The sequence below is a fragment of the Leguminivora glycinivorella genome, chromosome 24, assembly GCF_023078275.1.
Source record: "Leguminivora glycinivorella isolate SPB_JAAS2020 chromosome 24, LegGlyc_1.1, whole genome shotgun sequence".
Taxonomy (NCBI): Eukaryota; Metazoa; Arthropoda; class Insecta; order Lepidoptera; family Tortricidae; genus Leguminivora; species Leguminivora glycinivorella.
Genome location: NC_062994.1, coordinates 5,803,302 through 6,048,873, shown reverse-complemented (window position 1 = coordinate 6,048,873; position 245,572 = coordinate 5,803,302). Strand labels below are relative to the sequence as shown.

The 245,572-nt window shown below is 38.2% G+C and overlaps 9 protein-coding genes and 1 non-coding gene across 15 annotated transcripts in view; 7 read left to right on the top strand and 3 right to left on the bottom strand.

The window, feature by feature from the left end:
- Positions 1–8,092: 8,092 nt before the first annotated feature.
- Positions 8,093–9,307, top strand: LOC125238858 (histone H1.1, embryonic-like). The gene has a single exon (XM_048146322.1). The coding sequence runs from the start codon at positions 8,111–8,113 to the stop codon at positions 8,771–8,773; it is 663 nt and encodes a 220-aa protein (XP_048002279.1). The 5' UTR covers positions 8,093–8,110; the 3' UTR covers positions 8,774–9,307.
- A 17,668-nt stretch (positions 9,308–26,975) lies between these two features.
- On the top strand, positions 26,976–44,856 carry LOC125238845 (polyhomeotic-proximal chromatin protein-like). Of its 2 annotated transcripts, none has more exons than XM_048146307.1 (7): positions 26,976–27,073; positions 32,028–32,062; positions 32,833–32,909; positions 33,302–35,463; positions 36,087–36,351; positions 43,421–43,473; positions 44,156–44,856. In XM_048146307.1, exons 2-7 carry the CDS (start codon positions 32,028–32,030, stop codon positions 44,330–44,332), a joined length of 2,769 nt encoding a protein of 922 aa, XP_048002264.1. In that variant the 5' UTR covers positions 26,976–27,073; the 3' UTR covers positions 44,333–44,856. The 2 variants fall into 2 exon arrangements, with proteins under 2 accessions (XP_048002264.1, XP_048002263.1); XM_048146306.1 differs by lacking the exon at positions 26,976–27,073 and adding an exon at positions 27,841–27,973.
- A 3,181-nt stretch (positions 44,857–48,037) lies between these two features.
- On the bottom strand, positions 48,038–53,668 carry LOC125238581. Its single transcript, XM_048145927.1, has 8 exons — positions 53,393–53,668; positions 52,914–53,077; positions 52,006–52,181; positions 51,430–51,515; positions 50,120–50,270; positions 49,182–49,356; positions 48,637–48,716; positions 48,038–48,213 (listed from the first exon to the last, which is right to left on the bottom strand). The coding sequence occupies exons 1-8, from the start codon at positions 53,479–53,481 to the stop codon at positions 48,199–48,201; spliced, it is 936 nt and encodes a 311-aa protein (XP_048001884.1). The 5' UTR covers positions 53,482–53,668; the 3' UTR covers positions 48,038–48,198.
- Positions 48,276–48,348, top strand: Trnad-auc. Its single transcript has one exon. It is a non-coding gene; the product is annotated as a tRNA-Asp (tRNA).
- A 228-nt stretch (positions 53,669–53,896) lies between the features above and the next one.
- Positions 53,897–102,784, top strand: LOC125238580 (aspartate--tRNA ligase, cytoplasmic). Of its 2 annotated transcripts, none has more exons than XM_048145925.1 (13): positions 53,897–54,043; positions 54,798–54,918; positions 57,979–58,144; positions 60,469–60,604; positions 61,065–61,239; positions 70,671–70,815; positions 73,544–73,695; positions 74,779–74,945; positions 90,209–90,324; positions 92,107–92,261; positions 100,420–100,531; positions 102,016–102,075; positions 102,620–102,784. In XM_048145925.1, the coding sequence occupies exons 2-13, from the start codon at positions 54,805–54,807 to the stop codon at positions 102,721–102,723; spliced, it is 1,602 nt and encodes a 533-aa protein (XP_048001882.1). In that variant the 5' UTR covers positions 53,897–54,043; positions 54,798–54,804; the 3' UTR covers positions 102,724–102,784. The 2 variants fall into 2 exon arrangements, with proteins under 2 accessions (XP_048001882.1, XP_048001883.1); XM_048145926.1 differs by lacking the exon at positions 53,897–54,043 and adding an exon at positions 54,164–54,298.
- Positions 102,785–103,724: 940 nt separating this feature from the next.
- On the bottom strand, positions 103,725–180,010 carry LOC125238547 (zinc transporter foi). Of its 4 annotated transcripts, none has more exons than XM_048145882.1 (7): positions 179,821–180,010; positions 116,527–116,973; positions 115,181–116,268; positions 114,637–114,773; positions 110,185–110,265; positions 109,806–109,993; positions 103,725–106,793 (listed from the first exon to the last, which is right to left on the bottom strand). In XM_048145882.1, exons 2-7 carry the CDS (start codon positions 116,917–116,919, stop codon positions 106,653–106,655), a joined length of 2,028 nt encoding a protein of 675 aa, XP_048001839.1. In that variant the 5' UTR covers positions 116,920–116,973; positions 179,821–180,010; the 3' UTR covers positions 103,725–106,652. The 4 variants fall into 4 exon arrangements, with proteins under 4 accessions (XP_048001839.1, XP_048001838.1, XP_048001840.1 ...); XM_048145881.1 differs by lacking the exon at positions 179,821–180,010 and adding an exon at positions 157,016–157,057; XM_048145883.1 differs by lacking the exon at positions 179,821–180,010 and adding an exon at positions 148,238–148,359.
- Positions 113,085–114,623, top strand: LOC125238548 (chymotrypsin-1-like). Its single transcript, XM_048145885.1, has one exon. It carries the CDS (start codon positions 113,169–113,171, stop codon positions 114,210–114,212), a length of 1,044 nt encoding a protein of 347 aa, XP_048001842.1. The 5' UTR covers positions 113,085–113,168; the 3' UTR covers positions 114,213–114,623.
- A 300-nt stretch (positions 180,011–180,310) lies between the features above and the next one.
- On the top strand, positions 180,311–200,175 carry LOC125238667 (AP-3 complex subunit sigma-2). The gene is made up of 7 exons (XM_048146059.1): positions 180,311–180,493; positions 180,723–180,814; positions 182,320–182,431; positions 185,136–185,216; positions 187,856–187,954; positions 197,902–198,009; positions 199,537–200,175. Exons 1-7 carry the CDS (start codon positions 180,425–180,427, stop codon positions 199,549–199,551), a joined length of 576 nt encoding a protein of 191 aa, XP_048002016.1. The 5' UTR covers positions 180,311–180,424; the 3' UTR covers positions 199,552–200,175.
- A 999-nt stretch (positions 200,176–201,174) lies between these two features.
- Positions 201,175–203,470, bottom strand: LOC125238666. Its single transcript, XM_048146057.1, has 2 exons — positions 202,166–203,470; positions 201,175–201,601 (listed from the first exon to the last, which is right to left on the bottom strand). Exons 1-2 carry the CDS (start codon positions 203,361–203,363, stop codon positions 201,186–201,188), a joined length of 1,614 nt encoding a protein of 537 aa, XP_048002014.1. The 5' UTR covers positions 203,364–203,470; the 3' UTR covers positions 201,175–201,185.
- Positions 203,471–245,324: 41,854 nt separating this feature from the next.
- Positions 245,325–245,572, top strand: part of LOC125238796 — an 11,507-nt gene continuing 11,259 nt past the window's right edge. Inside the window, exon 1 of the mRNA XM_048146240.1 lies at positions 245,325–245,376. Coding sequence (XP_048002197.1) covers positions 245,350–245,376 — 27 coding nt within the window. The 5' untranslated portion in view covers positions 245,325–245,349. The remainder of the gene's footprint in view (positions 245,377–245,572) is intronic.

Genomic DNA, 245,572 nt, shown 5'->3' with positions numbered 1-245,572 from the left:
TTGAACGTCGCTCAACAGGTGATTGCAATCCGGTCTGATTTCCAATCAAAAAATATTTTAGTACGTATGTTCTTTGCATTAGAAGGCCGTTTGGAAGTCAAATAACTCGTTACTCTTTCCGTTTTGGAATCCGTAGTTAAATCTGTGGGATTGTTTGTTGGGATGCATAATGTGGCGATCCTTCGCGTTTTCTGGCCAGACACTATCCGAAATCGAGACCTATGGAGTATATAGCAGCTAACCGCGACACAAAAAGGAACATGGATGGCACACTATTCAAAGAGGGGAACGAAATAACGCAACCATTGCTTTCGGCTGAAAATCGCAAAATGCAAGTCGTGGCTCCGAGCGTTCTGGAAACTCATGGAAATGGTCCGTTGAGGATGGACAACGAGCGACCGGGTCGAGCTGGAGCGAGACCACGAGGGTAGCTGGAGATAGGAAAGCGTGGCGCGAGCTCGTGAAGGCCCTTTGCACCTCTGTGGTGACGTAGGACTTCAAGATCAACAACATGTTTTCAGCATAATATGAGAAGTATGAGAGCATATTGCTACGAGAATAATAAAATTCAAAGCTTAAAAATGAACATTTTTAAAAGGTAACCAGTAAGATTGTTGATTCAGCAATAGCAAATAATACTTACTAAGGTCAATTACTCTTGCTGGCTTTAATTTAGTTACTGTAGTTTTTCTTAACCGATACTGGATATTTTTATACAGACTGAGAAAAGGTTAACGCTGACTTTTAATAGTTATGCTTACTTAATATGATTGTGATACTTTTTTTTGTTCTTCTTTTCATGTGAGTGAAGTTAACTGTGAAATAACACAATACAGGTTTTTTTTAAATACTGATCTCATAACGCATGTATGTTTGTAGGTATGTTATAATGTCCGCTCTTTATCGTATCTTAAAAGCTCTATAGGTACCTATTACTGTAAAACGTTACACTAATAATAATTTTGTTATCCTATCAAAGTTTCAAAAGAACGAAATAATTTGATTTGCGACTGATTATTATAGTAAAATTTACTTGTTAACTGGTACGAGTAAACAAGTTGATTTCTAAGCCTTTAAACTGTTGGTTTATTAATCGTGATGCAAAATACCGTCATCATACTTGTCATATTATGGTGAAAACATGCAAAAAAGACACTATTTGGGTACTCTTAGTCCTCAAGGCCAATCCGGCCGGATTGGGGTCGAAATCCGGCCGGATACGGCCGGATTGGGAATCAGACCGGATTGCAATCCCTAGTAGTACAAGGAGCTTAAACAAATATACGATTTCTGTCAACTTACTGAAATGTCATTTGAATCGAAATGACAGACTGCCACAGCACTAGTTTAAAAATAAAAATGAATGATAAATGACATAATAAGTAAATCATGCGTGATAAATTAATATCGTAAAATACTCACTAACGAAGATCCGCAAAAATGTAACATGTGTTAGATTATATGTAAAGTAAGAAATTTTGTTTTTAAGTACTTGATTTTTAGGGTTCCGTAGTCAACTAGGAACCCTTATAGTTTCGCCATGTCTGTCTGTCCGTCCGTCCGTCCGTCCGTCCGTCCGTCCGTCCGTCCGTCCGTCCGTCCGCGGATAATCTCAGTAACCGTTAGCACTAGCAAGCTGAAATTTGGTACCAATATGTATTTCAATCACGCCGACAAAGTGCAAAAATAAAAACTGGAAAAAAATGTTTTATTAGGGTACCCCCCCTACATGTAAAGTGGGGGCTGATATTTTTTTTCATTCCAACCCCAACGTGTGATATATTGTTAGATAGGTATTTAAAAATGAATAAGGGTTTACTAAGATGGTTTTTTGATAATATTAGTATTTTCGGAAATAATCGCTCCTAAAGGAAAAAAAAGTGCGTCCCCCCCCCTCTAACTTTTGAACCGTATGTTTAAAAAATATGAAAAAAATTACAAAAGTAGAACTTTATAAAGACTTTCTAGGAAAATTATTTTGAACTTGATAAGTTCAGTAGTTTTTGAGAAAAATACGGAAAACTACGGAACCCTACACTGAGCGTGGCCCGACACGCTCTTGGCCGGTTTTTTAAATATTATTACAGGATTTTATTTATAATTTCATTAGGTTGCGCGAGTTTACGTTTTGTGGACGCTGTCATGTGTCAAAAAGAGGTTCTTACAGCTCTGGGACAATAGACGGTACGAGAACTCGCATACAAGTTTTATTACATTGCGGTATTAAATGGCTGTGCAAAATTGTGTGTAACCTCAACAGCAATATAACTAAAATCGCATGTGAGTTCGCAGGCAGTCTAAATCAGGCCTTATTCGTCGATATGAGAACTTATGGGACATATTATTGAGCAACATTTTTTTACTAGACTGTACTGTAAAACTTTGTTTGAGACATATTTTCGGTACAGATGGTGCTTTTTGTTGTTAAAGTGGTTAATATCAGACAGGTCGAGACTTCAGAGGGCCATATGTACTAAAAAACGTCGTATGATACACGTGCGAAAAGGAAAATCGTAATTCGTGTCGATTAAAAACTCTCTACGGTCATGTTTTAATTTATAGCTACTTGTTTCGAACTTTATCTTTTTGTGCACTTGTATCATAATATCGCCTGTTACAAATTAAAGGCAATAATTCGTTTTAAGTAAAAAGTTTCTGTCAATTAACAGGAATTTCTTCACATTTTCGAGTTGAAAATGTCAATGTCACACATTTCAGTGTCCAACTCACGGTAAGGCACTGGTCCCACCGCGAGCTAGTAAACTATGAGCTACCGGTTATAAACACGAACAAAAGATAATCACTCCCCTGTAAATAAAAGAGACACGGCGATGTTTATAGTTACTCGCCCAGCGGTGAGCTATCAATATCGCCGTGTCTCTTTTATTTACAGGGGAGTGCTTATCTTTTGTTCGTTTTTATAGCCGATAGCTCATAGCTGACTAGCTCGCGGTGGGACCAGTGCCTAAGGTGTTCTAACATGACAACTTATAATGTAATGTACGATTGGCGTTTAAATACATAGCCAAAGCGGTCAAAAATGTCATAACAAACCTTTTCACATCACCTATTCTGAAAGAGGTATTTTCTTCCCCGCTAGGAGGGACCAAAGTGGTGCTTTTCTGTTCAAGGATTTTTATGTTGGCAATCTAAAATATTAACGCAACGAAAAGAATATGCACATCATCACTACATAGTATAAAACAAAGACGCTTTCTCTGTCCCTATGTCTCTATGTATGCTTAAATCTTTAAAACTACGCAACGGATTTTGATGCGGTTTTTTTTTAATAGATAGAGTAATTATAGAGGAAGGTTTACATGTAGGTATAGTACCCGTGCGAAGCCGGGGCGGGTCGGTAGTACATAATAATAATCGATTACAACGTTTGTCAATTAACTGCATATTTGTACATCATCAATTGCATTTTATATCGACTATTATGTATATACTAGCTTTTTCCGCTCACGTTAAATTCGAAAATTGCGGAATGCTCCATACACACATCCCCCCCCCCATTTTGGGGAAGTAGGGGGTCAGAGACAGATAAAGGGTAGTCTATGTCACTCTCCATCCCTTCAACTATCTCCACTTAAAAAAACACGTCAATACATCGCTCCGTTTTGCCGTGAGAGAAGCACAAACAAACACACACACACACTTTCTCATTCATAATATTAGTATGGATTAACATAATAATTTTCATATAAGTGATGTCGAATGCAGTCTGAATCACATGGTAGCAAATAATTACCACCTTGGACACACTTGAATCCCTCACTAAATTCAAATTTATTTTTAAGAATCCCTCGCTACGCTCAGAATTCAATTATAGACCAATATGTTCTGATATTTGGCTATATATTTGATCCTGATTATACAAAAATAAATATAAAAGTTAGCTCTGATGATTTTTAGCTATACTGCAGCTACACAGTACAAAATATTTTACATTTTGAGTAAAATACTTGTAATCATTGACTTTTATTACTTTGTACAAATCATTCAATTAATTTAAATCAACTAAAATGTATGGTATTTATTATTTTATCATTAATACTATTCGTTTTTATTGGCTATACAGGGTGCGCAAATCGAAGTCCAAAAAGTATTTATTTTGTCAAATGTGCGATAAATTCTCGTATGTAAGCATCCATAGACTACAATAACTTGTTACCATCAGGCTGTCTATCCTATTATTACTAAAATATTTTGAAAACTAAGTCTTAATCAGTATTTTCGAAAATTACCTATAATTTTAAGATGTTTTCTAAATTACCTCCCAATCGGAATTTATGTGGATTGATCCGAAAGTACCCTAATAAAAGTGTCTTTATAGTTCGGCCAAGCCAAGTTCGCAGCGATGTTAATTGTACAGACTGAGCAAGTTATGTTAAACGATTGAAATAGCCGGAAACTTAGCGTAGCCCGACTTTAACTACATGCCTATGGGCATTTTCAGAATTTGGGTCCCCCAATTAGCAAAAGTTGTTAATAAAAATTAACTCGCTGTCAGTTTTGTGACGAAAATTAAGCATAAAATCTGTCTAAAAATTTACTTTTTTCAAATTTTGAATGTAGATTATCGCTTAAAGTTTATGTAATTAACACAAAAGAAGAATATTTTTAATGAAATTTCATGCTTAATTATCGTCACAAAACTGACAGTGAGTTAATTTTTGCTAACAACTTACGCTAATTGGGGGGTCCCAAATTCTGAAAATGCCCCTATTATCCAATGTAGGTAAATAGATTTTTACATCTATCATTTCAGTTTATAACTCCTGAAATGATAAGCCCTAAAAGATTATTTTATGAACTGTACCATACTTGAAATGTAGTGTAGTAAAATTAGATTTGTTTTAAATTTGTATGAAATGTTGCCACCCTGTATTTTTAACACAGACTGTACAAAATCTATTGACAATTCATATATTAAGGTCGCTATTATTAAACGATAGTTATATCATTAGAAAAAGGGGAATAGTTAAACTATAAGTTAGTGTAAAATATTATTGAATAAGGTACAGCGGGGCAAATCTTGACTGGGGGGCAAATTGAACAGGTCCATTTATTCCATGTTTTACAATGTTTGCTAATATTAAATAGTGTCCACAGGTTATATATGGTAGGCGTGTTCAGTGGATACATGTAGAACTCAACATCATAGTGGAAAAAATGGATCAGTTACTATTGTATCGCTTAACTTCAAACTTGGGTAAATCCATTCTGCTTTAAGGTTGAATATATAAAAAATATTATATGATCTGAAAGATAATCAACCTTAGGGCAGAATGGATTTGCCCAATTTTGAAGTTAAGCGACACAATTGCCCCCCGGTCGAGATTTGTCCCGCTGTACCTTATACAGATAAAGTAGATGACGTCTTACGTTCTGTGGTAATTAATTACATAAACTCACACCTGTAGTCCAAAAAGGGGTATGCAGAGCACATGAAACTGCCCAAGTTCATGTGTATTTATGTTAATTGTCTGGTAATCGTCTTGTCAAAAATTTGTATTTGAAGGCAAATGATGCCATCTATATTAAGCGCTCTTTTTGCAATATTTTGCACTAATTTACTAGTTTTGTTATTTCTCGGTCCAGTAGGCTTACCACGATTTGACACTGACATAAGTATATTATTTGTTAGCGTTTTGTACTTTACTCTCTATTCATCTCGCTTGTATATCTCATTAGTGTGCTAGTGTGAGTGAAATGTTAGAAATTATGTCCACCACAAGACAGGCTATGCCTAGTGTGGGGACCAGACTAAAATGTAACCCACTGTGTTATTTAAATAAATGTTTCAATGTTTCAATTAGAAAGTGGCACAGATCCTACCAAAAACGAGTAAGCGATGAGCTATCAGCGATAAGAAACGAACAAAAGATCGCTCCCCTGTAAATAAAAGAGACGCGATGATAGCGCGGGCGAGTTATGGTTAGTATAACTCGCTCGCTCTCTCTTTTATTTACACGGGAGCGACTATCTTTTGTTCGTTTCTGTCGCCAAGCTCATCGCTTACTCGTTTCTGGTGGGACCAGTGCCTAAGTTAGGCAGACGTCAGTGTATATGTAAAAGTGTCAAAGTTGTCAAACTCGTGGTAACCCTATGACACTGGTCCCACCGCGAGCTAGTAAGCTATGAGCTATCGGCTATAAAAACGAACAAAAGATAAGCACTCCCGTGTAAATGAAAGAGACACGGCGATGTTTATAGCTCGCCGTGTCTCTTTTATTTGCACTGGAGTGCTATCTTTTGTTCGTTTTTATAGCCGATAGCTCATAGCTTACTAGCTCGCGGTGGGACCAGTGCCTAAAGGTATGTGTAAATGTATTATAGTGTAACTACAGAACCAAAGTTCAAGAATTGCAGTTATTCTGTCACCATTTGTATTTTATAAGTGTCACCAATAATAGACGTAAGTTTAAAGTATACAACGCTTGTATAATATATAAATAATACTTAATTTTAAGCGAAATTAAAGATTTTTGTACTGAACTATCTGTTTCTTTTTAATACCCGTCCCGTTCATAATGTAATCGTGAGTGGTACTTGAATTAAAAACGAAATGTGTTTAAAAAAATATAAGTTTTTTTTTTCAGTACAGATAGTGCTTTTTTTTACGCACTAGTGCGAGAAGAGAAGTGGTCCATTTCTTGCCAGGTCGAAACTTCGGAGGGCCATCTGACTGACGTCGTACGATACACATACGAAATTCGTAACTCTTGTCGATTTAAAACACTCCCTTTGGTCGTGTTTTAATTTATCGACACTCGTTTCGAACTTCCTTCCTTTTTTACGCACTTTTTTTTTTTTTTTTTTTTATTTATTGTTATTAATATACAGTGACAAACTTATGTCTAACACATAGTCCCACAAAACTCTGGAACAGAACGAGTTTGTCTGTGGGATCAACAGTCTCTCAATTACATAAACAATTAACTTAAAGAAAAATCATTAAACTTCTTAAATAATAGATAATATAAATTATTGTAATATATATAGGAAATGTTTTTTTAGCATAGTTTTAAATTTGTTTGGGTGCTTTTCACTTCGGATGGCTTCAGGTAAGCTATTGAGCAGATATGGAATACGCTTTTTTAGCGATCTGTCACCAAAATAATTATGAATTCTAGGCACAGATAGCTTACCTGTAGCCACCGACTTAGTGTAATAGCTGTGCCCTATAGGATGTATTGGCGCATTAGAAGAGTTAGGGGGGTTTTGCACTAGACAGCCATGGTTATTGACTGCGAGCAGTATAGTAATGTACTATTTTGTCTCTAATAACGATTGTTTATACTACCCGACATATGTTACGAATAGCTGAGAAGTTTTTTTTATTATCACGGGATGTCCGTTAGTTTAAATTTGAAATCTAAATTATGAGGGTAGATGATGACTATATTTTGAAAACTACCTTATTAATATTTTTTTGATAAATATACGAGTAGGACCGAAGTACTGCTGATTTTTAAACAAATTAATTGATTTTTGTACATTTATATAGTAGTAGTAGGAGCAGGTAACGTTGCTTATCTTACATATTATGTTATTCTATATTATTTACATTTAAGGCTATCATGATGAATAACGACATATCTAAAGGAATATTTGATATTGTCAGTTTTTCTGAAGTACAAAATATATAACTATTATAAATATTATAATGTTGTACCTAATCGTGACCAACCTAAGCAGAACACTTTTGAAATTTTCACGTAGGTAGGTATCTATTCCAGTGCAAAAGTACGAAATGATAAATATTGACTAGTCTGAGGATATCGTAAATTATAAACTGTCCAGTAAAAAATAATATACATTACATATAGTATATGTATATTTAGGCCTGTTTCCCGAAAGGGTAGGCAGATCTCACGGATTTCTAATTGCTACAAAAAAATATTTCTCATAAGTTACAGTTATAAAAACCGATTTTATATTAAAATTTTAAAAGGTAAATACATTTGCTTTATCTGGGTAGAAAATAAAACGCAATTGCGAACTACCCGCGGCTCTCCTTACGGTAACGCTTCTCCCTTATTAACCGAGCTCAAAATAAGCGCAAGACTTTGCTCAACTTCACCCCAAAGTTGCGATCAAAATGTCAGACTCCGACGTCGAAATAAAGAAAATAGCTCCAATGAAACCCGTCAAAAAACCGCCGCCGAGCCCCACGGAAAGCCTACTAAAAGCTCACGAAAAAAAGGTTACCACAAAAGCTATGATCCACGAAGCTTTGACAGAACTTAAATCCAGAAAAGGAGTCTCAATTCAAGCCATCAAGAAGTACATGGAAGATAAATATTACGTCCAAACGGATAAAGTCAAGTATCTCATCAAAAAGACCTTGAAAATTGGCGTGGAAGACGGCAGTATTGTCCAGCTGAAAGGAATAGGAGCGTCAGGGTCCTTCAAATTAGCAGCAGTCAAAGAAAAACCAAAGAAACCGAAGACCAAGAAAGAAAAACCTAAAAAGGAAAGCACTAAAGAGAAAAGTAAAGAAAAACCAGCGAAGGATAAAAAAGAGAAAGTTGTGAAAGAAAAAACGAAGACAGATAAAATGAAGCCGCCAAAGAAAGTCAAGATGGACGTGAAAGATAAGGAAAAGAAGACTGAAAAACCGAAAGATAAGAAGAAAGCTGAATTGAAGGAGAAGAAGACTAAAACTGCTGGGACAGCGAAGAAGAAAGCGTCTATGATGAAGAGGAAAAGTATAGGGTCTATCATCAAACCGCCCAGGATGAAGCCGAAATCGAAAGCCTAAGGGCCCATTTAGACGGTACGAGAACTCTCATACGAGTTTATTACATTGCGGTATTTGACGGCTGTGCAAAAGTGTACGTAACCTCAACAGCCCGCAATGTAACTAAAATCGCATGCGAGTTCGCACGCCGTCTAAATCAGGCATAGATTTAGCATCTCATATGACTGAAGAAGGAATGTTCTAGAAGTTAAACTTTCTAGAGAAATTTGTGACAAATTGACTTCAATTTTGCTTCCAAGAAGAATTGTGTAAATATAGTGCAATGCGAATGTAAAAGTTACTGAATTTATTGTGTATTTTAGTGCAATGCGACTTTGTAAAACGGGTTTAATATGTAAAATATGTACAGCGAAATTGTTTTATATTTGATTACTTTTATAATTATGTATATTTATATTGTGTAAGCTGCTGTAGAATTGCAATGCGAACTATTTTATAATGTGCAATGCTATTGTTAATTTTAATGTTGATCAATGCGAATTTTAAAATGTTGATAATTATGGTCGTGTAAATAAAAGAGAATGATGCATAAAACCAGTTTTATTTCTCAATCTAAATCTAATTGAGTAGTAGGTACCTACTTAGCTATTAAGTAGTTAAATATTGGAAGGTAACATAGTTATTGGGATTCTTAAAAACTTACTCCTAAGGTGAATCCAGCCTTAAAAACAGTTCATAATTGAATATACACCATGTTTTGTTTGTTTTCCGTTAAATTCGACACGTAGGTAGGTTCATTATCAGGAACCACCCTGTATATCACTTATAGTTAAATTTGCAAAAAAAAATGTTCATCGTTTTCATACATAAGTAATAAATTAATTTATTAGTGTGAGAGACCCTTAAGAATAACATTCAAGTTAGTGTCAAGTGATTGACGGCACATGTCAAAACAAATAACATTAGGAATTGGTAAAGGTTGTCACACACGTGTTCAGTAATTATCTTTATTTTTTTAATAACTCGATAACCGTAAGAGTTAACACGATAGTTTCTTAGAGAAATTAATTGTATTTGATCTAAAGAACCTTCCCTTAAAGTTAACGGAATTCAACAAAAACAGGTTGTAGATCGTGTCATGAATGACACGGTATATAAATACCTACTGATAGATAACTATAGGTATATAACATGATTATGATTTAAGTATACATTGAATATGCATCCGCCACCGTCTAGGTACCTAGAATAAAATCTTACACGGTCGCACCTTTAGAATTGTACCGACCTAATGTTCATACAACTTGTATGAACATTAGGTCAGTACAATTCTAAAGGTGCGCCGGGTGTAATTTCTTTTTAATCTTTTTTTAATTATGTAGGGTATTTTGTAAGACACAAAGCTACTACTACCCTCATATCTAGGTTTCGAAAAATAATTTAATCACATCTTCATCATCATCATATCAGTCCTATCTACCCACTGCTGAGCATAGGCCTCTCTTCTAGTACGCCACTTGTCCCTGTCCTGGACTCCTGGCTAGTCTCATCCATTTGTAACGTACCTAGTCTGCAACGACTCCTTTTTGCGGATTATTTGAGGCAAAATATGTAGTATTAGTCATATACTTACTATTATTACCTGTATGTATGCCTGTGTGGTGACGGGTTAAAAATTTCACCACCCCCTGTCTTCCCGTGGGTGTCGTAGAAGTCGACTGTGGGATTTGGGTTAAAATTGTGGCGTAGGCGAGAGGCTGGCAACCTGTCACTGCAATGTCACAATTTTCGTTTTCTTTTAACCCCTTAATTGCCAAGAGTGGCACTGAGACTTTAGTAGTTTCATGTGCTCTGCCTACCCCTTTATGGGATACAGGCGTGATTGTATGTATTTATGTATGTAAATATATCTCTCAACTGTAGGTATCAAAATGAACTGAACTTTTAACATAGGTATCCATATATATTCCGATATTCCGATAGTCCGATATTAGCAATTTTAATTACGCTATAAAAATGAATTGCATCACGTGCAGTCTTTCAATTTGTGAAACAGAGCTACTAATGTGTACTACATGTAAAACAGCCTACCACTACTACTGTTTGAATATATCAATTACCACATTTGAGAGTAAAAATCATCAAATCAAGCGCGATTTTAGATGTCCTTCATGTCTAAACGTAACTACTAGGCGATATAATGACTGCAAATCGATGACACTAGATGATACGAACATGTCCATAGATAATAACCACGACGAGTCAAACCAGAGTCTCAATATGACAATCAATCCCCAGAATTGTACAAAAACTCTTCAAGGCGTCACAATCGAAGAACTTAGTTTGTTACTAGACACGAAATTAAAACTAAGTCACACTCTAATTATGAATGACTTAAAAAAAATATTACAGACTGAAATAACTACATCAATAAATCAAGTAAGAAGCGAATTCACCCAGAAATACTCTAATGTCACGGCACAACAAGAGATATTATCGCAAAAAATACAAACTGTTACGGAAAGTATAGACGTGTTACAGAAAGAAAATCTTGACATAAAAAAACAACTATCGGACCTAAAAACCAGACTTAAACAGACTGGAAACTCATGCAATGATCACGCCTCCCTAAATAGCAAGAACTTTATACTTTACGGCCTAGATGAGCACTATGGGGAAAGTGAATCCGATATATGTCATCGCCTAAATTATATGTTCTACGATATACTTAATGTGAACATCAACGGGTTTATTGAGTCGGTAAAACGAATAGGCAAGCGATCTAACCGCCGTCCATTATTAGTTGAACTTATAAGTAAACGGATGAAAAATTACGTCATAACGAATGCCCATTGTTTTAAAAATACGGGCTACGCGGTATCCGAAGTCCTAGATGACGAGGCACTGAAGGCGAGGCAAACACTCAGAGATTGCCTTAGAAATGCCCGCCGGGCCGGGCACCATGCAGTAATACGGGGTACACGTTTGTTTATAAACGGAAAAGAGCATCATTCTACAGCAAGTGAGCCACCCACGCATACGAGTGCATCACCCCTAAACGTCTCACAAACTATCTCAACTACTGCGACTGTATGCGACAGCGATACCGACCCGCCTGGACTACTGCCTAGCAACGTTAATGAAAATAATACACGCAACAAATCACGTACATTTTTTCGCTCGCAAAGCCCCAAAAGCCCGTAAGGTAGATATATTTTATCAGAATGTACGAGGATTAAAAGGTAAACTTTCTACAACAAACAACTTACTAACTACATTTGAAACTAATATCATAGCATTAACTGAGACGCGCCTGGACGACACAGTACATGATTCCGAATTATTTCCGAGCGACTACAGCGTACTACGTTGCGATCGCGCCGGCCGAGGCGGTGGCGGAGTGTTACTCGCAGCGCGTGCGCCCTACACCATGGTCAAACTGGAACTGGACTGCGGCGCCGGCGATCAACAAGACGAAATCATCTGCGCGCTTATCACCAAGGGTCACGTTCGATTTATCCTGTGCGTGCTATACTTAGCGCCGCGTATACATGAATCTAATTATCACTCAACCTTTCAGTGTTTAGAAAGTATTGTAAATAATCATTGCTGTCCCATAATTATAGTCGGTGATTTCAACTTGTACTCAACGACAACCACTGTACGAAATGCATTTTCTAATCTTCTTAATCATTGTAATTTAACTCAACATAACAATATTGTAAATAGCCTAAACCGAATTTTAGACCTAGTATTATCGAATGAGGCAACGAACAAGGTCATTGTTACCGAGGCTGTCACCGGACTGGTATCATTTGAAAAACACCATACCCCCCTAAATATCGAAATAACAATTCCTACAATATTCAATAAACGGCCTGCTGAACCTGTCTCCGGTGATACTGACGCCCGAGCCAGCGAGAGAAACTATCGCAAAGCTAATTTTCCTCTTCTTTATCAGGAAATTTCAAATACGGACTGGACCGTAATGCAAGATATAAACGAAGTTAATGATTGCGCTGACTATATGTATAGTGTTCTAAACAATATTTTGTCCGAATGCGTCCCTATTAGAAACCCTATAAAACGGAAGCCCAACCAACAATATCCCGTTTGGTTTACCCCGGAAGTCGTTCACTTAAATAAAATAAAAAATTCTTATCACAAGCTGTATAAGCAAACTGGTGATCAGTTATATTACGCCTTCTTCTCGTACTACCGTAGATTACTCAATAGGAAGTCCGAAATGGCTATGAAATCGCACGTAAACAGAATACAGAACAACATCGTGAGCGATCCTTCCTCTTTTTGGACTTACGTCAAAAAACTACGTGGATCTAATCAACCTGCCACATTTGGCAACATGTCAAATCAAGAGGTCGCAGACTCGTTTGCGAATTTTTTTAAGAGTGTATTTCTACAGAATGTCCCCAAACTTGACCCACTGTTGGCCTCGGAGGCCGCAGCAGCTGAGTCACCTATATCCAGCGCGTGGCACATAACGATCGAAGATATTAGCGTAGCAGACATTCGAACAGCTATCAACCGCCTGAGACCCAAATTCACTCAAGGACCTGACGGAATACCCCAGTTCCTAGTCAAGGACTGTCGCGAAGCATTTGTCCAACCGCTAAAACATATATTCAACCTCGCAATCAAAAGCAGAACTTACCCATCCATCTGGAAAACCAGCAAAGTATTACCTATACATAAAGCAGGCACCAAATCTGATGTTCATAACTACAGACCGATTGCTGTACTATCTATCTTTGGGAAGGTTTTTGAATCTATAATTTACGCCAAAATATACAAACAATTGAATGGCTGGTTCTGCGACGAACAACACGGCTTCTTACCCGGACGCTCTACATCATCCAACTTAATGAATGTCGTCTCTTTAATTTCTAATAATCTAGACCAGCGTAGGCAAGTGGATATCGCATATTTTGACTTCCAAAAGGCGTTTGACAAAGTCGACAATGATGTGCTGCTTAGGAAGTTGTCGGTCGCGGGCTTCAGCACACATTTACTAGAATTAATAGCCAACTACCTCGCGGATAGAAATCAATTCGTTGAGTATAATGACGCGCGTTCTTCTTCTTTCTTGGTCACATCGGGCATCGGGCAAGGAAGTAGCCTTGGCCCCCTTCTCTTTCTTATTCTCGTAAACGACCTACCGTCAGCGATCAACCATTCAACATGCCTTTTATTTGCCGATGACCTTAAACTAGCACTGCCAATTAACAACATTGATGATTCTTCTCTACTGCAAATCGATATTAATAAAGTTTCTGCTTGGGCAAGAAATAACAGCTTAACTCTGAACAACGATAAATGCTCAGTAGTTACATATGCGCTTAATCGGCACCCAATAAATTATCGGTACAAAATAGAGGAAAATCCTTGAAACGCGTCTCTGAAATTAAGGATCTTGGTACATGGTTTGATACTCAATTAACGTTCAACCAGCATATTACGAAGATATGCAACGAGGCTCGTAGATGCTTGGGGTTTGTCATACGCCAAGCTAAGTTATTTACCAACAGACATGCTATGACTGTACTCTACAATGCATTCGTCCGGAGCAAGCTAGAGACAAATGCAATCATTTGGAATCCCCACGAAAAGCAGTATACGCTTTTAGTGGAGAGAGTCCAGAAATCGTTTATTAGGTTTCTATATAAAAAACAATACGGGTATTATCCTCTCCTTTATCCAACACTATTCGTGTTGGGCATGGTAGACTACACGTCCCTTGAAACCCGCAGGAGTATATACCTAATTAAATATTTCCTCAAATTAATACGAGGGGCAATAACGAACCCCCAACTATTATCTCAGGTATCACTCCGTGTTCCCCGACTCACTGCTAAAGTGCTACGCCCTCGACGCCGCGGTCTCTTCGCTGTCCCTCCAGCTCGTACACGCATGCACGCCAATTCTCCCCTCCCCCAAGCGCTGACATTACTGAACGACATTTTGCTCAGTGACGACCACCTGGACATCTTTGTAACAACCGAGACCAAGTTCCTAGCCGCATCATGTCGTTACATTGAGAAAATTGTTACCACCAGCTCCATCCTTTAGGAAATTTATTAGAGAAATAATATTATACATAGCCTATTATTTATTAAATTATTATTGAATTCTAATTGTACATTATGACATTGTTTTAATATTTATTTGGTATATTTTAATTGTATTTAAATTTGATATTGTTAATTAATTATTGATGTATCATTTGTAACTTATTAATAGTAATTAATGCATGTTAGACACTAAGTAATATATAATGCCAATTAGCACGTAAGGTTAATCTGTCAGTGCCAATTGATTGGAATAAATAAATATGAAATATGAAATATTATCCAACTATTTGTAGGTATCTCACTTTTAAAGCTCGGCCACACATGCGCGTTTTGGGAGGGTAGGCGGAGCGTTAGCGGAGCGCAATGGTAGCGGTGCGCCGGACAGACGCTGGCGTTGCGCCCAGCGGACGCCGGCGGGAACTGGCGAGCGCGGAACGCGCGCGCACTCCGCTCCGCTGACGCTACACTATCGAAACGCTTTATGTGTGGCGGAGGCTTTAAGTAGGAATCTAGGTACAATATAACACGAAAAAACCGACATATTTATTTTAACTTGCATGTATCTAGCTTACAAGGTGTCTAATAACCATTGTTTCGAGTAAATTGTGAAAGAAGAGTCCTCGAATGTGTCGAATTTCATACATTTCACAATGAGGAGGCACAGTGACATTGTATCCCGCCAGGCGGCGCCTGTGCAAGTGTCTAGGCTTGTCACTGACATTCATAAGTGAAAGAGAAAAAAATATCTTCTCGCTCTCACGTATGAAATACTTTATCTGCGCAATGGACTAATGAGGTGGCGCCATCTGTCATAACCTTTGAATGTGCCTCCTCATTATATAAATTTGTATGTATGTATGTAAACACTTTATTGTACATAAGACAAGTTAGGACATAGAAATACAGTATAGTTATGGTGTACAAAAGCGAACTTATCCGTATAAGGGATCTCTTCCAGTCAACCTTTGAGCTAATTGAGAGGAAAAACTAATTCACATTTACTATTTGCATACAGTATACCGAAAAACTTCTGAAATACCGGTGTGAAATGAAAAAACCACGGCTCTCTACTCGAGAAAGGTAAGTCTGTAGCAACCGTAGAAATATTTATATGGTTATTTTATAATTTACGCACTAGATCCGCCTACGTAGCCAAATGCACAAATACTCACGATAATATCGTTATCGTAGCTAGCTATCTCTGTCGCTCTTCCGTATTGCGACAGAGCCAGACTGCGTTTCGATCGGCGTCTAACCACAGTATAATAAAGAGTACTATCTTACAGTATGGCCACTCCCGCTCCCCGCTGGAAGTGCCGCCCACCCCCTCTCGGTTACCTCACAGTTACCGCCTGTTAAAAACACGAACAGTCGACCTGTCATGTTGTCACTACTTTTAAAAAAATTTGTATCTTCGTCTGTCAATGAAAAGAAAATTGTAGTAAGTATGTATGGGATGCATATATTAGACTTACTGCGTTTTAACTTTGAGGAGCAGCGTGAGATACGAGATTTTTTCAAAGTAGTGACGATATTTCACTCATACGCATAGTACGCGTTCACCTACACGAGCTAAGACTGTGTGCTGGGAATGCGCCTCTTTCAATATATTTGATCGCCAGTGTCCAAGGTGTGGTCTAACGTTGGCTAAGCCGGCTGATGTCCGTCATCCGATATTTTCCGCTTTTCTTCGGATCTAGTGCGTAAATTAAATTAAAATATAAATAGTCAGACCATATTTTAACTGGTTCGTATTGTATACCTACCAATCAGACGTAGTGCAAAAACGCTCTAAGTGCGTTTTCACATTATCCGATCCGATATCGGACCAATATCCCATATATTTAAGTCGCCATTTTTGATTTTTGCCTTTGGGATCCTTCCTACATTCGATATCGGATCGGATGTGTGAAAACGCACTTAGGGTTTAGGGTATAAGAAGTTGTAACTTTATATTCTTGACAATCCGACGGTGGACCACCTTTAAAGTTCGGCCACACATGCGCGTTTTGAGAGCATAGGCGGCGTTAGCGGAGCGCAATGATAGCTGTGCGCCGGACGAACGCTGGCGTTGCGCCTAGCGGACGTCGGCAGGAACTAACGAGCGCGGATTGCGAGCTAAAGCTACGCTATCAAAACGCTTTATGTGTGGCGGAGGCTGTAACGTGTCGTTAATCCACCCACTCTCCATACAAAACAAAGTGTTTATTATGACAAAGAAATTCTATCAACAATTACGTTTTATCATCAAGGGTATGCCGAAATTGTTAATAGTGGAACTACCCCCAACTTTCGTAACATTTCTTTGTAAATAATGCTTTCTATGCATTGTATATCTTTCCAGTAGGTACCTATAACTTGTTATGTCCATTTTTATACTTACCTCCTCGTACGAAGTCAGGCGGGTTGCTAGTTCTCGAGTTAAATAAATGGGCAGTGTAAAAAGGTACCACATTGTTGCTTAAAGGCGCTGTTACACGGGCAACACTATTGTGTATCAGCACATAGGTAATTTTAACTATAACACTATATATTTTTAAATAAGCACATAGGTAATTTGTATACATTTATTTACTAGCAATTTTCGTTCTCATCATCATCATAAATTTAAGAGCTGGGCTCTTGTCGGTGAAGCAATCTCCAGCTATATCTTTCCTGGGCTTTTTCTTTGACAGCCTGATACGACACGACATTCACTTTTTCTTTCACTTGGTCCATGTATGCCCTCCTTGGCTTTCCCCTCTTCCTTCTTCCTTCTACTTTCCCTTCTATGATGATCTTGATGAATTCGTCGTGTCGTAACAGGTGTCCCAACATATTTCCTCTTCTACATTCAACAGTTCTTAAAATACATCTCTTTTCTTTCACTCTGTTAAAGTGTTGTCTGTTCACATTTCGTCCTCATAGCAAGCGATAATGTGGTAACTTTTACTCGAAAACGTCACAACTTTGTAAATACATAAAAACGTGCCTAACCGTACATACGTGTTCTATACCATCCCAGCCGCTGGCGCCAGCCTCGGATAGTCAAAAACATGTCTAAGCTAGACTGTCTAGCTAGGCTTAAGGGGCTGACAACACCCAACTGCGCAAAATTGATGTTACTTGCGCAGTGTTTTAAGATGAACTATTAGTAAGGCAAGTTATTATTTATTATATTGGGTTGGTGAGAAAGTAATGAGCGAATCATAACCAATATTGTAATTTTTTTTTAATTTATTATTTTAATCATTTATCGAAAATATAACGGCCTTCGTTATCTACTACTTGTCTCCATCGTTCTGGTAAAGAATGAATAGCATCGGCGAAGAAGTTCTTAGGTTTAGATTCAAAAAACTCAGCTATGTACTGTCGTAGATGGGCTTGATCATCGAACTTTTTTTCATTCAAGGCATTGCTTAGCGATCTGAACAATGCGTAATCCGTAGGTGCCAAGTCTGGAGAGTACGGTGGATGAGGTATCACTTTCCAACCTAGCTCCAATAGCTTTAGCCGAGTCACTTCTGCAATGTGTGGGCGAGCATTGTCGTGTAAGAAAAAACTTTAGCATGCTGTGGACGATTCTGACAGATTTTTTGGTTTAAATTTTCAAGCTGATTACAGTATACTGATGCGGTAACAGTCATTCCACTTGGTAGGAGTTCCCAGTGAATAATACCATGAATATCCCACCAAACGGACAGCATAACTTTTTTCGGGTGAGGCTCTGTTTTTGGTGCCTCTATTCCTTTTTCGTTTGGAGCTAGCCACTGACGTTTGCGTGTGTGATTTATATATAAGACCCATTTTTCATCTCCAGTGATAAGATGGCCCAACCAGTTGAATGTGCGGCGAAAAGACAGAAGTTGTATGCAGATATCGGCACGGCGGTTTAGTTGATCTCTATCAAGTTCGTGCGGTATCCAAACACTGTATTTGTAGTTTTTTCCCAACTCGTGTAAATGTGTTTCTATGGTGACATGAGAGCAGCCTAACTCGGTAGCAAGAGTACGACTCGTTAGCCTCGGATCTCCTTCAATTAAGGTTTTTAATTTGGCTACATCAATCTTCACCGGTCGACCAGACTTAGGTTGATCTGATAATGAAAAGTCGCCACTACGAAACCGCTGGAACCATCGTTTCGCCGTGGCCTCAGACACAACTTCAGGAGCAACACGCTGACATATATTACGCACTGCTTCGGCGGCTGAATGGCCAGACTGAAATTCATATAGTAAGCAATGCCTTACATGCACTTTTAATTCGTCCATTTTCTTCCTTATATTAGCTCGGCGACAGCTAGTGAATGACTGACGAGAAACTGTGCGACTCGCCCTTTACTTATATACTTTCGACCATAGAAGATTCTAGAACTCTCTCAAAAATTTTATGTGGAATTCAATCGATCGCTCATTACTTTCTTACCAACCCAATATTTCAATGAACATAGCCGTACTCGATACACGATTTAACGAAATTTAAAAAAAATTGCAAAGATTGGTCTCGCTCTCGAGTTCGTCTTTTAACGCTTCTATGTCGTTAAATTATTACTTAGTTGTCTTGAATTAAAATTACAATAACAAAAATATAGTAAACAACAACAATATAGTAAATAAGAAAAAGATAATAAATTCTTGACAGGCGGTAACTGTGAGGTAACCGAGAGGGTAGTCGGCACTTTCAGCGGGGAGCGGGAGTGGCCAGACTGTACGATACTGCCCTACTAGTGGCCACTCCCGCTCCCCGCTGAAAGTGCCGACTACCCTCTCGGTTACCTCACAGTTACCGCCTGTCAAGAACGCGAACAGTCGACCTGTCATGCCTCACTCATACAAGCATGGTACGCGTTCACCTACACGTGTTAAGACTGTGCTAGGAACGCGCCTCTTTCATATTTGATCGCCAGTGTCCGAGGTGTGACTTAGGCAGGTACAGCTGAGTCAGACTTGTCTAAGTAGTTGGCGCCACCGGCTAGATTTTCTAGTCAAAACATGACCGATGCGAAATATTAAGTAGGTACTAAATATGCTGACCAAGACATTGCCGACTCAGTCCATTTCTCAGTTTTCAATATTAAACGTTTGTGTTGAGTTGATACTTTTTAACCCCCGACGCAAAAACGACGGGGTGTTATAAGTTTGACGTGTCTGTTTGTCTGTCTGTCTGTGTGTGTGTCTGTCTGTGGCATCGTAGCTCCCGAACATGAACAGACTTAGATTTAGTTTTTTTTTTGTCTGAAAGCTGCAGAGTTTGTCGGGAGTGTTCTTAGCCATGTTTCATGAAAATCGGTCTCGTGCCTGTCTGTTTGTCTGTCTGTCTGTGGCATCGTAGCTCCCGAACGGATGAACCGACTTAAATTTAGTTTTTTTTTGTCTGAAATTTCATGAAAATCGGTCTACTATGTCGCAGTCGGGGGTTTTTCAAAATTTTAATTATAAGGTATAACAGCAATGTCACAGTTTCGTTTTCTTTCAGCCCCTTATTTGCCAGGAGTGGCACTGAAGCTTTGGTGGTTTCGTGTGCTCTGCCTACCCCTTTATGGGATACAGGCGTGATTGTATGTATGTATGTAAGGTATAACAGCGGGTCAATCTCGACTGGGAGACAAATGTAACTAGTCCATTTTTTCCTTGTTTTACAATGTTTGCATTATTAAATAGAGTGTCCACCGCTTATATATGGTAGGCGTGTTCGGTAAATACATGTAGAACTCAACATCATAGTGTAATAATGGAAAAATTGAATTAGTTACAATTGCCTCCCAGTCGAGATTTGGCCCGCTGTACCTTACAGTCCGATTAGAAATTCTAGAGCTCTTCATTCCGCTGAACCGATTTAGATTAATTTGGCAGTTACAGAGAGAGTTTGTATCCCTTAAGAGAATCAAAATTATCGAATTTCCGCCTCGAAAGCCCAGTGCCTGTATCAAATTGAATAATTGTTGCCTTTTTTTATCAGACACTATCTAAATTACCACTCAGACGAAGTCACGAGCAAAAATTGTATTAGGTACAGCTGTGCACACAGACGAAGTTGCGAGGAAAAGCGGGTACATAGTTGTATAATATTACTAGCGTTTGCCCGCGGCTTTGCTCGCGTTAGAAAGAGACAAAAAGTAGCCTATGTCACTCTCCATCCCTTCAACTATCTCCACTTAAAAAATCACGTCTATTCGTCGCTCCGTTTTGCCGTGAAAGACGGACAAACAAACAGACACACACAGTTTCCCATTTATAATATTAGTATGGATGTCTGCTGCTTCTGTATGCGCATTACTATTAAATAACTCTGTATCATTTTTGTAACTTTTCTTTTATATGTGCAATAAAACATTATCTTATCTTATCTTTATGTATAGCTAAGTCAGACTTGTCTACTGGCGCCACCTAGACAGCCTAGTCAAAACATGACCGATGCTACATGCTGAATATGCTGTCCAAGATATTGCGGACGCGGTGTTTTCCAGCAAGATTTTGGTCAGCTATAAATTTATGTTGTTTAGATTTTTTGCTCGACTGATCACTTTTAATTCATCGATGTTAGCTTATCGTTTCTTTTTTGTCCATTTTTATAATTTTGATATTTTTTGTGAATTTCAGCTGAGTTTTACTCAGACAATCACGAGAATTTTCTATCTCAATAGGAAAAACAAACGGTCGCAGAATTCGGAATAGGCAACTTGCCTGTACTTAAAATAAAATATTTTTCACCACACCAACTGGTAAAGGCTTTCTTTGCTATTCGAAAACAGATAGCAAAATTGCATTTTATCCACAAGGGGGCAAAGTAATTTCATACAAATTTTAACTCGATGTCTTAATCTGGCTGCTAGATTTTACCTATATAAATGATGATTTTCAATAATAAATAATGAATAAATTGATAGATTTCATTTATTTTGATGTTTTATAGTCAGTATTTTGTTCGTGTTGGTGTGGTGAAAAATTTTGTGTTTCACTCGGTGGCAAAGTTTGTTTAACCTTCGTGCCTTGAAACCCTCGCAACGCTCAAGATTCCACATTTTGAACCACTCGCTACGCTCGCGGTTCAATATTGGAATCTTTCGCTTGCTCGGGCATCAATATTGGCACGTGAGGTTAAACAACTACTTTGCCCCCTTGTAAAACAAATAACTATTATACCATGCACGAAATAAAGGATCAGATAATTATAAGAAAAACCGGCCAAGAGCGTGTCGGGCCACGCTCAGTGTAGGGTTCCGTAGTTATTCGTATTTTTCTCAAAAACTACTGAACCTATCAAGTTCAAAACAATTTTCCTATAAAGTCTTTATAAAGTTCTACTTTTGTGATTTTTTTCATATTTTTTAAACATATGGTTCAAAAGTTAGAGGGGGGGGACGCACTTTTTTTTCCTTTAGGAGCGATTATTTCCGAAAATATTAATATTATCAAAAAACGATCTTAGGAAACCCTTATTCATTTTTAAATACCTATCCAACAACATATCACACGTTGGGGTTGGAATGAAAAAAAATATCAGCCCCCACTTTACATGTAGGGGGGGTACCCTAATAAAACATTTTTTTCCATTTTTTATTTTTGCACTTTGTCGGCGTGATTGATATACATATTGGTATTAAATTTCATATTTCTAGTGCTAACGGTTACTGAGATTATCCGCGGACGGACGGACGGACGGACGGACGGACTGACGGACGGACGGACGGACGGACGGACGGACGGACGGACGGACGGACGGACGGACGGACGGACGGACAGACAGACATGGCGAAACTATAAGGCTTCCTAGTTGACTACGGAACCCTAAAAAACAGGGACAGAAGTTTTTTTTAACTCCAATTTATATTTTATAAATCAGATGGAAATATATAAAGTAAATCAGTTGACCGTGACGTCACTCAATTCGATTTCATATTAATTCCATATTAGCAAGTCGTTCAAAATCGTTTTGACAGTTCTTAAAAGGAAGCTGATTTGACTAGGAGGAAAGTAGCCTATTCGGAAGCAAAACCCGAAACCGAAACGTAAGAGGGTAGGAGAATAGTTTATAATCTTCTACTACCCTACACTTATTCTTGACAGCATCGACATTTACAACTAAGTTTATTCTAACATTGTCAATATTACCCAATTATTAACTGCCTGCAATTAAATGGAGGAAATCCCTCAAAGGGATATAGTTCGCCTTTGTACTGTTCTTTACTGTAATTTAGTTACTGTGTTTTTTGTTATTCATTGTACAATTAATACATACATATACACGCCTGTATCCCTGTGTATAAAGGGGGGGGGGGGGGGAGTTTCCTAGGTACTACTACTTACTACTACTACTACTACTACTACTTACTGCCTATCAGAAACGACAGGGTGTCTTGTTGTGCTTGTTAAGCACGCAGATCTGTTTTCACAAACAAATGTCTCTATATTTATACTTTTAGGTATTTAAAAGAACGTAAATAATTTGCTTTTCGGGTAGTTACGACATTTGTCGGTTAACCGACCAAATACAAAATCTTGTACACATACAACTTTCTTCTCGTGTACACATACAACTTTTCACCTCAGCAGCACACCTCGGACACTGGCGATCAAATATATGAAAGAGGCGCGTTCCTAACAAACATTGTAAGCTCGTGTAGGTGAACGCGTACCATGCTTGTATGAATGAGATATGACAGCTCGACTGTTTGCGTTTTTGACAGGCGGTAACTGTGAGGTAACCGAGAGGGAGTGGTCGGCACTTTCAGCGGGGAGCGGGAGTGGCCACACTGTACGATAGTACTCTTTATTATACTGTGTCAGCAGTGAGAGCATGATAAGCGCCCTTCATACTCGACTGTGGATTCGATACGCAGAAAGAATCCACACTCGCGTTCGCGGCATCGCGCCGCGAGTGTGGACTCCACGCTGTGGAGGGCGCCTTAGAAGGAAAAGTGTACCTTGAAAAGTGTAATCCTTCTTCGTCACTTATTTATTAGCCGCCTTTACACAGACGCTCTATCGCGCGTGATACAGCAATTGCGTGTGAAACAATGCGCGTGTAAAGCTGGCGGGAGGGGAAGGGAAAGAACGCGCGATTGCGTCTGCCAGTGCGGGCGCGAAATCGCGTCGTTGAGGTTGTCTTTACACGTAGCGTAGGTATAAGTCATCGATTTAAACTATGTAGTTTAGATCGATGGTATACGTTCATTCGCGCGCGCAAAATGGCGGACATACGCTCGTGGACTAAAGAATTAGTGGTTGAATTACTTGCTCTTTATAAATCGATACTATTAATAACAATAATAACGCGGTCTATCGCGCACGATTAGCCTTTACACGCATGCTCTTTCCGTTCTCAAAACTTTGACGTGCAATTACGCGCGAAAGAACGTGAACCTTAAAAACTAAGAACACGATATCGCGCGCACAGGCTTAACCGCGCGCCGGGAACGCGCGAATCGCGCGATAGTGACCGTGTAAAGGCGGCTATTGACACTGTTTTGAGGTTATGAGTATGTAAAGTATACCTAAAGCATCCGTACTCCGTAGGCACGGTGACTGCTTACCATCGGGCGGGCAGTATGCTTGTTTACCACTACGCGGTATAAAAAAATACGATTCAAATACGGCCTGTAGTGTAAAACGGATTTTACTAGTGCTGTTCTACGCGGATCGATACTTTATCGATAAATTATGTACACAATTTTAGTACCACACCTAATAAATTGAAATTGATATATTTTATGGTACTTACCAAACAGAAAATACTTATATTCAATCTGTATCCATAAAAGTATCTACATTGAATTTAAATGATCACTTTGTGTTTCAGGTACTTACTATAGAATAGGCTAGTTTCCTACGAGTCAAATCAGTTTCTTTTTAAGAACTGTCAAAACGATTTGCTAATATGGAATTACTATTAAATACTGAGGAGTGAATCCCGGTCAATTCATTCACTTTATATCTTTCTCTTTGACTTGTTAAATATAAATTATGTTTAAACGTGACTACTGTCCATATTTTTCTTCTAATTATGTGGTTCTTTTTTTCGTGCACTGCATAAAATATTTTATTTTAAGTATAGGAAACTAGCCTATAGTCCATCTTAGCCGAAGACAGGATTAAAGGTCAAAAGGATGAATCCACATAAAAGTAACGCGAGTCACGACTTCATTGCATGTACAATTTGAACTACAGCTGCAAAATTATAGGATCTATGCATATATCGGGAAAGTAACACATTTAGACATAGATTATCACTTGAACTTGCGTCGTGAATGGAAGAATGGAACATGCCATCACATCGTGACTCACGTTACTCTTGCCGCGGATTGACCTAACAGGTAATTATTTGGTGATTTCAAATTGCAACCATGGTTTACAATTATACAATCTAATTAGTTCTTAATTTCACAGAGTACCTATATACTTAACTATATATCCCTTAAGTGATGTTTCATTTCTGAGATTACATAAAGCGCGCACCATTCGTCACTGAGTGACAATAACCACGAAATTTAAAATTTTGAAAAACGACAGTGGACCGGTTTTTATGAAACATGGCTAAGAACACTTCCGACTAACTCAGCTTTCAAACAAAAAAACTAAATCTGAATCGGCTCATCCGTTCGGGAGCTACGATGCCACAGACGGACACACACAGACAGACAGACAGATAATCAAACTTATAACACCCCGTCGTTTTTGCGTCGGGGGTTAAAAATAAAGTATGACATCTTCTTTCTTCGCAAAAAATAAGGTAAGATAATCGTTTATTGCAAACTATGGTTTGTACCAGTTGTTCAATAAGTAGGTACATGGGATCACATCACATGTCACCCTGGTGGGTACTTACATTATGACAATTTCTCTGAATAGATACTATTTAAAGTTAAATAAAATAAATAAATAAATAAATATTATAGGACATTCTTACACAGATTGACTGAGGCCCACGGTAAGCTCAAGAAGGCTTGTGTTGTGGGTACTCAGACAACGATATATTTAATATATAAATACTTATATACATAGAAAACATCCATGACTCAGGAACAAATATCTGTGCTCATCACACAAATAAATGCCCTTACCGGGATTCGAACCCGGGACCGCGGCGCAGCAGGCAGGGTCACTACCGACTGCGCCAGACCGGTCGTCAAACAGTTAAACATACTTATTTCATATTTTTAGAGTTGCAACGAATAGTTCTTTGGCCCGTGGATGGATACCGGATATTCGGCCCAATCATCGACCGAATATTCGGTATCCGGCCACCGAATATCCGGCCAGCATAATTTTTACCTACAATACCTACAATTTAAGCAGGGAGCGGGCGTGTCGTGCAGGTTTTGGTTTGTTCTAGTGAACTTCGCGCGGACAAAACTAGTTTTATTATAATTATTTCGTTCAAGGCAAAATGTATGTTTAATTTTTTTTTTTAATAATAAAAGGTATTATAAGTAGGTATTACAACCATAACTGTTTTTTTACATTCATTTACCCCAAAATCATTCAATCAAAAATAGCACATCCGCCGGATAATAATTAATAATACGTCCTATCCGGTATCCGGCCGAATATTAAAATAAGGGCCGGATACCGAATAGTAACCGAATATTCGGTGCATCTCTACATATTTTCATCAGAACTATGCAATTAACTAGCAATCTATCTATCTATAACAGCCTTTAAAGCGCCCGTCTTCGGACATAAGCCTCTCCATTCCTCCACGCTTGTCGGTCCATTGCCATTTGCACCCAGTTATCGCCAGCTAGTTAGCAGATGTCATCTCTCCATCTATTAAGGGGCGGCTTGCCACGACCGCGGGTGTTAGCGGGCTTCCACCATGCGCGGATCCAGGGGGGGGGTCATGACCCCCATGACCCCCCCCCCTGGAGCCTAGGTTGGCCATACAAATAGACCACGTGACCCCCCCTCTGGGGCCTGGGCCTTTACCACGTGACCCCCCCCTGGGCACGAAGCTGGATCCGCGCTTGGCTTCCACACCATAGTTCGTCTCGCCCAGCGAATATGGTCCATCCTGGCAATATGCCCAGCCCGTCCCCACTTTCAGCTAGCGATACATTTATCAATTAAATATACCAATGATACATCTTACTGAACCTTTATTATGTATCTACTGGCAACGTCAAATCATACTATAAGTACTTATTTCAGTTTATTTCAGTTGTCACAAGGCAAAATGTGTGTTATGGGTTGGAATAACATTAAATATTATCGTCAAACAAATCTAAATCATTCGCATAGTTTACGAGTTTTACGACGAATCTACGGTTTTTAGCCTTTGTTAAAAAGACACATAGGTAAGACATTTCAAACTCTTCTTCAATTTCTAACTTAATATTCATTTAGTTCCAAAAATAGTATTTTATCGTGGGTGTAAAATACCTAGCATAATGCATCAAAGCTTCATCAAAGCATTTTCTTTGAGTCTTAGAATGGACTATTTCTAGTATGTTAGCTGATGTATAATTCGCATCTATTATGGCGAATGGCAGCAAGGGTGTGCCATTGCTCATGTCCCCTTCAACCCACAAGTAAAATAAAAGTACGTTTTTATTGCTCGCAAAAAGGCCTATCAAACCAAGTAATTTATACGCCATTAGCCATACTGTTGACGTCATAGTAGAATAATTGATCTCGCAAAACTAAGACCAATACTCGACTCTATGGGCTCTCAAAAAAAGTGTATAATCTTTCGTATTTCCTAAACAAAAGTAGAAACTTTACGCGTCAGACTACACTAATTGCAACTATCTCTTTCACGCGTGGTTTTTTTATCCGTAAGCCGAAGCGAGATAAAGATAACATTCCCTCTCGTACTCGAGCGCCGACGGATATTTGGGGTCATAGAACGTGTTTAAATTTCGAAACTAGTTCCGTCCAATGCGATGCCTTTGAATTCAGAACGCCGCCATTGGTTAGGGTGGCCGGTACTAAAAACGCGCGCGTCATCGAAAAATCGATAAAACTGTCGTGTTTTTCTTAGACATTGCGGTCAAGTCATCGTATTGTTTGGGTTTCCTGCGAGTTTAGTGGTACGGGGTGTCGGAGCGGCTTGATAGGCGCTTTATGTTATTCGTGCAGCTATTTTGTGAGGCAACATGTCGGACAGAACGTTCATGTAGTTTTAATTTCATTTAAACACGATTTCTTTAAGATAAGTGTGTTGTGGATGTGCCCATAGCTGCCAAACAGCAATGGTAAGTGTGTGTTGTGATTATTTTGTGAAATATCGAAGTGAATCAGTGGTTTAGAGTGTAATATGAGTGTAAAATCGATACTAACCCCAACAACGAGCAGTGTACGGCTAAAATGTTAGTGATATCTCGAGTAGTGTGGTGTTATTTTAGGAAAGGAATTCCCATTTGACATTCTGTACTGGAATATCAATTATGACTAATGAGTATAGTCATTAATTAGTATGTTTATTGAACTTTAGTTGACTTTCTGTTTAGACAGCAATGTTTTCTTGAGTTATGCATATGTATGTGCCTATATCTATGATATCGTGGGATTATCATTTGTCAATAGAGACTTCTTTTGATTGGACGTCAGCTTTTGTCTCTGTTACTCCCCTTGAGAGAGTTATCTGTGCATCTCTGTTGCACTTGTGCAATATTTATAGGAACTCTTGCCCCCAGGGTGTTCTATATTAGATTAGTGATGTGTTTGAGATTGATACGATACTCGAATATCGATATCGATGTTTTTGTGATTGTATTTAATTGTCAGGTTGAATGAAAATGTTGAAATATACCTCGATAATATTTAATGATAGTTCATGTTTAATGATGATAGTAGGTAACTTCATTTCAATTTATTGATTAAATTTAATGTAAGCTTAGGTTACCTCTGTAGCGTTTGGTAAATTTAATTGCAAATTAAGACTTTTTACTTCTTTAAAATGTAGGCATGTTTTTAAGTATACCATCGATTTTTGTTCTTAAAGAAGTAAGTAGTTTATTATTGTTTATGTAGTGAGTTAGCAATAAATATTATAAATAAGGAAAATATTTATGTTAAAATTTCACATGTAAACTCTATTACCTACTTAGTACCTATCGTCGTTTGATCTTGTGAGAAATATTGTCAAATTAGTAGCCTTCTACACTTGTAGACTTCTTGCAGTGGCCCTGCCTGTCCATACTAATATTACCTCTATAAATGGGAAAGTGTGTGTGTCTGTTTGTTTGTCCGTCCTTCACGGCAAAACGGAGAGACGAATTGTCGTGATTTTTTAAGTGGAGATAGTTGAAGGGATGGAGAGTGACATAAGCTACTTTCCGTCTCTTTCTAAAGCGAGCGAAGCCGCGGGAAAAAGCTAGTAAACTATAAAGCAGTACCTAGTTATATAAGTATAGTAAGGGCAATTTTGTATTTGTATCATAATAATATTCTCTGTCAAAGCCATTTCCGTCACTGAAAAAAACACTCAAATTTCGCAAAAAATTTAGGCGCCAGTGCCTTAGTTCCATAGAAATATTTTAATTTTTTCCCCTTTTTGTGACAAAGTTGTTTGAATGGATATAATAGCTGTATCATATTATCGTCTAGGAACAAGTTACGGCTGTCACCACACAAGTCTTATTGAGGCCAGTAGATATGTGATAGTTCGATTGGCGTAGATAAGATAATATTTTATTTTTTTTAGTCTCATTTTTCGTCGATAAGGGAGCTTGAAAAGACATTATTTTTACATTCCATAGATTATTATAAACTATTCACATAATAACTTAAAATTTATTGAAAATAATAATAGTAAGTTATAATAATACTCAACATGAATTTCAGAGAAAAATGAATTAATGATTGTTATAACGGAAGTATAACTCCTTAATCATTAACATATTTCGTTATCTTACGGTCCAGCACACATACAACACGCATCTGAGTACACGTACTTTTATTTTACCTATTTTATCAAACGCGAACAAAAATAACCACTTATCGATAAAAATATCGATAACTGTCTCGTGCCTACGCACGCAAAAAATACTAAAAATGTCCGACGTCCCTGCTTTCGTCCGAACTTATTATTAAAACTCTTCTCAAACTGCAACCAACCCAATCTCTATACTTATAAAGCACAATTTTATTCGTCAACCTAATTTCGTTTAGAATTCCTTGAAAACTTACATTTGATTTTGATCTGTGTTCGTTTTACCATAGAGCTCAAGACGTGTAGTTGTTTTTTTTATCCTAGATTTATGAAGGGTGTTGGAGGGAGCAGGTAGTGATTCGAATTTGGAACAAAGGAATCGAATATTTTTTTGTACTTGCGAATTGAGTTGTGTCAGTTTACTTTTGCTATTGTTATTGAACAAACACGTGGTTTTGCGAATAAAAAATGTAATAAACTTTGTGATCCTGTCGTTTTCGTTTTAGCGATAAGCCAAAAGCGTGTTAATTTTATTCGAAGGTTTTGACTAAGTTTTAACTACGTAAATGAATTTACTTTAGTTTGTATTCTGACATGGGGAACAATAATGTGATTTTAGACGATTGCCAGCGAAGTAGGAGCAGCGAATTCAAGCGGTTGATCAAATGCCGTAATAGCAAACCGTATAGGACAGTGGTGGGCAAAATTTTTCAGTGGGGGCAATTTAAACTATGTAATTTATAGGCCGATCAGATTCACTCCAAAAATGCAATTTTACTACAGTGCTGGCCATATCAGACACTGTTTGAAGGACCGGCGGCGGGCCGCATAAAGTCCTTTCGCGGGCCGGACATAGCGTTTTCCTTGCGTTTTGCAATTTTTCACTAGCTCCGGCTCTGGGTCAAAGGTATACATACTTAGCGATATTTTACGATTTTTTTAGATTTTCTGTGGTAGGTATATTTTTCTTACACTTCCAAATATATAAAAGAAGAAAGTGACTGACTGACATGTAAAAGCACAGCCTAAACTAGTGGTCCTAGAGATTCCAAATTTGGCACGTAGGTTCTTTAAAAGGTGTAGAGGAGCACTAAGAAAGGATTTTTCAAAATTCAACTCCTAAGGGGGTGAAATGGGGGTCCAAAGTTTGTATGTGAAAATAGATTACTACGCGGGCGAAGCCGCAGGAAAAACCTAGTATCGTATATTATGAGTAGAGATGGGCCGAATATGGACTTTGCCGAATACGAATATTTTTAAAGCGGATGTTAAGATTAAAACTATTAAATGATTGATAATGGTTACATATGTTACTACAACTATGTTCTTATTATTTAGTGGATAACTAAAACTTAGTTAAAACAACTCTGAACTCTTCTCAACTCTTAAACTACGGTTTCTTAACTTTTTTTACAAAACAATTGTAATTACATTTTGATACATAGGTAATGAATTATCTCTTTTTAGTAGTTTTTTAGAAAGCTACTAAAATAGGAACTTATTATCCAACGGAATAAGTAAGATCTTCATTGGTCATTTAATTTATCCATTCGGTAAATATTCGGCAATGCAACCGAATTATTCGGCCGAATACGAACATTGAAAACTTGCCGAATATGCCGAATACCGAATATTTACCGAATATTCGGCCCATCTCTAATTATGAGGTATGAAGTTGTCTTTGATCTCTTAATCTTAAAAAAGACATCTTAAAACACAATTTTTAATTAATTTCATATTACGATGTATTTAACGGTAAGAACTGCCACTGAATCTAATAGCCTTAGCTATTTTCATAATAGCTTAAATACTAATGTTGTAACTCGTTATAATTGTGGGTCGTGTGACCTTGTCCTGGCAATTAAAACACACTAAACACAGACATATTTTTTAGAATGACCGACGCGACGTGATTGCCAGAAAATGGTGCCTACTTATAGCACCTCTAGGTTCTAATCAAAGTAGTGTCCGGTTTTTTTGTAACCACTGTAATAAGAAATAATAAGAAATTAAGGAGCAAAAAAATTAGATACGTTAGGATTTTGCAAAATGTGGCAAATACATATATTAAAAATACAAGAAGGTCCAAACACTATGATTAACACTTTTTGATGTATCGACATACCTTAAAGACCCGGTTAAAAACAGGAACCTACAAAAAAATGTACCTACCTAGGTACAAATTATTTTTTTAAGTTTTTCTAAGCAAGTCTTCGGTTACCGCGATAGTTACTCATGAAATAAAACTATGGAAACGTTTCCATAGTTTTTTTTCTAAGTACCTAAAAGTACAGAGTATAATTAGGTAGGTGTGCATTTCTTTAGTTTATAAATGAACTTAAATACGTGACTTAAAATAAACTTCCGTTTGACAGATGCAGCAACAAATGTGCCAGCCGGACCAAATGGGGTGAGTTGAGCCAAATTATTCTTCCTCTTTTATAAATTATAATTTAAAATTCTTATTCACACCATTTCTTTAGACGACCGGTCTTGACAAGTGGGTTACCAGGCTTGAGCTGGATTCGAATCCCGTCAATCCCGTAAGGGACATTTTATTTTTGTCATTAGCACATAATCCATACTAATATTTTAAATGGGAAAGTGTGTGTATCTGTTTGTTTGTCCGTCTGTCACGGCAAAACGGAGCGACGAATTGACGTGATTTTTTAAATGGGGATTGTTGAAGAAATGGAGTGACATAGGCTACGTTTTGTCTCTTTCTAACGCGAACGAAGCCGAGGGCAAAAGCTAGTATTATATAAATGGGAATGTGTGTGTGTCTGTTTGTTTGTCCATCTTTCACGGCAAAACAGAGCGTCGAATTGACGTGATATTTTAAGTGGAGGTAGTTGAAGGGATGGAGAGTGACATAGGCTACTTATTGTCTCTATTTAACCCCCCACTTCCCTAAAATGGGGGGTGGACGTTTGTATGGAGAATGCCGCAATTTTCGAATTTAACGCGAGCGAAACCGCGGGCAAAAGCCAGTACATTATATAGGTACGATATTTAGAATATTTAAACAAAACGGCGGTAATGTACGACATCTGCAATTAGATGGCTAATTTGACCAACTAGCTAGTGTACCTACTCAGGGACCGTTCAAGTATTACGTAAGAAGATTTATTATAAGTATTTTGAAAACATGGTTATTAACATAAACGTATGTAATTTCAGCCAACCGCAACAACAACAGCAGGTGATGCTGTGCCCCGTCAGACTCATCTACGAGACACAGATCCTTGTCCAACCAGGTAACACTAGTAACACTGCTCATGGAACCTTCTGAGCTCTAAAATACTGCCTTACTTCCTATCCTACCCTTATCCCATATTATGTGGGGTCGGTATATGTCTTCCTCTTCTATTCTCCTCTATCTTTCATCTCAACACTCACATCTTTCTTTCTCATCCATCGTTGGAATTACCCCTCCCTCTCTATCCTCAACAGCCAAAAATCAGTCAATAAATACCTAGGTACCTTTAAAGTAATGTAGGATCATTGGCTGTTATAAATGTTATAAAAATGTGTGACAGGGACAGCGCGATAGCATCAACATTTCGCTGTCCTTATCACACAGTGTCATCAAACGTCCAATGTGAGAGCACCATGACAAATATTAATTGAGAAACTGTTACATTTCCAGGCGAACAGATCCAACCAAATCAAACACTCTTCATAAATCCACAAAATCCACCGCCATGGATCCAGAACCAGGTCCGGCCTCAAAACCAGGTCATATATATGCAGCAGATGCCAGGCAATATGATGCCTTCCGTCCCACAGCACATGGACCAGAATCAGATGTACCTACAGAATCTACAAGGATACTACCCACAGCAAATGATACAAATGGACCCAAGGCAAATGCAAAATGTAGTCCAGATGATGCCAAATATAGGACAAATAACAGGACAAAACGTAAATCTAGGTCAAAATGTTATAAACGTAGGCCAAAACGTTAGTAATATGCCTCCAAATGTACTAAATACAGGTCAGAATGTAATGACAATGAGTAATGTTGTACAAAATGTACAGAAACCAGCTAATTCCGGTGTTAACATTGCTCAAAACCAAAATAATATGCCCAGTATAGTTAGCAATGATAGGGTTTACAATAGTAGTATGCCGAATACAATGCCTATGGCAAACCAGAATACAATGACGAATGCTACCCAAATACAAGATCGGACGGGTAATATGAATCAGAATTTAGTAAATATGCAGAAAGTCGCAGAACTACAAGGGATGAGACAGCAGAATTTAAGGCAACCACAAGTCACGGTGTCTCCAATGCAAAATGTAAAGTATGCTCCAAATCCCGTTGATATTAGACCAGTAGCTCCGCAAAATGTTGGTGATATCAGAGTAAACAGTCCGAGACCAATGACGATTACTAGCAATATACCAAATAACGTTATGCAAGCAAATGCATTAAACAAAAAAGTTCCTATACCAAACAAACCAAATCCTGTCATGACAAATCAAATTAGGCATTACAATCAGAACTACTACAGACATATACAGCCTAAACCAATGAGTGTAACGCCAATGCAAAATCAGTACATGCCGAGCGGTAGCCAAACTATAACTGGACCTAGGCCACCCCAAAGTCTTAATGAATTCAATAGAAAAAGAAAAAGCGAATCACCCGATGAGACTAAAAAGAAAGTGCCTAACATGGGCAATCAAACTGTTATGCTAGAAACCGCAAATGGTACAACCATTAGTTATGTGCCCACCCCTGTCAGAGATTTTAAGCTAGTATCAAGAAATGTTGAGACAGCATCCACCGGAACTCAAGCCAATATTGCTAAAGAAAAACCCCTGGTGGTTGATATGAAAGTCCTACCACCTATTAAAGATAATGCTCAAATAGAAAGCGATAAGTTAGTTAGAAACACAGTGTTTACTCAAGCGGCTCAAGCTCTTAATAGACCTCTTTTAAGAACTGAACCACAACCGATGCAACCTGACGTTGTGATACGTATAGAAAAATTACATTCTCCGACAAAAACACCTACGGAACCCATGACATTTGTAACATCAGAAGCAAAATCGGAACCAGCCAAACCTGAAACATCAAAACCAAATACAGAAATAGTGAAAATAGAAACAGCAAAGGCAAATGCAGAATTAGCGAAATTAGAAACCCCTAAACCAAGTATGGAGCTATTAAAAATAGAAACACCAGTTCACGCTATTACTGGTGTGAACTCACGTTTTAGAGAACCATTATTACTAGATAAGCCAGTGCCAAGTTCTATACCTTTTGCTCTAAGTGCATCATTAAATGAACCGAAACCAAGTAACAATAAGCCACTACAACCACAACCAAGTAAACCAGAAGTTCAAATAAAAACAGAGACAAAAGCAAGTTCAGAATTTGAAATGGCTACAAGTAGAACAGAACCTAAAACACCTAAACAAAGAACAGAAACACCAAAAATAGAAACGATCACAAAACCAGAAAAAGGCACAGAAACACCTAAAATAGAAAACACCACAAAACGAAAAGAAGTTAAAGCTAGTAAAGTTAAAAAAGAAGATACTACTAAATCAAAACTAAACATTAAAGATGAAAAAACTTCAGAACCTATAAAACCGGAAGCGGAAACAAAAATAAAAGAAGAAGCTAAAGATGTTAAAGAAGAAAAAAGAAAATTCACAGTGACATCGATAAACGATTTTAAAGGAAGTGAGTTGCAGATAGCAAATGGTAGTGTTCGGAAAGAAGACACTGATCATTACATATTGACGCATGTTTTGGATGGATATGTTATACAAGAGTCTAATACTGCGTTCCCTGTAAGTGTTATTCCATAGTTTGTTGACTACTTTTATAATTTATTTTATGAAACATTTGATTTAATTTGTTTTTATATTTTTAGCCTCAAGTCTTAAAAGGTCGTCAATTTAGTTATTTTTCGTATGAAAACTTAGAGAATATTTACGATTTTGTGTACTTATGTAAGGTTAGTTATTAACCTCGGACGCAAAAACGACGGGGTGTTATAAGTTTAACGTGTCTGTCTGTCTGTGGCATCGTAGCTCCCGAACGGATGGACCGATTTAGATTTTTTTTTGTTTGAAAGCAGTTATTCGGGAGTGTTCTTCTATGTTGCATGAAAATCGCTCCACTATGACGGGGGGTTTTTCAAAATTTTAATGTTGTGGTTAGGTTATTTTGTTATAAGAAAACCATAATTCACAACATATTGTGGTACCCGAACCAGATATGTTGATAGTATTAAAAATTAATAAAAAAAACCCCGTCATATTGTACCGATTTTCATGAAACATGGCTAAGAACACTCCCGACTAATTCGGCTTTCAAAAAAAAACGAAATCAAAATTGGTTCATCCGTTCGGGAGCTACGACGCCACAGACAGACAAGTCAAACTTTAAAAATGTAATCAATCTTTTTCAGATCCGCAAGCCACTAAAAGAGAAAATAATTTACCAAAACGCAGATCTATCGATGGAACCAAAGAAAGAAGAATCGTACAAGCACAGAACAGAAGATGGGAAACTTATCAAAGATAATAGTAAAATATTGAGCATTTCTGATTTAAATTTGAATGAAGATGAAGTCATTGAAAGTGAGACTGAAATTAAAGATGTAAAAACTAAAGAGGAAACGGATATTAGTGAAGACGCTCAAACTCCTAAGGCTGAAGAAAAATGCGATGGAGGTAAGAGAAAGAATAGTACACAACGACAGAGGATCGAGTATTATAGAGAGTTAGTTACTGTCAAAGTAAAATGTGTAATCACAGTGCATAGACAGCCCTGCCTGAGTCTGTGTTTCCATATGAGTACAATCCAGGTCTCTTTAAAGCAAGAGTAAATAGGTATCTCATAGGTAAGCGTGCTCCACCGTAGACCGCATCATCACTTACCATCAGGTGTGATCGTGGTCAAACGTCTACCTTCATTACTAAAAAACCAAAAACCTTATTCATACTAAAAAAAAAGCCATCTCTCGAGACAGGCTTAATACTTTTGAACTTTAGTTTTGACAATTTCGCCCATATTCTTATTCTTAGCTTGATATGTGTTAAAATGTCAAATATTAATATTAGCGCCATCTAGCCGAGCGTCCCCCAAAAGTGTATCCCCATCTAGGTCACCATACCTTTTTCTGTATGGTTTTGAGATACGTTTTTTTCTTAGACTATCTGTCTGTGTCTATACGGAGTTGCATATGTCTTTGATAACGATACAAGTGTGGCAAAGAGGAAGTTCGGAACGAGTGGCCAAAAATTGAAACACGAACAAAGTTTTAAATCGACTCGAGTCACGGATTTCCTTTTTGCACGTGTATCGTTTTTCAGTACAGATGGTCCTCCGAAGTTTAAACCTGACAAGAAATGAAGCACTTTGCGCACTAGTCCTTAAAATAAGTCTTTGTTTGGAACCATAGAGGAATTAGTAAGAGAAGAGTTGTCATCAATAAATGCGGGTTATTTGTATAGGTATAGTTAAGAGACATCTAGCGACAATCACGCGTCAATCACGCCTCATTTAGCGTGAATTATCAATACCACTACTTGATACTAGGTGGCAGCAGTGTCTCGTCTGCCAAAAAAATAATATTATAACAGTTTACTTACAACTTATATTGCAAGCAGAAGGAATTGAAAGCAGAATACTGATTAATACTATTGTAATATTAGCTAAAATTGGTGAGCATTAGACTCTTCGTTCGTCGCGACATCCTATTGACAACTAGCAGAACTGATAATTTACGCTAGTTGACTCGTGATTGTCGCTAGGTGTCACTTAACTATGCCTATACAAATAACTCGCATTTACTGATGTATGACGACCGGTCTGGCGCAGTCGGTAGTGACCCTGCCTGCTACGCCGCGGTCCCGGGTTCGAATCCCGGTAAGGGCATTTATTATTTGTGCCGTTTGTATATCCGAGGTCTTATATAGAGAGTACGTCGTAGACGTCGCATCGGACCGATAGATGGCGCCATCGTTCGTTGTAAGTCGCTCCGGCGTCACACCGCCGCGATGTTGGTAGTCCCGTTTTCCCCACCTGCAACATAAGGCTCCTACGCGCCCCGGCCCGCCACCAGCCACCCTCATTGTTTCGTCGAACGCCGAAGTGACCGGTTGTCGCGTATTCCGTTCGAACATTTTTACAGCATGGTGTCTCGAAATTAATCTTTTAGTTTCTATTTCCTTGTTACTCCTGGTCAAACCAGAGTTATTCGTGTTTTTATTTAAAAAGTGGCTTATAACGTTTCGGAATTATGAAAATTTTCAATTTCAATTTTCACCGTCAATTCTTTCTTCCCTTTTAATTTACGCTCGTTCTTCTTGAATAATGAGATATATTATGCCTCGCTAGCGATCATTATTCGTCTTTCGGGGTTCTCACGATAGAAATGAACGAGCGGTGCTTTATGATTCTACCCACTTTTTTGTAAGAAAGTTCCATGCTGCAAAAATCGTTACCGTTAATCAGTTTTCTTTTTAAACTATTCGCATTTCCGAGACTAAAGTAGGAAGTGTTATCCGCGTATTAAAAGTTTCGCGCGAGAATATAAGCGGTAACGTAGGTAAGTTGCTCCGCCGGGGACCACGTGCTCCGGGGACCACGTGCTTCGCGACCGCGGGCTGCGCGACCTGCGGGCTGCGGCGGCGGCGGCGGCGGCGGCGGCGGCGGAGGGCGCGGTGGAGGAATACCGCGCTCCAAGGAGGTTTGAATTTCTCCGACGAATGGGTGAGCAGATTCATATTATTTTAGAAAGAACATGTTCGGTTTCCGATTCGGTGCGGAGGCCCCAAACCACGTGTCGGCGCCGGAACTTACTGTAGCGCTGCGATAGCGCCACTGAACGCGGCAGTGTTGTCCGTCGCGTCGGCGCCGCCGAAGTTGCGTAGAACGAACAACGTTGTGGCCGCCACATAGGCGTCGCGTGCGACGCTGTAAGTATGTCTGCTGCTGCCCCGACGCGAGCGCCGCGCCGTTAGTGATCTGTCGTCAATATGCAGGCTACCAGCGCGGCCACCTTCTGCCCCCACCGCGAGCCTGCTGAAGCTGTCCACCAATATCGCTGGCCGCCACGCTTATGCTGGCGCCTCGATGGTGATGCAGAGCGTTCGTCTGCCGTGACAACGCCGCGATCCTGCTGAAGCTGTCCACCAGTATCGCTGGCCGCCACGCTTATGCTGGCGCCTCGATGGTGATGCAGAGCGTGCGTCTGCCTTGACAACGCCGAGAGCCTGCTGAAGCTGTCCACCAATATCGCTGGCCGCCACGCTTATGCTGGCGCCTCGATGGTGATGCAGAGCGTTCGTCTGCCATGACAACGCCGCGATCCTGCTGAAGCTGTCCACCAGTATCGCTGGCCGCCACGCTTATGCTGGCGCCTCGATGGTGATGCAGAGCGTGCGTCTGCCTTGACAACGCCGAGAGCCTGCTGAAGCTGTCCACCAATATCGCTGGCCGCCACGCTTATGCTGGCGCCTCGATGGTGATGCAGAGCGTTCGTCTGCCATGACAACGCCGCGATCCTGCTGAAGCTGTCCACCAGTATCGCTGGCCGCCACGCTTATGCTGGCGCCTCGATGGTGATGCAGAGCGTGCGTCTGCCTTGACAACGCCGCGAGCCTGCTGAAGCTGTCCACCAATATCGCTGGCCGCCACGCTTATGCTGGCGCCTCGATGGTGATGCAGAGCGTTCGTCTGCCGTGACAACGCCGCGATCCTGCTGACTGTCCACCAGTATCGCTGGCCGCCACGGTTATGCTGGCGCCTCGATGGTAATGCAGAGCGTGCGTCAGCCCTGACAACGCCGCGATCCTGCTGTAGCTGTCCACCAGTATCGCTGGCCGCCACGCTTATGCTGGCGCCTCGATGGTGATGCAGCGAGCTCATCTGCCGTGACAACGCCGCGATCCTGCTGAAGCTGTCCACCAGTATCGCTGGCCGCCACGCTTATGCTGGCGCCTCGATGGTGATGCAGCGCGCTCATCTGCCGTGAAAACGCCGCGACCCTGCTGAAGCTGTCCACCAGTATCGCTGGCCGCCACGCTTATGCTGGCGCCTCGATGGTGATGCAGAGCGTTCGTCTGCCGTGACAAGCCTCAGTGGTGATGCGGAGCGTAATACTGTTAACCGCTGCACAGGCGTCGCAATCCTTCTGCTGCGTCTGTCATGACAACGCCGCAAGCTACTTGAAGTTTTCCACCGGTGTCGTCGGCCGCCACGCTGATGCTGGCGCCTTGATGTCGCCTCGATCGCACGAGGTAAGATTGCAGACGCGGCGACCTTCATCGCGCCACCGAGCGCAATACTGCGGCTGCCGCGAAGGCGTCGCTAATTTTCCTGTCGCGTTTGCCGTGACGACGCCGCGAACTCTGTCGATGCTGTTCACCGATGTAGCTGACTGCCACGCTGGCGCCGGTGCCTCCCGCGCTGACGGCGGCGACCTCGAGAGGGCCACCGAGCACGATACTGCGTGACGCGACAGGGGCATCGAAGACGCCTTTCGAGCTGACGACGGCCGTCTCAATCTCACCGCCGAACGTAACATCGTCTGCTGCAGTGACAAGCTGGTAAGATTGCTGATGTGGTCCCTTGGTACTGCTAGCCGCCACGCTGATAACGCCCGTCGCGCCTAAGATGTCACGCTCACCGCGAGCACTGTCTTCCCCTACAATGGTGCCACGACCATATCCGGGCTCCGTCTGCTACGGTATCGTTGCAGACTCTGTTGCTGACCAGGCTGATACTGCCCTCCAATGTGACGCGGGCGCCGCTATCAGCTGACATCCCGTACACTATGGTATCCACTCTTCTCTTTCCAGTTCCCGTGAAGTACTTCGACAGTATTTACACTCTATTTTGACCAATGACTCCTCCGTCGCCGAAGTGAGAACAGATAAATTCTAAAGATGCTACGTCCTAACGTGGCTTGGCCACCCATAGTTGAACGAGGTAAGACGTCAATAATCGGACGAGGAGCCGCACTGCTGCGAGGGTGTCCTGACGATGTTCGCGAGCTATCTAATCGGAGAGGCGCCTCGCGAGACGACCCTGTGATTCCTGTACGTCGCTCATTGTGTAGGTCAAAGACATCGTAAAGGTTTGCGGAATTAAAAAAAAAAAAAAAAAACTCTTTCAGAATGTCCAGATCTGAATTCGAGCCAGCGTGCTGCATCCTGAGCGTGCGTCTGTTTACCGGGCGGACACCAAAACCGATCGGTAATCTGGCCGCGGGGGTTCCAAGTACACGACGATTTCCCGGAGGCTTGTGGCGCCCCCTGTCCATTCGAGAGATTAACTTATTCGCCGAGCCTCTAATAAACAAATTGGGAAAAATAAACCCGCTTCGCCTTAGTGAACTTGAGATTCCAGCTCAAAGCGAAAGGGGCCAGGAACTCAGGAGGACTTCAGTAGTTATCATCTGGCTCGACTATACTGAATTAATATAGAGCTTGATTCGATCGTAGAACCTGATTTCATCAATTTCACAACTTTCGTAGTCTACAGAGGGAGGTTGGTTTCCAGCATTACCTCGTACAGCTGCCGATAGCTGTAGGCCAATCGCTCCTGTTTTGCTTGCATTTGCAGCCCGATAAGACCTTAAATAATCGGAATATTGTACAAAGTAAAGCTCTTCCGATGGAAAATAATCTTCAACAGGCGGTGGCGCTGGCGACTGAAGTGACATGCAGCCGGATTAAGGTTCGCATAGCACTATATGCTATGCACAGTTCGGTTGTATGTTATGTTATGCTGTACGATGGCAGGACTACATCTCTTCGGTTACGAGTAACTACGACAGTAACTGCTGACTCCAACAGACTGTCGTACGAGGTCAGTATGCACCCCCTGGGAGCCAAGTAAGTGACCTTCGGTGACCTCGCCTTCTTCTGCTTCGCCTGCGAGAGCCCTGCATTACGCCGTACAACGGTACGTATTAAGCCTCCTCGCTAACGCTACGCTATCAGCGCGCTGAATGCGCGCGCATTCCGCTCGCGTCCCGCGCGCGTTGCGCTCGCAATCCGCGCTCGTTAGTTCCCGCTAGTGCCCACTGGGCGCAACGCCAGCGTTTGTGCGGTGCACCGCCATTATTGCGCTCCGCCTACGCTCTCAAAGCGCGCATGTGTGGCGGTGTTTTAATTCACCCCTTGACCTGCTACCACGACGTGTTCAGCAACCACCAGCGATGCGACACGGACGTCACCTCTCAGTCTACACTGTCGACCTTCATTGCACGAAGTAGAAATCCGTCGCATCGGGTTTTGGATTAGGTAATGGATTACCCTAAGAGTCAATGACTGACTTGAAGAAATCGACTGATACCTCCGTCCAGTGTAGTAGCAATCGACAGCGCTCGTACTTTTCATCTTCTAGGCTAGTTTTACCGAGCGATCAGTATCCTCAAATGCCCTCACTAAAAAGAGTTCAGAGTTCAGGAGTCTCGCTTGTAACCGCGCTCGCTTGACGCGAAATAGTCTGATCGAAAATACCAGTATCGTAACAAATAGCCCTCGGGCGCGTGAGTGATGACCTTTTTCTGTGTTTGATATGGACGTAAGACGTTGGACTTTAAATAGTCATATCAAAGCTAATATTGATTTAGATAATTTTTACGAAGGGTTGACAAAAGCAGTATCAATTACGCTACCCTGCTACAGTACAGATAGTTACACTACTTTTACAGTTAATTTCCACACTTTGTGTCTGAAATTGGGTTTATAATAACCTGATAAAATAACGTGTCTGTTAATAATAAAAGTGTATCTAAGGTTTTTTGTATCTTGTTCAAGTCAGCCTCGCCTACAATGTATAATAATGTCATTTCTCTAACTATTCGCTGACTAAAGCTAAACGTCATCACGAAAATCTCTTTAGGCGTTTCTGGCACCGAGATATTCGCGGATCGAAGGCGATTTCGACTGATACATCTGTCAAATCGGTTCAACAACCGATTCACTTATTCTTCTATGCTATGCCAATAGGGCTACCAAAGGCTTGCGCGCCAGCTGACTCGCCACCAGGAGATAATAAACAGGTCTCTATATAAGACCTCGGATATACAAACGGCACAAATAATATAAAAATTTTACCTTCCAATAAAATTGTTATTATTTTGCCTGGTATATCCGAGGTCTGAGTGATGCCTTCCTGGTAGGCTTAATATACCGTCGGCACTTCTCCTCAACAATGAGGGTGGCTGGTGGCGGGCCGGGGCGCGTAGGAGCCTTATGTTGCAGGTGGGGAAAACGGGACTACCAACATCGCGGCGGTGTGACGCCGGAGCGACTTACAACGAACGATGGCGCCATCTATCGGTCCGATGCGACGTCTACGACGTACTCTCTATATAAGACCTCGGATATACCAGGCAAAATAATAACAATTTTATTGGAAGGTAAAATTTTTATATTTGTGTGATGAGCACAGATATTTGTTCCTGAGTCATGGATGTTTTCTACGTATATAAGTATTTATATATTATATATATCGTTGTCTGAGTACCCACAACACAAGCCTTCTTGAACTTACCGTGGGCCTCAGTCAATCTGTGTAAGAATGTCCTATAATATTTATTTATTTATTTATGGAGTTACAATTACTCTTACCTTACTTATTCCTCTATGTTTGGAACTTAAATCACACTGCATCTAAAGGGTTAAAAAAGAAATATTATGGTGGACATGGTCAATGTTACCCCAACAATATTTGAAATATAGAATTGACATTTTTGTAAAAAAAAATATGTTTTCTTTACAGATTCTGAACAACCTTTCGCGAATGTAACGCCATCTACAATCAAGTCATGGACGGTAAGATTCGGCATATTCTCGTTTTTCTGATTTTTAATTATTTTGTTTAATTCGTAATTTAGGACTTTGCATCTACTCGTACAATTGTTATTACCAGCAGGACTAGCGAATTATTGCCACAGCAGTATTTCCCAGCGAAAAATGTCATAAGTGCATTAGGGTAATTACGAAAATCGTCTAATTTCGAAAGTCGCATAAAAATCACCATTATTTCCATCCAATCAAGGTTCCTCTTTCCCTAATGCACCTTATTTTTAAATTGTATTTAGTCTATGGTAGTCTTTCTCGCGGTGACATAATCGCGCGTCAATCATATGCTAGCCCTGCAATACAAATATCACACTTGAGCGTTCTCAAAAAGTTTGTACATAGCCACGTCAGCAAATTTTAATTGATCCTATTTTGTTACCAACATTTACTAATACATATAAGTCGACTTTCGTAAGATATATACAGGATAATTGTTATAATTAAGAAAATATAGATACTAGAGAACCTTAATGACGAAATAAGACTTACTAAAATCTCAATTCCTCGAAAAAATCTTGGTAACAAAATAGGAATAATAAAAACTAACTTTTTCCTTAATTTTTGTACAAACTTTTTGAGAACTGCACTGGTCCATGTTGGGACTACATTGTTTTTTTTTCTGTTTTTCACACTGGCAACATTTATTTGACAGGTCGACCAGCTGGCGTCCCACCTGTCAAAATACAACTGGGCAGAGACAATCTCAGTGTTGTCAGAGCACGAGATTGACGGAGAATCCCTGTTTTTGGTCAACAAGCAACAGCTAATGCATATTGGAGTCAGCGAAACGCATGCTGACGTTATATGCGAGTTTATAAAGAATAGTTAAATAGATAATTGTGTATAATACAGTGAAATAGTGAAGTGCGTAATGGAAACAGGAAATGTGACAAGAGACAATGTGCATTTTCATAATGATATCTTCAAACTGACAGCTGTCAAAAATAGTGTGTCCCACCATATCCACCAGAGCGGCGCCACAGTGCTAGTTTGTGTTCTATGAATGGAGTTGTGATAGCGACTGGAATGGGTATACAGCAAGCTACAGAGGTAGTTTAGTTAGCCCCCATGAACTCAAATTTCTATTCATGGGGTAGCAGCCATCTCTACCTATCGCGGGAGTAACAAACAAGCCAGAGTTCATATGATTTTTCATATAATTTTGGTAAGAAAAGTGATATCAACTGGTTTAGAGTGATTTAGTGTGATTTGAAAGTGATATAACCTGCAATAGGCTAGTTTCCTATACTTAAAATAAAATATTTTATGCAGTGCACGAAATAAAGCACCACATAGAGGAAAAATATTGACAGTAGTTATTTTTAAACATAATTTCGATTTAATAAATCAAAGAGAAAGATATAAAGTAAATAAATTGACCGTGACGTCACTCCTCAGTATTTCATAGTAGTTCCATATTAACAAATCGTTTTGACAGTTCATAAAAAGAAGCTGATTTGACTAGTAGGAAACTAGCCTATGATGGGTAAGTATATAGGTAGGAAATGTAGCATTTTTAAACTTGACTTATACAGGGTGTTTTAGCCCTGTCCATCCACTTAAAGGGTATACGGTTTGTATATACTTTAGTATTTGTAAAAAAATATATCTTAAGTCTGTTGTGCCAGTAACTGATAAAAATAAGGAAGTTTTGTGTATATATACCACTGCTTTTTTAAGTTATAATTGTTGTTGTTTGTTTATTTTGACTACTTATAGCAATTTAATGTCAAGGCTATTTTAATACCCAAAAATCAAATACTTAATCATATTTATAATCTATTTTTGCATTCTATGTAAATAATACCTTTGTAATTACGTAAGCAGACTACATTTGAAGGTTTTCACCATTTGTGCATTTATCACGATAACAGTTTACCGGTGAAATATATACAACGTGTTTCCGGTATCACTCAAAACCTCAGACACCCCAACAGATTTTTATTTTTTTAAACTCATCTAGAGTATTCATCTTTTAATCTGATGGTTACTTTTTTTTTAATTGAATTTTTAATTTTCTATACAGAGCTCTACACTCAATAAAATAATTGCTAACTACCATCATAATTTATGATTCATAAACCATAAGACTATTTATTTGTGTACGTTACTGCAACGACATAAGGTTTACCAATAGACACCTAAGATGTCACTGTAAAACACTTTAAAGCTTTGTCACAGTAAACTTCAATTTGGACAGGTAATCGCAGTAAGCAAATTTAAACCCAATATTCAAAATGACAAGGTTATAATTAGGTACGAGTTCAATTTGTTATGACTTATGATAAACATTAAGATTAAACTGACAAACAACGTCAAACTCGTAGCGGAAAAAATAATCGCCCAAGTATTAACCAGCCAGTATTAATACCCCTAAATACTGAAAAAGGTAAACAACCTCTAGCAATGCGATATACACAATGTTGTATTACGAGTACAATAGAATAGGCACGTAAAAAATAACTAATAATACTAATTTAAATAAAAATATTACCCCCATCAAGATATAGCTCAATCGATTCTACTCTGGATTCTGAACAAACTGTTTTCAGGTTTTTAGTGTTAAGTGAAACACGGTGTATATATATATATATATACTCTGTCAAACAAGTCTGTCAGTAAATAAGAACAAAGAAAACTATAGGTATCCTTTTCTCTAGCACCCTAAAGAAAAGGATGCATATAGTTTTCTTTGTTCTTATTTACTGACAGACTTGTTTGACAGAGTATATATACACGACTAAATACAGCGTTTCAAAAAAGAGTAGAAATTAACGTGTCATCCTTTTCTTACCAATATGTGTGACAACGAGACGACACGACGATGCTGCCACTTTTTAACCCATTCATTGCCGACTTCCACATCCCCATTACAATTAACATGTATCGTGACGCCATATCTTGACGACCGGTCTGGCTCAGTCGGTAGTGACCCTGCCTGCTAAACCGCGGTCCTGGGTTCGAAACCCGGTAAGGGCATTTATTAGTGTGATGAGCACAGATATTTCCTGAGTCATGGATGTTTTCTATATGTATTTATATAATTATGTATATCGTCGCTTAGCACCCATAGTACAAGATTTGCTTAGTTTGGGGCTAAGTTGATCTGTGTAAGGTGTCCTCAATATATCGCGTCTTCGGCAATGAATGGGTTAATTTCTACTCTTTATTGCCAGCCTGTATAGCTGGGAAATAGTAGATGTGGAACATTTTTTTTATCATAGCAACACTTAGGGTCCCCCCACATTTAGCGTCTCTCGAGCGTAGCGTCGGGCCAAATGTATGGGCAAATCCTGACGCCGCGTCAACGTCGCGTCAACGCGGCGTCTTTTTCCATACAGTTGGCCCGACGCTAAGCTCGCTAGACGCTAGATGTGGGGGGACCCTTACTTTTCTCATACAGAATTGTCACAATAGTTGCCATATGCAAACAAATTTAGATAGATGGTAGCGCTACTATCATTTTCTACGTACTCTTTTGTCAGGCTGTATCGTTACGTTACGAATCATCTTTTAAAAAATAAATAGAATAATCGAATGAATGACTGTGATTTAAGTATTTTACTAAATTACTTATACCATTATTTCGATATATGGCGTGGATAAGAAATTAAGAACGAGGTATTTGGAGTATTTGGACAAAAAAGTATTTTCTCAAAATTCGTTGAAAATCTGGCCTTAATATACGTTGCTCATCTTGTAATAGCTGTCGTTCTATTATAATTTACTTAGGTACTAGTTATAAGTATCTAAAAATCTATTTTTTATATTCTTGTGGTATGAAAAACTTTCCTATAGATATCACAGTTACCGTTATATTGACATCTATTTAAATGCTGTTTTGTATTATAGAATAATTCGTACCTAGCCCTAATTCAATCGTGATTTCGTTGCTGAGCATCCACAAAACAATTCAGTTTCTACCTATGTGACTTGTCGAGATTTGTTTAGCTAACTGTACATAAATTTGTATAAATTTGATTGCGTGTCAAAAACAGTCAATAAATAGTAAAATTGTCGAAAGGATGCACAAAATAAAACTTCAATTGTTATATTTGACATTTAAGTGCATTTTTATAATCTTTTGTTATAATGTGAAATGTGAATTAAAATTACAGATTTATCTTTTAAACTGTCGGTGATTTTAGGCAAATTATGACAATGAGTCAGACTGTCAGTAATACACACAGGATGATATTACACCAATCAGAAAAATTGGAGCAGTATTTGAGAAAGATACATTAAAAATTTTGACAGTTGGAAGCACTGTCATTGTCTCTCGTCATTGGTCAAGCGCATTTATCAATGTTGCCAGTTAAGACTTGTAAAATTACAAAAGAGGGCCTAGGTCACAAGATCGTATAGCTGACGAAAAAAGTATTGTATGTAATATTAAGAATATTGTAAATAATAAATTTTATATGTGAGACGAAGGGAAAAGGCTGCAATGTAATTTATAATTTAAATATTGTTTTGTACAAAACATTTGTAAAATATTATGAACCAAGAAGAAAATAAAATAATGAATGTATCAAGTTTGTTTTATTTCATCAACACACCACATAAATTTAATACTAGGTACTGCACAAGACACATCACAATTTTTATAAAACGGTACCACTTCGACAAACAAAGTTTCTTTGTTTTTCAAGATAATCTCCAAAATAACTGATCGCGAGATATTGTTTTCTAGTTCTATACGCGTATTTCCTGGAAATAGTAAATATTTTATATTTATAACTCATTTTTTTAATTACTATTATTTATCTATTGTCTTGGTGGCTCAGTTGGCAGAGCGCTGGAGTATCGATCCAGAGGCCGTGAGTTCAAGTCTCACCCAAGGCACACATTTTCCACTTTTAAATTTATTCTAAGCCTAGTGGCATAGATTGCAGACGTTTCTGCTAATCAGAAGTTAAAAATTTACTATTATTTATTTAATACAATCATATTGTTGAAGCAAAAAAAAAATGGACTTAAAATATCTCTCATGATGTTTAGATTCTAATTAAGTAATTCTTGAAGATATTTAAGAAAATTAGACTTTTAAAAAATTACGACCCTGCCGTTTGGGATCGACAATTTCGACAAATAGATAGGTATATTAGGTACTACTTATGGATGCCCACTCACCTTGGAATTGTCTTTTCCATATTTCATGTGCTTTCTTCGGAAGTTCCTCATTTTTGACCAGTATCGATTCGAGCCTGAAGCTGAAACAAAATAATACCGCCACTACCAATATTACAAATTAAGTCTTGAATTTTCATATTTACTAAGAAATGTGATTAGGGTTACAGAATCCAGTCTGGTAAAAAAGAGTAGAATTAATAATGGTGCTATCACCACCGACTATGTAAACTGTTTCGCATGTGGCAACTATTTGAGACACTTTTGTATGAAAACAGTAAGTGTTGCTATGATAAAAAAATTGTTCCCTTTATACTCTTTTTGAAAAGCTGCAAATGATTCAGAAATATACATCAAAGTCAATGTAAAATTTGTACGAAATGAAACGTCGTACTAACTCAAACAAAATCTATTAACAATACAATACAATACTGAGTGTATTTACAAACATAACAAACACAATCACTAAGAATTTCTCCTATTAGTCTTCCCCATTAAATTGACGAACTGGCTGAATGGGAACTTCCCGCGCCGCGTATGTTTTTTACCTGGCAACACTTCAGTGTCATCTGCCACAGAGTAATCATTTTTCGAAGTAACGTCCTCAGAGTAGTCGCTTTCGTGCTCCTGATCATATTTTCTGGAGCAATCCGGTCTGACGCGGTCGCGGCTGGCGCTTCGGTAGCGGGGTTCAGTTACTGCTGCACCGAATTTATTGGTTTCCTACGGAATTTAAAGTAAATTTAATTCTGTAGTCCAATCCAGAACCAATATCTGTAACATAGATATTCCCTCAAAACGCATAATGAAGGACATATTTAATTATTGACCTAATGGTCACTTCAACATATCATCAAATGGTCAGCGTAAAACCAAAGCAGGTGTTGCGCGAAGGTTCATTGCACGTCGATAACTGAAGAGTATTAGAATACGAGTATCAGAAATGCATCACAAACATGATGAGTAGGCTCAGGCAGCGGGAGAGCTCTGCTGCCCACCTAAGCTGAAAAGCGCTATCTCAAATGAAAATCCATAGCTAACTTATACTTAAGTATAACACTAAGTTCTCGCGCTTTGTACACATATTTAAAGTCACATAAAGGTCGAACGCGACGCGATTAATTAATATTACTTGTTAGCCAGGCCAGTGCAACCTGGCCGAAACGTTGGAAAAAAAGGTGAAATAATATTAATTAATCGCGTTCGACCTGTATGTGACTTTAAAATATGTTATACTTAAGTATCTATCTGACAGTTCAATTTTCAAAATCATTTGGTTTTGAGGTAGCGCCATTCGGCTTAGCAAGGCACTCTGGCAGTGTCAACTATTTTCTACCTAGCTTGTCGCCTTTGACAGAGACTGGATACGGGACGGAATAGTAGGTACCTATACTAGGGATGCATTTGTCCAACCAGTGTGGGGTCTAAGAAATAATGATAAAGAGGTTCTTTAACCAGTCCTGCAGCTGCAGAAAACGGTACGTACCCTCGACTGCTGGCACATTAGCGTCTCGTAGAAGAACTTGTCAGCCCGACCTTCGGCCTTCGGTCGAACCTTCAACGACGGCTCGTCTTCAGAGCTCTCAGATGAGCGCAACTGGGGACAGTCCTGCGCTGGATGTTTTCTTACGCGTGCGCTAGAAGAAACAGGGTTTTATTTGAGGATATGGTCAATTTGGGCGGTCAAGCAAATCATGTCACTAAAAAAAATCTAAATTATATGTCAAACGTTCTTATTAAATAAAAGTAGTGTCTACACTAAATCTTGGTATTAGTTGTCAAAGTGTACCCCAAGCTCTCATGAGCCGTCGCAAATGCCGGGATAGCGTAAGGAGGATGACGAACAGTAGTCTTCAATGTATGAAAAATATAAATAAATATTGGGGACACCTTACACAGATCAACTTAGTTCCAAACTAAGCAAAGCTTGTACTATGGGTGCTAAGCGACGATATACATACTTAAATAGATAAATACATAGAAAACATCCATTACTCAGGAACAAATATCTGTGCTCATCACACAAATATCACTTATATGCTTCATTCAACACGTGGTAGTGGTAGGTATACAAATACAATGAGGACATGTAGTGCGAAAAAGCGCGGTTTTTTTTTTCTATGGACGATAAACTTTCGTCCATACTATATTATTTTTTAAGTGTTATCATTTGTCAATCATTCTGCCAACGTTAAGGTTTAGGAAAACATTTGGCCGGTGATCCCTGGTCACAAGATTTGATAGACCGTCTTTATGTGAGGTGGTAAATATGTGTGACGGTAATGGCCGTAAATATGTGTGGTGGTAATAAATCAGTCTATAATCAGCTGAGGTGGCTTCATTGTGTGATCCCTAGTAATTAACATGGCGCAGTCGGTAGGATACGAATCTACGCTCCAAAGGGAATCTGATTTCCAATCAAATAATCAGCTGAAACCACATTTCACTGTGTGTTCCACTTTAAAATGGCTGAAGTAGTGGACTAACTAAGGGCAAAAATGTATCTGAGGTACTGCCGCAAATATATAACCTTGGGAATTTCGAGCACCTTTTCCTTTTACTAAATTAATAAAAAATTAGGGTTTGGTGGTCAGAGCCCTGATGCAGGTGCTAGCCGAGGTTCATGACCCGCGCCTCAAGTCCAGGGAGACGCTAAAATCGATCTTCATCAAATCCAAAGGGCACCAAATTCGTCAAAAAAGTCCAGATTCAGCTCAGCTATAGTCTGCTATTTCAAAGAAACCTTGCTATAGTTAACATATAAATGCTGTCAAAATCAGCAGTTACAGGTCTTACCTCCGCTTGCCTTCCAGACCAACAACAGGGGCGATCGTGGGTCGCGGGGAGAGGGGGGCGACGGGGGGCTGGTCTCCACCAGGAGCCTGTGAACAAGGGGAGTTCATAAAATAAATAAATAAATATTATAAGACATTCTTACACAGATTGACTGAGGCCCACGGTCAGCTCAAGAAGGCTTGTGCTGTGGGTACTCAGACAACGATATACGTTTATGTTATTTTAATGTTTCTCAAATGTCAATTTTGATGATATCTGACTGACACCTTAGAAGTATTTGATTTCTTGACTCCACAGTCAAACTTATAACCAAGTTTTGTGGAGCACTGTATATTTATACAATTGTTACCTTTTATTATAATAATTAATAATAAATAATTAATTAATTAATAATATATAAATACTTATATACATAGAAAACATCCATGACTCAGGAACAAATATCTGTGCTCATCACACAAATAAATGCCCTTACCGGGATTCGAACCCGGGACCGCGGCTTAGCAGGCAGGGTCACTACGCGCTAGGCCAGACCGGTCGTCGGTAGTAAAGCCCAAAGATGATGATTTCACTTACTTTAACCCCCGTATGGAAGTAGCAATGCGTGATCCGCTGTATATCAGCCCAGGCCACGATATACTTCGCCATGGATAGCGGGATCTTCGGCAGGAAGTTGGAGTGGAACTTCCCTTGGCAGTAGATGGTGATCACGTCGGTGTCCTTAATCTCGAAGATTATGCGGAACATTGTGCCTGTCGAAAAATATGGAGGTAAATCTTACAGCCTGTCAATAACCAAAAATTAAAATTTTGAAAAAAAAAAACCCCGAACGCGACGTAGTGGACCGATTTTCATGAAACATGGCTAAGAACCCTCCCGTCTAACTCAGTTTTCAGACAAAAAAAAACTAAATCTAAATCGGTTCATCCGTTCGGGAGCTACGATGCCACAGACATACACACACACAGACAGACAGACAAACAGAGAGACAGACAGATACGTCAAACTTATAATACCCCGTCGTTTTTGCGTCGGGGGATAAAAAAAGAGTAATAAATTATAGAACTAGTTTTTTATCATAGCAACACTCACTGTCTTCATACAAAAGTATTAATAAAATAATTGCAGAATCATAGCGCAACTCTATTACTGAGCCGTTTAGAGATTTAGTTAAATTGGTCGTTCAATACAAACGCTATGGATTTCCAATTTATCTAGATCCCCAAACTTACGAAAACTCACGGTGAATAACTGAATACACACGAGCTACTTGCCACAACTCTGTGACCAATATGATAATGACCTTGGAATAAAAATATGCTCTACAGCTTGTCAAAAAGAGTTGAAATGGGACTATTTTTTTATCATAGCAACACTTAACTGTTCTCATACAAAAGTGTCTAAACGGTTTACATGGACGGTGGCGCCCGCCGTATCTTCTACTCTTTTTTTGCCAGGCCGGCTATACTCTAAAGTATACTGACCAGGCACAAACATGTTGTAATTGGTGTCATAGTTCCCGCTGCCTATCCAAAGCCCGTTCTTCCGAGACAGCGATATGATGTTGTCTCTGTGGAACCGCACGTCGAAGTGAAGAACGACGTCCCGCGGCTCCTCCCCCTCTTGAGCGCACAAGTTCACTGACATTCTGAAAACAATGCCGAAATGAGAAATATAACGCCTAAGATAATTAATTATGCTACCTAGGTAATATCACTGTAATAGCATGAATGGCATATATCACCACTGTTTGCGTAAGCTTTTTTTCTTGGACTTAAAAAAAAGGTTCACTACAATAATTGTTCACAATAACGTGAGATTTATTTCACAGAGAACATCAATTAAATAGGCCGTGTCAGCCAATGGGCCAAATACCTATTACGTTAAACGATTTTGCCCACATTGGCCACCGCCATCTAGTTGTTGCCAATTGTACTAGATAGGAATAAAATCATCAACTTACTTTCTAGCATTTTTCTTAATTTTACCACCGATTTCTATTCTATCGCCAATTTTGAGGTCCTCAGGTATGTTTGCCGTAAAAACTGGCATTTTTCTTACTAGATATTGAAAAAATTCTTTAGCGCCTAGTAGTACAACCGACCAAGACCATTTACAAACTACACTTTAACAAATAATGCCCTAGCTTTTCCAAGTTAGGGCCGGTGGTCTTCCTGTCGCATTTTGAACTGAAAATTTAAGCATAGCAGCCAATATTTAAACGCTTGTACAATTTTCGTTTCTGATTATATGATCCAAAAACTTCGATGTTCTGTCACCTGCCAGACTGACAATAGCGCTGGCTAAATATTATTTCTGCTATTGAGCATAACCTTTTGCGTGGCAAAACTTAAAAACTTTTTGCAAAACAATTTTTGTAAAAGTTTTTAAAATTAGAGTTGGTACATGGCAACACTAGCTGTCAGTTTGACAGTTGTGATTGTGAGTATTGTGACAGTTATGCGTTTATCAGACGGACGACGGACTGATGACCGCATCTTATCATACATAACCTATTTGTACAATCTTCCAGTGTTTTTTATCAGTACGCAAGCTGCATACGCCGTTCAATCGGTCAAAACAAATAGTTTGAAGAACCCTCTTCACGCCAAAGGTAAGTTTGCCACGTATTGCATTGTTTATATTTAAGAAAAGTAGATCGTAAAATGTTGCAACATATTTCAGTGTTATGCGGATATTACTCTTTATTTTTATAACCTTGGTGTGTTGTTTTGAGTGTCGCTTAGTGCAGATATATTAACCGGCTAATAATAGTGCTAATTAGCCTAATTAATGGTAAGAAAGGTTATAATTTAACGAATACGTGTGACAACTGAGTTAATAAGGCTGGTAGTCCTCAAACTTGAAAGTAAGTTTTTAATACAAATGCTCCTCTATATTTCATGTATTATCTTTAATATGCTTCTGTCTATTTAACTACACTAATTGGCAGTAGCTTTTAAATTTTAATGCTTTTTCTAATGTATTCATAGTGTTGCATCAGTATTTTGTATTGCCACACTCAAACTTTTCTTTAATATAATACAGTTACATCATTATTATTTGCAATTACTATGTAATATCGAACCAACTGACTCATGACCATAAGCTCATTTTGTACTCATAATAGAACTTTAAGAATGTGTTAAGCATATATTTTTAGTATGTTTCGTATTCCTTGTATAGCAACAGTTTTAATCTATGAATCATGAAAATTTGCTGAAAATAAATGTGATATGTTTTAATAACTCTCAGCAATAGAAATGTGCATTATAGCATTATTTATTTGTTTACATATACTTACTTTAAATATTGATGATGCCACAAACACACTCTTACAATCTTTCAATAAATAATGTTAATTGCAGTTTCAAAATGGTGGTATCGGAAGAGCCTAACCAAGTGGCGGAGGGAGATGCGGCCAGCAAGAAGGCGGCGAAGAAGGCCGCTAAGGCTGCCGAGAAACAGCAGAAGAAGGCTGAATATAAGGTACATATATTTTACTTGTAACATCTCTTCAAAAGGATAGACAACTGTCAAAGATTAAAAAAAAAATCCCCTGTTGAAATGGTCATCATTAGAGATGGGCCGAATATTCGGTAAATATTCGGTATTCGGCATATTCAGCAAGTTTTTCAATGTTCGTATTCAGCCGAATAGTTCGGTTATATTGCCGAATATTTACCGAATAAACAAAGTAAATAAATAGCGTAAATTGTTTCGTAATTCTTGGGATAATGACATCCTATTTCAGGATTCTAAGGACCAAAGGGGTTAAAAATGCGTTAAATATAAGTATCTACAATAATTTTATGTAAAAAAGTAAAAATAACGTAGATTTAGAAACAAAAATCTAAATTTTCTTATACACTAAATTATAGGAACATTAAGAGCCTTAGTTAGTACCCATTACCAATCATTGAAAAGTTTTTAACTCTAAGCCAGGATTTAAAATATAGTGGAACCGAATATTCGGCCGAATGTTCGGTTCAGTACCAGCTGAACCGAATGTTCGGCCGAATATTCGTATTCGGCCCATCTCTAGTCATCATCATCACAAGGAGGGTTCCTTGCGTTGTCCCGGCTTTCACCATGGCTAATGGGAGCCTGGAGTCAGCTTTGACAACTAATACCAAGATTTGGCGTAGGCACTACTTTTACGAAAGCAACTGCCATCTGACCTTACCCGAAGGGTAACTAGGTCTTATTGGAGTTAGTCCGGTTTCCTCGCGATGTTTTTCTTCACTGAAAAGGGACTGGCAAATATCAAATAACATTTCGCACATAAGTTCAGAAAAACCTATTGGTACAAGCCGAGGTTGGAACCTGCAACCTCTGGATCGAAAGTTGCACGCTCTTACCGCTAGGCCACCAGCGCTCCTGTTGAAATGGTACTAATGGAAAAACATTGGGTGGTACATGAGTATACATTTAAAGACTGTATCGTTAAGTATGAAGACAACTTTGAGTCGGCGTATTTATTTGCTATTATATTTTTTTCTTATAACAAGCCATGGGCTTAATAAGGCATATAATAAGGTACACATTTTGGCCTAGAAACTCGACGTAAAGCATATGGTTTAGACAGTATTGACTTAAGCCTCCCGAGTACCAATTACGATTCCGGACAAATGCTACTAGAAAATTCACAAAGTGCGTAAAAGACGATACGATTGCGAAAAAAAATTGTATGGTGCGAACCTCAACAACACATGATCCACAAAGCAGAATATCTGGACATAGTCTAGCCACTGTTATTTAAAAAAAATATAGTTCAGGATCTGTGTATGGCGGCCATTTAGAGAATGTGGCATGGTGCTTACTCTAACTCCGACTTTGATGTCGAATTTGACTATCATACATTGTTTATATCGATCTGGTTTAAGCACTGTTCAAACACCATGAATGTCAATTAGACTTTGGCCTATGGCTAATTTTTTTATCTGTTTCTCTCATCCTGCTAGCATCAAAAATTTACGGCAATCTGGAACGTTGCTCAAAATTGCGTTTTTTTAAATTATATAAATTCGCCGCATTTATTCTACAAGTACCCAATTGGAAAAACCATGAAGAGGACTCTTAAAGAATATATTTTGGCAGCATATTAACCTTTGTTTGTTGAAATCGTACAAAGAGTCATTGAAATATTCTCAAATTAAGCCAGATAGGGGTTGTCCGAAATTTATTTGCTAGACCTTAATGAAAGTACCATAAAGTCCCTAAAATAAAAAAAATATCAGACCTTCTTATATCAAATAGTACTTATCAATACCTTAAGATCATACTCTCGGAACATAATAATACAAAATTATGCACATGTCAACATTTAGACGAGGTTTGTTTTGTCCTTATACTTAACGATACAGTCCTTAAATGGGTGAATCAACTTATTCTTGTCTGTTATTGCCATGGTTAGATGGTTACGGTCCCCTGAGTCACGCTGGTTTTATACAAAATTATGCTACTGAAATTATGCAAGCATGCATGTAGTCCATGTTTGTAGGTGGCAAATTAAGGAAAGGGCTTTTTAACACCAGAAAAATGCATGTTTGCATAGTTTAAGTAGCATAATTTTGCATAAAACCAGCGTGACTCAGGGGACCGTAACCATGGCAATAACAGGCAAGAAAAAGTTGATTCACCCAAATACAACTTGTTTTTTACTACACCAACTGGTAAAGGGTCCCTTGATTCTTCGAAATTTAATGACAAAAGTTGCATTTTCTCTTCTCTCGAGAATTATCTTTACGAGAATATTCTCCATACGAACGGCACCACTCTACAAGGGTGCAAAGTAATTTCATACAAACTTTTACTTGATGTCTTTTGCTTGATCTTTAAATTTAGAAGAAAAAAAAAGAATTTTTGTAGAACTTATGTGTGTTGCTAAGCCGGTCTGCCTGCTAAGCCGCGGTCCTGGGTTCGAATCCCGGTAAGGGCATTTATTTGTGTGATGAGCACAGATATTTGTTCCTGAGTCATGGATGTTTTCTATGTATATAAGTACTAGCTTTTACCCGCGGCTTCGCTCGCGTCAGAAAGAGACAAAAAATAGCCTATGTCACTCTCCATCCCTTCAACTATCTCCACTTAAAAAATCACGTCAATTCGTCGCTCCGTTTTGCCTTGAAAGACAGACAAACAAACAGACACACACTTTCCCATTTATAATATTAGTATGGATATCGTCAGCACCTTTGGGTGCTAAGCTTTGATCCCCAATATTTATTTATTTATTTTTATATTTTTAACCCCCGACGCAAACACGACGGGGTGTTATACGTTTGACGTGTGTGTCTGAGTGTGTGTCTGCCTGTCTGTCTGTTTGTCTGTCTGCCTGTGTGTGTCTGTCTCTGGCATCATAGCTCCCGAACGGATGAACCGATTTAGATTTAGTTTTTTTTGTCTGAAAGCTGAGTTAGTCGGGAGTGTTCTTAGCCACGTTTCATAAAAATCGGTCTACTTTGTCGCGGTCCGTTTCAAAATTTTAATTTTGTGGTTAGGTTATAGATTATTAACTACATATAATTGTCAATTTTCTTATTTTAGGCAGCCTCCGGCCAGCCCCAAGCGGAGTCTCAAGAAGTTGACGTCTCCGAAGGTCGATATGGAGTGATGAAGCTCATCCAGTCTACAGGGGAACACCGGGACAGGATCTACACCGATGTTAAAGATCTGAATGAGAAGATGGACGGCAAAAACGTCTGGGTTAGAGGTGAGACGAAATATTGTACTTTAAATACTTCATAAAAACTAGTCTCCTGATTCAATTCCAAGGGGACCTCGGGATCCTATAGTGCTCAAGCAAAACAGTAATTTTTCCACTTTTAAATTTATTCTATTGTCCCGAATTTGTAAGTTATGGAGATTAGAATTGTAAGTTCACATTTTTGACACATTTGTTTTGAAGTATGCTGCGATGTGGCTAAGACGTATAGTTTGCTAAATCTAACGATTAATTTAGAATTGGTTGAATCGATTAGGCCCTATGTACAAGACAAGGAGGCGCTTAAACAAATATACGATTTCTGTCAACTTACTGAAATGTCTTTTTAATCGAAATGGCAGACCCTGCCACAGCACTAGTCTGAAAATAAAAATGAATGATAAATGACATAATAAGTAAATCCTGCGTGATAAATTAATATCGTAAAATACTCACTAACAAAGATCCGCAAAAATGTAACATGTGTTAGATTATGTTTAAAGTCAAGCGAAATATTGTTTTTAAGTACTTGATTTTTTTAAATATTATTACAGGATTTTATTTAAAATTTCATTAGGTTGCGCGAGTTTACGTTTTGTGGACGCTGTCAAAAAGAGGTTCTTACAGCTCTGGGACAATAAGCTTAATATTACATGTGGTGACGGGTTAATAATCATACTTGGTTTGGTAATCAGAAGTGTCAGAACCCTCGGAGTGGCGTGGCAAGTTCATCGACGAGACCGGATTTGCGGCACTTGTTTACAAAAGGGAAAGAACACACCATAGGGAAACGTCGCAATCGGTTGCAAGCTTCCCTATGTCAGCTATGTGGCAAAATATGTCGCTCTCGCATAGGTCAGTAGGCCTAGCACATGATGGCCGCGGGAGTATGTCGCCGCGAGATAGATGCCACGTCTTCTTCTAACTGTATTAATGACATAAGGACGGGGGCCATCATGTGCTAGGCCTACTGTTTAGTCATCAAAACAGACCTATGAACAAAACAAAAAATAATAAATAAATAAATATATAAGTACTAGCTTTTACCCGCGGCTTCGCCCGCGTAATAAAAGTATTCATTAAGATTTTCATTTGGATCCGTAGGGACCGTAGGTTTCTCTGTAGGTATATTTATCTGCGATTATTTCGATTGCACGTAATACTTTTGCTTGCAATGATTGTAGAAATATTACACATCGACCACAGCGTAGGTAATTCTATATACGCTGGGGAAACCTTTATAAACATCCCACATAGCCCGTATTTCGGCACTATGATCGGTGGGTAAAAAGTACTTTTTTCTATTATCCCTTACAATTTTTTACATTTTGCTTATACTTATCGCAAACGTAATCTTCAAGCAAGCAAACAACGATCGTCTTAGAGCACATTGATTGTAAGAGACCGCCGACCAATTATCCGTATCCCTCTAACCCATATCCGTATCCGTATCCCTATCGCTATCGCTGTCGCTATCGCTATCCCTATAGCTACCCCTATCGCTATCCCTATCGCTTTCCCTATCGCTATCCCTATCGCTATCCCTATCCCTATTCCTATCCCTATCCCTATCCCTTATCAAGATGTTTAATGATATAACACTTTAAGTTCTCGCGCTTTGTACACATATTTAAAGTCACATACAGGTCGAACGCGATTAATTAACATTATTTTTACCTTTTTTCCCAACGTTTCGATTTAAAGTCACATACAGGTCGAACGCGATTAATTAACATTATTTTTACCTTTTTTCCCAACGTTTCGGCCAGGTTGCACTGGCCGTGGTCGCGGAAGACTGACGTCCCAGCAAAATGTCACCGGAGATGTAAACAACACAAAACTACCCGATATTAATTTATATAAATGTTCGGGGTAGACAAATAAATATAATCTACCCGCTTTTAGTTAATGTTTATTTCCCACCATGTTTATTTTAAAGGTAAAAATAATGTTAATTAATCGCGTTCGACCTGTATGTGACTTTAAATATATGTTTAATGATTTTTTATCAAGTGCTAAAATATAAAGTTTCATGGTTTTATCTTTTAAAATTAAGAAATACCATACAAACCTCTTTTTCAACCCCTTCATCCCTTTTTTTCGAAATAAAAAGTAGCCTATGTTCTGTCTCAGGGTCTAAAGATTGTCTGTTCCAAATTTCATCAAAATCGGTTGCGTGGTTTAAGCGGGAAAGCGTAACAGACAGACAGACAGAGTTACTTTCGCATTTATAATATTAAAGTAAGTATGGAGTATAGTATGGAGTATGGATGTAACCCTCATAATTTCGTTATTTTTTTATTGATTTGTAATTCTAAATTAACACATTCCAGCTCGTCTCCAAACTTCGCGAGCGAAAGGGAAACAATGCTTCGCTGTACTTCGACAAAACTCCAGCACTGTACAGTTGCTCGTCAGTGTCAATGAGGAGAAGAAGGTCAGCAAGCAACTAGTCAAGTTCACTGGCAAGTAAGTCCACTAAGCCCTGTAGCATGCGCGGATCCAGGCCAGGGGGGGGGGGGTCTTGACCCCCCTGGGCATGAATCCGCCCTTTCACTTTAGCTCATGTAACATTCGGCAAAAGACGAATTTTGCCGTTTTTTTTTATCAAAACTGTACATTTTTTTTTCATTCCAACCCCAACGTGTGATACATTGTTGGATAGGTATTTAAAAATGAATAAGGGTTTACTAAAATCGTTTTTTGATAATATTAATATTTTCGGAAATAATCGCTCCTAAAGGAAAAAAAAGTGTGTCCCCCCCCTCTAACTTTTGAACCATATGTTTAAAAAATACAAAAGTAGAACTTTATAAAGACTTTCTAGGAAAATTGTTTTGAACTTGATAGGTTCAGTAGTTTTTGAGAAAAATAGGGAAGACTATGGAACCCTACACTGAGCGTGGCTCGACACCGGTTTTTTTTCCAGCATAACGAAAGAGTCAATCGTGGACGTATACGCGACAGTAGCGAAGACAGCGGCCCCGGTAGCGGCGTGCAGCGTGCGCGGCGTGGAGCTGGCGGGTGTGCAGGTGTGGACGGTGGCGGCGGCGCGCGCGCAGCTGCCGCTGCAGGTTGAGGACGCGGCGAGGCCGGACACCGACGTGAGTGGGAAATGCTTTTTTATTTAACCCCCGACGCAAAAACGACGGGGTGTTATAAGTTTGACGTGTCTGTCTGTTTGTCTGTCGGTTTTTTTCAACTTGTGGCTCTTTTGTACATTACCGCAAGTTGAGCCCAAAGAAACTATCGATACTGAATAGAAATGGAATCGATTGGCATCATAAAAACATCACGTGGAAAAAAAAAATCATACAAATTGTATGGGAAAAGTTTTTCGTGATTTGTGAGTTTTCTAGCCGGAATTTTTTTTTGGTCCCATACAAGCTTTTGATCCTTGATAGGGATGGGTTCGATTGGCGTCGAAAAGAAAGTTTGTCAAAAATGCCCTTTTTCTCGCACCCTGTATGTTTTTTCCAAAATCTGTAAGTGGCATTTTTCATCAATTTGAAATCGATGGATGGTCTCCTTAGACCATTTTCTCGTAGAACTACGGGATCTCATAGCTGCCCTTACTGACCCGCTATCAAAATACATCCTGTGGGCACGAGAAGGGTTGGGGGAAGGTATGAAAGTTGAGTATCGCTCCGGAAACACCGCAGGCGACACTTAATACTACTTTTATTGACGTATTATCAGGTTTTTACAATTATAGACATACTGGCTTTTGCCCGCGGCTTCGCACGCGTTAGAAAGAGACAAAAGTAGCCTATGTCATTCTCCATCCCTTCAACTATCTCCACTTAAAAAAATCACGTCAATTCGTCGCTCCGTTTTTCCGTGAAAGAAGGACAAACAAACACACACACACACTTTCCCATTTATATTTTTGTTAGTCTGTTACATCCCTAGTCACATGGTAGTCGCTTTCGTGAAAACTAGTGCCTACGCCAAATCTTAGGATTAGTTGTCAAATGCGGACCCCAGGCTCTCATGAGCCATGATATGACATTTATTTCATTTTTAACACGCTTTTATTAGGTCGTCGTGTATGTAACTATGTATGTAATGGAATCTAAGGAAGCTAATTTAACCATCTTCCAGGAGTCGTAGCGTAATGAAAATTGGCAGCTATATGTAGTTCCGATGACAATACAATAATATGGTACTGTTGAGCTGATCTGATGATGGAGTCGGAAGATATGAACTGGAACTACATGATGGAACATCGTATCATAGCCGTTTTTGGGTTTCTTAGAAAAGTCTTGTAATGAACTTTGACTACAATTAGGTTTCAAGGTCTGATGATGAAGCCGAAAGATATGAACTGGAACTACATGATGGAACATCGTATCATAGCTGTTTTTGGGTTTCTTAGAAAAGTCTTGTAATGAACTTTGACTACGATTAGGTTTCAAGGTCTGATGATGGAGCCGGAAGATATGAACTGGAACTACATGATGGAACATCGTATCATAGCTGTTTTTGGGCTTCTTAGGAAAGTCTTGTAATGAACTTTGACTACAATTAGGTTTCAAGGTCTGATGATGGAGCCGGAAGATATGAGCTGGAACTACATGATGGAACATCGTATCATAGCTGTTTTTGGGCTTCTTAGAAAAGTCTTGTAATGAACTTTGACTACGATTAGGTTTCAAGGTCTGATGATGGAGCCGGAAGATATGAACTGGAACTACATGATGGAACATCGTACCATAGCTGTTTTTGGGCTTCTTAGAAAAGTCTTGTAATGAACTTTGACTACGATTAGGTTTCAAGGTCTGATGATGGAGCCGGAAGATATGAACTGGAACTACATGATGGAACATCGTATCATAGCTGTTTTTGGGCTTCTTAGAAAAGTCTTGTAATGAACTATGACTACGATTAGGTTTCAAGGCCTGATGATGGTGCCGGAAGATAAGAACAGAAAAAAAGGGGGGGGGGAGGCTCGAGGGGGAAGCATGAAAGAAAGATCAAACGTAGTATTTAGAATAAGTTGGGTTAGCGTTTTCTTGTGACCTTTAAGAGCAAACAAAGGGGGGCTCGGGGGGCGAAGCCCCCGCATGAAAGAAAGATCAACGTAGTATTTAAGATAAGTTGGGTTAGCGTTTTCTTGTGACCTTTAAGAGCAAACAAAGGGGGGCTCGGGGGGCGAAGCCCCCGCATAAAAGAAAGATAAACGTTGTATTTTAAATAAGTTAGGTTAGGGTTTTCTTGTTACCCTTAAGAGTAACGAAAAGGGGGGGCTCGGGGGGCGAAGCCCCCGCATAAAAGAAAGATTAACGTAGTTTTTAAAATAAGGTGGGTTAGCGTTTTCTTGTGACCTTTAAGAGCAAACAAAGGGGGGCTCGGGGGGCGAAGCCCCCCGCATGAAAGAAAGATCAACGTTGTATTTAAAATAAGTTGGTTTAGGGTTTTCTTGTGACCCTTAAGAGCAAACAAAGGGGGGCTCGGGGGGCGAAGCCCCCGCATGAAAGAAAGATCAACGTAGTATTTAAGATAAGTTGGGTTAAGGTTTTCTTGTGATCCTTAAGAGTAAAGAAAAGGGGGGCTCGGGGGGCGAAGCCCCCCGCATAAAAGAAAGATCAACGTAGTATTTAAAATAAGTTGGGTTAGGGTTTTCTTGTGACCCTGAAGAGCAAACAAAGGGGGCTCGGGGGCGAAGCCCCCGCATGAAAGAAAGATCAACGTAGTATTTAAGATAAGTTGGGTTAGCGTTTTCTTGTGACCTTTAAGAGCAAACAAAGGGGCTCGGGGGCGAAGCCCCCGCATAAAAGAAAGATCAACGTTGTATTTAAAATAAGTTGGGTTAAGGTTTTCTTGTGATCCTTAAGAGTAAAGAAAAGGGGGGCTCGAGGGGCGAAGCCCCCCGCATGAAAGAAAGATCAACGTGGTATTTAGAATAAGTTGGGTTAGCGTTTTCTTGTGACCTTTAAGAGCAAACAAAGGGGGCTCGGGGGCGAAGCCCCCGCATGAAAGAAAGATCAACGTAGTATTTAAGATAAGTTGGGTTAAGGTTTTCTTGTGATCCTTAAGAGTAAAGAAAAGGGGGGCTCGGGGGGCGAAGCCCCCCGCATAATAGAAAGATAAACGTTGTATTTTAAATAAGTTGGGTTAGGGTTTTCTTGTTACCCTTAAGAGTAACGAAAAGGGGGGGCTCGGGGGCGAAGCCCTCGCATAAAAGAAAGATTAACGTAGTATTTAAAATAAGTTGGGTTAGCGTTTTCTTGTGACCTTTAAGAATAAACAATGGGGGGCTCGGGGGGCGAAGCCCCCCGCATAAAAGAAAGATCAACGTTGTATTTAAAATAAGTTGGGTTAGCGTTTTCTTGTGACCTTTAAGAGCAAACAAAGGGGGCTCGGGGGCGAAGCCCCCTCATGAAAGAAAGATCAACGTTGTATTTAAAATAAGTTGGGTTAGGGTTTTCTTGTTACCCTTAAGAGTAACGAAAAGGGGGGCTCGGGGGGCGAAGCCCCCGCATAAAAGAAAGATTGACGTAGTATTTAAAATAAGTTGGGTTAGCGTTTTCTTGTGACCTTTAAGAGCAAACAAAGGGGGCTCGGGGGCGAAGCCCCCGCATAAAAGAAAGATCAACGTTGTATTTAAAATAAGTTGGGTTAGCGTTTTCTTGTGACCTTTAAGAGCAAACAAAGGGGGCTCGGGGGCGAAGCCCCCGCATGAAAGAAAGATCAACGTTGTATTTAAAATAAGTTGGGTTAGGGTTTTCTTGTTACCCTTAAGAGTAACGAAAAGGGGGGCTCGGGGGGCGAAGCCCCCCGCATAAAAGAAAGATTGACGTAGTATTTAAAATAAGTTGGGTTAGCGTTTTCTTGTGACCTTTAAGAGCAAACAAAGGGGGGCTCGGGGGGCGAAGCCCCCCGCATAAAAGAAAGATCAACATTGTATTTAAAATAATTTGGTTTAGGGTTTTCTTGTGACCCTTAAGAGTAACGAAAAGGGGGGCTCGGGGGGCGAAGCCCCCCGCATGAAAGAAAGATCAACGTAGTATTTAAGATAAGTTGGGTTAGCGTTTTCTTGTGACCTTTAAGAGCAAACAAAGGGGGGCTCGGGGGGCGAAGCCCCCGCATAAAAGAAAGATCAACGTTGTATTTAAAATAAGTTGGGTTAGCGTTTTCTTGTGACCTTTAAGAGCAAACAAAGGGGGGCTCGGGAGGCGAAGCCTCCCGAATAAAAGAAAGATAAACGTTGTATTTAAAATAAGTTGGGTTAGGGTTTTCTTGTTACCCTTAAGAGTAACGAAAAGGGGGGCTCGGGGGGCGAAGCCCCCCGCATAAAAGAAAGATTAACGTAGTATTTAAAATAAGTTGGGTTAGCGTTTTCTTAGTAAAGTAAAGTAAAGTAAAATTTATTAATTGTTAACTGTGTACATAAGATGGTATGATATACAGGAAATTCGGTATCAACAGTTGCCCATTTCGAGCGTACAATATTCTTAAAAAACTACTGACTATATTAGCTTACTGGCTAACTTATAATTATTACCCGGGATATTTCAGAAAAAACTCATTTAGGTCGTAGAAAACATTTTCTACCAACCAATTTTTTAACTTAAGCTTATATCTATTACCCTCCAACATCTTTATCTCAACTGGTAAGGCATTAAAAACACGTATTGCAGTATTGTATGCGCATCTATAGTACAATGCGTTATTTGATTTTGGACACACGAGATTAAATTTATACTGCTCTCTGAGATTGTCTCTGCGTGACGATTTTTTCCTAAAATAATCATTGTTGTTCTTTATAAACAGACAAAGTTCTAAAATGTATATCCCAGTAAGTGTAAGATAACGCTTTTCTTTAAATATCCCACGCAAAGATTGCTCAGTATGCATGCGATATATTGTGCGCAAGCATCGTTTCTGGAGAATGAATGTACTTTGGATGTCCACCGAATTTCCCCAGAAAATAACACCGTATGTTAGCAGTGGAAACACACTTCCGTAATAAAACTTTTTTCCGACATCCTCAGAGCAAGTAGCCGAAAGTATTGATAGTGCATAACACTTACTAGATATAATCTTATTTATTTTAGCAATATGTTCCTTCCAGTTTAAGAAAGTATCTATTGTGATCCCAAGAAATGGTATACTATTTACTTCTTCAATCAATGTGCCACTTTCTGCAACATTCAAGCACAGAGAGGGTGTTTTATAGTTTCTGAAACTAATAAGTTTTGTTTTGGTTAAATTTACTTTTAGATTTAGAGTTTTAAGCCAGTTAACCACTTTGTGGAGGGTGTTATTAATATTTTGTTCTAATTCCCAAGTGTTTGACTTATCACCCGAAAACAGTATTGTTGCGTCGTCAGCAAACAAAATACATAATTCATTGACAATTTCTGGAAGCTCATTAATATAAATCAGGAACAACGTAGGCCCTAAAACACTCCCCTGAGGTACCCCGACTTTAATAGTTTCAAAGGCTGACTGTGTGCTGATCAAAGTTTTCTGCTCCTTGTCATAACTAACAACCTCTGTTGATTGCTGCCTATTCGTCAGGTAACTTTCAAATAGTTTCAGAGCATGTCCCCTTATTCCAGCATTATCCAACTGTTTTAAAAGAATTTCATAAACAACACAGTCAAATGCCTTAGACATATCTAGCAACAGAGATACACATGGTTTGTTACTATTGACTTTATCCCATATGTCATTAAACATTTTGAAAACTGCTAAGGATGTGGATTTTTGTTTTTGAAAACCAAATTGGTTTGGATTAAGTATGTTTTTTTTACTTAAATACGTATTTAACCGGTTTAAAATTACCCTCTCAAATATTTTAGAAAAACAAGGCAAAAGCGCTATAGGCCTATAATTATTTACATTATCCAATGCGCCCTTTTTATGCAGTGGTTTAATAATTGCCTTCTTTAAGGCGTCTGGAAATGTACTAGTACTTAACATTAAATTTATTATATGAACTAATGGATTAATAATATAGTCAATACATGACTTGATTAGTTGCATTGGAATACCATCATGACCGGAGCTTTTTTGTTTTTTATTGTATTGACAATTTTTTTTATTTCATAAGCGTCCACGGGTACAATAAACATGCTACTTGATTCTTTATTTGCTGTTAATTTATATTCTGAGGGGCATAGCAACTTATCTAAATTTTGGCTCACATAAAAAGTATTAAATGTTTCTGCTATTTGTAAAGGATCCGTTATGACATTACCATTTGAATTTAGTTTTTCCACAGTCGGAGAAATACTATTTGAGGGTAATGTATGTTGCCTTATAAGGTCCCACGTGGCTTTAGTTGTATTAATACTATTTTTTATATATTTATCGTTTGATATTATTCTCGATTTCCGTATAATTCTTTTCAACATTTTACAATATCTTCTATATAATATTACATTCGAACTTTTCCTACATTTTTGAATACGTAAGTACATATTGCGTTTAGTTTTACTGGATGTAATTATTCCAGGAGTTTTCCAATTGGGTCTTTTTTTACATGTTTTTTTAACTTGTTGAATGGGGATGCAAAGACTGTATATTAACTGAAAGAGGTCTATAAATATATTATATGCATCATTTACATCATCCTGTGTATACACTTCAGAAAAGTTTATTTGTGAAATATACTTGACGAAGATCTCTATATTATCATTAATTCTTCTGATATTTGTATACCAGTACTTTTCCTGAAAAGCTATACTTGTGGGTATCTCAATCATTTGTCCTGTGTGGTCGGATAGTCCCATATTCAATACTTTTGAAATACATTTACGGTGGTTAGTTAAAATATTATCAATACACGTTTGGGATAAGTGAGTTATTCTAGTGGGTTCATGAATAGTAGGGATAAGGTTAAATTTTGCTAGTATCGACACGAACTCAGTCGATGGACCATCCTCGCTCAATATATTTATGTTAAAATCTCCTGCTATGAAAATTTTTTGTTTTAGATTTCTAATACGTAATAGTAACTTGCTTAAAAGCAACTCAAATCTTTCAATGAATAGTTTGAAATCGCTACCAGGTATTCTATAAACCGCTATTACAACATAATTCAGCTCAGGTATAAATACTCCACACATTTCCAGGTGCGTTTCAACAGACATATCTGATATCCATTGTAAATTTACATAATTTAAGTTTTTTTTTAGATAGATACATACACCTCCCCTAGATTTGCGGGATCTACAAAAATATGACCCCAAGTTGTAACCCTCTAATTGTAAAGTGCCCACTTCATTACCCTTTAGGAAGGTTTCCGTGAAACAGAGAACGTCTATATTATTTGCATCTGTAAGAATTTCAATCTGGCTCATTTTAGATCTTAGGCTCTGAATATTTTGGTGAAAAATGTTAAATGTATGATGGCCTTTAGTCACGAAAAAGATCACTAGGTAACAGATCTTCAGGCTCTAAGTTTGTTTGGACATTGTCATGAGATAAAGATACAATTTCCTGCTGTCTATTCGTTGTTTCATGAATCTTGCTTATGTATTTCTTTAAATTTATAAATATATTTTTTATACCAAACTGTGTAATTTTGCCAGAGTAATTTGAAAACATATCTAATGTTAGGTCTAAGTTTGTGTCAAATATAATTGCGTAATCGTGGCTTTGCAAATCCATAGCCAGTAAAGTGTTGAACATCTCAACTTTGTAATTATATATGAGGATATATCTTGTGACCTTTAAGAGCAAACAAAGGGGGGCTCGGGGGGCGAAGCCCCCCGCATAAAAGAAAGATCAACGTTGTATTTAAAATAAGCTGGGTAATGGTTTTCCTGTGACCCTTAAGAGCAAATAAAGGGGGGCTCGGCAAAAAATAAATACTTAAATTTTGTTTTGAATTAGTTGAAATGTGACAATATTTTCTAATCGAGTCAAACAAAATCCCACTAGCTGAGAGCTTCAAAACAATGTATGGCGAAAGTATGTCTCTCTAATGTCTTCAAGAAGTCCGCGATGGCACATGTCTATATTGTCTATCTTTTACGAATAACTTACTAGGTATAAACATTTTTATGATAATACCGTAATAAGAAGGTAGCCGCTAGTTATTATTAAGTAGCAATTAGCAATAAGTACACGTTAAGCCACAAATGGCATGTTAAATCCGCCTACTTGAAATAAATTTATGTATAAGTATTTCATTATTAATGACTAAAAAGTATCAAATAAATTAATAGTTTAAAAAACACTATAAAACACGCTTTTATAAATGCACGTAAAAGCCAAAAATAAATTATGGATCGTTCAAGTTGTCTCTATTTGTGAGCTGAAGTTTAAAAACTATGTGCTTTTAATTATAATATTTGATTGTAAAAGCGTGGGGCGCTGGAACAGGAAAGACTTTCTTGTAAACAAATACTAATCCGAACTTCCTGGCGAATGAAGTTGCATAAGAACATAACGTTTACATATGCCGCCTAAGGGTTACCAAAGAGAACCAAAGATATCTCGTCCACGAACAAGAACTCTGCATCCTGTCACTGTAGACACTTTCCCCTTTTGTACTTTGATTACCGGAAAAAAGCGGCGTTCTAAGTGTCGGTGACTGTCGACTCTCCTCGCTACTAGCGCATATTTTGTCAGAGTTCGACAAACTGGTACCTACTTTGAACACTGACTTTTAATTGATTTGACTGTTTAATGTAGAACCTACTAGTCATGCTGCAACTCCAGTTAGCGCGTCAATCTGTGTAACCTCCTTCCCGTAACATAGCATAATTTGATTTATCAGCAAGTTATACAAAAAGTCTTTCCTGTTCCAGCGCCCCACGCTTTTACAATCAAATATTATAATTAAAAGCACATAGTTTTTAAACTTCAGCTCACAAATAGAGACAACTTGAACGATCCATAATTTATTTTTGGCTTTTACGTGCATTTATAAAAGCGTGTTTTATAGTGTTTTTTAAACTATTAATTTATTAAAGTACATAATACATACATCAATATAATCACGCCTGTATCCCATAAAGGCAACGACCGGTCTGGCTCAGTCGGTAGTGACCCTGCCTGCTAAGCCGCGGTCCTGGGTTCGAATCCCGGTAAGGGCATTTATTTGTGTGATGAGCACAGATATTTGTTCCTGAGTCATGGATGTTTTATATGTATAAGTATGTATTTATCTATTTAAGTATTGTATATCGTCGCTTAGCACCCATAGTACAAGCTTTGCTTAGTTTGGGGCTAAGTTGATCTGTGTAAGGTGTCCCCAATATTTATATTTATTTATTTATATTTTATATTTAAGGGGTAGGCAGAGCACATGAACTACTAAGTTTCAGTGCCACTCTTGGCAAAAAGGGGTTGAAAGAAATCCAAATTGTGACATTGCAGTGACAGGTTGCCAGCCTCTCGCCTACGCCACAATTTAACCCATATCCCACAGTCGCCTTCTACGACACCCACGGGAAGAAACGGGGTGGTGAAATTCTTAACCCGCCACCACACGGGCAACATTTACAGTACCATTACATTACATTACATTTACATTTACAGTACATTTAAGTAACAATTTATTATTTTGTTAAAGGACCCTGAAGCGCTCAAGATCCGTGTGAACCAGGACACGAGGTTGGACAACCGTGTGCTTGACCTGCGCACTCCGGCCAACCAGGCCATCTTCAGGATCGAGGCTGGAGTGTGTCGGCTGTTCCGCGACATTCTCACCAGCAAAGGTAAGGTTGCCAGGGCTCAACGAGATCTTAGTGCACCGGCTAACCAATCCATTTTAAGGATCGAGGCTGGAGTGTGTCGGCTGTTCCGCGACATTCTCACCAGCAAAGGTTAGTGTGCTTCTCCCTCAACAGATGGCGTTGTCAGTAACCGCATCATGCTTACGCAGTTCCGAAGAGTTATAACTACAAATACAATTTTTAAGTAGTAGTTTTCGGTTCCAAGGCATATAAATAAATAAATATTATAGGACATTCTTACACAGATTGACTGAGTTCCACGGTAAGCTCAAGAAGGCTTGTGTTGCAGGTACTCAGACAACGATATATATAATATACAAATACTGTTATAAACATTTTTTCTGTCTTTCAGTCGTCGTTATTGACGAATTTGGCTATGATATGGCTTTATACATATGTATAGACATGTATGGGTTAGATATGATTGTACCACGGGATCTTAGACCGTATACTAGCTAACCAGAATCGAGGCTGGAGTATGTCGGATGTTCGGAGATATTCTCACCAGCAAAGGTAATGTTGCCAGGGCTCAACGAGACAGTGCACCGTCCAACCAGGGCATCTTCAGGATCGAGGCTGGAGTGTGTCGGCTGTTCCGCGACATTCTCACCAGCAAAGGTAAGGTTGCCAGGACTCAACGAGACCTTAGTGCTCCGTCTAACCAGGCCATCTTAAGAATCGAGGCTGCTTGTAATATAAGTTGTAAACTGTTTTAATATTACATTTTTGGCAGACACGACGCTGTTGGCACCTAGTGTCGAGTAGTGGTACTGATAATTTACGCTGTTTGACGTGTGAATGACGCTAGATGTCACTACAAATAACTTGCATTTACTGATGTACGTTTTATCCACAAGGGGGCAAAGTAATTTCATACAAATTTTAACTCGATGTCTTAATCTGGCTGCTTGATTTTGGCTATAAATGATGAATTTGAATCATGAATGTTGAATAAATTGATGGATTTCATTTATTTTGATGTTTTATTTTATAGTCAGTATTTTGTTCGTGTTGGTGTGGTGAAAAATTTTGTGTTTCACTCGGTGGCAAAGTTTGTTTAACCTTCGTGCCTTGAAACCCTCGCAACGCTCAAGATTCCACTTTATGAACCACTCGCTACGCTCGCGGTTCAATATTGGAATCTTTCGCTTGCTTGGGTATCAATACGGGTACGTGCGGTTAAACAACAACTTTGCCCCTTTATAAAACAAATAACGATTATACCACGCACGAAATCAAGCATCAGATAATTATAAGAAAAACATGAACAAAAGGTTTTTTTAAATCCAATTTCTATTTCATAAGGCCGATAGTCCACTATCATATGTTTCTCATAGAAATATGATCATAGGTCTGTATGCCTCCCTTTTTCTCCAACGTGAAGAAAAAGGACGGCATGTTGCCTATGATCATATTTCTGTGACAAACATATGATAGTGGACTATCGGCCTAAGTCAGGTAGAAATATATAAAGTAACTGAGTTGACCGTGTCATCACTTTCATATAACGTTTCATATAAATTCCATATTAGCAAGGCGTTCAAATTCGTTTTGACAGTTCTTAAAAAGAAGCTGATTTGACTAGGAGGCAAGTATATCCTCAGTCACTTACGGCCCAGCCACGACATTGGTCTAAGCGCGACAGCGGTGAGCGGCATCCATACGTGCGAATGAAAAGTCCCATCGCTGTGTCTCGCTCCAATGTATGGCCGCCGCTCACCGATGTCGCGCTTAGACCAATGTCGTGGCTGAGCCGTTATCCTACTCACTCACTTCTAGATAAGACTGTCAGTTCTTAGAACAAATTAAATTATCCTCACAGAAAATAATTTAATTTTTATTTTTAGTAGACACACTACTATTTAACTATAAACTGAAATAAATGTCATATACAAAGAAAAAACGCGCGGGTAGGCGGGGGCGCCTTAGCCTTCGATAATTGTGTCATATACTTGAAAATTTCGACCCTTGCCACCGTGACCGAATGGCCGAGTGGTTTGAGGCATCCGTCGCGATAACGGAGGACGCTGGTTCGAATCCAGCTTTGGACACTTGGAGGCCTTGGTTATTTTTTCTTTGTATATGACATTTATTTCAGTTTAAGACTGTCATAATATTGTCTTCGGTTACCGCGATAGTTACTCATGAAATAAAACTATGGAAACGGATTAAATCGCGTATAATGAATTTAAAATACATCCCGACGTTTCGAACTCTTTACAGCGTTCGTGGTCAACGGGTGACTGAGGAAAAATTAAAACTTTAATAGAGAGGATGGCTTTACTTTACCACCGGCTTGGGATCCAGTAGTACATCTGATAATGGAATAAGCACGATGAAGGCTGTGAGACATTTGTGTTGTATGGTGTTGGACATTTGCAGTTTGTTCTTTGTCAATTTTGTGTAGATTAATTGGTTAATTATTTTTTAACATAATAATGGTAAAATTTTTTGAATATTGTATAACTAGCTTTATTAATAGTGTGTGAACCTGCCTTAGAAATCTATATTATTTGTGGTCATGGTTCGTTAATATTTCTTGTATGTGGGTAGCTTTTGCACATTTTAATTTTTCCTCAGTCACCCGTTGACCACGAACGCTGTAAAGAGTTCGAAACGTCGGGATGTATTTTAAATTCATTATACGCGATTTAATCCGTTTCCATAGTTTTATTTTAAGACTGTCAGTTTAAAATACTTATTTTTCCAGGTTTCGTTGAGATCCACACGCCAAAGATAATTTCTGCGGCTTCGGAGGGCGGTGCTAATGTCTTCACCGTGTCCTACTTCAAGAGCTCAGCATACCTGGCGCAAAGTCCGCAGCTGTATAAGCAGATGGCTATAGCCGCTGATTTTGACAAGGTATAAACCTAAAACGCGTAACGTGTGTTCGGGCATTTTCAGAAATTGGGACCCCCCAATTAGCTAAGTTGTTAACAAAAATTAACTTGCTGCTGTCAGTTTTGTGACGACAATTAAGCATAAATCTGTCTAAAAATTTACTTTTTTCACATTATGAATGTAGATTATCGCTTAAAGTTTATGTACTTAACACAGAAACAATATTTTTATAGAAATTTCATGCTTATCTAATTGTCGTCACAAAACTGACAGCGAGTTAATTTTTGTTAACAACTTACCGCTAATTGGGGGTCCCAAATTCTGAAAAAGAAGAATGCTGACTATAATAGCAATGGCAATATTTGAACTGGAGGGCTATCCTGCTACATCCTTTCAATTTGATTCATATACAACTTGCTAAACCAAGTGCAGATCCAGCTTAGGCTCCAGGGGGTGGGTCATGACCCCCATGACCCCCTCCCTGGATCCGCGCATGTGCCAAATTAGCCCAGTGGTTGTAATATATCTAAGCCCCACCAGTGGCGTGGCGTGAAAATTTTCGTTGGTAAATCCTGAGAGGTTTTCGGAATCTGTTTAGTATGGACTTATACTAGAGAATTTTAGGGAACCCGTTGGGAATCGAGTTGTATCGACAATTCGACACTGTTTTTGCTAGTTTTTCATAATCTTTCTGTACTGTCAAATCGTTTTTGTACCAGCGATAACGACGTAAGAATCACCTATAACATTTAACAATTTTCCAGGTATTTTTAAATTAAAGGAAAAATGGAAAAATTCACACCTCCGGCAGGACTCGAACCTGCGACCTGTTAAGATCTGTTAAGATCTATTCTTACGGGTAGATGTTTGCTATAACGCCACCCTTAGGCGGTTGAGAATTGAGGGAAGGCATGGATAAATTCGCACACATCCAGCAGGCCTCCGTGGCGCAGTTGGTAGCGTGATGGCCCCGGCAAGGCCAAAGGTCGCAGGTTCGAGTCCTGCCGGAGGTGTGAATTTTTCAATTTTTCCTTTAATTTAAAAATATGTAATATCGCTCGCAGACGTTTCTGCATGATAAAAAAAAAACAAACAATTTTCCAGGTGTTCACAGTAGGCGCAGTCTTTCGCGCTGAGGACTCCAACACCCACCGGCATTTGACTGAGTTTGTGGGCCTCGACCTCGAGATGGCCTTTAAGCACCATTATCATGAGGTCCTCGACACCATCGGGCAGACCTTCACTGACATCTTCAGAGGTCTACGCGACCAGTAAGTCATTTTATCATAAGACTTTAGAACACCATCACATCACTCGAGATCTTGGGCCAGGACCTCAAAGACTCAAATATCATTACCATGAGGTCATAGACATCATTGGACAGACCTTGACTGACATCTTCAAGGGTCTACGCGACCAGTAAGTCATTTTACCATAAGACTCAACCTGTAGGTCTTTAAATATGAGGATTGAAGACCATGAGGTCGTTTTTTCACCAGTAAGTCATTTTACGAGAAAAATTTAACTACAAGGTAGGCATCTGACCGAGTTCGTGGGTCTCGACCTCGAGATGGCCTTCAAGCACCACTACCACGAGGTCCTCGACACCATTGGGCAGACCTTCACTGATATCTTCAGGGGTCTACGCGACCAGTAAGTGCCTTTAACCTGACCACAAAATTAAAATTTTGAAAAAAACCCCCGACCGCGATATAGTAGACCGATTTTCATGAAACATGGCTAAGAACACTCCCGACTAACTCAGCTTTCAGACAAAAAAAACTAAATCTAAATCGGTTCATCCGTTCGGGAGCTACGATGTCACAGACAGACACACACACAGACAGACAGACACGTCAAACTTATAACACCCCGTCATTTTTGCGTCGGGGGTTAAAAATGATTGTATTCCAGGGGCCCGTTTCTCGAAAGGTACAAGCCTTGTATTACAAGTGCGCGAACTGTCAAATCGTATGGGTTGTCATGGAAACACACTTGTAATACAAGGCTTGTACCTTTCGAGTAACGGGCCCCAGGTTACAAACTTCACCTGTCGCTATATAAATTGTAGTGGGCACACGCCACAGAGAACCTCCTATAGAGTGGCAGTCTTGTCATATTTGGTTCGCGATACGAGTCACCAGTGTTTGGGGTGCGAGGAGCGGGCGGGGAATGTGTTAAGCGCGCTGTGATTGGCCGTTTCAAGGACGGCGGGCAGTCGCGCCAGATGAAAAGGGACAGAAGTATGACTGTCCCTCTACTGACGCGTAAGTGGCCAATGTAAGTTGACCTATGCCGGCTCTGAATAAATTATAAATATGACTTATTTGTGGAATGTAATGCCGTCTGTTTTTAAATTTGAGCTTCTTGTTACCTTTCCACACCATTTCACACTACAGGTGGACATCTTTAAGGCATCAAAATACCCTTTTCCAATTTTTTTGTGCGAAAAACACGCGCTGCTTTCGGGTCTGTTACTTGGTCGATACTGATCGGGCACGGCGAGCGCCCGCGCTTATATCAGTGCAAATACTAGGAAGGCTGGCCACAGCGAGTCGTCTTGTAATAGATGTCTATAGGGGTTGGTCTGTGGCACACGCTAATTATTAAACTCACTGTGGTTCAAGTTGAGGATGACAGCTGTCAATCGCAAAGTAAACATATCTCCGTGCTATTTAGTCGAAGAATTAAAATTTTAATTAAATTATCTCAACGAACACCATGTAAAAGTCAAGTCTACGACCTAACTCACGCCCGGAAGTGTTTTTACAGTAATTTACTAAGAATAAACAGTAAAAATGGGCCAAAAAGTGTAGTGAACGACGGTTACAACAATTTTGAAATTCAAAATCAAACTGGTACATTTTTTTAACTTTTTAACTTTATAATGTGTTTTATATAGTGTCCAAACAGTGCGTGTTAATAGTGAGAACAATCAAAGTGGATTCGTTCTGACAGTTACCTATATAAAAACTTAATTGTGCAACGTGAAGCACCTGATTGATAAGAAATATAGGTCAAGTTCAATGCGCCGCTAGAAAGAGAACACGCAATACGTTAAGTCTATACAACGACCGAGACGGAGCTATATTTGTAAGTGTATCTTTAAAGCGCAGACTGCTCAAGCCCCGCCTCTTCGGTGCATCGCTCTGTTAATTTTGCCGTAAAAATAGGCCTACGGCATTGAACTTTTAAGATGAAGTACGTTTGTGTAGGATGCCAATTGGAAATAACATCGCATTTAGACCTTTTACAATGCAACGCATGCAGTGCAAATTATCATTATTGGTGTAATAACATGCCTGTGACATATTTTAAGGAAAACCATCAAAATAACTTAAAACCATGGCTTTGTATTTTATGCACAAACATTACTCGCAGGAGGAACGATAATACTCCCGCTAGATCATTATTTAACAGCAATTTGAATGATACTACGATGTCGATCGATGACACTCACAATAACGAGTTATCTGGCCTCACAATATCTCATGAACTAGTTAGTCCTAGTCTAAACAAGCCTAAAACATCGCAACCCGGATCATGCTCACAAATGATTACTTTGGAGGAAATAAGCAAACTGTTGGATGCTAAACTGACGCAAAACAACAACTTATTAATGCAAAATATGCGTACAATCATACACACAGAGATAACTAGTAAAATGGACCAAATTAGAACCGAATTTGAAGGGAAAACTAACGAAATCATGACGAAACAATCATACTATGAAAACCAGCTTCTAAGTACACAGAATCAGATACAAAATTTAGAGAAGGAAAATGAGATTTTAAAACAGGATATACGAGCACTACAAATTAAATACAAAAATATGGGCAATTCTACGAACAATGACAATTCGAAAAAGTTTGTTTTATACGGTCTGGACGAATTTTATTATGAAACCGATCAAGAAGTTTACTGCCGATTAGACAACATGTTCAGATATATTTTAAATATGAATATTTACGGCTCAATCGAGTCCGTGAAGCGAATAGGCAAGAAAGGAAATCGACGACCCCTCATAATCGAAGTACTAAGTAAACGAATGAAAAACTTCATCATCGCGAATTCCTCTTACTTCAAGAATTCTGGATATGCCGTGTCGGATATTCTAGACAGCGAGTCGTTACACAAGCGAAAACAACTTCGAGACTGCCTTCAAAGTGCACGACGGGAGGGCAAATACGCTGTTATACGGGATTGCCGGCTGTTCATTAATGGACAAGAATACGTTCCTAATCGTCCGACCCAGTCGCCTCAGTCATCTCAGAAGCATAACTGTAAGCGACGCGATATTGTTTTGTGTGTTTTTATATTTAATAAAAATATTGAGGGTGTCTGGAAGCATGAGTGGTATGCGCCGGTTCAGGGCGAACGCGGGGAGCGGCCAAGGGAGGGGAACAATCGGACACTTGTCATTGGCTCTCAGCTGTCAGTCGATCTATGCAACTACGCGCAAAGGTGCATGCCTCTCGCTGTCCAATCATCCTTACGTTTTGATCTTAAAATCTGTATATTATTTCACCACGTCCCTTACAAGCTGGTCTTCGAACCTGATCTCTGAAATCTGATGATCCGCACACCGAAAAGAACTATGGTAAATACACGAAAAGGTGCTAAGAAGCAGGAAGAAAAGCAAAAGGAGCAGGAAGAAAAGCAAAAGGCTGACCAGGAAATACCTACGCCGAAACAGGAACCAGTTTTTCAAGCTGCTCAAAACGACGAACCTGTAAAATTAAATCCGTTGGATAAGAAAATGGAGCTGTTCGATAAAACAATTACTGTTGATGTGGGTAGCACGAGCGGAAAATGCAAGGCGGATGATTTCGCGAAATCTAAATCCATTAAATCTACTCGCAAGTCGCAAGCAAGTTCTGCTCGTTCTTCAGTCGTCGCCAGAAAGAAGTTGCTAGAATTAGAAGCGGCAGAGGCAAAAGCGCGTATACAAATGGAATTAATCGACAAAAAGCTAGCGGCGGACCTAGCACAATTGGATGAAGAAGAAGAAGAAGAATACAGTTCACAATCGGAAGCTAGTGAAATTCACACTAACAAAGAAGTGGAGAAGTGGTTAGACCGCAGTCAACAAGAACTGAAGGGCCAGCCTGTGCCACCAACGGAAAATAAATTGGACAAGCTGCACCCGCCGTCCGCGCTGGCTGCACCAGCGCGCGACGGCACTGAAGATACGGTTCACCTTTTAGCAACGGCACTGAAAGACATAGCCGCAGTCTCCTCTACTAATGGACCTAACGCTCGAATGTTGAGCCGTCTCTGCACACCGCGAGATTTACCTTCATTTTCCGGTGACCCCATGGAGTGGCTCCAATTCAAGCAAGCGTATGATGAATCAACGGAAGTGTGCAATTTCAACGACAAGGAAAACCTATGGAGGCTACGAAAATGCCTTCAGGGACCAGCTAAGGAAGCAGTTACCTCCCTGTTAATAGGAGCCACTGCGCCAGATCTAGTGATGTCTACTCTTGAGCTACAGTTTGGCAATCCCGATATAATTATATCTAAAATTGTACAAAGCATTAACAAACTGCCGGTGATGTCTCAAGAGTATCATAAGGACATAGTGTCTTTCTCCGTGAAGGTCAAGAACTACGTTGCAGCAGTAACAGCTATTGGTCACGATGAGTACCTAAGGGGGATGAAAATCATATCCGTAATTCTGTCAAAATTGCCAACTGTTTTGCTATCTAAATGGATTGACTACAGCTACCCGCTTATCAACGAGGGCAAGAAACCAAGACTCGCTATTTTGTCAGATTTTTTAAATGACGAAGCTCTGAAAACATCAAAAACAGCAGTTATACTGGCGGGCGCATACAGTGACACTAAACGTAAACAAGGTGATTTTTACCGCTCTCAAACCGTGCTAGTGCAAAATGAACTCTGTGACGATGTATGTAAATTTTGCCGTACGTCAAAACACGACCTAACAGACTGTAAAATGTTTAAAAAATCACTACGTAAAGATAGGTGGGCCTATGTGAAACGCCACGGACTATGTTATAAATGTTTAGTGTCCCGCCACAACAAAGAAACCTGCCCCGCGCCCTGTTGCGATAAGGAAAACTGTGGACTATCTCATCACCGCTTGTTACATTATATTTCACGCGCCAATAATACAAACCCTCAATCTAGTGTGAATATTACCGAAATAACGGATACTGATGTGTGTGAAACGCGATCTGAGACGGTTACAAACATTAACTCAACAAGCTGTAAAGTTCTGTTGCAAGCTGTACCTATACACATTCACGGACCTAACGGAGTAATTAGTGCCACTGCGTTATTGGACAACTGCTCAACTGTATCACTGATAAGCGCCGACCTCGCCGCCCGCGCCGGCCTGCATGGTACTAAAGAAAAAATGTGCGTTAGCGGGGCATGGAGAAACACCGAACATGAGTGCGAAAGTGAGGTAGTGAACTTTGATGTGTCTAACAGAGATGGACAGATGTTTACGTTACGAGCTCGCAGTGTTACGGACTTAAACTTACCATCGCAAAATGCATCTAAAGTGAACCTTATGCAATATGACCTTAAGGTTGAAATTAGAGAGCAGTTACGTAATACTAAATATGAAAAGCCTCAGCTGTTGATCGGGCAGGACCAGTATCATCTTATGATGCCACTGCAAATAATAAAGGGCAAGTCCGAAGGGTCTTACATAACTCAAACCGTCTTAGGCTGGTGTGTTCATGGTCGCAACACAGTACCGCGCGACAACGACCAGCAGCTAGATTCGACCTTATTCATAACTGCAGACGTGCAAGTTGAAAATGAGCGCACACTGCGAGAAATACATGAAGAAGTACGCCGCTCTTTCGCTGTTGAATCCATGGGAGTGTCGTCATGCAGTCCACGCCAGAACTCCGAGGACCTGCGCGCACAGGAACGGCTAGAACAAACAGCTAAGTTGATTGAGGGCAGGTGGCACGTGGGCCTTCCATGGAAAGATATTAATTGCAACATGACTGAATCCTATGGTAACGCACTTTCGAGACTTAACGGGGTGGAGAGAAAAATGAAACGAGACAATGGTTACGCATCAAGATACACCGAAAGAATAAATCACCTGTTCGATAACGATTACGCAACGGAGGTCAGCGACCCTAAAGTCACAACAAAAACATGGTTCCTGCCGCATTTTGGGGTTGACAACCCTAATATGATATAGTATTGTTTGCAGATGATACTTCCCTTATTTTCAAAGTCAAACGTCAGCAACAAACTTGTGAAAATGTAAACAATGCTATTTCCGAAGTAGTTAATTGGTTTAGTGTTAATAACTTATTGTTAAATGAGAAAAAGACTAAATGTATTAAGTTTGTAACGAGTAATGCTAAAAATGAACAAGCAAGTGTCGTTGTGAAGGATGAGGAATTGGAACTGGTAGATAGTACAGTTTTTCTTGGCATAACTTTAGATTCTAAACTTCAGTGGGGTCCCCATATTGCTACCCTCTCGAATAGACTGAGCTCTGCAGCATTTGCAGTGAGCAAGATCCGTCAGTTAACAGACGTGGAAACAGCTCGATTAGTTTATTTTAGTTACTTTCACAGCATTATGTCATATGGTATTTTACTATGGGGCAGTGCTTCAGAGATAAATACCATATTTGTTCTGCAGAAGAGGGCTATTCGAGCAATATACAAAATGAACCATAGAGACTCACTTAGAGATAAGTTTAAGGACATTAATATAATGACAGTGCATTGTCAATATATTTATGAGAATATTATGTATGTACATAAAAACATTTGTAAATTTAAGAAAAACTGTGATGTACATAATATAAACACTAGAAATAAGCATAAGCTTGCAGTGCCCTTCACTCGGCTCCATAAAATTAAAAAATCATTCATGGGTAATTGTGTAAGATTTTATAACAAACTTCCTAATGCCATCACTGAACTGTCTTTTAATCGATTTAAACATTATGTAAAGCGTATACTGATCTCTAAAGCCTACTATAGCACACAAGACTACATGAATGATGAAACACTGTGGGATACAAGTATTGCTGAAAACCATTAATTATATAGCTTATTAATGATGATATTGATAATTCAATGTATTTTTACACAATTTTTTTGACATTTAGAATTTATTCTAGAAGTTTTTATACTAGTATTTTTTTATACAATTTAGATTGATATCATTTTATTAAATCAATGTAGTTTTAAAACAATATTGTTTATTGCACCAATAAATTGCTCTGATATTTAGAATAAGATGAATATTGTACACTGTTGACAATTTAAAAGTGCTTATTGTAAGCCTATTTGAATAAAGAATATTTTGATTGATTGATTGATAATAAACGAAAGTTAAGGCTTGTGTTTGACTGCGCATCCAAAAATAATGGCCTTTGTTTAAATGATTACCTGTATAAAGGACCTGATCTACTCACATCGTTATATGGAATAATGCTTCGATTTCGCGAAAATAAAATCGGAATAACTGGCGATATACAAGATATGTTTCTAAGAGTGAAAATCATCCCTGAAGATCAAGATGCCTTTCGTTTTTTGTGGAGACCCGTGTCTGAAGGCTCCGCTGTTCGTGAAGGCCCTATAAAAACATATAAAATGACATCTTTAATATTTGGAGCAAACTGTGCACCGTTTATTTCCCAGTTCATAAAAAACAAGAACGCCGTGCGCTATGAGTCATCGATGCCGGCCGCTGTCACTGCAATATGTAAACAACATTATGTAGATGATTACATTGATAGTTTTGAGGACGAAGAAACCGCAATTAAAGTGGTGAAGGAAGTGGCCTATATACATAAAGAAGGCGGTTTTAATATTCGTAACTGGACCAGCAACAATGAAACATTAATTAACAGTTTACCAAAAGAGAACTTAGGCTCAACGGCCATAAGGTTCAAAATCGACCAACAAAACGATGGCGAACGTACGCTCGGATTAGTTTGGTTTCCAAAAGAAGACTTACTTGGGTTTGATGTCTCTTTCAAGCGCATACCGGAAGCTATCATATCTGGAGAGAAGATACCTACAAAGCGAGAAATGCTCAGAGTTGTTATGTCGATATTTGATGTCTATGGGTTCCTATCACCGATAACAATAAGAGGAAAAATAATCATTCGTGATACATGGAAACAAGGTCTAAATTGGGATGACATGATTTCAGAAGAAATATTTAAAAAATGGACCGAATTTCTTGAGCTATTGAAACGTGTTAGTTCAGTGCGCCTGCCCCGATACTACCAAGCCGCCGTGCGCGCGAGCGAGACGGACGATGCACCGAACGCACCGGATAGTGAAGGCCGCCGGCCGGCTACCTATACAAACCTACAGTTGCATTTGTTGTGTGATGCGTCATCGCAAGCCATATGTGCCGTAGCCTACTGGCGCTGGTTAGATAACAATAACAGATGGCAATTAGCATTTATTTCTAGTAAATGTCGAATTTCACCGACTAAACATAGAAGTATACCACGATCAGAACTAGAAAGTGCATGTCTAGCGGCAAGATTGGCACATACTATAATCAAAGAACACAAAATGACCACCGAGAAAATTTATTACTGGACCGATTCAACCTGTGTGCTTCACTGGATACATAACGACGCACGTACCTATAAAGCGTTCGTCGCGCATCGCCTCGGGGAGTTAGACGAATTAACTCAATGTAATCAGTGGAGATACGTACCTACAAAGATGAACGTGGCCGATATTGCTACACGAGACACCTGTGAATTTGGAATGCTGGAAAATGAATGGTTTCACGGCCCTGGGTTTTTGTACAGCACTGAGGAAAATTGGCCTTCAAACAAACAGTTGATTAAGCCTGACCCCTTAGATCTAGAGTACACATTGATTGTAAATGAAACTCCTGAATACCTACCAGCTGTTCCTGAACCTGAAAGATTCTCTTCGTGGTTAAGATTACTTGCAGTCACCTGTAAAGTATTGTTGTTCATAAATAAATGTAAAAAACTTACCTGCGAGGTTAATGGAGACCTGAAAGAGAAAGCGGAGCGTTTGCTAATCCAATACTCTCAAGCGCAGTCCTTCCCTGAAGACCTGGAGAACCTGAAAAACAAAAGAGAATTAGATCGGAAAAGCAGATTACTTACCTTGACACCATTCCTCGATGACCATGGTATTATGCGCGTCGACGGACGAATTGGGGCGGCCCAGGACATACTGCCGGAAACAAAACAACCCGTGATCCTTGATGGGCGCAACCACGTTACCAGGCTGATCGTTAAACATTATCACGTGTCGGCCGCGCACGGTAATCAAGAGACGGTTGTAAATAACCTGAAACAGAAATATTGGGTTATTCGAATTAGGCCAACTGTAAAACATGTGAGCAGTAAATGCATGTTCTGTAGAATAAAAAAGGCACAACCGCAACCACCCAGAATGGGTGACTTACCTCCTGCCCGTATGGCACATCACCAGCGCCCATTTACGTTCTGTGGCATTGATTTGTTCGGGCCAATGGAAGTTACAGTACTGAGACGACGGGAAAAGCGCTACGGAGTGCTATTTACGTGTCTTACCATGCGAGCTATCCACATCGAAGTAGTCACGAAGCTTACAACTGACGCACTGATCATGGCTATGCGAAGGATGGCTGCCCGTCGTGGTTGGCCTCAGCATATTTTTTCGGATAATGGGACAAATTTAAAGGGAGCTGACAATGAGCTTAAGAAGTCTATCAGAGAGTTAAATGAGGACGTACTAAAAGATTTAGCCTTGAAATACGGCACCACATGGATGTTTTTGCCGCCAGTTAGTCCCCACTGGGCTGGCGCGTGGGAACGACTGATTCGAACAGTTAAGACGTCACTCAAGGTGGTATTAAAAGAACAGGCTCCAAGAGATGAAGTTTTGAGCACGCTCATGGCAGAAGTCGAACAGATAGTAAACAGTCGGCCGCTCACACACGTCGCGGTTGAACCAAAGACTGATGAAGCTCTTACACCAAACCATTTTTTGCTTGGAAGCTCTTCCAACTTACCGACTCTTGGATCATTTGATCACTCTGACATGTACCTTCGTAAACAATGGCGTACCTCCCAACGACTTGCGGACCTGTTCTGGAAACGATGGGTACGAGAAGTACTGCCACAGATGATCCCTCGCCAGAAGTGGCACCAAGACCAACGACCCTTGCAAGTGGGAGATCTGGTATTGGTTGTGGATCCGGCATCACCCCGTAACGTATGGCCTAAAGGAATAATACAGGAAGTGATACCGGGGCGAGACGGCCGCATAAGAGTGGTGCAGATAAAAACCAAATCCGGCACACTTCGGCGATCAGCTGCACGCGTCGCATATGTACCGACTGAGGATGAGTAAGTGCTGATGCAGCACTGGGGGGGAGTATGTAAGCGACGCGATATTGTTTTGTGTGTTTTTATATTTAATAAAAATATTGAGGGTGTCTGGAAGCATGAGTGGTATGCGCCGGTTCAGGGCGAACGCGGGGAGCGGCCAAGGGAGGGGAACAATCGGACACTTGTCATTGGCTCTCAGCTGTCAGTCGATCTATGCAACTACGCGCAAAGGTGCATGCCTCTCGCTGTCCAATCATCCTTACGTTTTGATCTTAAAATCTGTATATTATTTCACCACGTCCCTTACAATAACGAAACAACTCACTTGAATAAATCCGCGACGGACCCAAAAACGATGATTTACACGGACAGTGAAGTCAATAAAAATAATAAGTTAGACGAAAGCGTTGAAAATAATACTAAGGACACAACTAACAATCTTTTTCGTGTATAAAAATATCTTTGTAATGCATCAAAATATTAACGGCCTAATAAATAAAGCCAATGTATTAACTGTTCACCTACAAGATCTATCGTCCTCTAACAAACCGATTGATGTACTCTGTGTGACAGAACACAACATGAGCCAAGGCGATGAAACTCAATTAGCTTTAAGTAACTATACACTTGCATCACACTTCTCCCGCGGAAATAGAAATGGCGGTTCATGTATACTTGTAAAAAATATACATAAATACAAAAGTTTGTCAGACATATCAGATAGTATATCTATAAGTAATATAATAGAATGCTCAGCCATTGAACTAACCGAGCATAATATTATCATAATATGTATCTATCGCGTTCCTAAATATGATAAAGCGTCATTTAACATCTTTTTTAATAAACTAAATGACCTACTGTGTAAATTAAACTGTAACCGCAAAAATGTAATAATTTGCGGTGACTTTAACATAGATATAATGATCAGAACGAGACAAAGTATTGAATTTAACACTCTGATATCTAGTTTTAATCTTAAGTTTGCAATATCTACCCCTACACGATTACAAAGCAACACATGCATCGATAATATTATCCATAATATTCGAGGTGTAAAATCTGATGTAATAGATCTAGCGATCTCTGACCACACTGCCCAGATTCTTAAGTGTCCTGTGAAACCTACGTGTATACTATCTCACTGGTTCATACTAAAAAGAGATTTTAGCAACAGCAACGTTCAAAAATTCATAAACTGTTTAAAAGAGTTGAGCTTTGCCGATGTATACAAATCAAATGACCCCAATGAAGCATATAACTGTTTTAGCGACCAATTTGAACTATTTTATAACTTATGCTTTCCATATATTAGACTTAAGATCTCAGCATTAAATAAGCCGAAGTGGGTTACAAAAGGCATACGAAAGTGTTGTAAAAGAAAAAGGACTATGTTATGGAAATGTAGACTAGAGCCAAACAAAAGTAACAAGAGCGACCTTAAAGTATACTCTCAACGACTTCGGAAAATTATATTGTCAACACAAAAAGTACAAAACGATTTTTACATAAAAAATTCAGCAAATAAATCCAAAGCCACCTGGAACATCATACAATCGTCAAAAAATAAACGCCTTAAAGATAATATTGCTGAAATAATTGTTGACAACGTATCTATTACAGAACCTACTCAAATTGCCCAGAAATTTAATGACTACTTTACCGACATTTGCGATCTAGACCAATTGAATAGGACACACCTAAGCGATGAAAATAATTTGAATGATAATGTAATTAATCCCAAGATGACAATGACATACAACTCATCCAATTCTATGTTTATGAAACCATCGACTCCTGATGACATAAGAATACTAATTAATTCCTTAAAAAACTCTAAAAGTACCGGTTATGACGGCATAAACACAGTAATAATAAAAAATGTCGCGAATATAGTTTCATCACCAATAAGCCACATAGTAAATCTATGTATAGAATATGGTAGGTTTCCAGATAAACTCAAGTTATCAATCTTACGACCACTACACAAAAAGGGTGAAAAATCATTAATGAATAATTACAGACCAATAGCTTTGTTACCTGTGTTTTCAAAAGTGATCGAGAAATTTATATATAATAATCTAAATAATTATTTTGAAACCAAAAATTTATTCGCACAAGAACAAAAAGGATTCCGAAAGCACAAATCAATAAATATGGCAATCTATGACTTACTGAACATTATCATGAGCAATATAGATAATAAGGTACCCGTGTCTGCTCTCTACATGGATATGACCAAAGCGTTCGATTTTGTTGATCATAAAATACTATTGACTAAATTATACAGATATGGAATCCGAGGAAACGTTTATAGTTTAATTGAATCTTACCTATCCGGGAGAAAGCAATTTACCCAACTGGACTATATATGCGTCAAGTCAAAAAACCAAATTACAGCTCTATCCGATCTTAGGGAAATAAAAGCAGGCGTCCCACAAGGTAGTGTTTTAGGACCACTCTTATTTCTCATTTATATAAATGATTTCCCTTTAGCTATCGAGGAACCCATGATTCTCTTTGCCGATGATAGTACCGTCATATTCACTGGAGAAGACTTACTGACATACGAAACAAAAATAAACAATTGTTTAAAATCCCTTATTCATTGGCTTAACAGTAACAATCTTTGTATTAATTTGGACAAAACAAAAATAATGCACTTTAAACAAAGAACAGACAAAGTGACGGATTTAAACGTATCCTACAAGGGACATATAATTGATGAAACTGACGTAACAAAATTCTTAGGATTAAGCTTAGATAATAAATTAACATGGAAGTATCAAATTGACAATATATGTAAGAAACTTAGTAAATTTTCATATGCGCTTTATCACCTTAGAAAGGTAGTAAACCAATCTGCTGTCCTAACCTCCTATCACGCGTACGTCACGTCAACTTTAAGATATGGTTTAATTTTCTGGGGAAACTCAACAGACAGAGATTTAGCATTTATAAGTCAAAAGAAATGTATACGTTCAATGTGTGGCAGAAACAAATTTGAACCATGTAAAGATTTATACACTGAATTAAGAATTTTAACTCTTCCATCCCTATATATATATGAAACAGCATTATATGTCAAAACGAATATAGGACAATACACAAAATTTAACAGTGCTCGTAAAGTTGACAATATAAAAAACAAATTGTATAAGACAGCACTTCTATCAAAAAGTATATTTGGAATGGAACCTCGAATTTATAATAACTTACCAGATAACATACGAAGACTACAGGACGTGAATATATTCAAAAAGATCTTTTTAATTTTCTTGTTAATAAGGCTTATTATTCCATAAAAGAATATCTAGATGACTGTGACATACAAAATATCAATTAGAAAGTAATGTATAATGACTATTTTTTGTATTTAATTGTAAATCTTTATTTAATTTTAATTGTGTCTATTTATTTGAATTGTAATTTTAATTCTGACTAATTGTAATTTATTAATTTTATATTATTCATTTGCTCTCGTGCCTCTCGTCCTTTTTGACATTTGTATGCCAACCGGCAAAACATAGTTTGTTCAGACCATTCATAGACCTAAGACCTAATTATGTACCTATGTTTTACAAATAAAGCATTCTGATTCTGATTCTGATTCTGATTCACATAGTTTGTGGATCTGGAGCTTAAAGTCTTCAAATCCTCCTCCTCCTCGCGCTATTCCGGCATTTGCCGCGGCCCATGGGAGCCTAGGGTCCGCTGTGACAACTAATCCCAAGATTTGGCGTAGGCACTAGTTTTACGAAAGCGACTGCCATCTGACCTTCCAACCCAAAAGGTAAACTAAGCCTTATTGGAATTAGTCCGGTTTCCTCACGATGTTTTCCTTCACCGAAAAGCGACTGGCAAATATCAAATTATATTTCGCACATTAGTTCCAAAAAACTCATTGGTACGAGCCGGGGTTCGAACCCGCGACCTCCGGATTGAAAGTCGCAGGCTCTTGCCGCTTGGCTACCAGCGCTTCTTAGCTTTAAGTCTTCAAATATGAGGACCATGAGGCCTTGGGCACCATTGGACAGACCTTCACTGATATCTTCAGAGGTCTACGCGACCTGTTATTATACCATAAGATACTAAAACACCGACGTCTGACAGAATCCTTGGGTCCTTAGACCTTAAGTACGTTTTCACATTATCCGATCCAATATCGGATGTAGGACCGATATCCTATACATTAAGGACGCCATCTTTGATTTTTCCCTTTGAAATCCTTCCGACATCCGATATCGGATCGGATAATGTGAAAACGCATTAACCCTTAAATGCATAGTGATGTATGTATGCATCATGCATTTTTGACTCTATTGACAGCATGTCAAAGTTTAAATTTGAATAAACCTTTGTCAAGGTCATGCATTTAAGGGTTAAGGCTGTTAAGTATCATTACCATGAGATTCTATTCGTGTAGACTACATTTCTTCCTTCCTTTTCATTCTGTTACCCTCTGGGCATCCTATGTAACCTCCTCCTACCCCATTCCAAAAACACCCAGCTATTCACGATGTCAAATTTAGGTCGGCCATGTTTTCTTTTGTCGGTTGTCGCTCACGAAAATGGGTAATTTCTTTCAAAGTCGTCCACCCCACTTTTTTTATAACATGGGTATTTTTTACGCGATTCATACTCAGAATCGCGATATCTTTCGATGGAGAAAAAAATGTCCCAAGATTTCCATACATTTTTCAGACCTTCCATTCCGTTACCGCCATACAAAATGTATGAAAAAATGGTAATGAAATGGGAAAAAATCCTTGAGACACTTTTTTCTCCTATTAGGATTGAAAGAGCTCGCGATTCTGAGTGGAAAGCACATAAAAATTTCCAAATCCAAAAAAAGTGGGGCGGACATCTTTGAAAAAAATGACCCAAATATCTCTTTCGTAGCTATCTATCTATATAGCTCTTGCGTATTGGCGCGACAGAGCCAGACTACTTTTCTGCGGCATTTCGGTGGGGTCTCGCGTCGCAGATATGCCATTCGGCTACGGAGCCTGGGGGCCGATTTTTGAGTCTCACGCGTTCGAATTCAGAAAATTGTCACTCAAAATAATAGGCAATTCACCGTTTTCAACCGGTATTTTAGTGACAGTGAGACTCAAAAATCGGCCCCCTGGTCAGCGGCTCTTTGGATTGGTGTAATTATAATCACTCAGGAATTTAAAAAGTTATATTGTTTTACAGGTACGCAGCTGAGATCGCGACAGTGGGCCAGCAGTTCAAAGTGGAGCCCTTCAAGTTCTTGGACCCCCCTCTAAGGCTGGAGTTCCCGCAGGCCATCCAGATGTTGAAGGAAGCTGGTAGGTGGCCGACTGTAGATTCTGTTTATAAATAAATACATATATACATAGGACGTTTTTACCACAGAATTACAGTTAAACCAGATTGAGTAGTTAGGTCAAAAAGTGTGTCCACATGAGAGGTAATTGTTTGGGCTGGTGTCCCTCTCGCACTTACTGACAATGTCAACATTATTCAGTGACGTCATCACTGTCATACATTGGGGATACCAGTCAATTTTCAAAGTTACTACCAAATCTACTAATACCCATTTGAACATATTTTTTAATTATAAAAGTCTTTGATTTATTGGATCAAAATAATTACATTATAATTATTTTCCAATTCTTTGAAATATATCGAAACCCAAGTTTGAATATAACCCTAAAATAATATAAGAAGTCAGGTAATATACAGATAAAAATACTACTACTATGGTAACCTCATTAACACTGGCAACACGTGCGAGAGGGACACCAGCCCAAACAATGCCCTCTCATGTGGACCGTTTTCGTTAGTCTGATACGATCACCTTTCTGTCTCAGTGATAAGGTTCAATTTAGTATGGCAAAAAATGTGATTCCACAATCTAGTTTAATAATTCTAAATCTATGGTTTTTACACAGATTGACCGAGTCCCACGGTAAGCTCAAGAAGGCTTGTGTTGTGGGTACTCAGAAACGATATATATATAATATAAAAACACTTATATACATAGTCTCCCATGAGCCGCGGCAAATAACGGGATAACGCAAGGAGGATGAGGATGACTTATATACATAGAAAACATCCATGACTCAGGAACAAATATTTGTGCTCATCACACAAATAAATGCCCTTACCGGGATTGGAACCCGGGACCGTGGCTTAGCAGGCAGGGTCACTACTCGCTAGGCCAGACCGGGCGTCTATTCTTCATCCATACTTAATATTATAAATGGGAAAGTGTGTGTGTCTGTTTGTTTGTCCGTCCTTCATGGCAAAACGGAGCGACGAATAGTCGTGATTTTTTAAGTGGAGATACTTGAAGGGATTAATAGAGCGACGATTTGAGTGGAGATAGTTGAAGGGATGGAGAGTGACATAGGCTACTTTATAATAGTGTCATATACACTAGCTTTTGCCCGCGGCTTCGCTCGCGTTAGAAAGAGACAAAAAGTAGCCTATGTCACTCTCCATCCTTTCAACTATCTCCGCTAAAAAAAAATCACGTCAATTCGTCGCTCCGTTTTGCCGTGAAAGACGGACAAACAAACAGACACACACACTTTCTCATTTATAATTAGAGATGGGCCGAATATTCGGTAAATATTCGGTATTCGGAGTATTCGGCAAGTTTACCAATGTTCGTATTCGGCCGAATAGTTCGGTTACATTGCCGAATATTTACCGAATAAACAAAGTAAATAAATAGCGCAAGTTGTTTCGTAATTCAGGAGATAATAACATCCTATTTCAGGATTCTAAGGACCAAGGGGGTCAAAAATGCATTAAATATAAGTACCTACAATAATTATGAAAAAAAGTAAAAATAATGTAGTTTAAGAAACAAAAATCAAAATGTTCTTATGCACTAAATTATAGGAACATTAAGAGCCTTAGTTTAGTACCCATTACCAACCATTGAAAAGTTTTTAACTCTAAGCCAGGTACTAAATATAGTGGAACCGAATATTCGGCCGAATGTTCGGTTCGGTAAGAGCTGAACCGAATGTTCGGCCGAATATTCGTATTCGGCAAAGTCCGTATTCGGCCCATCTCTATTTATAATATTAGTATGGATATATGACCCTATTTTCCAGGCGTGACAGTAGGCGAGGAAGACGACCTATCGACCCCGGATGAGAAGTTGCTGGGGCGGCTAGTGCGCGCCAAGTATGACACAGACTTCTACATTTTGGACAAGTACCCGCTCGCGGTGCGCCCGTTCTACACCATGCCGGACCCCAATAACCCGGTCAGTTTTACTTCATTACGATATTACTGAATATAACCACAAAATTAAAATTTTGAAAAAAACCCACTTAGTGGACCGATTTTCATGAAACATGGCTAAGAACACTCCCGACTAATATAGCTTTCAAACAAAAAACACTAAATCTAAATCGGTTTATCCGCTCGGGAGCTACATGCCTCAGACAGACACACACACAATAAGACAGACGCGTCGGGAGTTAAAAAGGACAATACGGCCGAAAACCTAAACTGTGCTAGTTTTAACTGTCTTTTTGAGCTGTTTTTATATTTTAAACACTAAAATAATAGTTCAATTACTTTAATTTGTCAATGTACTTCAAAAATTAGAAAAGGAATGAGCCAATGGAAACGTCGAATGGAAATACGAGGATTTGGTACGGAATACGCGTCTTGCGTTTCATACTGAAAAATGTACATAATTCGAGCTCTGGCGGTAAGTTACAATTAATATAATAATTTTACCTTCCAATAAAATTGTTATTATTTTGCCTGGTATATCCGAGGTCTTTATAGAGAGAGTACGTCGTAGACGTCGCATCGGACCGGTAGATGGCGCCATCGTTCGTTGTAAGTCGCTCCGGCGTCACACCGCCGCGATGTTGGTAGTCCCGTTTTTTCCCCACCTGCAACACAAGGCTCCCCGCGCCCCGACCCGCCACCAGCCACCCTCATTGTTGAGGAGAAGTGCCGACGGTATATTAAGCCTACCAGGAAGGCATCACTCAGACCTCGGATATACCAGGCAAAATAATAACAATTTTATTGGAAGGTAAAATTATTATATTATTTGTGCCGTTTGTATATCCGAGGTCTTTATAGAGACCTGTTTATTATCTCCTGGTGGCGAGTCAGCTGGCGCGCAAGCCTTTGGTAGCCCTATTCGCATAGCATAGAAGAATAAGTGAATCAGTTGTTGAACCGATTTGACAGATGTATCAGTCGAAATAGCCTTCGATCCGCGAATATCTCGGTGCCAGAAACGCCTAAAGAGATTTTCGTGATGACGTTTAGCTTTAGTCAGCGAATAGTTAGAGAAATGACATTATTATACATCGCAGATCAACACCAAAAAAGATGTAGGCGAGGCTGACTTGAACAAGATACAAAAACCTTAGATACACTATTATTATTAACAGACACGTTATTTTATCAGGTTATAAACCCAATTTCAGACACAGAGTGTGGAAATTAACTGTAAAAGTAGTGTAACTATCTGTACTGTAGCAGGGTAACGTAATTGATACTGCTTTTGTCAACCCTTCGTAAAAATCATCTAAATCAATATTAGCTTTGATATGACTATTTAAAGTCCAACGTCTTACGTCCATATCAAACACAGAAAAAGGTCATCACTCACGCGCCCAAGGGCTATTTGTTACAATACTGGTATTTTCGATCAGACTATTTCGCGTCAAGCGAGCGCGGTTGCAAGCGAGACTCCTGAACTCTGAACTCTTTTTAGTGAGGGCATTTGAGGATACCGATCGCTCGGTAAAACTAGCCTAGAAGATGAAAAGTACGAGCGCTGTCGATTGCTACTACACTGGACGGAGGTATCAGTCGATTTCTTCAAGTCAGTCATTGACTCTTAGGGTAATCCATTACCTAATCCAAAACCCGATGCGACGGATTTCTACTTCGTGCAATGAAGGTCGACAGAGTAGACTGAGAGGTGGAGACGTCCGTGTCGCATCGCTGGTGGTTGCTGAACACGTCGTGGTAGCAGGTCAAGGGGTGAATTAAAACACCGCCACACATGCGCGCTTTAAGAGCGTAGGCGGAGCGCAATAATGGCGGTGCACCGCACAAACGCTGGCGTTGCGCCCAGTGGGCGCTAGCGGGAACTAACGAGCGCTGATTGCGAGCGCAACGCGCGCGGGACGCGAGCGGAATGCACGCGCATTCAGCGCGCTGATAGCGTAGCGTTAGCGCTATGTGTGGCGGAGGCTTAATACGTACCGTTGTACGACGTAATGCAGGGCTCTCGCAGACGAAGAGGTACGATGACGGGCGAAGCAGAAGAAGGCGAGGTCACCGAAGGTCACTTACTTGGCTCCCAGGGGGTGCATACTGACCTCGTACGACAGTCTGTTGGAGTCAGCAGTTACTGTCGTAGTTACTCGTAACAGAAGAGATGTAATCCTGCCATCGTACAGCATAACATAACATACAACCGAACTGTGCATAGCATATAGTGCTATGCGAACCTTAATCCGGCTGCATGTCACTTCAGTCGCTAGCGCCACCGCCTGTTGAAGATTATTTTCCATCGGAAGCTTTACTTCGTACAATGTTCCGATTATTGAAGGTCTTATCGGGCTGCAGATGCAAGCAAAACAGGAGCGATTGGCCTACAGCTATCGGCAGCTGTACGAGGTAATGCTGGAAACTGCAGCGGTGCAACCTTCCTCTGTAGACTACGAAAGTTGTGAAATTGATGAAATCAGGTTCAACGATCGAATCAAGCACTATATTAATTCAGTATAGTCGAGCCAGATGATAACTACTGAAGTCCTCCTGAGTTCCTGGCCCCTTTCGCTTTGAGCTGGAATCTCAAGTTCACTAAGGCGAAGCGGGTTTATTTTTCCCAATTTGTTTATTAGAGGCTCGGCGAATAAGTTAATCTCTCGAATGGACAGTGGGCGCCACAAGCCTCCGGGAAATCGTCGTGTACTTGGAACCCCCGCGGCCAGATTACCGATCGGTTTTGGTGTCCACCCGGTAAACAGACGCACGCTCAGGATGCAGGACGCTGGCTCGAATTCAGATCTGGACATTCTGAAAGAGATTTTTTTTTTAATTCCGCAAACCTTTACGATGTTTTTGACCTACACAATGAGCGATGTACAGGAATCACAGGGTCGTCTCGCGAGGCGCCTCTCCGATTAGATAGCTCGCGAACATCGTCAGGACACCCTCGCAGCAGTGCGGCTCCTCGTCCGGTTATTGACGACTTACCTCGTTCAACTATGGGTGTCCAAACCACGTTAGGACGTAGCATCTTTAGAATTTATCTGTTCTCACTTCGGCGACGGAGGAGTCCTTGGTCAAAATAGAGTGTAAAATTGTAAATACTGTCGTACTTCACGGGAACTGGAAAGAGAAGAGTGGATACCATAGTGTACGGGATGTCAGCTGATAGCGGCGCCCGGCGTCACATTGGAGGGTAGTATCAGCCTGGTCAGCAACAGAGTCTGCAACGATACCGTAGCAGACGGGGCCTGGATAGTCGTGGTCGTAGCACCATTGTAGGGGAAGACAGTGTTCGCGGTGAGCGTGACATCTTAGGCGCGACGGGCGTTATCAGCGTGGCGGCTAGCAGCACCAAGGGCCCACATCAGCAATCTTACCAGCTTGTCACTGCAGCAGACGCTGTTATGTTCGGCGGTGAGATTGAGACGGCCGTCGTCAGCTCGAAAGGCGTCTCGATGCCCTGTCGCGTCACGCAGTATCGTGCTCAGTGGCCCTCTCGAGGTCGCCGCCGTCAGCGCGGGAGGCACCGGCGCCAGCGTGGCAGTCAGCTACATCGGTGAACAGCATCAACAGAGTTCGCGGCGTCGTCACGGCAAACGCGGCAGGAAAATTAGCGACGCCTTCGCGGCAGCCGCAGTATTGCGCTCGGTGGCGCGATGAAGGTCGCCGCGTCTGCAATCTTACCTCGTGCGATCGAGGCGACATCAAGGCGCCAGCATCAGCGTGGCGGCCGTCGACACCGGTGGAAAACTTCAAGTAGCTTGTGGCGTTGTCACGGCAGACGCAGCAGAAGGATTGCGACGCCTGTGCAGCGGTTAACAGTATTACGCTCCGCATCACCACTGAAGCGCCAGCATAAGCGTGGCGCCCAGCAATACTGGTGGACGGCTTCAGCAGGATCGCGGCGTTGTCATGGCAGATGAGCTCGCTGCATCACCATCGAGGCGCCAGCATAAGCGTGGCGGCCAGCGATACTGGTGGACAGCTACAGCAGGTGGACAGTCAGCAGGATCGCGGCGTTGTCACGGCAGACGAACGCTCTGCATCACCATCGAGGCGCCAGCATAAGCGTGGCGGCCAGCGATACTGGTGGACAGCTACAGCAGGTGGACAGTCAGCAGGATCGCGGCGTTGTCACGGCAGACGAACGCTCTGCATCACCATCGAGGCGCCAGCATAAGCGTGGCGGCCAGCGATACTGGTGGACAGCTTCAGCAGGATCGCGGCGTTGTCACGGCAGACGAACGCTCTGCATCACCATCGAGGCGCCAGCATAAGCGTGGCGGCCAGCGATACTGGTGGACAGCTTCAGCAGGATCGCGGCGTTGTCACGGCAGACGAACGCTCTGCATCACCATCGAGGCGCCAGCATAAGCGTGGCGGCCAGCGATATTGGTGGACAGCTTCAGCAGGCTCGCGGCGTTGTCAAGGCAGACGCACGCTCTGCATCACCATCGAGGCGCCAGCATAAGCGTGGCGGCCAGCGATACTGGTGGACAGCTTCAGCAGGATCGCGGCGTTGTCACGGCAGACGAACGCTCTGCATCACCATCGAGGCGCCAGCATAAGCGTGGCGGCCAGCGATACTGGTGAACAGCTTCAGCAGGCTCGCGGCGTTGTCACGGCAGACGAACGCTCTGCATCACCATCGAGGCGCCAGCATAAGCGTGGCGGCCAGCGATACTGGTGGACAGCTTCAGCAGGATCGCGGCGTTGTCACGGCAGACGAACGCTCTGCATCACCATCGAGGCGCCAGCATAAGCGTGGCGGCCAGCGATACTGGTGGACAGCTTCAGCAGGATCGCGGCGTTGTCACGGCAGACGAACGCTCTGCATCACCATCGAGGCGCCAGCATAAGCGTGGCGGCCAGCGATACTGGTGAACAGCTTCAGCAGGATCGCGGCGTTGTCACGGCAGACGAACGCTCTGCATCACCATCGAGGCGCCAGCATAAGCGTGGCGGCCAGCGATATTGGTGGACAGCTTCAGCAGGCTCGCGGCGTTGTGGCGGGGGCAGAAGGTGGCCGCGCTGGTAGCCTGCGTATTGACGACTGATCACTAACGGCACGGCGCTCGCGTCGGGGCAGCAGCAGACATACTTACAGCGTCGCACGCGGCGCCTATGCGGCGGCCACAACGTTGTTCGGCGGCACCGCAGAGATGGCCATCGTTAACGAGGAGGCAACTTCTACGCAACCTCGGCGGCGCCGACGCGGCGGACAACACTGCCGCGGTCAGCGGCGCTATCGCAGCGCTACAGTAAGTTTCGGCGCCGACACGTGGCTTGGGGCCTCCGCACCGAATCGGAAACCGAACATGTTCTTTCTAAAATAATATGAATCTGCTCACCCATTCGTCGGAGAAATTCAAACCTCCTCGGAGCGCGGTATTCCTCCACCGCGCCCTCCGCCGCCGCCGCCGCCGCAGCCCGCAGGTCGCGCAGCCCGCGGTCGCGAAGCACGTAGTCCCCGGAGCACGTGGTCCCAGGCGGAGCAACTTACCTACGTTACCGCTTATATTCTAGCGCGAAACTTTTAATACGCGGATAACACTTCCTACTTTAGTCTCGGAAATGCGAATAGTTTAAAAAGAAAACTGATTAACGGTAACGATTTTTGCAGCATGGAACTTTCTTACAAAAAAGTGGGTAGAATCATAAAGCACCGCTCGTTCATTTCTATAGTGAGAACCTCGAAAGACGAATAATGATCGCTAGCGAGGCATAATATATCTCATTATTCAAGACGAACGAGCGTAAATTAAAAGGGAAGAAAGAATTGACGGATGAAATTGAAAAATTTCATAATTCCGAAACGTTATAAGCCACTTTTTTAAATAAAAACACGAATAACTCTGGTTTGACCAGAAATAGAAACTAAAAGATTAATTTCGAGACACCATGCTGTAAAAATGTTCGAACGGAATACGCGACAACCGGTCACTTCGGCGTTCGACGAAACAATGAGGGTGGCTGGTGGCGGGTCGGGGCGCGGGGAGCCTTGTGTTGCAGGTGGGGAAAAAACGGGACTACCAACATCGCGGCGGTGTGACGCCGGAGCGACTTACAACGAACGATGGCGCCATCTACCGGTCCGATGCGACGTCTACGACGTACTCTCTCTATAAAGACCTCGGATATACAAACGGCACAAATAATAAGTAAATAAATGGTAGTGCCCGGTTAGTGACCACTTACCAGGTGACAGGAGCTGTCAATCTCGGTATGACAGTGGCAGTAGGTAGTCGGTTAAGCCATCTGACAGGTGACAGTAGAGCTGTCAATCGGTGTGTTGTTGTGTTAGGTGAAGCCATTTGACAGGTGACAGTAGAGCTGTCAATCGGTGTGATAGGTAGTGTTAGGTGAAGCCATTTGACAGGTGACAGTAGGTTGACCCATCGACCCCGGATGAGAAGTTGCTGGGGCGGCTAGTGCGCGCCAAGTATGACACAGACTTCTACATTTTGGACAAGTACCCGCTCGCGGTGCGCCCGTTCTACACCATGCCGGACCCTAATAACCCGGTCAGTTTCACTTCATTACAATATTACTGGGTATAACCTTTTTTTTTTTTTTTTTTTTTTTTTTTTTTTTTTTTTTTATGAAAATAGGCAGCAAACGAGCAGACGAGCCGCCTGATGGTAAGCAGTCATCGCCGCCCATGGACATAAGCAACATCAGGGGAGCCACTTATGCGTTGCCGACCTTTGAGAACCCTAAATACCTGCTTCTTGAAGAACCCCATGTCATAGCGCAAGGGAAACACCTCAGAAGGTAGCCACACAACCACAAAATTAAAATTTTGAAAAAACCCCCGACATAGAAGACCGATTCTCATGAAACATGGCTAAGAACACTCCCGAATAATTCAGCTCTCAAACAAAAAACACTAAATCTAAATCGGTTTATCCGTTTGGGAGCTACATGCCACAGACAGACTCACACACAATCGGACATACAGACAAACTTATAACAACCCGTTTTGCGTCGGGGGTTAAAGAGGACAATACGGCCAAAAATCTACAAAGTATTAGTTGTAACTGTCTTTTTGAGCTATTTTTATATTTTAAACACTAGAATAATAGTTCTATTACTTCAATTTGTCAATTCACTTTTAAATTAGGAAAGGCATTAGCAAACGGAGACGACATTTTAGTGTAGTGAGCGATGAACGCGCGTAAACTTCGTACTGAAAAATGTACATAATTCGAACTCTGGGGGTAGGTTAAAATTAATAGGTCGTTAGACGGTAGTACCCGGTTAGTAAGAATTTGAAAGGTGACAGTAGAGCTGTCAATCGGTGTGATAGGTAGTGTTAGGTGAAGCCATTTGACAGGTGACAGTAGGTTGACCCATCGACCCCGGATGAGAAGTTGCTGGGGCGGCTAGTGCGTGCCAAGTACGACACAGACTTCTACATCCTGGACAAGTATCCGCTGGCGGTGCGCCCGTTCTACACCATGCCGGACCCTAATAACCCGGTCAGTTTTACCTTATGATCAGACATCGGATTCCGTGGGGCGAAACTTCTTGACAGCTAGGGACTTCCTATATCGATAAACTCATTAATCGATAGTGATCACACAAAGGTTTGCTTATAAAATATATTTTTATTAAAGAGTATGCGCATGTGACACTGTTTGAGTTGCAGGCGTCCATAGGTTACGGTAACCGCTTTCCACCGCACCGGACCGCATGCTTGGTTGCCACCGACGAAGTATAAAAAAGAAAACATTATGTAATAAAATAAAAACTCAATTTTCTTCTTTTTTGAAAACGTTTTTAAAAGTTTACTCGTCACAATTTATTTCGACGCTATTTATTTTAGACGCTATGTATGAATTTCAAACTGGTCTTCAGAATAATAGTTACAAAAAACACACACAATGTTGGGGGCGGTCACTAGTAATATAAAACTAGTATCGATAAATGAGTTTATCGATATAGGAAGTCCTTAGCTGTCAAGTAGTTTCGCCCCACGGAATCCGATGTCTGCTTATGATATTACTGGATAAAAGGACATAATGCGGACGATGTGTTCTAATACTGAAAAATCTCGTTTGTTCTGTGTTAGAACACATCGCCCGTGCGCGAAATTGAAAATAATTATATGAATAGTATTGAATAGCCCTAAATGTTATGCTAAATGTACAATTTACTTTCAGAAATCATCCAACTCTTACGACATGTTCATGCGCGGTGAAGAGATCCTGAGCGGGGCTCAGAGGATACACGACGCGGAGTTCCTCACCGAGCGAGCGAAACATCACGGCATTGGTGAGCACCCACCGGCAATGGTGTTGTAGAGCGTATTAATAGCACTATTTAAGAAAGGTGTCTTAGACCAATTAGTACAAGTTATTTATTTATTTATTATTAATAGCCTACATGGTGTCCCACTGCTGGGCAAAGGCCTCCCCCATGGATCTCCATCCGTCACGGTCTTGAGCAATCTCCGGCCAGTCACTAAGATATGCGTCCAGGTCATCCCGCCATCTCCGCCTAGGTCTGCCAGATCCTCGCCCGTCTTGCGGCACCCAGACCGTGGCAATTTTTGCCCACCTCTGTGGGTGCATGCGACAGACATGGCCGGCCCCAGTACAAGTATGTGAGGATAAATCGTCAAACTCGTACATGTTCATGCGCGGTGAGAGCCTGAGCGGGGCTCAGAGGATACACGACGCGGAGTTCCTCACCGAGCGAGAGAAACATCACGGCATTGGTGAGCACCCACCGGCAATGGTGTTGTAGAGCGTATTAATAGAACTATTTAAGAAAGGTGTCTTAGACCAAGTAGTACAAGTATGTGAGGATAAATCGTCAAACTCGTACATGTTCATGCGCGGTGAGAGCCTGAGCGGGGCTCAGAGGATACACGACGCGGAGTTCCTCACCGAGCGAGCGAAACATCACGGCATTGGTGAGCACCCACCGGCAATGGTGTTGTAGAGCGTATTAACAGCACTGTTATAGAAAGGTGACTTAGACATAGCAGTACAACTTCAAGCATTTTACTCCTTTTGCTGTGTTAAGTACACGCTTCTAATGGGTTGGCAACGCGCATGTGACACTCCTTGAGTTGCAGGCGTCCATAGGTTACTGTGACCGCGGAATAAAAATACTCGTATAAATCTTGAGATACTTACTTGAATATCGATCGAGCCAAACATCACGGCATTGGTGAGCATCCTCCGTCAATGTTCTAATAGAGCACATTAATAGAACTGTTTAAGAAAGGTGTCTTATACACAGCAGTACAACTTCGAGTATTTTAAAATATTCGTTCAAAATCTCCGAGATCTTGTGTCTGTAGATACGTGCTAGAATCTGTCGCTTCGTCACTTTTTAACCCGATCCACGTATTTTTGTCGTTACAAATTGGTCAATACACACGGTATCGGTGTGCACTGGTAATAGAGCGAAGTGCAGGTATCTATCTCTTTCTATATGCGAGAATAAGTCGTGAAATTCGTCACGGCATTGGTGAGCATCCACCCTCAATGGTCTTATAGAGCGTAGTAATAGCACTGTATAAGTCCTTGTGCACGCTATGCAGCGTGGTGAGCGTGGACTCAGGACTTGCAAACCTTCCTTAGTGTGCGGCCCTCGTGCACGCTCATATTGAGCGTTGTGTGGGGCGCGGTGTGCGGCGTGCGTGACAAACTATTGAAGCTCTGCATCACACTTAACGCTTAAACACTCCTAACCTAACCTAACCTAACCTTTAAAGTTCTTACTGATAAATTTCTTCTTTTTTGCAGATATCAGCAAAATTGCGGCCTACATTGAATCGTTCAGACTGGGTTGCCCTCCTCACGCAGGTATGACATTAAATAAAATACCACATCAACTGGTGAAGGCTCTCTTGATTGTTCAAAAACTGATGATTAAACTACATTTTATACTCATTTGGGGCAAAGTCAAATGATTTTGAAGGAGATATATTAACGTTAATTGAGATTTGTTCTTTGATATCTTAAATTGAATGTTGTTTGGGTTGGTGCGCTGGAAATTTTCGTATTTCATTTAGAGGCAACATGTTTACACTCATGTCTAAAAGCCTAGCAAAAATTACATCTAAACCCTATACTGTCATTTCTCAAATAAAGTCTCTGTAATTCTATACAAAAATTTATTTACTCTACTATTTAAAACTCTGTTGTTTCTCAGATAAGGGTTTCCCCAAACCTATCGACCGATAAATCGCGACCTAAAATCGCACGTTGGTATGATGACGCTTACGCGTCGTTGTCTCTGAAAGCGTCCTTATACATGTTCACACTAACGAGCGATTTTTGGTCTGCGAAAGCGGATTCCGCGTCGATAGGTTTGGGGAGGCCCTTAAACCTCAAATTCTGTTGACAGGTGGCGGTATCGGTATGGAGCGAGTCGTGATGCTGTACCTGGGTCTGGACAACATCCGGAAGACTTCCATGTTCCCCCGTGACCCGAAACGTGTGACGCCCTAGAGTGTACATTTGTGAATTATATAAGCTGACAGATTATTTAATAAAACGTTTTATATATTTAGCCGTGTTATTATTTCTTGGCCAAATTAATAGTCGTTGTGAGCATTTCTTTTTTTTCGCCATTTTTTTTATTTTGATTTTTTTTAGGAAATTTTAGGTCAATTGTACTCAGAATCACGAGTACTTACTTTCAATCTCACTGAGACAAAGTGTCCCAGAATTTCCATAAATTTTTGTTACTTTCCTCCTTTGTTACCCCATACATGTACGGAAAATGGTAACAAAATAAGAAAAAATCGTATGGGACAATTTTTTTAACTACTAGGATTGAAAAAGCTAGTGATTCTGAGTAGAAATAGCATTTTTTTTTTCAAAAATATCACATTTCATAAGTGGCAAAAAAATGCTCTTGTTACTAAATTCGTAATATTCTTGAATCAAATAAAGTAGCAGTCCTATTTTGCTGTTTTCTTATGTAAGGAACTTAATACTTTCGCAACCAAGAACCGCCTGGTGGGCACTCGTGCTGGCGCAATTTCATTAGTCGATGCCGCATGCGGGGTACGAGATTTCTGGAACGCGTGCCACAGGGCTTGCATTCGGGGCAACCTTTTCATTAGTCGATAGGGTCCGCATTCGAGGTGCGAGAGAATTTTGGAACGCGTGCCAAAGAGCTCGCATTCGGGGAAACGTTTTCATTAGTCGATAAGGTTCGCATTCGGGGTGCGAGAGATTTCTGGAACGCGTAGGGCCCGCATTCGGGGAAATTAAATAGTAATAGTAACTTTTATTGGTTGTTATCTCGCCTGCGGGGATTCCCCGTATGCTGTATACCGAACGAGTTATCGACTAATGAAATTGCGCCATAATTCTCGTGAACTTTTGCTCAGATTCCATGCTACCTCATACTAATTTTTTTCATTACAGATTGGTATCTAATAACCTGAACTCACAGGGTCGCAAATCTAGAGTGAATGGGGATGTAAATAAAACCAATGAACTACGAATAACCATATTATAATACAATATAACTATCATCAAGTCCTCGGATATCACACATCGCTCGGGCGAACCTTACTGACAGTACATCAATATTATTGACAATATTCCTTCCAACGTCACCCACCTTACACTGGAATCAAAAATAATGACATTAAAATTGACAATTTTGGCACTAAAAAGTATTTGTCAAAAGAAAGGTAGGTTACGTGAAAAGCACATTATTTACAACAGTATAAAAATTACGTTGAAATGAGATAGGAACCAGATTGAACTATTTTACAATAAATATTGACAATAATACTGATGGTCTCAGCACCATCGACACAACATGATTGCAAACTTAAATCACTTAAAATTAAACATTAAATAACTATTCGCTTATTTAAATTAAAAGTTAAAATTACAATAAAATTCGAAGTAAAATGCTTATTTTTTTGAGAAATTGGAATTTCCTTTTTTTGTTAGGAACCACTTATTTTCACAGATTTTGTAATCTACAACACAACATAACGTTTTTGAACATTCATACTTGTAAATCAACTTTTATGGAGTTTCAGTGTTTAAATTACTCAATAAATAATACTGGTAATTAAAAAAGTTGTAACGTCATATTAATCTATTCACGTATTTAAACTATTTAAGTAAAAACTTATAGAAACAATAAATCATTAAGTACCAGTAGTCATTACAAAAACCCTCAAGGGTCTTCCAGAGTTTAAATTTTAATCCTGATATTATTGACATTATAACAATATTCGTATACAATGCTTGACAAACAGAACTCAGCAGAAAATGCCATCCACATTTATAGGATTTCATTTGTTTTCATCAATATGATTGACACTTTATGAAGAAATACGATCATTTTTAACAGTAGAAACAAAGACTTAAAATAATTAGAGCTTGAGCTATTGTCACAAAAGTTCAGTAAACTTTAGTCTACATAGTATTGGAAAAAAAAACAATTTGACATAAATATGTATAAAATAAGAGTTACCATTAAGATACTGATGACACTGTCAATACGGCTTGGTCCTATCAATCCTCATTCAATATTACATAGACAAATTTGAGATAAAAAATCTACCTATTTTATACTTTTTTGTAAGAAGCGTATGGACACATCACTATTTAATACGTTGAACTTTTAAAGTTATACACAAATTATTTAATAGTGTAGACTTATTTATATGATTTAAACCCTTTATTTTAGTATGCCATCAAATTGACAAGTTGAAAGCTATATGCAGGCAAAGGGTTAAAATATAGTGACATGTTTCAACGTATTTCACAGATATGCGACTGTTAAGTAATATTAAAAGTTTCACTTTCAATTTATTACGATTAATTATGTACAACATTACATACTAGACACATTCGATGATATAGTAAGCTAGATTGACATTATTATTTCACAACTAATAGTTGACAAAAAAAATCATATCTGTAGAAGAAATATAAATAAATGACATATTTCCATACTGTTACTTTACTTATTTTAAGTATTGGAACAGTTTAGTATTCGATTTGAGCGTTGTTTTCTTCAAAGTACACAAATCACAATTTTATCTCATAATTTATTCATAAAAAATAATATAACGAAGCCTGCGCTGTGGATCTGAACGTATGTATTTTTAATTATTTCTTTTTTTTAATAAATATATTTTTACATTCATAAAAAGGTAGTCAATTCACAAAAGCTGACATCAATAGAACAAATGAATGAAAATATTTGTGTCAATAATATTGACCAATACAATGGTGCGCTTTGACAGTATTATAGATACCATTTCGTTCATTCCATTCAAACCAACTTTCGTAAAATTGTATATTGCCTTATATACATGTTATTTTTTTCCATTTTATAAGCGTTTCTGATCGCAAGGTTATGCAGTAGAATATAAGATATTATGTACATAAAAAAGCATACTAACTTTTATTTGAATAGCTTAAGTACCAAGAATTTAGGAATATCTTTCCTATGATCACATCTATGTATCTTTTATGATATTTTTTTATATTTTTTGATAGAAAATCAAACTGATTCTTAAATTTATTGCCATTTTTGTATGATTGTACATTGACAACTTTATTTCGTTCATAAGTAAGTATATGAATATATTGAATATTATACACGAGAATCAACAGACATTTCACATAATTCTGATGAGGTTACCAGTACATTTAAGTCACAGACAAGCTGTAGTTAAGTACACAATTGTATGAATTGGCAATGCTGTGCAAAATGTATCATTACAGACCTAGGTGGTATTATACTAAATCAATAGTCTGTTTTTTAAGTTTTACTTAACATTAGCAGCACTTTTAAAGATACACCAGAGCTTTCGTAGTAATTATTACCCTCTTATTCAAAACCTTCACTGAAGTTATCAAGCCGATAAAGTTCGTTTGTCCCTTTCTATCACACCAATACCACAGTATAATAAAGAGTACTATCGTACAGTATGGCTACTACCCCTCCCTGCTGAAAGTGCCGCCCACCCCCTCTTGACAGTTTTACCTACTTTACCAAAGTTAACTAAAAAGTTACTGCCTGTCAAAAACGCGAACAGTCGACCTGCCATATTTCACTTATACAAGCATAGTACGCGTTCACCTACACGAGCTTAGACTGTGTGCTTAGGAACGCGCCTCTTTCATATATTTGATCGCCAGTGTCTGAGGTGTGCCAGGAACAAACAATTATCGGCTTGATAACTTTAGTTTTGAATAAGGGGATTAAACTTTCGTGTAGCTACAAGAAAATCAAGAGTTTTAGGAAACTCACCCTTACAGGAAGTCCACTCCGAACAGTATGCGAAAACAAAACTTATAACTAAGTCACTGGATTCACTTGCAACACACATCGCTGTTTCACATTTTCACTGTTTCCAAGCACTGTTTACATTTTAGCCGAGTCACAAGCACTAGCCAAACAGCGTCTTTAAGTCTTCCTCATACAAGGCGATGACAAGCATGATGCCTATGCCAGTGGCAAGGCCCATCAGTTGGAGGAGGCACTGGCAGAGCGTGCCCTCCTTGCTGTGAGATGTGCTCAGCTCGGGCATCTGCGGAGGAAAATAAATATCTACATACATACAACATACATACAATCACGCCTGTATCCCATAAAGGGGTAGGCAGAGCACATGAAACTACTAAAGCTTCAGTGCCACTCTTGGCAAGTAAGGGGTTGAAAGAAAATGAAACTGTGACATTGCAGTGACAGGTTGCCAGCCTCTCGCCTACGCCACAATTTAACCCATATCCCACAGTCGCCTTCTACGACACCCACGGGAAGAAAGGGGTGGTGAAATTCTTAACCCGTCACCACACAGGCAAAAAAATAAAAGGCAGGAAAATAAATAAAGTAAGAAATTGTTTAAAAGTAGAACTGAATAGTGTGTTTTAATTCGAAAAAGATTGGAGTAACCTGTTAGACTTAACCATTTTTAACCCCCAACGCAAAAACACATTTCTTGGAACATTTGATGTCTGAATGAAAAAAAAAAAAAAAAAAAAAAAGACGGTGTATTATTAACCCCCAACGCAAAAACAATGGGGTGTTATAAGTATGACGTGTCTGTCTGTGGCATCGTAGCTCCCTAGGGCCCACTTGCACCAACTACTTAACTCAGGGTTAGTGGGCTGTCAACTGTCAAATTCCATATAAAATGGTGGGTTAACCCTCCATTTTTGTTGGTGCAAGTGGCCCTAAAATGGATGAACAGATTTAAATTTAGTTTTTTTTTGTTTGAAAGCTGAGTTAGTCGGGAGTGTTCTTAGCCATGTTTCATGAAAATCGGTCCACTATGTCGCGGTCGGGGGTTTTTTCAAAATTTTAATTTTGTGGTTAGGTTATACTCGTACACTGAGCAGTAGAAACATTGAGAAATGGCCGGTTGGAAAGCCTAGGTACCGATGGATCGACGAGGTCCAGAAAGACCTGTGTGCCTTTCAAGTGACTGAATGGCATCAGATCGCACAAGAGGGAATGGCGACGTCTATTGTCGGAGGCCAAGATCCACTTCGGGTCGCTGAGTCAGCGAAGTAAGTAGAAACACTCAGCAATAATGAAGATAGATCTACTCAAGGTACCTACGCATTGTCGACACGATAAGTTAAATCCCATAAGTTTAAGCTATAGATTCTATAGATAATCTACAGATTCTCTTTCTGCATTTGATACAAGTAAACACAGTATGCGAACGAACCTAGTCAGGTTATAACATCGAGGACATACCCAATAGAGTGGTAATATGGGGCTGTCCGTCTGCGCAACGGATATGTGATTTGTCACTTATAAATGTTAGCGCACGCTCTTACTAAAACAGTACAAAACCAGTATTGGATCCGTGCGTACGTCTCTGCGAATTACGAAATAAATTATAGTTTGTTTTACTATTATTATAATGGCGTGCTGTTCTATTCAGTTTCGTAGAAAAAAAAGCAAAACATCTGACTTTAAAACATAAGGAATAACTTTTCATCGGTAAGTTACGATTTTAAATTATAAACTACTTTATATTAAATTTTGTCCGGAGGCCAAGTTAAACTGGACAACAAAAGTGAAAGGTGATGACGCAGGCTAGACGTATGTCGTTATCTCTTGCTTCCACGTAACTCAATTCACATCACACCATCTCTTTCCAGTCTGCACTAGTGTTGTACATGCTTAATTTATAGCATCAAGTGGTGTATCGATATTTAAGTAATGAGTAAGGAATATTATTGTGTGTACCTACTACATAATGATCACACTCTATTTAAATAAACAAACGAGAAAGTTATCTTGCACTAATGTTTGCATTAATGGTTTATGTCGAATATTTGTATATTATCGATTATGTTAAGCTTGATTGATTATATTAATGTATTAGGTACCTAATTCTTAGGTGTAATTAGATATGTTTTGGGTATATTTAGGTGACACGATTTCGTAAAATCTCTATCTGATATATGTATTAATTTAAATATTACGTTCAAGTAATTTGTAAAATAATAAATTGCTATTTAAATGGAAATAAAAAACACAACTTGAGAAACTCGAAGATACATAATTAGGGATTGGAAAATTTCATAACTTTTACTTAACACTTTCGAAACCGGGCTCTACGCGGCGCTACGACATTTTCGCTACATACGGGTTTCCCCATGTAATCGGCTACGCTTCTACGAGCGGTGTGCCCGACAGTCGGGTTCTTGGTAGCGAAAGTGTTAAAATAATTATAATCTGATTTTTACTTCCAAGAAAATATAGTTTTCCCTTTTTGTATACCGTGTTTTATACTAATAATAATATATAGTAGTATGTAATAGATTTCTGCTCCACCGTGTGTGCATGCAATGTTACGGACTTTTGGGGCTTGCACACACAGTGGTGCATAAAGCGCGTAAGGGGTTAAAATATCCTTATCGATAAACCTTACTTACGCACTACCTCATCCCTAGCACCTATTACTTGACCTTGTATCAGCCAATGGGAGCGCAGTGAGAGGGGATATGAGTAGCCGCGAGTTGGCGGAATCGTTCTCGAACAAATTAAATAACATTTCTGCTCTATTAGGGTATGTACTCGATGGGTTATAACTTAGAACTCGAATAAAATCTCTATCTTTTTGGGAATTTAAGGAAACTCTCTACGCTTTTCTTTATAAAGTAGAACCGAAATCGCAATATGGTACTTGGATTTATCCAAGTTTAAAGTAACGTAGACATACTTTGTACTAGCTGGTCATTCATAATTATACTCTGACTCAGGAGTTGATACAGCGTGTAACAGTCTGACTCAATGGTTGATGTAGCGTTCGGCGCATGACCCGCTAGGACGCCGCAAACCATACCGCCGAGACATAATGAAGATTGTTTCCAGAGTAGTCATATATTCTGACTCAGTGGTTGATACACTCACCATATCTACAAGAGCAATGTATAAGAACATGCCAGCGGCAGCCGCGAACAGCCAGCGGGTGGCGTTCGGCGCATGACCCGCTAGCACGCCGCAAACCATACCGCCGAGACATAATGAAGATTGTTTCTATAGTAGTCATATACTCTGACTCAGTGGTGGATACACTCACCATATCCACAAGAGCGATGTATAGGAACATGCCAGCGGCAGCCGCGAACAGCCAACGGGTAGCGTTCGGCGCGTGACCCGCTAGAACGCCGCAAACCATACCGCCGAGACATAATGCTGAGGACAGCACGTTATAGCACACGGCTCGTTTGACGGACATGCCCGCTTTTAGGAGGACTGCGAAGTCACCTGGAAAGAATGTTGTTATTGGTAAGTCGATAGAAGAACAAATATGCTGAAATAAAAGAGTTTTAAAATACTGTCATCATCCTCCTTGCGTTATCCCGGCATTTGCCACGGCTCATGGGAGCCTGGGGTCCGCTTTAACAACTAATACCTACTGTAACTAGTTTGAAAAGACTGTATCATGTAAATATTACCTAATTCGTGCGGTAATTCGTGGCACAAGACGGCAATAGCCGTGGAGAAGCCACCAGCGATGTTAGACGCGAAAGCAGCACCTGAAAGCAAAATAGTAAGTAATGTACATCTTCCCGGTTTATATTAAATATAAAATTAATAAATTTTAAACGGTTCGCAAAAGCATTGCACGTTTTATAAATATTAAGGTACAGAATACCAGTGATGTGGCTTGCTGCATCACGACGCTGAGTCAGCGCCTTTTCTCTGCCACGATGCATGGCATAGGTCAATATATTTTTTTTAGTAATTAAGTTTGCATATGTAACTCTTTCATTGTTTTTGTTTTTAATTTTTGTGATGTTAAATTGTCAATGCCATGTATGTTGTGGGTATGAATAAAGAATGTATCTGTTTCTGTTATGGACCAAGTGATTAATAAGGGCATTTTGTACCTCTATAATGCCTAGCCGTATTGGGCAAAGTGATTAATCATCGTCTAGACGCCATTTTTTATCACATTGCCCGGTCATTATGATAATGCTACGTGACCATTGGGCAAATTGATAATAAGTTTAACAAGTTATATCTATCTATCTATCTATAGAACATCCATACTAATATTTTAAATGGGAAAGTGTATGTGCCTGTTTGTTTGTCCGTCTTTCACAGCGACGAATTGACGTGTTTTTTATTTAAGTGGAGATAGCTGAAGGGATGGAGAGTGACATAGGCTATTTTTTTTCTTTCTAACGCGAGCGAAGGGCAGGCAAAAGCTAGTTCCTTATAATAGGCTACTTGCCTCCTAGTCAAATCAGCTTCTTTTTAAGAACTGTCAAAACGAATTTGAATGACTTGCTAATATGGAATTTATATGAAATTGAATCGAGTGACGTCACGGTCAACTCAGATACTTTATATATTTCTACCTGACTGATTAAAGTTATTAAATAGATATGGGTTTTAAAAATTACTTCTGTCCCTGTTATTCTTATAATTATGTAATGCTTTATTTCGTGCATGGTTTAAAATATTTTATTTTAACTACAGTCAAGTTCCCTATTAATGTCATTTTCGTGAAGTTTATCATATCGAGTAACATATTCAAAAACTCTAATAGACATCCTAAGAAGTCATTAACAGTCAATTAGTCCGAAGTCCCCTTGAGGAGCGGCCGCGACGGTTAACGAATGGTAATGGCTGACCTGGATAGCAATATACCTTGACAAGGCCAATGTCATGGCGTTGCTCGCATAGCTGATTGACGGCGGAGTGTAAGGCCCGAGTCACACCTCGGACACTGGCGATCAAATATGAAATAAATGCCTTTACCGGGATTCGAACCCGGGACCGCGGCTTAGCAGGCAGGGTCACTACGATAGACCAGACCGGTCGTCGTCAATTGTCAAATAATTGGTGTAGTGTATCTCATGGTAAATGGTAGATTTTAGGTACCCTAAAGTTATCAACAGTTAGACCGAAGTCCCATTGAGCGGCCGACGGTGACAGAATACCAATGGCTGACCTGGATAACGATGTACCCTGAAGGCCAATGTCATGGTGTCGCCCGCATAACCAATGATGGACGGTTGAGAATTGTCAATTGGGTTGTTACTTGAATTCATACATACATACATACATACATACAATCACGCCTGTATCCCATAAAGGGGTAGGCAGAACACATGAAACTACTAAAGCTTCAGTGCCACTCTTGGCAAATAAGGGGTTGAAAGAAAACGAAACTGTGACATTGCAGTGACAACTTGAATTCAACACGTGTCAATGTTGAATTTTATAACTTCTAGTTTAGTTGATAGAAAAGCATACCTACCTCAGTTTTTTTTTTGCAAAAATTTCATTTTTGGCTCAAGCTTTATCGCTGACTACCTATACCTGTCTTTCAACAGTCATCTACTGCTCTCCGAGACGTTTCTTAAAACCCCTTGCTCGATGGGGATACGACGTTTCATTACAGAGTTCCTATGACCTACTTTCTGCTCCATCATCAGATCAGCTCCATGATACCATAATATTGCATTATCACGTGATTTACATGTGTGCAAAATTTCAGCTCAATCGAAAACCGGGAAGTAGGTCTTTAGCTTCTACGTTTTGACCAAAACTAACATACTAACAAGGCAAGTTGAATAAAGCTTGTAAACGAGCTAATTACCACAATTAATAAAAACTTGTAGTGACCCTGCCTATAGAGGTGATGAGTTTGAATGACAATGTCATGGTGTTGGTTGAATAACCAATGGTCGGCGGTATTGTTGTCAAGTCAATGACAGAAAAGGGGCAGAGGAAAACCGCCTGCCACGCGGTGGACAACCGTTAACAAAGAAATACAACGGGCACAGCTGAACACACAGACAACTCAGGATAGGGCGTCCTGGCGCCTACGAACGAGGAGGGCCGACCCCACGTAATAGGACCAGGCAAAGAAGAAGAAGATTGTTGTCAAGTCAATGTAATCATGTCTGAAAGAAAGAACCTCAATCTAAAATTAAAACGACATCTTTCTGAAACGAAAGAAATACAAGAAACTGGGAAGAGAATACGATTTTGCTACATTTGATGTTGAAACTCTAGGTCTATGGGATCCCAGCCGTGAAAGATTTTTGCAGATTCGCGAAACGTATGCAGAACGTCAGCATTGCCATACAATGAGCGCGAGCCTATTTGTATGCTTGGTTTTAGTTACAACATGTACGAATTTCTCATGTAAATTAATAAAATTGATTAACTAAGCTACTGTTTATTGCTGGTGAGTAATGCTAACGGAAAAAATGGGTTTTTTTAAGATAATTTTTGACACACAAACATAGATTATTAATTAACTAACTCAGCCAAAAACGATACTTATCGCAAGACAACAATGAAATAAACACATTTTAAAGGAAATATTAATACGTATTATCAGTCAAAGATATGAATTTGTTTCTTATAAAGAGACGTAGAAATGTCGCATCATCATAACAGTTTTATAAAGCAATGAAATATGTATTTAATTACATTAACAATCTTCGGAGTTCTTGAGTTATCAATAGGTCTTCCATTAGAAAATTCTCAAGATCAAAATTCAAGAATAGTTAATAATGAAACGGAAGCTTTTGCAATACCCAATGATGGTTCTCAAGTGCAAAATCTGTACAACCCTCAAGATTTCTACCAAGCACCACGTATAATCAGAAGCATGGAAGAATCATCAAATCCTGAAGACTTTGGACAAATGGATACTGGATTAAGTCATGAAGAATCTTTAAGAACCCTTGAGCAAGGATTAAGAATAGTAGGAGGTGAATATGCTTCAGAAGACGAAGCAAGACATATGGTAGGATTAATATTTGGTGAATATCTAAAGGTCTTTTTATGCGGAGGATCTTTAATATCACAAAAGACAGTATTAACAGCCGCGCATTGTATAGACGAAGTAGTGTGGTTTGGTCAGCTGCAAAAATCACTCCGAGGTCAGATAGGGAGTGTTTATATAAGTAAAGGATATACAGCTATAAAGTTTTCTGGATTTGAGAAACATCCTGATTGGGATAAAGCGGAAATCAAGAATGATATTGGTGTGTTGAAGATGGTTGAGCCTGTCAATGATTCGCGTGTCAGAATAATCAAATTAGACTTCAAATGGCTTGGAGGAGGAAAAAAAGTGACTATTGCAGGTTGGGGATCGTTACAACATTTAGGGTCGAATCCTGATCGTCTCCAATTACTTGATGTATATACTCTGAGTTCTAAAGAGTGTGAGGAAGGTGTTAATGAAGCGAATCTACAGAATAGGTCTTCGCCGCCTGTTGATTCTTCTGTGGAAGTTTGTACTATGCATAGGAATGGTGCTGGGCAAGGCATGTGTCACGGAGACTCTGGGAGTGCTGTAATGTCAAATCCTGAACTTCGTGAGGACATATCTATAATGGGGATAGTCTCTTGGGGATTTCCTTGTGCGCTTGGACATCCTGATGTGCATACGCGTCTTAGTGCGTATGAGAGTTGGCTGAGGCCTATTTTGGAGGCGGATGGCGTTGTTATTTAGGAATAATTGTTACAAAGTTGTCTAGTCAGTGAACACAGTGATGCTAGTGATCTTCGTCTTCATAGGAAGTGTTAAAATTTTTGTTATTTACGTTGTTTGTATTATGAGTGTTTTTACTGTTAATTGTTAAAGGTAATTATAATAAAGATCTCCATTAATGAACAAATGTTATATGCTTAATATAACGCATAGTATATAACTGACTTCAGTTCAGTTTCTCCATCCAATTCTTCTTGAGACTGGTGTGGGTGGTGGATTTTATTGGCATAGGTGCTTACCAAAAGTGGCTTTCCAGCACAGAAAAGGTCCTTCCGCTTCAAGTCCAATAGCGACCGATATCAGTGATATCACCTTTATTGAAACATGAGGGAACCCTTCTGGTCTGGAAAGACACAAATGATAAATAAAGACTTGCTTAACTTACCTATAGCCATGCCGTCTGTGAAGTTATGAAGGCCATCGCCCATAATGACCATCCAGGCCACTGAAGACATGCTGGATGGAGGGGCATGCACGTGGCCGTGGGCGTGGGAATGCCCGTGGTGGGCCCGGGAATGTTCCCTGGAATAAAGTGGCCGTTAGGTTTTGCTTTTGAAATTGTATGCCTTAGAAATCTCAAAAATTTCTATGTACCAGTAACATACAATAAATTTAATCCCCAGTTTAAGTCCCAGTTTACATCAAGATCTCGATCAGCAAAATGGAAAACATATGATATTTTCCAGCAAAGTAGGTAACAACAAATAAAGATAGACCAAAACCACCAAATGATTCAATACACCAAAACTCATTATCTGTAAAAACTTGGGGCAAAGGGGTCCAAAGATTAATTCACCATACGATGCAGGTTTGTCAGTTTAAGCAGAAAGGATCGATCGGTCTCTATTTTCGGTCAACTAGTAATGCGTGGGCCTGGGCCCCTATAGAAGCTTAGAGTACCGTTCAGTCCACGAATTTATTTGACTTACCTCAATATAACAGTATAACTGTCTCCATCTTTGAGATCCTTAGCACCATCCTCCTTATGTTTAATATTGTTCATCTCCACAACCGACGCCGGTTCAGCCTTCAGCAGCCAATCCTTCGCCGTCGGCTCTTCTTTACTCTCAGAATTCAGCGCGTTCGAAGATACAACACTCACAGAGTTGTTCTGCTTCGCTTTAGGGCTCGGCGGGATCTGACCGTCTCTCAAATGATGATCGTCATGCGTATCTGTGTCGATTTCATCGTAGCAATAAGGATATTCTGAGTACTTGTGCTTGCAAGTTTTAGTTGTAGGATCATTCTTTTCATCTTTCTTAAAGATTTTCATGAATGAGTTGGTAGTGGAGTTGGTAATTGGGGCTTTAGCACCGCCCGAGCAACCTCCGACCGTCTCGTCTTTCAAAACTCGGACTCTTGAGGGGAGTTTGTCTTCCTCGAGCTTTTGACGCCTTTTCCTCCATTCGACGACAACAGTCAGCCCCTTTTCAGTGAAATAGAAGAAGACGACGCCTAACATAGCGGCGAGTCCTTTCCACATGCCATCGTTATGTGATGATGTGGTTGACACTTCAGTGCCGTGACTATGATCATGCTCATGCGGACTCATCGCATGAGGCATTAGATGTAACAGGGCGTCACCACAGAGAGTACCAACTGCCAACGCTACTAGGAACTGTAGAAGATGGTTGTAATAAGTTTTATGCATAATAGGGATTACAGCTACTCCTAAAAGACCACAAGCGCTGATGGCAGTTATGCTAAGGAAGGAGTATAGCCAGACGGCGAACATGTTTTTATTCGTGTCGTCTTTTTTATCTGTCTTTTTCACGCTTTCGAGACTTTTCATGTTTTGTGTGTTTGTGACTTTGTTGTGTATGACGCAGTCTCGTTTCTCGTCCGGTTTCCCTAGTTTCTGGTAAAGGAGGACTGGACAGACGGCCCGGAGGGTGTCCTCTGTTATGAGCACGTCGTGGTCGTGAGTCGGGTCAGTGTGTGTGTGCTCGTTGTGATCGTGGTCGTCTGTGTACAGGCCCTTGTTGACGGCTGTTATGAGATCCGAACTGTTTAAACACTGAAAGAGGAAAATAGCAATTTACTACTTAATTAAATAGATATAATGGAATTAAAAGAGTCCATCTGTGTCAAAAACAATTGGCCATATTTTACTGACACTTATAGCATCCATCTAGACTTAGTATTGCCCTTCCAGAACAAACACACCAGATTAACAACCATCACGTTTCAAGTTTTCTAATGTCAGAAGACAAACACTGTTTAGAAATATAAATATCTCTGTCGAACCTATAAACAAATATATAATAAAACTTACATAAACAGAGTTCCTTTGATTCGGCCCCTCCTTAGTCTCAACCCTGCCCTGCACCAGCTTGGAAAGCTCCAACACATTGAGCATATTATTGAACCCTGTCAAATTCATCGTATCTCCCGTCCCGTATTCCTTCATAATCTCTCCAATGTACGTGTCTGACACATCGTCTAGGTGTCTCCTCGGGCGAGGTTGTCTGATCTTCTGTAGTTTATGGTTGTACCGCTCTAGGTGTTCTAGTTTCCGTTTCTCTGACAAGTCTAAGGGTACATTGTATTCTAGTGTCGGTTCGTATGTCTGTGCACTGTGTACGTCTTTTGTTTCGACGTGAGCCCCACATGTGTGAGCCGCACAGAGGAGACAGAACATACAGACTGTGACCAGGTGGTGAGACATTTTGCTTATACTAGTTAGGCTTAGCTTAGATCCATGGGGCACGGTACGCGACTTCTGTGGACAAAGAGAGGTTTGAATTAGTTACAGGCAGATTCATAAGAGAAAGGTATGCATGTGTCTTATTCCTTATACATATTTCCGCTTATAGTGTCCCTTGGTGTGACTAAGCGGGCTTGGCGTCAGTCTAAAACTAAGTAATAAAGGCTGACCAGAAATATATGGGAACGCAGCGCACGCGCCATGTTGCGGAATTTCATTAGAACTATTTTTAACCCCCGACGCAAAAATGACGGGTCATGACCCCCATGACTATAACCCCCCTACTAATGCTAGTTTTAAGCCACTTAGCATATTATTATTAAATTCTAATTAAGATTTTGTACGAAATCTGTTTGGTGTACCTAATAAAGTTAAATAAAAGAATAAAATAAGCTCCTTGTGGACTTTTCTTTGATTCTTACGGAATCAAATTAGTAATTAGTAATTTTATTTAGCTTGGCATGTGTATTTTCTTTCTTTGTAAATGACGATCCTCATTTGGGAGACACAATTATTTTTATTTGGAATTTATTATGTAATTTTTGACGATCATGATGAGAAGATAAACATAATTTTGACATGTAGCAAATTTATAGTGTAATTTTTATCATGAAATAAAGAAATCTAATCTAATCTAATCTTCCAACGGCCGCCGCTAGCATGTTTGACATTCCATAAGATTACGCGTATTTGTGACAATCAACGCTTCACGCAAGTTGCCAACACATATATACATATAGTATACTAGCTTTTGCCCGCGGCTTCGCCCGTGTTAAATTTAAGAATTGCGGAATGCTCCATACAACTTCCACCCCGCAAGTAGAGATTAGAAAGAGACAAAAGATAGCCTATGTCACTCTCTACCCCTTCAACTATCTCCACTTAAAAAATCACAATTCGTCGCTCCGTTTTGCCGTGAAAGAAAACAAACACACACGCACACACACACACAATTTCCCATTATAGTATGAATATACTCTACATATGTACTTGTATTGACATGTTATACAATAGAGAGCAGATAATAAAGTTTTGATGAAACAATTGAGCCAGGACGAATTGAAGCCAATTGGAGACCAACTGTGCAAACGACACTGAAGAGCAATTATAACGGGTCATTATCTTTACACGTGTTCATTGTAAGTGATACATTTTTATTGATCTCGAGTGTAGTAAGGCTGAGGTTTTTTATGATGGTTGTACTTATTAGATACTAGCTTTTTCCCGCGGCTTCGCACGCGTTAGAAAGAGACAAAAAGCAGCCCATGTCACTCTCCATCCCTTCAGGCTTCAACTATCTCCACTTAAAAACTCACGTCAATTCGTCGCTGCATTTTGCCGTGAAAGACGGACAAACAAATAGACACACACACTTTCCCATTTATAATATTAGTATGGATTAGGGCTCCCGGTCGTGACCGTGTATCGTGAACACGTAGCCGTACGCACGTTGCCGTGATACACGGCAACGGATTTCTGGTTCGTTCGTCACGTGAAAATAAATCACGTGAAATTAGGGTACGTACGTTCGTAGATCCGTACGTACGTACGTTCGAATTCACGTGACACGCCCGTTCGGTCCGCCAGCGGCGTTTCATGAGAGAAGATAAGATCGGATGCAGTCTCTATAAGTTATGAATAAAAATCTAGGTATCGTGAGGTTATATCTTAATTACTTTTGAATTAAAATTTATATTCAATACTGCGGTTTTTCAAATATTAATATGTAAGTAATAAATAAATATAACCAAATAAACGATCCGGGGTTTCCGATAGGCTTAATTTAGAAGTGGTTATTAAAATACCAACGATATGGGTAGGTAACCTTTTGTAAGGGCAACTGCTAGATTTGGTAACCGTTTCAGATAAAGTTTCCTTCCAGTCATTTGAGTTTTTTACTCTATCCAAAGGTTTTCAACAGTTAGAATTCTAAATTCGACTTATTATTAAATAACCACTGTTAGCATTGTCTCTACGCTACAACCGACGCTTCGAGTACAAATTCAAAAAATGCTTATACTTTTACTAAAATATTACTTGTATTGTATGTTTAGTAAAATGGCACTATACCATGACTATACCTTATCCTTTGTTAAGCTTATCTGTTGAATGGTTGTGGTTGAAAAATACCATGCGTTGACATGGTAATATATGGGCATGCACCGTGATACCTTTGAATCTGCTTATTATGTGTCTGCAATGTTCGTTGACAAAAACTCTCTAGTTACCCTCTGATTAATAAGATTTAATAGGTAGATAAGTATCCACGGTACCATTCAATTATTGATGCAAGGAGCCAAGGAGTAAGAAATTTGTCAATTTAGTATAAAAATTAAGAATGTGACGATAGGATGACATCCACGGAAATGTAATTTTAACATATACCTAGTTAATAATTATGTTATACATTTTAAGCCAACTTACTTAACTGTTATTAATTTAGGTAATTACGTTATATAGTAATAAGATTGATGGTAGTAAAAAAAAGTCTACTTTAAGAGTGTTCAAGGCGCAGGATTATCATTTTATTAAGATGTAAACACTGTTTTATGACTGATATATTGTTTCAAAAATAATAATTAATATAATAACTAAGCCATTTATTACTGATTGCTTAATAGGCACTGCTTAATAAAGTGAGCTTCGTTATACTATTTACATGCAATAACTTTAAAATTATTTTTTCATGGTATTTAAACTTAGACCTTTGCTGCTTTCATTTACTTATTATATTATGGATTACACCTATTTAAAAAAATAACTTAACAGTAACAGCAGATTTCAAATGAACTGACGTCAAATGCCTCGCGATAGATCCTGTAGTACCATGACGACACGGAAACTTATTGTTTGTCCGATCCTTGCAGAGACTACATAAAGTTGAATCTCCGACTCTGGTGGCATATCTCCACACCAAACTTTTCTTCGTTGTTAAGAGTTTCAAACATTAACAGTAACAATACAAAAACTTAACAAAACAACAAGACAATAACTTTTAAATTCACCGCTAAAGTAAAATGTCAAGGCCTTCAAGTGTTGATCAACTGGGATCTTACAAGTGACTAATTGAAATAAACTAAAATTCTAAACTGCCCCATCCAGATTAAATAAAAAAATCCTAAAATGTAAAAATAACACATCGCTCACTTCACTCAGCTTCACGTACAAAAGGCTGCTCGTAAATTTTACTGTCTTTATTACCACGTGGTGGAGTGGAACTGCACTTATTATTTGCAAAATACCACCACAGTAAGATAGCTGAGCTCGTTCGTCAAACAATACAGTGCTTTAAAGGAATATACTATCTAAAAGTATTATTTAATGTACCGAAACGAAACTGATAAGAACTGCAGCTGTCATTTTTTTTGTCTTAGCCGTGGCCGTGACAGGGTGTGCATATTTTTTTGCCTGGAGTATAAAAGTCATCATAAAAGTGCTCTTTTGTTCACCTACACTGCTGTTTGTCTTGTTTACATTTAAGATTACGTTTTATTCTTACATAGTAGCAAGCTTAAATATTAATTAATTAAAGCCACTTGGTAGGTTAATCACTTTATATAAAAATCTTTTTCATAATGCTTGACCAGAAATATATGGCTAAGCGTCGTGTTGCTGAATTTCATCAGAACTATTGTCCCGGATCCGTAAGTTCACATTTTTGACACATTTGTTTTGAAGTATGTTGCGATGTGGCTAAGACGTATCGTTTGCCAAATCTAACGATTAATTTCGAATTGGTTGAATCGATTAGGCCCTATGGACAAGGAGGCGCTTAAACAAATATACGATTTCTATCAACTTACTGAAATGTCATTTGAATCAAAATTACACTCTGCCACAGCACTAGTTTAAAAATAAAAATTAATGATAAATGGTTTAATAAGTAAATCTTGCGTTATAAATTAATATCGTAAAATACTTACTAACGAAGATCCGCAAAAATGTAACATGTTTTAGATTATGTTTAAAGTAAGCGAAATATTATTTTTCTACTCGTCGACTGTAATCTGTCAATTAGGACACCACAGACTAAACTATAAGTGCTAACTTTTCAGTGTTGGATATTCTATGGCAGTTCCGACTCAACTATAATAATATATGTATAGACCGTCAACCAAATCTTGTCACTAGAAAAAGGCGGCAAATTTGAAAAATCGCAGGCTAGCAACACTAGTTTTGAAAATCGGTGGAAGTCCGCGTGTCATTTGTATCTTATCTGTGGAAATCTCCGTCCTACCAAAAAGAGAAATAACTAGCACATATCCGTCCCTTTTTAATACATTATCTAATTCGTAAGGAAGGAGAGAGCCCCTTGAAAAAAAAATATCTGTGGCTGTTCGACGTACATTGCTGGTTTTTTTTCGTTTCATAGGGATACCATACTTTAGTTTGATGTACATTGCTACTGCCAAAATTTGGTTGACAGGCTATACTTAATCTCATTATAGTTGACTTTAAGTTAACTGTAATAATTTCAAAAATAGAACATCATACAATTTATATACTAATTTGCGATACCTGGCAAATTTTTCTGCATCTGAAATACATTTTTTTTTATTTGTCGCGTTATCGGCCAATCAGAGACGGTTGTTACAAACAATTGGTTGCTAGGTATAGTATGAATTTTCTGAGATGATCTTTTCGCTTTAGCCGTAATCTGTTAAACAAAGGCCTTTGTGTCTATTGTTGACGGCGGCTAGCTTCCGTTTAAACGGCACGTGCTATAGTCTCAGTGTAGTTAAAAAGCAACTATCATGATAGCAATAAGGTTCAAATCCATAAAAAGCCCTTTCGGAGATAACACGTTTTGTCATCTTCAAAAAAAGTTACCTGCATACTGCAAACTGTTTAATAAATTTGAACCTTATTGCTATCATGATAGTTGCTTTTTAACTACACTGAGACTATAGCACGTGCCGTTTAAACGGGAGCTAGCCGCCGTCAACAATAGACACAAAGGCCTTTGTTTAACAGATTACGGCTAAAGCGAAACGTTCATCTCAGAAAATTCATACTATAATTCGATGTTGATACAACGGTGAACGACGCTATTAACATTAATTTAAAATTGCATGAATGATGATATTTCCGTCCATTGATGATGAAGATGATGACTCGTAGAAAAAGTATTGTATACAATAGTGATATAATTAAGTTTTTCACTCTCGTACCGTACTATTAGGCCACTCAGCAAAGCTTCGTGGCCTAAACATGGTACACGACTAAAAAAGCTTTGTATTATATCGCGATTGTATAAAATACTATTTTAAGTGCTTGAACGATACGATAAACGCGCGCGCGCGCCGCTGCATACAGTCACTGTGCCAGAGCTCTCCGTGATTTTAAATCGAAAAAGTATTATTTCCGAAGTTCTTAGAAGTGTTCTGTATACCAAAATGTAGCAGTTAATTGGTGTTTTGTGATGGTGCAAAAACTTTTAAAATCGGACGAGAAGTGTAGGAGATATTAAAAAAACAGTTTTAAAAATTATCGTTATTCGTGTTATCGCTGACCTTCGACAGCCCGCCCGGCTCTCGTTCCTATACGCACACATGCACAGCGCACACACACAGGCGGCCACTGAACCAGATCTGCAAGCAGCGCGGCGAGACAGCAGTGCTTATCGCGCTTACACGCACACAGCTACACTTATAAGAAGACACTAAAGCAGGTTTGCTCCCGAGCTTTATTTGTTGCGAATTAGAGTCGTGTTTTGTATTTGCATAGCGCGCTTACACTTTTTGAAGAACAAGAGATATCAAGATTGCTTTTGTCGAACGCATCAAACATACGCTTACAAAAATGAATTGCTTAGCTTGTGGTGCTGAAATAGAGAGAAATGAATTGCTTAAATGCTCATGCTGTCAGGGAAAATATCATTTTAGGTGTCTGTGCATAACTTCAGCACAATTCAGAGAAAATCAGGAAACCTACAATAAATACTGGACTTGCCCGTCGTGCGCAGCCATAACACGACGGCGCCGAAACGACGATACACCAGCGACACCGGCCGGCATGAGTAAGAGTATATTGCACATGATAGACGCAACGGATATGTCCTGCGACGAGTTGGACGTAAGTAGTATACGCGGAGACACAATAACTTCCCCAAATAAGTTAACAAGGTCACAGACGCAACTTGGATACGAAGTAGAGACGCTGCCCCGCGAAAATATCACTCTTGAGCAAATAAGTGAATTACTCGACAAAAAATTGGACTCGCAAAAGGAGTCAATCATTTCTGAATTAAATGCCCAATTAAAAACAGAAATAAAAAATCTCATCCAGAAAGAAATTCAAAATTCCCTACATAACTTCAAGCAAGAGATAAACCATAGTATGGCGAACTTCACCACCGACCAAAACGAATTAAAAATTAAAATAGAAGCTTTAGAATCAAAGATACAAATCTTAGAAGTCGAGTACACTACACTTATGAGAGAAAACCAAGCGCAAACAACCCGAGATACAACAATATTACCTGAAATAAAAAATGACAAACTAGAGTTCTTGGAAATGGAAAATAAGAGACTGACATCAAGTTTGAGAGAATTACAAAATCAAATTGATCATACATACCAAAATCGAGGCGATGACCAAAGGAAATTCGTGCTATTCGGATTAAGTGAGCACCGCGGAGAAACGCAAGATGAGCTTATTTATCGAATAACGAACATATTTTCAGATATACTTATGATAGACATAAACGGGTATATTGAATCAATCAGAAGACTTGGAAAGTCGAGATACCGAAGACCCATAGTAGTTGAACTTATAAACAAAAGAATGACAAAATACGTAACTGATCGACAGATTTGCTTTCGAAATAGTGATTTTGCTGTATCAGAATACATGACACGAGAGGTCCTCCAAAAAAGAAAAAGCTGAAGGAGCTCCAATTAGAAGCACGTCGCAATGGAAAATACGCCATTATAAGGAATAACCGATTATATATAAATGGCGAAGAACACACTCCTGAGGCAATCCAAGAAAAACAAAGCTCTTCTTCACCCATAAACATCAATACAAGTAACAACATAACCACCTCACAATTTCCTGCCGAGCATTCCGTAAAAACCAATATTAATCAGATTGATACATCTCAACGGGATTCCTTTCGAGAGTAACTTCAAAATACTTTACCAAAACACTCAGAGTATAAAAAATAAGATTCATATAATGGAATCATTTTTAGAAAAGCATAATATCCAAGCAGCTTGCATATCAGAGACATGGTTGACAGAAGTACAAAAAAACTACATACAAATAAATGGTTATCAACTCGCTACGTCGTTCTGCCGGAGTGATAGAAGTGGAGGAGGAGTGGCGATACTGCTACAGGAAGGCATCGAATATAAGGAACGACAAGATATCAGTAAATTTTCAATAGAGTGTATCTTTGAGTGCTGCGGATTAGAAATACCTAAGTTAGATTTATTGATAATTTGCATATACAGGACACATCGTGATACGGATGTATTTTACGAAGCACTAGATAAACTTTTAAATAAGATAAAATTAAAGGAACAAAAACAACACATAATATTAGGCGGAGACTTCAATATAAATGTTTTAATTGACAATCTAGCTTCATCAAAACTAATTAATACCCTAAGTTCTTTTAACCTTCGACAAATTGTTAAAGAACCGACACGAGAAATAAAAAATTCCAGCACTTGCATAGACCTCATATTCACGAATGTAGACAATAACTATAGCATTACCATCCACGATTACGGTATTTCCACAATAGCCTACCAACAATTACAATTACAATACAAGCTATAAAAAATATGAAAGTATACTCAAACGATGTGTAAAAACATCAAAAAAATTGGATTACGCAAAAAAAATGAAATTCTCAGACAACAAAACTAAAACAATGTGGAGCATTATAAAAACAACAACTTCTTCCAAACTTAAGCGGCTACCACATAACAATAATATACATTTAGTTAAAAACGGTGAACTTATACGTGAGCCTGAAAAAGTCGCCAACTTATTTAACGACTACTTTATTTCTGTAGGTGAGCCATCGACATCACAAACAAGTCATGATAAGCTGGGCCGGCCCGTACGCCACCCGACAACAAATTCAATATATCTAGAACCGGTAACGGCAAAAGAGGTTTATAATATTATCACTAAACTAAAAAACAAAAAAAGTGTTGGTTTTGACGAAATACCTACTACTTTGTTAAAAGCATGCGCATCTGAAATAACGATACCATTAACAAATTTAATCAACCAGTCTTTTGAGCAAGGAATATTTCCTGACAATTTGAAACTATCAAAAGTAAGACCAATTCTAAAACCAGGAGGTAACGCTACAAATCCTGAAAAATATAGACCAATAGCGTTACTGTCTTCACTGTCAAAAATATTCGAAAAGTGTATGACAAATAGACTCTATAAATTTTTAGAAAAATATAATATTTTGGACAAAAACCAACACGGATTTAGGAAGAAACATTCGACTACACTGGCTGTATTTAAATATATTCAAGAGGCTCTACATAACATAAATGAGAAACAATACTCAGTCGGCTTATTTCTTGATATGTCAAAAGCATACGATAAAGTATCACATAAAATCCTCTTAGGAAAACTATATGGTCTAGGTATAAGGGGAAATGCATACAATTGGATCAAATCTTACTTACAAGATCGGTCACAACATGTTCAGATAGATTACTACAACGAAAACACTGGGGAAATGCTAACCGTAACGTCTGAATCGCGCCGCGTAGAAACATCAATACCACAAGGGAGTGTAATTGGATGTATCTTATTCTTAGCCTATATAAATGACCTACCAAAAGAGGTAGACACTACATGTATAATGTTCGCAGATGATATTTCAGTTCTTTTTAACTGCGAAGATAGTGAAGAGTGTCACAGAAAACTCGAAAACTACAGTAAATTAATCTTTGAATGGCTACAATGCCATAACTTAGAAATTAATTTAAGCAAAACCAAGATCGTCCAATTTAAACCATATCAAAAAAAAGAACTAGAAATAGACTTTAAACTAAATAACGAGACTATAGAGCAAGTTGACCATTTCAAGCTTTTAGGCATAACCATCGATAGTGCAATCGATTGGAAGTCGCACGTGCAAAATATAAAAAATAAGATATCGACATTCATATACGCTCTTAGTGTACTTAAAGCTAATACAAACTTTGAAGCGTCGCTATCAGCTTATTACGCGTATGCCTATTCTTGGCTACGCTATGGACTTGTTTTATGGGGAGAGAGCACTGATGCATACGATTTGTTTCTTCTGCAGAAACGGTGTGTCCGAATTTTAGTAAATATTCGAAGGAGAGACACAGCTAGGCCACATTTTATAAAAAACAACCTTCTAACGCTGCCTTCTCTCTACATTTTAGAAGCCATAATGTTCGTTAGGAAACATATCATGTTATTTCGGCAAAAGAACGAAACATGTAACAATTATAATTTGAGGACAGGGTATCAGTTAGCGTTGCCAAAAGCGAATCTTGTAATTTTCAAAAAGAGTCCATATTACCGATGTGTACAAATTTATAATAAAATACCGCAAAATATTTTAAATTTAAATAATAGCACCCGTTTTAAAAATACAATAATGAAAATATTAATACAGAAATGTTATTACTCAGTTGACGAATTTTATAGTGACCAAGAGACAGAAGCCTAGAGTTGAAACTGGGATCCGGAAACCTGGGTCACCCAGCATATGGAATGGATGCTATGAGCGGTGAAAATTGGTGAATCTGAAAGTAAATAAAATAATTATATAATTTGTTAAAAAATATATTTCAACGATCCTTAGTGCAAGACTTTGTTCATATATTCGTCAGTGTTAATAGAACCGTCCTTCATTTCGTCCAAAATTTATATTTTGCAGAATTTTTCCACTTTTGTTCCACAGTATGGCATGGGTCACAGGAAACTTGCAACCATTGTAAATCATCTGAAAAAGACATTAAAATTTCTATGAATAAATTTTACATTAAGTAATATTCTACGTCCACTTCAGATATATATAAAGACTGTCCACGATAAAAAGTGGTCATATATAACATGGTAAATCTTGAGAATAATGAGAATTTATAAGCAGCATGTTTGTCAAATAATTTGTAGATATTAAACTACATTATAAAAATACAAACAAATTATAAACTTTAGGTGGCCTATGAATTTTAGCAGTATGTATCTCATGATAACAATATTTTTTGTACAGTGTCTTCTTGCAGTCTTTAAGTACAACAGTTTTAATGACAAAAATATTTTTTTAATGTTTAATTATAATAGCCAAAATATACCCTATTACATACTGATTTTACGATAGTAATAATTTTTCTGATTGTAATCAGATTAAGAAAGTACTGAGATTTTCTAACTTTGCTGAATTCGAATTTTTGACACTTTTTGGCTCTCCATACAAAAACAACTGTCAGTGCTTGGAGTAGAAAGTCTTCCTGACTACCAAAAGTCGAAATGAGTTTCAAAAAGTATTTTTTGTCTGCTAAGATGTCATTCTAATGTGTGTAAAACAGCTTATAAAAATATAAGTATCTATAAAATTGTGCCAGGAAGCGTGTGAAGTTTGTTAAAAAACACTGTACAAGAAATGAAATGCTTGATGGTATACATTCGGCGAAACCTCAGACACACTAAAGCATTATAAGGAATAGCTTTAATTATTATATAGTTTTATGTATACAGATTTATCAAAATATAATATTGCTTCAAAATGTGCATTCAGGAAGAAAGATTTATCATGTTATGTATGACCACTTTTTATCGTGGACAGTCCTTATTAGTTCAGTATTTAGATTTTGCCCACGTAATGTCGTATGAATTTGTATGCAATGTAAAATGAATACAACATTAAATGCCTTTTTACTCACCATTCTAATTATCTACTAAGTTCTACATGATGTACGGTATGTGACTCACCTGCTTTTGCCAACTCTGCCATCTCCCATCCTTGCAAGAGTTTTTGCACCTCTTCATCCATTTCATAAAATGGAAACTACCAAACGAATGGATAATACGTAGTGAGTACGTTTAACGATAAATAATATAACCTATTGCGATCCGCGTCCACACGTGATCTCTCATGACACGTAAATGGCCGCCGACCACGCCGCAAAACATTGCGTTTCGTTACACAAGCAAAACATTTATTTATGCGGACAATATTTTTGTTATAACAATTATTTTTCGGTGTATATTACGAGAATATCATTGTTATTTTTTACAAGAGGCGCAAAGTAAAATCAACTATACTGCTATAGCATTCACTAAGATATACAATGGTACTTAAACATGGCGTTTCGTTACAAAAACGAAACACATATTTATACTAACTAAATACTTTTTCAACAGAACTATTTGTTCACCAGTATACATTACGAGAATATTATTGTCATTATTTACAAGAGCTGCAAAGTAATACCAACTTATAAAACAGTCATATCAACTATACTGCGATGGCATTCGCTACGATACAAATAATAGAGTTGACAGCGATGCGTACATATTTATACAAACTTAATATTTTTAAATATAACTCTTCGTTAAGTTTACATTACAAGAATATTCTTTTTATTTCTTTACGAGAACTACAAAGTAATGGCAACGTATAAAAAAGTTACAGGAAGTATACTGTGATAGTAACCGCTAAGATTAAGATTGTAAAGATAATTTTTATTTTTTTGGCATTACAAGAAGCTTCTTGTTAATAGAATTATCGTAACCTTTATTCTATTAGTTGTAAATAAAACTAGAGTTCTCGTATATGTAATTCAAACAGAACTGTTTAGTGCATATTAATGTTTGCTTAGTTCTATTGAATTCAAAATATAGTAAACGTAACAATACAGTTGTTTTTATTACGAGATTGTAGTATCAGTTACGATAAATCTATTTTACTAAACGTTCTGGTAGTATTGTTAAAATATTTTTTTTCCGTGTATTGTCGCGTAACACCCATAGTACAAACAAGTACTTATTGTTTAGTTTGGAGCTGGGTTGATCTGAGTAAAAATCTCTGTCTGTCCCATGTCACCGATGTCTATATCACTCTTCCATATATTAGTGCGATAAACGCGTTTCGTTCGCTACCAAATAGTATTGAGTATTATAGAGAGTTACTGTCAAAGTAAAATGTGTAATCACAGTGCAAGGACTGCCATCTCTCGACACAATCTTAAAACGTTTGAACCTCAGTTTTGACAATTTGGCCCATATTGTTAGCTTGATATGTGTTAAAATGTCAAATATTATTACTTATTAGAGCCGTTTAGCCGTGCGTTCCCCAAAGGTCTAACGCCATCTAGGTCACCGTACCTTTTTCTCTAGGGCTTTGAGGTACGTTTTTTTCTTAGACTTTATCCGTCTATACGGAGTTACATATGCCTTTGGTTCGCTACAAAGCAGCGTAAACGGTTGGCATGTTTGCTACGCAGCCATAGTCAAGTTAATCGATTACTTCAAGAAAATTACACATAAACAAACTGCCATAGCCCCACCTTTTAACTTCGCCGTACGATTAGGCACTGGTCCCACCAAAAGTGAGTAAGCTATGAGCTGCGATAGAAAAGAACAAGATATAGTGTTGTGTTTGTGTTTCGATCAAAATGAAGGGCAAGGGATTTCATCTTCGTGGAATCCGGTGATTAGCAAGTGTAAACGTGAAAAAACTTCCGGTCCCATACCAAATGACAATCAAGTGGGCATTTCTCAGAGCGTTTAAAATTTTTTGATTTCGGTGGCAACATTTTTACGTGAATCCTGTAAGAGTCACATGAAATTCTGTCAATTTAAATAGAAGCAGCGGATTTCTACCAGAAACAAAGAAAACTCATGCTACGCTTACGGGGTTCGGGTAATAATGCTGCCACCGAAATCAAAAAAGTTGAAACGCTCTGAGAAATGCCCAAAGTGCGGGTAGTTCGAAAAACTCGTACAGCTAGAAGATGTTGATACAACTCCCAGCCAGTCTACCCGTGACCACGGACGTAATGTCACGTCTGAAACGTCGGGTTAAATATAAATGTAAGTTTTACGCAATTAAGTCCCGTTTTAATTTAATAATATAAGATATAGTCGCTCCCGTGTAAAATAAAAGAGACGCGATGATAGCGCGAGCGAGTTTTTTTCTCAAGAATTTTTATTTTTTTAGATGTACTTGACTGTCTTGACTCTATACATCTCTCTCTAACATCTCTTATTAATCATAGTACCTCTAACTTTGTACTTTGTATAATTTATTGAAATTAATAATAGAGTACCTAGTCTGTTAATATTTTTTGATGAATACTTTTGCATGTTACATTGTATCTTGTTTTTTAATGCATGTTAATTATAAGATGTACCTAATGTTTTGAAAAGAAGTGGCCCGCCGAATTTCTTGCCGGTCCCATAGTGGATGTGGATACCCCCCTCCAACTGAGGGGGGACTAAAATCTTCACGAGGCTGAGGCGTAGGGTTAGAGCCGGCGTAGCTTTATTTGACGTTCATATGCGCACTGTGCGTGTGTGCGTGATTGTTGACAGCCGCGTTTGTAATTACTCTACTCAAATGAATTAATTAATAATGTTTCGACTAATTAAAACAGTCAAGAATATGTGTCATAACTTACATGAGGTTATAATCTACCTCGCAACTAGGTCTGCGACATTCTGGTGAGCTGAATTTTGTATATTATCACTCTAATATCAAAGCGGAGAACAAAGGCCCGTTTGGAAACCACACTCACACATAGAAACATTTGAAAATAACAGAATTAGTGCACTAATTATAACAAAAAACCAGCGGTAATTACCAGCTGCGTTTGACACTTTCACATGTAGTGACAGTGACAGATGACAAACGAATGTCACACTGACGTTTGAAGATAACGTGCGTTCAGAAATCGCATCTTACTCAGTTTAGTCACCTATTTATTATAAAACGCCGTAATAACAGATTACTTCTGAACATATTATAATTACTAGACATCATTGTAAATTTACGAAAATGACTACACGAAGGATGTTTCTACAACAAAACCTAGTAAATACCCAAGACGAATTAAATAAACAACGAGCCTTAACTGATAGACTTTTGGCGGAAAGGGACGACAATGAAAATGAAATTAAATCTATAGTAGCCCGAAACTCTGCGCTAAAGCGTCAGTTAAATGAGCTGTCTGATCATCTAGCTGAGTCTGAAGCAGAGAAAAAATCACTACAGAAACTCGTTGAAGAGTTGCAGGAGTGTCAATCAGTACACGATGCCGCACTTGAGAAAATTGTTTTTCTGCAGCAGCAACTGGCTGAGGCGCAAAATGAAATAGCTACTTTAACCCAAAGTAAGGAAGAGGATTGGGTCAACACTTTGTCATTATCACAGGAATTATCGACATTTTCCGGAATATATCGCTCCACTAGCATAGGTACTAGTGCTAAAGAAAACGTAAACATAAGAAAACTTAAGAAAAGTTTTAAAACAAAGAAAAATAAGAGATATAAATCACTTATTAGGAGTAGAATAAGAGCATGCAGAAAACATATTTGCTTAAAAAAGGAATCCTTAGAATTAAAAACTAAACTAGTCATACAAAAAGCTGAACTTGAGACTTTGAGCAGAGAACTTACCTCGGCACATATACAGATTAATGAATTATCAAACGCAGCAGCGGAGCTCACGCAACTTAGCCAACAAAACCGCGAACTAACCGAGTGGTTTTTAACAACACAACTAGAGAATGAAGAGTCCGAAGACTCTGGCAAAATCGATCAAGATCTCACTAAAGGTGCTGAGCAACTCCTACAAGCCGATGACTGCATAGAGGATAATGAGTCATCTATCCTTTCACCGAAGCACAAAAAAGTACCAAGGCGCTCAAATTCTAAAAGGGTCAAACGTCGTCGTCACTTGTGGAATCGACGCAATCGCGCTAATGGTCGTCGTAGGCATACAAGTGCGTGTATTGATTTACCGGCCGCTTCATCTCAGGATTCTCCGGTCTGTGAGACATCTGTACGTCGATCCTCACCTACTGAGGAGAATACCACGCTTGGGTTATGCTGCATGGCTGATGCTGGGAGTGCGTCTCGAAGCGGTGAGGCGTCAATACAAGACAAGTCTCAACAGGAAACATCGAAACTGCGTTGCCTTTCTACGTCACGGTCTGAAAGACAAACTATTATTTTCTCTGACAAAATAGGTGTGGGAATTGGGCCTATAATGGCTGAGTGTCTTCAACAAAATGTAGTTAATAGGTGCTATTCAGGGTTATCGTTTAATGATCTCATTGAAAAATTCGATCCTGCGAGTATGATAAATTCACTACCATAGTTGTATTGGCCGGAAACCATACTAATGTAACTAAGAGGTCGCTGGATACTGGCATTAAATCACTGATTGACATTCAAATTAAATCTAAATGTAAGATAATTGTATGTACGTTTCCATACTGTTTTAATATGACTCGAGATTACAACCTGTGTATTCACCGAATGAATTTGTTTATGTATAATGCGACGAGCCGGGTTCGTGAAGCGATCCAGTTATTTGATGTTAATAAATTTATCTATAATTTCAAATTAACAAAATATACAATGTACATGTCGCAAGTAGAGAAACGGTGTTTAGTGAAATTATTGGCATATAACATTTCTGATCCACATGTACTAAATGCAAAACAGTCTATTACCAATGTATTTGGTGACACCAGCAATACAAATACTAAAGTGCCGAAAGAAATTTCTTTGCATAATTTAAACTTACAGTAAAGACAACAGATAAGCAAAAAAGTATTTCACTACTACACCAAAACATAAATCGCTTCTCTGGCAAAATCCTAGATTTAGAGTTGTTTACAGAAAGACAAGATCTCGATGTGGTTTGCTTGACGGAAACTTGGTTGAAAGACGACACAATGAAATTTAATGTAAGTAATTTTGTAGTAGCTAGCGCTTATAACAGAACGACCACGGTAGGGGGTGGCTCTATTGTATTAGTGAAAGATGGCCTAGCATTTAAAGAGCGTAGGGACCTGTCGGCTCTTTCTGTGGATCGAATATGTGAGATCGCCTCTGCAGAGCTGGACCAGTATCTTATAATTTGTATCTATAAGCCACCTTCTAGCAACATGGCTTATTTTATGAATACTGTTGAAGATGTCTTGAATAAAGCGTCCAATTCCAAAAAATCAATAGTCGTATGTGGCGATTTCAATATAGATGTTTTAACTCAATCTATTGATAAAGACCTGTATGTATCTTTGTTTCGGTCATTCAATCTACATTACGTGTTTGAGGAACCTACTCGGGTTACTCCTACTACCGCTACATGCATTGATAACGTTTGGTTAAACTGTTCTCATCTGGGGTCAAGTGTGGTGAACGGTGTTCGTTCGGACCATAAAGCTCTTATTGTTAGCCTACCGAGTGAAAAGAAAGATACTGGCCGCGTGATCGAAATTAGGCCACTAGGTAAAAACAGACTGGAACAACTTAAGTTTAACTTGGCTGCTAAAATCTCAAATACACAAGTAGAGTCGAATGACCCGAATGAGCTGTTTAACATGCTCCAGAACACAGTGTGCACGGAATTTAATAAAACTTGTGGAAAAAAGCAAATAAGATTAAAAAGTAGAATGTCATTTCGAGAGTGGGCCACGAAGGGTATACGCATAAGTAGAGACAGATTGTATCAGTTATATGAAAGAAGATCTTACACCAACAACGAAAATTTTCACCAATACGTCAGAAACTATTCAAAAGTTTTTAAACTAGTATGCAAAAAAGCAAAAGCAGCTTATCTTAAAGAAAAAATAAAAACCTCTAAAAGTAAATCTAAAGCGGTCTGGAAAATAATAAACACTGAAACTGGTCAAAACAGTAAACGAAATCCTTCAATCACCTTGACAGTCAATGGTAAATTAGAAGCAGATCCCGTTAAAGTAGCAAATGAGTTCAATGCTTTCTTTTCCGAAATACCCAAAGAAACCACTAGATTACTGTCATCGTCAACAGCTGTTGCTGAATCTTTGCTACGTCAAAATGTAGAACTTAAAAATTTGAGTCACTTTAAATTTCAGTGTGTTTCCGCATTAGACATAATGAAGACGTTTAAAATGTTACAAGTAAAGAAAACTGAAGATTTATGGGGTGTTTCGGTCCAGGTACTGAAATCGATTTTGGAGATTGTGGCACCAACTCTGGCATTAATTTTTAACAATTGTATAGATATCGGTGTATTCCCAAGTTTAATGAAATTCAGTAAAGTAGTACCAATTTTCAAATCAGGTGATAGCCATAATCCGACTGACTATCGTCCAGTGTCTATATTGCCTGCATTCAGTAAAATATTTGAAAAGATGATCCTTAACGTGGTATCAGACTGTTATGCCCAAGGCACAGAACCGCAGCATTTCGTGGTAGCTTTCGTTACGCTGCCACAAAGTGCTGGAATAATCTTCCACCACCAATTCGAGAGTGTAAAACTATTGGTTCCTTTAAATCAAAACTGAAAGCGTTCCTAATGGACCAACAAAAGTTTGCTGCATGAAATTTTAAACGTAGTAAAAGCCTTCTGCTCTGTATTGTTTTTCCGGACTCAATTCACGTATTTGCTACTTGTTGCATTGCCTATTATGTATTCTTGTATTTTGTAGTTATTTACTAACCAAATAAGACATAGTATATATTTATAATATTATTTATTTACGTCGTCAGTGCCGTTCAGTGTGCTGTCCCGCAAACCCCGCTGGCTCCACAGAAAACCAGCGCCGTTGACCACGCTAGCCGTGTCATCTGCAATGCTGAGTGGAGACCATTTTAGGCCTCACATCGTTATTACTACTTTTACCTTGTGCAACTTTTTGTCCTATTTTATCTATTGATGTTTGATGTGTTTTCTCCTACTTTATTAATTGATTTGTACTTACTGATGTGTTGCCTGAATAAATGAGTTCTATTCTATTCTATTCTATTCTATTCTAATCAATTGATTTCCTATTTCAATCGTAATAAAATTCTACATGAACAACAATTTGGCTTTACCAAAAATAAATCTACTGCTGACGCAGGTATAAGTCTAATCAAATTTATTTTGCAAGCTTGGGAAGAGTCGCAGGACGTGATTGGAGTTTTCTGCGACCTTTCCAAAGCTTTTGATTGCGTAGATCATAAAACGTTAATTTCCAAGCTCTGTTTCTATGGTATTCAAGGACCAGCATTAAATCTCATACACTCGTATCTATCAGAAAGAAGCCAAAGAGTTACTGTAAATGGCGCTTTTTCAACAGATAAAGTGGTAGAGATGGGTGTGCCACAGGGTTCGATTTTAGGCCCTTTTCTGTTTCTGGTATATGTGAATGACCTGCCATATATGGTGAGCCAAAAATCTGGCATTGTCATGTATGCCGATGACACTTCTTTACTTTTTAAGGTGAATAGAAGAGATACCGAATTAGTTGAGGTGAACAACACTCTCTCTGAGGTAGGCCATTGGTTTTCTGTAAATAATTTAATGTTGAACCCAAAGAAAACCAAGTGTATGAAATTCTCCTTATGTACTGGTTCTAATCTAAATTTAGTCTCGAATATCAAGCTTAATGGTCAGCTGCTTGGCTTTGCGCAAACAACGGTGTTTTTAGGAATAACGCTGGACCCAAAATTACAATGGGGATCTCATGTAACTACACTAGCAAATAGATTGAGCTCAGCTGCTTTTGCAGTCAAAAAAATGAAACAGTTAACTAATGTAGAAACGGCACGACTGGTTTACTTCGCCTACTTTAATAGTTTGATGTCGTACGGTCTTGTATTGTGGGGCTCTGCAGCCGATATAGAAACAATATTTATACTACAAAAACGAGCATTAAGAGCAATTTATAATTTAAAGACACGAGATTCACTAAGAGAAATCTTTAAAAATATTAACATTTTAACGTTGCCGTCCCTATATGTTTTCGAAGTCATTATGTATGTCAGGAGAAATTTGTACGCTTTTCCAACAAACTCTGAGAAAGCAAAGGTTACCAGAAATTCGGGTAAGCTTAAAGTTTCTTCCTGTAGACTAGTAAAAACGAAAAAGTCCTTCTTGGGAAACTGTACAAAGTTCTACAATAAAATTCCACTAGAAATTTGTAATCTTACAGACGCAAAGTTTAAAGCCGTTGTAAAAGGGGCGCTCATTGCTAGGGCATACTATAAAGTTAAGGACTATATCACAGACCGGGATATATGGAAAATGTACTTAAGTGACAAACCAAAATAATGTATTTTGCTTTATATGCATAATTATTTAATTTAAATTGTATTTTCAGTTAGGATAATTGGTTAATTTATTTATTTATGTTTGTACAAATGTACCCTTGACTTTCATAAGAGCATTATGTTAATGCCTAAATTGAAGAATAAAGAATTTCATCTCATTTCATTTCATTTCACTGTAATAATGCTTACTTGGAAAATAAATATTTCAAAGTTCGCCGCCGAGTAAAAAACTATAAATCGATTAAATCGCTCGCACTCATCTTTATTCACACGGGAGCTACTCTAATAAATAATACTATCGTACAGTATGGCCACTCCCGCTCCCCGCTGAAAGTGCCCCCCACCCCCTCTCGGTTACCTCACAACTACCGCATGTCAAAAACGCGAACAGTCGACCTGTCATATTTCACTCATACAAGCATAGTACGCGTTCACCTACACGAGCTTAGACTGAGTGCTTAGGAACGCGCCTCTTTCATATATTTGATCGCCAGTGTCCGAGGTGTGCTTTTGGTGGGACCAGTGCCTAATAATATTTTTATTTGATCAAATCAGTCCTAAGCAAACTGTTACGGCACGAACAGTAAGATTGGGCACATACAGACAGATACCCGCTATCTGTTCTGATTATTTATCTATGGCGTTACATCAAAACGTCGTAATATTGAAGATTAAAAAAAAAACATGTTCTGATTTCCGGTTCGTGCTGCCTGATAATCTTTATCAGTAAGGAAAAGATTATGGGCCACTTGAAAGTGCGGTCAGATCAAGGAAAGCGTATCCTGAAAATTTTGTTTATCCATCATATCCCAAACCCAAGTTGAGAGGGTTCAAAAAAACGACGAACAACTTCGAGAAAAGGTAGGTAGTGCCCTGCCCTTGCGCTTCGCTTGGCTCGTCTTGGCGGGGGCACTACCATGCCCCCAGGTTTATGGCCCTATTTAGGGTTCCGTAACTTTCTACCACAAAGGTACAAAGGGAACCCTCATGGTGCGAACCTGTTCGTCTGAGTGTCTGTCTGTCACATTACTAAATATCTCGTTTTACTTTTATTGATTTAATGGTGCGTACACATGTTCTCTGTTCCATACAACACAATTCCATTTCGTGCTGTAGATAAATATATTTTTTTTAAACCCCTTTTTTTACTCTACAATTTTTTTTTTACGGATAATTACGGATATTTTACGTCGAAATATTTTACGGATAATTTAGTATCACCATTTTTAGGGTTCCGTAGTCAACTAGGAACCCTTATAGTTTCGCCATGTCTGTCTATCCGTCCGTCCGTCCGTCCGTCCGTCCGCGGATAATCTCAGTAACCGTAAGCCCTAGAAAGCTGAAATTTGGTACCAATATGTATATCAATCACGCCAACAAAGTGCAAAAATAAAAAATGGAAAAAAATGTTTTATTAGGGTACCCCCCCTACATGTAAAGTGGGGGCTGATATTTTTTTTCATTCCAACCCCAACGTGTGATATATTGTAGGATAGGTATTTAAAAATGAATAAGGGTTTACTAAGATCGTTTTTTGATAATATTAATATTTTCGGAAATAATCGCTCCTAAAGGAAAAAAAGTGCGTCCCCCCTCTAACTTTTGAACTATATGTTTAAAAAATATGAAAAAAATCACAAAAGTAGAACTTTATAAAAACTTTCTAGGAAAATTGTTTTGAACTTGATAGGTTTAGTAGTTTTTGAGAAAAATACGGAAAACTACGGAACCCTACACTGAGCGTGGCCCGACACGCTCTTGGCCGGTTTTTATGATACTTATAAGTAATCCCCGTGCGTAGTCAAGGCGGGCCGGTATAGTATGTAGTTATAAATAAATGATTATATGTATACGTTAATAACAATAATATTATGATATGGTGACGTTGTTGACAGGAAGTGTTATTTTGGACGTCAAATATTTGCTCACAGGTGATTGTCCGGGTTGTTTGTCTGTCTGTCAAGCTGCTTCCCACGGCTTATCGTTTAGGGTTATTGAACATTTGACATTTCGTTTTTTTGTTGTATGACTTTTTAGTACGGTCTGGGGCGCTAGAAAAGATTACTAATCGTTAATAAACACATATTGCGCTACTATCATGATATTTTAATTATGTTTTAAGTATGTTAAGTTATTTTTTCAGTACAGATGGTGTTTTTATTACGCACTAGTGCGAGAAGTGGTCCACTATATGCCAGGTTGAAACTTCGGAGTGCCATCTGTACTGAAAAACGTCGTACGATACACGTGCGAAAAGGAAATTCGTAACTCGTGTCGATTTAAAACACTCCCTTCGGTCGTGTTTTAATTTATCGCCACTCGTTTCGAACTTCCTTTTTTACGCACTTGTATCGTAATGTACTATTATTTTTAGGTTTCCACTAGTATATTCAATTGTAATTTATATTAAGTAGTAAGTTAAGGTGTAAATATTCAACACAATCTTGTATTGTTCTATTAATAAAAAAAAATATTCCCTTGGTGTACGACTGGCTTTGCCGTCATTTTGAATACTTTTCTATGTTTAACCCCCGAGGCCCCGAGGCCCCGACGCGACGGGGTGTAATAAGTTTGACGTGTCTGTCTGTCTGTGGCATCGTAGCCCCCGAACGGATGAACCGATTTCGATTTAGTATTTTTTTTGTCTGAAAACTGAGTTATAATTTTATGAAGTCGAATTATGTAGGTTCTAACTGCCGCCACTTTAATATTTGACATTCCATAAGATGTGGTGTATTTGTGATATTCAGAGCCAATCCTTCATGCAAATTGACAATAGAGAAAAAAAGTGTTTCATTTCCTGAAATCGAAGCTCCTTAATAGGACGTAAGACGCGCCCCCAGGCCACGCGGCGCGCGCCTTAAGGGACGTCCCTTGCGCGTCCTCCCTATACAAAATGTACTGAGGAGACGTTTTTTAAATTACATTCGGGTGGCGCGGCACTAACGTCCGTTCCCCGTCTCAGGACATGCGTCGCCTGTGTGTGGATGGTCCCTTATTCGTTTAAGTTGTCGGGTTGGTTTCTTACATTATGTCAATTAGTCACAATTGTCACAAAATACAAAATTTATTCTGATTTTACTTGCAGAACTGCAGTAAAATGAGGTAACTGAACGTCTGTGCGGATGCTGAAAGAAAATAATCGTGAAATGTCAAATACATTCTACGACTACTCTATTTCCGCACAGACTCTATCATAAATATATTGTAATAAATATTATAGGACATTACGAGTATTACACAGATTGACTGCGTCCCACGGTCAGCTCAAGAAGGCTTGTGTTGTGGGTACTCAGACAAAGATATATAATATAATATACAAATACTTAATATACATACATCCATGACTCAATATCTGTGCTCAAAATGAACAAATATCTGTGCTCATCACACAAATAAATGCTCTTACCGGGATTCGAACCCGGGACCGCGGCTTAGCAGGCAGCGCGTAGTGCGCTACCGGTAGTCAGAAGTCAGAATCATTATTTATTATGCAACACCGTACCAAAATGGTTCCGGAACCTTTCCTTAAATAGAGTTGGTGCAATCGATGCTGACCTTGGTACCATGCATCAAAGTTTCACGGCTCCATCATGATTATGCCAGCAGAACTTGTCTAAAGAAGGTGCTGACCCTGACCTTAGGAAGCTAAAGGCTCTGGGTTCGAATACCGGTAGTTTTTAACCCCCAACGCAAAAAAACGACGGGGTTAGGGTTGTAAATAGAAAAAAAACCAAATGTTTTTTTTTCAGAATTATGAAAAAAAAAACATGAAAAAAAACCGAGCACCTTGGTTCTTTTTCTAAATATGTTTTTTTTTTCAGATGAACAAATAATACGACAATAACGGTTTTTCGTGAGTTGTAACGTGTTTCAATAACAATAACGTACATTTTAATTCAGTATACAAACGTTTATTGGGGAATCCCCGATGCGGCGTGTAGCGTGGAGAGGCGGTGGTGTTGCCAACAGTAAATAGTGGTAACTACAAACTACAGATTTCGTAAAATGTTACTTTTATAAGACCAGAAATTAAAGTTATTGGATTAAATTCGTTTAATAGTTAACATTAAGTCTAAAAAACCGTATAAAAGTATTCACTACTTTGCAAATTTTGAGATTTCGTACTTTAGAAAAAAAACATACTCCAGAAAAAATAACTGTTTTTTTTCACGGTTTTTTTTCATGTTTTTTTTAAGCCAGAAAAAAACCGTTTTTTTACAACCCTAGACGGGGTGTTATAAGTCTAACGTGTCTGTCTGTGGCACCGTAAAATTGTCAAAACTGAGGTTCAAAAGTTTTAAGCTTGTATCAAGAGATGGCAGTCCATGCACTGTGATTACACATACTTTGACAGTAACTTTTTTTTTTAGTATGGGTAGGTAGACGTTTGAAACGTTTACGCTGGTATGGACAATGGACATATCCTCAGGCGTCCTGAAGACCAAATGGTGCGTGTAGCCCTAAACATACCTGTGACGAAGCAAGGTCGTGGAAAGTCTACCGCCACTTGGTTAACGACGGTCCAAAAAGACCTGAAACAACAACGTATAAACCCAGATATCGCCTAAAACCGCCCGGAATGGAGAAAACGGACAAGGAGAGCCGACCCCAGATGATGGGAAATGGCGCAGGCAGATAGATAGATAGGTAGACGTTTGATGACCACGATCACACCTGATGGTAAGTGATGATGCGGTCTAACTCTCTAATACTCGATCCCTTTGATCATGATCACGGAAAACATGATGAATGTAATGCGTCGCAATATCGGGAGCTCAACAAAAATCAAAAAGGTAATCACGGTCTATCGCTAGGTCAATATAAGTCACCTAATTCTCAGTAGATGTTCCTCCAATCTATAAACATAAAATGTACCACGAGACGGTGATTCACACTCATAACCAGAGGGCGGAATTACTCATGGCAGAAATCAAACGTCAATAGAGTTGGAACGTAAAATTTTAGCGACTATCGATTAAACTGAAATTATCAGTATATATTGTTGAGTTGTTTTCGACGTAAGTAAGACAAGGATACTTCTTTATCCATTTGTTGGCTGTTTTTCGTCTTGGATTAACCATTATTTTCAAACGTGAATTAGTTGCAAAAGGACTAGTGACAGAAATGGTAATTAAATGTCATTCAATTTACTTTTAATCTAATCAAAGAGGTTAATGTTAAAGTCAGAAATGTAAAAGGTGACTGAATTTATCGATAGCTGAATACGTCGATAAAATTTAACATTCCAACTCTATTGACGTTTGATTTTTGCCATGAGCAATTCCGCCCTCTGCTCATAACATAACGGCGTAAAGTGTCAGCTAACGTCGTTATTGTTTTCTTATCACACTGATAACATAGATCATGCCATTCACGATGTCGCGCGATTTTGACAAATCTAGCCTTTCAATGTTTGCGGATGCGACCCGAGGCATGCGCCTTTGTGAATGGCAATACCGTGGAGTCGGCGCAACTGTATTGTTATCTGACGTGTTAAAACGTGGTTTATTATAGTTATTAATGTTGAACCTTTCTCAACAGATGTTGCAGCCTTTATTGTAAAACCAGCTTTCTTGATCGTTTTGACAGATGGTCTTATGGCATGGTATTTTGTTCGTCTATTTGTCTATTTATTATTTTTGTGGTGGCGCGTGGCGGCGTGCACAAGTCTCGTATAAGCAAAGACCCCGCTAAGGATACCTTTTGTTGATTTTCGGCTAGATGGCGCTAGGTAATATTAATATTTGACAATTTTAAGACGTATAATATCAAATTAAGAATATGGGCCAAATTGTCAAAGCTGAGGTTCAAAAGTTTTAAGCCTGTGTCGAGAGATGGCAATCTATGCAGTGACTAAACATATTACTTTGACAGTCATTCTCTATGTCTATACAATGATGCTCGCGAGGAACTCGCATAACTTTAACAGCGGTAATCTTGATCACATCTTAAGACTAAAATGTCATATAAACTTTTTGGTTAGTTTCAAAGTTATTGCCAATTTTAAAAAATCCTCTTGGCTACTAGTATAAATATGTACATAGTTTCTGTGTCACTTTGCTACGATAAGATAAAATAATTATAATCTTAACAATGCTGAATGTTATACAGAATCGTAGCAACAAACATTATAAACAAAATTCTGCGCATTAGTCTGACTTTCTTCTGAGAGTATTATAAAAATAAATATTATCGTGCGCGTTGAGATACTGATGCAATATCATTTGTTTATCACTGTAGAACTGCATTTTGGCATGATAAGAAGCAACTTATAGATTTCTCAAGTTTCTTAGTTAATAACTTAACCACAAAATTAACATTTTGAAAAAAAGCCCGACATAGTGGACCGATTTTCACGAAACATGGTTTTCCTCCTTGCGTTATCCCGGCATTTGCAACGACTCATGGTAGCCTGGGGTCCGCTTTGACAACTAATCCCAATATTTGGCGTAGGCACTAGTTTTATGAAAGCGACTGCCATTTGACCTTCCAACCCGAAGAGTAACTAGGCCTTATTGAAATTAGTCCGGTTTCCTCACGATGTTTTCCTTCACCGAAACGCGACTGGCAAATATCAAATGACATTTCGCACATAAGTTCAGAAAAACTCATTGGTACGAGCCGGGTTCGAACCCGCGACCTCCGGATCGAAAGTCGCACGCTCGTACCGCTAGGCCACCAGCTATTTTATTTTATTTTATTTTTATTTCTTGGAGATACAACAGAAGTATGTGACAGGATAATACATGAAATTGAATTTGTGATAGCATGCATTTGATTACACTGACTTCGGATTTTATTTCATTTCTTAATTTTATTGTGTTTTGTGTATTTCTATTTGTAAATGACGATCCTTATTGGGAGAAAATATTCATTTTATTATTTTCAATTTATAATGTAATTTTCGACGATCATGATGAGAAGATAAACATAACTTTGGCATGTAACAAATTTATAGTGTAATTTTTATCATGAAATAAAGAAATCTAATCTAATCTAATACAGATTACATTAGCAACAATACATCGAGATTTGTTCACGTACTTCCTTAAACGTTCTCACTAAAACATACTTAAGGTAAACGGACTTAACTAAGAAAAAAAAAAGTCACAGTAACAACAAAGTCTTACCGATAAATCTAGCGTCGTTACTAATACACAATCGCCGTAACTCACTGAAACTTAACGAATGAGTCAATACTAACGCATAACTACTGTTATTTCAAGTCGGAAAACACTTTACAAAGCATAATAATCACCCTTAAGTTCAAAGCAGGAGGCTCTAAATTCGAGCGCGAAGTTACAAAATGAATTATATCAAGATATTTGACGCTACAAATCGAAAGTACACCTTAAAAGTGGCGCACACGGTCGATTCTCATTTGTTTTAAGGTAATTACGAAAAGATAAGCGCGTGTAACCTGAAATGGACTCTAAAGTGATAGAAATACGGTTGGGTTTAGGTTGAGCGGTGGGATCTGCGTTTGCGCAGGCAATGTGACGTCACAGTATATTTATAGGCACGTGAATTGAATTTTCGTTTAACGGCGTAGCGTAACGTCGTTATGATGATGTATGTGAGCGGTTTTTCCGCGATTTTAATGTGAATTTCAGTGTTTTAAGCAATACGGGGTGGGTTTTTTTAATGGGGCAACGGTAGTAACTGTAATAAGCGTAACTCCACGAGTGTCAGACCGATTATTGAGTTATTGGAATTTTGATTTTATTCTAATTAATTTCAAATTTGATTGACGTAATCGGCCGAGAGTCGACCGCCGACACTTCAAAGGGTAAGAAGAACAATTTTCTTTTTATTTTTGTAGTACAACTTACAAGTTAACGGTACGTAATTCGAGAATATTCGTGATGTTCTCAAGAAAAAGGGACCACATTGTCGCTTAAGCATTATAATGTATAAACCTGGATTTTACAATAACATAATGCAGGCAAACAACATTGTTAATTATTCCTTATCCTTACATTAGCAACTTATATATTACTTAGGTACATTACGATTACAATTGTACACAGAAAAAAAAACATTCTTGCGCTAAATACATTTTTCACAAATTAAACGGTCGATAATTGTTGAATTTAATAAATTACTATCAAATGTTTATCAGTTACTTGTTAATTTCGGGATAATAAAACATTTTTGGTTATGGTAAGCGCCTGGTAGGTACCTTTTACTTAAGAACGTCACATTATGTTGAAAATGAATGAAATGAAAAAATGACGAATTGTAATAATTTGGCACTGTATGAACTTGGGGTTCATTACATTATCGTCGTTACGGAAGGAAATGTATGATATCATACATGTTTTTGTACGTATGGAATTTACCACAGGATGTAACGGACGTAACGACCGCTAACGAGTAATACACGAAGGAATATTGTCCAGTCGAGTACCTTACGCGAACAAAAATATCTAAATGCGACTTTAATATTATGTCAGTAATACTCCATACAACCCCCCCCCCCCCATTTTACGAGTGAGGGGTAAAAAGAGCCAAAAAGTAGCTTATGACACCCTCCATTCTCCATCCCTTCAACTATCTCCACTTAAAAATCACGTCACTTCGTCGCTCCCTTTTGCCGCGAAAGACGGACAAACAAACAGACACACACACACTTTTCCATTTATATTAGTATGGAATGGATAACTTAAAACATTTATTTATTTATTTTTGTCTCTTTCCAATGTGAGCGCAGCCGCGAGCAAAAGCTAGTTTGTATATTTTTTATTTTTTTTTATTTTTATTTTTTTTATTAGGGTTCACCAACAGTGGCAACAATAACTTAATATAAAGAAACAAAAATTTTACAGCTTAATTGTGATTGCGCCACCAATTACAGGTGAACACAGCATGCATTAAAAAATCTACTCTATAAACATTTTAATATGAGCTTAGAAATCTATACTAAAACTATAATCTATTTACAAAGTGATAAGTCAAATGGTAAGTATATATAAACTAAAACTAAAATCTAATATTTACAAAGTGGTAAGTCGAGAGTCAAGAGAAGCACTTCAATCGGGGACTGAAATAAGTTTCTTCCTAAAACTATACAAGCTGTCATGGTATATATCCAGCTGTTCATTGTGCTTGCTAAGTGTATTGTACAGGCGTGACATGCGAGGCACCGGTGAGTGAGAGCCAAGTTTGGTGCGACTGAAGCGTGTGCTGAATAGAGGGCAGGGGTAGCGAGGTGTGCGGGTTGGTACTCTAAGCGCAAACATACTTAACAGAGTGGGACAGTCTACTTCGTTATGAATTATTTTAAATGGATGATTCTCTGTAAGGATGTTCAACAAACAGTCCCCTGGCAATGATTTTTTAAAATATTTATTTATAAAATCAGAAATAGTTTGTATAATTTAATTAAGGCAAATGGGTTTTATTAAATTATACTAACTATTTAGGATTTCATTAATAAATATTTCAAAAAATCATTGCCAGGGGACTGTTTGTTGAACATCCTTACAGAGAATCACCCAAATAAGAATGTCATGTCAAGCACATCCCTCCTTTGTTCTAATGATGAATTTAAACTTTGAATTATTAGTCAGAAGCTTTATTTTTCAGTCAATTCGATTGGCATAATATACATTTTCCCATCACTAGCTCGGAAACACGTGTTTTGTCCTTTAATACCAGCGGGTAAAAACGCATTTTATCCACTAGTGGGTAAAGTAATTTGACCTAGAATAAAGTCAAATTAACTGCTTTAAAATTGATAAAAGTAGGTGAATCTAGTAATAAAGATGATTTACCACCTTTGGAACTACTGGAAACAGTGATAAACGCATTTTTTGCGTTGTAGTTTCCTCGCTATAGTGAGAGGAAAAGTTTTGTGTTACACTCGGGTGCAAATGTAATGTGGTTGCAAGTTCAGGATTCTATTCTTAAACCACTCGCTTCGCTCGTGGTTCAACTATAGAATCCTTTCACTTGCTCGTTTTTCAATTCCACACTCGGCGTTAAAATACAACTTTGCCCCCTTGTATAACAAATAACTATTATTTTTAGCAAATGATTTTGAAACGTAGTACTTGTGAATAAGGAACAATATTGATTGATGTTTTAATTATATGTGTTAAAGATATATTGTAGCTTGTTTCGAGAAATATCTAGATTAGAATCAAAGAGGCTTTTGATTGTTTATTTTTAGTATGTTGTTACTGATAGATAACATTGATTTATTCATGAATGTTGTGGACTGCAAAAATCTTATGTGCAAATCGATTTTAAACAACAAAGATAAAGTACTAGTTTTCGCCCGTGGCTTCGCTCGCGTTAAGTTCGAAAATTTCAGAATGCTACATACAAATATTTTGCACTTTTGGGGTAGTAACAACTTACAACATTTGTTGGTAATCCAACCAATTCCAAAAACAAGCGGATCAGTCACTGAGTGACCTGTTCATATTAACTTCCTTATTCGGTCGTGTAACCTTTTAATTTGCCCCCAACTGACATACGAAGCCTTCTGAGGGTAGATTTTGTTTACATTTATTGAAATACCTAAAGATACAGACTATAGTCACACCTCGGCGATCAAATATATGAAAGAGGCGCGTTCCTAGCATACAGTCTAAGCTCACCGTGTAGGCACATCTCGGAAACTGGCGATCAAATATATGAAAGAGGCGCGTTCCTGGCACACATTCTAAGCTCGTGTAGGTGAACGCGTACCATGCTTGTGTGAGTGAGATATGATAGGCTGACTGTTCGCGTTTTTTACATGCGGTAACTGTGAGGTAACCGAGAGGGGGTGGGCGGCGCTTTCAGCGGGGAGCGGGAGTGGCCATACTGTACGATAGTACTCTTTATTATACTGTGGTGTAGGTGAACGCGTACCATGCTTGTATGAGTGAGATATGACGGGTCGACTGTTCGCGTTTTTGACAGGCGGTAACTGTGAGGTAACCGAGAGGGGGTAGGCGGCACTTTCAGCGGGAGTGGCCATACTGTACGATAGTACTCTTTATTATACTGAGCTATAGGTAAATAATAAATTAGTACAAATAAAGACCTGTTCATAAATGTAACATTAACATAGTCGATCTAAAAATGTATGGATAATTTTATGGAATTTTCTCAAACGTGGAATAATATAACCTTGACACAATTAGAAACTATAATAAAGTTTGCGTAAACAAAGCAGTAAATATAAGTATAACTTATTTCCATAAACTGGCCAGACAAGTTAATAAAAAAAACAAGTATATCATAAAATTCATAAACTAAGGTAGTTCCGCGGTGTAACAAAACCGGAATAAGGATTATTAATTTATTATACCTATAATTGATATTGGTATCACCATTAAAATTACATGTCATGTTACAATGGAATTTTCTTATCATTATCAGGGTTATTTATTTAGGCTGTATTAAGTAAGTAAGTAAGTAAGTAAACACTTTATTGTACAGAAAAATAATACAGCACATAATATTTAAAATAAAAAGTTTCAGTACAAAGGCGAACTTATCCCTTTAAGGGATCTCTTCCAGTTAACCTTTGAGCATTTGAGGGAGAGTGTATTTTCTATTCTAGTTAAGGATCTTTGTCCAATTTGCATTTGAACTCTCATTTTTATAAGCAAAAATTAAAATTTTGAAAAAACCCCCGACCGCGACATAGTGGACCGATTTTCATGAAACATGGCTAAGAACAGTAAGAACACTCCCGACTAACTCAGCTTTCAAACAAAAAAAAACGAAATCGAAATGGGTTCATCCGTTCGGGAGCTACGATGGCACAGACAGACAGACACGTCAAACTTTGTAACACCCCGTCGTTTTTGCGTCGGGGGTGAAAAATATGATAACCAAATATTTTTTTAACTTATAAATGGACTGACTCATTGCCACAAACTAGCCGATGCGAAGACGACGCACGAAAGAGCGAGCTAGCCCAGAAGGTGCCTGCTCACCCTTAATTTGACAAAAAAAAATCAAGAGAAGTGGTATACCACCCTTGAAAAACGAAAACAATACTTACAAGAAACACTGGCACACAATAAAAATCACAGATTAAAAAAAACTATTTAAAAATTCAAATTCGGAACGGAACGAACGCGCGCGCCGGCGCAGTGCTTCGACTTATCTAACGGATAACGACAGTAACGAGCGTTAGTCATAGAGTAGGAAATGGTGTAGAGTAGTCGGGCTTTTATGCCTACTTATCATTATCAGCAGTGATAATTGATAATTAAGAGTACAATGAACATGCTGTCACAGAATAGATAATATTACGTAGTACAGACACTTCATATAAAACCGAAGTTTGACTGCAGGAGATCGATTTTTGAATTTCGAACGCACCTGTGGAAAACGACGTAATGCTATTTTTGAAAAAGGACGGCTAGTAATTTTAAAACTAGTGGTAATGACCACTCGTTTTCGATTCTGTTAGTAGAATTTAAATCGCTAGTAGTGGAGATATTATTGAACGAATTTCACGAAATCGAGTGGCCGAGATTTGAAAATCGGCCCCCAGTTTAGATTTCAATCGTGTTTTGAGGCACTACCCCTGCCTACGAGTACTTAGGGTTGTCAAAGAATCACGGAATTATGTAATGTCTACTCTTGTGGTAGTTGTAGCGCACGCAAAGGGATGGCAATGATAATAGAGAGTAGAATGAGTGCTATAGTTTGGCTTTTTATACTTTTTACTACTTTTTCTTATTTTTTTTTACTTTTTCTTAATTGCCAAGAGTGGCACTGAGACTTTAGTAGTTTCATGTGCTCTGCCTACCCCTTTATGGGATACAGGCGCGATTGCATGTATGTATGTATGTTTTATATCTTTTATGATTCAGATTGAGAAGTATTCATTTGGGACACTTTGAATTATTTAGATACCAGCAGGGTTAGCACATGATTGCCGCGAGAGTATGTCGCCGCGAGATAGACTACCCGTCCTTATGTCATTAATACAGTTAGAAGAAGACGTGCTATCTATCTCGCAGCGACATACTCCCGCGGCAATCATGTGCTAGGCCTACTGGGGCCCATTTCTCGAAGCTACAAGTTACAATGTACAAGCGGTAGTAAAGAGAATTCCGCTTGTAACTTGTAACTTTCAGTTTTGAGAAATGGGCCCCAGGTGTTAGATTATAGGTCAAAGATCAAATAGTGGGAATAAAATGAACATGTTACCATCTGGGATTTTACCTGGGCATGTCACAAATTGGAAAATATTTTCACTTCTCATCCATACTTTCATACTAATATTATAAATGGCAAAGTGTGTGTGTATGTTGGTTTGTCCGTCCGTCACGGCAAAACGGAGCGATGTATTGTCGTGATTTTTTAAGTGGAGATAGTTGAAGGGAAGGGAGTTTTACAAATAGCATGACAGTCACACTAGATGAAAAATTAAACCCTCTGCTAGAAGAAAACAAAACCCTTAAGAACGAAGTAGCATTACTAAAAAGCAAGATCCACAACCTTGAAAAAAGTGATAGAAAAAACAATATTATACTCCACGGCATTGAAGAGCGAGAAACGACACAGCACGATCTCATAGAATTAGTTTTAAAGACGCTTAATATCTTAACTAAAGAAGCAAAAATAGAGGACTTTGATGAATGGGAGATGAGCGAGATTTATAGAATAGGACGGAAAGACGCCAAAAAGTGCAGACCTATATTAATCAAACTAACCTTAGTGCGAAGGAAAATTGCGTTATTACAAAATAAAAAACTTCTTCCGAAGAATACGTACGTCACGGAAGATTTCCCAAAAGATGTTCTGGAAACCAGGAAAGAGCTGAAGGCAGCACAGCAAGAGGAAATAAACAAAGGGAACCACGCAATAATCCGATACGACAAGTTAATAATAAAGAAAAGACAAGACCCCGGCATGGGACAAAGAAGAAAACGCTCACCTACAAAAACACCAGAACAAGGAACCCAAAACAAAGATAGAGTCAACGCGCCTGCCCCGCATAAAATTAATAAGACCAACAATCTTGAGTTCGCAAGCCGCTCTAGCTCGAGAAGAAATTCACAATCCGAGACAATCGAGCACAGTGCATAGCAACCAACAGACACTAGTCCCCGGAAGACTAACACAGAAGAAACACAAAAAAACCACAACTACCTCAAACCTCCCCCAAGCCGACTGGTCAACGAGGGGGAAAATGACCACTACCCTCCAGCCAAAAATAATGATTTAAAATCCAACAATTCTACAACCGTAAAGCAAAAGAAAATGCATATTGCATCCCTTAATGTTCTTACCCTTAAGTCTGAAGAAAGATTAACAGAATTGAAACATGCACTTGACAAAATTAATTGGGATATCCTCGGTCTCAGCGAAGTAAGAAGAATGGGAGAAAATATATTAGAAAACCAAGACTTTATATTCTACTACATTGGAGAAACCCCAGGGAGACACGGAGTAGGCTTCTTGATAAAAAAATACTTAGCGAATAATATCGAAGAGTTCATCGGCATATCAGAACGCATTGCAATACTGAACCTGAAGATCACAGGATACAAGGACCCGTGGACTATAGTCCAAACATATTCACCCACTGAACAATCAGATAAAGAAACCATCAACAAGTTCTATGCGGACCTTAATACAGCCATACAACTCAATGGCCACAAAAATTTGGTGGTAATGGGTGACTTTAATGGCCAAATTGGAGACCGCAGATACGGAGAGAATGTGATCATGGGGCCATTCACTTATGGCAAAAAACTGAGAAGCCGAAATGGTGAGATGCTAGTCAACTTTGCTTTCGAACACAGACTGACTATATTAAACACAAAATTCAATAAAAACTGCAACAAAATGTGGACTTGGATCTCTCCTGATGGTGAAACTAAAAACCAAATAGATTTTATAGCAACCAACAGAACAAAATGCTTCACAAACATGTCGGTGTGCAATCAACTTAACTTCAACACAAACCACAGACTTATTAGAGCAGAGCTCTTAACCTCACCACCCAAGACTTCAAGGCCACGGTTAAACCCTTGGAACAAGGCTGTAAAGCCAACCAAATACCCTAGTTCAAACCAACTCACAGTGGAAAACCCATCTTTTAGTGGGGTATTGCAACAACAGTCACCAGAAGCAGATCTAATAAGAAAATACAATGAGTTTGAAAATTCAGTAAGGGTTATCGCCGAGAAACATACTGGAAGGTCAGCAAAAAGCAACAGCTGGAAGTCAGAAAAAACAGAAAACCTACTCAAGCAAAGATCAATACTCATAAATTCAAAAGATACGTCTGACAGAAGAAAGAAAATTGCAACAATCAGCAAAGAAATTAACATCAGTTTAAGAAACGACCGAAAACTAAAGAGAATGCAGACAATAGAGGCTCATGTAATAAAGACAGGTGGAATAAAGAAGGCATATAAGGAACTCAGTCAAAGCAAAAACTGGATAGTGAAAGTCACATCAACGAGTGGGGAACAAGTAGGCCGAAGACAGAGCATATTAGATACAGCGACTACTTTTTACAGGAAAATCTATGAACAATCTGCAAGTAGCAACAATATAGAACTAACACAAGAATCCGAAATCCCAACGATATTGCATGAAGAAGTAAGAAGTGCATTGGATTCCCAGAGAAGTGACAAGGCTCCAGGTCCAGATGGGATACGCAATGAAACCCTTAAACAAGCAGCAGACATGGTTGTACCTACTTTAACAGATATCTTCAACGAAATCCTTATAACAGAAATCATTCCAAACCAGTGGACGCATTCGAACATAACCCTACTGTACAAAAAAGGGGACCAATACGACATAGGAAATTATAGACCCATAAGCTTAATGTCCAACATTTACAAGGTATTTGCTAAAGTCATCCTGAAAAGACTAGAAACTAGACTAGACGAGGAGCAGCCAAAGGAGCAGGCAGGCTTCAGAAGAGGCTATTCAGTACTAGACCACATACATGTTGTTAAACAAGTCATCGAAAAGTACACTGAACACCAACTTAACTACTATCTAGCCTTTATAGACTTCAGCAAGGCATTTGACTCCCTCATACACGAGAAGATATGGGAAGCCATGAGAACACAAGGCGTCGAGCACAAATACATTCGCCTGATCAGAAATGTTTATAACAACAGCACTTCGTGTATTCAACTGGAAAAGAAAGGTGACATATTCAGAATACAAAAAGGTGTGAGGCAAGGAGATCCTCTATCTCCTAAACTTTTCTCGGCTGTATTGGAAATGGTGTTCCGAAATCTAGACTGGCAAAATTACGGCCTCAGCATCAATGGAGTTGCTCTAACACATCTCAGATTCGCGGACGATATCGTCCTGTTCGCCAAGTCTCCAGAAGAGCTAGATGTCATGATCAATGAACTATCCCAAGAGAGTCTGAAAGTAGGACTAGGCATGAACCTAGAGAAGACTAAACTAATGACAAATGGAGAAAAACATGTTATTATGGTTGGGGAAAACACCATAGAATATGTAGAAGAATACATCTACTTAGGGCAGATTATATCACCTCATGACGCAATTGAGAAGGAAGTAGAAAGAAGAGCTGTAAACGGATGGAAAAAGTACTGGAGCTTAAAAGAAGTCTTTAAAGACAAAAAGCTACACATCTCAACCAAGGGCAAACTCTTCAATACCTGTGTACTACCCGTCCTAATGTATGGAAGTCAAACGTGGCCACTCAAAAGACACTTAACTTCAAAACTGGAAAGTTGCCAACATTCCATGGAACGAAGTATGCTTGGACTCCGGAGAGCGGACCGTGTTAGAAACTCCTCCATAAGATCAAAAACCAAAGTACAAGATGTAACAATAAAAATAAAAAGGTTAAAATGGAAATGGGCTGGTCATTTGGTCAGAGGAGGCGAAAAATGGAGTAAAAGTATAACTGAATGGTACCCAAGGGGTTGGATACAAAACGAAACGAAAGGGAAACGGAAGGCTGGCTCACAGCTAAAAAGATGGGATGATGACATTCGCTTAGTCGCCGGAGTAACCTGGAACAGAGTAGCACTTGACAGAAACGAATGGAGGAGGCTGGAGGAGGCCTTTGCCGACTGGCAAACAGACTTTCAGATGATAAGAAAGAGAGATATATTAGAATACTAAAACGATATCCATCTGAAATGTGCTGAGGAAGAGGCTCTTATAATAAAAAGTTGAAGGGATGGAGAGTGACGTAATCATAGCTTTGTTGCTGACTGTACTTATTACGTGGGTTTAAGACATTTTATGTTTATTCGAATGTGTCTCTGGCAGTATACTTGTTTGCCACCATCAAAACAAGATAAAGAGTTTGCCTACGACGTAGTGAGTTTTTAGTCTACGTTGGTTGAGTAAGTTTAACTGATATGAGTTCAAAATTTAAGTTTATTCTAGTATTTGCCTTTATATGACGTGAAAAACTTGTTATTTCCTGTGCCGTCATATATTTCGAGTATTTGCTTGCACTGCACAAATACCGATAAAAACGTGTCTGTCTGTCTGTCCTTCAACTTTAAAACTCAGTTCGTCGAACTACAGACAGACGGCAAAAAATGCACGTGTATACTAGCTGATATCGAGGGTTTGTTTGGTTATTGTATCTAAAGTATCCATACTAATATTATAAATGGGAAAGTGTATTGTGTCTGTTTGTTTGTCCGTCTTTCACGGTAAAACGGAGCGATGAATTGACGTGATTTTTTAAGTGGAGATAGTTGAAGGGATGGAGAGTGACATAGGCTACTTTTTGTCTCTCTCTAACGCGAGCGAAGCCGCGGGAAAAAGCTACTATATTATAAAGTGTACAAATCATAAAGTATCATAATTCACGCTCGCATATCGGCAGAACGTGATATTGAATGATTCTCTGAACTATGTTATGGACATATGATGCGCTTATTATACGCGTTATATAATACTTTATTATGGATGTAGTGAAAAATGACACCGGCTGAGGAAAATGAATGTTAACTTTTTTTAGGTATGAAACTAAGACTATTTATTCTTAGCTTTAAAAGAATCTTGAGTAGAAATACTGCAAAAGTAAAATAGAATGAAATTTTGTATATTTTAAGAATATACAGGACAGGGTGAAATAAAAAGAAAGGTTAAAGTTTTGCATAATGACCTTTCAGGTCATAATGAACAGCTTTTTATGGGGTCAATGTCTAAAAAAATTTTGCGATGCATTGGTCCCATAATAAATATTGTTCATTATGATCTCAAAAGTCACTATGCAAAGTTGGAACGATTCTTTTTATTTCACTCTGTATATTCAATTAGGGTCCCCCACATCTAGTGTCTCGCGAGCGTCGCGTCGGGCCAACTGTATGGAAAAAGGCGCCGCGTCGACGCGGCGTCGGGCTTTGCCCATACAGTTGGCCCGACGCGACGCTCGCGAGACACTAGATGTGGGGGACCCTAATTGAATATACAGAGTGAAATAAAAAGAATCGTACCAAAGACGCTAGATGTGGGGGGACCCTTAATCAGGCCAAAATATGTTGAATTGAGTATGATTTTAATTTATTAAATAAATTATATATTTTAAACGTTTGAGTTTAATTAATTATTATAATAAATTTATAGTTTAAAAAACACTAGAAAAACACGCTTTTACATAAGTGCATGTAAAAGCCAAAAACAAATTTTGGATCGCTCAAGCCGTCCCTATTTCCGAGCTTCATTATCAGACCATGAAACCTAATCGTAGTCAAAGTTTATTACAAGACTTTTCTAAGAAACCCAAAAACAGCTATGATACGATGTTCCATCATGTAGTTCCAGTTCGTATCTTCCGGCTCCATCATCAGACCAGCTCAACAGTACCATATTTTTGTATTGTCATCGGAACTACATATAGCTGCCAATTTTCATTACGCTACGACTCCTGGAAGATGGTTAAATTAGCTCCCTTAGATTCCATTACAAACATAGTTACATACACGACGACCTAATAAAAGCGTGTTAAAAATCACTGTCATTAGATTGGTCTGGCTCTAAATATCGAAAAAAAAATTTACAGCCATAGAAATCAATCGATAGATCATTTTGGCATCTATCGGATTTTTATTGAGCAAACATACAATCACGCCTGTATCCCATAAAGGGGTAGGCAAAGTACATGAAACTATTCATGTTTGCGTGCCATTCTTGGCATATAAGGGGTTTATTGAGAAAAAGCGGGTTTTATACCCGAAGTACACACATGTTTTCCAATTATAGTTTGTTTTTGTATTATATAGGTATAGTATATCTCATAAACCGTTGAAAAATGCCGGGAAAAGGGCAAGAAAGAAGAATAATACACTGGTGGCATGAACGATTTTCAGTCAAATTGTCTCATTATGTGCGAATCAAAATATAATTAACAGGCTAATGAGGAAATGATACCCTGATTATTCGGATTATTATGGTTCTATGCCCTATGACACCAGTCACACACACACTGATCTATTGGGCAGTAATAATATTAAAATCTTTTTCTACTCCCGAACTGTTATTCGTCATTTACAGGGTCGTGTATAGATCTTTAAAACCCTACATAAAAGTCTATTCCCCAAAGCCAGCGTCCGCCGGCTTTCCGCGCATGCGCGCAGTATCGAAAAAACTGAAAACGCATTGTTTGGCTTTGTAACCATGGCAACGCCTTATAACGATACAGCGCGCGTGCGCGGGAAGGCTTTGGGCAGCTGAGCTGACAGTGCAAACCTTTGCGTCAAAATACAGGAAACAGTGTGAATTTCACGAAAGTTATTCAAGAAAACTATTAAAAACTAAGCGCATGGTCGTAGAAAAAGTATTATATGCAACGGTGTTTAACTGAGTCAAAAAATACTCGTGGCGTCTTAATAACAATTTTCGGCTTCGCCTCAAATTGTTACCCACGCCACTCGTCTTTTTTGATCTCCTTTAAACGCCTGTTGCATAAAATACTATTTAAATTTTGCTTAATACTAAATCTCGGTTTGGTTTTGAGGGCTTTCAGTATTAAACGCTCGGTGTTGCCAACACGAATTTTGTAAAACAACACATTACGAAGTTTCACTTCTTGGCTGGATATCCACGCACTATTTTTTCTCTGTCTGTATGATCGCGATAAACTCATAACCGACTTAAAAGATTTTTATGCGGTTTTCTCCCATCTCTCTAATAGGTTTATCAATAAAAAAACCGCATCAAAATCCGTCGCGTAGTTTTAAAGATATTGGCATACATAGGGGCAGACAGACAGTGGGAAGTGACTTTGTTGTTAGTGATAATTTTTCCATAGAAAAAGTTCGAGAAAAGAAAAAAAAGTAAAATGCGGGGGTAAGGTTATAGTGGTTTATAAAACCTAGGTCGAGTGGAATGCGTTATTGCATGTATTATCATAATTTAATAATGACACTGAATGCGTTACTGTGTAGCGCATAATTGGGGTATTCAATGTGCAGTAATAATGCATTTTGTGTAATGGCCTGATGAGTTTAATTTTGAATTGTATGCGTAATGCATGCATACTGGGTACTTAGTATAGAAAATTTATAAATCTATCATACAAAATTATAAAACGAAGTAGGTACTTAAGTATCTACATAAATATTTTTTAACGTTCAACTTTCATATTTGACTTTGAACCTTGAAAAAAGGTGCAATTGAAAATTTAAAAAATATGTGCCATTTAGATTAAGCTACATTGAAAAATATTTTTTTATTTTGTTTCTCAAAGTTTTATAATTTTTGGATAATTTCGAAGTTCCTTGTATTCCGTTTATGGGCATAACATGTCCATATCATGTGTTTTCTCTTCGATAACATTAGTTTAAAAACTCACCGGAGGAAACATCGCGCAAATCCAAGTACCTCGAAGGATGAAACCCACCCCACGACTGAACCTGTAGCGCCTAACCGCCATTTTATATTAAAAACAACTAAAACTCTTAAACGCGGAACACGGAAGGATCCGTTTTTCTTCCAATTTCAAATGTCTTACTCATATCAATCGCAAGCGCTATATAGAATGTGAATCTTATCAAGCGTTAGATTAAGTTCTTTTTGCGATGTGCTAATTTAAAGAGATATGACGTTTAAAACGGGAAGATGCGTTTTTGTTCTAAATTCAAATTGACTTCTTTTCTTACTCACATCATCTTATCAATTTACTTAAAACATAAACCTTATGTCAGATACAATAGAGTTGATTTTTATGTTATTTCATATCAATCAATCAATCAATCAATCATTTATTGATAACAGGAGTTACACGTCATTTTAACATTTTCTGCTTACTTAATTTAACATAGGTACATAGTAAACAAGACCAACATAAATAATAATAAGGAAATCAATAAAGGAGAATAGTAACTACAATAATCATCAATTATTCACTTAATAATAACATTAGATAGGTACATTATAGGGAGATACTGTCGAATTAGATTCTTGCAAATCATATAATTGTGCAATTAAATTATAAAATATAAGTTTTAGCAATATTGAATGTCATAGGCAATTGGAATATACATAGCTACTAGTCATTTGGGTTTAGGAATTCATCTACCGAGTAGAAAGCTTTCTCTATTAGGTATTTCTTGAGTTTGGTTGTAAACATGGTGTCAGACATTTCAACTACTTTTAAGTCATTGGGTAACTTGTTGTAAATTTTGGGACCTGTGTACCACACACACTGCTCTGATTTTTTCAGTCTGTGTCTATTCGGCAGAATGTTATAGCCATGACGATAGTTTGGACCACGCATTCTGAATTCTTCGAGGTTCCTACGCACCACTTTTGCTACCTCAAATATATAGAGACCTGGAAAGGTCATTATCCTTAGAGACCGGAAAATATCACGGGCAGGCGTATCCCAGGGCACCCTAGCCATTATTCTAATCACTCTTTTTTGGAGAATAAATACCCTTTGCCTATCAGCCGCCTGTCCCCACATGTCAATTCCATAAGTGATGATTGAATGAAAATAAGCAAAATAAGCATTTCTTACGCAATCGTTGTCGAGCATTTTTGTTAGGCGTGAGATGGCGAAACAAGCTTTACCTAATCTTTTGCACAGTTCATCAATATGGTCATTCCACTTTAAGCCAGAGTCCAAAATGAAACCCAGGTATTTTGCCTTCTCGACTCTAGGAACGGTGATATTATCCAATTCAATTTTAAGTGTTTGTAGTGGAATACCCCTAAGGTTGATTTGAAGAACGTTCGTCTTATCCAAATTAAGTTGCATACCGTTAACCGTAAACCAATTCCTTACATCCATAAGTAAGGCATTCACTTTGCACTGAAGTTCCGTGAAATTTGCCCCAGAAACAACAAAAGCGCTATCATCCGCATATGCTATCAGTTGACCATAGGATGTGCATGCAGATAGATCATTCACTAATGTTATGAACAAAATATTGCCAATAACGGAGCCTTGTGGCACCGAAGTAGCGTCAAGTGACTGGCAATTGGATTTTCCTTTAATGCCATCAATATCTATTTCACAGGATTGTTTCCTACTGTAAAGAAATGCTTCGAAGACTTTTAGGAAAGTACCACGAATACCATAGTGATGCAACTTTCTCAAAATAAGTGCATGGTCAACCAGGTCAAATGCCTTCGAAAGGTCGCATAATACGACTGCAACTTTTAACCCTACCTCTTGCTTATCAAAAATTATTTTTATTAATTTTCTAGTTGCGTCTACTGTCGATTTATGAGTTTGATACGCATACTGTTCCTTAGCCAATAAGCCCTTACTGATGAAATGCTTTACAAGTCGGTTGGCAAGGCCTAACTCAAAGATCTTTGATAACGCAGGTATTATCGATATAGGACGGTAATTTTTAAATTCCGACTTGTCTCCTTTGCCTTTATATACAGGCACAACTTTAATACTCTTCAGTTTTTCAGGATAACATCCATGTTTTATGCATAAGTTAATATTATGACATATTACATCTATAAATGAAGGAGGCAATTGACGTAGAATGCTCGTAGGTACTTCATAGATATCCCTGGTAGGTTTTGGTTTAATTTGTTTCAGAAGTTTATAAATTTCACTAATCGAGAAAGGCTCTATAACTGCACTATCCTCTACCTCAGGTCTGAATGCTTTTAGTAGGTGCATCGCCAGTGGTATGTCTGGTTGCTTCTGGGCGTGCTTGACTGAATTAATAAAGAATTCGTTAATTTCAGTCGCTAATGTGTCAGGTTCAGAAGTCTCAAAGAATATATTTTTAACACGTTCCCTGTGCAACCGACAACCAGAAATTGACTCCTCACGTGCATTTTTATTTTTTTGTAATTTAACTCGGAACTGTATTATATTGTTATATTTATATACAAATACATCTTTTATGACGACCATTTTCCCTATTTTCCCATTTTTCCGAGTGACCCACATGTGATGCACACACGTATAGGCTTCTAAACTAGTGCCCACAATGTGATGCATGCACGTATTATCTCATTGCTGAGTGCATCACTCCTATATTTATATACATATTTTTAAGTAATTTGACGTTCTTTTTGTTTTTATATATGTGGCCTACGTTTGTTTATGCCATTTTTTTGAAAGAAGAAAGTTTCACAAAAGTTTGAGTGGTATATGAATATGCCTAGTCAATTGTCAGAATTGTTTGGTAAGACGGATGTTAATCATGAAATACTCTTCAAAACTAAATGTGATTAGTTAATTTTTGCCATATATATACTTATGAATAAATATAGATAATTTTAGAGGGAGTGATAGAAAAGATCATGGACGAATTAGAGCAAATTGATGGTCCTAACATTTCTGCTGATAGGGCCTATAAAAAAAAACATTTTTTTTTAAACAGCCGTCACCTGGCAACATTATGAAAATGTCCTCCGGACGCACGTGTTTTCTGTCAAACTTTTCGTACCCAATATGTGCACGCAAATAAAAAACATCTAGCTCACACGTGCAAGTTTTGGCGATGCCTTAAGTTCACGAGGGGTCGTGCATCACCCATGATGCATACACGTATCATGTATACCCTAAAATGCTACACATATGATACATGCACAGGGAACGTGTTAACATTGGTTGCACTAGTTTCATAACGGATTATATCCCATACTGCTTTACCCTTATTATTTGATTTACTTAATTCATTTTTATAGTAACTACTGCGTTTGTAAATAATAAGTTTATTATACAACTCTTCAAACTCGTCTCTAAAGTTAACAAGGGGAACATTATTTGAAAATGTTTTACACAGGCGTTGTATATCCTCTAGTATATATTTTTTAGAAATGATCTCTTCAGAGACCCATCTCTTGTCTATCTTAGTTTTTGGGTATTTACATTTAGGAAATGCTTGCTGGAATGCATGAATAAATACATTTATTGTCAAATCCATTATCTGATCTGGTTGATTTCCCGATGTGATGATTTTACTCCAGTCATAATTATCTATGAATTCATAGAAATTGCCTAACTTAGACGGAGTTATGCGTCTCATTTCAACCATTGTTGCACAGTTTGATTCTTTAGCCTGGTAGTTAATAGATATCAGCTGCCCATCATGATCGGAAATGCCGCTCTTTACTGGTACAAAATCAATATTATCCATATTAGAGTAAGCATGATCTAGACATGACCCATCTGAGAGGCTCATATACCTTGTTGGACACACAACTATAGGATTAAGATTTGAACAGTTCATAATGTCCAAAAGCTTATCTTTGTTAGGACTCTTTTGTAATAAATCAATATTAAAATCTCCCACAATTAATATGTTACCATTACCAATTTTTTGGTCGCTATCTATTATGTTTAAAAGTATTGATAATCTTTCAAAAAATAAATGTATGTCACCCGCTGGAGGCCTATATATGCATACCACGGTTAGTTTATATTCATCCACCGTAACTGCAGCAATTTCAATTACCATTTCTACAGATAGATTTACCAACTTACTGAGCTCAGTACCTTTAATAGTATCATGCACGTATATACAAGCGCCCCCGTGAATATTATCGATTCTACAGTATGAAGAGGAAAGCTCATAATTCATTATTTTGATGGTTTCCAGATCTGTTGATTTTTTCCAATGTTCTGTTAAACAAATAATATGGATCCTCGCCACACTTTGTAGAATGGTCTCTAATTGGTAGACCTTATTACCAAGGCATCTAATGTTCTGATGGAATACATTAAGCACAATTTTTGATCTAGTGTTTACATCAGGCTTTGATTTACTAACTATGTTATTAGTTTTGTTACAGTTATTTGTGGAAAATTTTGACTGTTGTAAAAATACTCATTTACATTTATTAACACATTGTTTACATATTGAGCTAGTTTGTATTTCCCCCTCCAGTTAAGATAATCACCATTTATCTTATAATCATTTTCTTCAAAGTTCATGTTGGAGTTCATGAGATATAGGTTTGGAGTTTTTTTTATTTTTTTATGCAGAGCTAAGTTGAACTTCTTTACAAAATGATTATAGTCATAAGAATGCTCATTTATACTATACGGGATGTCACATATTACAACATTTGTGTGTGATGCTTGTTCTACAACTTCATTTAAGAGGGTTATGGATTTTTGAATAGGAGTTACATTATAGTCACTAGAACCACACATTATTATAACACAGTCACATTTCTTAAAGTCCGCTATTTTCTCCTTAATGTTTAGTAGAATTCGATCTGTTGTCCCATTTTTTATTACGTCTGCAGTCGCATCATAGTCGTTTTTCCTCCTTTTCATTAATGGCAACAATAGGTCCGAGCCATGGGTATCCGATAATAATAGCAACTTTGGTTTGTGGGTTGGCTGATTTTTACGGGAATCCCCGACATCCTTGTCCATTTTCTTAAGGTTTGTTGACGGTATGTGGTTTATGTTGGACGATGTTTTTACAGTAGAATCATTTAATTTTTTAGTCATTGTCGATAGCGATTTTTTAATATATGATAGTGTTCTACCTGTTTCCTTTTCGGTTTTCTGTTTTATTAGTATATTCTCACTTAGTATCTTATTTATCTTTTTTTTCAGAAACACGATTTTTTTCTTAAGTTTCCATATATCTTGTTCTAGTAGGCTTATTTTTATTTTCTCCGCCTCACTGGCGGCCGTTGATTTTAGTTTCTTTTGTGGTGTGCGTTTTCTTGGGGTGTCTTCAATAAGTAGTTTATTATAAATGCTATGTTTTTTCTGATAGTCGTCAATTTGTTTTTTTAACTGATGATTTTCGGTGTTTAATCGTTCAATTTCATTATGTGCACTAGAAAGTTCGGTATTTGCATTATCAAGTTGATCCCTTAACTCAGATATCTCCGAGTTTTCAAAGCGCGAGACATTTGGCAAACTCTGGGGACTGTCTTCCGTAAGAGATGAATTTGAGTGCTCTTCATGTTGTACGCAACTGGGGAGGTTTTCAGTGGAAGTAGTTTTAGTTAAAGGGGATTCAGCTTTATCTGTGCAGCATTCCACCTTATTTACTTTTGTTTTGAATGCATCCTTTTTTTTTTGTTTGATGTTTGAACATTGCCGGCATTTCCATGATTCTTTTTTTTCTTTTGCCATAGCTTTAAATGTCCGTAATGTGACGGTTGTACACGCAAGATCATATATATTCTCACATAAAGAACACGTCATATAATCATTACTTTTAATTGCTTTGCTACAATTTACACACATAGGCGAATGTGATTTAGTTGCTGAATTTGATGTAGTTGCAGAATTAGATGCCATTGTGATGTCTCTGTTTATTTTTATGTTATCGTATTATCGAGTAATTCTTTTAATGGGCGATAACCTTATTAGTATGAAATCAAACTAACTATGATTTCTGAACGTGTTCCTCATTTTTTTTTTTTTTTTTTTTATGATAGCAACATTTCTGACGGCTGTCATGTATGACAGATCTTTCACTGTCACTCTCAGTTGTCCAATCACCGGTTTGAGGTTAACTTGATACCGTCACTGTTTTGAATTACTTCTTTTGTTTACAAGTATTTAAAAATCATTCAAAAGTGAAACGGTTGTTATAAGGTTTTAGGAAAAGTGATAATGTGGTGTACCTGAGTGTCCTCTAGGTGTATTTCTTCTATTATCCGATGTAAGTGATCGGCTTCAAGGCTTTTACGTTGCAGCAACAGAGAGTAGACAGTTACTTGTTAATTATTTTGGTAAAAAATCACGGAGATCACTCTTATAGGTGTTGACTTGGCTAGGGTTGCCAGTCCTTTTTTGAGTCGTGATAAATATAATTATAACCTAACCACAAAATTAAAATTTTGAAAAAACCCCCGACCGCGACCTAGTGAACCGATTTTCATGAAACATGGCTAAGAACACTCCCGACTAACTCAGCTTTCAGACAAAAAAAACTAAATCAAAATCGATTCATCCGTTCGAAAGCTACGATGCCACAGACAGACAGACAAACAGACAGACAGACATACACACAGACAGACACGTCAAACTTATAACACCCCTTCGTTTTTGCGTCGGGGGTTAAGAAGCGATGTCTTTAGATGATAATGATTGTTTACATTCTCCTTAACCAAACCCGGTAATGTTAACAAAATGGCTCCTATGATTATATGTGTGACCCAATAGGCGACATGCCAGTGAATAGTGCCAAAAGGAGTTCCTAGATGCGTCACAAGATTTGGAACTTGGCTATCTTTAAAATACGTTGGTCACAAGCTACCATAGCCTATGGATGGACGCTTGCAACGGCGCGTTTCCGTAACACATCACACTTGTTGGGATCTGGCAACTTTAGTCCGTTTTCACATTATCCGATCCGATTTCGGATGTCGGAAGGATTTCAATGGAAAAAATCCAATATGGCGCCTGTAATGTATGGGATATCGGTCCGACGGACATCCGATACCGTTTGGATGATGTGAAAACGCACTTATGGGGTTTCCCCAAACTTATCGACGCGGAATCGACTCTATATGAAGACGCTTACGCGTCGTCGTCGCTGGACGTATCCTTACGCCTTTTTTTAAAAGTTTGAATAGGTAGACGTTTGACCACAGAATATATAAAAGTACAAGTACAGAAGCCTCACTGTCAACAACCTGTCAACGGGCTGCATACGACATTGAGTTCTATAGCGCAGCGGTCGTCAAACTTTATAGGCCGCGAACTCGCGGCCGCCGGAATGTATGAAAGAAATGCGGAGTGAGCCGCCCCTGGTTTGACCACGATCACACCTGATGGTTAGTGATGATAAGGTGGAGCACGCTTACTAATACTAACGAGCGATTTGGCGAAAGCCAATTCCGCGTCGATATGTTTCGGGAGTCCCTTAGACACCAATTTTCACATTATTTCAACCAGTTTGGAATGTATTCCGTTGAAAAAATGCCCCCTATGATTATAAATGTGACCCAATAGGCGCCATGCCAGTGCCAAATGCCAAGAGGGGTCCCTCGACGCGTCACGATTTGGCTCTTGGGCTTACGGCCGATTGAGAATATGTGGTTCAGGTAATTTAGGTTATGTGGCCAGACGGTGTCCGTCAGACGTTTTACTAGGTCGATGTCCGTCTGTCTCACTGTCAGACAGGGTGAATAATGATGCTAGCAAAAATATTATAAACAAAATGAACGGGGCATGAAAATCGAGGATATTGGGTGATCAACTACAATGGACAGAGTTAGTGTGGAATTCTTTGCCAAGCTGCGCAGTCGGCAACAAACAAGCATAGGTACTGTAAGGGATACGGACGTTTTACCTAAGACCTTTAGATATATATAATCTACATAAAATATACATATGTGTTTAGGTTAGCCTTTCAGAATACCCCCCCTAAAAAAACCCCGACCGCGACAGTAGTAGACCGATTTTTACGAAACATGGCTAAGAACACTCCCGACTAATTCCGCTTTCAGACAAAAAAGCTAAATCTAAATCGGTTTATCCGTTCGGGAGCTACGATGCCACAGACAGACACACACAGACAGACAGACAGACAGACTGACGGACAGACAGACACGTGAAACTTATAACACCCGTCGTTTTTTTAACCCCTTGAGTTGCAGGCGTCCATAGGTTATGGTGACCTTTCGCCTTGACGCTTTCCACCAGGCGGGCCGTATACCTGTTTGCCACCGACGTGGTATTAAAAAAAAAATGATACCGCCACTTTCTAACGAACTGTCACATTTCTGACGTAAAGATTGACAATTTTGTATGGAAATTACTCCTATTCTATGTCCAATATTTTATAACGCATAGTACATAACTACCTATACATATATTCAGACCAAACAAACATACTAACTGTAATAGTGCATTGTTAGGTAAGGTAGTTACGTCTGCATTATTTCTAGAATAACAGCCTACTTTTAAACCTGGATCGATCGGCCTACATCTCCGTCGGACGGCCATTTATTTTTATACTATTACAGTGCTTTAGTGGGCATTATTTGCCTAAACATTGTAAAATATTCATTTAATGGTGCTCCCACACTGGCGGTTATAAATGTTATATAACATTGTGTGACATCAGCGCGATGGGATTGACATTACGCTGTCCCTGTCACCAGTCAGTGTGGGAGCACCATTACACCATTATAGTCCCGGAGCTGTAAATTCACATTTTTGACACATGACAGCGTCCACAAAACGTAAACTGGCGCGACCGAATAAAATTTTAAATAAAATCCTGTAATAATATTTAAAAAAATCAAGTACTTAAAACAATATTTCACGTACTTTAAACATAATCTAACACGTGTTACATTTTTGCGGATCTTCGTTAGTGACTATTTTACGATATTAATTTATCACGCAGGATTTACTTATTATGTCATTTATCATTCATTTTTATTTTTAAACTAGTGCTGTGGCAGGGTCTGTCATTTCGATTCAAATGACATTTCAGTAAGTTGATAGAAATCGTATATTTAAATGCCTCCTTGTACATAGGGCCTAATCGATTCAACCAATTCGTAAATAATCGCTAGATTTGGCAAACGATACATCTTAGCCACATCGCAACATACTTCAAAACAGATGTGTCAAAAATGTGAATTTACAGCTCAGGCACAATAGAGTCAGTAAGTTTCAGTGTTCCATAAAAAACGCTTTCATTTGAAAACTACGCGTTGGGTTGTAATAAAACTAATAAAACTTTGCAGGTGCTATGAAATATAAGTATATCTAAGACGGCACTTAACTAGCCTAATAACCTTAAGATGTTTAGTTAGGTTAGTTTGGTAAATTTATTTATCTAAGCCAGCTTTTGTATTTCACTGCTGGGAAAAGGCCTCCTCTATTTTCCTCCAGGTCCTCCAATCACTTGCAATTTCCCACCAACTTAAAAAACAAATTATTAAAGGTTTTCATACTAAACGTGTATGTGCAAAGTTTCATTAAAATCCAACTCGTAGTTTTAAAAACCGGCCAAGAGCGTGTCGGGCCACGCTCAGTGTAGGGTTCCGTAGTTTTTCGTATTTTTCTCAAAAACTACTGAACCTATCAAGTTCAAAACAATTTTCCTAGAAAGTCTTTATAAAGTTCTACTTTTGTGATTTTTTTCATATTTTTTAAACATATGGTTCAAAAGTTAGAGGGGGGGGGGACGCACTTTTTTTTCCTTTAGGAGCGATTATTTCCGAAAATATTAATATTATCAAAAAACGATCTTAGTAAACCCTTATTAATTTTTAAATACCTATCCAATAATATATCACACATTGGGGTTGGAATGAAAAAAAATATCAGCCCCCACTTTACATGTAGGGGGGGTACCCTAATAAAACATTTTTTTCCATTTTTTATTTTTGCACTTTGTTGGCGTATTTGATATACATATTGGTACCAAATTTCAGCTTTCTAGTGCTAACGGTTACTGAGATTATCCGCGGACGGACGGACGGACGGACGGACGGACGGACGGACGGACAGACAGACATGGCGAAACTATAAGGGTTCCTAGTTGACTACGGAACCCTAAAAAAGAACGAAACTCAATTTGTATGAACAAATGTAAGATTTTTAATATAGAATAAATAAAAAAAAAATGTACGGTGAAATTCGAAAGACAACAGGGTCTGTATAATTTTTTAATTTTACTTTTTGTCATATATTGATCATTTGATATTTGCCAGTCGCTTTTCGGTGAAGGAAAACATCGTGAGGAAACCGGATTAATTCCAATAAGGTCTAGTTTACCCTTCGGGTTAGAAGGTCAGATGGCAGTCGCTTTCGTAAAACTACCTACGCCAAATCGTGGGATTAGTTGTCAAAGCGGACCCCAGGCTCCCATGAGCCGTGGCAAATGCCGGGATTAACGCAAGGAGGATGATGAGGATGATTAGGTAATCTGTTTACGTTTACGTTACGTTTTAAGTATAAGGGTCGTTTGCACCAAACCGCCTGTCAACGTTAAAGCGTTCGTTAAATTTTATTGTTTGGGAAGTTCTATAGACGTCTGCTGCGTGACGATGATGTGTCTGTCAAATGTGGTTGATGCAACTGGCCCTAAGTAATGACTCCAAAACATCTGACACCATGTTGTTTTTTTACAATGCTAATTACACGTGTGCGGTGTCAAATAAAAGCTGATTGTTATTTCTGCACCTGGTTCAGGCGGCGACAAGGGTGCGCGTGCGTAGCCAACATACCTATCAATTACTTAAAATTGCACACGGGACTCAATCGCGCGTAACTAGACTACGTTTTAAAACTAACCTCCGACGTTTTAAAATATCTGAATTTTTAAGTATGTGGGCAATGAGCATTTTCAGAAATTGGGACCCAAAATTAGTGACAGTTAACAATTAAAATTTTGAAAAAGCCCCGACTGCGACATAGTATACCAATTGTCATGAAACATGGCTAAGAACACTCCCGACTAATTCAGCTTTCAAACAAAAGAATCTAAATCTAAATCGGTTCATCCGTTCGGGAGCTACGATGCCACAGACAGATACACACACAGACAGACACGTCAAACTTATAACACCACGTCGTTTTTGCGTCGGGGGTTAAAAATTAATTCGATGTCAGTTTTGTGACAATTAAGAATAAAATTTGTCTAAAAACCAAGTACTTTTTGTAGATTATAGCTTATAGTTTATGTAATTAACACAAAAGCAATATTTTCATTGAAATTTCATGATAATTAGTCGTCACTAGGGTTTGCAATCCGGATATTCGAATATCCGAATTATTCGAATATCCGCCAATATTTTTATCCGAAAATATTCGAATAATCCAAGTGAAATTATCCGGATAAACGGATAATTTCTATAAACATAATTTTTTTATTTATAAGTAATATATTTAATAGACAGACGTTACTGAAACCAATTTCGATCAATTCTTAATACGGACAATGTTATTGCTAACAAGTTAACACCTATTTATCTTCAAAATCAAACTAATATTTACAAAACAAAGAAAGCATTCGTGGACCAGAAGTAAGCAGAATGCCTCACCCCACGCACTCAGTTCTTATCAAATATTCGATTAATTGGATGATTAAAAAAAACAGAAAAACGTTCAAGTATTATTTTTTAATATGAAAACGTTACCCCAACCTACTTTCATTACTGCTAATAGCTAACGTGAAGTTATCTGTAAAACCGTACTTAATAAGGGAGATTTATACCTAGATTTCCTGGTCCCTTGTTTTTTTGAAATTGAAATTTAGCGCCTCACTCCGAATTTAGCTGTTATCAGTTCCATGGCAATTTAGTACGCCAGAATTCCCTCCACTTCACTAATTAATATAAGGCATTTTCCTTTTAAGTCCTTAGTTACATGCATATGCATACACAAAAATCGGTCTAATTACTACTTATACTTTGAAATCTTAGTCGATCTACTGATCAGCTTGGAAACTAAAACCCATAAAATTGCTGCCGAGCAATTTGAGGCGTTTTGGATTTGAATATTTAAATAAGTTCGCCTTTGTACCTCCTCCTTCTTCATTCTTTTAAATTTTATGGCTTGTATATTTTATGTTGGTGGTACAATAAAGAATTTACTTACTTATTTATCACCTCTCCCCTTCCATTGGTACTTTGGTACCAGCCACTGTGCAACTAAGGTCTAAAATGATCCACACCTGGATAGGAAGTGTCTTCGACTAATTGGTCTTCTTTTTTTTGGTTATGCTGTTTTGAACGAGTACCTATATCTTTCCTCATTCCTGTTCTAAGACCCTAACTAGGACGCTTTTGTTTAGAGCCTACGAAAAGAGTTTTCAACTTCTTATATTAAGTATCCGATCCGGTCCAAGATGGCATCTGGTACGGGCGTAGGCATTTATGCAAATGACTAGTGACTACAGTGGTAGTATCAGCATGGGCAATTATGCCACTGTCTTTCAAGCCGAGACATATGCAATAATTACCTGTGTACATAAGAATATAGTTAGACAAACCCAAGAAAAGAATATCTATATACTCAGCGACAGTCAGGCGGCACTCAAAGCCTTCACATCGCCCAGAATTGACTCTAGACTGGTATTAAACGGCATCCAAGCTCTTAACAAGCTTGGAAGGCAAAACAAGGTGCAACTGGTATGGATACCGGGGCACGAAGGCTTCATTGGCAATGAAAATGCTGATGAACTTGCCAAGGCCAGGTCTGAAGACAACGTCACAAGGAACCATTAAAACGGCTATGAAAGACCATACAAAGGCTAATCACCAAAAAGAGTGGGATGCCCTGGTAGGTCTGAAGCATTCAAAGCTCTTTATGCGGAGGGTAGAATCTGGTTGCAGCAAAAAGCTAGGCAAAAGACAACTCAAAATTATAACGGGGGTGTTCACAGGCCATTACGGGATCAAAGGAATTTTGGCCAAGATGGCACACGCTGACTACACAGATTGTCGCATGTGCGGCGAAGAGGAAGAGACCGTCAGACATCTAATGTGTGAATGTCACGCCCTCGCCAGACAAAGAATGAAGAACTTTGGAGCAGGCTACCTAGTACCAAAGGACATCAGAGAGCTACCCATGAGCCTCATCATCCGATACGTGGAGATGGTCGAGAAGGTCCTGAATAGCTGAAGGATCTTAAGATCGAAGGGGGTAATTGCACAAAAGATCCCGATGGGTCGAAGTGTATCCGGAAGGGCCCCCGCAGATTTAAGATAATATGAGTATCCGATCCGATCGAGCGAAGGACCGACTCCTATACATTCTCGAAATCATTCAAGGCGCCATCTTTGATTTTTGCCTTTTACATCCTTCCTATATCCGATATCGGATCGGATAATATGACAACCCTATAACCATCATCATATCCAATGATGTTGTCTCACGTTCCACTCTACAGAAGCCATCCTCTCTACCATCCATTTCCAAGGTAAAGGTGTTGTCAGAAAAACTTCTCGTTATACCTAACACCTAACTAATCACTACTACTAACTGTCTTATATCAACAGCTCACTATCTGATTGCAAGATTCTAGTCATAGAACTAAAGATAGAGAGCTAGGCGTGTTTTAATTTCTACAGTTTGCTGATTTACGCGAAAAATAAATAAAAATGTAGGTAAATTTCGCATTATGGCGCTCATCTATCTCAGCCGTTATCAATTCCACGCTTATACGCACCTGTAATATTAATTTTGTTCCCTTTAATAAATTATCCGAAATTATCCGAATTATTCGAATATTCGAATAATAAAAATTGTATTATCCGAATTATTCGAATATTAAAAATCCGTCGGATAATGCAAACTCTAGTCGTCACAAAACTGACATCGAGTTAATTTTTGTTAAAGCTTAAACATATCTCTCAAGCACATATCAAATTCGAAAGAAAATAAGAATACGATTCGCCTTAAAGTTATGTAACTAAAATGTAACGTACGTATAATACGTATATACATAATCTGTTAACCTTGACCTTGACCGCACGCGGAACGATAAGACAATACAATAGGCTCATAAAATTTTCTTACATATCGATTCATTAATGTACGAGTCTTCTGACTCTTTATTATCTCGTGGCAAAAAAAATCCCAACACTTCTGGTGTTTCGGGTGTCCATGGACGGAAATGATCGCTTACCATCAGGCGACTTGCCTGCTCGTTTGCCTCCTATCCAATAAAAAAAAATTTTTTTTGGGCATAGTTAATTTATTTCCGCTTTTCTTCTGCTATGTAACAATCTAGCGATCAATGTCATGTTCATCAACTAATCCCAAGAGCTGAAATTCTTCTACGGCAGACTTTGCACGTATTAAGTAAACTATAACAGTACATTACGATACAAGTGCGTAAAAAAGGAAGTTCGAAACGAGAGGCGATAAATTAAAACACGACCGAAGGGAGTGTTTTAAATCGACAAGAGTTACGAATTTCCTTTTCGCACGTGTATCGTACGACGTTTTTCAGTACAGATGAGCCTCCGAAGTTTCGACCTGGCATATAATGAACCACTTCTCGAACTAGTGCGTAAAAAAACGACCATCTGTACTGAAAAATGTGTTTAGTCAGCTTTGATTTTTTTCGTAAATGGATAGTTATTTTATATTAATTGTACGTGGAAAAGGTCAGTATCTAAACAGCGCCCTTAAACGGTTACTTAGTCTTACTAGAACCAAAAACCGGCCAAGTGCGAGTCGGGCTCGCGCACAAAGGGTTCCGTAGCAGCAAATATAATAAACCAATAACTTAACCAAAATTACAGTTAAATCAACCTATCTCAAAAACTATAAGAGATACTTTGATCAAACCAAAAATCGTTGAAAGAGTTAATTAGCATGCATCACCTCTATTTTTTTTAGAATTTTATACCCCGTAGTTATAAAAATAGAGGGGGGGGGGACATACTTTTTACGACTTTGAGAGCTGATATCTCAAAAACCGTTCACTTTAAGAAAAATGTTTTTTAGAAAACTTTATATCATTTTAAAAGACCTTTTCATTGATACCCCACACGGGTATGTACATCGAAAAAAAATTTTCATCCCTCAGTTACATGTATGGGGGGCCCCACCCCCAATTCTTTTTTTTACTATTTAGTGTCATAATTTTGTAGCGGTTCATACAACACATATTCCCATCAAATTTCATCACTGTAGTACTTATAGTTTCCGAGTAAATCGGCTGTGACAGACGGACAGACGGACAGACGGACAGACGGACAGACGGACATGACGAAACTATAAGGGTTCCGTTTTTGCCATTTTGGCTACGGAACCCTAAAAATACGTTTCCTAGAATCAAAACTTATGATCTCCACAGTTTTATAATCGAAAATGTCGCCTAGGTTAACCCGCCAAATGCCGCGTGGTTCCACTATAAATAAACCCGATTACGGCGCTTCTATTTCTGCCGCGATATAAATACTTTGTGACAAACAGAAATGCAGACATGCAGCGGACGTGTTATGTATTAACATAAGTGTCTTTAACATCGCGAGATTCAACATGAGACGGAAATAAATCCATACTAATCCATACTAATATTATAAATGGGAAAGTGTGTGTGTCTGTTTGTTTGTCCGTCTTTCACGGCACAACGAAGCGACGAATTGACGTGATTTTTTAAGTGGAGGTAGTTGAAGAGATGGAGAGTGACATTTAGGCTACTATTTGTCTCTTTCTAACGCGAGCGAAGCCGCGGGCAAAAGCTAGTGTTATATATTACACAGGTTGACTTAGCGTCAAAGTTGAAGAAGGCTTGTGTTATGGCTACTTAAAGATAAATCATCGTCTTTGCGTCAACCCGAAATTCGCCACGGCTCGGATTACCTAAATGTATTGTAAAAATCCTCTAAAATTAAATCTGAAATCAATCCTTGCGTTTTCCCGGCATTTGCCAAGGCTCATGGGAGCCTGGGGTCCGCTTTGAAAAGCCCCAAGATTTGGCTAGTCACTACTGTCACTAGTGTTACATAAGCGACTGCCATCTGACCTTTCAACCCGAAGGGTAACTAGGCCTTATTGGGATTAATCCGGTTTCCTCACGATGTTTTCCTTAAGCGAAAAGCGACTGGCAAAATTAAATACCAAATGACATTTCGCACATAAGTTCCGAAAAACTCATTAGTACGAACATATAAATGCCATAAATGAACATATAAGAACCTAACCCCATCGGGCAACGTCACTAACCACTATCAGGCCAGACCGGTCGTCGATATAAATCAATATACTCGTATGTATTACTATTAATTCACATTCTGTTTGAATTTTTGTTTCGCCCAATTGGTTGACTGTAAAGAATGCCTAAAGGCACTTTAAGTCCGGAATTTCTACGTATTTTTATTGAGTAATATAAGCATGTAATATTAAATACGAGTAATACGACCACCATATCCATATTGTCTACACGTGGCGTTAGCCATTAGTCTTTTATATCACACGTGTTAAAATTACAATAATGATTCATTGTACTCAAATATCAACCTGTGACGCTGACGCTCAAAGGAGCGCCAGCGACGTGCCCGTGGGTTTGAATCCCGGCATGCACCAGTTTATAAAAAAAAATGGCGGACAACTTACACAGATCAAACTAAGCTATGAGTGCTAGGCGACGATATAGGTACATACTTATATAGATATACACATATTACATACTTATATACATAGAAAACATCCATGACTCCAGAACAAATACTAATAGAAGACGCATGAGAAGCCCCTTTACCACGAGTACCACAATATGGGAACATGTCCATAATACATGATTTTCTATATTTTATTTCCATTAATACACTATATTCGATTAGTTGTAGGCCCTCTAGTCATAAATGTCCCCCGAACTGTACCTTATGTATCTTGGTTGACTGGTAGAGAATGCCTATTGACAGGAAGTCCGCCTTTTGTACAATTATGATTTCTTTTGTGCAAGTTTAAAATAAATAAATATTTTCACAGTTTCCACGAGTTTTTACATCAAATCTGCCACTTTATTTATTTATTTATTTAAACTTTATTGCACAATATAACAAATAAAGTACAAATGGCGGACTTAATGCCTAAAGACATTCTCTACCAGTCAACCAACAGGCTAAACAGAAAGAGTAGTGGGTGCAGGCTTTAAAAAAAAAGGTAACTGAAAATGAAACATATTATCACTTTGTTAAGTCCTAATACCATGCCACATTATACACAGCAGAAAGAAGCGACAGTACGCCACAGAATATAAAATAACGTCGTCGCTGTGTGGGCGTGTCGTAGGTCAGAAAGTAATTTACGACTACAATAGCGTCGCATAATTGGTGCTCGGCCTTGGGCCGTACTGCTTTATCTGTGTACTGTGACGCACTGGAAAAATTGGCTGGAGACCAGTGATATTAAAGTAATACTGGATTATTTATAAAGAGTGACTCAGGCTTTTTTTTGTTGATGGAGTGGAAATGCAGTTGCGCACCCTATGTAGGACTCGGAGTTTCTATCCCTCCGCCGGTGTTTCGCCCTTTTTACCATTGCGAGATCGCATTCTGTATTAGGCTATTACTGAACCAGTGAGCTATAACCTCGGCCTTGTCGTCACTTTCCATCAGGTGCGACGTAAGGGTAAAGGTCAATCACTGGCCAGTTTTTTAATAAAAAAAAATGAAAAAAAAAAAAAAAATGTATTAGTAAGTTTGATTAAACACGTTCGATTTTAATTGGGTTCCAAAATGTTTACATGCGAAATGTACTTATTCTCAAACATGCAATGAAATATTGTCTTTACGTTCCTTAAAATGGGCTGGGAAGTATCGCTTTTTGGGCGCAACAACTCGAGAGGACTGTAAAGGGATTTCATATTATTTTTTAGGCTTAGGCCTGCAAAGTAACTTTTTTTTATAAAATATTGTCCTTTAGAGCATTTTTTTTTTATTTCATTGTATGTTTGAGAAAAGCACTATACATGCCTCGGCGTGAAAACGGATTGCTCTCGCTCGCACGCTCGCTCGGCCGTATATACCCACTTGGCCGGAAATCCTCATTTTCCCGGCCTCTGATGTAATGTACTATTACAATGGAGATACCTCCGTGAAATTAAAAGGGTAGTAATTGATTGAAACTCTCACGGTTTTTCCAGATGGGTATTTTAAAAAATTGGCGGGCCGATTTTTGAGCCTCACGAGTTCGAATTCAGAAAATTGTCACTGAAAATAATTAGCAGGTCACCGTTTTCAACCGGTATTTTAGTGACCAAATCCCGTATGCGAAATTCAAAAATCGCCCTCTGGGACCCAAAATTAGTGACAGTTGCTATATTTATAATCAAAAACAACTGCTCACATCAAAGTAACTTTAGTTGGCAACATCGCATTTCTAGCGATAACAAAAATGTACTATGCAGCTTATCTTGACATATAAGTAGACTCGTCTAAATTAGCATAGTAATAATCTCTAGTGTCAGTCGTTACGTAGTTTAGTTAAGGTTTTAATTTGCTTGAGTTATTCTAGAGTATATCATCTCCTACGCTTGCATATAACGCGTGTGGGCAAATCGGAGACGATTTACATTTGATAAACTAAGTTATATAAATATATATATTTTATATATATTTTATAAACTAGCTTTTGCCCACGTCTTCGCTCGCGTTAAATTCGAAAATTACGGAATGCTTCATACAAATCCCCCCCCCCCCCCCCCATTTTAGAGAAGTGGGGGGAAAATAGACCAAAAGTAGCCTGTCACTCCTTAACTACCTCCACTTAAAATATCACGTAAATTCGTGTCCGTTTTGCCGTGAAAGAGGGACAAACAAACACACACACTCTTTAAAATGTATAATATTAGTATGGATATCCACCTGAGTAGGTATGTACCCACTATACCTACTCAGGTACTTTACTGGACTACAACACTGTCTTTCGGGATTCCGGCTTAGCATTGCTACAAGCAATTATTAGGGATGGCCCAACTTGCCGTTCCTAAGCGGCAACCCACACTCAGGCGACGCAGAAACACATCGTAAGACGCGGAACGGACGTCATCGCCGCGCCACCCGGGTGTAATTTAAAAAACGTCTCTTCAGCACGTTTTTTATAGGAAATACCTAAGCGGCAATCCACACTCAGGCGACGAACGTCGTAAGACGCGGAACGGACGTTATTGCCGCGCCGCCCGGGTGTAATTTAAAAAACGTCTCCTCAGTACATTTTGTATACGCGTCGCTTGGGGCGCATCGCCTGGGGGCGCGTCTTACACCCTTCCTATATAAAATCTACTGAGGAGGCGTTTTTTAAATTACACTCGGGCGGCGTGGTGCTGACGTCCGTTCCGCGTCTTAAGATGTGTGTGTGGATAGTCCCTAAGACGCGAATTTTTAATTTATGTCCTTGAAATATTACAATGATCAGTCTATCTCTGTTTCTATAAATGTTGTAACATATTTTTCAGTACAGATGGCGTTTTTTTTACGCACTAGTGCGAGAAGTGGTTTATTATATGCCAGGTCGAAACTTCGGAGGCTCCTCTGTACTGAAAAACGTCGTACGATACACGTGCGAAAAGGAAATTCGTAACTCGTGTCGATTTAAAACACTCCCTTCGGTCGTGTTTTAATTTATCGCCACTCGTTTCGAACTTCCTTTTTTACGCACTTGTATCGTAATGTACTATTTTATGCTCCAGTTTCCAGATTATAATAATTATAAAACAAGAAATCCCTGTTAAAAAGCTAGTCAAGTTATGCGTTTATTAAACTATTAACGTGGTAAGTTGGCAGTGGAAAGCATAGTGAAAGGCGGTATGCAGTAGAACTACATAGTTGTGTTGTTTTATATATGTGGGTGAAGTAGGCTTTGAGTTAAGTAGTAGTAGTAATACACTTTTCTCAAACATGCAATGAAATATTGTCTTTATGTTCCTTAAAATGGGCTGGGAAGTATCGCTTTTTGGGCGCAACAACTCGAGAGGACTGTCAAGGGATTTCATATTATTTTTTAGGCCTAGGCCTGCAAAGTAACTTTTTTTTATAAAATATTGTCCTTTAGAGCATTTTTTTTTTATTTCATTGTATGTTTGAGAAAAGCACTATACATGCCTCGGCGTGAAAACGGATTCCCGGCCTCCTATCCCTGTCCGTATATACCCACTTGGCCGGAAGTCCTTATTTTCCCGGCCTCTGATGTAATGTACTATTATTGTACAAAGATAAAAAGATAAGAACACATACAGTAAAGAAAAAAGAACACACACATCATTTGTACAAAGGCGAACTTATCCCATTAAGGGATTTCTTCCAGTTAACCTTAGAGCAGTTAATAAGAGGAAATTCATGTTATACATCCTTAGCATTTTATATAAACCATTGTTACAGTAAATTTTGAGTTATTACTGTAAAATATTTCTCTTTGATTTCAGCCTACAATGTTAATGCAGACTAGTCATAAGACAGTATAAACAAAATTAAACTGTTTACTATAAACAAGTGTTATCTTACAAGACAAACAAAACTTGTTATTGCAATTCTACTAGTTTCCAGGAATTCAGAACTCCAGTAAACATACAAAAGTAATAATTCAGTAAGTATTAAATTTAACACATAAGTTCTCACGTTTTGTACACATATAAAGTCACCAGGTCGAAAAAAGGTAAAATAATAATCGTGTTCAATCTGGTATTGACTTTTAAATATGTATTACATTTATTCATAATGGCAATCCCCTTGAACTCCGCTGCTGTTAGCTATGTTATTTTCCCTAGATGGTTGCAAATTTATAGCTAAAGCATCTTCCAGAATCACTCTATTCATAAGAGAAAACCACATGAAAATCTGTTTCATTATATTTGAGTTTATCGCGACATACACGCTACGCATACGCGCTGGTAGAGAATGCCTTAAGGCATTAAGTTCGCCATTTGTACTTTATGTTGTGCAATAAAGGTTAAATAAATAAATAAATAAATAATACACAAACAGCCGTGGCAGGAGAAATCCCACATTATGTGGGGTCGGTACAACATGTCTTCCTCTTCCATTCTCCTCTATCTTTCGTTATCTCAACACTCACATCTTTCTTTCTCACATCTTGTTTCACACAATCCATCCAGCGTTGTTTGGGTTAAAACCTTTCTCTCCATCTATCAACATTATTTTGCCGATATGAAATTGTTTTATAAGCTGTAGTGATAATTATAAAGTAGGGCATTGCTGATCTGGAGTGTATGAAAAAACCAGGCTGATGAATTAGGTCTATGTATTACACCAGCTGATTTCGTATGTCATAAAAATAACTTCACAATCTATTAAATTTAGGTGTATTATTTACTAATGAAAAAGTACTGTAGCTCCTCCAGTGGTTCTTGCCAGTTTTTAACAGGTATCATTATCTTTCCTACTTCATCATTCTCGTCCTTATCCTCTGGCAACCTGTCACTGCAATGCCACAGTTTCGTTTTCTTTCAACCCCTTATTTGCCAAGAGTGGCACTGAAGCTTTACTAGTTTCATGTGCTCTGCCTACCCCTTTATGGGATACAGGCGTGATTGTACGTATGTATCGTGTCTCACACAGTCCACCCACCTCTTCTTCGGTTTTCCTCTCCAGTTACTTCCACCACCTTCCACATTCATTTGTAATAACTACATCTAATTTTATATTATGTTAAAGGACCATAAATGTTACCACACTTAATGCAAACTAATATATTTAATTTAATTTAATTCCAACATAGATATCTCAGCCCCTCCATATTAAACAAAATACTTAACAAAAACTCTAAAGAAAAGTAAATTTACTTTTTGCAGAATACCTTGGCACTCACTTGTAACCAGTAAAGTAAGATCTAATTACTAAATAATAAAGGGCATATGTTTTATTTATATTGTGTTGATAATAAATCAACTGCATATTAAAATAGATTAATAATGTTAAGACTGCATGGGAGTCAAGTCAGTAGGTGTTTGATATGCTAATACTATTTTAATATGTGTATAATGAATAATTAATATAATGGACTAAATTAACATCTGCTTAGGAAAAAATCTAGGTACCTACTCTATACAAATTAGGGCATAAAAATAAATAAATAAATAAAATAAAATAAAAATATTTTTATTGCCATAACTACCAACACAAATACATGAGAAAAAATTAGAAACAAAATGGATAAAAAAACTTAAACAATGTAGCAGTAGAAATAAGAATAATAAAAAAAAAACCTAAAATTAACATCAACTACATCTTAAACTATATTTACAGATAATGTTTGTTTGTTGTTACAAAGAATGATCATGGTAATTTCACACTTTACAAAAAGAAAGTGTGTTAAACCATAGACAAAACCACTATTGTAAACAAATAAAAGTTAACTTTCATCACAAGTACCACATTTTCTCTTCCAATCACTAATTAAATCTTAACAATGAGCTTTAGAAAACAATTTTTCAGCAAAAAGTACATGAACAAAAACGTGAAAACAACTTCCTAACTACACTAATTGTTCAAATCGCAACAAAAACAATTTCCTACTCCGTATATCCTAATTTCAACCGCTAAAACCAGTTGCCTTAGAAGTGCCGAACGGAAAACGTACAGTATCAAATACCGTAGTTTTCACCCAGTTTACACACTAACATCGGCCGCCAGCCGCGTATACAGATGTGTGACATTAGCGTAAGTAATCAGCAACGTTTTTAGGCTACTTGACACCGCTGGAAGAGCCGGCCTTCCAAATTAAGACATAACTAAATGTGCTCAATTTGTTAAAGACACACTAACCTTTTTATTGGAGTTACAGCGTCTTCGGAGCGAAGACGTAATTCCATTCAATGGTTAACTCAACAAAAACCACTATAGTTAACAATTATTACCTATTTCACACAATAAATGTTTGGTTTTTTAATATTTTCTTTTATGACACTCGCGGACGTGAGCGATGGAGCGCGAAGCGACGCACGCACAGATTGTAAAAAATGTGCATGTCTATTTCTACGTTCGGTGCTGTGTTGCCATTTTACTTGCATTTTACATTTTTGTTTAAGGGGAAGTTGTTCAACGTTCAACTAATACCCACATGTATTTCTAAATGCGATAGGTATTCTATAATAATACAAAAACTACTAGTGCTCATGAGAAAGTTTATAGTTAAAATCATCTTCCAGTTATTAATTACAAGCAATAAAACAATGCAATCAAACAATTTTTATTAATTTTCATTACAATCATTACCGAACGAATCACATTACAAATGTCACTGTCATGTCAAATACATTCCATTGATTATTCCACTTTTCATTTTCGATACTTTTCTGCTTTATCAAAACTAGTACAACAAATGAGATAATTAGGCTACTCAACTAGTTGTAAATTGCTGCTCTCAACAATGATCAAGGCAATTTTAGTGTTCAATAACCATGGGAAGCCGAGATTATCTAAATTCTATCAGTACTTTGTAAGTATACGAGAAAATATACAATGTTTCTTTTCATTCGTTGAAAAAATTGCATTTTTAGAGGATTCTTTAGAAACACGATAGTATTCTTTGCATAATTCACACTATACTATAATGCCAAGGGAACTCATTTCCATAAGCTGGGTAACTGGCTTCATTTAATGGTACCTTTCACTTGCAGGTAGATTTGATTAAAATAAAAATAAAGACTATTTCATTTTATTTACAGAATGAAGATATGCAGCAGCAGATCATAAAGGAAACATTTCAACTTGTGTCAAAGCGGGATGACAATGTGTGCAATTTCTTGGAGGGAGGAAGGTATTTATTTATCTCTCTAAATACAAGACGACCGGTCTGGCGCAGTCGGTAGTGACCCTGCCTGCTACGCCGCGGTCCCGGGTTCGAATCTCGGTAAGGGCATTTATTTGTGTGATGAGCACAGATATTTGTTCCTGAGTCATGGATGTTTTCTATATATATAAGTATTTATATATTATATATATCGTTGTCTGAGTACCCACAACACAAGCCTTCTTGAGCTTACCGTGGGCCTCAGTCAATCTGTGTAAGAATGTCATATAATAATATTTATTTAATACATTCGCGGCTTCGCACGATTTAGAAAGAGACAAACAGTAGCCTATGTCACTCTCCGTCCCTTCAACTATCTCCAATTAAAAAATCACGTTAATTCGTCTCTCCGTTTGGCCGTGAGAGATGGACATAGAAACAGACACACACACTTTCCCATTTATAATATTAGTATGGACTTATTTATCAAAATATCTATGTTTTTGGATGCAGTTAGCAAATTATTACTATTAACTTAGCATACAGTAATTTAAATGCAAAGTAGGTTTTTTTAACGGGCCATTTTTTTCAAAGTTGTCCACCCCACTTTTTTATGTAGTTTCCACTCAGAATCGCCAGCTCTTTCAATCCTAATAGGTCCAAAAAAAATGTCCCACATTTTGTATGGCAGTAACGGAATAGAAGGTTTGAAAAATGTATGGAATTCTTAGGAGATTTTTTTTTCTCCTATCAGGATCGAAAGACCTCGCGATTCTGAGTTATGAATCGCGTAAAATATACCCATGTTACAAAAGTGGGGTTGACAACTTTAAAAAAAAAATGGCCTAAATCTTCATTAGAAAAATGTCATTGAAAATAAATTAACTCCACTGCATTATTTTAAGATATAATTTGCACATGATCCTGGCCTCATCCAATAGCGGTGATGCCAGGCCTGTGTACCTAAATAATATCCAAAACTGAGAAAGTACTTTTTTTTATTATTATAAATGGGCTTACTCTTGGCCACAGACTAGCCAAAGGCAAAGACGTGGCCTACGATGGAGTGAGCTCGCCCAGAAGATGCCTGTTCACTCTTGATTTGAAGGTTGCCGGGTTATATGAGCTCAGAAATATAGCCGCCGGCAAGAAATTCCACTCCTAATATACTATCTATCTATTAAGCCCCTTTTTTCTGAATTAGAGAATGTCTCTTAGTTCAGTGTGCCGCTTGGCAAAGGCCTCCTCTAGCTCTTTCCATTGATGCCTATCCTGGGCCACTCTTCTCCACTTCGAGCCCACTGTAAGCTTCAGTTCGTCCTCCCATCTCATTCGGGGTTTTTTTCTGGCCCCTAGTACAACCTCTAGGGCCAATCCATTATGATTAGGGTAATCCATTATGATTTGGCTCCATTTCTCCTGCTTGTCTCTGAGCATATGGCCGGTCCATCTCCACTTCTGCTGATCAATTTTCAATAGTATGTCGGTTACTTTTGTTACCTAATATACTAATATACTACTTCTTTTTTCAGTCTCATTGGAGGTTCAGACTACAAGCTGATCTACCGGCATTATGCGACACTGTACTTTGTGTTTTGTGTGGACAGCTCGGAGAGTGAGCTGGGCATTTTAGATCTAATACAGGTAAATTGACTTATGATTACACCATAGAGGAATAAGTAAGGGGAGAGTTGTAGGCGTTGTAGCTTCATACATCAGTAAATGAAAGTTATTTGTAGTGTGACATCTAGAGTCAATCATGCATGAAATAGCGTAAATTATCAATACCACAACTCGACATTAGGTGTCAACAGTGTCTCGTCTGCCAAAAATGTAATATTAAGGCTGCTTTCAAAAAAAACGTCAAAAGAATGTAAAATTGATAGTTTTAGTCGGTGAAATACTACACTTTCCGTTATCCAATAGATTTATTTAATTCAAGTTCCAGTTAGAGCATCTTATTATCTTGATTTTTATAAGACTGGATTTTTGAAAACTAACTCACTAAATTAATTATGAATTTTCTCTAATGCACGTTTAGAAAAACGCACGTATAGAGCTGAATCAGTCGATCTTATTTGTAAATTTTTTTTTTTTTTTTTATACCACGTCGGTGGCAAACGGGTATACGGCCCGCCTGATGGAAAGCGGTCACCGTAACCTATGGACGCCCGCAACTCAAGGGGTGTCACGTGCGCGTTGCCGACCCATTAGAAACTTGTACACTCCTTTTTTGAAGAACCCCATACTGTAGTTCATCGGGAATACCTCGACAGGGAGCTCATTCCACAGCCGGAGCGTTCGTGGGAGGAAATTCCTCTGAAACCGCACGGTGCGCGACCATTTAGGTTGCAAGGTGTGTGGATGAGCGCCCTGTCGATGGCGAGCGGTGCGATGATGAAAAGTGGCCGTTGGCATCATGTCAAACAGTTCTTCAGAACACAACCCATTGTACAGGCGATAGAACACACATAAGGAGGCGAAGTCCCTCCTTAGACTTAAGGGTTCAATACCGCCTGTGAGTTTGGGATCGTCGACAATTCGTACAGCGCGTCTCTGGATCGAGTCAAAGGGTCCAAGCTGGTATTCAGGTGCTCCTGCCCAAAGGTGACAGCAGTACTCCATGTGGGGTCTAACTTGCGACTTGTACAAGAGCAGTCTTTGCCCCGGAGTAAAGTAGTAGTAAAATTTGGACAATTTTGAATATTAAAACGGGTAAATTTATAATTCGTATATCCTGTACCACAATCATTTCAGACTAGATTTTTATTTTAAGTTTTTGAAAAAGAGTAAACTAGCCTAAGGCGAATTCAATTTTTTTCAGAAATTACCTAAAATTAAGTGACAATTTCATTGAAAATCTACATCACATCGAAGTAAGTTTTGCACTAAATTAATCTGCAACGTTTACTTAAATTGCTGTTATACCTTAGTGATTATAAATTGCTATTATTGATTTTTGCCAATTTTTTGAAAACGAGCCTTCACCGGTAGGTACAATTATTACCACTTTTGGACATTTTCTCATATTTTGTTAGACCAAGTAGAAAAACTCCTATAATGTGATATATATTTATAAACTACTCGCAAAGCCCTTTAATTTGATACCACACACAGTATGATCGAGCGCTCGGTTGCGATTTCACTATTTTTAACACGAAAGCCCTCTTAAAACAGTGTACAACTTATATTACAAGCAGAAGGAATTGAAAACAGAATACTGATTAATACTATTGTAATATTAGTTAAAAATTGTTGAACATTAGACTTTTTGTTCGTCGCGACATCTATTGACAAGTAGCAGTGCTGATAATTTACGCTAGTTGACGCGTGATGGTCACTAGATGTCACTTAACTATGCCTATACAAATAACTCGCATTTACGATGTACAACTCTTCGCTTACTTATTCCCCTATGGTCTACACTGATTATTTCCCGAAGCCAGGAACTGCTGACTTTGTCTAGCACAGTGGCCTGAAACTTGACGTTTTCTGGCTAGAGGACAGAAAAATAGATAACTTGTATCTGTCTACTATTTGTTATATCTACACATAAAATTTCTGCCAGCCTAGCCGAATGACAACATTTTTTCTGCGAACCTCCAAGGAGTTGAATGCCCTGCCTGAGTCTGTTTCCGCATGAGTACAATCCAGGTCTCTATTATAAGATGTAATGTTTTGAAAAGAAGTGGTCCGCCGAGTTTCTAGCCGGTCCCATAGTGGATACCCCCCTCCCTTATTGAGGGGGACTGAAATCTTCTCGAGGCTGAGGCGTAGGGTTAGAGCCGGCGTAGCTTTATTTGACGTTCATATGCGCATTGTAATATGCATACTTGGAAAATAAATATTTCATTTCACACCCTGCACTGATATGAAAGGCATGTTTTTATTAGTTTGAGATCAGAGAATAATATTTGATTTTATTTCAACATAACCTAACCACAAAATTAAAATTTTGAAATAACCCCCGCCCTCGACATACCTAGTGGACCGATTTTCATGAAACATGGTTAAGAACACTCCCGACTAACTCAGCTTTCAGACAAAAAAAAACTAAACCTAAATCGGTTCATCCGTTCGGGAGCTACGATGCCACAGACAGACACACACACAGACAGACAGACAAACAGACAGACACGTCAAACTTATAACACCCCGTCGTTTTTGCGTCGGGGGTTAAAAAATAAGAAAACTACTTACAAAACCTTTTGATATTTACAGTAACAATAAGAAATTGTTTTTTGTTTTGGAAATTGAAAATCGCTGTCTTGTACAAAATTATAAGAATTTTGCTAAAATTTTCCAGTGTTTAGGATTACACTGAGAACGATTTTTTTTATAATTTTAGGTATTTGTGGAGACCCTGGACAAGTGCTTTGAGAATGTTTGCGAGCTGGACCTCATCTTCCACGCTGACGCTGCGCACCAGGTAAGCTTATATTATATGGGAAAGTGTGTGTTTGTTTGTTTGTCCGTCTTTCACGGCAAAACGGAGCAACGAATTGTCGTGATTTTTTAAGTGGAGATAGTTGAAGGGATGGAGAGTGACATAGGCTATTCGTCTCTTTCTTACGTGAGCGCAGCCGCGGGCAAAAGCTTCTAGTATATAAATTTAAAAAAGGCCCGACATAGTGGACCGACTTCCATCGAACATGGCCAGGAGCACTCCTGAGTCCTGACTAGGGATTGCAATCCGGTCTGATATCCAATCCGGCCGGATCCGGCCGGATTTTGGTCCCAATCCGGCGGATCCGGCCGGATTGGCCTTGAGGATTAAAAGTACCCAAATAGTTACTTTTTTTGTAGGTTTTCAGCATAATATGAGAAATATGATGGTATTTTGCTTCACGATTAATAAATCAAAAGTTGAAAGCTTAGAAATCAACATTTTTACCAGGTAACAAGTAAATTTTACTAAAATAATCAGTCGTAAATAAAATTCTTTCGTTCTTTTTAAACTTTCATAGGATAACATTTTTTTTTACTGTATTGTTTTACAGTAATACCTATAGAGCTTTTAATGAGATAACTATTTAAAAAAAGATAATTATGTTTTGTGTTATTTTACAGTTAACTTTTCTCACACGAAAAGAAGAACTAAAAAAACTACAGTAGCTAAATTAAAGTCATCAAGAGTAATTGACCTTAGTATTATTTGCTATTGCTGAAACCACAATCTTACTGGATACCTATTAAAAATGTTCATATTTAAGCTTTGAATTGTTTTTTTATGATTCTTGTAGCAATGTGCCCCTCATACTTCTTATATCATGCTGAAAACGTTGTTGTTCTTGTAGTCCTACGTCACCACAGAGATGCAAAGGGCCTTCACAGGCTCGCGCCATGCCTTCCTATCTTCAACTACCCTCGTGGCCTCGCTCCAGCTCGACCCGGTCGCACGTAGTTCATCCTCAACGGACCGCTTCCATGAGTTTACAGGGCGCCCGGAGCCAAGGCTCCTTCCAGCGGCCGGTGATTTCTAGCCGAAAGAAATGGTTGCGTTATTTCGTTAGAGGAAACTCTTGGAGTTGTGTGCTACCAATGTACTTTTTGTGTCGCGGTTTCCTCACTAATGGGTGTTTGCTGGCATATACTCAATAGGTCTTGATTTCGGATAGTGTTTGGCCAGAAAACGCGAAGGATGGACCTTAGTGACATGTTAACGAAAAGTTGCACAGATTTCACTACAGATTCAAAGACGGAAAGTTTGACGCGTCACTGGAGCACATTATTTTACTTCCAAACGGCATAGTAATGCAAAAATCGTACGTATTAAATTATTTTTTGATTGGAAATCAGACCGGATTTCAATCCCCTGTTAAGCTACGTTCAAATGTTAGCGTAAATGTAATTTTTTTGCACTATTCTAACATATTAAATTACATTACCGGATCCGGTACCGGATCCGGCGAATTTCACCGGATCCTGTAGCATGAAAAAAGCACCGGATCCGGCCGGATTACCGGATCCGCCGGACCGGATTGCAATCCCTAGTACTGACTAATTCAACTTTCAAACGAAAAATAACTAAATCTAAATCGGTTCATCCGTTCCGGAGCTACGATGCCACATACAAACACACACACAGACACGTAAATCTTATAACACCCCGTCGTTTTTGCGTCGGGGGTTAAAGAATGGATATACATAACATAAATAGACGAAATAGGCTAAATAAACGAAAATTTTGTTAGTGATAGCCTCTTAAGCGATATCTCAATAATCTACAGTGACGATGTATTGTGATTCGTTGACCTACCAACGAAGCGGCAGCTGACGTCCACCGTCCACGAGGGTTCATCAAATTATCGTACATAGCGTCCCTATTCGGGCGCCATTATTGTAGCGAGTGTGGTTGGTTGTGGATTGAGGAGAATAAAAATGGGACTCTGCCAATCATTTTTATTCACTAAAAAACCGGCCAAGAGCGTGTCGGGCCACGCTCAGTGTAGGGTTCCGTAGTTTTCCGTATTTTTCTCAAAAACTACTGAACCTATCAAGTTCAAAACAATTTTCCTAGAAAGTCTTTATAAAGTTCTACTTTTGTGATTTTTTTCATATTTTTTAAACATATGGTTCAAAAGTTAGAGGGGGGGGGGACGCACTTTTTTTTCCTTTAGGAGCGATTATTTCAAAAACTATTAATATTATCAAAAAACGATCTTAGTAAACCCTTATTCATTTTTAAATACCTATCCAACAATATATCACACGTTGGGGTTGGAATGAAAAAAAAATCAGCCCCCACTTTACATGTAGGGGGGGTACCCTAATAAAACATTTTTATCCATTTTTTATTTTTGCACTTTGTTGGCGTGATTGATATACATATTGGTACCAAATTTCAGCTTTCTAGTGCTAACGGTTACTGAGATTATCCGCGGACGGACGGACGGACGGACAGACATGGCGAAACTATAAGGGTTCCTAGTTGACTACGGAACCCTAAAAAAAAGAGATAGTTGAAGGGATGGAGAGTGACATAGGCTGCTTTTTGTCTCTTTCTAACGCGAGCGAAGCCCCTGGGCAAACGCTAGTAGTTTATTATTTCTTTCTTTATCTTTCCAGGTGTTAGACGAGCTGGTGATGGGAGGGATGGTGCTGCAGACCAACATGGCTGACATATTGTGTAGGCTACAGGAGCAAAACAAGATGCAGAAGGCTGAAGTAAGTATTACTTCTATTTATAGCGTTGTGTGCGGTGACGGGTTAAGAGCGTTATAACATTTCGGCGTCGGGCGAAATTAGGTATTTTACCCGCCGCGCGAGCCCAATATGCCGACCCTTTCTAGCACGTCTTATCACTCGCTCGCACTACAATAATGGACAAAACAATCTTGATCCTTTCTATGGAATTTTGATAACAACCACAATCTACTATCTCGATATAAACTTTTGGTTTCTAATAAACATTATTTTGTACGAAAATACGAGAATATAGCGCGAAATAATATCAATTATGTTAAAATTTATTTAAAAAATTAAAGTAATAATTATAAAAGTAGATCCCATCCCAAATATTTGCTTTTGTTATATGATAAGTATTAGAGTAAAGTATAATTATATTAATATGATGATAAAATAAGACAAATACAATTCTAATTACTTCAAGGTGGTGCTCAGGGTCTGATGATGGAGCCAGATGGTGGTCACCAATACCAATGAACAATATGACTATACAACTTCGTGGTTTACATGTCATTCTAGCATTTTCACTTTCACATTTCAAGTGCATATACCACGAGTATAGGTTTTCGGGTGTGCTGATTTAAAAATTAATGACCGATTTGGAATCTGACATTGCTGACTGTCACTTTGACACAGAAGTCGTCATGGGTGTCGTAAAATAGGTTTTAGGGAGTGCTGATTCCAAAATTAATGGCCAATGTGGAATCTGACATTGCTGACTGTCACTTTGACACAAAAGTCGTCATGGGTGTCGTCAAATAGGTTTGCGGGGGCGCTGATTCCAAAATTAATGAACAAAGTGGAATCTGACATTGCTGACTGTCACTTTGACACAAAAGTCGTCATGGGTGTCGTAAAATAGGTTTTAGGGGGTGCTGATTCCAAAATTAATGACCAATGTGGAATCTGACATTGCTGACTGTCACTTTGACACAAAAGTCGTCATGGGTGTCGTCAAATAGGTTTGCGGGGGTGCTGATTCCAAAATTAATGAACAATGTGGAATCTGACATTGCTGACTGTCACTTTGACACAAAAGTCGTCATGGGTGTCGTAAAATTGGTTTTAGGGGTGCTGATTCCAAAATTAATGACCAATGTGGAATCTAACATTGCTGACTGCCACTTTGACACAAAAGTCATCATGGGTGTCGTAAAATAGGTTTTAGGGGGTGCTGATTCCAAAAATAATGACTAATGTGGAATCTAACATTGCTGACTGTCACTTTGAAACAAAAGTCGTCATGGGTGTCGTCAAATAGGTTTCCGGAGGTGCTGATTTGAAAATTAATGACCGATTTGGAATCTTGACATTGCTGACTGTCACTTTGACACAAAAGTCGTCATGGGTGTCTTCAAAAAGGTTTCCGGGGGTGCTGATTCCAAAATTAACGACTATTTTGGAATCTCACAGTGCTAATTGTAATTTTGACACAAAAGGAATCATGGGTGTAGTCAAATAGTTTTTAGGGGCACTGATTCCAAAATTAATGAAATGATTTAAAAAGTAATGACCGATTTGGAACCTGACATTGCGCAGTACCCCTGGAAAGGAAACCTATTTGACGACACCCATAACGACTTTTATGTCAAAGTGACAGTCAGCAATGTCAGATTCCAAATTGATCATTAATATTGAGATCAGTACCCATGAAAACCTATTTGAAGACACCCATGATCATTTTTGTGTCAAAGTGACAGTCAACAGTGTCAGATTCCAAATTGGTCATTAGTTTTCAAACACCTCCGGATACCTATTTGACGACACCCATGACGACTTTTGTGTCAAAGTGACAGTCAGCAATGTCAGATTCTAAATTGGTCACTAATTTTGGAATCAGCACCCCCTAAAACCTATTTAACGACACCCATGACGACTTTTGTGTCAAAGTGACAGTCAGCAATGTCAGATTGAACATTGGTCATTAATTTTGGAATCAGCACCCCCTAAAACCTATTTTACGACACCCATGACGACTTTTGTGTCAGAGTGACAGTCAGCAATGTCAGATTGAACATTGGTCATTAATTTTGGAATCAGCACCCCCTAAAACCTATTTTACGACACCCATGACGACTTTTGTGTCAGAGTGACAGTCAGCAATGTCAGATCGAACATTGGTCATTAATTTTGGAATCAGCACCCGGGTAATTCTACTTTTCGATGCCTAAAAGTTGGTCTCCCATAAACTCCACTCTCTCCTAAACACAATTATTTAATTTAAGGGTAAACTACTTTACGTTTTTATTTTATACTAGTTGAAGTATACCTACAAAAATTTGTTTTAAAGAAATCGTAATAATTATTCCCATTTTCGGGGTAACTCAGTTGTATTCTTCGGTAACTCAGTTGTTTTTCATACGAAATATGGCTGTCCCAATGTCGTGTTCTTTTTTGTTAAGTTATTTAATTTAAAAAACTTCCAAGACAACATAATAATTAAAGGGTTTAGGTAACGCAAAAAAACTTGAAATTTATAGCTAAGCAATCCACAACCATTTTAGTATTTTCAATATTTTATTACAATTTCCAAAAGTCTTGTCGCCTCCACCGAGTAAAATGTTACCTACCCAGTGTTACCATAGAAAAATATACTTTAAAAGCAATATCTTAAGAGTCTGTTTTCATTGGGCGATTAGTAGGATTGTGACTCAAAAGTGTCACGTGGCTCTAGAGCGGAGGGGAGCGCGGTAAGCGAGCCAGTTAGCCGAGAGGTGTGGTAAGGTGTGCGTGTGTTTATTCGGAGTCCGCTGAGTTACTGTCGGAAAACGGTAAATATTACAATTTATTTAGATTTGTATATATTCAATCACTTATTACGGTGATCGTATCTTGAAAATCATATTATTTCGAAGTAATTAGTCATAGCCTGTCGTAAATTATTAAAATAGTCTGAAATTTACTATTGCGTTACCACTACACTGCGTTACCACCAAATGGTAACGCAGTTGTTGCATTGGTAACGCGGCAGTTATTTTGTAAGCTTTTATTAAAACTAAGTGTAGTCTTATAACAGTACGTATTTCCTTTGGGTACCATTACAAAAAACTCTTAATATCTAATAGCATTTACCAATTGAATATGAAATGGCTGATATTTTTTATGATTTTCAAGCACAACGAAAACGGGTATCGTCAGACAACTTGTTTATAATTGTTATATACTTAAAGGTACTCGTCTCACAAAATGGCACTAACACCCGCTGAAAAACAACGACGTTATCGACAAAAATTAAAGCTGGATCCTGAAAAATATGCAGAGGCTAAAAAAAAAACACCGTGAAAGAGCCTGTATCTATTTGGGCCCACCTTCATCCTGTCATTACAGAAGTGAAAACTAACTACCCACATGTTAAAACTATCCATTTTTTTCCGATGGACCTGCCACACAATACCGGCAAAAGCTCAATTTTTTCTTTATTTGTACAAAGATATTTGAAGAATATCAATTAAATCGCGTCACATGGAATTTTTTTGAAGCCGGACATGGTAAGGGTGCAGCTGATGTAGTTGGGGGCTTCCTAAAACGTACTGCGGATAAAAAAGTTGCTATGGGAACTGATATTTCTGATGCAGTCACGTTCTTCGACACTCTGAAAGAGTCAAGCAAGATCCGATTGTACTTTATTACTGACGAAGATATTAAAGAAGTACAGAAGACCGTCCCCGAAAACATTACTCCCCTCCAGGGAACAATGCAAGTCCATCAGATTTTTACAGACGCTCCTCGTAAACTTCATTATAGAGATCTGAGTTGCTTTTGCCAAAGAGGTTTTTGTACTTGTCTCGAACCAAAAGTATACCAACCTATACGAGTAGTCTGTGCCGACGAACACGTTACAGATAATATGAGCGAGAATGAGGTGTTGAGTGATATTGTAAATGTAATATCCGAACCACGAAGAACCTATTACAATTGTGTTTATTCTTCATCTTCTAGTGACGATGAGCCACTTTCATGTTTGAAAAAAACTTCACTTCCTAACGTAGAAGAGTTACCGTCAGCATCGAACGTTCAAGAACAGCAACTTATCGACAAAGAAAACATACATCCAACAAAAATATCTAACGGGGTCTATGTCACTGTCAAATTTACCTCGGAAAAAAATCAACATTATACATACCTGGGTATTGCTCAAAGCGAAGTAGATGACGAAGGAGATGTGAAAATTATGTTTTATAGAAGCGTTGACTCGACGGGAATGAAATTTAAATGCGTAAAGACTGATGTTTCGTTCGAGCCATACGAAAACATTATAGAAATAGTTCCTAATCCTCGCATAATTACTAAAGGCAAAAGGGTGTTCTATTGTTTTGACCAACCTTTAAATGTTTTTGAGAAGTAAGTCTGACTATTAGGTGCCATTACTTGTTACGTTATTAAGAATATAATAATAGGTATTTTACACGAGTCTGACTATTATAATAGTAAATGTTGATTGTTTATGCTTGTTTGAATTTACGATATAAATATTTATGATTATATTTAGTAATTTAGAGCTTTATCTAGTAGTTGAAAACTGTTACTTCAAAGAAGAACAGTACAATGTGATACAAATACTACTGTGTTACTAATGTTACAACTGCGTTACTTTGTTGTCCCCTTAATTAATGTAATGTTTTGTATAATTTCTGGACTATGATTACTAATAAAAATGTTCTGTTTGGTATTTACTTGTAATAATAACAGAAATCTACATATATCTATAAATATTACGTTGAAATAACTGTAATTTGGCATTATATTTAATTTGTAATTTTTATTAACCTTAGTTTCGGTAACGCAGAACCAACCTTATAAAAAAAAAGTACAATTGTTTTGATGTTTTTTTGTGATTTCACATAAGTGGGTAATATTTCATATTTTGTTAGAGAATTATTTCAAGAATAGATCTCATTTTCATTTTTCTTTGAATAAAAAAAATATGTTCAAAACTAAGTAACGCAGTGGTTTTATTTCCCCGTCTTGTCCGCAAAAAAAATTAATAAAACAAAAATAAAAGGGAAAACTTCGCTGCTAGCATTAGTATGCATTATAGTATTAAATTCCCTTCATCTACAACCCCTCACATCACCAAAATTTTAAATTTTAATTTTATGTTTTTTATCCAAATATACTCTGAGTTTTAGGCATCGAAAAGTAGAATTACCCACCCCCTAAAACCTATTTTACGACACCCATGACGACTTTTGTGTCAAAGTGACAGTCAGCAATGTCAGATTCCACATTGGTCATTAATTTTGGAATCAGCACCCCCTAAAACCTATTTTACGACACCCATGACGACTTTTGTGTCAAAGTGACAGTCAGCAATGTCAGATTCCAAATTGGTCATTAATTTTGGAATCAGCACCCCCTAAAACCTATTTTACGACACCCATGACGACTTTTGTGTCAGAGTGACAGTCAGCAATGTTAGATTGAACATTAGTCATTAATTTTGGAATCAGCACCTCCTAAAACCTATTTTACGACACCCATGACGACTTTTGTGTCAAAGTGACAGTCAGCAATGTCAGATTCCACATTGGTCATTAATTTTGGAATCAGCACCCCCTAAAACCTATTTTACGACACCGCATGACGACTTTTGTGTCAAAGTGACAGTCAGCAATGTCAGATTCCAAATTGGTCATTCATTTTGGAATCAGCACCCCCTAAAACCTATTTTACGACACCCATGACGACTTTTGTATCAGAGTGACAGTCAGCAATGTCAGATTGAACATTAGTCATTAATTTTGGAATCAGCACCTCCTAAAACCTATTTTACGACACCCATGACGACTTTTGTGTCAAAGTGACAGTCAGCAATCTGAAGTACTACATATTCGTAATCTGAAAGTAATCAAGTCAATAATTTCAGTTATTTTGAATCGACTATGATTCCGAATTATTGGTAATAGTAATGATTGTATAGATGATTTGATTCCTTTACATGTAATGGTAATTTACCGTTTCACTTGATTACATTACAAGTAATCTGACACCCAGTAGTGTCAGATTACAAAGTAAAATCAAGTAATCGTGTAATCCGGAATCGATTACGATTTCCCCATCTCTGGGTTTAGTTATATGGTTCATTGGTACTGGTGACCACCATCTGGCTCCATCATCAGACCCTGAGTACCACCTCTTGTCAAAGGTCTTGTTGAGACGAACCCAACGAGCCTAAACACGAAGTCGTTTACTTACATGGTTCACTGGTACTGGTGACCACCTTCTGGCTCCATCATCAGATCCCGAGTACCATCTTGATGTGTCTTATCATCTTGACCGTATTGTAATTTTCACATTTTTATCATCACAATGTTGTAATACTTTAACATTTAAACATAACAAAGTATTACAAAAGCAAATATTTACGGATCTAGGATCAAATTCGTTGGTCGCTGTTTACACACACACAATGCGAGGATAGCCCGTGTAGAAACAAGGCGTCCGACCCACACAACAATAAATATTCTCGACGTTTGCGATGAAAACTCGGAGACCAAAGCGACATACGTCTTACCTCCTCGAGCTCCGGCGCGGCACTGAAATCGCAGGCGTCCGTCGCCGGTAAAATAGCGACAGGAAGGCTAGTTTTCAAAAAATTGGCAAAAAATCATGATAAAATATTATAACGACAAATGGATAACAGCAGTTTAAGCACATTGTGCAGATTATTTATATACTAAAATAACTTCGATAACATGTAGATTTTCGGAGAAATGATCACTTGTTTCGATGTATTTTCAAGACAAAATTGAGTTCGTTTTACTTTCAATTTCTCAATTTCAAAGGATTAAATGATAAATATTGTTTAATGGGCCTTAAGTACAAGATATTTGGAACTTAAATTTACCTCATTTATGAGAGTGATCTTATCAAATTGTACATAATAAGAGCTCCGAATTCTGTGCTTCACGCGGTTTTTCCTAAACGAGCATCATAAAAACAATCATTACTAATTGAAAAAGCTTTTTTTTTCATATGTTTTTTATTTAACCGACAGTTAATAAGATGTTCTAACTGAAACAAGTACTTTCACTGTCTTTTAGTATGAGTAAAGTGTACAATTTTGTCGATAAATATTGTGCATTTTACAATATATCGCCTTTTTTTGTCATAGCGCTCTTAAGAATTTCACCACCCCCTTATTTTGGACTGAAATATAATTGGGTTTTGGGTTCAATGATGGTTCCCCTTTTCATAATCAAGAATTCATTTGGCATAATCTATATTGGCATAATTCACCTTTCGCATAATCTGTTATGGCATAGTATAGGTACGCATAATTTGTCTAGGCATATTTGTTTGTCCGAATATATTCCGTGCATAAAGGTTATTCGCCGAATGGTTTTTATGCATAAATTATTTGTGCATAGCAAAACATTGTTTAGTCAAAATTTACCAAGCAGAATTTTTATCATAATTATAAATAATATTTTTTTTTATATACTACAGTATACAGTTCGAAACTAACCTAACCAATATTCTTGACAGAATTTTGTATTTGTTGAAGTCGCAGTTCTAACCTAACCGACTCTCCTGATGGCATGTATTTATTGGTGCACAGAACTCAATCAATCAATCATTATTTATTTGCAGTAAAACAAAAGGGTGCGCGCCCACGGGCGAAACAGTTGCTCGGCGACTTTCGTATTTGTATGAAAAGTTGCGTCGCCTGTGGCACTTTCATACGAGGCCGCGACAAAAAAGTTGCTTTGAAAAGTTGCCCGTGTGCGCACCCTCTACAAATACAATTATAAATTGTCACAGAAGAAAATCAGCAGAATGTAATAAAACAAACACAACAATTATTATAAATTAAATAAATATAGCCTAGAATATCACAGTCAGAAATGTCAGAATTAGGGATGTACCGACTAGTCGCCGAATAGTCGGGAAAGCCGACTATCCGGCCACATTTGTAGTCGGCGATTAGTCGGCGACTAGTCGGCAAAAAGGGCCGATTAGTCGGCACTTCATTAGTGATAGAAAAACAGTACAAAATTAAATTAGCTGCTGAAAATTATGGTTCTATTATGTAGCTATTAGTAATTCAATTTTTTTCTCAAAACAACAAATATCTGTTATCACCACAGAAATAAATTTCCTACCTAGGATTATCGACTTCATAGGCAGGATCACTACCCACTAAGCCAAGCCGGTTGTTAAAAATGGAAAATGTATATAAATATTGTCATGAACCTTTGCACATCTGTAAAAAATCATGAAAAGCGCGAACGAAGGACCAAAAATGACATTCAAAATGTGAATTTATCGAAAATTATGTTCTGGCCGACTAGCCGACTAGTCGGCCGACTAATCGGCCACCCAAGCGCCGACTAGTCGGTAGTCGGCCTAGTCGGCCAAATCAATAGTCGGTACATCCCTAGTCAGAATCACAAAAAAGATACAATACAGTTGACAGGTACAGATTTCATGCTTACTACTACAATACTACACTACAAATAGATTTAGATAGAAAAAACAAGTTCATCTATGTGTATAGGGGCCGATCGTGTCAGTTTGTACTGAAGTTGTTACTTGCCTGTGATTTTAAATATGTCTCAGGCCCTTGAGTGTTCATAATTTTTAAGTTGCTACAATTAAATATCACGCAACGAGGCATTTTTAATGTTGTTGTTGAATTCAACTTACAAAAATTGACGACCGAAAGCTGCAAGCTGCGATTAAAGGGACAACTCAGTGAATTTTTATGAGTTTATTTGACGACTAAGTAGATACGTTTGCTTGATCTATGGTATACAGGGTGGAAAAATCGAATGCCACATGGATGACAACTACCTTAAATATTGTAAATAGCACATTTTGTGTAAGGGAGACTTTCCTTTGTTGTTAAAAACAATAAATTCTGCATTTAAGGATTTATGAAAAATCGCTTGCCTCAGTCGGGACTCGAACCGGTCAAATGTGACAAAAAATAACGTGCCGTATTTTATGATGCAGATTGAAAGGGTTACTGATAAGGTTCATTTTTATCTAAATAACAAATACAATCAGAATAACGGAAGGCCATGAAAATTAGGCACATTATGTGGCATTCGATTTTTCCACCCTGTATATGGTAAAATCCTGCGACGTTTGTTATCGGTGTCAGAAACAGATCCAATATGATACGGCATCAAATTAACACCAGTAAATGTTCTGTCATCTAATGTTTACAAGTAAGGTCATTGACCCTGTCACCTGTTTAGGGTTTTCACCTAGTACATTTTTACAAAAATGTTGGAAAGGCTATAACTTGAAAATAGTTAAAGTAAATTGTATAGTTTCTAGGGGGAAAATGTTGTCCTAAGGCTACACTATCTCCCATTTCCCGAAAGGATCGTCGTCCAATTCCACGCGGTATATGACATCTGTGTATTGGTAGTAATTCTGATTTTAAGAAATATGCCAAATACAATTATCCGCAACAATTTTATTCATAAACTCAATCGTCGTAAACAGTATTATGCGATCTTATTTTCTGATAAAGTAGTATTATGCCAAATTAACATTCGTCGAGAACCGATTATGCGAAGTCTGTTATGCGAAAATCGTTTCTGACAATTGTGTCGCTTAACTTCAAACTCAAAGCAACCTTAAAGCAGAATGGAAAAAATCAACCTTAAAGCAGAATGGATTTACCCGTAAATCCATTCTGCTTTAAGGTTGATTATGTTATTATGTATTAAAATATATATATAATCTGAAAAATAATCAACCTTAAAGCAGAATGGATTTACCTGAGTTTGAAATTAAGCGACACAATTAGAGGTATGCCAAATAAAGGGAACCTTCAATGAATACTTAAATCTATTTCTAAACTTAATTTGATTGTTTGCGGACATTAAAAAAGGTCCTCACTTCACATGAAGAGGAACCTTTTGTGGCATGCCACATTTATTATTTACTGTTACGTTATTGTTGTACAGGCCGGCATATCGGCGGCGCCGGCGCGCGCGGTGTCGGCGGTGAAAAGCATGAACCTGCCGCAGCAGCTTCGCGACATGCGACTTCCGGACCTGCCGCAAGCCATTAAGGTGTGTAGCAACACGTGTAGCATGCCACAAATGTAGGTCATACTGTCTTAGTTGTCAACCTTTCACAAGCCATCAAGGTATGTAGCACACCACACGTGTAGCATGCCGCAAGTGTCGCATGCCACACTATGGCGGTGAAGAGCAAGAACCTGCCGCAGCAGCTTCGCGACATGCGGCTTCCGGACCTGCCGCAAGCCATCAAGATATGTAGCATGCCACATTGTACCGGCGAGAACCATCCGCGACGCAACAATTGTAGAGCGATCAGAATTTATTGAATTTACAATATTTACAGTATTTTACACTTCTGATGCTCGCGAAATTTACATTCAAGTGCATGACACATACATACAATCACGCCTGTTTCCCAGAGGGGTAGGCAGAGATCACGGATTTCCATTTACTACGATCCTGACAAATCACTTTCGCTTCACACACTTTCATAACGTTTCTCATACACGCTCGTCGGTTTCGAGTACTTTTGACCTGGCCTGGTCTTCTGCATGACACATGATAAGATTTGTTATACTCATTATTATAATTTTAGATTTGGCCTATTTACTTTACTCCTCATTTATGTCTCATATCATCGTCGCCTAAATATAAATTTATAATAATGAGTATAAGAAATCTTATCATGTGTCATGCACCTGGTAGGGTCGCCATGCACTGTCGCCAGGTAATGTGTTGTGTTTACAACTACTTCGGATGGAGTAGAGTATACTTTTTATATTTATCTTAAATAACAAGTACATGTATCGTAACTATCGTGAGCTATGCCCCGTGTGTTGGTAAGGTGTGGTCATACCTCGGAAAATGGCGATCAAATATATGAAAGATGCGCCGGAGGCGCGTTCCTACGCACAGTCCATATGTCGACTGGTCGCTGTGACAGGCGGTAACTGTGAGGTAACCGGGAGCGGGTGGGCGGCATTTACAGCGGGGAGCGGGAGTGTCCATACTGTACGATAGTACAGTTTATTATACTGTGGTGTGGATTACACGTTACAGTCTCGTAACAACATTTGTAACATATAATATATATATATATTTTTTTAACATTTTTAACATACTTCTTATATAAAGTTCTTCGTTCAGCGGAAAATACGGGAAGCTATAGAAATTAGTCGTCATCCTAATTTCAATCGTGACAGTGGTTGGTCGGTGCCACCTAGTTGGAAAACAGTTCTAGGCACTACGTCGGTCCCCAGTGTAAACGCACCCTTAACAAGTGACGTAATAAGTGTTGTGTGCAATCCTGCTTTTGACAAAAGTAACATAGTGGGTAGCTCCGATCTCGCCACGGTGACGTCGCCCGCGCTCCGACCCCCCCTGCGCCTGTCCTCAGCAGCCGCGCGCACCGAGCAAGCGCCCGCAGTATGCGTCGCGCTCTCGACATGTAAAGGCGGGGTGTCGCTACTCTTGAGAAAGGTTCTCGAAATTGAACCGAAACATGTCGAACGCTATATCGACTTAATACGTGAGTAACCCGCTTAAAATATTTTTAAATACTTCTTATATGTCCAGGACCTGAAATTCTGACCGCTGCAGCAGGCGTACCCCGCCACGCCCGTCGCCCTCGCCTCCAACATCCTCAGCAGCATCTGCCCCGACAAGTACCACCACCTCCAACCGGACATAACCTCAAAGTTCTTCGGCAGCGAGACACTCTCCACCAAGTTCTCGGAGAGCTTCACGGAGAATTATCAGCAGACCGAAGGGATCAACTTCCCGGAGTATGAGAGTCAGAAGAATGAAGGTTATCAGGATTTGAGTGGTGCGGTGGAGTATAGGAAAAAGAAGAAGAAGAAGAGTAAGAATTAGACGGAGATAGATGATTTTTCTCTTCGGGTAAATAGGAAATCTAAATATGACAGATTCTGTTAGTATTTTACATATAACCTAACATTCTGCTAAAGTTTTCACAAAAATATCAATAATTAGTAGTTTCCAATGGGTCGGCATCGCGCATGTGACACCCCCTGTGTTGCAGGCGTCCATAGGTTATGGTGACCGCTTTCCATCAGGCGGGCCGTATACCTGTTTACCACCGACGTGGTATAAAAAAAAATATCACCCACAACACTATCTACCCTCATAAGTAGTTCTAAACAGATATAACCTCAAATTTTTCTCTTCTGGTACACAGAAAAGCTAAATATGACAGATTCTAAATTTATTTTTAACAAGCAGAAACGTCTGCTAACGATTCTAAACATTTTTTATATTAAAGGAAAAAATGGAAAAATTTACGCTTCCGGCGGGACTTGAACCCGCATCATTTGCAATCCGTGCAAGGCTCTTAACCAATTGAGCTACGGAAGCCGCGCCGGACATCGCAAATCTTTCCATGCCTTTCCTTATGTACACACGTCTTGGGGTGACGTCTAGCGCCATCTACCGACAGACTATTACATCTGCGGGTTCAAGTCCCGCCGGAAGCGTAAATTTTTCCATTTTTTCTTTAATATAAAAAATGACAGATTCTGTTAGCATTTTACATATCTAACATTTTACAAAAGTTTTCACAAAAATATTAACAATTGTCATTCTAAGCATCATTATTCTTAATAAGTATGACTTTTACATAACCTGGTCATAACCTCAAAATTCTTCAGTACCTAGTTAAATTGATTTCTTTATACAGTCCCCTTGGATTTTTAAGATTTTGCTACTAGTAAAACATGAGTTTTTCCAATTATAGGATTTGCGTTATATTTTTCAAAAACGTATGAGCTTTTTGACACCTTTTTATCGCCTTCGAAAATTATCAAAATTAGAATTATCATTAGGTAGATTTCAAAAACGCTGTCTACTGACATAGACACTATGAACCTTGTAAGTTCTATTTTTAGGACACTGGGTCATTGACTTACCTATTATCTATACTAAAATAATACTTGTGCAGGATTCGGTGGTCTCCAGGGTCCATTCAATGAAGACGTTTATTTTATAATTTTAAATATACGTTTATTACGTAAAATGGCTCGATATAAGCTTAAATATTAAATGCAACGAGTAAGGTGTTAATCGTGCCGTATAGAGATGCGAATGGACGCCACAGGATGAGCGCGGAGAGGGGCTGCGCGGGAGTTGCAGTCGTAGCGCCGCTAGATGTCGCTACGTGATGCGTGAACATGCCCCCGGCCTTGGGAGCACCAGCTCCCAAATGGTCTTCATTCGTTGTGGTCTGCCGGCTCGGATAGCAGCGGGCAGATCTTTGAAAAGCTGCGCCGTATAGTCCCTGTCGCCGTGAGTATGTCGGCGACACGGTTCACGCCGTCGCCTCCGGGATATAGACGCGTGACTCGGCCTAACCGCCATTTGAGAGGAGGCAGGTTATCGTCTTTGATTAGGACGAGGCTGTTTAAGGCTATGTCGTCCTTCTTCGTCTTCCACTTGGTTCGTCGCTGGAGTTCCGCAACGTACTCCTTGGCCCACCGACGCCAGAAGTGTTGACGGAGGGCTTCGATCCTGGCGTAGCGAGACAGGCGGGATGGCTCCTCGTCCGTCAGGTCCTCGCTGGCAGGGCAGGTCAGCGGCCGACCAATTAGGAAATGAGCAGGCGTGAGTGGGTTTAGGTCAGTAGGATCTGCGGACAAGGGTGAAATGGGCCGGGAATTCATAATGGCTTCGGTCTGTATTAAAAACGAGTTGAATTCCTGGTAAGTTAGCCTAGCATTACCTACTACCCGTTTTAAATGGAATTTACACCCTTTTATTCCCGCTTCCCATAATCCACCGAAATGGGGGGAATAGGGGGGAATGAAACTGAATTTAATGCCATCATTACCAGCAAAATCGACTATATCCTTCGTATTATTTTTTAAAAATGTGGAAAATTCTTTTTCAGCCCCGACAAAACATTTTCCATTATCGGAATAAATTATATGAGGCTTTCCTCGTCTACTAATAAAACGTTTAAGCGCTAATAAATAATCTTCAGTGGAAAGACTCGTAACAAGTTCCAAATGAACGGCTCGTGTGACCATACATATGAACAAACAAATATACGATTTAATCAGCTGAGCTCCTCTCCCCTTTCGATTAAGTATGAAAATTGGCCCGCCATAATCAACAGCTGTGCGAATAAATGGAAAACCAGGCTCTAAACGATCTAGAATAAGATTACCCATGATAGGACTAAGTACTTTACCTTTCATTCGAATACAGGTAACGCATTCTCGAACGATTTTCCTTGCCAAATTTCGCGCACCTAACGGCCACCAACATTCACGCAAAGTAGATAAGAGTAGCTGCGGTCCGCCATGCAGCAGCCGCTTGTGTTCATATTTGAATAACAACACCGTCAACTTATGTTTACTGCACAATAACACGGGATGTTTTTTGTTGTAATCGAAACTTGTTGAATTACACAATCTACCACCGACTCTAATCACTTGCAACTTATAACGATCGTCTAAAAACACGTTAAGACCGGAGATACGATTATATTGTTTACTACTCGTCTTAAGCGGTTTATTTTTAAGTAAACAATCATACACGTCCGGAAATGATTGCATCTGTGCGAATCTAACTAGCATACGCCGTGATGCCTCCAACTCGTCCACTGATAGCGAACCGGTTTGGCGGAGTTGTTTACGCTCAGATTTAGTGCGTGAGTTTAATATAAAGCGGAGTACATATGCACCGATCCGAATTAATTTTAAGTAAGATGAACATTTGTCGAAATTAAATAATTCATTTTGCTGAGTGCAAACTAAACTCACCGCGGTCGATCGTAACTCGGGCAAATCTGTGATAGTCGTAATTTGACTTATATTGTCATTAATAAAATTCGAATTTGAGTCATGCAAAAATGTGGGACCGTTCCACCATAAATTGCAATCAATTAAGTTATCTAAAGAAACGCCTCTAGACAATAAATCACTAGGATTTTCTTCGCTTCTCACATGGAACCATGTCGCATTACCGGTTAAATCGTTTATTTGTGTAACACGGTTTTGAACGAAAGGCTTCAGTAGATGCGGAGACATACCTAACCACGAAATCACTATAGTTGAGTCACTCCAGAAGTAAACTTTAGTGAACACTAACCTTAAGGAATCTGTTATTTTCTTATAAAGCTTAGCAGCAACGAGCGCGCCTGACAGTTCAAGTTTTGGAATCGTCAACGATTTCAGGGGTGAGACTTTGCTTTTCGCACACAATAATCTGACAGTGACATCTGACCCTTCATCATACGTCCGAATATAAGCGCACGCGCCGTATGCATGCAACGATGCATCTGAGAAAATATGCAATTCCGTGTGTGCAGTGTGCACGCCCCTTACATGACGCGGAATTCGTAAATCGTTTAAACGGCTTAATGTATTTATGAAATTATTCCACATCGATGTAATGTCATCAGGGACCGGAGTGTCCCAATCAATACGACTTAACCACAATTTTTGTAGTAAAATTTTGGAAATGATCACCGCTGGCGATAGAAGGCCTAACGGGTCGTAAATCTGTGAAATAATCGATAGCATTATTCGTTTATTTAAAAAATGACGTGTTAGGTAAGGGATCGATTTTTGTGGTATAATACAATTCATCGCGTGTATTACCCCAACCTACCCCTAGGGTTTTGTTCTGGGTGTGCTCGCCTACAAAATGCTCCCGGGACTTTTCCTGCGGAATGTCACAATTAAAGGTCCATTTACGTAAAGGAAAGCATCCTGATTGCAGAACGTTATACGTTTTCTGACATATGTCAAGTAAATTCTGAAAATCATCATCTCCCGTAATTAAATCGTCTACGAATATATCTTGGTTAATGACGCGCGCGATGACGTCATCACCACATTCCAACGCTAACTGTCGTATACAGCGTTGACTTAAATATGGCGCACTAGTTTGCCCATATGTAACCGTATTGAGTTCATAAACGTGTAATGGATCGGTAGGTTTTTCACGCCAGAGGATCATTTGCAAGGATCTCTGATCTGGTTGGATCAAAACCTGCCGAAACATTTTCTCCACGTCAGCACAAGCAACGTACTTGTATTGACGGAAACGCAACAAAATAGCAAATATATCGTTTTGAAGTGCTGGACCCGGCAGCTGTATGCTATTTAACGATTTATTTGTGGTAGTGGGGGCCGCCCCACTATACACGACGCGCAATTTTGTAGTGGCACTCCCCTCCCTAAAGACACCATGGTGGGGATGGAAGTAATTTGGAGTACCATAATCGGCGACACGAGTCATGTGACCCATATTTTCGTATTCTCGCATGAAGTCACAGTATAAACGTTTATATTCCGGCAAACGCTCTAATTTACGTTCTAAGGATAAAAACCGATTTTTCGCTAACGTATAAGAATCGCCCAACGTATCAGCTGATTCTCTTAGCGGCATTCGGACGGAGAACCGACCATCCTCTTCACGTTTAGTCGTATTGATAAAAAGTTCCTCACATTTCTGCTCGTCAGATGTAAGAACATTATCTACCTGAGGAATATCCTCAATCTCCCAAAACCGTTTAAGTTGAGAGTCAATCGATTGAATAAAATAACAATGGACTTGATTATTAATGCGCAAGTTCCGTGTATTAATCGGACCAGATACCAACCAACCGAATTTCGAATTTATTAAGTACGGCCCTGTCGGTAATCGAATCCTTTCACCGTCTAAAAGATCCCAAAATATTTCAGAACCGATAAGTATATCGATCTCTGAAGGCACGTTAAAATTGGGATCGGCTAACTGAACATTGTCAGGAACACGTATAATATCTAAATCGATGTAAGTCGAGGGCAAACTGGCTGTTACGCGCTTCAAGACAAAACACGATAAAGACATGGAATAATCCGAATTTTTAGACCTAATAGTTACATCGCATAACTGATTTGTCTGTGTAACTATTTCACCAACACCGGTGAGTTGAACAGTGGACTGTATAGGTTTAACGTTTAATTTATTACGTAACGCTTCAGTTATAAAACAATGTTCGCTCCCATTGTCTAAAAACGCACGACACGTATGGAACTGATTGTTCGCATCGGCTACTTCTATTAACGCAGTAGTAAGTAGGCGCTGGGGAACGAACCGACTACTTTCCGCGCTGTCTACGCACTCAGCTGTAGGCGCGCGGTCAGCTGATACACAATAGCTATGAGAAGATGTACTCGGCACTGATAACGGCGCGCTGTGTGCAGGCGCACTCGACGGCCTCACGCACACATCGTCATTGCCAGTGCTATCGATATGCAATAAACTATTATGTTTTTGTTGACATTGTTTGCACGGACCGAATATACATTCATTTAAGGAATGTCCATCGCGTAAACAATTTTTACATAAGGTTTTATTTTGAATTAAATTTAACCTATCTTGGACAGATAAATTTAAAAACTTAGCACACGTATAAAGTGCATGATTTTCGTTACACATCGCGCAGTTTCGGAAACGTTTATTATCGAACGGCTTTGATTTATTAGTATTAACAGTAGCAGAGACACAACTAACTATTTGTGTAGGTTTATTGGACGTGTAATTAGGCTTAGTACTAACCGCGGTCGGTGCCTTGGAATGATTCGAGTTTATCACCACATTCCAACGCTAACTGTCGTATACAGCGTTGACTTAAATATATAGTGCTAAAATATAACTCCTCGAGAGTTTCTACGTATTCAGAATTGGCAGGCACTTCTGATTCTGGGGAGCAAAGTTCAATTTGGCTTTCAACGTCATTAAAATGTTTAAAAGTCTCTGTAGCTGCTTGCATACGTAATTTTAATTCTGCGATTTGTACTTTAGAAGGAGTCAACGATAAAATAGAATCAACGAACTTTTTAAATTGCGTAAGTCGACCTTTCAAATTACCCCTTTGTCTGCGGAGGTCTGAAATTGTGGCCTGACTTTTTCTAGGAGACCCTGACCCAGAAGGAATAGTCAATTTAGCACTAGCTTCATCCCCCTCACCCATTTCGAAAGATTAAGAGAAACTGGAAGTACTCACGTGAACAAATTCCAAACGGGTGCGGTAGATCACAAATCGCAGCTGCGTGACTTGCGTAACGAGCGGCACTGGAATGCACAAAAAAACTCGGTTTTAACACAGTTCGATTAGGAAAGGAATAGACGGGATTGGTAGACCTGACCGTTCACTGCTGCAGACGCTGATGAGGTGCTGGTGTCGTCTCGCCAGGGTATTTCGTCTTCCCGACGAACAGACTTCTCTCGCAGTATCCGGGCTCGCAGGATCAATTTATGTGCAGGATTCGGTGGTCTCCAGGGTCCATTCAATGAAGACGTTTATTTTATAATTTTAAATATACGTTTATTACGTAAAATGGCTCGATATAAGCTTAAATATTAAATGCAACGAGTAAGGTGTTAATCGTGCCGTATAGAGATGCGAATGGACGCCACAGGATGAGCGCGGAGAGGGGCTGCGCGGGAGTTGCAGTCGTAGCGCCGCTAGATGTCGCTACGTGATGCGTGAACATACTATTTTTTAACTATTTCTTAAGCCGCTGTTATCTGGTCAAATCACGCATGTAGCTGTCTTCCACGATACAGGCTTAGCCTAGTGTGGGGGTCGTCATTAATTGCATACTGTATTTTAAACAAATTCTCTTGGTTAATAATTTTTTTTTTTTTTAGTATAGATAATAGGTCCTAAGAACCCGGCCCTAAGAACGGTTTCGCATTACTTCCGATCCGAACCCGTGATAATAATTATGGTCCTGGCTCCGATCCGATCTCCGTCATCCGATTCCTTTCCGTCATTCTTCGGATTTAATGCGTAAATTACATCGTTCTACGGCTACTCTAATACGGACGATATTTTCACGGGGATCGGATTCAGATCGGAAGTCTCTTACGGGAAAAAAATAATCGACTGTTATTAAAAGAAGTATATGTATATGTGCGTGTATATTGTATTTTAGGATTGGCTTAAGCTTGAGAGCTACATCTTGATGGTTTTGTGTAAAATTTTATGTATGTCAATTGTAGGTGTGTTGTAAGATATCAGACGGGTTAAAGAAATCTAATGTAATATTAAAAAAAAAGATCTTACATAATTTGAAGGTACTGGATATTATTATGAATTGCTTGAAATGTACATATTAAAAAACATACATACACAATAAACTAACATTAAATTGATTTTGTATAAAAAATACCAAATACATATAGATTTATTGTAACACTCAAGTATGTCTTCGTTTCGGTTTTCTGCGTAGGCAAGGCACAGTCAAACCAAACTAAGTTAGCAGCGATTTTGACAGCACAGAAGTGTTATTTTCGACGTCAAACCTCTAAGAAATCAAGATGTTGACAGAACTGGCAGTATTGTTACGGAAACGTACGAACGTGTCATGCTACTTTAGTCAGTGTCAGTACAAGACATACTGACATTGACTGAACTAGCATGACAAATACGAACGTTTAATTTTGATGTTTTAAGAAACACCCAAATCAAACAAACACTCATTTTACATTTATTTGGGCAGACGTGTCATAAAGAATAATGTTTGATCTTCCTTATAAAACATGTGATTACTCTTTTCATTTCCACTAAAAATGTGTATAAAAATGTAATTTTATTACATTCCATTGGTAGGCTTAAACACAATTATAAATATTGTTAATACGAGAATAAAATTTATATAAAAATCACAAATTTAAAATGTTTATGGCGTAAGGCGACGGTGAATTGCTTACAGTAAACTTATAAATAAATGTATTTAGCTTATAGGAAATATATTTTATGTTACAATTACTCATCGTTTATTTTATAAAAAAAAATAATTCCAAAATCGAACAAATAAAACTACTAAATTAACGCCATCTATGTGATAACGTAGAAATTATTCTGACTCATTGATTTTAGCGCCATCTCTTATCATACCGCTGAATTTGCAAGTTATCCATTTAAGTAACCTATCAAGAGTGAACCGTAGTTGTTATGGTCGTTCGTTAGTTTGACTACTCCCTGCTAGACGGCGCTAAAATCAAAGACACACATTAAATTTATGTCGCTACTCAGTAATAGATGGCGTTACTGGTCTCTAATGCTGAACATAGCATGGCAAATATATTGCAAAATTAGCTTGCTATAGCTTGATTAAACTATCTCAACCTGTCCAGTGATAAAATGTATGTAACGTGACAAATCATCAATCAATGTACATCATTGTACATTGTTGACTAATTTAAAAGTACTTATTGTAAGCCTATTTGAATAAAGAATATTTTGAATTTGACTCAATCACTCGATTATCCTAGGAAGAGTTAGACTCACATCCTGAAATCTGGGATATTGTGGGCATGATGGCAGTGGCCATTGCATCGTTGCGAAGAGCAACGGGGCGAATCCGTGAAACAGATCGATTCAGATATAAGTAAGAATTTGTTACGGTTTTGATCTTACCTCGACCTTAAGGATAGCTCACACTGATTGAAGTCAATAACCAAGTCAAGGTCATAAACCTTATTTTATTTACTTTACAATCACTTAGTTGAATGCACGAATGTGCTTTTATTTTAGACCCAGGGCACTTAGCCAAGTGCACAAACGCTTACGATAATACAGGGTGGAACCGGTGAAATAAAAATGACCGTTAATACTTTGGATAGTGACTTTTGAGGTCACAATGAACAACTTTTATTACTGGACCAATGCTGACATCACGAAAAAAAATTGGCTGTTCCATAGAAATGAGCTGGATCATGTCAATTTTTTTTGCGTTTTCAGCATTAGTCCCATAGTAAATCCTCCGCCACACATACAGCGTTTTGATAGGGTAGCGTTAGCGGAGGGTAATGATAGCGGTGCGCCGGCGGAACGTTGGCGTTCCGCTCGCAATCCACGCGCATTCCGCTTGCAATCCGCGCTCGTTAGTTCCCGCCGGCGTCCGCTGGGCGCAACGCCAGCGTTCGTCCGGCGCACCCCTATCGTTGCGCTCCGCTGCCGCTCCGCCTACGCTATCAAAACACGCATGTGTGGCCGAGCTTTAAATCTTGTTCATTATGCCCTCAAAAGTCACTATGCAAAGTTTGAACGTTCCTTTCTATTTCACCGTGTATAGTTTTCGTATAGCTAGCTCTCTCTATCGCTCTTCTAGTGGCGTGACAGAGACAGACTGCGTTTCGATAGCCAGGTAGCATCAATGATTGGCACTTCGGAGGACGGCACACCATAGAGTATATTTAATAGTATGGTATAGAGTTATCAGTCAAGATTTTCGAATGCAGCGCCATCATTAAGTTACCACAACTCTTCATGTGAGTTTCTAGTTAATTTTCCTTATAGCACATCAAAGACCTATATAACTTCGTAAAGACCTATAGAGTCTAAGAAAAAAACGTACCCCAAAACCATACAGAAAAAAGGTACGGCGAGCTAGATGGCGATACACCTTTGGGGTACGCTCGGCTAGATGGCGCTAATATTAATATTTGACATTTTAAAACATATCAAGCTAAGAATATGGGACAAATTGTCAAAACTGAGGTTCAAAAGTTTTCAGCTGGTGTCGAGAGATGGCAGTCTATGCACTGTGATTACACATTTTACTTTGACAGTCATTCTCTATAATACTCGATCCTTTTTGTAGCACATAAAGGATGTGGACCCTTTAAACATGGAACGCCACATATTTATGGCGGGATCTTTAATTAAGTTTGATGTAATCATTCATCAATCAGTCACATAACTACTTCTACACGGACTCATTTGCCAAAAAAGACAACACTAATAAGATATACTATTTAATTACATGTGATTAACCGTAGAATGTCGTTCGCTAGTTTGCAGGTGGTACAGCGACATCTAGCGAAAAATTTAGACATCAAAAAATACATTTTACGACAACAAGTCATTAGCCAGTTTGCGGGGGTAACAGTGACACGTAGCGAACAACTTGCACTACGGCATATAATTGTTTTTCACGCCCTCTATCGTTGAGTTTCCTAAACACATCCTAAGTACATCGGATTTACTATTTCCTATTGACTGAAAACACCGTGGTTATCTACATCAACCATGTTCCTTGGACCGTGAAATGAACATTAATTTCGTAGCTCATCATCATTTAAAACAACATTACGGGTAAACAGTTAAACACAGTTATTTGCATTTGTAAACTGTTTGTACATTTACCTAAAAGATGGGAGTCTAATATAGTGATCGGTAACAAGTAACAACAATCGTTTAGTTTCTTAGCAGCATAGAAGAATAAGTAAGGGAAAAGTTGTAACTCCATATATCAGAAAATGCAAATTATTTGTAGTGACATCTGGCGTCATTCACGCATCAATCACGCGTCAAATGCTTACATTATCAGTACCAGTACTCGACACTAGGTGCCAACAGTGTTGCGTCTGCCAAAAATGTAAAATTAAAACAGTTCACAACTTATATTACAAGCAGAAGAAATTACATACATACAATCACGCCTGTGTCCCATGAAGGGGTAGGCAGAGCACATGAAACTACTCAGGTTTCAGTGCCACTCTTGGCAAAGAAGGGGTTGAAAGAAAACGAAACTGTGACATTGCAGTGACAGGTTGCCAGCCTCTCGCCTACGCCACAATTTAACCCATATCCCACAGTCGCCTTCTACGACACCCACGGGAAGAAAGGGGGTGGTGAAATTCTTAACCCGTCACCACACGGGCAGAAGGAATTGAAAACAGAATACTATTGTAATGTAGCTAAAAATTGTTGAGCATTAGACGTTTTGTCCGTCGCGACATCTATTGACAAGTACTGATAATTTACGCCAGTTGACGCGTGATTGACGCCTAAATGACGCTAGATGTCACTACAAATAACTTGCATTTATTGATGTATGTAGTTACAAGCTACAACTCTTCCCTTATTTATTCCTCTATAATGGCAGCGAGACCGAGTTAGGATTACCTCAAACCTATGGACGCGGTTCGGCTCTAGCCGACCAAATATCGCTCGTTAGTGTGAAAACGCTAGCGTCGCCGTCGCTGAACGCAGCCGTACGCATGTTCATACTGACGAGCTATTTTTAAGCCGATTCCACCTCTGTAGGTTTGGGGAGACCCTGACATTTAAGGCAAAGAGGATCGAGTATTATAGAGAGTTACTGTCAAAGTAAAATGTGTAATCACAGTGTATAGACTGCCATCTCTCGGCACAAGCATAAAACTTTTAACCTCAGTTTTGTCAATTTAGCCCATATTGTTAGCTTGATGTGTGTTAAAATATCAAATATTAATTTTAGCGCCATCTAGCCGAGCGTTCCCCAAAGGTGTAACGTCATCTAGGCCACCGTACCTTTTCCTCTAGGGCTTTGAGGTACGTTTTTTTCTTAGACTTTATCCGTCTATACGGAGTTAAATATGTCTTTGGTTTTCGTTTCGCGTCGGAGAAATTTATTCGGTATTTGTTCGGTATTTAGGGTTCTCAAAGGTCGGCAACGCATAAAGTGGCTCCCCTGATGTTGCTTATGTCCATGGGCGGCGATGACTGCTTACTATCAGGCGGCTCGTCTGCTCATTCGCTGCCTATTTCATTAAAAAAAGAAATGCCATTCGGCTACGGGGTCATTAGATAGGAACCTTAAGAAAGCTGCCATGAAATTTAAATGGGTATTTTTGTAAAATAAAACCACGCCTTTTTGACAACGTTCTTCAATAAAATATGGTCATTGTTTGTATCATTTGTAGGTAAGTATTGTGTGTTTAAATTCGCATATCAAGTCAAATATAACATACAAATTACTATTAAGGTTTAAAGAATCTTTATTACTCATAAGAATTTTACAATTCACTTAAATGAGTACTATATACAAATAATTTATCTTGATGATTACAAATGTTTAATTTGTTATAACATTAAAGTGCAAATTTATAATCTAAACTTAAAACTAAATAGACATTTGCGTTTATAATTGCGGGTACATAGAGATTTTATTTCGCCCGCGGCACTTCTTAGTCAGTTACCATGCGCAGAATCATTATGCTTCGCGAGCGCAGGCGCGAGCTCTCAAATAACCAGGCCCCGTAGCCGAATGGCATTTCTCCGACGCCAAACGAAAGCGATACGCCGCTGGCTCTGTCGCGCCAATACGCAAGCGCGATAGAGATAGATATCTACTAGCGCTTCGTTTCGTGAGCGTTTCGTGAGCGATTGTGCCATTCGGCTAGCCACCCTGGGGAGTGGATATCTATCTCTATCGCGCTTGCGTATTGGCGCGACAGAGCCAGCGGCGTATCGCTTTCGTTTGGCGTCGGAGAAATGCCATTCGGCTACGGGGCCAGGCCCCGTAGCCGAATGGCATTTCTACGCCGCTGGCTCTGTCGCGATACGCCGATACGCCGCTGGCTCTGTCGCGCCAATACGCAAGCGCGATAGAGATAGATATCTACTAGCGCTTCGTTTCGTGAGCGTTTCGTGAGCGATTGTGCCATTCGGCTAGCCACCCTGAGCCGCAGGACGCGGATGCGTTACGATTACGCCAATCGGGAATATGGTAAATGCGAACACAGGCGCGCGCCCGCGCTCCGCAAGCGATCAGAATATTACTATAGCGATAACAACTAAGTCAAAACACAGCTTAAAAACAGCGGATGCACTTATAAATAAACATGCTGTATTCTCCATAATAATACAACTGGACAGGACAATGTATCCGTATATATTACAAATACATTACTATTGAAAATGTAACCCGCAATTCGGCCATGAAATGACCGATGGGCCTAATAAGGATCATTTGGAGAAACCTGCCAATTTTGTTTAAGTGAAATTATACGAAGGAAGTGGTCAAGAAGTGGGTCGTATTTAATTTTTGATCAAATACTTCGCTTGGACTGTTTTTGGGTTCAGTAGACAGCTTGCTTTAATATTATTTTATTAAAGTTTTTAACCCCCGACGCAAAAACGACGGGTTGTTACAGGTTTGACGTGTCTGTCTGTCTGTCTCTCTGTTTGTCTGTCTCTCTGTTTGACGTGTATGTCTGTCTGTGCCATCCCGAACGGATAAACCGATTTAGATTTAGTTTTTTTTTTGTTTGAAAGCTGAATTAGGAGTGTTCTTAGCCATGTTTCATGAAAATCGGTCCACTATGTCGAGGTTTTTTTTTCCAAATTTTAATTTTGTGGTTAGGTTATTGGAAATAAGATTAAATAAATAAATATAATCGGTTTAAAGGTAAAACTAATCGTATTAAAGGTTAAATTAAGCGTATAAAATAAGTACAAATTAGCCTACAAATACAACTAAATTAAATCTAAAAAACCTAAATAACTCTAAAACTAAAATAACTTACATTTGCTATAAAAAAAAAAAACTACTGGAAGAGGCCTCCCCGCGTTTAAATAAATAAATCCGTTTGCATAGTTTAATTTTTGGGTAAAATTAGTTTATACAGAACCCCATCTTAAAATAACAATGATAATTCGCAAGTCTGCAAATACGGTGACCACAATCATCCGAAACATTTAGTCCAGACCGGTGACCATCTGTGACCACAACGCTGACCAATAATTTGAGGACAGACCGTATGGCGACTTTTTTAAGCTTTCTTTTATACGAAGACAGTAATCATATAGGTAAATAAATTAAATACTATGGACAATTGGACATTCTTACCATAGAGGTAGTATGGGAAGAGTTGTAACTCCATACATCAATAAATGCGGGTTATTTGTATAGGCATAGTTAAGTGACATCTACGCGTCAACTAGCGTAAATTATCAGTACTGCTACTTGTCAATAGATGTCGCGACGAACGTAAAGTCTAATGCTCACCAATTTTTAGCTAATATTACTATAGTATTAATCAGTATTCTGTTTTCAATTCCTTCTGTAATACAAGTTGTAAACTGTTCCAATGTTAAATTTTTGGCAGACGAGACACTGTGACACCTAGTATCGAGTTAGTTATTTATTGAGATTTTGTTTGAATTGGTTGAAATATGACAATATTTGCTAATCAAGTCGGACAAAATGCCCTGCCCAAACCGTTTTAGCTAATATCAAAACAATGTATGGCGAATTGGCGCCACTCTCATAGATCTACAAAAAAGTCTGTGATGGCATATGTCCATATTTTACGGATAATTTACTAGGTATAACCATTTTTATGATAACTCCGTGCGTATCCGGGGCGGCCGCTAGTTTATTTATATGTACATATATCGTTGTCCGAGTAGATAACTATTAGGTACCCACAACACAAGCCTTGTTGCGCTTACCGTGGGACTCAGTCAATCTGTGTAAATATGACCTATGGATTAAATTTAATATTATTTTATTATATACCTAGGCACTGATATGGGTAGGTACCAACATAGGTATAATGTACAAAAACATAATCAGCCATATTGAAACTCGTCAAATTAGGTAGGTACTTATTATATTCACTTAAGCAGCTATAATACCTACTCTTAACAAAATAAATTATGCTAAATATGTGCAGATACAAATGTCTTTTTATTTCTAAAGATTTTATTTTTGAACAATTACCCTTGCTTGACCTGCAGATTTTATTTTCGTCAAGTTAATAAGTTATTATTGCATATGTGCATAAAACGAAAACAAGAAATTTTAAAGAAAAATTTAGGTAATGAACATAATTTTAACGTAAGTAACGTTATGAACGTAATGTACAAAAACAAGAGATGTATGTGTCAGGATAATTAAGGTAAGGTAGTGGGGCAAATCTCGACTGAGGGACAAATTAACTGGTCCATTTTTTCCATTAGACTTATATTGACCGGGATATAGACCGTGATTACCTTTTTGATTTTTGTCGAGCTCCCGATATTTCGACGCAGTTGCATGCATCATGATCACGGAAAACTAAGAAGGGAAGGTAATCACGGTCTATATCCCGGTCAATATAAGTTTAATGAAAATAACCGTGAATCATTCAAAACTCTCATTTTTTCCATGTTTTACAATGTTTGCATTATTCAATAAATAGGGTGTCCACCGGTTATATGGTAGGCGTGTTCAGTGGATACATGTAGAACTCAAAATCATAGTGTAATAATGGACCAGTTACATTCGCCCCTCAGTCGAGATTTGGCCCGCTGTACCTTACCCTTCTTTAAGCGTGTCTAAAAGAACCGACAAATTGTCTTTTTGTCACAAAGAAACGATTTTCATTAACAATCTTTGGTAACATTTACAGCCCGCCCAACCCTTAAGAACCTACTTTATAACCCCTATCAAAATTTCCGAATCTTATCAAAAGCCGATCAGGACTAAACTTACTAAACATACAATAAAAGCCGTGGCTATGCCCCGAAGCGGCACATCTCAAAACTTCCCATAACTCACCATCGGCATTATTGTGACTTATGTCACTTTGGCGCCTGCGACCACCCAGGTCACAAAAGCCCAGCAGTGGGTAAAAAAGTGGGCAAACGCGCCGGCTCTATAAATTTTGTATAAATGTTGTGATTGTTGTGTCACTTTTGCGATTTTGAAGGCTTGAATGAGTGCAAATTAATGGTGTTTTTTTGATAAAATCTTTAATAGGTAAGGTAATTATCTACAATTGAATTTTTTTATAGGATAGGAGTCGAACGAGCAGACAGGTCGCCTGATGGTGGGAAAGAGAGTTCTAAAGAATGGTTACAACTTTTAAATATCCATTATTTTGTGTTTGAACAAATGTACTCTCTATTTTATTTATGTATCTTAAGCGGTAGGTAAAAACCTACTATTAGTATATCTACCTTTTGCTGTGTTTTATGTACCTAAGTACAAATAATATAGTATAAATACTTACTTATAGGACATATTTATTGCTGATAATGATAACATGAAATATACTAAAATCACAAAAATGTTGCCTCTGTCACTTCAATCAGGTAAGCTCCTGCGAAAAACGTATATTTTGAAGATAGGGTAATTATTAGTTTTAGTTTTCTATTTCGTTATAGTTTTAGGTTAATTTTTATTACTAAGTTTCCATGGTATTGTTTTTAATAAATAAATATCGTAATTTAAAAAAAAGATAGGGCATAGGTATTTAGTATGATATAACCAAATATAACTGTGAAGTTAACTATTGACTGAAATAGAAATTAGGAAATTCAAGTCAATCAATTCTATAATATCTTCTTCTTCTTCGTCAAAACCTCATGACTGAGGGTCGTGACCACCATAAGTCGCTGTACGTTGCAGTGCTCTCCACGCAGGCCGATACTATATAATATACTGTATAATCATGTATAATGGAAAGTCTTGTGAGTTGTGATTAACTTTGCAGGGACTAGTTTTGACAAAACTGACATCTACCTACTTATAAATATACCTACTCGTAGTCTGTGATTAAACATGACCCGAATATGAGAAAACTAATAGTATAAGTATGCTATGAGCAGAGATCGGAAAAATTTGCGTCATTGCTCGCAATAACATGGGCATGTCTCCAAAATTAATCAAATAATTAATCATTTAATTAATTTCTTACTTGACATATAATTTGATTCCTAGTCAATAAATACAAAAGTTTGTTAAAGTGTAGATTTATTAAACTAGTTCGACTATTTCTCTAGATATAAGTGGATTCACTTTTTCTTAATATATATATTTTGACATTGATAGTATTTAAATGACAGTCGTATTTGCCGTACCTAAATTACGTACGTACCTTACCTAAACGGCAGCAAAATTAAATAAAGCATTTTCTTTACTGATGAGTACGCAATATCGCCAGTTTAAAAACGAATTAATGGCGAAAATTGAATTTAATATAATACGACGTGAAAATAGTACGTATGCGTATTTACCTATACTGTATGTAAATTCAAACAACTATGCAGATACTAAATCTCGATTTTGAGGTTATCGCCCACAACTTAGAACAGAAAATAACTCTGAATTATACTGGAATAATAATATGCCTATAAACTACTTAAGTTTGCCCCATTAACACAGTGGATTGCGAGCGAAGTTTTTCAGCACTTAAGTATGTTTTTGATGTAAAAAGAAATAAACTGACTGCTGAAAATTTGGAAAAAATACTTATTTTATTTAATAAATCTATACTTTAACAAACTTTTGTATTTATTGACTAGGAATCAAATTAAATGTCAAGTAAGAAATTAATTAAATGATTAATTATTTGATTAATTTTGGAGACATGTCCACATTATTGCGAGCAATGACGCAAATTTTTCCGATCTCTGGCTATGAGTCATCATGACTCTTGAATTTGTGTACAGCTACGGCTCATGGGAACCTGTGGTCCGATTTGACAACTAATCCTAAGAATTGACCGAATCACTAGCTTTAAGAAAGCGACTGCCATCTGACCTTCCAACCCGAAGGGTTATTGGGATTAGCCCGGTTTCCTCACGATGTTTTCCTTCACTGAAAAGCGACTGGCAAATAGGTATCAAATCTTTATTGAAGAGAACATCTACTTTTTTAAATTCTCTCGCACAATAGTCTTGAACAATATTAGCATTTAATTGCTACAATAATTATACCCTTGGCGCCATACAAAACACATTACGTATAAAAACTAAATACTTAGTTACCCTTTCAAGGAGTACTAGCACTAAAACCAGCATTTCAATGTGAAGAAATTAAATAATTCAATTACTTTAATGAATTAATTTCAAGTACATAAGTGAGGAACAGTATATGGCGCCAATGTTTTGTTTGAATGTAAGTACAGTCACCATCGATATTAATTATTGAAATAGACAGACTAATTGGACGTAGTTATGCAGAAACGTTCCAATCCATCTGAAATTGTCATTGAAATGAAAGACTTTTGTTTTTCTTACAAGGTCCAAAACATAATGACAATTTCATGTGGTTTGGAACGTTTCTGCGTAACTACGTCCAATTATCGAATACATTTACAAACTATAGAGATACATACTTGTAATAAGTACATCTGAACACTTTATGTTCAATAGTATTTTCAGCAAGAATTTCATTATTTATTCTAGTGTAAGCTTTAGTGCGTTTTCACATTATCCGATCCGATATCGGATGTCGGACCGATATCCCATACATTACAGGCGCCATCTTGGATTTTATCTATTGAAATCCTTTCGACATCCGATATCGGATCGGATAATGTGAGAACGGACTTAGACGGGCGATAAATTAAACCTGACTAAGAATTCATTAGTGTTATCATTAATTGAGCATTTCTTATTTTTTTGCCATTTTTTTAATTTTGATTTTTTTAGGGAATTTTAGGTCGATTGTACTCAGAATCACGAGTACTTTCAATCTCACTGGGAGACAAAAAGTGTCCCAGAATTTCCATACATTTTTGTTACTTTCCTCTTTTGTTACCCCACACAACATACCTATACGGAAAACGGTAACAAAATGAGAAAAAAATCGTATGGGACAAATTATTTAAGTACTAGGATTGAAAAAGCTAGTGATTCCGAGTAGAAATAGCATTTTTTTTTTCAAAAATATCACATTTCATAAAAGTGGCGAAAAAAAAAAGAAATGCTCAATTAAGAAGTGTTTTTAAGTTAATTTTAATCCCATAATTAATTTTAGATTTTTTCTCAGCAGCGATGTACTCTTTTTTGACGACCGGTCTGGCTCAGTCGGTAGTGACCCTGCCTGCTAAGCCGCGGTCCTGGGTTCGAATCCCGGTAAGGGCATTTATTTGTGTGATGAGCACTGATATTTGTTCCTGAGTCATGGATGTTTTCTATGTATATAAGTATGTATTTATCTATTTAAGTATGTATATCGTCGCTTAGCACCCATAGTACAAGCTTTGCTTAGTTTGGGGCTAAGTTGATCTGTGTAAGGTGTCCCCAATATTTATTATTTATTTATTAAACGTGGTTGCGATGACAAGTAATGAAATTACATACGTGATATGAGCTTTAAGAGTTACTGTCAACGGACGTTTAACGTGAGCGTTTGTTTTGCATTGCGGACCGAATTATTACATACTATACATTTAATCACGCCTGTATCCCATAAAGGGGTAGGTAGAGCACATGAACTTCTAAGTTTCAGTGCCACTCCTGGCAAAAAGGGGTTGAAAGAAATCCAAATTGTGACATTGCAGTGACTGGTTGCCAGCCTCTCGCCTACGCCACAATTTAACCCATATCCCACAGTCGACTTCTACGACACCCACGGGAAGAAAGGGGGTGGTGAAATCCTTAACCCGTCACCACACGGGGCCGAATTATTTTGTATGGATAACAATTGAAATTGTAAGCAAAAGTTATCTAATTAACTACATTTCTTACGCCCTGTACTAGGGTTGCAAAAAAACGGTTTTTTTTCTGGCTCGAAAAAAAAAAAACATGAAAAAAAAACAGTTTTTTTTCTGGAGTATGTTCTTTTCATAATTCCGAAAAAAAAACATTTGGTTTTTTTTCTATTTGCAACCCTACCCTGTACCACCCTATATACTAAAAACCGTTAAAAGATTCACCCGTATTATATATTATTTACACACTGTATAAATAAAATGTTAATAATTCGTATTTCTAAATATACACAATATTTCGAAATTTCCTTGAGTTACAAAGAATTCAATATCAAAACAAATTCTTCCCTTCCGGGTTTCAAGAATATACCTAGTCTGATACGATATTTTTGCTACTGATTGTACTTTAAAAAAATCGACTAAGCTGTTAGACCGTGACTTAAAACATTGTTTTACTTATTACTAAACCAGTTTACTTTTTACTCACAGACCTAGAATGTAAGCGTAATTCTAGATCAGTGTTTTCACTCCCCATGTTAGGGAAGTGGGGGCTTAGAAAGAGACAAAAAGTAGCCTATGTCACTCTCCATTCCTTCAACTATCTCCACTTCAAAAATCACGACAATTCGTGGCTCCGTTTTTCTGTGAAAGACGGACAAACAGACACACACACTTTCCCATTTATAATATTACATAGTGTAATGTTTATGAATAAAACAATAGTTTAGGGGCACTTTGTTTAAAAAAGTGTTTACATTTGTATCAGCTGACTGTGATCACAGTCAGTCTCGCAATGCCATGGCTGCCTCTCTATCGATGTTCTAGAAGTTCCTCAGTTCATTCCAAACATGAATAACATAATCGCCTGTACTAAAACAAATGCAATCACTGTCACTGACAGTTTATTGACACTACATGAAAGAGTATTGGAACATTCATAATAGCCTGTACTTGCGTTTCGTTACACGCATTTGACAATAATCAAACACTATTACACTTAGTATTAGTATGGATTGCTCGATTAAATGTACCTTTTAGATTATTATAGCAGTATAGGCGTTTAATATTAATCGATACAAAACATTACTAATAGAAACTTTCGCCGTGTGCCTGCTATACGGCCACAATTCAAAAAACCATTTTTTCGAGAAATCGCGTCTCAAAGTTTTGAGAGTATAGTTGAGGCTGTTAAATAGGATCTTACTTCTTGAGTTTTAGGTCTATGAATTTGAAATTTAGCTATTTTTACTCGGAATGACATAACCCTCCATAAGATCACGCCACTTTTCGCAAAAAAAATATTTTTGTTAAGATACAATGCCTGAAAGACAGGTATTTAGAGTTATGGCTGTATTGCAGAAACATTTTTTTATGATTTTGAGATGCGTCCACAATTAAACGATATTAATCTATAAAGGTATCATGCAAATATATATGAAAAATCACCAAATAGTTAAAATAATTTTATTTACGAACTTTGACAGTAACGATATGTGTAACTATCTTATAATCATCAACATTATATTACGTCATTACCAAATAATATCAATTATTTAAAATTTAAACAAATAAAACTTTGTAGCTTACGTATCTTGGTGTCACCCTGGATAGAAGCCTGAATTTCAAGGAACACCTGACCAGCCTCTCTGCGAAGCTCAAGACCAGGAACAGCATCATTCACAAGCTTACTGGAACTACCTGGAGTGCCAGCGCAGCAACATTTCGGACAACCGCGCTATCCCTAGTCTACTCCTCTGCCGAATACTGCTCAGCGGTGTGGCTAAACAACACCCATACTATCGCGGTAACGCCCAGCTCAACCACACTATGCGACTCATCAGAGGCTGCCTAAAACCAACTCCCACACACTGGTTGCCGGTGCTGACTCATATTTTACCTCTAAACTTCCGCCGAGAAAAGTGCCTATTTCGTGAAATCACCAAGATTCGAGCAGACACAAGTTTACCCATCCACCGAGACCTCGACGCGCTAAAGGCTCTTAGACTGAAGTCTCGACTACCCCCCCAAATTGAATTCCACTAAAGTGGGTTACAAGTAAGCCCCTTAGAGGCATGGATAATGGACTGGATAGGCAGAGTTCGATACTGGGGCCCGACCGGTGTGATTTAAGGAGCCTCGACAGGTTTGGTGTCGGCTGAACCGTATCAGGACAACATCGGAAACTGCTAATCTTTGTGGTGCAGATGGAGATGGTGCGAGTCTGTTGAATGACAGTGTGGCCACCCAGATCCGACGGTGCACCACGGGGTGCGACGGTGTAGCCTTCGAGTGCCCCATAACCAAGTTTAGCGGAAAAAGGGCAGATCTTAAGACACTTTCGACAAATCATCATCCTCCTTGCGTTATCCCGGCATTTGCCACGGCTCATGGGAGCCTGGGGTCCACTTTGACAACTAAGACACTTTCAACAAATGCCGTATATCTTAAGTCTAGTTTTTTTAATAATTTAAGTAGAGAACAAGGTGTACTGACTGGTAAAAATAATTATGACCTTAGTAATGAGACATATTGAACTGCACTTGTAAGAAAACAAAGTTGAGATTTGTTTAATCATTTTGTGTAGTAGTTTCGGCGTCGGGCTGGTAATTTTGTAATAATAAGTGTGATACTAACTGTTTGACACAATATTTAAAGGGATTTATTGCAATTATCACTCAAGTTTTTAGGACGCAACTCAAAACTTACATTTAAAATGTGTGCTATACAGCCACAACTCAAAACGGCCGTCGGTTTACATGCGAACAAACTGGCAAGTGGCCGTATTGCAGGGAATCTTCTGACAATTTATGGTCAATTCCATACGGCCACTTGTGAGAAAAAGGCTCTTAAGGACCTTTTTTGCTATGGCTCTCGAAATAAGGTCGTAAATTGAACGATTTTGAATACGAATCTGCAATAATCCAGAAAATTAAAAATTTTGAGTTGTGGCCGTATAGCAGGCACACGGCGCTTTACTAACCGATAATAAAAACGAGTAGTAAGTACCTATTTCTTCGTGAAAGTTTTTCATTATCTTCCTTCATGTTTTTCAAATCATGTAAGTGGTTTTTCAACAGTTCCTTCAAATAATTAGTATGTATAAGCAAGCGATTAAACGTAGCATAAGGCACTGATCCCACCAGATGCGAGTAAGCGATGAGCGATAAAAACGAACGAAAGACAGTCGCTCCGTGGTACGGGAGCGCTGTGTAAAAAAAAAATATTGGGGACACCTTACACAGATCAACTTAGCCCTAGTCTTAGTCGTTAGGACTACATGCCCCAGGGGTGGAAGTGAAAATTTGCATAAGACGCGAGTTGGTACAGTGGCTTAACAGCCACTGCGTGCGTAGCCGAATGGCATTTCTCCGACGCCAAACGAAAACGAAACGCCGCGCCAGTTAGTCCGGCTCTGTCACGCCAATACGCACGACCGATAGAGATAGATATCTACCAGCGTTTCGTTTCGTGAGCGTTTCGTGAGCGTTAGTGCCATTTGGCTACGCACCCTGGGCAGAAAGCGGTGTACACCTCTCGACACCCTTGAGTTCTCACACCGGTGTTGCCCTTGAGCCATCTTGGATGTCGCTTTTTGTGGGGGCCCATCTTGTGGGGACGAGTCACCGTCTGCCGGAAATAAAATTGGATACCGTTTTATTAGGCAGGCGTCCGGTTTTTTATCCATAGCCGAGTATTTAGTCCATCACTTTCATCAAAATATACCAGTTCATTTTAGATTCCATTAACTCTCAAATAGTCCTTACACCCTGGCGGGTGTTGCCTCTGCGTGTGTCCCATGATATGGGCAAGGGCAACATCCGCTCGGTGTACCCCTTACATTTCATTAAAGTGTCGAAAGGGCCTCTACGCGTTGGCTTCGGCCCCGCGCACGCCTCCCAAAGGTCCGGAATACCATTGATCCGTGATGGGAAAGACATACAAATGATTTAAAAAAAAAACACAAATCAAATATATGAAAGAGGCGCGTTCCTAGCACACAGTCTAAGCTCGTGTAGGTGAACGCGTACCATGCTCGTATGAGTGAAATATGACAGGTCGACTGCTAGCGGGTTTGACAGGCGGTAACTGTCAGGTAATCGAGAGGGGGTGGGCGGCACTTTCAGCGGGGAGCGGGAGTGGCCATACTGTACGATAGTACTCTTTATTATACTGTGCCCAAACTAAGCAAAGCTTGTACTATGGGTGCTAAGCGACGATATACATACATGCTTATATACATAGAAAACATACACATAGATGCTTATATACATAGATAAATACATGCTTATATACATAGAAAACATCCATGACTCAGGAACAAACATCTGTGTTCATCACACAAATAAATGCCCTTACCGGGATTCGAACCCAGGACCGCGGCTTAGCAGGCAGGGTCACTACCGACTGAGCCAGACCGGTCGTCAAAGACGCGTTCGTTCGTCGCCGAGCGATGAATTATAAATGTGTCGCTTAACTTCAAACCTGGGTAAATCCATTCTGCTTTAAGGCTGAATATATAAAAAATATAATATGATCTGAAAGATAATCAACCTTATAGCAAAATGGATTTACCCAGTTTTGAAGTTAACGACACAAATCGCTCGCTCTCTTTATTTACGCCGTGTCTTGCGTGGGCGACGGTCGCGCGACCATCGCGCGACCGTTGCCCACGTAAGCCACGGCGACACGGGAGCGACTACCTTTTGTTCATTTCTTTCGCTGATAGCTCATCGCTTACGCCGTGGCTTGCGTGGGCGACGGTCGCGCGATGGTCGCGCGACGGCGATGCGACGCATACGAAATCAAACCTTATCGATATGGAAGTATGAGACGCGACGGCGACGGTCGCGCGACCGTCGCCCACGCAAGACACGGCGTTACTCGGTTTTGGTGGGACCAGTGCTTTATGCTACGTTTTTTTACGTGATTATAAAGCGCACTGTCATATACCTAAATACTTACCTCAGACTATTTAAGCGTCCATATCATGAATTGCTAAACCGATTTTAATGAAACTCACACTTGACCAAGAATTGTTGCTAAACTAATACATATTACGGTTTCAGATCAATACCCGGACATTTAACATAGCATTATTCATTTATTAATTAATAATGACCAGTTCTAGCGATACTTAACATAATTACTATGTGGTGATTGGTGATTTAATATGCAATCGTATGCAACCAATGTATATAAGGTAAGGTACAGCGGGGCAAATCTCGACTGGGGGACAAATGTAACTGGTCCATTTTTTTCTATGTTTTACAATGTTTGCATTATTAAATAGAGTACCCACCGGTTATATATGGTAGACGTGTTATATATGGAAAAAATGGATTAGTTACAATTGCCCCCCAGTCGAGATTTGACCCGCTGTACCTTACATATGTAAATTATTTATTGTATAATACTTCTGTGCCTAAGAATAGTCGTGCTTAAAAATAGATGAACTATATAATTGATATTTGTAATATTCAACTAATACCTACTAATAATTTATTTTAAAAATAGCAGTGATAGTTTTTAAAGCACAGTTAAAGGAATTAGATGCAAACTCGGGGATACAATATTTACCTACTAATTAATCTTATACATATAATTAGACATTTCTTACGATAATAATATATGTATATGCAAAGTATACATTTCAAATTACTGTTCATATGTACCTAATTATAACTGACACTCAAAAATCTATTTCATAAAATGTGCATAGTTAGGTAGTACATAATTATCCACTATTGTAAAAAAGCTGTATTCACTTCGTTTTCAAATATCTTGCGCTATTATAATATTTACAATACTTGACGATCATCATCATCATCATCATCATCATTTCAGCCATTAATCGCACACTGCTGAGCATAGGCCTCCCTTCGTGTACGCCACTTATCCCGGTCCTGGGCTAATCTCATCCAGAAGTGCCCCGCAGTTTTTCGAATGTCGTCCACCCAACGAGCCAACGGATGCCAGGCGCTTCTTACATCCGACAGCGGCCACCACTTGACGATAGTCAACATAAATTTACTGTGTTCATAGAATTGAGTCGCTTCGGCACAGTTCCTATGAATCCTCTTCTGAACTCTATTAGTCATGAAATAAAACTATGGAAACGGATTAAATCGCGTATAATGAATTTAAAATACATCCCGACGTTTCGAACTCTTTACAGCGTTCGTGGTCAACGGGTGACTGAGGAAAAATTAAAATGTGCAAAAGCTACCCACTTACAAGAAATATTAACGAACCATGACCACAAATAATATAGATTTCTAAGGCAGGTTCACACACTATTAATAAAGCTAGTTATACAATATTCAAAAAAATTTACCATTACTCTGTTAAAAAAAAAAAAAGAAATATCCAAACTTTAATAGAGAGGATGGCTTTACTTTACCACCGGCTTGGGATCCAGTAGTACATCTGATAATGGAACAAGCACGACGAAGGCTGTGAGGCATTTGTGTTGTATGGTGTTGGACATTTGCAGTTTGTTTCTTTGTCAATTTTGTGTAGATTAATTGGTTAATTTTTTTTTTTTTTTTAACAGAGTGATGGTAAAATTTTTTGAATATTGTATAACTAGATTTATTAATAGTGTGTGAACCTGCCTTAGAAATCTATATTATTTGTGGTCATGGTTCGTTAATATTTCTTGTAAGTGGGTAGCTTTTGCACATTTTAATTTTTCCTCAGTCACCCGTTGACCACGAACGCTGTAAAGAGTTCGAAACGTCGGGATGTATTTTAAATTCATTATACGCGATTTAATCCGTTTCCATAGTTTTATTTCATGAGTAACTATCGCGGTAACCGAAGACAATATTTTCTATTAGTCATGTTTCTAAAGTTACTATTCTTCTTTTTCAAACCTCATAATATATTATTGAACTATAATCTCATAACAATACATTCTATAATCACAATTTCCAAAAAAGTAAAACATAACCTCAAAATCCCACGACGTAACGCAGCACCATAGATAAAACGAACCATATGAACATTGATAATATAGACCATGAAGACATATTTCCAAAAAAATAAAAACTAACCTCAAAATCCCATAGTTAATAACGCAGGCGTACCATAGATAATATAGACCGTATATCCATAGATAATATAGACCCTATAGCCATAGATAATATAGATCGTGGCCACAGATCATATAGAGTCATCCCGCGGCGGGTCATTACGGAAACATGGCCGACACTATTGATAGTAGGGCGACCAGGCTGGAATAGTGTGACGAGATTGTAATAAAACAAATTATTTTACACGCTTCGAGTATTATTTTATGTCTTGAGTCTGATATTGGTTTAATTTGTTCTTATAATTATTAGGTATGTTTTATTTAAGTTTTATGCCGCATTGGATTGTCTGTCAAGCCATGAAAACATGTTTTGCAAATAAAATAAATAAATGTGTTATTTCACATAGAAGAATAGAAGAGGTGGACAAGTTGTACCGATCCCAAATAACGTGGGATAAGGGTAGAAAGAAGAAGAAGACTTAAATACCAAAGTCTGTGACTTTGGTATTTAAAGCTAGGAATATATTACGCGGACGTCCGCGGTCGGCGATCTAGACAATGAATACACATTGAACCGTGCAAACTACCGGACGTAGGTCGGGGACGTGGCCTTGAACGCACGGACGTTCGGACGTCATAAGGCGCGCGGGATGTTTTAAGATTGTGCACATTTATCGGCCGCGGTCTCGGACGCGCGCTCGCGGACGTCCGCGTAATATGTTCCTAGCTTAAGTCTTCACCTTACCGTACCTACATCTAAAGCAAATATATTTCCTTAATTTCATTTCCATCATTACATACAAACCAATATGCAGGTAGAAGCCAATCAAATAGACACCAAAACCTATTATGGCTCTATTCCTCAGATTTGTCCTAAAATAAGCTTGAACTATGCTCACCCTACACAATTGACAAAAAAGTAAAATTGAACCCAAAAGATAATTATTATTTTACGAACCCGAAGTAAATTATATGTATACTGGCCTAGACCCTTTTCCTACCAAATTTTACTAGACCTTAGACCCTTATTTGAGACCCATATACACAGAGGTCAAACAAAACTGGTGTATTTCGAGTTATTAATTTCTTTTCGGCTGTCCATTTTGGGGGTGACAAAGACAGATATAGGTTATTAGATAGAGTTAGAGAGGGAAGGAAGAGTTTTTTAAGGTGAAGTGTATGGGCGGTGTTCGTTTGGTGATTATTGTTTTTTCTATACATGGTGTTTCTAATTTTTAATGTGCTTTTTTTCGGTTTCTGTTTTCGGTATGTTTCGGGTTACATATTCATAATAAGTATACTTAACTATGGTTTTAACAAAACTGGACTAATTTTTAATAAGTTTATATGACTGAAGTAATTTTTAAATGGAATTTTCCTGATTTTAGTTTGATTGGCTTCATGCATGAAAACAATTTAAAATGTTTGTTCATCGCGTTTCACAATACGAAAGTAAGCTAGAAATGTGAAATCCGCATTTTTTCTGATACGTTTTTAAAGATATTTGAGTTTGTGTGGTAGTATAATATTTCGTGTCTTTCCTAATCACGGAAAAAACACGGAATTTATAGTAGTAGTAGTAGTAGTAGTAACTCTTTATTGTACAAAAACACATTAAAAAAAAGCATACATTGAGATGTGAAGTACAAAGGCGAACTTATCCCTTTGAGGGATCTCTTCCAGTTAACCTTTGAGTAAATAAGAGAGTAAACTAACTAAGTAGTACTATCAAAGACTACGTTATGTCACAGATTATTAATAAGTTACTAATGTAACAGGTGCCGTAGCCAAATGGCATTTCTGCACCGCGAAACGAAAACGAAACGCCGCGAAAGGTAGTCTAATACGCAAGAGCGATAGAGATAAATATCTACGAGCGTTTCGTTTCGTGAGCGTTTGTGCCATTTGGCTTACCCAGATCCTTCACTTGCCCGCAAAACGACAAATACCTACGCTTTATTTAACTAATACGAATAAGTTACTACGTAAAACTCAGCAGAATACGTAAAACTCAACAGAACTCGTGGCGCCCTTCGGCCACTTGTTACCTCGAGGCAACTGCTAGGCGAGCGAGTGACGTAGACCTGGTTTAACGCTGTCAGTTGGAAGTCGCATAAGTTTCACTTCAATAAAGGTGTTTATTGAATCCATACTACTATTATAAATGAGAAAGCGTGTGTCTGTTTGTTTTTCCGTCTTTCACGGCAAAACCACGGAATATATAATAGTTGGCAAAACGGAGTAACGAAGTGGCGTGATTTTTTAAGTGGAGATAGTTGAAGGGATGTAGAGTGACATAGGCTACTGTTTGTCTTTTTCTAACCCCCCACTTCGCTAAAATGGGGGGTGGAAGTTTGTATGGAGCATTCCGCGATTTTCGAATTTAAAGCTAAAGCTAGTAATATATAAAACTTAGAGCATCCTGTATAGAGCAGATGAGCGCCGCGTCGAGTAATGTTTTTATTTATCGCCCGTCTGCTCATCCCGGCCCGAGGGCTTGGGAAGGTGGAACTGTTCTATGTACACAGATACATATAACAAAGACATAGACGTAAAATAATAGTAGAGTCAACATGAAAAGTAGCTGATCAAATAACGCTTTAAGTATTTCAAACAATTTTAAGTCTCTAACAGGTCGAACGCGAATAATGTCGAACGCAAATAACGGAATAACGATGTTTAATCGCATTCGACCTGTTAGTGGCTTCAAAAATGTATAAAGTACAACGGGGCAATTTCAACTAGGAGACAAAGGCAACTGATACATTTTTTGTTTAAGCTAGTGTCCTATAAATCCTAAAATATTTATTTATTTACTCATGCTTATTAGGTAGGCAGTAGGCACTGAATGCTCGCTATGAGACCACGCAACAGGCTACTTGACCCTTTTTCAAAGTATGTCTTATATTATTAATTACTGTCTAATTAAAAAAAAAAATAGTATCATATTTTATTACGACTTAAAAACCCGCAAAAAATTATTTAAAGTTTACTTTTACGTGATCAGGCAAAAACAACATCAGCCATATTAATCTATAGAATATCTATGACATGACGTCAGTATATTTAGAAAAAATATTTCACATTGTCACACCCGTCAACGACTATAATTTTAATACAATAGAGGGTGCTTCTATGGAGATCAGATTACTACCTCTAATTTCCATAGTTGATCTGAATTATGTGACGTCACTCCATTGGCCAACACCGTTTTCGGAGTACATAATTAAAAAAAAACATACACACATCTTTAATTAAAAATACGCAGTCATCACGCACTTTTAATGCCCGCAAGCTATATAAATATTGATTTCTTAAGTCAAATACTACAGAAAACAATAACTTGATGTGCTAAATTCGATACGAGTCTAGTAGCCTACTATGTGTTAAAAAGTCATGATAGCCACACTATATTTTTGTCCCACGCTGTCACGTTTGTTTTGTAACTATAATAAAACTAGAAATAAACTTTAATTGACATCTATAGTACTTTCGTCACATATATCTTTTTCCCATGGCTGAACTAAATATATATATGGATTATATGGTCATAGTCATTAAGAAATCTTATCTAGTGGAGCAATAAAACATTAAAACAATAAAATAAACGGACATAAATAAATTCTACAATTAAGTTCTTTTTAGTGTCAACTTTGTAACTTCTATAAAATCGTTACGAAAGATTATTAAATGTAGTCATTTATTTGAGTTTCGTATGTCAAAATTGTCGAAAACTGTTTGATTATTCTTATATGGCAATCATAATTTGGCTTCGTAATAATTATTCGCAAAAATTACTAGAACCCAGCGAACGAGGTAACAGTGTATCGCTAGAACATAACCGAGTACCAACAGTGGCTCAAGTTGTAATTATTATTATGTATCATCATACACTTTTAGCTCGCTTAGAAAAATCACAATAGGCTAGTTTCCTATACCTAAAATAAAATATTTTATGCAGTACACGAAATAAAGCACCACATAATTAGAAGAAAAACATGGACAGTAGTTATGTTTAAACACAATTTATATTTAATTAGTCAAAGAGAAAGATATAAAGTAAATGAATTGACCGTGACGTCACTCCTCAGTATCTTATACTTTTAAACGAGCAATTCTTGTATATTTATTTATTTATATATACCGACGATCTCGGAAACCGCTCTAACGATTTCGCTGAAATTTGTTATGTGGGGGTTTTCGGGGGTGAAAAATCAATCTAGCGTAGCCTTAGATCCCAGAAAACGCGAATTTTCGAGTTTTCATGAGTTTTTCTTTCGCGTTAGTAAACATAAAATATGGTCGTTAATTTCGCCGCGCGCGCATCGATTCCGCTTAGCTCAGTCGTACGAGGTCGGTCTAATGTACGCAGATAGATCGTATCGTAGGTGTCAGGGTTTCGAATCCCGGCCAGAAATTAAGTTTTTGTTTTTTGTCTTTTTTTTTTGTTTTTGTATTTATAAGAGTTTTTGTTTATCTAAAGACGTGATATATTAAAATAGAACCCAGATATTTTCATAGTAATTCCATATCAGCAAATCGTTTCGACAGTTCATAAAAAGAAGCGGATTTGACTAGTAGGTAGGAAACTAGCCTATTCGGACTCAGGGCTGATTATTCAAATTATTATTTAAAAATTATGTTCAGCCGACATACGAAAGCATTTTTAGCACTGCACAGAAACATTTAACGACAATTTTAAACATTCACCTTAAATCGATAAAATAAAAAAAAATTGAGTCAATTTACGTGATACCAACATTGAGAGGCAAATAATTTGCTCAATTTATTACGATAACGCACTGGCCGCAAATAAGTCGGTAAACACTTTATCGCGCAAGCCGTCGTCTTAAATTAAAAAAAAAAACGACCCCTACAAATTTATATACAGCGTCGGAGATTTGAATTTGAACGTTCTTTTTTTGAAAACTAAATGGTTTTCGGCGGCGATATAATGTTGGGATCAGGGATGAATAGAGTTGATTTCATTGTGCAGATATTGTGCAGATAACATGTCATGTAGTTCAGTCAGTTTCAATACAAGACTTATTGACTGTTTGAACTAGCATGACAAATACGATCGTTTCTGGAAAAATACGAAGGAAACCCTTTTCGCAGAACATCTGTACATATTTTATTAATGGTTCCTTGACCGATTTTTATTTCAAAAACGTGGAGGTTTTTTATTCATCTGTACCTAGCTGTTCCTCTCTGTAGCCGTGTTTGTATATATTTAAACCGACCATGTACTGGATTACTTCAGTTATTTGTCATCTTTAGTGCCACTGCTTGTTTGTTTGTTCGTATAAATAAATAAATAAATCCATACTAATATGTATTATAAATGGGAAAGTGTGTGTGTCTGTTTGTTTGTCCGTCTTTCGCGGCAAAACGGAGCGACGAATTGACGTGATTTTTTAAGTGGAAATAGTTGAAGGGATGGAGAGTGACATAGGCTACTTTTTGAAGCCGCGGTCAAAAACTAGTACTCTTATAACTTATTTTGTAAACGTTAAGAATCAAATATTAGAAAAGAAGAACACATACTCAGATTGTAATTAAAGTACGTATGTAATTAAAATGTGTATCTTCGTAAATACATAGGTAAAACCGGCCAAGTGCGAGTCGGGCTCGCGCACAAAGGGTTCCGTAGCAGCAAATATAATAAACTTATTCGGATTTTTAAAGGTGTACAATACTGTAGTATATTTTTTGATCTATCTTATAAGGTTCAGCCATCGTTTTCAGTGTAAGCACAATAACTTAACCAAAATTACAGTTAAATCAACCTATCTCAAAAACTATAAGAGATACTTTGATCAAACCAAAAATCGTTGAAAGAGTTAATTAGCATGCATCACCTCTATTTTTTTTAGAATTTTATACCCCGTAGTTATAAAAATAGAGGGGGGGGGGGGGGACATACTTTTTACGACTTTGAGAGCTGATATCTCAAAAACCGTTCACTTTAAGAAAAATGTTTTTTAGAAAACTTTATATCATTTTAAAAGACCTTTCCATTGATACCCCACACGGGTATGTACATCGAAAAAAAAATTTTCATCCCTCAGTTACATGTATGGGGGGCCCCACCCCCAATTCTTTTTTTTACTATTTAGTGTCATAATTTTGTAGCGGTTCATACAACACATATTCCCATCAAATTTCATCACTGTAGTACTTATAGTTTCCGAGTAAATCGGCTGTGACAGACGGACAGACGGACAGACGGACAGACGGACAGACGGACATGACGAAACTATAAGGGTTCCGTTTTTGCCATTTTGGCTACGGAACCCTAAAAATGACAACTCCACACCTTGCGATGTTCTAAATCGTTTCTGATTTCTAAATCCGGTAGGGCTGCGCGTATCGACGCGATTTTTCATTGGCCCCTTTTAAAAAAGAACAGCTTTTTTTTTCAATTCGTTTTAAGGCCCCGGCACCAAAGGCTCCGGCCAGGTATGTTTTATGTATTTTTTTTATCACCGAAGAGGTCGGTGGTTTTAAGTTTTAAGGTTACATAACTAAGGAGTCACTTAAGAGTTTAGGTAAATTAGGGAGATTAGCTTTGTTTTATGCTGTTTACTTTATATTAAGTTAACTTATTTTTTTTTGTTGGAAATATTTGCAGTAATCAAAGTGTTTGAAGATCAAGTTATGGTATTTACAGAATGTTTGATATAGTTTATAGTTTTGTAAAATCTTCGGGATTAAAATTAAAATTATTATAGTATAATAATACACGTCACATTACAAGTGGCACTATATTACCGTACTAATGCGATAATTGGCACAATAGGTAATTACTTAAAAAAAATGAATTGTACGAGTAACATGATGTACGATAAAGTGCGAACAGGCAATTGTCATCAACTTCGTTGCGTTATCCCGGCATTTGCCACGGCTCATGGGAGCCTGGGGTCCGCTTTGACAACTAATCCCAAGATTTGGCGTAGGCACTAGTTTTTACCATAGCGACTGCCATCCGACCTTCCAACCCGAAGGGTAAACTAGACCTTATTGGAATTAGTCCGGTTTCCTCACGATGTTTTCCTTCACCGAAAAGCGACTGGCAAATATCAAATGACATTTCGCACATAAATTCCGAAAAACTCATTGGTGCGAGCCGGGGTTCGAACCCGCGACCTCCGGAACGAAAGTCGCGCGTACTTACCGCTAGGCTACCAGCCAATTGTGTAGATTAAAAGCTTCCTTCGATCGTGTTTTAATTTACATTTTCTCTTGCACTTGTATTACGATACAAACACGAAATCTATTCCATTAACGAAATTACTTAAACATACCTATTCTCAATTAAAATAAGGGAATACACCATCTAAAATGTTTCCATGAAAGTTGTTCCTTCTAAAGAGAATTCGGCGTGTAATTCGGCGTAAAAGACTCTCAATGGAAGCGAAAAAAATGGCACTTCATTTTGTTTATGTTCAGGTAAAAGTTACATTGTTTATGGTCTCAGTTGACATGTTTGGGGTAAACATTAATTTGAAAAGGGGAAAAAAGCGTAAGTGCTTGCAAGTTCAGTATTTTTTTTTAAAGATTTGGTAAACTAAAATTGTTATAAGCTTAGGACACACCAACAGACATTTTATTTTAATATTATGTATGAATCTCTCTGTAGTTGGTTATTTTTTTATAAACTACTACAAAACTGAAATTATTCATTTTCTTCTATAAAAGGCGAGCTTGATTTCATAAGGCATTCTAAAATGCTCTAAGTTTGTTCTTTCTTTTTTAAAGAAAATATGTAATTTTTCGGAATGATTAACAATGGCATCCGATTCATATCGAATTTAGAGCTAATTTTTGATGCATCTACACGCACATATAATAGACGCACTCTTAGTCTGGCCAGCGAGAATGAGTTTTCCACACTTTTATTTTTAAATATTAAGAAAATTATTTAATAAAAGGTATTTTTTTAACCCAGATTAAACTGCTAAATACCTTAACTACGTATTCCCTACACGATTGTATAGGTATCTTTGACAGATCGCTCGAGTGTTGCCATTCGCTGCGCCCGCGCCGCGCTCATTTAAAAAGAATGCTGATAAACGGAATTAAGTCCGCGGGCTTTCAGGGACAGAATTCCGGATTGGGAATGACGGTTCGTCATATAGCCTTGAAAGTTTTTTTTTTATAATTTATAATAGAACAGCAAAATGCCTCCTAGAAAATGACATACCTACTGTGATTTTGATGATGCTCCGATTTCAGCCGGCGTATCATGCTGCCAATTTTATCACTTATCCACGTGGATAAAGCATCCGTCGCTTTAGCAAGTATGTCAGTGTGAGAGTGACAGATGTCTTATCCACGTGGATAAGTGATAAAATTGGCAGCATGATACGCCGGCAGTACAAAACAAAATGTGCGAAATTTATATTTTTAATATAAGGAAAACACTCTGGCGGTGCAGGCATCTATTTGCTTCGTAGATTGCTTATAATCAGGCGCACCGTATGCTAATGTGCTTGTTAGCCACCGACGTCCGACATAGTATAAATATTTTTTTTGCGTCTTAATGTTTTTCGTCACTAATTTTACTGAAGAAATAGCTATATATATTTCGTAAACAGACGATTTTTTATAATATGAATAGGGATTATTTTGCGCAGGTTGTTTACAAGTTTAGTCATAAATATTTAAATTTGTTTAAAATTAAGAATTTCTGATAAGAAAATACTACTGGCGCGTGGTCGATGTTTACTTTGACAGAGGAACAGTTGAGGGAACCAATGCCATGATGAAGACTTATTCGCCTTGCTATTATGGGACTAAGTATTAAGGCCGTTTCTTCGGAATCCTTCTTTAGTACAGGATCCCTGCTCCGTCCTCACATTCGAAGGCCCTTATGAGTCTCCGGGTGCCTTTCACTGTTATTGAGACCGCTCGAATAAGGGAAATTTGAACCTTCAGCCAAAATAGTAATTATGTACAAAATTATACAGTTACATTACAGTAATATAAAGCAATCTTGAGAGATAAAAGTATAAGTATAAGAAAAATATAAATAAAAATAAAAATAAATAAAAATAAAAATACATGTCACGATTATAGTTAAAACGAACCGAATCAGCTCCCGGCGCCGACGACGTGTGTGGCCCGCTTTAAAGTTCCGAATTTGAATTTCTTCGGCATTCGAAATTTAAATAAAGATTCGAATGTTTTGTGTTCGGTGTTAGTTTTTAACGGTCAATTAGGTTTGTGTTGTATGTTTATTTGTAAACATAATATCATCATTAGGTATATTAATTGATTGATGTTATGGAATTATTTAAACGTTGTTAAATAGGTATTATGACAATTCTAGCTGTTGTATCTACATAATGCGAATTTTAGTAAGTATTAGCCAAGCTTAATTAAATATAGTTGAGTAAAGTACCTACGACAATTTTAAGTTTATATGCCTCTCTCTATTTATGTACCTACATATTAATTTAATCAATTTTATACCGAATTTGATACCTTCTTTTACAAATAAGTACATATATGTATATTTATGTTACAAAAATTATATACCATGTTATACGACACTTATTGAAAGAACGGAGTTAGCTGCTTATGCATTTCTTTTGAACGTATGAGTTTGGGGGCTATTTATTCAGTTATGTCATGGTATGAAAATCATGAATTTAAACATAAATAATTTTAAATTATATTATGTACGAATGAGCTTAGAACACATATAATTTGTTCGATTAGAAATGTTATTATGATTATGATTTATATTGTTTTATAGATACCAGACATAAAATTAAAAAAATAAGCGCGTTACAAAACACGGAGAAACTAAAAAGCAAAAAATAATAAACCTTTGAATTCAGATTTCTTATCGTATTGCAATAATCTAAACATCCAAATTATAAACAAATCAATTATTTTTGGAGTCGGTGCCAGCCTGCGTATGGTTGGGTGGGGCAAACAGGCAATAGCAAGGCGACGAACAGGTCTGGTACCGACTGCAAAAATAATTGGTTTGCCCCACCCAACCATACGCAGGCTGGCACCGACTCCAAAAATAATTGATTTGTTTATAATTTGGATGTTTAGATTATTGCAATACGATAAGAAATCTGAATTCAAAGGTTTATTATTTTTTGCTTTTTAGTTTCTCCGTGTTTTGTAACGCGCTTATTTTTGAAGGCGGTTTTATTTTTTGTTAAAAAAGTTTATTTATTTGTTGATTTTTAGTGGTTCCTATTGATATTATATGTATCAGTCCGAATACATGTACACTAGTGAAAGAATTATCCTTTAACTCCTAACCATTGAGGAGTTGACCTTCCATCATCAGCTCAGCCACATAAAATTATTACCATCAGGCGTAAATACTGGTTTACCTTTGAAAAATACACTGAAAACATTACATGTGCCTATAACATTTGAAGAGTTCCCTCGATTTCTCCAGGATCCCATCATCAGACCCTGACTTGGTGCCAATGGGACCATCTCGGGGTTATACCCGTTCGATCAAAAAAAAAAATTTTGAAAATCGGTCCACAATTCTCGGAGATATCGAGGAACATAGCTTTATTTGACGTTCATATGCGCATTGTAATATGCCTACTTGAAAAATAAATATTTCATTTTCATTTTCATTTCATTTTCAACATACATACAAAAAAAAAAAATAAAAAAAAAAACATTCAGTCGAATTGAGAACCTCCTCCTTTTTTGAAGTCGGTTAAAAAAAGGCGCGTATTTCTATTAAATAAGATTAATAAAATTGTTCAACAACGTTACCATTCAATAAAATAATCCTGACTACGCATACTCATAGTTTATTCAAATTGTCATTATTTACTTTGTTATTAGCGCCATTTCTCTAAACTGTCACGTTGACATTTCCCGCGCTGCGACCACAGATAACGAGCTTATTTTTTTATTGCAAGGGTTGCGTTCTGATTCTAAATTTAATTCTTTAATTCCGATTCCCGTCACAACGGAAGCTAGTGTTTTTTGTATAATCAGCCCATAATACTAGTTTATAACATCCGGTAGTTCAAATGGTTTCGGTCCGTGGGGTTGGTATTATGTAAGAATTTCGTTTTGTTAAATTTAAATTGTCTTAATGTGTGTTTTGTGCGTTGGCATCAGAATAAACGATTAGATGTCAGATAGTGGTTTTATTATCTGTATTTTTGCAGGTTTATTGTTCGTGTCTTTGAATATGTTTAATGAAATGATCATTTACATGTGTATTTACATTGATAATGTATTTTTAAGTGATTGTTCAGTGTAGGTAGGTATATAGTTATTATTTGTTATTTTGGTTTTTAATACCTATTCTATTGTTGGGTGCTTTGTTCGTCATTTAAACATAATATACTGCATACCTACCTACTGCCTATACCTATTGCTTTAATTCATTACTTCAACAATAAAGAACTTATCTAAATGTTAAACGATATAAAAACTGTTATTTTTAAGTAGGTATTTTTCGCACGTTGATATCAATGATAAGGTATAAAGCTTAAAATTCACTTCCATTGTCATCGAAGCTTTGATAAAGAAATCTAATCTCAATTTTAAAATTCGAACTGACTTATTACCTAAATTACCTGAGAACAAACTTTTATTTACCGTTGAGAATATCGTACCTACTTGTAAATAGTATTTCATTCCGATCTTAACCAACAGAAAATATAAATTTGTCAAAGACACTTTGATCTTCAAATTATAAAAAGATTTAAGTCGTTGTCAAATCAAAGTCGCTTGTGGCTGTTTGGAATAGTGTCAAAACACTTTGACATGCGTAAAAATGGCTGTAATTAAATTTGGAAGAAAAAAGCAATTTTGAATTTGTTCCTTTTTAAATTTAGAACAATGGGCCATTAGAGGCGTAGATAAGTATCTAGAGGACACAATTCCTTTTTTGATTTTCGGTGTTCGGTTCGTTGGTGTATTTGGCGCCGGAATAGTTACTTTTTGTGATTCTGTTTTGGATTCTTTGATAAATAGGTAATTTGAGTAGGTACAGTCGAGTTTGGTTACATCTACACACTTACACTGACAAATATATCTGAAAAGGCCTTCTGTGTTCATAATATTTGAGTCGTGTTTAAATGATTTTGTTCCCGGGAGTAGTCTGTAGGTACGGTAAAATAGTTCTGCTGTGCTGTGCATTCCTGTATGTAGGTAGGTAATAACTGTGTTTTTTTTTTATTCTACTCTTTACTTACGCGATGGTGTCGATTTTTGGGTAAACGTCTCATCAAAACCAAAAGAACATCAATCAAAAACTACCCAAAATACAATTCTAACCATAATTTCGTTAAAATAAGACTCAAATAAGAACAATATTCTTTTTAATTTACTTTTAATACTTTTCTCTTTTGTGGTAGGCAAAAATGGAACGCAGCCAATTATCAAACACATATGGAAAGTCATTTTGCATTTTCTGAATGTCATAAAAAGAATGCTTGTAATTAGAATCGCGATAGCTATATTCTTCAAGCTTTTTGTCCCTTAATTGGATTCTGTGTGTGAAATAATTCGGTCAGTATTAGGTACTATTTGCAAAAACTTGAAAATATGTATAATGATCATTAAGGGCCTATCAAATTAAAGGAGACCAAATTGAGAAGGGGAAAGAAGTTCGCGAATTGCGGACACTTTTCTTTTTTATTCCAATTAGTGCTTTTATTAATTAGAGTTACAGAGATAGCAAATCCCTGAATTTATAGTTGATAATTAAAATGTGTTCGAGTAGAATGTACCTAATCCTTATGTTTATGAATAAATGTATGTAAAATACATATAAGTAATATTTACATGGACTTTGGTAAAACCCGCGAATTAATATTTAAACGTTTAAATCTTCTTCTTCTACATATAAATGGGGAAAAACCGCATGAAAACCCATTCAGCTCTTTTGAGTTTATCGTGAACATACAGATAGACACGGAAGAGGATGTTGTTTAGGTATATATGTTATGTATAATTATTAATAGCAAATTTAAGATTGTCCACCAAATATAACATACAATACAACTTACAGACTTGAAATTTCGCAGGTCACTTCGAAAGCAACATTACAAAGCAAAACAAAATCATAAAAGCTTTTGTGCGACCGTCCCCCGCTGACCAATGTCACCTGTGCCGTAAAACTCCGGAAATAAATACAAATTGCACCAACTGACGTAAATAAAAAAAACTTTGAAATAACAACAAATATGCCGCCTCTTAGCGGTACTGGCAAAGGCGACACCCGCTGCTCTGAAAAAGTTAGCAAAAGTTGTCTATGGGCTGTACAAAATGAAGCGTCCGTCATTCAGAATAGTTTTAAATGTAAGAAAGGTGAGAGTAAAAAAAATAGGTTTTTTGTTACAAAATCTGATTATGATAATAAAATGCATCAAATAAAGGTATTGTCCTGTTGGCAAATGAACCTGAAATATTAAACTAAAACAGATCAAAAATTGATCTGTAGTAGGTAGGTAACTGCAGCATGAAAAACTTTCGAAGATATTGTTTTTTAAACAAGTATATGAGTTCCTAACTATTTCTAACTTTCTAACAATGTGACCGAAAAATCGTGCTATGTATATGCAATAACCTCAAAATGCATCACAAGGAAAACCGCCCAAAAATCATAGACAAAAAAACCTTTTCGCAGACCCAGGTAACGGCCACACAGCCGCGCGGCGTGTCAAAGCGGCGTTCCATTTTCAAAATATTTTGACGTTAATAGCCACTTTTGTGGACCAGTGACATATTGATTTTTTTTCAGATGCCGCCAAACGCAAAGGTATCAATGCAAAGTGACTTGCGCGTTGATGTGTTGCTGCCTTTATGGTTTTCTTTAATTGTTAGTTTTGTGGGCGGTTAAGTTTTGTTTAATAAGATTTGTCAATGTAATGGATACTTGCGAGTATGGGTGGTATGTTTGGTACAATTTTTTTTGTTACTTTTGTTAGAAAAAAGTTCTGCTCTATATCTGGGATTGTGTGATAAGTAATCCTTATGGGATTTAGTTTAGTAATCTCATATTGGTTAAGTGAATTTTATACGATGTCAAGAATGCAAAAGGGATTTGGCAGAACGTTATAGTGGTTCTTACTGAGTGACATTTTTTTTGTATTGGAAATTTTAAATAATAGTATGTAGGTAGGTACTTTAGTCTTTCTAAACCATAGCAAATCATGCGGTAAAATTGATTATTGTCTCATCAACGCAAGTGCATTCTGAGAAAAGTTACCGTTTTGTTATTGAAAATACAAAATAGGCATAGCCAACGTTGTTAAAAATTTAGCTCTCTATAAATCATTTATAACCGCAGACAATAAAAAAAACAAAGACAATAAATACGGCCACGCTTAAAATTCAAAACCGGTAGCAAATCGCACCCCAAAAGTGAAGTGCTCTTATCTTTACAAACAATTGTTTATTGTTTAAACAACAAACAGACCAAACCGACTTACACCATTTGTAGCACGCGCCCAGACAAAGCACCACCAAAAAAGACCTCCAAACGCTTGCGTTTCAATTGTTTCACAGTTCTTTTTAAAATGGGTGCTTTATACTGCCCACTTTAAAAGACCTAGCTTAAGTTCGAGCAGCCATATTGCCAAAGTGTCTTCCTAAACTTGAACGTTGTACCCAGTTTAGCGTGAGCCGTGTAGATTTTCAAAAGAGAAAAGGAAGGCGTGTTTAAATTAGACAAGGATACAATAGGATTCTTTGTAGCCGTCATTACTTTGGTCAGTTTGCGGTTGACAGCTGATGTCCACGTCCTTTGTAATTAGACTTTTAGGTTATTTTCTCCAAAAGCACGGGAAAGCTGACGGATGTTTTTTTAAAGCTTTTTCTTTTGTAAGTGGCCAGTTGTGGCTTTTATTGTACAAAGGTTGGACACGTGTTTTTGAATAAACAGCCATACCAGGTGTTGCTCGTGGTAAATAATGATCATTTTAAGGCGTTTGTATTTGTTGTAGTGATTGTACAAAAGAAATAAGTGTAAACATAATGGGAACATGTGTATTTGACATGACCCGTGGCCATCTTTGATTGATGTTTAGTTGGCAGACTGTTATATTGTCTTCGGTTACCGCAATAGTTACTTAGGTATAAAAAAAAAAGATTTATCTATGTACGGCTTATGGCGCAAAAAATATGTACTTAAACGCTTATGTAAAAATTCAAAAAGCCATAATGTAAGTGCTGAGTTGGTCAAACAAGTTTGTCACTAGGAAATGCGCGTAACACATTTTTTTATGGGATGATAAATAATATTGTACCTATTTACATCCTATTTTATTATTTGCCGCATTTATGCAGTGACAAAATTAGCTTGACAGAGTTTACATACAGAGTTATCCATAAAATATGTACGTATTTCTACACGACACACCCAAAAATAAAATTTGTCACAAAATGCGCGCTCAACACCAGCCGCCAAGGATTACGAGTTCATGACGGTAAGTGTAATAAAGCAAAATAAATAATTACCCACCCCTCCCCTCACTCCCCTGGGAACACCATTTACAATGACACATCCTTTTGGTCTATTAAAAAGATAGGGGATTAGTAAGTAAGTAAATACATATTCTTTATTGCACCATTTTACATGTTATAAATATACAGAATGTTGAGTGAGTTGATTAGGCGACTCTTCATACAAATGTAGTTTTTTTTTTCTAGTCTAGTTTAGAATTTTCATTGTCATATGTATTATGAAATTTAGACGTACCTACCTATTTTTATTTTTATTTTATTAAACTTAAACCCTCCTTTTTAATAATTACCATTAAAACATAATAAAAACACTTAAATTAAAATCTTATAATTGGGTTCTATTTTTATTTTTTTTCTAATTAATTAATTCATATTATTTGTTATAAGTTTATTTTTAATTAGTTATAATTAAGTTTTATTTATTTGTAAGATTTTTAATTTAAGTTGTTTTATTATGATTTAAAATTTTGTATGAAATCAGTTTTGCGCTCCTAATTTTTACAATAGTCAAAAAAAGAAGCATACCTTTGTGAAATAAGTAACATCGAAGTATTTAATATATAATCCCAATTCTATCAATATTAAGGGAAGTGAATTACCGGACTGTTTTTGTATGAAAAACCTTTATTGGGCCGGCCATCCCCTTTCGTTACAATGTAGGTATTTTTGCGAGTCCCATAATGGATTTTAAAAATTCGAAATAAATATATTGAAATGAACTGAATAATGGACACAGTGTAAAAATTTTCAGTGATTACCTTATTAGATTGATAAAATATATCAATTATTTTACTAGAAAGAACTTCAGAAAAATTTAAGAAAGTAATTTAAGAATGTCCTTATATGTGCAAAAACTTGCCCCTTATAACTATTTTAAAAACCAACTGTGCTTTTAATTAAACGGTAAAAATACCTCTTACATACAATATCATTGTTCATTTTTCGAAGTAATGTAACATATGTCAGCCATGTTTTTTAATAAAAAGCAACCCAGTTACACGCATGGAATCTTGTCCACCATTTTGTAAAAAGTAAGACAATAGTTTTGATGTCCAATCCTCGTTGTGTACATGGATTCCTTGGTTTTTGGTACAAAACAACGGGAGGTAGATTTAACTTACTTTAGTTACAGATAGAATAAGTAAAATTAAATTTAAAATTATCAATTTTAAGTAAAATTTGATGCCATACTTAAATTTGTTTTTTCGTAACTGCCAGCTACGAAGACATTGGTGCTGTTATTTGTCATTTTTAAATGTTATGTTTATATATATACTTTTAGCATGTCAACATATTTTTTTTTCTAGCCAAAAATTATCAAAGCGTTGGTTCGGATTCGGACAAAGAAGTAACTATAGTTTTCCCCTCACTAGCTCGGAAACACGTGTTTTGTCCTTTAATACCAGCGGGTAAAAACGAATTTTATCCACTAGTGGGTAAAGTAATATGACCTTGAATAAAGTCAAATTAACTGCTTTAAAATTGATAAAAGTAGGTGAATCTAGTAATAAATATGATTTACCACCTGTGGAACTACTGGAAGCAGCGATAAACGCATTTTTTTGCGTTGTAGTTTCCTCGCTGTAGTGAGGGGAAAAGTTTTGTGTTACACTCGAGTGCAAATGTATTTTACTTCTCGTGTGTTAAAAAACTCGCAAGTTCAGGATTCTATTTTCGAACCACTCGCTTCGCTCGTGGTTCAACTATAGAATCCTTTCACTTGCTCGTTTTTTAATTCCACACTCGGCGTTAAAATACAACTTTGCCCCCTTGTATAACAAATAACTATTACATACTCACCTCGAAAAATGAATAATATCTATATCTAATGCAACACATTTTTGATAAAAATAACTATAAAATTGTACAAGTGCGTCTATACCCATAACTCTATGATGACCATATAGTCATGTCATGACCTACTACCGTGACATGTGTAATAGAGCCACAGTTTATACTTGTCGGACACCACGGGTGGTGTTACAATTATAATTAAAACCGACATTGTTGCCCACATACCGAAAATATCAATAACTGGCTAAGGCCGTGACAAAAATACCAATTAACTATTCATATGAATGTCAAAAACCGTTGGTTAATTGTGATCCCACATTCAGTAGGTGTGCGACTAGTGAGGGCCTCATTTTATAGGCTTTTATAATAGCCGAGACAACTAAAAAAAATTTTTAGTCCGTCAGTTAGATCCTCAAAAATTTTGGACACATATTTTTTCTTTTTTCTCGTAAACGAAAAATGACGACGGTACAGTGCCTTGAAGTTTTGTGTGACGTCACGCCTAGGTACATTTTTTACCTAACAGTGACGTCACAAGCCCCCACTCCGGAACTTTGATCCCCTGTACCTTTGTACTTTTTAATTCACTAGATAAAGCGAAAAATATGTGTTCAGTATTTTAAGACGATCTAACTGACGGACTAAACAGAATGCCATTTTTTTAATGTAGTCGTCATCCCTATTCTACTAGATTTTACCCGCGGCTTCGCGTTAGAAAGAGACAAAATGAAGCCTATGTCACTCTCCATCTCTTCAACTATCTCCTCTTAAAAATTACGTCAATTCGTCGCTCCGTTTTGCCGTGAAAGACGGACAAACAAACAGACACACACACTTTCCCATTTTCTTTTTAAATTTCCATTTTTTTTAATTTCTATACTTCTAGTGAATCTTGTTCAGTTCTACGCGAGCACGAGCATAAGACCTGATTTAGACGGCGTGCGAACTCGCATGCGATTTTAGTTACATTGCGGGCTATTGAGGGTACATACAATTTTGCACAGCCATCAAATACCGCAATGTAATAAAACTCGTATGCGAGTTCTCGTACCGTCTAAATGGGCCCTTATTTCTATCTAAATATAGGAGAAAAAGAGCGTCCGAGCAGTTCCCAAAGACTTTGTACATAGCCACGTCAGCTAAATTTAATTGATCCCATTTTGTTACCAACATTTAGTAACATAAGTGGACTTTCATAACAATTTCATACGAGTATATACGGGATAATTGTTATAATTAAGAAAATAAAGATACTATTAGAGAACCTTAATTACGCAATAAAACTTACAAGAAAATTCAATTCATCATAAATCTTGGTAACAAAATAGGAATAAAGACAAGTGATTTAACTTTTTCCTTAATTTTTGTACAAACTATTTGAGAACTGCTGGTCCCATAATTTCGACACATTTTTGTTACTTTGATCTTTTGTTACCCCATACAAACTACATGGAAAATGATAACACACTTGGAAATAATCGTAATTATGGGATAGGTACTTTTTCACCAATTAGCGTTAAAAAAGCTAGTGAGTCTGAGTTCAAAAAACATATTTATCAAAAGTGCCCCTGTGGCATTTGCTGAATAAATATTTTAATTTTTTTTTTTTTTTTAATTCATATTAAATAAAAAGTAGACAAAAAAGTCATGTGCACACAACGTATTATTTGTGACAACTGATTCCTACACCTAAAACAAAAAAAGATGTTAAGAAACAGATATGAAATTTATGTTAATTAAGACTCAAGAATTCAGAACTAATCAATTTCATCGCAATATGTGTTTATTAATTCTTTTTTAATTGATCAGAAATTGATTTTCTTCACAGAGCCTAGTGTCTAGGCATTTTAAAAGTACTTCTGAAAGCAATGAAACATTTTCTTATTTTTATATGGGTAAAATAACTTTGTCTACTACAAAACACTAAACACGTTAATAAAATACCATATTTCAAATAAAACTAACTTCCAAACTACATTAGGGCATTTTCAGAAATAGGGACCCAAAATTAGTGACAGTTGTTAACAAAAATTAACTCGATGTCCGTTTTGTGACGAAAATTAAGATTACAATGTGTCTAAAAACCAACTT

What these genes read in the sequence shown, in the direction of transcription:
- LOC125238667 (XM_048146059.1), top strand. Translation starts at nt 180,425, where the DNA reads ATGATCAAGGCAATTTTAGTGTTCAATAACCATGGGAAGCCGAGATTA. An exon ending in ACGCTGACGCTGCGCACCAG is followed by an intron (nt 185,217 to 187,855) that starts GTAAGCTTATAT and finishes TTATCTTTCCAG; the next exon opens with GTGTTAGACGAGCTGGTGAT. An exon ending in ACAAGATGCAGAAGGCTGAA is followed by an intron (nt 187,955 to 197,901) that starts GTAAGTATTACT and finishes ATTGTTGTACAG; the next exon opens with GCCGGCATATCGGCGGCGCC.
- LOC125238548 (XM_048145885.1), top strand. Translation starts at nt 113,169, where the DNA reads ATGTATTTAATTACATTAACAATCTTCGGAGTTCTTGAGTTATCAATA.
- LOC125238581 (XM_048145927.1), bottom strand. Translation starts at nt 53,481, where the DNA reads ATGCCAGTTTTTACGGCAAACATACCTGAGGACCTCAAAATTGGCGAT. An exon ending in ACTTCCATACGGGGGTTAAA is followed by an intron (nt 51,516 to 52,005) that starts GTAAGTGAAATC and finishes CCTTGTTCACAG; the next exon opens with GCTCCTGGTGGAGACCAGCC. An exon ending in TAATGTGCCAGCAGTCGAGG is followed by an intron (nt 49,357 to 50,119) that starts GTACGTACCGTT and finishes TAAATTCCGTAG; the next exon opens with GAAACCAATAAATTCGGTGC.
- LOC125238666 (XM_048146057.1), bottom strand. Translation starts at nt 203,363, where the DNA reads ATGTGGAATAATTTCATAAATACATTAAGCCGTTTAAACGATTTACGA. An exon ending in TACCTGTATTCGAATGAAAG is followed by an intron (nt 201,602 to 202,165) that starts GTAAAGTACTTA and finishes CCTTGTCCGCAG; the next exon opens with ATCCTACTGACCTAAACCCA.
- LOC125238547 (XM_048145881.1), bottom strand. An exon ending in AGTTATACTGTTATATTGAG is followed by an intron (nt 114,774 to 115,180) that starts GTAAGTCAAATA and finishes ACTTTATTCCAG; the next exon opens with GGAACATTCCCGGGCCCACC. An exon ending in CGAATTACCGCACGAATTAG is followed by an intron (nt 109,994 to 110,184) that starts GTAATATTTACA and finishes CATTCTTTCCAG; the next exon opens with GTGACTTCGCAGTCCTCCTA.
- LOC125238845 (XM_048146306.1), top strand. An exon ending in AGTCTAATACTGCGTTCCCT is followed by an intron (nt 35,464 to 36,086) that starts GTAAGTGTTATT and finishes AATCTTTTTCAG; the next exon opens with ATCCGCAAGCCACTAAAAGA. An exon ending in TGAAGAAAAATGCGATGGAG is followed by an intron (nt 36,352 to 43,420) that starts GTAAGAGAAAGA and finishes TTTTCTTTACAG; the next exon opens with ATTCTGAACAACCTTTCGCG.
- LOC125238858 (XM_048146322.1), top strand. Translation starts at nt 8,111, where the DNA reads ATGTCAGACTCCGACGTCGAAATAAAGAAAATAGCTCCAATGAAACCC.
- LOC125238580 (XM_048145925.1), top strand. Translation starts at nt 54,805, where the DNA reads ATGGTGGTATCGGAAGAGCCTAACCAAGTGGCGGAGGGAGATGCGGCC. An exon ending in TTCAGAGGTCTACGCGACCA is followed by an intron (nt 74,946 to 90,208) that starts GTAAGTCATTTT and finishes ATTGTTTTACAG; the next exon opens with GTACGCAGCTGAGATCGCGA. An exon ending in TGCCGGACCCCAATAACCCG is followed by an intron (nt 92,262 to 100,419) that starts GTCAGTTTTACT and finishes ATTTACTTTCAG; the next exon opens with AAATCATCCAACTCTTACGA.